This window comes from Crinia signifera, chromosome 5 (assembly GCF_055691185.1).
Source record: "Crinia signifera chromosome 5, ASM5569118v1, whole genome shotgun sequence".
Lineage (NCBI taxonomy): Eukaryota > Metazoa > Chordata > Amphibia > Anura > Myobatrachidae > Crinia > Crinia signifera.
In genome coordinates, this window is record NC_139221.1 from 268,218,844 (window position 1) to 268,507,201 (window position 288,358).

Genomic DNA, 288,358 nt, shown 5'->3' on the forward strand with positions numbered 1-288,358 from the left:
GTCTGTTTTTTTTTATCACCGGCCAATCAGCTCCAAACTGTGAAGTTACAGGCTTGGTTAAAAAATTGACAGGTAGGAGCTGATTGGCCGGTGATAAAAAACAGACATTTTATAACTACACCAAGCTTAATAAATCTACTGATTGTGATTTTTTTGTGTGCATGGCTGAGCGAGCAGGCAGTGGCGAGTGACAATAGACCACAGTGCTCGTCACTCGCTGCTGCCTGCTATGCTGCTGCCTGGTCAGGTCACTCAGTTTGGACTGGCGGTGTCCAGGGGCATAACTAGACCTGTCTGGGCCCAATAGCTAAATTTAGAAAGCCCCCCTTCCCCCCTGCCTGAATAAAGGGGGGGGGATGTTGGGGTCAGAATAGTAAATGGTTAAGGTTACACAAGTGTGAGAATTAAGGCTGGGGGGGGGGATTGACTACTGGCACGGGGTTATGTGGTGGGCAGTGGATGTAGGCAGTTAGCTGATAGGGGAGGGAAGGGGGCATGGTGACAGACACTGGGATGGTGGGGGCCACTGGGCTGGGGATGGTTGGTTATATTGGGGGCACTGGGCTGGGGACAGCGGATGCATACCTCCCAACATGACCCTCTCCAGGAGGGACACAATGCTCTGTTTCTGGACTTCCCTCATAATGTATGATTACCATCACCTGTTCCCTCATAATGTATGATTACCATCACCTGTTCCCTCATAATGTATGATTACCATCACCTGTTCCCTCATAATGTATGATTACCATCACCTGTTCCCTCATAATGTATGATTACCATTTACCTGTTTAAAACAGGTGGTGGCAATTATACATTAAGACTGAAGTCCAGAAACAGAGCAAAGTGTCCCTTCTGGAGAGGGTCATGTTGGGAGGTATGCGGATGGTTGGTTAGACTGGGCAGAGGATGGTTGGTGAGATATGAGGCACTGGGCTGGGGACGAGATTTCAAGATCAGTGCCGCGTGGGGGGGATGTCGTCAAGTCGATTCCCACGCTTGATCTCTCACGGTGATTGACGAGAGCCGTCAAAGCCAATTGCCCCTGCTGTTTCTTAAGAGCAGTGTGAGGATACGAGTTCTTCAATCACTCAGACACCGAGCAGCTCAAACCAAAATACGGTTTATTTTTATCACAGCACACACAAGTAGATAAAGACAGGAACAAGAGGCAAAATGTAGCATAGAAACATTCAGGTAGCAGTTCAAGTCCTTGTAGCGTCACAGTTCCAAATCACAAAACTATCACTTATTCCACACAGCAGTGATAGCAGAAACTTGTGTAAATCCACACAGCACGGACGCTCCACACCAGAGCTTAGTAGGATGCCCCCCCCCCCCCGGGCAAACGATGTGTTCCACAAGATCCAGTGGTGCACATACCAAAAGTGGGCTTGCACTGGGTCTCGATTGGTGGATTCAAGAGTCAGGTATATACCCCCGCCCAGCTTCAGCTGTCCATCTGCTGCTGCCCCCCCTGCTGGGTCCGGTTCCATTAAGTCTGCTAGTGACCAGAGATATGCAAGGGAGAGTCAATACAAGGAACAATAACCAGCTGATTGCGTTATGTGCTGATCACCCTCTGTGAAGATTGTCCCTCAGGTATCACTCTTCTGTAAAGAGCAGGAACAATAGTATGGTAATTGGACATAACATTTTGGTGAAATCATACACTGTTCTTTCCTGGGTATTTCCTGTCCGACCATATTTGGGCAATATACAGTCTAATACTATGGTTCTGGAAATACACACAGATTTGGGGAATAGAACAAGAGGGTACAGATGGACTAAAAAGTACATTAATCACTACACCTAATAAAATATAATAATTACAGTCTTACAGTGAGTCTGATAACTTCACATTCCTTCCCCTACTATTTTAGTCCCTGTACCAAGTTGTTCAGGATAAATAACAACCTGGGGCAGTGGGATTCAGAGCAGAGAATCTGGGGTTTGGATGTACCACCTGAGTCCCACAGTGTGACATCATACCAAACCCAACTTGTAAATGGCGGCTGGTTTGCAGAACCAGCAAGGGCTATATTACAATCTAAGTTATACATCTGAACTAACAAGGGATTTAGCAATTCCTCTTCTTCAGAAGCTGGGTACCCCCCCTCTGCAACATTGTAACCTTTTACACTGGGCACACCTAAAGGGTGTACTAATACTTGTGCCTCTGGCATAATGGGGCAGGGAGCACTTTCCACCTCCCCCTCTTGCACAAGGAACAGCTGCCTAACAGCATGCCAATATATGGGCTCTGGCCCTGGCACTTCCGTCACTCTGTCACATCTTTCCTCCCTCAAACCCAAACTAGGGGCATTGCAAATTTCAGTACAGCATTTGGTCTCAATGCCCAGGGCTGAGGAGGGACCCTCCATCAGGAACAATTCCGCTGGTGGCTGCAGGACAGGCCGTATCAGCTCTGTCCCCTCAAAAGCCAGTCTCTGACCTGCAGCTACTTCTGCGCACACCTCCTCCTCCTGGATAACCTCCTTCCCCAGCTGAATATGCTGGGCAGCCTGAAACAAGACGTCATCTGTGACTGGTATGCTTGTGGCCTGGATGTTGGCGAATACTCCTCTAACCACGGTGATCTCCTCTTGGACGCAGTACTCATAGATCCCCTGGCAGCAGGTTAATAATTATCCATCTTCCACCTCAGCAAAAGGGAAGCTGTAGTGCAGCTCCTCCTGGGGTGCCTGGCTAACGGGCCCCACTTCCTTCACTTTGGGGATAACCTCCCCCAGTATAGAACACTGACCAGCTTTTTCCCTAGTCTGTGGGAGAAGCTGTTGCAGGCGGTGCTTTTCATCAGCCACCCTGCGACACTTGTCTCGCCATGCTGGGGTGTCCAGGAGCCCGTGATCAATCGCCTCTTCCTCTGCCACAATAAAGCACTCCTCCAGACACTCCAATTGTTCCCACACACTCAGCTGTGCACCAAAATGGAGGATCAATGCCCGGTAATCGGTAAATGCTTTTGTAGGATCCCCTGATCTTGAAGGATCTGCTGGATGATTTCCCTGCGCATGCAGGATTGGACGGGTATACCTCGCAGCTGACATTCTGAGATCAACTCCTCCATATTCATTTCTTCAAGGGCAGTTAGGGGCCCCCCTGACAACGACCCTTCTCTTGTGGTAACAAATTATTCTGTGGCAGACCCCTCGGTTGTCTGCCCAGATTGCAGTAGCCCCCGTCTGGACCGTTCCTCTGGCTCTATCTGGGACATCAATTTATTCTGGACTTGTCCTTCAGCCTCAGAATATTGTCCTCTCTGTAGCATTTGGGTCACTGTAGCAATCACTTACTCTGTAAATTCTACAAACTCTGGCTCCCCCAGCAGATTCCACGAGGTGGCCTCACCTTTACAGTGCAGGAATGCATCCCCTAGGTAACACAACTTGTCCTGTATGCTGGACACTCTCCACCCGCTGATCATCTGCTGAGCTTCTTCCAAGTACTCCCAGATATACTGCATTTTTCTGACAATAAATAACAGATCCGGCTTCCCAGCCTGCCGATACACTGAAGAACCTCCATCCCTGAGCTCCTCTGCTCCAGGGGTCTTGAGGCATCGATTTTCTTTCCTTGGAAACATTTTCCCTTTCACAGGACTGACACCTGCTCACTTGCTGAACTTCACCTTATTGCATTTTCCGTTTCCTTACATATGGTCTGATCCTCTGTTCTCTGTGCTTTCTGTGCTCGATGGTTGGTGTCTGAATGATCCCACTGCTGCCACCAAATGTGAGGATACGAGTTCTTCAATCACTCAGACACCGAGCAGCTCAAACCAAAATACGGTTTATTTTTATCACAGCACATACAAGTAGATAAAGACAGGAACAAGAGGCAAAATGTAGCATAGAAACATCCAGGTAGCAGTTCAAGTCCTTGTAGCATCACAGTTCCAAATCACAAAACTATCACTTATTCCACACAGCAGTGATAGCAGAAACCTGTGTAAATCCACACAGCACCGGACGCTCCACACCAGAGCTTAGTAGGATGCCCCCCCCCCCGGGCAAATGATGTGTTCCACAAGATCCAGTGGAGGGTATGACCCCTGAGCCAGGATTGCGACTAACATGAGGAGCCGGCATGTGTACAAGTCATTTTAAAACCTTCTAAATTCCCACGGTGCACATACCAAAAGTGGGCTTGCACTGGGTCTCGATTGGTGGATTCAAGAGTCAGGTATATCCCCCCTCCCAGCTTCAGCTGTCCATCTGCTACTGCCCCCCCTGCTGGGTCCGGTTCCAGTAAGTCTGCTAGTGACCAGAGATATGCAAGGGAGAGTCAATACAAGGAACAATAACCAGCTGATTGCGTTATGTGCTGATCACCCCCTGTGAAGATTGTCCCTCAGCTATCACTCTTCTGTAAAGAGCAGGAACAATAGTATGGTAATTGGACATAACATTTTGGTGAAATCATACACTGTTCTTTCCTGGGTATTTCCTGTCCGACCATATTTGGGCAATATACAGTCTAATACTATGGTTCTGGAAATACACACAGATTTGGGGAATAGAACAAGAGGGTACAGACGGACTAAAAAGTACATTAATCACTACACCTAATAAAATATAATAATTACAGTCTTACAGTGAGTCTGATAACTTCACATTCCTTCCCCTACTATTTTAGTCCCTGTACCAAGTTGTTCAGGATAAATAACAACCTGGGGCAGTGGGATTCAGAGCAGAGAATCTGGGGTTTGGATGTACCACCTGAGTCCCACAGTGTGACATCATACCAAACCCAACTTGTAAATGGCGGCTGGTTTGCAGAACCAGCAAGGGCTATATTACAATCTAAGTTATACATCTGAACTAACAAGGGATTTAGCAATTCCTCTTCTTCAGAAGCTGGGTACCCCCCCTCTGCAACATTGTAACCTTTTACACTGGGCACACCTAAAGGGTGTACTAATACTTGTGCCTCTGGCATAATGGGGCAGGGAGCACTTTCCACCTCCCCCTCTTGCACAAGGAACAGCTGCCTAACAGCATGCCAATATATGGGCTCTGGCCCTGGCACTTCCGTCACTCTGTCACATCTTTCCTCCCTCAAACCCAAACTAGGGGCATTGCAAATTTCAGTACAGCATTTGGTCTCAATGCCCAGGGCTGAGGAGGGACCCTCCATCAGGAACAATTCCGCTGGTGGCTGCAGGACAGGCCGTATCAGCTCTGTCCCCTCAAAAGCCAGTCTCTGACCTGCAGCTACTTCTGCGCACACCTCCTCCTCCTGGATAACCTCCTTCCCCAGCTGAATATGCTGGGCAGCCTGAAACAAGACGTCATCTGTGACTGGTATGCTTGTGGCCTGGATGTTGGCGAATACTCCTCTAACCACGGTGATCTCCTCTTGGACGCAGTCCTCATAGATCCCCTGGCAGCAGGTTAATAATTATCCATCTTCCACCTCAGCAAAAGGGAAGCTGTAGTGCAGCTCCTCCTGGGGTGCCTGGCTAACGAGCCCCACTTCCTTCACTTTGGGGATAACCTCCCCCAGTATAGAACACTGACCAGCTTTTTCCCTAGTCTGTGGGAGAAGCTGTTGCAGGCGGTGCCTTTCATCAGCCACCCTGCGACACTTGTCTCGCCATGCTGGGGTGTCCAGGAGCCCGTGATCAATCGCCTCTTCCTCTGCCACAATAAAGCACTCCTCCAGACACTCCAATTGTTCCCACACACTCAGCTGTGCACCAAAATGGAGGATCAATGCCCGGTAATCGGTAAATGCTTTTGTAGGATCCCCTGATCTTGAAGGATCTGCTGGATGATTTCCCTGCGCATGCAGGATTGGACGGGTATACCTCGCAGCTGACATTCTGAGATCAACTCCTCCATATTCATTTCTTCAAGGGCAGTTAGGGGCCCCCCTGACAACGACCCTTCTCTTGTGGTAACAAATAATTCTGTGGCAGACCCCTCGGTTGTCTGCCCAGATTGCAGTAGCCCCCGTCTGGACCGTTCCTCTGGCTCTATCTGGGACATCAATTTATTCTGGACTTGTCCTTCAGCCTCAGAATATTGTCCTCTCTGTAGCATTTGGGTCACTGTAGCAATCACTTCCTCTGTAAATTCTACAAACTCTGGCTCCCCCAGCAGATTCCACGAGGTGGCCTCACCTTTACAGTGCAGGAATGCATCCCCTAGGTAACGCAACTTGTCCTGTATGCTGGATACTCTCCACCCGCTGATCATCTGCTGAGCTTCTTCCAAGTACTCCCAGATATACTGCATTTTTCTGACAATAAATAACAGATCCGGCTTCCCAGCCTGCCGATACACTGAAGAACCTCCATCCCTGAGCTCCTCTGCTCCATGGGTCTTGAGGCATCGATTTTCTTTCCTTGGAAACATTTTCCCTTTCACAGGACTGACACCTGCTCACTTGCTGAACTTCACCTTATTGCATTTTCCGTTTCCTTACATATGGTCTGATCCTCTGTTCTCTGTGCTTTCTGTGCTCGATGGTTGGTGTCTGAATGATCCCACTGCTGCCACCAAATGTGAGGATACGCGTTCTTCAATCACTCAGACACCGAGCAGCTCAAACCAAAATACGGTTTATTTTTATCACAGCACATACAAGTAGATAAAGACAGGAACAAGAGGCAAAATGTAGCATAGAAACATCCAGGTAGCAGTTCAAGTCCTTGTAGCGTCACAGTTCCAAATCACAAAACTATCACTTATTCCACACAGCAGTGATAGCAGAAACCTGTGTAAATCCACACAGCACCGGACGCTCCACACCAGAGCTTAGTAGGATGCCCCCCCCCCCCCCCCTGGGCAAACGATGTGTTCCACAAGATCCAGTGGAGGGTATGACCCCTGAGCCAGGATTGCGACTAACATGAGGAGCCGGCATGTGTACAAGTCATTTTAAAACCTTCTAAATTCCCACGGTGCACATACCAAAAGTGGGCTTGCACTGGGTCTCGATTGGTGGATTCAAGAGTCAGGTATATCCCCCCTCCCAGCTTCAGCTGTCCATCTGCTACTGCCCCCCCTGCTGGGTCCGGTTCCAGTAAGTCTGCTAGTGACCAGAGATATGCAAGGGAGAGTCAATACAAGGAACAATAACCAGCTGATTGCGTTATGTGCTGATCACCCCCTGTGAAGATTGTCCCTCAGCTATCACTCTTCTGTAAAGAGCAGGAACAATAGTATGGTAATTGGACATAACATTTTGGTGAAATCATACACTGTTCTTTCCTGGGTATTTCCTGTCCGACCATATTTGGGCAATATACAGTCTAATACTATGGTTCTGGAAATACACACAGATTTGGGGAATAGAACAAGAGGGTACACGGACTAAAAAGTACATTAATCACTACACCTAATAAAATATAATAATTACAGTCTTACAGTGAGTCTGATAACTTCACAAGCAGCGCTACAGTCAATGCTCTGGTGGCGGTGCTGATCTTCCATTTATGAATGCCAGCAGTAGGAAAGGGTAGGGGGCCTCTGCCAGGGGAAGGAGGGAAACTTAAAAAAAAACTTCAAACTGCCACTGGAGGTGATAGACTCACAGGCAGCCTGCTGTGCTGCCCCTAGGCCTGTGCCTCACGGGCCTAGTCACAAATCCGGCCCTGGACCTTAGGAGAAATCATTTGATGGATGGCGGCAATGGAATGATTTCTCAAGCGCTAGCAGATCAGAGACACCTCTATGGTGGCACTGATCTGCGTGCGCCCTGTGCGTGACATCCGCTGACGTCATCTGCCTGCACCCGCGTCATACCAGATTTCCCTAGGAACGCCCAGTGTTTTCATGGGATTGCCTATGAAACACTGGGCGTTCCCATGGTCACGACTACATGCGGGCAGTGTTGGGTGCGTGTGCCCGGTGAACACCCTGTTCGCCGTGACCGCACGCACCCGGCATATGCGCATGAGCAGAAATGCACACTGCAAAAACATTGAGCTGGCATGAGATTTTGGATGCGAGCGAACTAACCAGAATAAGGTCCACAGTGAAGCATTGCACGACTACCATGTCATAACATCACATGGACCTGCCCACATTCCTAAAGTTCCTTTGATGTTCTCTATTATAAAAAAAATGTTTGGACACACTAAATCAGTAGCGCACGCAGGGGGGGTTTCTGAGTACCCAGAAACCCCCCCAGGAGTCTAAGGAACCTAGGCTTAAAGCTGAGGGTCCCCTCTTTCCAAGGGTACAAGAATTTTAAAAATCGGCCCTTGGGAACCAGAGATATCTGACTTCAAAACAGTGGTCCCCATCCAAGCCTATTAATTGCTATTCCCAGTCAGATATTTCAGGTTCTTTCTGACTTAGAGTTTTTCTGAGGGCATATTCCAAAAGCTGGGACTCTGCTCCTTTGATGGACATTAGTAGCTTGTCTCTACTGTTCCCAGAACCAGAGATATCAGCCTTCGAGCAGCTGGTTACTGCTCCAGCTCCACACACCTGGTATGTAGTTTTATATACTCGTTGGCAGATTGCTCTGCTTCCTGAAATCTCATCCCCTAGTTCCCAATACCATTTGGTATGTGGGATTCTCTAGTTTTTAATTCCATTAAAATCTAAGAAATCTATTTCCGGAAACTGGAGATATCTGCAGTCAAGCAAGCTGTCCTCCCACCAGAAAATTATGAATAATAAGCCCACTCACTCCACTATACACCCCTCCTCTGCATATGAAACATCCTCTACCACCCTGGAAGTTATGTATCAGGGCCCCTTCATTCAGTCCAATGCCCCCTTCTCCCACCTCATCTCCCACCATCTGTGCAGTAAAGGGGTAATTAGTGGAAATTACTGATCCAGGCCCTACATACTGAGCGGTTGATATAATACCCCCTACCACATGCAGGACATCAAAGCTTCCCCCACCCCTACCGCTGGAGGATCAATGGGGCCCCAATATATTGCTATGCCCAGGGCCTACACTGCTGTTGATGCCCCTGTATGTATATATATGTATATATATATGTGTATATATATATATATATATATTATTATTATTATTATTATTATTACTATTAGTATTATTTATATACATTTGGTCTATCTATAATACTTTATCTGACCCGGCATATACTGGGTCACCTAAGTGTCCATCTCCGTGCTTTGCTCCTCCCCTCTGGAAACCCCCTTCTGAAAATCCTGCGTTTGCCACTGTAAATGGTTTCATCCATTTTATGTGGGCAGTCAGTTTACTGTACATGTGACACAGGTATTTAAGGCCCATACACACTGTGCGATTTTGAGCTGAAAGCAGCTCACTTTTACAGTTTGAGCTGCTTTCAGCTTAAAAGCCCCCCAGTGTGTATGGTCCAGGGATGAGTGGTGAGCACTGATGTGTGCTCCTGCATCATCGCTGTGGACGGCTTTTCATAGCGTCATACTATGGAAATCTGTCCACCCCCCATGCAGATCGTGTAAAAGTGTGTATGCACTGAGCGATTTTCAGCCCACCTATTTTCACATAGTCACTCTGCATACAGGATGAGCAAAAACCCCCAGTGTAAGCCTACTTCCAAAAGACCTAGAGCTTGGTTCAGATTTGTACACAATGCCAATGTTCACGCAATTGAGCATTTATTGGTAGACTGTGCACACGCCAAGGTACTCTATCAATGGCAGCTGTAATCAGCAGCAAAAATATGGTGCTATAGTTTGATTGATGGAGGAGGGCCCCAAACCGGTATCTTGCCTAGGGCCCCATGAGGTCTAAGGAGCTGATTGTAGTTGACACGCTCCCGTGTGCATTCGCACAGATTGGCAGGTGGTGGTATGCCGTCAGGGGGTGGTATGCAGGCGGGGGTGGCATGCATCTCCTCCTGCATTTTCTAAGGGGTCATGATGAAGGGAACCCCTTGAAGATGTCTTAGGACAAAACGCATTGGGTGTGCTCTGCCTCCTTCCTCACACTAAGCTACCTCATAAAACTTTATAGATTGTTTTTCATTTTGGTTCAATTTTATTTTATCTCTTGGTCATTTATGATATCATCACTAAGGGCCTTATTCTAGTTCACTCTTAAGGTGGCCATACACACGCAGATTTATCTGCAGATCTGTCTGGTTGGAACAAAAACCTGGTTATGGGTGAGAGCAAATGACAGTTGACCATTTGCTTGGAAATGCTGGAAAACTGACAAACTGACACTAATCCATAACCATGTTTTTGTTCCAACCAGCCAAATCTGAAGACAAATCTTACTAGTGTATGGGCACCTTTAGAGGCAAATTCCTTCTCAAATGGACAAAACCATGTGCACTGCAGGTGGGGCAGATGTAACATGCGCAGATAGAATTAGATTTGGATGGGATTTTTCTTCAAAGTGAGATCTATATTGCAGTGTAAATTATATCTGCACCTGTTACATCTGCCCCCCTGCAGTGCACATGGTTTTGTCCATCTGAGAAGGAATTTGCCTCTAAGAATGAACTAGAATAAGGCCCTAATTTTGAAACAATAATGTTATGATGCTGTGTGCATATCTCTAACACATTGTTGACCTGTAATAATTGCTCATATTGGATATTTGCCATTCATTTTTGATATGTTTGTTTTGAATGACAGATCACAGAGTGAGTGTTGCTCCAACATTTTTATACTCTGTGACGTCATGCTCAATTAACAATGCATCCCTGGGACAAGGAGCGGGAGGCTTCAGCGGGTACCAGGGCTGCTACCATACTGCAGAAGCATCCCTCATGAAGGGCGTTGGGGAGGGGGATAGCCGGGGTGGAGCTGGGGGCATTGTACTGCATTGTGCATGGACTCGGGTAATGGGGATTTTGATAGGGCTTATTTTCAGGGTAGGGCTTATTTTGGACTGGTTTCCAGAACCAAGGGTAGTGCTTATTTTCAGGGTAGGTCTTATTATCGGGGAAACACGGTATATACAACATAAGAGGTTTAATAATATAAATATAAATGATACAGATCATATAATTGCTAATCAGTATAAAATTAACCTCCATTTTGATACATTTGTTAAGTACCTGATGTGTGGTGACTGTCTATAATACTTCTGTAATATTTTTATTCATCACGGATATTTTTACCACTGTTATGTACATGTTTTTTAAACAAGATTTTTTTACCTAGGTACATCTTATCACAGTATATTGTCGTCTTCTGCTGGGCTGCGAGACTGGTGTCAATGTCTAATTTTTCCCAGCATATAATTTCCATAATTATAATTATAACCATGCCCCTAACATTAATATAGTCAGGGATAAATAATCTTTTATCCCATATAGGTCATGTTTAGTCTCTAAATGTGTAGAATTACATTAGCTGTCAGATGACAGTTATTAGAATTCTATATGATATTGCACTCACATGTTATAACACATTATAAGATTAAGGTACAGTAACAGAGGGGCGTGTCTATAGGCTATGGATAGAATGTGATGAATGGTTCTCTGGAAAGCACCTGAACCATACAGGATACAGCAAACAAAGGGGCGTGTCCATAGGCTAGTGATACCAGGTGAATGAATAGATTCTCCCCTCCCCCGAGAGTTCTTTTGAATAGCAAGAGAAAAGCACTCAGCTCAGTTGCTGTTCGATCAAGACGCAGAAAGGATGGGTCTGGCCTCGCCGGGAGTTTCCTTCCATTACATATGGATTTGGACATGATAAGTATTATGTATCATCAAACTGAATTGTGCGCCAGGACTAGGATATGATTAATGGACTGGATGTTTAGGAGCTATGTGTGAGCTAGGAGTATGAGTAGCAAAAGTGATGTTTTGATCTGTTAAGATAGGATATTGTTTTACTGGTTAGATTGAGATTTACGACCCTGTATCATGAAAGATTGTGTGCCCAGCCATGTGCTATCATCATGGATTGTATTGTGTTTCACAATAGCTACATATAGCAGCGGTTGGTAGATTATGGATAAACATATAGATTGGTATTTGAAAGGATAAGCTGTAGTGATTAAACTGATTTGAGCATGGTGGATGCTATTACTATGTAAGCAGAATGAGGCCTGGAATCAATTGTAGTCATGTGCTCAGGCTCCGGCCTGCAGTGTGTCCTTTGTGTAGGTAAACGGTTAACATTGATTGTTTGGATTGGCCCATGTGTGTCTTGGTGTGGTTGTAGAGGAGTTTTGTAGTATATTGTATAGATTCTTTGTATCCAGGTTTAGTGTGTGTTTGTTCAAAGGGACGCATGTGTTTGAACGCATGTGTAAGGCTAAAGTGAGCATGTATGGATTCCAGCATTTGTGCTTAATCAAGTGTGTGTGTCTGCGTCCCAGAATGGATTAGCCATGGACTCTTTGTATTGAAAAGTGTGAATGCTTTGTGTAATATCCAGTGAGAATATCTAGATAAACTGGCGGAATAAACCAACATATATGTAAGAGGTGTTGTTAGCATGATGCTCGGATGGTGTGTGTGTAACGGCATGTGATGTGAGTATGATATAGCAAGGCCATAGATTGTATAGTGCCAGTTAGGTGTTCTGTACAGAGAAGTACATTGTAGCTTAAATGATATTCAATTGTGTATGCTGCAGGTAAAGTGTGTTTGCTGAATGTGCGAGTTATATTCAGGATCGTGAGATCGCATGATGCAGGTTAGAGGTAATTTTAAGTAAATGTGGTGGATAGCAATTAAGGAAAGTACAGGCAGTTTATGTGTGAATGCCAGGCAGCTGTTTGAGCCTGTAGATTGATAAGGTTCCTTTGTGTGCCATGCGGCAGTACACAAAATGGCGGACACAAAGACTTGGTATCACAAAATGGCTGCTTCATAGCCACGCCCCCTCCCGCGCTGTATTCGCATACACAGTATTTAACACTGAGGTTAATTGTATTTAAGGATGCTGGCATAATAATCGCTATTAATTATAATACCTGTATTGTTATATTTTGAAATCCATGATACAGTTTCATCTGTTTACATTCATAAATAATATTCATTGATTATAATTCTGGACATTCGCTTATTGATTGCGTGCGACATGAATAAATTAGATAGACTTTGCATATATAAATAAATGTACTTCCATACTGGACACTGGCGGTTCCCTAGGATGCCGGGAGATGTGTGAAGGGAGTGCATTGATACGCACGGAATTCCTGGTCCGCTGACGGGGTGGGGCGCCAGTGCATTACCTTGACAACCAGTCAATGTCATTCGTGCACACCTGAACATGCAATGAAGTCCCCTCCTTGCGCCCACCAGTCTACTACACGGACATGTAAGTCCTTCACTATATGTAAGTTATTTTGTGTGATGGGTTGGGAAAGCAGCTTTACCCGGGGCATACACACCAGGCTCCCTTTGTGCAGGTGAGAGGGGACAATATTGCTACTGCCTGGCTTTCTGCCCTCCCTTCCCCTCCCCTCCACCATCTTTGCAAGGGCCCACTTAATGTATTTAGGTGATCCCATCTGCCCTGACTATAGTGCTGTACAGCATCCGGAGGCTGGAGCTCCCCCTGGTCCCTACCAATCAGAGAGACAAGCCACTCACTGAGGATTTGGTAGTGGTGCCCCCGGTGTGGCTGATGCCCAGAGTGTTGCCTTATACTGGCATTATCCCCTAATTATATAAGCCTGAAAACTCCGGGGGCCAGGTGGCACCCCCTCCCTTTCAACCTCATAATGGGCAAGTAATGGCTTCAGACATGTAACCGCCGGCCTCTGGGGATCAGCGACAGATGGGGAAACCTCTTAAATGAAACAGTGACTCTGCCATTATCTAACACCGCACACACTGTATTTGTTTCTGCTGGCTGACGCAATTGACTGTACGAATTTCCCTACATACCATGGGCAGAACCGGGAAATCTGCTCAAAAAAGAGACGCCCATCCACACAAAGGGGAATCTACCCAAACAAACCTCAGGCCTTTCCTCCTCACCACTCCTGTGAACCAAGAACCCACACACCCAGCCCCAGAATCCCCCCAGAACAGCATTCCTCCGCCAAGCCCGATCATGGCGGAAGATTTGCCATCAGCACCAGTTTCCAAAATGGGCAATGATATTTCTGAAATTCTGTCATACTTCAAGACCCTACCGACAATGAAAGCCATCCATTCCGCTATTAGAGAAGAAATGGCTTCGGTCAAACAAGACATTTCGATTTTAGCAAATCGCCTTGAAACGCTTGAAGACAGTCAAGAAACTACAGATAAAACTGTGGCGTCCTTGGCAGAGATAATCTCGATGCAATCATCCGAAATACAGATCCTTAAAGCCAAGATGGAGGACTTGGACAACAGAGGGAGGAGGAATAATATTTGCGTTAAAGGTCTACCGGAAGAAGTCACAAACTCCGACTTAACGAATGCCTTAACAAAAATATTTAACGAAATATTGGGCAACGACCCAAACGACGAAATTACATTTGACCGAGCCCACAGAGCCCTAAGACCTCGTGGCTCTTCCTCTGACCGACCAAGAGATGTCATCTGCCGGCTCCATTATTACTCTCAAAAAGAGGAAATTATGCGCAAGATTCGCCACCTAGACGGAGTCGACTTTAATGGCGACACAATCCATATCTACCCGGATCTATCCTGGTCCACCCTGCAGCAACGCAGAGCACTTCGGCCGCTGACTGAGGAACTACGCAAGAGGCAGATTAAATACAGATGGGGCTTCCCATTTAACATCCAAGTCACACATGCAGGAAAAACACACTCCTTGCATACACCAAAAAACCTTTCCTCCTTCTGCTCGACTCTGGGCCTCCCGAACATCGAAGCGCCTGATTGGACTGATCCACTATCTCAAGCAGTCAACTCAATACCCCAGAAACCACCTAGTGCCTGGCAGACAGCCCGAGGTCCCGGAAAACGCCACAACATCCCTCCCGAGGGTTCGACTTCAACGGACACGTAAGACTTTGTATCCTGTCCCAACAGCCACCACTATGGGTCTCCACAGGATACCCCCTGAACACCCCAAGCTAGCGGACTATAACCCATGCTAGGTAATACATGGGGCCTATTGTCCCTTCGATTCTTGTTATGCCCCTAGCTTAGTGGGTTCGTATTGCTTAAACTGTTACCTTTTTGTATTTCCCTTTTAGGACATAGGTTAGGTCTTTCACTTATAGTCTCATAAAACTCAGACATTGCATACTCATTGAGAGACTCTATCACCTTATTTGACACTGTCTTACTACGTCTCCTCCGTACCAGACTGGAGGCTTAGCTTCGATGGTTCCCGGTTATTTCCTCATATTATTTGGAAGTTGTGACAGCTATTACAAAATGTCTAGTTTTCTATGTTACCGGATATTTAGGTTTAATGCAAAAGTATTGATTAGTTGTACTTTTATGCACTACTCTCATGCGTGTGTAGAAGTGTAAATTGCTTAGAACGGCTGTTCACATATGTTATGACACTACATTTTTCCCCTGAAATCGCTGGTCCCCTGTACCCCCTCACCCGCACTTTTCTATGTTTCCTGTGGCGTCGGTTCTATGTTTCCTTACAGATGCCCCAGTTGCGGGTAACTTCAATATTTGTTATGTTAGATTTCTATCTCCCTTCTTCTTTCTTCCTATAATTCCCTTCCAATCCTTCCCCACTCCTTCACCTCAAGGCCACGCTGCACATCTAGCACCAAGAAACTTCTCTAGGAACCCACCATGAACAGCATAGAGACACTTAAAATCCTTTCCATCAACGCCAGAGGTCTGAATCTACCCGAGAAACGCTCCACTCTTCTTAGAACCTGTCACACGTAGCCGCGACGGAGCGCGGCGGGTACAGTACTCACCCGTCCGCGCCCGCCGCCGGCTAGCGTGTGCAGGCTCCGGTCTGCGGTGTGCGGGTAGCAGCAGCTCTGGGTAGGGATGGCAGCAGTAGTGGTGCCGGGAGGCCGGCGTCGCCATCTTGGTTGAGGGCAGGAGACAGATTGGCCCAGAGTGGAGGTTCCCTCCTCATCCTGTGCTGGCAGCCAATGGCAGCCATCCCCTGGGGATATAGGGGATCTGCCTAGGCTGTTCAGTGTCAGTGCAATGAGTCTTTGGAGTCATTCACAACTCCTAGCTGATTCCCGGATCCTGGCTCTTTCTCTCCTGACTCTGGTGCCTTGCTCCCTGCATCTTGCTACAAGGAAGTTTTCTCCTGACACCAATGCTGCAAGTTCTACCTAGTGCTTGTTCCTGCTTGTGTCCCAGAATTACCCTGCACAGCTTTCCGCTGTCCGCCTTCATACAACTCATTCATTCCATCATCTTTCAGTCATCCGGATCCATTTCTTCTGTCATCAAATCAACCTCCTTCCGGATCCTCATCTATGTACTCTGGCTCACCAAGTATACGTTTCCAGATTTCCCTGCCCGTTATTAGTATTGTGCTGGACTCTATTTAATTTATTCCAACTGTCACTTAAAGAAGTATTTGAGTGAAGTTTATCATTTATGAAATCAGTTATTAAACCTGCACGTTTCAATCCTACTCCTCCTGGTCCGTCTCCGGTTCCTGTGCACCGCACGACTCCATCCAGCCCTTTAGCCGTGACAGTTTGCACTGACCCGATGGAATCGGGTGAAGCGCAGGCCTCCATGACGGATGTTCTTCAAGGCATCATGGCTCGATTGGAACAAGTAGAGACTACCCAGCGTCAAGTGGCTCAATTTCTCCAGACCTTGTCATCACCTCAGGTGGCTCCCTCAGTTTCAGCAGCACCAACCTCCGGAGCTTCGGCCTCTGCTGCTCCCCCTGGGCCAGCTGCTCCTCACCATCTACACCTGTCAACCCCCAGTAAATATGACGGGTCCCCGAGGGGGTGTCGAGGATTCCTGAATCAATGTGACGTCCATTTTACCCTCCAGCCTTCCAATTTCCCCTCTCCCAAGACTCGGGTGGCTTACATCGTGTCCCTACTGGCGGGTCCAGCCCTGGAGTGGGTGTCCCCCCTTTGGGAGCGTGCGGATCCCATCCTCAATAACTATGAAGAGTTTGTGGCCTCCTTCCGTCGCATCTTCGACGAGCCTGGCAGAGTGTCCTCCGCAGCCACAGAGATCCTAAGGATTCGTCAGGGCAGTCGCCCAGTGGGACAATATGTCGTACAATTTCAAACCCTGGCTTCCGAACTCAGATGGAACGAAGAGGCTCTCGTTTCTGCCTTCTGGAACGGCCTAGCCGGGCGCATCAAGGACGAGTTAGCAACTCGCGATTCTCCTTCCACCCTGGCTGAACTCATTTCATTATGTAACAAAGTCGATCTGCGACTCCAAGAACGCCAACTTGAGAGGAATCGCTCTGATCGCCTTCGCCCTCGATTTCCTTCCAATGTCGCACCAGCCTCCAAACCAACCCCGCCTCCTGCGGTGTCAACAGATGAGCCCATGCAAATCAACCGCTCCCGTCTCTCTCTCGAAGAGAAGTCCCGAAGACGGCGAGAGAATCTATGCATGTACTGTGGCTCCTCAGCTCACTTATTGGCTTCCTGCCCGCTGCGGCCGGGAAACGACCGCTCCTAATCTCCCCGAGGGAGGTCCGATTAGGAGTCTTGCTTCCATCTCCCTCTTCTTCTGATTCCACCATTCCGGTTACCCTTGTGTGTCCCCAAGGGAGAAAAAGAGTTCAGGCCCTATTGGACTCTGGAGCAGCGGGAAACTTCCTTTCTTCTTCTTTTGTCACCCAACATGCCCTGCCTGTGCAACCCCTGGATCACTCGCTGGTCCTCACTGCAGTGGATGGGAGTCGAATTCGTAGTGGACAAATCACCCATCAGACCACCCCGGTGACACTGCTCATAGGAGCTCTACATCAAGAGACCCTCGAATTCTTCATTCTTCCACAGTCCTCACACCAAATGGTCCTGGGCCTTCCCTGGCTCTCCAAACATAACCCACACATCGATTGGACCAATATGGAGGTCAAGGCCTGGGGAACAGATTGCCAGTCTACTTGCATTCCTCAGATCCTTCCGGTCTACCAGACCCATCCACAACGTGAGGGTAACTATCCTTCATCCTCTTCAGCTCCACCCTTGTCGATACCCGCACCATATCGTTCATTTACAGATGTATTCAGTAAAGGTGGTGCCGACACCCTGCCTCCTCACCGTCCTTGGGACTGCCCGATAGAGCTGGTGGCCGGGAAATTCCCTCCTCGTGGCCGCATCTATCCCCTGTCGCTACCTGAGACTGAGGCCATGTCCTCGTACATTCAAGAGAACTTAAACAAAGGTTTCATTCGACCATCTACTTCTCCGGCCGGGGCCGGGTTTTTCTTTGTGAAAAAGAAGGATGGCGGTCTTCGGCCATGTATCGACTATAGGGGCCTGAACGACATCACCATTAAAAACCGCTATCCCTTACCCCTTATCGCAGAACTATTCGACAAGATCAGAGGGGCAGCAATCTTTACTAAATTGGACTTGCGAGGGGCCTACAATTTGATCCGGATCCGTCCAGGTGACGAGTGGAAGACGGCTTTTAACACGCGCGACGGCCACTATGAATACCTGGTGATGCCCTTCGGCCTTTGTAACGCCCCCGCCGTCTTCCAACAGTTTGTAAATGATATCTTTCGGGACTTGCTGTACCACTCCATCGTAGTCTATCTAGACGATATACTCATCTTCTCTCCAAATCTTCAACTTCACAGACAGACAGTGTCCGAAGTCCTACGACGTCTTCGCCAAAATCAACTGTTCTGCAAGTTGGAGAAGTGCGTTTTTGAGGTCACGTCCATTCCATTCTTGGGTCACATTCTCTCCGCCACTGGGATAGAAATGGACCCAGAAAAGGTGAGAGCCATCCAAGACTGGGCAGCCCCCACAACACTCAAAGGAATTCAGAGATTCCTAGGGTTCTCAAACTATTACCGGCGATTTATCCGGAACTTCTCTACTATCGCTGCTCCCCTCACTGCTCTCACTTGCAAGGGAGCTGATCCAAGCCGATGGTCGCCAGAAGCATCCTCTGCCTTCCAGCAGTTAAAGAGAGCATTCATAACGGCACCAATCCTCCTCCAACCAGACCTCGACAGGCCCTTCATTCTCGAGGTGGACGCATCCTCGGAAGGGATCGGGGCCATCTTGTCACAAAAAGGTGAGGATCAAGAATTACACCCTTGTGCCTTCCTCTCCAAAAAATTCCTCCCGGCAGAGAAGAATTACCCCATCGGGGAACAGGAGTTGCTTGCAGTCAAAACTGCGTTAGAGGAGTGGCGATACCTTCTGGAGGGGGCACGGCATAAGATCACCGTGTATTCAGACCACAAAAATCTGTCCTTTCTTAAACAGGCTCAGTGCCTTACTGCCCGCCAAGCCCGTTGGGCCATGTTTTTTGAACGCTTTGACTTCCAAATTAAATTCCGACCTGGAACCACGAATACTAAGGCAGACGCTCTATCCCGCTCCTTTGAGACGACCTCTGACCTAGAGACACCTCCTCGTCCAATCCTCGATCCGCTGGTCTTCGCCCAAGTAACCGTACAGCCATCTCCTCCTCCAGGTAAAACGTTCGTTCCCCCCGAACTCCGCAAGAAAATATTGTCATGGGCACATTCTTCCCGCTTCGCAGGGCACGCAGGAGCACAAAAGACCTTGATGTTCCTGTCACGTTCTTATTGGTGGCCAACCATCCGCCACGACGTAACCAACTTCGTCGCTTCTTGTGTAAGATGTGCTCAGCATAAGGTGCCCAGAACAACTCCCGCTGGTCCTCTCCGCCCTCTAACCATTCCCACAGAACCATGGACCCATCTGTCAATGGACTTCATTTGCGAACTACCTCCCTCAAAAGGTCATACCGCAATCTGGGTAGTGGTCGACCGATTCTCGAAAATGGTCCATTTTTTCCCACTAAAAGGTCTCCCCTCTGCTCCAGTACTGGCTCAGCTATTTATCTCAACCATTTTTAAACTTCACGGACTGCCCAAAGAGATTGTATCCGACCGCGGAGTACAGTTCGTTGCAAAGTTCTGGAGAGCTCTCTGTGCCGCGGTACAGGTCAAACTCAAGTTTTCCACTGCCTTTCATCCCCAGACCAATGGCCAGACAGAACGGGTGAATCAAGACTTGGAGGCCTTTATCCGACTGTTTGTCTCGTCGTCCCAAGATGACTGGGTGGATCTTCTCCCGTGGGCAGAATATATGCATAACAACTCCTATCACTCTTCCTCCGGAACCACCCCCTTCTTTACAGTATTCGGCAAACATCCACGATCTCCGGATTTCTCAGAATTATCCTCTTCCGAAGTTCCTGCAGCAACCACTTCATTACAACGCTTTGCTAAAATCTGGTCGGATGTCCACACCGCTCTTCTTAAATCTTCCGCCCGATACAAGAGGATGGCAGACAGGAAAAGAAGGGCAGCGCCCAGATTGAAAGTCGGAGACCGGGTATGGCTGTCTACCCGCCATATACGCCTCCGTCTGCCCTCTATGAAGCTGGCTCCCCGGTTCATTGGGCCATACCCTATCATCCAAGTCATTAATCCTGTCGCTTATAGACTTCAACTTCCTCCTTCCCTAAGGATTTCAAATTCCTTCCATGTGTCCCTCCTCAAGCCTTTAAGGTTGAACTCTTATCAAAAGAAGATTCCCAAACCGCCCAAGATTAACTCCGAAAGTGGGTCTGAATTCGAGGTAAGACGCATTATAGACTCTCGTTGCCGCAATTCTCGTACCCAGTATCTGGTGGAATGGGTTGGGTTTGGTCCCGAAGAGAACTCTTGGGTGGATTCCATTGATTTGCACGCTCCAAAACTGGTAAAGCAATTTCTCCAGAGAAATCCGCACAAGGCCCATAGGCGCCCTGGAGTCACCCTGAAAAGGGGGGGTACTGTCACACGTAGCCGCGACGGAGCGCGGCGGGTACAGTACTCACCCGTCCGCGCCCGCCGCCGGCTAGCGTGTGCAGGCTCCGGTCTGCGGTGTGCGGGTAGCAGCAGCTCTGGGTAGGGATGGCAGCAGTAGTGGTGCCGGGAGGCCGGCGTCGCCATCTTGGTTGAGGGCAGGAGACAGATTGGCCCAGAGTGGAGGTTCCCTCCTCATCCTGTGCTGGCAGCCAATGGCAGCCATCCCCTGGGGATATAGGGGATCTGCCTAGGCTGTTCAGTGTCAGTGCAATGAGTCTTTGGAGTCATTCACAACTCCTAGCTGATTCCCGGATCCTGGCTCTTTCTCTCCTGACTCTGGTGCCTTGCTCCCTGCATCTTGCTACAAGGAAGTTTTCTCCTGACACCAATGCTGCAAGTTCTACCTAGTGCTTGTTCCTGCTTGTGTCCCAGAATTACCCTGCACAGCTTTCCGCTGTCCGCCTTCATACAACTCATTCATTCCATCATCTTTCAGTCATCCGGATCCATTTCTTCTGTCATCAAATCAACCTCCTTCCGGATCCTCATCTATGTACTCTGGCTCACCAAGTATACGTTTCCAGATTTCCCTGCCCGTTATTAGTATTGTGCTGGACTCTATTTAATTTATTCCAACTGTCACTTAAAGAAGTATTTGAGTGAAGTTTATCATTTATGAAATCAGTTATTAAACCTGCACGTTTCAATCCTACTCCTCCTGGTCCGTCTCCGGTTCCTGTGCACCGCACGACTCCATCCAGCCCTTTAGCCGTGACAGAACCCTTTGGACAGAAAGGGCTGATATAGCCTTAATTCAAGAGACCTATTTTAAAATCAGTGCCCGAACCCCTTCCCTAACCAACAAACGCTTTCCAATTGCATACTACAACAATACCCCAGATAGTAAATCCAAAGGTGTAGCCATATTATTTTCTTCCAGGCTACATGTCACTGACATTACATCCCACAAGGTAGTACCTGGCAGAATGCTCCTTATAAATTGCTCGATTTTCAATCAACAATATACTTTAGTTGCGATATACGCCCCTAATCAAGATCAACCTTCCTTTTTTATGCGTCACCTACCGCCTCTCGAACCTCTGTTAAAGGGGACTGTTATCTGTGGGGGTGACCTTAACTGGGTCATGAATCCGCATATAGATTCATCAAACTCAACACCTCGGTACTCCAATATAAAACATCGCCAGGTTAGAAAGGTTTTCCACGACCTCCAGTTAGCAGACTCTTGGAGGGCTTTTCACCCTTCTGACTGAGACTACTCCTTCTATTCACACCCGCACCAGGTCTACACCCGATTAGACTATCTGTTCATCAGCCACCACCACCTCCCTTCTATAATTCAAACATCAATTGGTTCGATCACATGGTCAGATCACGCTCCGATCTCCTTAACACTAAAAATTTTCCCCAGAGCCAAAGGCCAATGGTCATGGAGATTAAACGAAGCTCTCCTACAAGACCTATACTGCAGAAGTGAGATAGAAAAGACCATTCAGAACTATATTGACTCCAACATAACTGATGATGTCTCTAAGCTGGCGATATGGGAGGCACATAAATGTGTTCTCCGGGGCAAGTTTATTCAGCTGGGATCTTATATTAAGAAACAAAAAACAGCTCAAATTTCTAAGCTTTTAGAAACTATACATTCTCTCGAGACCCAACATAAGTCCTCGATAATAGGCCCACCCTCGGTGGAGCTTACAGAGGCACGAGACCGACTGAATAGACTTGTATCAGATCGCGTAAAACATTCTATACGTAAATGTAGAGGCAAATACTATCAATGGGGCAACAAACCAGGTCGTCTATTGGCTAACGCTCTTCGAGCTCAAAATTCGGTCTCCTTTGTGGGCTCTATGAAGAGCTCCTCTGGAACCATGTGTTTCCAAACCCCGGAGATAGCTTTCACAGCTACTATTCCACCTTATATAACTTGAGACACCCTAACACAGATCCCGATGAATCCCCTTCTACACAACAGATAAAATCATATTTAAATAAAGTTTCCTTCCCGACCATCTCCGAAAGTGACAAAGAAGCTCTTGAAATGCCCTTTACCCAACTTGAATTAGATAGCGCTATTTCCTCTAGCCCCACGGGTAAAAGCCCGGGCCCGGACGGGTTCACTATCGCCTACTATAAGATGTTCAAAGATAAACTTTCACCTATTCTCCTTTCAGCATTTAACTCCATCTCTAAAAGTTCCCCTCTCCCTCCTCAATCACTCGAGGCCCACATCACTGTCCTACCCAAACCAGGAAAGGACCCGGCGGCATGCTCCAGCTATAGGCCGATTTCCCTATTAAATGTTGACCTTAAGCTTTTCGCCAAACTAATGGCTAACAGGCTCAATAAGCTACTGCCCACACTGATACACAATGACCAGGTTGGCTTTGTCTCTGGCCGAGAGGCTAAGGACAACACCACTAAAATCTTGAGCCTTATCCATTTAGCAACAAGCAACCGAATCCCTACAATTCTCCTATCTACAGACGCCGAAAAGGCTTTCGATAGAGTCGATTGGGGGTTTATGCGGTCTGTTCTGGAGCATGTCGGCCTGGGGCCCATAGCCTTGCACAGGATACTGGCCCTATACAACTCCCCCACTGCCAAAGTCCGAGTCAACGGCTCCCTATCAGCCTCCTTTCCCATAAACAATGGTACGAGACAGGGGTGCCCATTGTCACCCCTGATCTTTGTGCTGTGCATTGAAGCCCTAGCTAGGGCAATTCGCGCCAATCCCAATATCTCGGGTATCAGGGTGGGAGATGAGAATTATAAATTGGCAATGTTCGCGGATGATCTCCTGGCAATACTGACAAACCCAACCACCTCCCTCCCACATTTGGTGCACGAGCTGGAGACGTTTGGCCGTCTCTCCAATTTTAAAATTAATATGACTAAATCGTGCGCTCTTAACATTTCCACTCCTCCTCACTTTGCAACGGGCCTCAAAAGCTCTTTCCCTTTTTTCTGGCGTAACACATATATAACTTATCTAGGAATAAAAATCCCCAGAGACCTGTCTCAACTCTTTTCCCTGAACTTCCAACCGTTAATCCGAACTCTCCGCTACGACTATAGCAAATGGCACCATAAACAACTTTCGTGGATAGGTAGGATTAACGTGGTAAAAATGAATACGCTCCCCAAACTGCTATACACCCTCCAGGCCCTCCCGATTGACATTCCGGAATCTTGGTTCCGCACTGTTAAACTCCTAATCCAACAATTTGTCTGGTCCCGTAAGCGACCAAGAATTAAACATTCCACCCTGATCAGGCCATCAAATCAAGGTGGCTTTCAACTGCCTGACATAAAATTATACTACCAGGCGATCGTCCTTACCAGGATTTTAGACTGGACTAGAAATAGAACTTCCAAACAGTGGGTGGAACTGGAGGGTGTATGCCTACAACAATTCCCTGAGATATTCACTTGGTTGCCCAAGTTACCCAAACCCAACCTACCCCATCCTACGATGTCCCCCACTCTTTCAGTTTGGAAACACCTGAGAAAAATCCCCCATATCTCCTCTGAAACTGGTCCCTTAACCTCTTTTTTGGCAAACCCTGATTTCATACCAGGCCTCCACCTACAACACTTTCATAAGTGGGCCTCTGAGGGGCTTTTCAGAGCGGGCCAAATGGTAAATTCCTCTAAAACCAAACAATTTTCAGAAATTAGGGATAAATGGAACATCCCATCATCTGACTTCTGGAAGTATCTTCAGGTGCACCACTTCATAGGCTCGGGGACCATGCTTTCACTAGCTTCCCGAGAACTCACACCATTTGAAAAACTATGCATTACAACAGGAAACCCCACTCATATAACATCCACTCTTTATAAACTACTCTTAAAGAATAACTCCCAATCCCTCCCCTCTTACACGCAAGCGTGGGAAAGGGAATTAGACCTGACACTAACAAAGAAAGATTGGGAAAACATCTTTATAAAAACCGGTAAGAGCTCTGTATGTGTGCCAATCAGAGAAACCCAATACAAAATTCTAATGCGCTGGTACAAATGCCCCAACATGCTCCACGCAATGTTCCCTTCCCTTTCAGATAGATGTTGGCGATGCCTTAACTCTAGGGGCACGCCGTTACACATCTGGTGGGAATGCCCCGTCATTCGTCCGTTCTGGAAAGAGGTAATTTCGATCTCTAGGACCATACTGTCCTGTCACGTCCCCTCAGACCCAGCATTCTGGCTACTGAACCATTCTACCATTCCAATCTCCCAATTCAAAAAATCCCTGATTAGTCACCTGGGTAACGCGGCTCGAGCTTCTATACCTAAGCTCTGGAAATCCCTGCTTCCTCCCTCGATCAAAACATGGTTTTCTAGACTAGATCACTATATGTCTATGGAAGATATACTGCTTTCGGCAAAAGATAGGACATCTGAATTCTCCGAGACCTGGCTCCCCTGGCTCACATACAAGGATCAGACCATTATAAGACCTACGTATCCAAAGCTACCCCGACCTTGGCCCAACAAACAATGTAAAGCCCAGAGCTTTCTATATCTTACCCCCCGCAAAGTACTCCGTGGCCCCCCCTCCCCCCCTTTCTTCCCCGCTCTACCACCTCCACTCGTTTCAAATGACAACACAAAAAAAAAAGTTTAATCAAAAATGTTTAATGTATGCTCAGAATGTCGTTGTTTCTGCAATATGTTAACAAACTTGCTGTCATTTTATTGTGTGCTAAAATTTCAATAAAAACAGAATATACAAAAAAAGTTATTTTGTGTGATATTCTGCTTCTTTTCTTTGCATCTATCAAATTCTGCCCTATTTGTCAGCCGTCCTGATGAAGGCGTTGTAACCCCAAAACTGTTTACCTTCAGAACTTTACTTTTGCACATACAGTATGATTTGAATACACAGTTATGGCTTTGTGAGTGCCGCCTCCTTCTTCATTTTCATGAAATGAAGCACGTACAGATGTGTCCACATACATATTGGCTTTTTTTCTCAATTTGTCACGACATGTAAAACACGGCAAAGCTGTTCTTCCAAATGTAGCAAGTAGATGGATTCTAATTTTTTTTTTATAGATTAGAGAAGCAAATTTTTTTTTAAATGAAATAGCGTGACTTTTGCAGAGTCCAAGGTGTGCCAAATTGTGCCATACATGACACAATAAAACCAAGATATATGTGGACACACAGAGCCGGCCTTAGGCATAAGCAAACTAGACAATTGCCTAGGGCATTTACCTATGTCTAGGGGCACTGAGCTAACCAGGCATCTGATGATTAGCGCTGTTGTTGGCAGCTCTACACCAACAGCGGTAGCGCCGGACCAAGAGCAGTGTGCCGGTAGTATTCTCGTGAGATCCGGATCCTATATAAGTCCAAGTGAGATCAGCACCATCTTCATTTCAGTCCTGGAGAGGGTGGTGGTAGGACATGTCTATGTGCTGTGCAGTGTATTAAAGTGACGTGGTATGGCAACCTGCTCTGTGCTGTGTCATTATAATATATATTACCAGTCTGGGGGTGACCTGCTCTGCTGTATCCAGTAGAGTTCAGTGATGAGTGCTGCCTGTATCAGTCTGGGGGTGACCTGCTCTGCTGTATCAGTCCAGTCCAGTCCTGTGGTACAGCGCTGTGTTATATCAATCAGGGGGACCTATTCGTATCCAGTCCAGTTCAGTGGTGCAGTGCTGTGCTGTATCATTTTTGGGGTGACCTGCTCTGCTGTATCCAGTCCAGTGGTGCAGTGCTGCATACCTCCCAACAGTCCCGATTTTAGCGGGACAGTCCCGATTATCAGGGCCTGTCCCGCTGTCCCACCCGCGGGCGGCAGTGTCCCGCGGTGTGGGGGGGCTGTTGGGAGTCCCCCCTGTCAGCTGCTAAGCAGCGGGGAATAAACGCTGTTCTATTCCCGCAGCCAGGGGGCTGGGGGCATGGCTAGAGGCTCACAGAGCCTCTGGGTCATGCCCCCATAGCGGCAAAATGGGGGCGTGGCCTCGCGGGGAGCCACGATTATAGGCTACGCCCCCAAATTAGGCCACCCCCCAAAAAACAATTTTTTCGACGCGATGTGTATTTGGTACTCTTCTGTTGATTTATAAGGGCTGTCTGGTGTGAATTGGGTACGCTCTCTGTGACACATAATAATAATTATTATAAATAATATAAAAAAATGATGTGTTACACAGAGTGTACACTCTGTGTGACACATCATTTTTTTATATCACTATAGAAAAAAAAATGGAGCACAAAAACTTGGAGGATAAAATAGGGAAAGATCAAGACCCACTACCTCCTAGTGCTGAAGCCTGTGTACTTTAAATGCCAGTGCATATTTTTAATACCATTCCCACCCTCTCTCTGCTCTCCTCCTCTCTCTCGCCACTCTCTGAGCATTTACACTGGCCCCACTAACACCCCCTTCCGATCCCCTCGCCTGTCATTTTTTCGTGGATCCGCCCCTGAAGGGGGATGCCAGGTTCCAACTGGATGCAAATCAGAAGCTGGCAATATATTTGTGTCTTCTAATGTGACTCATGATACAGGACCATTAGTTTCCAAATGGTCACTTCACTTTAAATTGGATAGGCATAGTATTCACATGGATAAGAAGGCATCTAGGCAGTGTCTGGCTGAGGCCCACGAAGGGCCCACTGGGAAAATGCAGTTGTAGGTGGCCATGTTTAGGTGTGTGGCTACAGGGCGTTGTTGAGGTTTTGATGTGCATGCATGAAAATATACCACATTAATAATAGATATGCACTGTACAAAATACTCCATAGTCCTGTGCAGTATAATGTAACATATGTAAAAGGTATAATTCAAGTACACTGGGATAAAGACCGGAACCTGTTCCCACAGGAGGAGTAGGGCCCGCATGCGGTTGGGCCCGCCAGGGGTTCACCTGGGGGCCAGTCCGACCCTTCCTCTAGGGTAAGTTAATGCTGTGCACGTATCTATTACCAGGCTGAGTAATTAGCTGGCATTTAGGTGGCAAAAGGATTCATGCTTGGCATCTACATGCATTGACTCACCAATGGGCATCTTGCTGGCAAAATTATTAAGCATCTTGCGGAGTTCATCTCTGGGCATATTACACTGTATTCTACATGAAACATAGTTGACCATCATACAGAACTTGTCATCTTACATCTTGCTGGATATAATAGTATATATTATTTATTGTTTGGCTTAGTTATTACAAATATGAAATGCTGCAGAGTACTGTAGTTTTGGCGTTGTATAAAGAAATGGTGATATTAAATATAACTCTATATATTACACCTTTCTGGATAAAAGCACAAACAAGTGCAATACTGTACACAAGCTCATTTCTTTCACAGCTGGTCATGCAGATTTTCTGCAATGAACACATAAATGTTTTTAAAAAATGTAAACCCTTTTACCAGTAGTTAAATGTGGCCAGAATTTTAAATTCAGTTTAAGGGCCAAATGTAATAGGGTATGGGAATCAGAAAGTGAGAGATTTTGGCAGAGTTTTCCAATTTATTTTGAAGCGTCAATCATTTACATGACAAAATCAACCGGGTTTTTTCAGTGTAAATGATTGCCACTTAGAGAAAAAGGGGAAAAGTCTCCCAAAATCGCTCACTTTCTGATTCTCACACCCTATTACATTTGGTTCTTAGTCTTTTTTTCTCCATTTGCAATTCAGACTAACTTTAGTCGGTACTCTTTACCTAGAAGGGCGCCCATCGCGACCATCGCGACCATCGAATGCACTAAAAATCGGGTGCGACGCGATGGCCGCGATGGCCGCGATTTCCCATAGGGACCAATGTTAAAAATGAGATTGGACCCGATTTTAGTGTTCAATGCCTCAATGCCCGCGATTTTTACATAGGAAACAATGTTAAATGGGCCACAGAGCCCAAATACTCACCGTGAACTCTGAAATGGCCCCCACAATTGTTAACGCCACCCCACGATCAACGTGAACCCGAAGCGTGGCGAGCGCCGCGAGCCCGCGAGGGGCCGCGGTACGCGTCCTCCGACCTTTTCATGCCCTACTATCCACGTCGGCGTGGAGTTGAGAATAGAATAGTGTGGCGAGCGCAGCGAGCCACCGAGGCCCGATGCGTGGCGAGCGCAGCGAGCCCCGCGAGGGGACGCGGATACCTTCACAGTTATACGCGTCCCCTCGCGGGCTTCACAGGTGTCCGTGGCGAAAAGCGGACACCTGTGAAGCCCGCGAGGGGACGCGTTTACCTGTGAAGGTATCCGCGTCCCCTCGCGGGGCTCGCTACGCTCGCCACGCTTCGGGCTCGGTGGCTCGCTGCGCTCGCCACACTATTCTATTCTCAACTCCACGCCGACGTGGATAGTAGGGCATGAAAAGGTCGGAGGACGCGTACCGCCGCCCCTCGCAGGCTCGCTGCGCTCGCCACGCTTCGGGTTCACGTTGATCGTGGTGTGGCGTTAACAATTGTGGGGGCCATTTCAGAGTTCACGGTGACTATTAGGGCTCTGTGGCCCATTTAACATTGATTCCTATGGCCAAATCGCGGGCATTGAGGCATTTAACATTAAAATCGCGGTCAATCACTGTTTTTAACATTGATCCCTATGGGAAAATCGCGGTCATCGCGGGCACCCGATTTTAATGTACCCGCGATTTACCCGCGATGGCCGCGATTTTTTACCCCCGACGCCCACGATTCCAATCGCGGGCGCCCTTCTAGGTAAAGAGTACCCTTTAGTCCTAAAATAAACCATCCACTCCTCTGAACCTCCACCCTTTGTCAGCACTCTGGCCTATCCACACTTGTCATGCCAAGTCCTCCTTTTCATCTGTCCAATTCCCACTACTGGACTGCACAGTGCAGCAGTGTGATTCGTCCGTAGGTCCCCAGTGAGGGAGGGGTTTAGGGCCCAAACTTTAATCTATTTCTGTGATTGGGGTAACATGTTGCTTATTTATGTCTCAGATCGCTGGGGCGGTGGGCGGCACTGACCTGTTCACTAGGCATTGAGTACATGTGAACAGGTCACAATCAGGCATTATGTGTAAGGAGCACTACTGTGTAGCACAATGTGAATACGGGGCACTACGAGGTGGTGTTATCGGAATCAGGGGCACTACGTGCGGTGTAATGTGAATGTTTGCAGGGGGTTGCCAAACACATTAGCATTGGCCCTGTACATCAGCATAAAATACTCTCAAATGTAAAGAGAAAACAAACACCTTTTTCAAAAACAATTGCACTTTATTAAATTAACAGTTGCGCCACAGTGTCACACACAGATGGTAATATTGTGCAAAAGGCGCCTAGTAACAGTTGTTACACTACCAGGTCAGCAAAGGACATCCACAATTTGCAGTGCTTAAATCAATCGTAAACTATTTAGCAGGGTTGCTTCTTCCATGTTCATGGAAGGGGCATGGGCATCTCCATCCGGGGCCAGGGGGGCCTCTCTGTTGGCTGAAGGGGGATGGAGGCCTATCAATTGCCTGTAGTAGTGGTGGTGGACTATCAATCTGTCTTGGGGGCCTGTCCAATGGCCTTGAGGGCCTGTCAAATGGCCTTGGGGGCCTGTCCATTGGCCATGGGGGCCTGTCCATTGGCATCGGGGGCCTGTCCATTGGCATTGGGGGCCTGTCCATTGGCCTTGGGGGCCTGTCCATTGGCCATGGGGGCCTGTCCATTGGCCATGGGGGCCTGTCCATTGGCATCGGGGGCCTGTCCATTGGCCATGGGGGCCTGTCCATTGGCCAAGGTTGCCTGTCCATTGGCCAAGGTTGCCTGTCCATTGGCCAAGGTTGCCTGTCCATTGGCCTTGGGGGCCTTTCTATTGGCCCTGGGGGCCTTTCTATTGGCCATGGGGGCCTTTCTATTGGCCATGGGGGCCTGTCCATTGGCCCTGGGGGCCTGTCCATTGGCACTGGGGGCCTGTCCATTGGCCCTGGGTGCATTTCCATTGGCCGTTGGGGCCTGGCCATTGGTGGTGGGGGCCTATCCATTGGCCATGGGGGCCTTTCTATTGGCCACGGGGGCCAGCCCATTGGCCAAGGTTGCCTGTCCATTGGCCAAGGTTGCCTGTCCATTGGCCTTGGGGGCCTTTCTATTGGCCCTGGGGGCCTTTTTATTGGCCATGGAGGCCTGTCCATTGGCGGTGGGGGCCTGTCCATTGGCCACATGGGCCTTTCTATTGGCCACGGGGGCCTGTCCATTGGCCCTGGGGGCCTATCCATTGGCCACATGGGCCTTTCTATCGGATGCGGAGGCCTATCCATTATCTGCGGGGGCCAGTCTCTTAAACATGGAGACTGAAGTGGCCCATCTCTTGACCACGGAGGCAGCCATTCTCTTGACAATGGAGGTGGTGACAGCAGTGGGGGCCTGTCCATTGGCCGCGGGGGCCTTTCTATTGGCATGCGGGGCCTGTCCATTGGAATGGGGGGCCTGTCCATTGGCATGGGGGGCCTGTCCATTGGCATGGGGGGCCTGTCTATTGGCCGCGGGAGCCTGCCCATTGGCCACAGGGGCCTTTCTATTGGCCACGGGGGCCTATCCATTGACTGCGGGGGCCAGTCTATTAACCACTGGGACTGCAGTGGCCCATCTCTTGACCACGGAGGCAGCCATTCTCTTGACAATGGGGGTGGCGATGGCGGCCAGTCTCCGGACCACAGTGGCCTTTCTATTGGCCACAGAGGCTGCGATGGCCTCTCCATTGGCTGTGGAGGCCTATTCATTATCCTCTGTATTAACTGGTTTTACGGAGTTCTATAACTGAAATATAAAAGATAACATCAAACATAACACTCTCTAACATAAAGGGGAGCAGCACTAAAAACTAACCTAAAGGTAACTATTTAGCGTATGTTGCATTTTTCACTAGTATCCAACCAGATAGTAGGTTTTCAAGTAAACTTTAAATAATGAAAACAAATACCTGGTTGCAGTGTACAACAAAAAAGTTTGTGCAGCTTGCTTTGTGTTCCTTTACTATCAAGAGAGAAATCGGTCTGATCAGATGTTTCTGAAGTGAATAGAGTAAAAAATTAACCCAGAATCAGATAATTGGGAGAGTTCAAGGGAAATCTGAACAGATTTATAGCTACAGATATGTCTGCATAGTGGATGGGAGGCTGCCAGGCTGATGTCTGGAGAAAACAGACTGACATCGGGAGATGTGTGTGAGGGTGTTCCTTGTAAACATTGCAGTTACAGTACACAATTATAACATAAATGTTGTGTTACAGAATTATCATTTGAATAAGCCCCTCGCCGGGACTTGCCGTATGCAATGTTCCAGCAAAAGCAACGAGTCCACTGCATATAGCAGCGAGCCTCACCATTTTGACGGCCGCACTCTGAAAAGAACCTGTGAGGTGAAAATGACGAGTGAAGGGGGGTCAGTTGAAGACTGACTCGCGAGCTATGATGGCAAGCTATCAGTACTGCTTTGGCATTAAATATACCCCTACTGTTCCCTTTGGCTGCTAACACAGATGACCTACTTCCAGCAAGTCTTAAAGTGCATACACCCGGTACATTTTTGGCTTACGATTTTGACTATATAGTCAAAATCATAAGGACAGTTACCCAAAGGGCACAGTGTTTACCCTGCTTGCAATACCGATGTGACCTCATGGCCCCACAAGGTCAGTATCACAAGGAAAAATAGACCGTGCAGACAAGGCAATTTTGAATATGGGCAGTATTCAATGAGAATTTTGACTATGTGCAGCGAATTCGCCGGCTCCAGTATTCAATGAGTCAGGGGCACACTGCCCCTGACCGGCGAATTTTAACTCCTGCGGCGATGCCGCAGGGAGCCTGAGGACGGCGGCAGGCAGGGAGATGGAAGTCTCCCTGCCTGCCCCAGAACGTTTGTGGGGGGAGGTGGGCTCCCCGGGAGCCAGGCAGCACAGGCTGCCACCCGGGATAGCCAACAGGGGACCGGGTATTCATTACACCCGATCGTGCATATGTAATGATCGGGTGCAGTGAATATATGAATATCTAATGAGTGGCTCGGCTCCCGGCCCCCTGCTGGCTGCTCTGTGTAAAAAAAAAATATATATATATATATATATATATATATATATATATTTTTTTTTTTATTAAATATATATTCATGTGCTTACAGCACATGAATAAAAATAGCATGCCCCTCCTCAGAATAAAATTCCTGATTTTTTTACACCAAATGTAAAAAACAAAACACTTTATTTTAAAAGTTCACATTCCACTTCACCATAAAAAGATAGCGATTGCTACTCGGTGAATCATGGCGATAAAAACCTTGAAATGTATTCGCCATCCGGTCATTGAATAGGGTGATTCACCGTTTTAGTCAAAAAAATCACCTTACACCACGAAAATAGCACAAAATCGCCATAAAACATGGCGAATCAGCCTCATTGAATACTGCCCTATGTCGCATGCAGTGTATTTGGCCATAGATCAAATCGCACATAGTCAAAATCGCAAGTGCATGTAGCCAAAATCGACTCCATGCTCTTTAATGGTAAATCACACAGTCAAAATCGGCCATAGACAGATCACACTGTGTGTATGCCCCTTAAGGGCCAAATGTAATAGCCCACAATTTGTGGCAGCAGGTGTGATTCTGGCAACAGTGATTAGATTTAGAGCTGCAGTCAGATTATCCATCCACCCAGCTCTGTCACAGACTCCCCTACACTAACATTATCTGTTGTACATTACCAGCCACAGCAGGTAGGAAGTAGATCAGGATTACATATTTGGTGTGCCATGTCAGCATGTAACAACAATTGTTATAGCCTGGCATTCATACTGTATGTGTGGAATCAATGGAATTTCTATATGGGACTTCATACCGCACCCAATTGTATGTCCCCAGCTTTAAAATCTTTAAATGCTGTCTGAAAATATATTTCTTTATTACAGCTTACCCTGCTTCCACCTATACTACTCACAGTGGTACACTCACACCTACCCTTCTCCCAGATATACTAACAGTGGTACACTAACACCTACCCTTCTCCCACTTATACTACGCACAGTGGTACACTAACACCTACCCTTCTCCCAGATATACTACTCACAGTGGTACACTAACACCTACCCTGCTCCCACCTATACTACTCACACTGGTACACTCACACCTACCCTGCTCCCACCTATACTACTCACAGTGGTACACTAACACCTACCCTGCTCCCACCCATACTACTCACACTGGTACACTCACACCTACCCTGCTCCCACCTATACCACTCACAGTGGTACACTAACACCTACCCTGCTCCCACCTATACTATTCACACTGGTACATTTACACCTAGCCTGCTCCCACCTATACTACTTACACTGGTACATTTACACCACCCCTGCTCCCACCTATACTACTCACACTGGTACACTCACACCTTCCCTGCTCCCACCTATACTACTCACACTGGTACATTTACACCTCCCCTGCTCCCACCTATACTACTCACACTGGTACATTTACACCTCCCCTGCTCCCACCTATACTACTCACACTGGTACATTTACACCTCCCCTGCTCCCACCTATACTACTCACACTGGTACATTTACACCTCCCCTGCTCCCACCTATACTACTCACACTGGTACACTCACACCTTCCGTGCTCCCACCTATACTACTCACACTGGTACACTCACACCTACCCTGCTCCCACCTATACTACTCACAGTGGTACACTAACACCTACCCTGCTCCCACTTATACTATTCACACTGGTACATTTACACCTAGCCTGCTCCCACCTATACTACTTACACTGGTACATTTACACCTCCCCTGCTCCCACCTATACTACTCACACTGGTACACTCACACCTTCCCTGCTCCCACCTATACTACTCACACTGGTACATTTACACCTCCCCTGCTTCCACCTATACTACTCACACTGGTACATTTACACCTCCCCTGCTCCCACCTATACTACTCACACTGGTACACTCACACCTTCCCTGCTCCCACCTATACTACTCACACTGGTACATTTACACCTCCCCTGCTCCCACCTATACTACTCACACTGGTACACTCACACCTTCCGTGCTCCCACCTATACTACTCACACTGGTACACTCACACCTACCCTGCTCCCACCTATACTACTCACAGTGGTACACTAACACCTACCCTGCTCCCACTTATACTATTCACACTGGTACATTTACACCTAGCCTGCTCCCACCTATACTACTTACACTGGTACATTTACACCTCCCCTGCTCCCACCTATACTACTCACACTGGTACACTCACACCTTCCCTGCTCCCACCTATACTACTCACACTGGTACATTTACACCTCCCCTGCTTCCACCTATACTACTCACACTGGTACATTTACACCTCCCCTGCTCCCACCTATACTACTCACACTGGTACACTCACACCTTCCCTGCTCCCACCTATACTACTCACACTGGTACAGTCACACCTTTTGGCTATGTACGATTTTGACTATGCGATTTCCCCTGAACGCCCAGGCGGCAAGAACCGCACAATCTTGACAATATTTACTTTGGATCTTCCGATTTTGACTATACTAGAACACCATACTATATACAATAAAATTTGGCTCGCCTGCATGGTCTAGTTTTTCTTGTGATGCCGATCCGACAGGGGCGAGCATCGGCATCACAAGCTGCATACACACTGTGCAATTTGTGCTAACTTTTCTTCCAATTTTGACTATATAGTCAAAATCGTAAGCTGAAGTTGCACGGTGTGTATGCACCTTAATTCCTAAATCTTCCTATAATGTTTTCAAACTCAATCTGATAGTCTGCACGTTAAAATTATATTAATTATATATTAAATAAATATATATATATCACTCCAAATTCAGGGGCACTCGGACATACATAATGTTTCCAACGCGGTACTTTCACAACACCATAGCTGTATTTAAAAAGCCAAGCGCTTTCGGTTCATAGATACAGATGAATAAGTGTTTAATTAAAACATTTTATGACAATAACTAAATCTTATTGGGATCCAGATCTTTCATTTGCATATTACAACTAAATACTAGTTATGCCTAGCTAGATAAATGTGAGAAATGTGCCTACAAATAAACATAGTATTTGAGAATACAGAAGATTGGGGCAGATGTATTAAGCCTGGTGAAGTGAAAGAGTGGCTGGAAATAATGCACCAGCCAATCAAACTGTCATATTACAGATTGAGGTTGGAAAATGACAGTTGGGAGCTGGTCATCTGCTGCGTTATAACCTTCCACTTTATCACTTTTCCAGGCTTAATATATCTGCCCCAGTGTTATTATACTCACAGCATATGATCTGTAACCTGTTGACTTGTACCTTCCTCTCTGTATATCTGAGGTCTCTGGGTGGGAGAAGCTCAAACAGCACTTTGTGATGTCATACAGGCCTGGCCAACCTGTGGCTCTCCAGATGTTGTCAAACTACAAATCCCATCATGCCTTGCCACAGTTTTGCTATAAGGGAGTGTTAAAACTGTGGCACGGCATGCTGGGATTTGTAGTTTCACAACATCTGGAGAGCCACATGTTGGCCTGTCCTGTAATATGATAAAAAGTAGATATTTACAGGGAAACTGTACCTTTATAATAATTGAACTGTTAAGGATAAGAAGTTATGCAGGTAGAACTACCTTTGGCAATAACACCCAGAGGCGTAACTCTGGGAGGCAATGGAGTCATCTGCCACCGGACTCCTGCTCCAAAAGGGGCACCTCTTCTCCCCTGCAAGTTTGAATCAGTAAATTGAAAGCCGTCAATATCACTTCTGTGGCTGACTCTCCCTCCTAACATGATTTTTACAAGTGTCTCCCTGTATTAGAAGCCATGACCTGTCTCAATGGAGACAGACACAAGTTCCTAGTGAGATGATAAGCTGAATATTATTTGGCCTATCATCTCACTAGGAACTAGTGACAACACAGAGGCATAAGGTCCGTTCCTTAGAGGAGCTGCTACCCGGCTTGTAGGTGACAGGAAAAGTGATGATATAAATAAGGAAGATATCTTTTTTATTTAAATAAGTTGAAATAAAGTAATTAAATTGTGTTCTACCTAGTAAAAAGAAATGTTCCTTTAGCTTTAGTCACAATAATTTTAACAGTTTTGGTGTACAGTATGTTGTCTTTTTATGTTTTAGCTGTTATTTATATATTGTACATGTATTATGCTTTACAAATTGGTGTAAAGTCACATTTTAATATTTTAATTATAATCAATAGTGGATTAGTGGATCTCAAGTTTTCATTTTAGTCTAATTGTATGTTTTATTGCCTTACTGTTTATTGCTTTGATATTATCCCAATACTTACCTCTTCAGGCAAGCCTATCATATGTAAGTACCACACGCATAACCCTCTGAGGCACTTATGTATTATATAGCTTCCCTTCTGGACTTGTAACTTGGTGGCACTGCTATGCTATTACTGGTGCCTGTCTTGTGTTTCCCTCCAATATCCCTATAGATTGTAAGCTTGCAGCAGGGCCCTCCTACCTCCAAGTCTGTCTGTTGTTACCCAGTTTGTTTTATCACTGTCTACAATTGTAAAGTGCAATGGAATCTGCTTCGCTATATAAGAAACTGAAAAAATAAATAAATAATAATAATAATAATAATAAATAATATTGCCCTAAGGCAAGGGGATGAAAACTTTGGCCCCAAAGTGCTCAGCGCCCCATCAGCTGGTCCATCTGCCCCATTATAATTTGTCACTTTGAAATATTTAAAGAAAATAATAAAAATTAGAGGGGTCTAAGCTTTGTCCTTTCTTTTTTCACCAAGCTTGCCCTCAATTTCAGCTAAATTGCCAAATGCTTGTGCATTGGTGTGTGTGCAATAAAGTTTCCTCTGATGTGACAAGGCTTCCAACCATTTATTTATTTATTTACAGTTTCTTAATAGCGCAGCAAATTCCATTGCGCTTTACTGTTTCCTGCCTGTTTTTGGTTTATTTTAATCTATTTTTAAAGCAATTCAAATGCTGCTCTTCACATGGTGTTCTAAGCCCTCCCCTGGTAGAAACTTAAAGAGCGTTAAGCTGTCAAAAGCACAGTAAACAACTGTGTGTTCTAAGATAGTATCACAAATCCACAAGGAGAGTCCAAGTGTGCTGGTTGTTGCACTGCCTGACCTTCCCATCACTGTAGGGGAAGAGGCAGTGGCGTAGCTATGAATTGGGCGCCCCTGCCATTAATGGGAGGGTGCCCCCTCCTCCCGCCTGCACCCCCCTCCCCCGCCCGCAGCCTTACCTGTCTTGCTGGTCCCGGCTCCCTTGCTGTCTTCATTCTTCTCCTATGGAGACGGACCAACACAAAATGTCCGCCCCCATACAGCAGACAGTTTCATAGAACTGTCTGCTATATGGGGCAAACCTTTTATTGTGGTCCATCTCACTAGCAGAAGAATGACCACCACTGAAGACAGGTAAGGCTGCAGGCTGCGGATGGGAGGGCGTGCGGGCGGCGGATGGGCGGGGGCTAACTATAGCACCGCAGCCCCCCAGCGCCCCCACATGCACAGCACCCCCCCCCCCCCGCGACCGCGGGGGCTGCGGTGCTATAGTTACGCCCCTGGGAAGAGGTGTCTCCTTCCACCATTTGCATGCCCTCTACATATGCTGGAATGATCACCCACAGTCTGGGTCCCTGATATTGAGACTTAAGGTGTCACTGTTGAAGTACACCAGGAGCTGGCGCTGGGGATAAAGCTGAACAAAGAGGATGCTGATGGTGATGTGGTTTGCTTAAATGAGGCACCGGGCGAGAAACTTGTTGTCCGTGAGATGAAAAATCCATCGCCATGCCTGGGCAGAAAACCAAAAAATTCACTTCTACTTCCTGCTGGAATTGTTTTCATCTGGATCCAGACAACAATTGTCTTGCCATTTGTAGCATATGTAAAGCTGCAATATGCATGGGTAAGGACGTTGGCCACCTAGGGACATCCTCTCTTAAATGTCACCTAAAGTTCATTCATAAGTCACTGTTTAGTTCAGAACTTTTAGGCACTCCAGGAACGCCTAAATCCATTGTTCCTGTTGTATCCAGGCACCTGCAATTCACACCACCAACTCCCTCCTCAGCAATTACCTCCTCATTCAGGATGGGTAGTACTCCTTCAGGTCATGTCACTGTCATGAGTCAGACTGACTCCTCTCCCATCCTGGATTCTTCCACAGGATCCTACAGTGCTACACCTACCGCTGTCGCTGCTGCTGCTGCTGCTGTTGCTGCTGGGAGTCGTTTCTCATCCCAACAGCACTACTTCTTTCACTAAGCAATTTACCATCTAACAGTCCTTTGGGAAAAAGACAAAGTATGACAGCGGTCATCCTATGGCAAAGCCTTGACAGCTATGTTGGTGTTAGACATACGTCCGGTATCCGCCATTAGTGGAGTGGTATTTAAACAATTGATGGAGGTATTGTGTCCCCGGTACCAAATCCCATCTGGATTCCACTACACTAGGCAGGCGATACCAAATATGTACAGAGACATCCAAAAAAGTGTCCTCAGTGCCCTTAAAAATATGGTTGTACCCACTGTCCACTTAACCATGGACAAGTGGGCAAGAGGTACAGGGTAAACTAAAGATTATATGACTGTGAGAGCCCACCGTGTAGATGCATCACCTTCCACAACAGCAGCAGCAGCACCAGTAGCAGCATCTCGGAAATGCCAGCTCGTTCCAAGTTTGGCAACACTGTATATCACCGGTGTCACAAAGAGGCACAACACCAACAACCTCTTAGAGAAACTGAGGGAAATTATCACGCAATGGCTTACCCCACTTAGACTCTCCTAAGGATGTGTAGTATCGAACAATGGCACAAACATTGTGCGGGCAAATTCCAACATGTATCATGTTTTGCCCACACAATAAATTTGATGGTGCAGGGGGTGTGGCTTGGCCGTGAACGTAGTAATGAGCAAAACTTGTGTGCTCCCTCCATATATCCTTAAACCCATCCTGTTCTGCTGCCGCCGGGGACCCTGACATCTATAACGGATGTGGAACGTCCCACTTACCGCCCTGCTTCTCCGCTGGAGTGTCCCCTGAAACATTTTGCTGCCGGAGAGTGAGAATCAACAGTTGCAACCTGGAGCTGCGCTGAGCCCCGGACGCCGCAGACTTCTGCTGTGCTGATGAGATTTTGTCTCAGCGCCTCTCTCCTGGGTGCTGCAGCGGGCCGGGTGACTGGCGCTGATTACCTCTGTGAAGTTGAGCAGTGTGGGCGGGAATCGGTCTTGTTTGAGATGCGCTGCCGCTGTCCATGCACCGAGTGCCAGCGCCATCTTGCCCGCGCGTCCCCCTGGGCTGAGGCGCTTGTGGTTGCCTGCTGAACTCCTCCTGGGACCGGCTGGGATTATTGGCTGTGTACTGCCCTGTATTGACATCCCAGAACCCCTGCAAATCTCCTGCATAGGCTCAATAAGAACCCCTGATCTATCTGGAGCCTGCAAGGTGGGTTTGAACTCTGGTGAAGGGTAGACTCCTGTTACAGCTATCTGCCACCTGCTAGACTATACTTGTGACATAATTTGGAGTGAATCAGTAGGGATTTCCGACACCAAATAGCTTGTATGAATACTTAGCTATTCTCCTTGACCCCTCTGAATACTATCCTATTCGACTCTCTTCAAGCTGTTGACTTTCCACATATACTTGGCGAAGTGCTAGCCATCGCCCTCCTGCTTTTGTGTGGCTACTTTGCAGCTGAGGGTTTAACATATTAGAGACAATCATATTCCTACCTACAGAGTGCTATACAAGATTATGGAACTTTCCACTCAAACAATACAATTGGCGATTCATGCTTCTACTACCAGGCTTTTAAGCAAGTTTGATGACGTATATTATGGTGGTCCGTCTCCTGCTTGTTCCCCTGACGCTGAGGTGGAGGCTGCAGAGGTCGTGAAGGGCGGCCTGCCTTTACCCACTCCATATGTGAATTCTATCGCACCTGTACCAGCTCCAGATATATATACCTTTGTTGCTATGTCTGCAGTAAAACTCGCCTTGGACTTCTTTAGGTCTCTGGGATGTCATGTTTATACTTTCTGAACGCTGCCCGGGTTATCCCAGAGATGCTGGGGACAAACTCCTTAGTGCCAATTCTCCTTTACTGTATGGACTTGAAGACTGGCCGGTTTGATGATTCCACTGTATTGCACCTTGAGATATCCCTTCCACCGTACATCTCCGTTATTTAAATTAGCATTATTATTACCTTTTTCTTATTACTGCCGTTATATGTATAGATCCTGTTTCTAATCTTGTCGTAGGTACTGTTAATGTATACTATGCAATGCTGCACTACATATTATGTATGACGTGCGCACTGTTATTTAATAGGGTGGTGGGAGATAGATTTTGATCCGCCGACACATAAGGTCTGAGTTCACTACCCCTGACAAAACCTTGTAAAAAAATTATATATATCATGATAATAAGGGGGGGGGGGGGGTGTTTAGATTAGTATAATTTAGAATAGGGGGCTATGGTTAAGGGATCCAGGTACGCCTTAGTTGGGGATGGGTTGTACAGGGTAGGGGGTTATAGGGGAGTGTTGATTTGGGATTTTTGGGTGGGTCAAGTTAATTTTTACTTCTTGTTTTCCTTGTTGACTGGGCACCTGACTTTGTAATGTTAATTTTTTTTTATCTTTTTTTATTGGGTACTATACTGACAGACTATATTTCTTTATCTGCACTGCTGAAGCTTTGCTATATCTTAGTGTGACATACTAATTTGAAATTATGGGTGTTATATACCCATTATTATCTTGAAGCCTTAGGGTAATGGCAATCCATATATCCTGCAATAAACCATTTTCCTTGTTATGTTAATATCCTGGATACACTTTTGTCTCCTTACACTACTTTACGATTAATAATACTCTGGCAATTTCTTGATGTATAAATACCCTGCATTTGATGTTTCAACATGTGTAAGGTTTATGCCCCTTTCCCACTGCATGTCTAAAACGGTAAATTGCCGATTTTTCAGCGCAATTTACCGTTTAAGGCTGCAGTGGGAAAGCGCCAGAGTTGAAATACCGGTTAAAGATAACCGGTATTTCAACCCGTTTAAAAAGTCCTACATGGTTAAATACAGTTTTTAAGGCAGTGGGAATGCCTTTTAAACGGTATTTAAACTCCAGGCAGTCCCTGTGACTGATGAGAACTAGTAGTTCCCACTTTGCACATGTGTCATGAGCGCAGTGCATAATAATAAGCCGCTCATTACATATGTGCATATGTAATGAGCAGCTCATTATTATGCTCTGCGCTCATGACACACGCGCAAAGTGGGAACTACTAGTTCTCATCAGGCACAGGGACTGCCTGGACCCCGTATGGACCCCCGCTGGCTCCCCACTGCCCTGCATCCCCGGCCTGGATCCCAGTGCAGGTAAGTACAAGGGGAGGGGAGATGGGGCACAGGGGGTTAGGCACTCTTTACACTGGGGGTGGGGGGTTAGGCCAGTGGCGTAACTACGTTTTGGGCGCCCCCCCCCCCCCGCCGTTAGGGAGGGGGCGCCACCCCGCCAAGCACCCCTACCCCCCTCCCCGCATCGCCGCGCACCCCTACCCCCCCCCCCCGCCCATGCAAACCCCCCTTCAATCCCCCTCACAGCCTTACCTATCGCGCTGGTCCCGGCGGCTCCGTTCTTCTGTGAGGACCACCAGAAAATGGCCGCCCCCATACAGCAGACAGTTTTAGAGAACTGTGTGCTATATGGGGGCGGCCATTTTGTGGTGGTCCCCAGCAGAAGAACGGAGCCGCCGGGACCAGCGAGATAGGTATGTCTACGGGGGATTGGGAGGGGTTTAACTATAGCACCGCAGCTCCCGGCGCCCCCACATGCACAGCGCCCCCCCGCGGTGGCGGGGGCTGCGGTGCTATAGTTACGCCGCTGGGTTAGGCACTCTTTACACTTGGGGCGGGTTAGGCACTCTTTACACTTGGGGGTGGCGGGGTAGGCACTCTTTACATTTTAAACGGTTCACTGCAATGGGAATGGTACTTAAACAGTATTTAAAACGGTAATCTGCTGCAGTGGGAATGCTAATACCGTTTTAAATACCGTTTAAAAATACCAGTACTTAAAACGGGTCTGCAGTGGGAAAGCAGCATTAGTGTCTATGGGCAGTATTCAATGAGAAAAATTCGCCCTGTTTTATGGCGAATTTGTGCTTTTTTCACCTTGGACGGAGCATTTTGCTCTCCAAAAGCGAGCAAGCCTATTCAATGTGAAATATTCGCCGTCTTTTTAAGTGATTTTCGCCGTCTCTCTCCGTGTAGCAATTCTCCATCTTTTCATGGAGAGCTGGAATGTGAACTTTTAAACTAAAAGTTTTTTTTTTGTCAAAAAATCTGTTTTTTTTTTTTCTGTGAAGGGGCATGTTATTTTTATTCATGTGCTTATAGCTTATAGCACATGAATATATATTTAATAAAAAAATTTTTTTTTTTTTTACACAGAGCAGCCAGCAGGGGGCCGGAGCGCTCAAGCCGCTCATTAGATATTCATATATTCACTGCATCCGATCAATACATATGCACGATCAGGTGCAGTGAATACTGGGTCCCCCGCTGGCTATGGGGGGGGGGGCAGCTTGTGCTGCCTGGGTCCCGGAGAGCCCCCTCCCCTCCACATGTGTTCTGGGGCATCCAGGGAGACTTTAATCTCCCTGGCTGCCACCGTCCCACGGCTCCCTGCCAGCTCCCTGCCGCGGACGCTCGTCCGCTGCAGGGGTTAAGACTCGCCGCGAGTGGCGGCGAGTCTTTTTTTTTTTTCAATATGTGTTTTATTGAAAACTTTGCACATTAAACACAATGCGTTTAATACAAACTGAAACATTTTTAGGCATCACAGTAAGGGTTGTAATAGTTCGGTTGTACAAATCATTGGTTTGAAAGTTTCAACTAATACTTTAGCCATATAAATACAACATATCCAATGATATCAGTAGTCCTAAAATTTTACGTAGCCAAAAAAAGAAGGTAATTGGGAACTTAAACGAGGAAGGAGGGACAGTCAACACATGCCACATGTATGTTTCCGTCCAGCGGTTGGCTTGTCGGCCGGATGTGTGCAAGGTAGCATACATTGTCCGTCAGCCATACTCCGAATAATTGTGTGTCAAAATGCAACAAAATTAGAGCTTATATCTAACCGGTTTTTCTTTTTTTTTTCATTTTAAACTAGTAACAATAACCATCTACTACTACTAAAACCTATTGCCTACCCGTTTCCAGGAGCCGTCGATCCATCCACAGAGTATCCATCTAGTCAAGGTATAGGGAAAGTCAGGGTGATCAGTCAAGAGGAATATGGTTGTGATTGGCAAGGAGTTGGTAAGAGTACCATGTAGTGTGTTGAAAACAGTTTTGTATTGCTGTTTTAGTGTGGGGGGGAAGGGTCTGTATGTATTTTTCCCAGCATTGGAAAAGGGAGGGTGTTAGTTTTTCTTTATGTAAAGTCGTTTCTAGCCAGTCCATAGTAAACAGGAATAAAAGTCTAGTGGTTGCCATGTGGACAGTAGGTGCGGAATCATGTATCCACTGTTGTAGTATAGCCTTCCTACCCACTGCAGAAAGGATAACTATCAGTTTTTTGCTATATTTTGGGATCTGTGGTTGGTCAGTTAGGCATCCAAAGAGTGCCCAAGAGATAGTGCAGCTAAAAGATATGTTCAGGGTTGTGGCGCTGTACTGACATAGGTCATTCCAAAATTTCTGTATATGGTGGCAGTCCCAGAAGCAGTGTAGAATGTCTGCATTGTCTGTGGAGCATTTTGTCCCTTCTGCAATACCCATTAAGTGTCTTTTTTTAGGTGATAGGTATGCTCTATGGAGCATTTTGTATGCCATTTCTTGGTAAGAGCTTGCTGGGATAAGTTTTAAGTTAATGCTGAAAGTTTTCATGAGGGTCTCGGGAGAAAGAGAGGGGATTTGAGTTGTCCATTTGGTTATTTCTAGAAGTTCCGTTTCTGGGTCGAGTTCAGTACGTATCCGTGAGTATATGACAGAGGTGGAATAGGATGTGGTGCGGTGTAAAGAGTCTAGGGGATTTGTAAAGTCTTGGTTCCGCAGCACGGACAAGACAGATCGCAGATAATGGGATGCCTGAAAGTATGCAAATTTATGTTGGGGTTGTAGGTTATATTTCTGTGAGGCCTCCGCGAATGTCAGTGGCTTGTTAGAAGTATTCAGCAAGTCTCGTAAGGTCGTGATGCCAGCGGGTCTCCACTCTGCAAAAGGTGTCATAGCCAATCCTTTTTGGAAATCTAAGTTGCCTACCAGGGGGAGGAATAATGTATGGCGGTGTTGGAGTTTTAATGTTTTCCTAGACATCTGCCAAGCCCGCACAGTTGTAGTCAGTAATAGATTGACTTGCAATCGGGAGTGTAAGATAGAGGGTTTGGCGTGTAGTAGGTTAGTGAGGGAGAGAGGAGTACATAGCTGCGACTCTAGCGTTACATCTGTGTATATGTTGGATGTCGTGATCCAGTCTAACGTGAAGCGCAGAAGGCAGGCCAGGTTGTATTGTTTGATATTGGGTAGGTTAGTTCCTCCCCTATTAACTGTTTGTGTCATTTTCTTGTAACTAATTCTATGGCGGCGAGTCTTAACCACATTGAATAGAGCGAGCAGGAGTGGCAGCGAGCCCTCCGGAACACGGCGAGTGCATGGCGAGAGAAAATATCTTTTACCATGCACGGCGAATCTTTCACATTGAATACTGCCCTATGTCTGATATACTCCTTGCTTATATTGGGAGTTCTGTTTATTGTTTTCCAAAAAATCTCAATAAAAAAACATTGAATAAAAAAAAAAAATTGTTGGTGCAACATTTCTTGAAAAGTGGGCGTGCAGGAGATGCTTGCGGTGGCCTGCCATTTTCACCAGCAAACCCTCCTGAATCTGCCACGTGATGACCCTAAACAAGAGGTAGTGACGAAGTGGAACTCCACCCTCTATATGCTGCAGAGTATGGAGGAGCAGCAAAAGGCCATTCAAGTCTACATAAAACAGTCCCGAAGAAACCCTTGCAAAAACAGAAATGAGAACCATTTTTAATTTTGGTACATTAACTCCAGGAGGATTGAACTTGGATTTCGAAATTAAATGGTTTCTCTGATGGTTAACTTTCCTCCTTTTAAATGTCTTTCTTATGCCTTTCCTTATCTTTAGTGAGGGTTTGAATAAAGCAGCCCATACACGCTGCGATGCGGGCTGTCCCGATGTGTGCTTTGAGGTGCGCGCTCCCGCGGCACCTCATCGCACAGTACAAAAAGTATGTGCTTGCACATACTTTTTGTACTTAGTTTTCATCACATTGCATCGCATTGCATGCACAACGCATGCACAGGCAATGCAATGCGATGTGATCCGTGCTAATTGAGCACAGAAAGCACCCCCGGGGCGTGTATGGGCAGCTTAAGTCCTATTTTATCTTTTCTTGATGAAATGGAAATAAGCATGTCCTACCACCAGATTAATATCTTTTTATAGTATTATAGCTATGTAACTTTCATCCCTTTACACTGATGCATATTATTGCGTTTCAATATATTTATATTTACATCTTACTTGGTTCACTTCAAGCCTTTTAATAATATGACAGCATTGGTCACTGGACCCCTATCCATGTTCACATATTTATCCTTTAGTTCCTTAACATCTACTTAGGACACCTTATCTATTAGGGATTGTTCATATATTTATATATACAATTGTAAAGTATTAACACACAATTGGCGCCTCATATTAAAAAAAAAAAATATTTATATATATATATATATATATACACACACACACACACACACACACACACACAGAAGAGTATCGGCGCTCACCCACACTGGAACAAATCTCAGAGACTTAAAGGTGCGTTTGCAACGTTTCGGTTTTCTTTATTAAACCCGTCGTCAGGCAGTACAGGATATTGTACTGCCCGACGACGGGTTTAATAATAATAATAATAATAAAAAAAAAAAACGTAGCAAACGCACCTTTAAGTCTCTGAGATTTGTTCCAGTGTGGGTGAGCGCTGATACTCTTCTGTATGTATCCTGCTCCGTTTGCGCACCGCCCCAGCAAGTTCTGAAAGCAAGTGCCAGCTATTTACCTCATATATATGTGTATATATATATATATATATATATATATATATATACTGTACACTAGGAGGCCCCCTTTTACCTTTATTTTACTTCACCCATTGGGATATAGGGTTTGGCTTGTGGCAGCAACTAGAAGTTCCGGGGAGTTCACAAAACCAGAAGAAATCCATAAATGACACTTTATTTTTTTGGTTAAATCACTAAAGTTCGCACCTTCATCACTATTTGTTTTAGATAGGGGGGAAATGTAGTAGCCTGGACGATCATGGACTATCTGCTGTACGAACGGCTACAAACAGAATGATAAAGCTGCCGAGTTCTCAGGATTTGTATTTTCTGATGGTGAATTCATTTGTATTTGGCTGCTGTGGCATTACCCTTATGGCTGTTGGAGTCCGTGCTGGTTATAAAAATATGGGAGACCCCTAGTCTTTTTGTCCCCCATGTTTTTGTAAACATTAACAGGCCAGCACAGCCCGGTGCTGTGTCGACCAATAGTGGTGGACCTAATTACTGTGGACCCTATGCAACAGACAAACAGGGGCAGCCTGCGATAATGCGGGGATGCGCGTCAGCGCTCATCGCCGGGACAAACATACTGAGTGGTTCTTGTGCTGAAAGCAGCTCAAACAATAAAACTGACCTGCTTCCACCTCAAAATTACCCAGTGTGTATGAGCCTTTACAGTACAAAACATTGCATAATATGGTATACAAGTTTATTACAGTTCATAATCTTACTCTTTCACCTAGTAATACAACACAGCATTGCCATTTATGTCAAGCGTTCTCTTGTGCACCAATGTGTATTGATCAGAGAAGAAAATAATTTCTGTGATTAGATACAGAGGATTGTCTCTTGTACTGGGGTTACACAGAGTTGTCCTAACTTTCCTCCTGACCACTATCTGTGTGCTGCTTACTGATTCCCTTACTTTATACAGTCACCCAAATGTTACAATAATAATTGTACAATGATTATGGGCATTTATAAAAATGACAGCAAAGTGTTGTATAAACTTGTAGTAACAACTTTTAAATGCCCTTTAGCATGCAGGTTACAGTATGTCTACAAGTGTTATTATTGCTAGTAGGGAAACCAAATACATTTTATATAGGCCATTTATCTTTTATATATTATTTAGTATCACAAGATGCTGTAAAACATAGCACATTTAAATAGATTTTAATGTTGCATTATTATGATAATTGGGATGAAAATTCTCAATCAGGAGTGGCATTACCTAGTACTGCGGCTGCTCTCTCTACCTACTTCTATATTTCCTGGCCATCCCTGCCATGCTCAGTTCCTGCCTTCAGGCCTCCTTGCCTGCCACCTCATGTATTCTGTCTTCCCTTCCTCTAGACTGTAAGCTCCTTGGAGCAGGGCCCTCTTCCCTCCTGTTCTCACTGCCCTCTTCTTGCATTTCAATTACAGCTCTCTTACTACCATCTGTACCCGCATCTCTTCTCGCTTGTGTTCATTCATCTCTACCACTAACAACTTGCCCCTGGTTACAGGCAGCCATCCCCTCTGCTTCCTTACATCTCAGCTGTATTGTGTACTAAGAATGGTGCTGCTAATTGTTACCTGTGCTCTGTTTTTGTTCTTCTGTTACTGCTATATTTAGTTCTGTGCAGGGTCGGACTGGCCATCTTGTACTTCTGGCAAATGCTAGAAGGGCCAATTGTGCAGAAAGTTCTCAGAACTTTCTGTAGTAGCGATGAGCCCGCCTTGCCGCCCTGCTGCCTCGAGTCCTATGTGCCGCCCCCGCCCCCCCCCAACATTTGCATAATGACGCAGACAGTCCTGAGCACACCCCGTTGGCTCCTGGCCGCCCGTCACTATGCGCCACCCGCCCCGCACATCATTTGCATGACGTGGCCGCTCCTGAGCCCGTCCTGCGGCCTCCTGGCCGATCATCACTATGCGCGGCCCGCCCCGCACGTCATTTGTGTGACGAGGCCGCACCTGACCCACCGCAGGCGCTGCCATCCAGATTACAATTCAGGGGCTGGAGAAGCTGCACGGTGCCATGGCTGGGTGCTCAGAGCCAGTCACATGGTGTAGTTGGAATGGATCTGTCCTGCTGTGCCAGTGCCAGTGCCACAGTGCAAGAATACTACTAGTAAGTGTCCTGCTTGTTTTTTGTCTATGACTAGTCCTGATTTCTACTCCTAGTACCCCACACAGCACCTCTGACTTATCCCTGCTGCCTGTTGCTGCTGCAACCCACACTGCACTCTATAGTGCAGACTCAGTGAGACTTCTTCACTGACTTCTTATCTGAGATAAGGTACATTTGCACCCAGCCCCAAGCCAGCAGGAATAATTGCCATGGCCCATAATAATATGCAATGGGTATAAGGATTTTGTCATATTCTATAATGGGCGTTACGGTGTGTCCCATAATGTGTAATGCCTCCTTTTTGGGATGCCACGCCTCCTTTCCATGAAGCCATGCCCCCTTTTTTCTGCATATGTCCCACCTGCTGCACATGGGCCTGTGTGCTCAAAATGCCAGGGCCAATTTCTGGTCCCACTTTGGCCCTGCTTTTGTGTACCCTGTATTGTTCTTATATGTGCTATATGTACGGCGCTGCGTAATATAGTGTGACCAACTCATCCCTTTAATCCGGGACACATATTAATTACACAGGTTCTGTGGCTGGCTTTCACCTGGCTTTAAACTGCCACACCTCAAGACTCCATTTCACCTGGTTTTAAACTGCCACAGAACCTGTGTATTTAATATGTGTCCCGGATTAAAGGGATGAGTTGGTCACCCTAGCGTAATAAATGCCTTATAAATAAAAATGTAATAATAATAATAATAGGAAGGAGGAGCTAGAAAAACAGCAAATATGAGAAGACAATCTAGTCCTGCTCTATGTGTTTTATGTATTCTGGAAAGTGAGAGCTCCAGGGTTCTATAGAGTAAAATGTGGGCAGAGCAATAGACAGTTATAATTAGCTATCTCCTATCTATAACGTATTAATGATTGATCATTAAAAACACAGTTTAATAAAAACAAGTTTGTGAACATCCTAACTGTCCCAGTCCCAGATAAAATTCTATGAAATGGTCATTATAACATTATAACACTGACATCAATATAACTTTAGTAATTATCGTCTGTAAACAGTAATAGAAGTGGCACTATGCAGTTGTCATGAAAGGACAAATCAATGAATAGAATGAATGCACACATATGATAGGGCGCTACATCTACCCAACATGACCTGACCATTGGACATCATATAATTCTATTACCTTCTATTCAGACAATTCAACTATCCAACATGACTTAACTCTGAACAACATCACAATACCACCTTCCCAACATAATCTGACCATTATATAGACCATTGTATAGTATAATCATTGAAAATATTTGTTTATATTCTCAGTAGACATATAACAAAATACCTCTATACATAGTGGTTTACCCTATTATCCCTGGTAAAACATCAGGAGCAAATGATGGCAGTTTTCCACTGTTTATCCCAATGTTTCGCTGATGATTTTTATCAGGCTGTATCAGGGTGTCCTATTGGATCGCCCAATAAAAGACAAGTTTTTTGCCCAAAAACACACAGGTTCAGTGAAAATGGGGCTGCTTCAATTATCTGACAAGCTACGGCTTGTGACGGCTTATCGTGGCTAATTAGTTACCCTCCATGCGATACTGCCATTTTTAGTCATTATTACTTTGTTGCAATTTTTTTTTATTAAGCAGTTATTTATTTATTTTTTAAGCTAAGCTTATTTGCAAATTAGAGCTGCATTAAAGTTGTTCCATAAGTGCCCTTGTGATGGGATATAAGTGCATTTAACCCTAATGACCTGTAATGTTTACCTTATATAGGAATTTTCTTTTTCTTTTTTTTTACACAACATTTTTTGACAACATTATATAACAAATGTGAGCGAGGCTGGCATTTTTAGCAGATATTTTGCACATCCCTCACAGATATGTTGGCACTCAAAGGGTTAAGGGGTGCCTCCTTTAAAAAAAAAAATAACTGTCCAAAAATGGAGAGGCTACACTACATAGACCGAAGGGTAGGCTCCCTTGTACAACGTAGGCTCACATAAATAGGTCACATTGCACATAGAAATGTACAAATGTAACCAGATGTATAGAACAAAGGGAGAATTAAATATTTATCATGTGAAACAGAGGTAGTCAGAATGGGGGAAATTTACTAAAGGAAATGTGTAAAAAATAGGTGTATTTGTATACAGAAATACACTTATTTTTGACATTTACTATCCCAAAAATACGGCAATTCGTATTTGTGTTGATAGCACATCAATACGACTACGAATTGCCGTATTTTCGGGATAGTAAATGTCAAAAATAAGTGTATTTCTGGATACAAATACACTTATTTTTTTACAAATTTCCTTTAGTAAATTTCCCCCAATGTGTCCATATTGTTGGTTATTTTATTAAATATGAATGAAACATTTTAATGAGTAATGGGTGCAGGACAAATGTGATAGCAGCGTGATAATGGGGCAGATATACTGTAGATATACCTAGAACAGGCATTCCCAACCACGTTCCTCAAGGCACACCAACAGTGCAGGTTTTAGTTATATCCAGGCTTCAGCAAAGATGGTTTAATCAGAATCACTCAGGTACTAATTAATCACCTGTGCTGAAGCCTGGATATCACTAAAACCTGCACTGTTGGTGTGCCTTGAAGACCGTGGTTGGGAATGTCTGACCTACACAATGGGTGCCGGACGCGGTCCCGACAGTCTGGGTGCACAGTTTACACCTAAATGCTACCTGTCCTGCTCACTCCATCCCTGCTACTACTACCCATTTACTGTTTCCCCATTTTGCCATAGCTTTATGTCTTGAGGAAATAGTTTACAAAGCTTACAGTATAGAAACTAATATTCCAGACTCCGATAAGATGAGTTGGGGTTTGGGGGGTTTGCACGATTTCTTGATGTATTTGAAACAATCTAGTGGAGGCATTCATGGGAAGATGTACTATACACATGGGGTGAAATGTAATAGGATGAGAGATTCAGAAAGTGAGAGATTTGGTAAGAAATCTCCAGTTTTTTTTAAAGTGGCAATCATTGACACAGCAAAATCACACTGGTTTTGCTGTGTCAATGATTGCCACTTTAAAAAAACTGGAGATTTCTTACCAAATCTCTCACTTTCTGAATCTCTCATCCTATTACATTTCACCCATGGTCTCTGCTTCACCTCTTTACCAAGGCAAAGCAGAAAGCCCCGCTGACAAGATATATTAACATCTTGTCTGCCGAAGAGTGGGAGTTAAAATTGGCGATCCTCGCTTAGAGCACACAGCGCATCAGCCAAGTGGGGATGTGCTGCGCCTCTCTCCCGGCCAACTCCATTGGGAATGGTAAAGTTTGCTGAGCAGAGGCAGATTTAGACCTCATGGGGCCCTAGGAAAGATACGGATTTAGGAACTTCTCCCTGCAATCCATAGCACTATATTTTTGCTGCTGTTTGCAGCTGCCATTGATATAGTACCTTGCTGCGTGCACAGTCCAAAGATAAATGCCTAGTTGAATGAACATCGGCATTGTGTACAAATCTGAATCAGGCCCTCAATATTTTGAAAGTAGTCTGAATACCTGTGTCACATTTAAAGTAAACTGACTGCTCACAGAGGGCAGTATTCAATGGGAAAAGTTCTCCGTGTTTTGTGGAGAATTTGTGCTTTTTTCGCCATGGAGAGAGGTTTTTTTTCTCCAAAGGCGAGCCACCCTATTCAATGTGAAATATTCTCCGTCTTTCTTAGTGATTCTCGCCGTCTCTCTCCGTGAAGAAATTCTCCATCTTTTGATGGAGAGCAGGAATGTGAACTTTTAAACTAAAAGGGTGTTTTTTTTAATTTTGGTGTCAAAAAATCAGGTTTTTTTTTCTGTGGAGGGCCATGTTATTTTTATTCATGTGCCTATAGCACATGAATATATATTTAATTTTTAAAAAAATATTTTTTTTACATTTTTTTTTTTTTTCTTTTTTTTACACAGTGCAGCCAGCAGGGGGCCGGAGCGCTCGAGCCGCTCATTAGATATTCATATATTCACTGCACCCGAAGCACGTTCGGGTACAGTGAATACTGGGTCCCCCGCTGGCTATAGGGGGGGCAGCCTGTGCTGCCTGGGTCCAGGGGAGCCCTGCTCCCCACCCCATATCCCCTGCAGCAGCCAAGAGAGACTTTAATCTCTCTTGGCTGCTACGTCCCCCGGCTCCCTGACAGCTCCCTGCCACGGACGCTCGTCCGCTGCAGGGGTTAAGACTCGCCGCGAGTGGCGGCGAGTCTTAAAAACGTTGAATAGGGGGAGCAGGAGTGGCAGCGAGCCCTCCGGAACACGGAGAGTGCACGGCGAGCAAAAAAAAATGCTCGCCGTGCACGGAGAATATTTGCATTGAATACTGCCCTATGTCAATGTTGGGAGGTATTGTTTTTATAATATTTGTGCTGGATGTAGCCCTCGGGGATTGGCATTGCAGTACATATTGTAGTACGCATCGGATGCCAGGAGCTTTGTGGGTGAGCAGATGCCACGTCACTAACCCACGGTGCCGCTACCTCCCGCTCCGGCTGGTAAACAGAAGGTTCCACCAGCAGCTGGAGGCAGATGTAGGTGCAGAAAATGTCTCCATAATGGGAACATCACCGGACCAGGGGGCTGTGATCTGCACTAAGCCCTATAATTAGTGTTTAGTAATAATACCTTATACCTCAACAATACTCTAAATATATATTATAAATCTCATAAATATTAAAAAGCATACACAATGACCCTTTTCTGGGAAGGGAATCCTTTTGAAATGTGATCCTTTGACAACTACACCACAGGAACCTAATTGTTCTCTTTCAATTTTTTTTCTGTGCCAAATCTGATGTTACTTTTGATATACAACTAGTCATGGACGTGCGGTGAGGTAAATGGCTCAAGAGTCCCTGGAAAGTACCAGAGCCAGATATGCACACAATATATGAGCCATGGGGTACATACCAGCATTATACACATGTGCAGCAGTGTGTACTGCTGGCGATTCACTGAGTTTTGATAAGTGATGTGCAGAAAAGGTAGCCAGGTGAGGCACTGCCTCACCTGCCATAGAATTTTTACTCCAGAATTCAAAACACCAGCATATGCGCTAGTATGACAGGAAAGGCTGTGCCTCACCTGCCTCACCCCACTGCACACCACTGCAACTAGTGATCATTTTCTAATCTTGATTTCATTTTTCATAATCTATAATTAAACCTCGTCTGCTCGTCCGCCAGACTCCTTGAATATGAGACCATAATCCATCTAAGGGAACCCTACTGTTGGTGTTGTGTCCCAACATGGTCATCATATAAGCGTCCAGACTCTCAATACCATCAGGAGGGACACTTCTATCCAGACACGAGCAGCCTGACGTTGTAATATACTTTTGGAAATGTTTCAAGACTTTTTTATTGCCTTACTTTATTTCTTGACAGATGATAGCCAGTACAAACCTAAAATAAAGGGTTATGTTTAAAACAATTATATTGATTTATCAGCCAAGGCTCGCATGTATTCGTTGAATATGTATTATTAATTGGGAGTGTATGTTCATCTACAGAGATAATCCAGATTTTATATATATTTGTGTTTATATATATTATAAGTTATTCTATTGAGATGGCCACCTACAATTAATGTAGTTTACACAACAAACGATGCGATTTAGCACACCCCCACTATCCATGTCACCCCGAAGCATGACGAGCTCCCAACCTTTTCCTAACCCCACTATCCAGGTGGTCGTGGAGATGATTTTATAAAGTGTGGTGAGCGCAGCGAGCCACCGAGCCTGAAGCGTGACGAGAGAACGTGGATTACTTTACTTTACATGTATTCCGCATCCCCTCGCGGGGCTCGCTGCACTCGCTCTGCTATGGGCTCGGTGGCTCGCTGCGCTCGCCACACTTTATTGTAAGCTCCACATGGGTTAGATTCCCAACACAGCCCTAACTGTACGGAGTTTGTATATTCTTCCCGTGCTTGTGTGGGTTTTCTCCGGTTTCCTCCCACAATCCAAACATATACTGGTACTGTAGGTCAATTGGATTCTATCAAAATGAACTCTAGAATCAATGGTGTTGTTTTACCTATGGGCTGCCCCCCCCCCCAGGTAAAATCCACCACTGTTTTCTGCCTATGAAGCCAGATACAGTCTGTAAGACTGCTCTGGCTTCAATGTGAAGTCCGACCTGCCAGTCACTCAAGGCAGTCCCATTGGGAGGTGTTCCCTCACTCCGGGAGGCCTCTCTGTGTGCAAATACGGGGCAGCCTTAAAAAACCATTTCTGCGCATGCGCAGTACTGCAGACGACATTGTGCATGCGCCAGACTCAAGAACCTGATTAAGCCTCCAGGGGCTGCTGTAAAGGCAGCCCATAGAGGCTTGGGCCAGCACATGCGCAGTATGTATGAAGGGGTGGATTCCAGGGGGGGGGGGGGGGGGGGCACCCAGGCACGTCCCCCCCCCCCCCCCCCGTCATTTCTGAATTCCCATGAATTGTAGCTGAGGACTGGGGCTTTCCAACGAGCCCAGCCCCACGTCGCTAGCCCCCCCCCGGGAACCCGAGATACAACCAGGCAAAGCTGGAACATTTTCCCCATAGGATATCATAGGACCCACTAATTCCGACCCCCACCCAGTTCCGATGGCTGCCAGTTCCTTCCCCAGCATCATAGTAGCATGCTGGGGGAGGAAGATCTCATTCGAACCCAAATTGCTGTCCCTTAAATCTGATATCAGGCTGGTCCATATGAGTCAATTGGTTCCTGAGATATTGTGGGTAAACCAATTTTTTTTAATTTCTGATGAAATATCATGGCTGTATATGTTCTTTGAGGGTTCCAGATTTTTCTGGAACTAAATGGCCCAGTTTCACGGGACAAAAATATTTTGAAGCCCACTCAAAAGTTCTTCAATATGATACTGGTCTCATGTAAATTGGTCCGTTGGTTCCGAAGATATAGCCGGTAAAACAAAGAAAATGCAGGGACTAGGCTGGTGTAAAAGGGACCAACCGGGGAATGTCCCTGCATGATCCTGGAACCATATTCCCATGGAAAAACCCTGCATTTTCTGGTGTGAAAGGGGTATTATTTCAAATAGCCGGGACCTGCAGTTCTCTGAATACAGCCGGGTTGCTCTCCGCTCTCTGCCTGGCTGTCAATGGCTGTCACTTCTGCCTGGTGGTGGCTGTCCCCTAGTTGCCACGAGCATGTATTCCCCCTTGGCAATGAGCATGTAAACCCACATGGCAATGAGCATGGAACCCCTGGCAATGAGCATGGAACCCTTGGCAATGAGCATGTAGGTAAGCAGCACTTATGTAGCATCATTTTTAATAGGCAATATGGTGTTTGGCACAATACGTAATGGACATTATGGTGTGTGGCTTAACATATAATGGGTATTATGGTGTAAATTTTTACACCATATATGAAGCATATTGTGAATTTTGGCTCAATCCGTGTAGCATTATGTTAATTTTGGCTAAATTTATGTAGCATTATGTGAATATTGGCTCAATCCGTGTGGCATTATATGAATTTTGGCTCAATCCGTGTGGCATTATGTGAATTTTGGCACAATCCATGTGGCATTATGTGAATTTTGGCTCAATCCTTTTGGCATCATGTGTAAGGGGCAAGTATAATGGGTCTAGCGTTTTGTTGCACCGGAGCGCCCCAGGGGGGGGGGTGGGGGGGGGTGTGTACCTGTCCTGCGGCTGTGTATATAAAGCTTGCGGTGGCGGCAGCGGGGGGTCCCTGCAGTCAAGAAATAACTTCTGTTGTGAAAACACTGGCCGCACGGCGCACGCTGATTGGCTGAATCTCAGCCAATCAGCGTGCGGCCAGTGTTTCCACAACAGAAGCGCTTCCGCGTAGCCAGACGGATAGCGCTTGTTATTTCTTGACTGCAGGGACCCCTCGCTGCCGCCGCAAGCTTTATATGCACAGCCACAGGACAGGTACCCCCGCGGCACGGGGGGGGGGGGGCGAAATGCCGCCCTCCAGTGGCCGGCGTCCTAGGCAAATGCCTAGATTTGCCTAGTGGTGGCGCCGGCCCTGGTTGCATAATTTGTAGAGGTTTTATATGGTGTGGTACACTACACTCAAGGACACGCCCTCATTTGAGTGGCCACACCCCCTTTTCCAGAGCGTGCCTTCGGCACGTGCACAACTACATCCTTCACTTTTGTCACCAAGGTGGGCCTGTGTAGTTTAAATGTCAGGGCCTATTTTCTCTCCTCTCTCTGCTCTCCTCTCTCTTAGCATGTACACTGGCACCACTAATACCCCCACTCCCCCTCCCAAACCCTCTTCTATCATGGTGCCCACCTGTCATTTTCTCCTGGGTCCGCCCCTGTATAAAGTTACTGCGCATGCTCTAGCCCCATGCAGGGTTCGGCGACGGGGGACCGGCAGCAGGGAGCACAGCGGTGGCAGCGGAGGGGGGCCCCGCATCGCAGCAGCCCCCCTCCTCTGCAAGGGTAAGAGCCACCACTGTCTAGAATTAATGTGTATGTGTGTACGTGTGAAAATAAATATAGATTGTAAACTCTACTGGGGGGTGTGAATGGCCAAACATTTTCTGTAAAACGCCGTGGAATATGTGTGTGCTGTATAAATAACTGGTTATGGTAATAATACCACTCTAATATACTTCTATGCTGTTTTTCTATGTTACTTTGCATTTTGAGGATACAGGCAGATTTCTCTATTTTCATCTGCATTTCCACTGGATAACACATCATTCGTTTTTACGATTTACTAATAGCATAGGTAAAACAAAAATAAACAGGAGCGCGTATGCCTGCGATAAGTAATTTTTTTTCTGTGTGATAGGTGCAATAACTTTACTAGTAATGGTCATAGGTGTGCGCACATTGAGTGTTAGGGGTGCACAGGCACCCCCTAATGCTGTGCCCACCCTTATGAACACCTCTAGCAATGCCAGCAATGTCTCTAGCCCCCCGGGAACCGGAGATATCGCCTGGCAAACCCGTAACGTTTTTTCCCCATAGGATAATATGGGACCCGTCAATTCCGACCCCACCCGGTTCCGACGGCTGCCAGGCATCACAGAAGCTTGTGGTTAATTTCATTCAATTCCAAATCACTGGGCCTTCAATATGATACCAGGCTGGTCCAAATCGGTCCATCGGTTCCAGAGATATTGCGTGTAATACAATTTTTTTATTTTTGAAGTGTAATTTCATGGCTGATCATGTTCTTTGAGGGCAGATTACTCTGGAAATAAACATTCCAGTTTCATTGGACCAAAATCATTCAAAGCCCACTCAAAAGTTCTTCAATATGATACTTGTCTCATGTAAATGGGTCAGTTGGTTCCGAAGATATAGCCGGTTAAATGAGATAACTGGTTAAAGGGGGGAGTGGTGGTTTTCTCTCCCCCCTCACACCAGAAAATGCAGGGACTAGGCTGGTGTAAAAGGGGCCAACCTGGGAATGGATGTGAAAGGGGTATTATTTCAAATAGCCGGGACCTGCAGTGCTCTGAATACAGCCAGGCTCTGCCACTGTCAGTGGCTATCACTTCTGCCTGGCGGTGGCTGTCCCCCATTTACCACGAGCATTTATTCCCCCTTGGCAATGAGCATGTAATCCCACATGGCAACGAGCATGGAACCTCTGGCAATGAGCATGGAACCCTTGGCAATGAGCATGTAGAGAAGCAGCACTTATGTAGCATAATTTTTAATAGGCATTATGGTGTTTGGCATAATACATAATGGACATAATGGACATAATGGCGTGTAACTTAACGTGTAATGGATATTATGGTGTAAATGTTTAATGCGAGCCTTTGGTGGACAATGTCCCTGTTTATGAAGTGTATTGTGAATTTTGGCTTAATCTGTGTGGCATTATGTGAATTTTGGCTCAATCCATGTGGCATTATGGGAATTTTGGCTCAATCCGTGTGGCATTATGTGAATTTTTTTCCCAATCCGTGTGGCATTATGTGAATTTTGGCTCAATCCGTGTGGCATTATGTGAATTTTGGCTCAATCCATGTGGCATTATGTGAATTTTGGCTCAATCCGTATGGCATTTTATGCATTTGGCTCAATCTGTGTGGCATTATGTGAATTTTGACACAATCCATTTGGCATTATGTGAATTTTGGCTCAATCCGTGTGTGTTATTATGTAAATTTTGGCTCAATCCATGTGGCATTATGTGAATTTTGGCTCATTCCATTTGGCATCATGTGTAAGGAGCAAGTATAATGGGGTCTAGTATTTTGTTGCATAATGTGTAGAAGTTGTATATGGTGTTGACACGCCCCCTGTTGAGTGGCCACACACCCTTTTCCGAAACGCGCCTTTGGCGCGCGCACAACTACATCCTTCACTTTTGTCGCCATGGTGGGCCTGCGTACTTTAAATGCCAGGGCCTATTTTTAATTCCATTCCCACCCTCCTGCCGCTCTCTTAGCATGTACACTGGCACCATTAACACCGCCCCTCCCCCACCCAAACCCTTTTATCATGGTGCCCCCTGTCATTTTATCCTGGATCCGCCCCTGCATACCTGTGTCATCTATACATGTTTATGACTGTATTTGCATGTACTGTTACATAAAGTAATTAGATTAAAACTGAAATAGGCAGGAGCTTATGGTGTGGCTAAGAGACTTTTTATATTGTAGCGAGTGCCAATAGTTGACGGAAGACACGCCTGATTGGCAGTGTTAGACACGCCCAATAGGTGGAGCTACACAAACCCCTTTGACAGTGCATCATAAAGGGGGTTATTCTAGTCCATTCTTTCTGACAAAATCCTTCTTAGATGGACAAAACCAAGGACCTTATTCTAGTTCACTCTTTCTGACAAAATTCTTCTTAGATGGACAAAACCATGTGCACTGCAGGGGGGCAGATGTAAAATGTGCAGAGAGAATTAGATTTGGGAGAGTTATTTTGTTTCTGTGCAGGGTAAATACTGGCTGCTTTATTTTTAAACTGCAATATAGATCTCACTTTGAAGTAAAACCCCACCCAAATCTAACTCTCTCTGCACAAGTTACATCTGCCCCCCTACAGTGCACATGGTTTTGTCCATCTAAGAAGGATTTTGTCAGAAAGAGTGAATTAGAATAACCCCCCATGTGCACTGCGGGTGGGGCAGATGTAACTTGTGCAGAGTTAGATTTGGGTGGGGTTTTTCTTCAAAGAATTAGATTTGGGTGGGGTTTTTCTTCAAAGTGAGATCTATATTGAAGTGTAAAATCATGCAGTCAGTATTTTCCCTGCACAGAAACAAAATAACTCACCCAAATCTAATTCTCTCTGCATATGTTACATCTGCCCCCCTGCAGTGCACATGGTTTTGTCCATCTAAGAAGGATTTTGTCAGAAAGAATGAACTAGAATAAACCCCAAAATGTGCTGAGCACGCCTATGGTAATGGTTCACATTACGGCAGCTCATGTTGGATATGTGAGAAAAGCTTTGACTCAGAAATCCTGCAACAAGTTTCACCAATTCTCATAATTACAATATGATATACAATGGCAGTATATACTACAACACTTATGCACACAGCATGAAATGTACTGTACTATGAAAAATAAAAATAAATTCTAATGAATTCTAATTCTAATGAATTATAATTCGAATGAAGTTACCAATTTACTATGTTTTAATTACTATGAAAAAAAAAAAAAACTGCCTTCTTGTGTTCCAGCATCTCTGTTTAAATAAAGCTGGAGGTTTAAAAAAAAAAAAAAAAAAAAAAAAAAAAGAGAAGACTCCTTCGCTGTACATCCTGTAGCTGTGGCTGGCAGTGGCTGGCCAGCCCAGCAGCAGAGTGGGAGGCGGCAGCAGCAGCAGAGACTGCCGGAGGAGCTCACTGACTGGGCGTCTGGATGCAGCAGTAGACCGCGCACTCTTGTCTCTTGCATGGCACCTCAGCAGCGTTGGCAGAAGTCGCCTGCGGTGGGGGTCAGTCCCTGATGGTGGCCACTGGGTGAGCTGCTGCGTGCAGGAGAAGGGCAGATTTCCCTGCTGCATTTAGCCCGAGACACAGCTCACAGCAGCCCCGCTCCCCATTGCAGCTGGGCAAAGGGTGCAGGATGACCCAGGTGGATGGCACCCAGGGGGGCGCTCCCCCCAAGTCTTCCCCGCAGGAGGCGCCTGGCACCCCCGCTACGTCTCCCACTGTGTCCGCCGAGGAGCCTGGCATGATCAGCGTGGACATTGCAGGACTCTTCTATCAGTTCTCCAAGACTTTTGTGATTATCTTCCCCGTGTATGTGCTGGGCTACTTTGGGCTCAGCTTCAGCTGGCTGCTGGTCGCCCTGGTCGTCCTCATGTGGTTTAGGAAAAATAAAGGGAATAAAAGTTCCCGGTTGCACAGGGCTCTGGCGTATTTGGAGCAAGAGGAGAAGGTGGTGAAGCACAGTATCAGCACGTCAGAGCTACCAGCTTGGGTGAGTGTCTGTGGCCCAGGCAGGGCGATCTTCACCTGGTGTATCAGAGCCATATGCCACTCAGATGTTACCAGTGCATGCCAATGCAGCTGGAGAGACATAGGTTTTATAGGCATGGTTTGTGGCATGTGGGCAGCATTGCCAGGATGTAAGGTGATGTGGGTGTTGCCATGTTTTCCTGCTGGACCAGGTATAATGTTTTACAGTAAGCTTGCTTCCAGTCTGCCTGGCCAGTGTTGACTTCTTGTCTGCTGCCTAGGGCAATGTTACAGTACAGTTTGGATTCTTGTCTGTTGCCCAGGGCAATATGTGTTTTAATACAGCAGTACATTGAGAAGCTAGCTTTAAGCAGCACAGAGATAAATGACAGGTCACTAAGCAGCTGCAGTTGTACTCCTAAAGTAAATGTGAGCCTCCATGGGGGTGCCGGACGACTCACCGACAGTCGGGATTTCAACAGTCATTACCCCGACTGCTCCCTCTTGGGGGTCCACGACCCCCATAGAGGGTGAATAATATAGGTGGCGAGCGCAGCGCGACACTGTGCCTGCAGCGTGGCGAATGCAGCGAGCCCGCAAGGGGCTTCGTTGCGCTCCCCCCGCTGTGCAGTCGGGATTCCGTCGTCGGGCTAATGACTTTCGGAATCCCGACTGTCGGTGTGTTATACCACACCCCTCCATGGTAACCCCAAAAAATCCTATTTCGGGTAGCCTGGCCTAATATTGCAGGCAAGCTCTGCGGGGTTGGCATTGGTTGGTTTCATGAGCTTGCCTGGGGCTGAGCTATTTACTTACAAGGGCTAAAAAATCCTATGTTGATTTCCCATTACCCACTTGTGGAGGAGGACAGGTATAGTAGCTGCTGGGTTACTCTATTCATGGGATGTAGTTGACCACTATTGGGTGACACATGAAAAAGGTCGACATGAAAAGGGTTGCTGTGAGTTGTTGTTTTTTCAATAAAAGGTGGTATTTCGGGGGAAATTTGCTAAAGAAAATTTGTAAAAAATAGGTGTATTTGTATCCAGAAATACACTTATTTTTCACATTTACTATCCCGAAAAGATGGCAATTCGTATTGATAGCACATCAATACGAATACAAATTGCCGTATTTTCGGGATAGTAAATGTCAAAAATAAGTGTATTTCGGGATACAAATACACCTATTTTTTACAAATTTTCTTTAGTAAATTTTCCCCTTCATCCCTAACTATCCACGTGGACATATAGGGAAAATATAATTGTGTGCCAGGCACCGTGCCCGAAGCATGACGAGCACAGCAGTATGCTTACATGGCGTCCATGTCGACTTATGTTGACATAGACACACAAAAAATTTGAAAAACTCATGTTTACTTTTTTCCATGTTAACCTATTGCGTGTGTCAACCTTTTCGCCCATGTTGACTTAATGCATGTCGACTCTTTATGTGTCAACTTTTTAACTGTCGACCCAAGTACAGTCCACCCTGTGACCAATACCCCTATTCATCAGGGATGCACTTTATACATAGATGAGGAGGGAATACATTTAATGAGTGCTCGTAGGTTATATAGGGTTAATAATTAAAATCAGACAGAAGTATATATATTGTAAATGGCTGATCAATAATGGCAGACTGGACGGCTTATGTACAGTGCTGAGTTGTCTCTATGCAAGGTCCAACCCCTTTACTGTATATCAGGCAATTGTTCTCCCCTGATAATGTGAAATACAAGGAGTAGTATGTCTGCATACATCAGGGCTGGGCAACACCTGCCCTCCAGATGTTGATGAACTACACATCCCAGCATGCCTTGCATCAGTTTCAGCATGGCCACATAGCAAAACTAATGCAAAGCATCCTGGGATGTGTAGTTCACTAACATCTGGAGGGCTGGTGTTGCCCAACCCTGGCATACATAAAGCATTAGTCACTGGCACTTCTTTCTGCTCACTCCTTACATGTAGGAGTTTCTGCTATCTTTATGTGTGTGTGTAAACGTGAACCTGTTAAAGATAAAATGCATTTTCACCAGATTAAATTCAGCTATACAATACTGCATACAGATACAACTGTTTTCATTTAACATTCAGGCTGCAGTATTCCAATTTGCCCAAAGTATTGTTGTTTTTGCAAACTTAAGACCATATGGTACAGTGTGCATTACATTGCTTTACAGCTGCCAGCCAATGATTGAGTCATGCAGATAGCTCATGGTGTTTGGCTTGGTTCCCTATACGGAGTAGGGAGGTACTGAATGTATATTATTCTTCTATGGGTCTGGGGGATTGCCAGTTAAATACCTAGCAGCCTGTGTTGGGGGTGGGCCTTGATTCTTTAGTGCTGTTCATTGGTGACAGAGTGAGGTGTTCCTGTTAGGCAACTGTTCAGATATGCACGCCTGTTATATACTGTGTATTCTTACTATCCTAGCTAACCTGTAACCTTCTAGCTATGTAACACAGGAGAAGTATGGATGGTATAATGGTTGGCATTACTGCCTTACAGCACTGAGGTCATGGGTTCTATTCCCACAATGGCCCTAACTGTGCAGAGTTTATATATTCTCCCCGTGCTTGCGTGGGTTTCCTCCAGGTACTCCAGTTTCCTCCAACAATCCAAAAATATAGAGGTAGGCTAATTGGCTCCCTACAAATGAACCCTAGAATGTCTGTGTGTAGGGAATGTAGATTGTAAGCTCCACTGGGGCAGGGAATGATGTGAATGGTCAAATACTCTCTGTAAAGCGCTGTGGAATATGTGTGCGCTATATAAGAAACTAATAATAAATGAATAAATAAACAGTGTACTTAAGCACCAAACACTAGGGCGGCAGTCAATTGTTTTAGCCAGGGCACCCAATGGAGCTATTTAATTGTTGATACATTCTGGTACGATCAACTGAAACAGGACTTTTTGGGGTGCAAAACGCTCGGAAAAAGATCAAATGAATATCGCCCCTCTATCTCCAATCACTTTAAGCAGGCGTTTGGGCGCGATGTAATTATTGGATATTGCCCATAGTGTTTTGAGTTTGCTGGTAATGCAACAACATGTAAATGGTCAACATGGACACACTTAAGCCCCGTACACACGGGGGGAGATATATTACTGAGCAATATATTGCTTAGTGTCTCCTTTTCATCAACGACCAGAGATGGTCGCTGATGAAAAGGAACCTCTGCTGGGGGAGCTGCAGAGGTAATTAGCTGGTCGCAGGAGCAAGCTCCTGCGACCAGCGATTACAATGGGGCTGAAAAGGGGAGCGCGCACCCTGCGATTTATCGCCGGGGCACACTTCCATCACTGGCAATATGGTCGCCTGCGACCATATTCCCAGCGATTATAGCCCCTATCGCCCCCGTGTGTACACAGCTTTAGTTTACCACGTGGCCTCGCGGCACTTCTATATGCTCCCTATATGCCCACTGGGTTAGTGAAGGAAGATGTCTGCTCTTTTTAAAACTGTCAGTACAGGCTGTCGGGATTCCGATGTCTATATAATAACGTTACAAATCATCACTGTCGAGATGCATACCTCACCCACCCCATGGCCCACTTGTCTTTGATGTACATTATGATCAGATCCAAGGGTGAGACATAAACACATTTATAGATAATTTTAAAAGTAAGACCATTTCATACACTGTGGAAACCTTTCAGTGGGTTCATTGTAGTCACCGTGGAAACGTTGTTATCGGTGTCTATACTAAATTGCTCTTTCTTTTAGGAACTAGAGCTAAAATTGTTGTGTAATATGTTCCAATCACATTTCTTGCATAGCACTTGTAAAACTCTCAAGTGATCTAGTGAATTGTGTCATTACAAAAATCTAACATTTTTCTTCTAAGTACTTAACCCTTTGAATGCCAACATCTGTGAAATATGTGCTAAATATATATACTAAAAATGCCAGCGTCGCTCACATTTGTTATATAAATTTAAATAAAATTGTTTTGTAAAAAAAGATAATTTTTTCTATGTAAGGTAAACATTACAGGTCAATGGGGCAGATGTATCATTAAGCGTTTTACGTTTGTGACATAACGAGTCCCGCTTCTCCTGCATAACGAGGAGAAGCGGGCACTCGTTATGGGGAGATGTATTAACATCCCCCAAGCCGATAAGGAGAGCCGTTATGCCCAGCGTTAACGGCTCTCCTTATCGGCTCCCTCGCCGCCCCACACATGCGCACTCCCCGTCGCCCCCCCTGCCCGGCTTACTGGGCATGCGTGAGATCTCGCAAAAACCGCGAGATCTCCAGCGCAGCCCAAGCCAGACGCAGGGCTAGCATTGTCCCCACAGTGGGGGATAGGACAACGCTAGCCCTGAGCTGGCGAAGCGGCCGGGGCGAATTAACGCCTTGAAGGCTGTTAATACATCGCCCCGGCCGTTAATCCCTGGGGGGGATTGCAGGGACAGCCCCGCCGAGCGTAACTCGGCGGGCTGTCACTAGCGCATGTTAGGTGCGCTAGTAATACATTAGGACAGACGTAATCCCCCCCAGTTAACCAGCGTTAAGTGCATTTTTGCACTTAACGCTGGTTAATACATCTGCCCCAATATGATTAATTTTCACACCTATTTTGACAAATTCACTTGGCACTCAAAGGGTTAATATACTTTATTATGCACATACCAAGCTCTGTGCTGCTTTATAAAAACTGACAGTCCCTCAAGAATGATCTTGCATACCAAATCCACTGAACTTTGCCAACAGGAATTTTTGTCCGTTGCACTTCTCATAGTTTACCAGGTTATTATCCTACCAGAGTAATGGTGTGTACACACAGTGAGATTCCTTTGTTTTTTTGACTATAGGTGCCCACCCTTGCTGGTCAGCCCAGGCAGGGTCCCTGGGGGAGTGGAGTCCCTCCCCCTCCAGGGGAACCCCGACCTGGGCTGAAGCCCGGGGCTGTCCCTGCCACCTCTGGTCTGTGGGTGGCTTGCTGAGTCCATTGTACTAAAAATACAATAGCATTGGTGGAGAAGGGGAAACAGCAGCCTGGTGCGGATTTTTTCCTGTTTCGGGGGCTGCTGCTGCTGCCACCGCTGTGTAGATGGAGGCATGGCCACTGAGCGGGGAGGGAGGCACAGGGGAAAAGACAGCTGGACTCGTAGGAGACCTCGCAGCAGCGGCAGCCAGCTGTAGAGGTCTGATGACTGCAACAGATTTCACAGGCTGCAGGTGCGACCTAGGAGGTGCGCTGCAATGCGCATGGATCATCTCACCTATTGTCATGTACATGCGATTTATCGTTAAAATCGCATGTAAATTGCCCAAATTGCATGTATATTGCCCTAGTTCAGTGATTCCCAAACTGTGCGCTGCGGCTCCCTGGGGTGCCTCAGCACAGTGACAGGGGTGCCGCGGCGCCAGTGTCCCTGTCTAGAGGCAGGCAACCTCATGTGAAATTAGCGGAGGGAGGGTGCGGGAGTGAGCGCAGGGAGTGCGCTCCGGGAGGGTCCAGGGAGTGCGCACCGGGAGAGGGGTGGGGACCAGGAGTAAGCGTCGGGCTGAAGGTGCAAAGAGTGAGCGCTGGGATGGGGGGCAGGGACTGGGAGTTAGCGCCGGGCTGGAGGTGCGGACAGTGGGATGAGTCCACTCGGTGACCTGTCATAGTAATCAGCCTGCCGCAGTGGGGTAAGGTTGACCAGGTAACTTATGGTACTTAAGCCCCGTACACACGGGGGAGATATATTTATGAGCAATATATTGCTCTGTGTGTCCTGTTCATCAGCGACCAGAGATGGTAGCTGATGAAACAAACTGCCGGGGGGAGCCCGGCAGTGGAAATCAGCTGGTCGCAGGAGCATGTTCCTGCGACCAGCGATCACTACAGGGGTAAAAACGTGAGCGCGCACCCGGCAATATATCGCCGTTGCACGCTCCAGCCTCAAATCGAATCTGTCAGCAATCTTATTTGCACGCTGCTCCCTTCTCACTGTCAGCCATCACAGTCAGCAGTGGTGCAGAGCCAGCACAGGCTGTGATGGCTGGCATCTGCGATATGTTAACCTGCAGCCTGCGCCTGGAGTGCCAGGCATGCAGACTGCAGGGAAGGAGACGGGATCCTGCCTCCTGCCCTGGCCATCACCTTGCCGCTCGCACGTTTGGCCATCGAATGCTGCCCACCTGCTGTCTAGGATAGAAAATATGCAGGTTTATGCTTTATATTTTCATATTATGGGAAACAGTGAGGTCTAGCTATGATGGGGCGACAGAGATGTAAGGATGACGAGAGATGCAGGGGTAGGGATGGAGAGATGCGAGGGTTGGGACATCACTACATGTGTAGGGGCCATAGTGATAGAGAGGTGTGGCCCCGCTCATCGCTATTGCATGGCAATTAATATCCACCATGCTGGATATTAATCGGTCAGGGCCATGGTTCTCGCCGGAGAACAGTGCTGACACATTGCTGTGTACTGAGCGGCGATCTAGCATTTCCCCGTGTGTAGGCCCCTTAAAATTATCAGATTTGCTCAGCTACTCAAAATAGCAACAAACGAACCAGTTCTTCTTTCATCTTACTACAAACCATTAACCTCGCTATAAAATTTATCGTATTTTAGTCATGAAATTTTTGCACATGCCACCTAGTTACTCATAATAATTATTTTGGCTTAAGGGTGCCTTGAAAAAGTTATGGAGACCCGAAGGGTGCCATGGACCGAAAAAGTTTGGGAAACTCTGCCCTAGTGTATGGGGGCCTTCAGATTCGATTGCTATGCAATCTTTGCTAACGCATGTGCTATTTACATACACTTTATACTATCTACATTCATTCTGCACTATATAGTCATTGCTGCACTGTTTGTTTGGCTTTTCGATTTCAGCTGAACGGGATCGTGCATCGGCATCGAATTGGGATAGAAAGCTTAAAAACATGTTCTATCTCCATACGATTCGATATTGACTATATAGTCCAAATCGAAGGGTAAATTGCACTGTGTGTACACACCGTTACTGTGTAGCCTGCAATTTCAGTACGACTAAAGTTTGCTGTCCTTACTTCTTGCAGACTGGCTACAAGGATTCTAATAATATAGTCACAATGTATACATGCTACTTCATTATGAGCAACTCTAAACTAATCTAGAACAACTGCTAATCAATTTCTGTGAAGGATATTTTGCAGCCCTTGTGTAGTGTCTAGAAAGGTGCAGTTTATTGTCAGAGAAGTCCTGTCATGTATCTCACATCTACAGATGTAGCTGCGCTCAACGTCACCAAATCGCCACTGCTCATGCCTATTTGTCGTGAAAAATTCGCACCCGCATGGCAGAATTGCAGCGCTGTGATATCGCTGTTCAATGCATTTTCAGAATGGAGTTGTGGAAGTGAATTAGACGCACACGCATGGCCACAGGATTGTGCCAACCACAACGCGAGTTGCACAAGGCGATTGGTGTGGAAACGGTGAGTCTGGCTACATTTTCACTTCAGGCCACCTGTGTTTTAGAATTTCAGGATGAATTCATATTGTGCTGGGGCCCGATAGCATGGAAGTCGTCAGAGCTGTAGGTTTTGGGTTGTGTTGGGTTCCTGGGATCTGTTCCAAATGAGGCCCTTTTATAGCTCTTGGGCGTTGTGGACGTGGGTTCTTGAACAGTGACCTATACAGTTCAGGTAAGGAGGAGTATGTAGATAGAATAGTGTTTCTCATATTCTGTCCTCAGGCCCCCACACAGTTGTTTTTCCTGGTACCTGTGAAGCTTTGAAATGTGACCGATGGTGATACACATAGGGGGTGATTCAGCACTGCTGTCTAAGCAGCGGTCGTTCACTGCTTAGTGAGCGACTTTACTCCTTCTGGCTGAACGCCCCCCCCTCCCCCCCCCCCCCCCTCTGATTACCCTTGAACACATCCTCTTGCATGCGGCCAAAGGGGAGAGAAATCATTTGATGGTCACCGATCATCGATTGATTTCTCTCCCCTTCGGAAATAAGTCAGCCACCATTACCGTCAAGCATCGGCACGTCTGCGTTCCCCTGCAGCTCCCCCCTACCAGCCACCAGCCCTCCCCGCAGCGAATGACCCAGCGAATGTGTATCTTGCCTAAGCCATTCAGTGCCAGGGTTTGCACATGTGTAAACCCCGACCATTAGGGCTGGGGCAGAATTCGGATAACTACGAGCGATCCTGAATCGGCCCCATAGTGACATGGAAAATGGGAACTGTGTGCGGTCTGAGAACCGATTTTGAGAACCACTGAAGGAGAGGAATCCTTTTTAAATCAAAAGGTAGAATTATTGAGATTCTACTCATGAGTCTACGAAGCTGTCATTCAATGGTTTCCAAAATGCTTCGAAGGGAAGTACCGTACATGCTGAGGCACCTAATTTTACAACAAAAAACTCTGAAAACTCATTGACTCAAGTGGGACCCTCACTCGAGTATAAGCCGAGGGGGGCTTTTTCAGCATAAAAATTGTTCTATAAAAGTAGGCTTATACTCAAGTGTATATATAGTAATATCTAGAGACAGCCTAGATTGGAACATATGTGACTTCAGAAGAGGATTGCATTGCAGCACGTAGCATTCTGGGCAGGTTTCGTTCAGTGTAAACAATACAGTAATAGCTCTTATTAGGTAGCTTTGCAGTGCTTAGTGTTCCAGGCAGGGGTATGTTGGAGTAGTATGTGGTAGTTGGGTTTATAGCGATTTGTCTTTCTTGCTGCAAGTTTGTGTTTAAAATCCAGCAATCCATATTGGCCTCAGTTCTTAGCTTGCTCAGCAATCCTTTACCTGGAATGAGTTATGGAGGACAAAGTTTGAATATATCTCTGTACTGTACATATTTAATGCCATGTTATCTGTAATAATACCTGATGTAAACACTGTATATGCAAATCATTTACCGAGACGCAACCTTTATTTCATAGTAACAGATATGGCAACAGTTTGTCTTCCCCTTGACTATGCCGCTTGTTTACATACATTGCCCTTGCAGGCTATTAATCCTAAAAGTTGTTTTTTTTCATCAGTATCGGACTACAAGCAGTTGATGTTATAGGGCGTACACAAGGTTCGATATAGTCCTATTTTTCTATTTGATTTTGCTTATAAAACCAAAATTGAATGCATATAAAAAATGGATTATATCCCAATGCACGGGCTCACAGCTTTGAAATCGAATAGAAAAATAGACTGTGCAGGCAAGACTATACAGTACAGATCTGTACTATATGGTCATAATCGGATGTGTACACGGTGCTGTGTGATTCGATCCCAATTTGATTGGGAGTGAAAAGAAAGTACATTGCACCGTATGCACACCCCTTTAGTGTCGCATGTAAACAGAGCAAGCCACAAATTGTTTCATGTTGGCACTAATATACACTTAATCGCATCTATAGATAATAAGTAATACCGTGTTCTCACTGCGAGTGAGAAATACACGGCTTTTCCCCGGCATTGAAATGCCGGGGACTGCCGCGCTGGACCCCCGTTCTCACTGCAAGGCAAATTCCCGGGTGAAGAAGTTCTACCCGTGAATTTGCCTTTTAACACGGGCTTTTCGGCAGTGTGAACGGGTCAACCCGTGTCTGCATACCCGGATCTCAGACACTGGTAAAAAGAAGGGTTTTACCCGTGTCTGAGATCCGGGTATGGGACCCGTTCACACTGCCAAAAATCCCGTGTTAAAAGGAAAATTCCCGGGTCTACATGTTAGACCCGGGAATTTGGCTGCAGTGAGAACGGGGTATTAATAGTAAATAATGACTGATTTTAATTTTGCTTTTGTATGACTGTGTTTGTGAAGTAATGAATTTCTTTAGGCTGCGTGACTGTAGAAATCCCAGAACTTGACACATAGTTCTGCTTATCTGTACTTAGACTTTTTTCCCTCTCTGCTCATGTGTGTTTCTGTATCTCATGATAAGGCACAGCCAATGAAAGTGAATTGTTTTATTGCCTTCTACTAATACTAGAGTCCTGCACATGTCTTTATAGAAGGTCTCGCTGTAGCCTGCTCACCCTAGGGTGTTGTGGCATATCTAATGCACAACATGTCCAAAGTATAAATCTATGCCCTGCCACTAAGCCGTGTTCGGGCATTGAGTAAGAGTCCATTTGGCTTGTAGAATGGAGTGCTGCTTGACATATTGAAAGCCCTTGCATTTTGTACAGTACTTGAGCGGCATGCATGTTTAATGCATAGTAACATAGGGCTTATTGCATATACAGGCATATGTGTAACATGCTGTGTATATGAAACACCGTTCATGTACCCATCCTATCACCTTCTTCATCAATCTTACTGCAGCTTGCGTTTACTGTAATGTAAGACATATTATCGGGTCTTCACAGATCTAAAATGCAAAACCTACAGTAGGTTCATTTGCTATTCCATCCCGTATGGTCCCATTATTCTTACCCCTGTCACCACCATCATCTTCTTTCCAGTTGCAGTGTACATGGTGCACACAGTGGCAGCAGGGTACATGCATTACCCGTGGGTTGGTGTCAAGATTTGACAGTATTCCAACCATCAGAATGCGTGTTGCTCGCCGTGTTCCAAACGCCGCAGCAGGATTGGTGTGTTGCATGCAGTACTATCGCAGAAGCTTATTGGTGAATCTGGCAGGAGGCCTTAATTGACACAGCGTTACCAGATTATCACAGAGCTGCTGTGTCCATCTGTGAACGATGCCCTTATTCCCAGGGTACTGGTAGGAAGAAGCGTCTGGTTGTGGTTTCATTTGTCAATTTGTTATCTAGGGGGGAAATGTAATAGGTTGAGAGATTCAGAAAGTGGTAAGAAATCTCCAGTTTTTTAAAGCGGTAATCATTTACAATGCAAAATCAAATTACCACCCCAGCTGTGCAGGTGTAGATTAAAGGGTTCACAGTAACTAGGTTGACCATGAATGGTCTACAGACACACGGTCAACATGGGAAGAAGGTTGCCATGCAGTAGGTTGACTTGGGGACATGGTCAAAATATAAAAAAATTGTCTACATGAGTTTTTATTTCAATGGGGACATGGGCCCCCGATTAGTGTAACATGTACCCACACATGGCTCGCTTCACATGGGTTGGAAACCATGAAAAAGTTGTAAAAAATTGACCATTGACATTGCTTGTGTCGACCTTTTGTCCATGTTGACCATATATCTGTTGACCAGTCAGTCAACAGCCAAGAAGTATTGACTGTCAACCTAGACACTGTTGACCTATCAACCCGGGACCAATCTTTGCGCATTTCTTGGGGCTTTGGTATGGGTCATTGGGTTGACCACTGAAGGTCGCTGTGGCTTAGGTCAACATAAGCATTATGTCAACAGTCAAAAGGTCAACATGAGTTTTTTTTCACTTTTTTTTTTTTTTTTGTCCCGAATATCGACACGGACACCGTCTAGGTGTAACACATCCCCTCGCATGGCTCGCTGAACTCCCCATGCTTCGGGCACGGTGGCTCGCTACACGCTGCACACTACTCTATTCTCCCTCCACACTCTAATGGATGATACGGCCTGTCGGCTAAAAAAAAAAATCTAAATAAAAAATCCATGTCAGTTTTTTTGACTGTCGACCTTAGGCATGGCGACCTATTCCATGTGTCAACCTAAGCTATGTCAACCTTTAGTGGTTGACCCAGTGCATGTCGACCTAACGTCGTATACCATGGGGCTTATGATATTTTATCTGTCACATATGTAAGCTATTTTACAGCTATGGATCTTCACCCTTATGTCTTTACTTTTGGCAGTGAGCTAATAGCTGGAACTGATGCTGCATAGAGGTAATAATAGAATGCGTTTGCACAAATGACACTGATGTGATGTGTACAGTAAGTGCTCTGTAGCAGTGGAGTGCTGAACACTGCTCCTTTTCTGCTTACAATGCTGCACACTGTCCTCTTACCACTGACCTGTACCTGATCTGAACATTGTACTAAATGAAGTCAATCCATTTTTAATGACGACAGAAATCCTATCTGTCAGCACTTGTTTTGGGGTGTATTTTGGCACAGGAAACAAGAGGCTTTGTCCTATGTAAGATAGATGACTAGTGCTAAGATGACATTAAGCTTATAAGCTCAGATCTGCAGTTGATATAAATTGCCTTATTGGAATATGAAACCTGCGGAATGCAGCCCCACACACACACACCTTAAGAAAAGAGAGCGAAAACAAACCAAACAACCATTGGCTCTGAAAGTTGAGAACACAACGATCAACATGTATTAATGGTCACTATAAAGGCCCCCGTACACTACTGCGACTTGTCTGAATGACAAGTCACATACCATTTCCTTTGAACTTCCCCAGCAGCTACCCGGCTATGCATGTAAAAAGAGCTGCCGAAGTAGTTCAAGGGAAAGCAGATGCGATACATCGCAAGTACTTAAAAGCACCAGCGATGCCATTGATCGGTCCTATTGCGATTTATCCTATGTGCTGCACATAGGAACTCCAGCTACTATCTGATGCGCACGGGACCTTGCATCGGATCAGATGTCAAACACAACCGATTTGTCGGCATTGAGTGAAAAGAGGCCATATGGGACAAATGATTGTGGTTTATAATATGTGGGTATAACTAATGCACAACGCTGTTATGTATGATCATTTATCGAAATGATGTAATCAGGTGATAACTGTACCGTGTAGCTTTCATTTGTTCTGCAGTCTGAAGTTCCCACGGTTACTGTTAGCTAGTCACCGGGCACACTTTCCCTGTCACACTCCACTTGGATCTAGTGTTTCTTTTTTAAATGATTGAATATCTACAAGCGAAGGAGACACTTTTAAAAATGAATGTGGTGCTTATGTTACCTTCCGCTGGAGTAGCTTACTACCACCCTGTGCTGCCCCCAGACTTGACCTCATGCGAGGGAGCAGGGTCACCGTCAGGAGAAATTAGCTGTCTGACAATCTCTTGGATACTCTGAGCAGCGCTATGGGATATTGTTGGCTGCAGGGTGCCACTCCAGGTGCCTTGGTTGCCAGCCCCATGGACCAGAGCTCTGGGCAATGGCACCGCATACATACTCCTTCTTATGGTTGTGGCACAAAGAGAGCTGGCTCATATGTCTCAAAAGAGTTATGAACCAGCTCATGTGACACCACCCTTTGCACACCATTAACATACGGAATTAGTATAACCTCTATTTCATGGGCTACTTGAAGGCCACAAAACCTGTTTCCAAAATGCTCGAATATTTTTACTGTTCTACATTGTAAAAGTTATGTTATCTTCCTCGCGACAGTACTGAATTTCAATAATGAACTAATTTAAATAATTTACACTACAATTTATATTTCAGCTTAAACACCCCCTCACTCATATCTTACCCTCTCTGCTCATGTTACAGTATAACCCCCCCCCCCCCCCTGCAGTGCAGCACGGTTTTGCCCATTTGAGTAATATTTAGCTTTTTCGATCAACTCTGAACCATTTATGTCCATGTTGACATTCTGAATCAGACTCCGAATCCACTTTATTGGCCATGTGTGCTTGCGCACACTAGGATTGTTTTGTGGATTACAGTGCCTCATCAACCAGGGACAATCAAGACATTACATACAGGGAACACATGCCCTCCGAGCTGCACAGCGCCTAGGCAGCCATGAGCGGCGCCACTGGTCGTTGTAGCAGCCAGTAGGTGACAATATAAGCAGGGACAGTACAGTTTATCACACGGGGAACACATACATGAATGTCGCCATGATGGCTACATAATTAGTCAGATAATGGAATCTGATTGGTTGATCCTGTATGGGCAACATGCCATCTTTAACGGAAATCCCATCTTGGTAAATGCACCCCTATTTTCTATAGGTAAGGCCTTTTTTATATGACACTACTTCTACTTTTCAGTTTGTATACTTATTTAAATGCATGTACTGATATGGTGAAGTGAAAATCCCTTTTGTGTTGCATTTCTTTTCTAAAGGGTTAAGTGGTATTTGTGTTTGACCCATGATAGAAAGCTGGGCTATTTATATGGAGGCTATACTATGACCTTACTTCTAGTGTTACAGCAATCATATGTACTCTGGTTATAGAGATCCCTCGTAGCCACTTGTGGTGACCTTGGGACTATTGCTTTGGGCAGCAATAAGTTTTATAGTACCTTTTATATTGATGCATCAATACAGTGTTCAGGCAATTGATTTGCAGTGAAGTGATTTTTAAAGCTCTTGCAATTCCTCATTTTTGCATGTAAACCAATCATGTATTTGCAGTATAAAATAAAACCTAGAGATTTTATTTGTATAACAATTTTTTTTCAAACCTAGAGCTAATTTAAATATTGCATGCTAAGGTTTCAGTGAAAGCCTTCAGCTGATGCAGTCAGGTCTGTATTGTTCTGTTTTCCTGTTCTTCCTGCTGCCCAAATAATGTTCAGCAAAGCAGGTGGCAGGGAGAGGTCATTGCCGGAGGCGTGCTGGATGAGAGGTCCCTGACAGTACTGTACACTGTTATGAAGCACTATCTCACAATCTGTCTGTTCGTCTGTGAGCCCTAAGGCTGGGTACACACTGCAAAGATGTATCTACCAACCTGCCCAACTGAGACTGAATAAAAAAACTGCACATACTTACCAATCTGCCACTCAAATATCACAGCTGTGTGGGAATTTCAGTTTGCCCACCCAATTGTGACTTACCAATACACACAGCCAGATGTGGCGATATATCGGAGTCGGCTGTGCTGCAGGGCCAATGCGATATGTCTGGGAATTACATCATTTACAGACCTATCGGTTATACACATACCCAGCCATTCATTTGTGATATATATAGCTATAAATATGACAAGTGATTAATAGACCAGGGTGTACCCAGCCTATGTAAATGCAGGCCACAACATAGAAAAAAAACTATTTTTTTGCATCTGGGTGTTGCATACCCGAATTAGCAGGAGCCATTTATCCTGTAGGTGATTCGATCCCTAGCACAAAATGTTCACTGATCCTGACAACCCTGAGATGCTTGCGATTGTCTGATTGTAATATGAACTCTCCCACCACTAGTACATACATTCTAATGTAGGGTACACACCAGGACGACCCGCTCACGATGCACATCGTGAGCGGGTTGTCAGTGTCTCGTCCGACCCGCTCATGGTGACGCGGGGGGGCACGACCCGCTCACGATGTGCACCGTGAGCGGGTCCGATCCGATGGCGACCCGCACCCGGCTGTATGGTCGTCATTGAGATCCTACCTGCAGCAGGTAGGATCTCAATAACGACCGACCGACCCGCGGGACCGCGCATCGGATTGGTATCGGTCCACACCAGGACAGAAAAGGGCCCAATCACCACACAATCTACATCCAATTGGTCGGAATTGGATCTAGATTGAGGGGATCGGGCCCTAGTCGTCCTGGTGTGTACCCAGCTTATGCATGGCTACTGCTGTTTGCATTATTTAATTGATATTTGCATTCGGTCTATGGCATTTCAGCTGGTAAAACAAAGGACTAAAGAGGTTGTTATTAAGTTTAACTTAATTTTATTTTATAATTTTATCTTGCATAGTAAATACGGTACTTGTGTATTTTCACGGCGCCTGATATATTGATGCGATCCGAACCGATTTTTGACCTGTTCATAATGATTTTATATAGTGTGGCGAGCGCAATAATCCGCGTCCGCTCGCCACGCTTCGGGCTCGGTGGCACGCTGTGCTCGCCACACTATATAAAATCAACTCCATGCGTAGTGGATAGTGGGGTTATGAACAGGTCAAAAATCGGTTCGGATCGTATTGATATATCGCATTCGATATATCAGGCGCCGTGAAAATACAATGAAATGTGTGTGTTTTCCTGTATTTAATAAGTGTTTTCCTTTCTTTTGGAAGATGCATAGTAGAGGATTCCCATTGGTTCTGCAACTGATAGGCATATAACAAAGTTCAATGTATACAAGTGCAAGGTTATAGTGATCACATCTATCTTTTCATCTGCTATAAATATCAGGGTTATGTTTCTCCTGGCACGGCACATCTAATCTCTTGTGTGTATCGGTAGGTACTGACTGCTTGTTTATGACTTTTTACCATGTTGCTTTACTTTCTACCTTTTAATATATGTTGTACACATGGTCACGTCTTCTGGTCTGCCACAACTTGCAGATAAGGATTATTTGGGTGGAGAGTTCACTTTATATTTTCTCTTTGGTCTCATTTCTGCCCACATGTCATATATCTGCTGGAAATAGGTATTTATTTTTATTCATCATCTCAAACTTGACATGTCATACATGTACTGCTAGCCATACACAGTGCTATGTGCAATAGATCCAATTAGACCATAATATGGGATTAAGCCATGGCACAAAATATCCATGCCTCTATACATTGAATGAAGTATGGGTGCAATACATAGTTTATTTATATATTTATTTATTTATTTTTTCTCTTACATTCTTATGGGATACAGGGAAGTCGTTCATAATGATGGGGGAAAAGAGGGTTTCCGTAGGAGACAGGCACATATAAACTTTTATACAGGGTGTACTGGCTCCTCCCCTCTGCTCCCCTTCCATCTAGCCAGTTTAAGAAAATGTGCCTCAGGAGAAGCACGCATCAGGAAAAGCTCCAGAGAGTTTGTCTTCTGTTTATTTTCTTTATTATTTTGGGACTGCTGTTTTGGACTCAACAGCAGTCCTGCGTCGTGGGAGACTGGGGGAAGGGTTCAGCTGCAGGCCACTTCATGGTACCGAGCTGTCCCTGCCACAGGACCACTGTCCTGCGTGGGTGATGTTACCGCGGGCATTGCGCTGCAGCGCGCACACCCCTGGCATGCCGCACACCCCTAGTCCAGTCTGAAGACGTTGTGTGGTGAGTACTACCCCGGGGCCCCCCGCTGTGGGGCCCCCGGGTTACTGTGCGGCAAGATGGCGGCGGTATGGACGGTGCCCTGCACAGGGACCGCGCAACCCCCCGCATACACTGGGACAGGGTACTGCCTCCTGTACTGTCCAGGGCAGTTTACCACGGGTTGGACATTTTTCAATGTCAGTCTCAGTATAAAAATGCAGGTAAGCTCCGGCGCCATTACGCTGGGCGGAGCTTACCCAGAGCGGGACCATAGCTCTGTGAGGGCGCCAAAACCTGCTTCCTGCTTCTTCCCTGGCTGCTGGAAATGCCATTGTACTGCTCCAGACACTCCTCAGCGGTGTGGAACAGAGGGAATCTGCTAGCAGAGACAGCATCAGGTTTTCAGCACTTGTGCACTTGCCTGCATACACTGAAAGTACTGCTATATTACTGTACTGTATACCAGCTCTTAAAATTGGAGAGCTCAGGTTGTTTGGTGTATTGGTCCCCTCCATTACCCTCTGTACACTACCCCACTAGCTTGTTAAGCTATAGACTGGTCAGATAGTACTACACATAGTAATTATCTGTGTTTAAATCACACTGCATATCCTCTGTGTTTGCTCTGTGTGTGAGGGGAGATTGTTTGTTTGTCACAATGGTGAGGAAACTTACATGTATGGTGTGCAGTGATAAGTTTGTGCCAGCTTCTTCCTCACAAGTTACTTGTGGGCCATGCATGTCCCCTCAAAGTAGTGGGGTTCCCCCACAGCTTACTGGACAGCAAAGTAGCACACAGGACAGCTCACAGGAGGGATGAAATCCATGCTAGAAACTGTAACAACACAGTTAGCTACTAACGCAGCACAGACCCAGAGAGTGCAAAGGGAGCTTGCTATCCTCTCTGCCAGAGTTGACTCCTACTCCTGGGGTATCTCGTAAGAGAAGTGCACCCTCCCAAACCCCTGAGTCTGGTGCAGAGGACGGGGGGGGGGGGGGGGGATGAGGATGAAGAAGCAGACATGGGAGGTGAGGAGCCTGATGCTTCACAGTCACTGCTCCGGGGCACAGAGCCATTAATTATGGCAATCAGGGAGGTGCTTGACCTTCCCTTAGCTGAGTCCTCTGAAGGGGATTCCTTCTTTGACACTCAGAAAAAAACAGCAGGTTGTTTTCCCTGAGCAGACTGACTTGGAGACTACTTTTAAGTCAGCGTGGAAAAACCCAGAAATGAGGTTTAAAGTGTGGGAGGAGCCACCTGAGGTGGATTCCTCTGTGTCTCGTTAAGCAAAAAGGATGGTGCTTCCAGTACCAGGGTCTTCCTCTCTGAAAGACACCACGGACAGAAAGGTTGAAAATACCCTTAAATCCATTTTCACTGATAGTGGCGCGTGCCAGCGTTCAGTTTTAGCAAGCTGTTATATGGCAAAGTCTATATATACATGGGCCTCCCAGATTCAGGAAGGCCTTCTGGGTGACAGGACAGTGACGCAGGTGTCTGAAAAATTACACCATATTCAGGACACAGCTAAAGTTCTGTGTGAGGCGCAGAAAGAGTTATTAGCCATTAACGGCCGTAACTCAGCCATGGCGGTATCGGGTCGCAGATCCCTCTGGCTCCGGCAGTGGATGGCTGATGCTGACTCCAAACAGAGCGTTGAAAACCTTCCCTTCACAGGCGAACGGTTGTTTGGCAGCGATTTAGATGAGTTAATCTCTAAAGCCACAGCAGGGAAGTCCACCTTCCTGCCATCGACCCCACAGGCGCCCAAGCGTTCTTTCCCTTCACACACCCAGCAGTCCTTTCGGACCGGCAAATTCTGCCCAAAAGCCAGGGGTGGTTCAAATGCAGCCAGAGGCTCCCGAGGTAAATTCAGGAAGCCTGCTGCTTTGGCCAACATAGAGCGGCCATCCGGGGCAGCTGCAAGTAAACCCGCAGCATGACGGTGGGGCTCCACCAATAGCTCCGGTCGAGGTGGGAGCCAGACTGGCGTTCTTCGGCCATGTTTGGGAAGCCTCGTGCCTCAATTCTACGTGGTCTTATTTTGCACGGCTACAAGCTAGAGTTTGCAAAACAACCACCTCACAGGTTTTTCAAATCAGGCCTTCCAGTGTCCCCAGTGGACCAAATGGTATTGCAGCAAGCAATCCAAAAACTGATGCAGGCCAGAGTAATAACCCCGGTCCCTCCCCTAGAAAGGGGGCAGGGTTTTTATTCAAATTTATTTGTTGTCCCAAAACCAGACGGGTCGGTTTGCCCAATACTGAACCTAAAATCCCTAAACCCATTCTTGACTGTGACCAAGTTCAAGATGGAGTCTTTGCGGGCCGTGAAAGCGGCACTGGTGGAGGGGGAGTTCTTGGCATCCTTGGATGTGAAGGATGCCTACCTCCACATCCCAATTTGGCCACCTCATCAAAACTACCTGAGGTTTGCGCTGTTGAACGATCACTATCAGTTCCGCGCACTGCCGTTCGGCCTGTCCTCAGCCCCGCGCATATTCACCAAGGTGATGGCGGAGATCATGGTGGTTCTCAGGAAACAAGGGATCTGTGTAATACCATACTTGGACGACCTGCTTGTAAAGGCTCGGTCGTCGGAGGAATTGCAGGCGGCCTTACAGATTACCATGCAGACCCTGTTGGGTCACGGTTGGCTCCTAAATTTAGCAAAGTCCTCTCTGATCCCTTCTCAGAGACTCCTGTTCCTGGGGATGGTGTTGGACATGGCTCTCATGAGAGTGTTCCTGCCACAAGAGAAGATGGTGGCCATTCAACAGCTGGTCACAGACTTGTTGAAAACACCCCAGGTGTCAGTGCATTGTCCTTCTAGGAAAGATGGTGGCCTCTTTCGAGGCCCTCCAATTCGGCAGGATCTTCCAGCTCGATCTACTGAGCAAATGGTCCGGTTCACATCTTCAGATGCATCGGAAGATTGGGTTGTCGTCTCGGACGAGACTGTCACTCCAGTGATGGCTCCACATGCCCAACCTGCTGGCAGGGCGAAGGATTGGCATCCAAGATTGGGTCTTAGTCATCACGGATGCGAGCCTCCTGGGATGGGGTGCTGTGACCATGGGTCAGTCCTTTCAGGGCAAATGGACCCTCTTGGAAACACGTCTCCATATCAACAACTTGGAGTTACATGCAGTGTATTATGCACTCCTGGAAGCGGCCCCTCTCCTCAGCGGACATGCGGTCCGCATCCAATCAGACAATGCCACTACTGTGGCGTTTCTGAACAGGCAGGGCGGGACCAAAAGCAGGTCCTGCATGCGGGAAGCAACAAAGATCCTGTCGTGGGCAGAGAGTCACTGTCAGGCTCTGTCGGCCATCTTCATACCCGGGGTGGACAACTGGGAAGCTGACTTTCTCAGTCGCCACGAGCGTCAACCCGGGGAATGGAGCCTACACCACCAGGTGTTCAGTGCTCTGGTGGCTTGGTGGGGGAACCCACTAGTAGACATGATGGCGTCAAGACACAATTGGAAGGTGTCCAGGTACTTCTCCAGGGCGAGAGACCCTCAGGCGGAGGGAGTGGACGCTCTCTCCATACCGTGGGCGTTCAACAGCCTGATTTATGTCTTCCCACCATTTCCCCTAGTGGCTCGGGTGCTAAGGAAGATAAGGATAGACGGAGCCGAGGTCATCCTAGTGGCTCCAGACTGGCCACGAAGAACGTATTATCCAGATCTTCTAAGTCTTCAAAGCGACTCGTGGCATCTATCTCTGCAAAGAGACCTGCTCATGCAAGGTCTGTGCGTCTTCCAGGCCTTAGAGCAGCTTCGTTTGACGGCCTGGAGGTTGAGCGTCAGATCCTAATAGAGAAAGGATTTCACACATCAGTCATCAAGACCATGACGAGTGCTAGGAAGCCAGTAATGGCTGCACATTACCACCATATCTGGAAGAGATATGTAGGATGGTGTGAACAAGGGAAGTTTGCTCCGGCGGAGTTTAAACTTGATAGATTCCTCAGATTCCTTCAATCTGACTTGGATCTGGGCCTACGTTTAGGCTCCTTGAAAGTGCAGGTATCTGCACTGTCTGTCTTTTTCCAAAATAAGCTGGCTAATATACCTGAAGTGCAGACGTTTCTACAAGGCGTCTTGCATATACAGCCTCCTTTTGTGGCCCCAACTCCACCATGGGACTTGGATGTAGTTCTGACGTTCCTTCGATCCTCCTGGTTCGAACCGCTGGAGGAAATAGATTTAAAATATCTTACATGGAAGACGGTGGTCTTATTAGCCTTAGCCTCGGCTAGGCGGGTCTCTGAGCTGGGGGCGTTAACCTGCAAGAGCCCTGATTTGATCTTCTATGAAGACAGGGCAGAATAACGCACTACCTGTAATCCGCGTTTTCTTCCCTATGTGGTGTCAGCATTCCACGTGAACCAACCAATTGTGATTCCTGCTAGTGGACCTCAGTCGGAGGTGCCGACAGCTTTGGATGTGGTTCGGGTTCTCCGTGTGTATATCCAGAGAACGGCAAGAATTCGTAAGATTGAAGCACTTTTTGTCTTATATGATGCCTAAAAGATTGGGCGCCCTGCTTCCAAGCAGTCTATTGCACGCTGGATCTGTGCAACTATAAAACAGGCTTATGTGGTTGCAAAGCCTCTTATGCCTGCTGAGGTGAAAGCCCACTCAACTCGTTAAGTGGGGACTTCCTGGGCGGCTGCCTGAGGAGTGTCGGCTTTACAATTATGTAGAGCCGCTACATGGTCAGGCCAACACAATTTTGTCAAGTTTTCCAAATTTGATGCTTTGGCCACTGAAGATACTCAGTTTGGGCAAGCGGTGCTGCGACATTCTCCGCACAATCCCGCCCGTTCTGATGTCTTTTATATATCCCCATCGTTATGAACGACTTCCCTGGCTGTATCCCATAAGAATGTAAGAGAAAATAGGATTTTAATACCTACCGGTAAATCCTTTTCTCTGAGTTCTTATGGGATACAGGGCGCCCGCCTCTGTGCGGAGTTCTGCCTTACTCACTCTGGTGAGCTGTGGACCACTACTGGGTCCTTTCATTACCCTGGTTCCTTTGACGGTGAACAAGGGTGGAGGTGACCAGAATAACCTTATCATTTACATCATGTAACTCAGCTGTTCATGAGTGTTGTTGTCACTTATTTGACATTTCTTATAAAGTTGTCCCAGTTGGGACACAAAGTAGTTACAAATGTTGTCAATAGTTGACATATTATAAGGCCCTGAGACTTCCACGTGTTTTGTGGTCGCTACAAGGGTATCTGTATGTTGAAAGTTATGTTTGGGTGTGCTGGATGAATCTCACCACATTAAATATTACACATATTCCTCTCATATTGTTCTTCTCCTTCGGCACAGTTTTCTATTAACTGGCTAGATGGGAGGGGAGCAGAGGGGAGGAGCTAGTAAACCCTGTATAAAAGTTTATATGTGCCTGTCTCCTACGGAAACCCTCTTTTCCCCCATCGTTATGAACGACTTCCCTGTATCCCATAAGAACTCAGAGAAAAGGATTTACCGGTAGGTATTAAAATCCTATTATTAGCAGTTTCTTATATAATGCACACAAATTCCGCAGCACTTTACAGAGAATATTTGACCATTCACATCAGTCCCTGCCCCGGTACAGCTTACAATCTATATTCCCTACCACATGTACATGCAGACACAGACATTCTAGGGTTAATTTGTTTTGAGCCAATTAACCTACCAGTATATTTTTGAATTGTGGGAGGAAACCGAAGTACCCGGAGGAACCCCACGCAAGTACGGGGAGAATATACAAGCTCCGCACAGCTTGTATATGGGTGGGTATTGAACCCATGACCTCAGTGCTGTGAGGCAGTAATGCTAACCATTACACCATCCGTGCTGCTACAGTTAATTTAATGGAACAGGCAGAACGATGGTTGACACAATGGAACATGTTTAACTATACTATGCCAACCATTATTCAGCCATTTTCATGCATTGTGCGATAATCATTCATATACACATACACGGGATGATTATTGCTCAGCTCTCCTTGTGCGATTATTGCTCTGTGTATGGCTAACATAACGGTGAACCAACAAATACTTGTTCTCATTTTCTAAGTTGTACTAGATTTCCATCCAGAGTTACTGGTGAAAAAAAGAAATTCCTTCATAATGTCTACAGCAGCGGTACCCAAACTGGGTGCAACTGGGCACTTGCAGGGGTTTCACAGGGGGTTCCTGGGCCAAAGCAAATTATTATGGTCAATGTGATATGGGCAATATCAATGCTGGTGGCTGGCAATCATAAAATATGTGGACAAGTGCAATCGTGTCCACTACCACATAACTGACCCCAACAGTTAAGCATAATAGTTAATTTTATTATTTTGCTGAATTTTACAATAGGGATATGCAGAAGAAAATGTTCAAACTCTAATACCCCCCATACACTAGGACAAGTCAGACTAGTTTGCCTTTGAGAGCCCCCCGGCAGCTTCCCGGGAGGCTCGCTTACGATTTGGCACTTGATCACACAAAATGGCCGTCCCCTTACAGATCTGCGAGTCCACAGGCACGCGGCACAAAATTTGTCATTCTGCCACTGTCTGTGCACATAACTATTACTCACACCATTTGTTGCAATAAACTCTGATACATCTGTACTCTCAAAACCAAATTAACAGAGTAAGTGATAGCCCTTAGTCTGATGTCTAAAAATATGTGAGTGAAAGTGTTGTTTACAATGTGACAGAGCTAAAAGCTTGTCATCTTGTCCTTTCACAATGTCAATGAGCAGTGACCAGGGTCTTCCATTGCAGCTGGTGGCTTTTATATGCATTTACTGGTGTACCTAAAGCTAGAACAGCGCTTGTAAATGGGGGTGATGCCCGCTGCCATTCATACGTATGTTGGGGGTATTGCGTTTTACATTTGCAATACTAAAACACATAACTGTATTTGGGAATTGCTCTGAGTGCAAGAAAAATGTCTTGTGGAACACATTTTCCTTATTAAAAAGTAGTACAGCTGTGTCCACATACATCTATCCTACTTTACACACAGGGCCTGATTCTGGTTCACTTGCAAAAGCAAATTCTGTCTTACTACAGGTGGGGCAGATGTAACATGTGCAGAGAGAGTTAGAATTGGATGGGATTTGAATTTCAAATTGATATCTATATTGCAGTATAAAAATAAATCAGACAGTACCATGCACAGTAACAAAATAACACCAAAATCTAATTCTCTCTGCACATTTACATCTCCCCAATGTTCAGTGATGCAATAGAGAAATGATAGATCACATTGTATTGGTTGCTTTGGGCAGAATCCACCCATTTAAATTTTTAGAAGCTTTAGTAAATTTACTCCTGTGTTTCTGCAGTCAGTGTACAGTGAGATGTTTTCGAGTACACAACTTTTCACTCCCCCATCACAACTATGCTAATTGCATATGTACTAACCTATGCATTTATGAATGCAAAGGGCAGCTCTCCCGATAGAGCTGCCCTTTGCGATAGCCGCTGGTTACTGGACTTCCCTGTCTGTGACCCAGGTCCCTTTGTGCATGCACACATTGATGCCAGCAGCCCCGGGGCATGTTGGGAGGGCCCAGTGTCTGATTCCTCACACAGCACTGCAGAGAAAAGCCCATAGGCCGCTAAAAGCCCCAACAGAAGGACTTTGGAAATGTGGCAAATCTACCCCTAAAAACAGTGTTTTTACCACATTTCTTCTTATCTCACCCATTATCTTGTACTAACCACATTGCCTATGGCTGCTCATACTTCCAAAGAGGGGAGCGAAGACCCTCCATAATGGTCATTTTGGTTTAATTTTTTTTTTGGGGGGGCAATAATAGCTAGGATGAATAGCCTGAGAAAAAATGTTGATGGACAGTGAAGTTTTTGTATAAGAATTCTTGCTCGCTGAGTCAGAGCTCTCATGGGTCTTAGGTAAGAATTCTTATATGTGAGAACACTTTCTACCCTAACTAGGAACTTGTGTGTCGCTATCCTCGCTTGTCCTTCAGTGCACACACTGTGTCTGGTTTGCCTGAATACAGGTTCTAAACTTTTAGCAATAAATCCAGATTGTATTGCCAAAAAAATAACTTTTTAAAGTGCGTATCTGATCAATGGGAACTCCCACTTTTACAGCCTTGTTTAGAAATCCACAATGGTTTACTTGTAGACGGATCCAAAAAAGTTTTTATCAGAATGCTGCAATCAGACTGGTATTTCATGTGTACACACAATGGCTTGGTTCTGGGACATGGCAGTTGTGTCCATCACACAACCAAGTCTATGAATTTGAATCCAACGTTTTAATTCACATCCTACTTATTTAAATCTGCGCTGAGTAGTGATTTCTTCATTCTTATAATCATTCAATCTATCCACACAGTACAAAGGTCTCTCCTTGGCACAAAGAGCTATGATTATAGAGAAATTGTGTGTGTGTGTGTTGTAGGCAACTTTTGGGGATGATTCAGACCCATTTGTACTTATCTGAATCCAGCCCCATTTGCGATGATGGGAGGTCTGTGCATGCGTCTTTGCGCATTTTCAGTCCCCCTTTGAGGCCACCAAGGCATTCGCACGGGCAGGGGGTGGCATCAAAGGAACACCCAGTGTTTTATGGGTGTCCCCATGAAAACGTTGGGCGGTCCCCTTGGGAATTCAGGTGTGGCAATGCTTGCTCAGGGCAGGCGGCTGACGTCACATGTTGCCCTGTTTTCAGCGTTCAATGGCGGAAATAAGGGGAGAGAAATAATTTGCTGGTCGGCGACCATCGAATGATTTGTCTTCCCTGCGGCCACATGCAAAGGGTTGTGTTCTCGTACACATCCCCTCGCATGCTAGTGAGAGGATGTGGGGGCGCTTACCTGTTTGCTAAACTGCGAGTATAAGCTGAATCAGGCCCTTTAATTGTAACAGTGCCATATATTACACAAAGTACGTATAGCAGCCATATATTGAGCAACTCCATTCTTGAGGCGCTAGTGGTATCACTGAGACATACTGTAATTAGTTCTTTGGAAATTGATGGGCTGTATGTTCCAAAGTATTGGTTTAGACCAGCGGTTCCCAACCGGTGGTACGCGGTGGCTCGGCCTGTAATGGCGGCAGTACGCGGCGTCCTGACTCTAATTGCAGGTCAGGGAGACGGGATGCTGGGGACGGGCTGCCGGGGGTATGCGGCGGCCCGGACTCTAATGACGCTGGTGAGGGAGACCGGTTGCCTGGGACGGGCTGCCGGGGGTATGCGCCGTAGTAGTGGTGTCATGTCGGCGGGGTCGCGGAGAGTGGAGACGCTGGCTGGGTTGCTGGGGTGACGGAGCTTTTCATCTTGTGGTCTGATGGTGTGCCTTGGTAATTTTAAAATCTTGTTGGGTGTGCCGCAAGTTTAACAAATCACTGCAGTAGAGACTTCAGAGACTGGCTGTCGGTTGTACTGTTGAAAACGTGTTTCACATTACATTCCTTACCACTGAGCGTAGCGCAAAACAGAATGGCTAAAAAACATGGATAAGTATACTTTTAAATGTATTACTTATTTATACAGTTTCTTATATAGTGCAGCATATTCAGTTGAGCTTTACAATAGGAGACAGTGATAAAACAAACTGGGTATTTACAGACAATCAAAGGTACGAAGGCCCTGCTCGCAAGCTGGCAATCTATAGGGAAATAGGCATTGAAACAAAAGGACAGACATTTTTATTTATTTACAGTTTCTTATATAGCGCAGCAGATTCTATTGAGCTTTACAATTGTAGACCGTGATAAAACAAACTGGGTAACAGACAGATGTGGAGGTAAGAGGGCCCTGCTGCAAGCTTACAATCTATCTATAGGGACATAGAAGGGAAACACAAGGACATGCACCAGTAATAGCATAGCAGTCCCACCAAGTTACAAGTCCAGAAGGGAAGCTATATAATTCATAAGTGCCTCAGAAGGTTATGCGTGTGGTACTTAAATATAATAGGCTTTCCCGAGAGATAAGAAACATCTCTTCCCCCTAATTTATGTCATTTTGACTATAGGGAAGAAATTAATTCAAAAAAATTGGATTGATAAACATCTCCCTAGACTAGACCTTTTAAAAACAAATCTCCATATATTACACTTAGAACTACCCTCCCAGATGTGGAATGCAACGTTGTCTGTTTCTACAAGATATGGGGCCCGCTTATAGACTCTCTAGATCTGGGGTAGCCAACCCTAGTCCTCGAGAGAAACCAACAGTGCATGTTTTGCAGGTCTCCTCACAGAATCACAAGTGAGCTAATTAGCTCCATCTGTGTATCTTTTAAAATGTGTCAGTGATTAATGAGTGCAGCTTTGCAGCAGCTAGGTTGTCTGGAAAATGTGAACTGTTGGTAGCTCTCTAGGGCTAGGGTTGGCTACCACTGCTCTAGATTCTAAACAACAGCAGCAGATAATGACTCTACCAGCTGGTCACTTCTACGACACATAGAGGACGGCCAATGAGACTCATTTGGAGCCCTTCCTACTATCTTTGCGGCTCCACAAAATTACAAAAAGCATACAGTATCGATCAAGTCCTTACTTGGTTATGACTTGATCTTCAAAAAAATAAGTATGATAGGCTTGCCTGAAGAGGTGAGTTTTCAGGGAACGCTTGAGGCTTGGAGGCTAGTGGAGAGTCATACTGGTGTATTCAATGCCGCGGCGAGCGGCCAGCGAGGGGGTTAAACTGCAAGGATTGCAGAAAACCAGAAATCTTTGCTGTTTAACCCCCGCGCCGGCCGCTCGCTCTATTTAACGTTCCGGGAAAATCCTCGCCGTCACAGGACGGGGAGAATTCCCCAAAACAGCGAGACCCGTGGCTAATGCAGGAAACTCGCTGTATATAGCCGCGAGTCTCGCTGCTTCTGGAGCCACATACGCCAATTTCCCCTCGCTCAAAAAATGGAGCGAGGGGAAATTGGCATATGAGGGGGCTGCGTTAAGTACTGTCGGGGTGAGTGGTGACAGCGAGCAGGAAGCTCTGCTCGCTGTCATCACTCGCCCACAGCATTGAATACCCCTATTATTGTGGAAGGGCATTCCATAGGGTGGGAGCAGCCCGATGAAAGTCCTGTAATCGTGAATGGGAGCTAATGGTCCGTGCACAAGAGAGACGACGATCTTGTGCAGAGCGGAGTGGTCGAGATGGGAGATATTTTGTGATAAGTAAAGGGGTATAAGCTGGTGCAGTATGGTTAATAGTTTTATATGAGTGTAGGAGAATTTTAGATGTTCTTTATTGTATAAATTACACCAGATTATAATTAATGTGGCTTGCTTGATTCTGCACAGAACCATAATACTTACAAAATATTCTCTGTAAAGCGCTGCGGAATATGTATGCGCTATATAAGAGACTGTTAATAAATAAAGGTACTCTTTACCTAGAACGGCGCCCGTCGCGGGCATCGCGGGTACATTTATGCCTGCCCGCGACGCGACCGACGCGATGGCCGCGATTTTCCCATTGAAAACCATGTTAAACCTGAAAAATCGCGTCGGTCGCGTCGCGGCCGGCCATAAATGTACCCGCGATGCCCGCGACGCGATGCTCCCGATTTCCCATAGGAAGCAATGTTAAAAGCCGCGATGGACCCGATTTTAGTGTTAAATGCCTCAATCCACCCGATTTGGCCATAGAAATCAATGTTAAATGGGCCACAGAGCCCATTAACCCTTAAATGTCCCCCCAATTTTTGTACGCCACCCCACGATCCACGGCAACCCGAAGCGTGGCGAGCGCAGCGAGCCCGCGAGGGGCGGCGGTACGCGTCCTACGACCTTTTCATGCCCTACTATCCACGTCGGCGTGGAGTTGAGAATAGAATAGTGTGGCGAGCGCAGCGAGCGGACGCGGATACCTTCACAGGTAAACGCGTCCCCTCGCGGGCTTCACAGGTGTCCGTGGCCACGCGGACACCTGTGAAGCCCGCGAGGGGACGCGTTTACCTGTGAAGGTATCCGCGTCCCCTCGCGGGGCTCGCTGCGCTCGCCACGCTTCGGGCTCGGTGGCTCGCTGCGCTCGCCACACTATTCTATTCTCAACTCCACGCCGACGTGGATAGTAGGGCATGAAAAGGTCGTAGGACGCGTACCGCCGCCCCTCGCGGGCTCGCTGCGCTCGCCACGCTTCGGGTTGCCGTGGATCGTGGGGTGGCGTACAAAAATTGGGGGGACATTTAAGGGTTAATTGGGGCTATTTGGGCTCTGTAGCCCATTTAACATTGATTCCTATGGGAAAATCGCGGGCATTGAGGCATTTAACGCTAAAATCGCGGTCAATCAGGCTTTTTAACATTGTTCCCTATTGGAAAATCGCGGTAATCGCGGGTACCCGATTTTGATGTACCCGCGATTTACCCGCGATGCCCGCGATTACCGCGATTTTACCCGCGATGCCCGCGATTTCAATCGCGGGCGCCGTTCTAGGTAAAGAGTACCTAAATAAATATTAGTAAAACTTTGTTACATTGTAAATATACAGCAAGGGGACACTTTACTTAAATTCTCTAACTGGTAATGAGATGACTCAGCAAATTATCCCGAGCTACCATAAAGGATTTGCAGCTAGTTATTGGTCCAGCATATTTCCTGTGCATTCAGCATTTATGGCCAAAGGCTGGCAATATTCTAATCTGCCCTCTGGGTCTTTAATATGACAGACAGCAACATGGCTGCTGCTAAATGAATATTGCTGTATGAAAATATTCACAGAAAAATGCACTGTTTTATTCCTTCCTTAAAATGGAAAACAAATGGAATACCTACCCTATAAGTAAATGACACAAACTTAATATGTTCTGGCTCATTCATAAATCACTCACTGGACTGTAGTGATATTTATACCAGGAGGTTAGTGGTCTGTTATAAAGAAGAGAGCTGGTATGTGTAATGCTTAGGATACATCTGTACTTTCCATGCTCAGAGCCTAAAATACTCATCAGGGACACTATCCAGAGCTCACCGTATTTTACTGAAAGGGCAACTGAAACTCAATTACATGTGACATTATCTAGTTATACATTCTGCTGCTTTCTTAAGGGGCCTACACACGGGGAGATTTGCTGAGCGATGCTAGATAGCTCAGAATGCTCAGCACCCAGCCATGTGCCAGCGCTGTGCGCTGAGCAATCTGTCAGGGCCAGTGTTCTCCGGTGAGAACATTGCCCCTGCCCATCGATATTACTAGATTTATCCAGCATGGTGGCTATTAATCATCAGGGGATAGCAACACGTGGGGCTGTGCATCACTAGCACTATGCTTCTACACACAGAGCGATGCAGTGGCATTTTCTAAGCGATCTACCTGTAGTTAGACTTCTCACAATATGTTCTGTGTTCTGTGTATTGAATTGTGGTGCTCTTTTTACCTGTACTCTAATTTTGGGGGGTTGGGTTTCAATTCAGCGCCAGAGCTATTCAATTTGCTGCACTCTGTATGTTGTCAGAACTAGAGTTCTCTGACACAAGAGGGAGCTGCTCTTATTGCACCATCCGCCGACCCGTGCCTACACCAGAATGGGGTGCGCCTCTCAGTCCTGCCGTCTGCTAGCTCTAGCGATGTGGCAAACTGGCAGCAACACAGACAGCGGCTCCATCTGTAATACGGGCAAGAACCAGCTTTGGTGATGCTGTTTATACAGCGTTTAAGGCAGAAAACATTGCAGCACCAGTTTACATAAAATATTCTGGTCCTCGCACTTATTGACTCATATAACTCTCCATTTAATTGATCCCAATGTTAGCACACGTGAGGTGAAAACCTAATTTTGATGGTTTCATTATTAATAATTGAAAATAAATATATTAATGTCAAGTGCATCACGTACAAACTTTTAGCAGTAATCTAGCATAACCAGTGAGTGAGAACAAAAAGTGCAGGATTTTATGAGCGGAGGCATCTAGTTGACTCCATGCTTGATAAATGGTTGAATATTTGTTTCCAAATTTGGTTTCGGTAATTTGGATGATGTGAGGCACGTGGTTGTTCTTGGATTGGCTTCTGTGAAAATGATCCTGTGTTTGCGTTGCAGCTCGGGAGGATGAGTATTTATGGCAGTCATACATCCTGTGACGACAGCTGTTACCAGTTAAGCAATTGTAATCTCTTAACTTGATGTCCCGAACCATTCATTAGTTTATATCCCTGATGAGATTTAAAAGGAAAGAGTTAAAGTTTCAATAGTTTTTTTTTTTCTTTTGTGCCTGAATTAGCTATACAAATCTTGTCAAAGGCAAAATATATTACAGCTATAAATGGAAAGTCAGGATAAAACTTTTCTGTGTATATTACCTTGATGCTTTTTAAGTTAAAACAACAAATGGGAGAGCAGTGCCATAAAACCATAAAAAAAAGGGGATTGAATTGTTTTCAAAATAATTTTTATAATAATAATTAAAGCTTAAACACTGATTAAAACAATAATATTGCACGTATATTTGTCTAACATTACGTCAAGACATTGGTGAAGACGGTCTGTTACTATAGTGCCTGTGGAATGTCAGACTTCGGGGGATATTCAATGTAGGGTCATGACTGTCTGGCTGACCCGACAGTCGTGAGCCTGTCCCGTTCTCGGCCGGCTCGACAGGAATTTTGCAGGCGGGATTCAATGTCCCACCTGTCAAGCGCTGAAAAGGGGGCGTGGCTGCGAGAAGCGGACGCAAATCTGTGAGCTGCAGCCCGGGAGCTTGTCAATTCCTGGCCGTTCTCAGCAGAACGTGCCTGACTGCTTGTGAAGTTGGACAATCTCTGCTGAGATCCCTGTTCAATGCTGTCGGGAAAGACTGCATTGAATAGAGCGCCGCCGCCATTTTCCCCGTCGTGAATGGTGGCTGAAGATTGAATATCCCCATTTTTCCTTGAATGCTGTATAGAAAATGAAAACAATATATTAGCCACGATATCCTGGTGGTGGAATATAGTCAAGTTCAATATTGTGGTAAATTGCGGCAAAGGGTAGGTCCAAGGCTGGTTCAGACTGCAATTTTTCAACAATTTGGATGTGCAAAGGTAGGGGCTTTGTAAATTATATTCTTTTTAACACTAGTAATACCTCAGAGCAGGAGCTGCCATTTTTTTGTACATCTGCTTGGCCAACTTTAGTTGGCGCAACTGGATAAATGATTGGATAAATATGATTTAGAATCTTTCCTCCCTGTTCCTGTGTTTTCGCAAGAATATAGGCTTGAAATACTAATCACTCAACAAGGCAACATCTTGTCAGACACGCCGTGCAATAGGATTTTTGGTTTGGTAATGCAAGTGCAGTCCCACAATGTTAATTTGCAGTTTGTTCTATCGTAAACTACTCTTGTGGTCCATAGAAAATAGCACAGTGACCAATGTGATCCCATCTTACATAATAATGAGCTTTAGGTCCAAGGCATACCCTGAAATAACATAACAATATGATGCGGAAGGTGGATCTTCTGATATGTGGGCAGATTTATATTAGATCCTGAATGGAGGGTTTCCTGAGAAGGGTCCACTGTTGCCCATGTCTTCAGGAAATCATCCTCTCAACACACATTGAAAACTATACACAGCATTCTGCTCTGATAGAGAACAAACAAGTCCACCAGTTGTTTTGGTCAGTTCAGAATAGATTAGAGAAGAGAGATTTAAACTGACCACAAATGGGTTGGTTTGGCTGCTCATTATGAGCGTTGAAGCTGTTCTCTAACCTGCTAATAACGCCCAATTATTCCATACATGTGCCCGATAACATTGAGAACATACTGTATATGAGAGGGGTCTTCAAAGCTAAATGCTTATAAATTCCCTTCATATTATCATCTTTCTTTCACATTATGGCTTGATTAAAGAATCACAATGAAAATGTCAATTACAATGTAATAACCTGTGCTTGCAACATATTCCCACACATTTCACCAGGACCTTTTTAATGATCGTGATTTTAGCAAGTCTGATTTATGGATTTTGCAGAGAAGAGTAGGATGGAACCATCTGAGATGCTTCCTGCAAGGGTAATCAGGATAATGTATAATGTTTAGGACTCATCATCAAAGTTAACATGCAGAGTATGAGCATCACACGTAAAACAAGCTATAGTATATTACAGAATAACACATTTCATATTACACATCTCATAGTTTTACTGTTATCATAAACTTTTACAATGCTATAATCCCCTAACGAAGAAGAGCCAACATTTTAGAAATTCATCATTTTAAGTGATGTTTGGTTTCCCAGCAGAACTTGCATCTTATTTTCTGTGAACAGAGACTCCATTTCCAGAAATCCGTATGTCTGGGGAATCTACATGGCCACCCCTGCAATTAATCTCTGGCTTTGATACTCTGTTTCCTTTTATTTATTTATTTACAGTCTCTTATATAGGACATCAGATTCCGTTGCGCTTTACAATAGTAGACAGTGATAAAACTGGGTAACAACAGAGGTAGCAATCTTACAATCCATAAGGATATCGGAGGGAAACACAAGGACAGGCACCAGTAATAGCATAGCAGTCCCACCTAGTTACAGATCCATGAGGAAAAGCTATAGAATACAAAAGTGCCTCAGAGGGTTATGCGTGTAGAACTTAACTATGACATGAAGAGGTGAGTTTTCAGGGAACACTTGAAAGTTTGGAGGCTAGTGGAGAGTCTTATTGTAATTGTTTAATCATTCATGATGATGATTAGGGAAATCGCTGGGCGGGAGAACGCTCCGTGCATACACATGGAGCGTTTTTTGCCCGTTTTAGCAATTTTTCTTTTTTTTCCCCTCCCAGGGTGGATGATTTTCCATAGCAGGATTCGGTGTACATGTTGACATTCGGGACAACAAATGTGAAATCCCTGTGGACCTTTTGACCATTGACCTTCCCAACGTCCACCTAATACTTGTGTCGACCTTTTGAACCTGCTGACCTTAGGCATATCAACCTTGTTCATGTGTCTACCTAAGGCCGGTCGACCTTCAGTGGTTGACCCAATGAATGTCAACCTTACTAGTGTCGACCCATACCCACTGAAACAGACTATAGATTACTGCAGTGCTGCTTGTGAGCTGATTTTCCAGCACAGCAATTTGCCCAGTACGTTACCGGGTAGTCAGAATATTGCTGTGCCGGCAGATACCAAAACCAAGGCTTTGTAGTATTCTCACTTCCCTTGGTATTGGCATTGGTACAGTTGATTTAAGATTTCTTTATTCCTACTTATGATTTAATTCTGAAATGTTAAGTACTTGTCTGTGTAAATCTATGGCTTTGCTTTGAACTAATTGTCCATGAAATTGAGCTCTAAAATTGATTTTTTTTCCCCTTTCCCTTATTTGCTAAACCCTGAAGATCTAAGAGAAAGGGCTGACCTTTTTGTGTTTGGCTTCCTATGCATTGCATAAGAATAATCTGATTTTTCTTTTTTTTAAAGTAATTCCATTTCAAAGTGTGTTTGCTGCCTGTTGGGTGTCAGGTACGGGGTGCACCAAAAGGGAGATGAATTAAAACATGCATTGTTTTCCATGCGTGTGTGTGTGGAGAGCACATGTATGCAGGCACCAAGCATACCACATATTATGAGCTTACATGTTTGCCTGAATAAAGCTTAAAGGGCATATTCAATCCCAGCAGATATCCAATCCTCAGAAATCTCTTCATTTTCAGGTAGAATAGATTCAATTCGTATTCAATCTATTCCATGTTCTTTTATTCCGGCTTTCCAAAACATTCCGAAAGTTCATAAAGATTTAGATTGGCAAATCCACATCTTGTTCCATAGAATCGCCCGCTAATTCTCAAATTTCACGTCCATTTCTGCGAATGCCGATTCAGCTTTTCAAGAGCCAAAACTGGAGTGGCATGTACCCGCCAAAAACATCAGGGGTTGAATAGGTTCTAGTCGATGTTTCTGAATATTGGAAATATCAGCCACCATTGAATATCCCCTAAATATCTTAAAGGCGGACTCTGCAAGTATGGTGGGTTAGGTTTCAAAGTCCTGCCATAAAGCATAAATCACTGAAAAGAAGCAGCCATAGGGCTAAATTCAGGTCCTCATGGTGTACTGTCGTGGATTGCTACTATTCCAGCTGTACCCATTTCGGCCTGTAGTGCCAGTCCCTCAAGTTTCCCTCCAACCTCTGTGGGGTGTGATGAAAAACGAACACTGCGGATGTGATGTTCCATTCCGGACCGCACATGTTGATGACCAGGAAATGATTTCCACAATAAACATACTAAATGTAATATAACATTTGAAAAAAGCACTGTTCTGTAAATGGAGCCCTTCTCTGACATCCTTTTGAGCATGTCTTTAGGCTGGAGTTGATTATATAAAGTGTGGTGAGTGCAGCGAGCCACCGAGCCCGAAGCGTGGTGAGCGGACGCGGGTTACTTGACTTGTATTCCGTATCCCCTCGCTGGGCTGACTTGGATAGTGGGGGTGTTTCAGGAACACATTCACACCTGTCATGTCAGGCAGGTTAAAAAGGTCAATGGTTCACACACAATGTAATAAGCGCTGACTGACTACGTTAACTAGTAAGCTCTGTCTAGCTGCGAACGGGTGGGAACACTATGCTGATACTGACAAGGATGCTGACTACACTGGCCACGGGAACACTACGCTGATTCTAACATGCTAACTACGTAACTGCCGCCGTGAAACTAAACAAGTACCAGCAAATCTGTATTTAGCTTTATGATTTTAAATGTCTAAAATTTACTTGTTTACAGTACATACTGATCTATTTTATACATGAATTTATAGTGGTCTATCATCATCACTGCCAGACTTAACATATTGATTCAGTTATTTATAATGCAAAACTAAAGATTACTGTAGTTTTTGTATTAAGCCTCTAAAGTGAGACCTGTTTGACAGGGTGGAAGTGGCAGGCTGGCAGATCTTGTGAGGGGCAAATGGAACTGAGAGATGTGGGATCCTAGCACTCTATACAAAAAAATTACAAAAAATTATCTTGAGCGCTAAACTCCACCCTGCTGCTGTAAAAAATAGTTCAACAAAAGTTAATTCAAAAGGATCTGAAGATATATTGCTGGACCTATAGTTCAGAAAGAACTTGATGCTTAAAATAGTCCCAATAGATCACTTATTTATATTTAACAAATGATGGGAAAAAAAACAGAAGACAAATCCTCTCTTTAAAAAAAAAAAAATTGCATAGTTTTTATTGCATCACAAAACACAAAAGTATATATAAAAAAATATCTGATTCAAAAAAAAAAAAACACGAAAAAATATAAAAATAACATAAAAAATCTTTGTACTGTAAAAAAATGCACAAAAAATGTTGTCGCTTTTCAGGCATGTAGTTAGAGATAGATGTAACCCACTGGACCTTGTGGGGTACTCCTGTCTATATAATAAAATGACTACAGGGATTAGATGTTATTCCCGGGTATCCCTGCACATGTTATTCCCGGGTATCCCTGCAATAGTCAAATGTATGTATATAGAGAACCTTTTATAGGGTCCGGATTATGAGTAAAAAGAAGGTGCTCTCACCCGTTCTGAGGAATCCTAGCACTCATTACATAGAACATAAGAGGGAAGGCAGAAATATCTAGATGAGATGTCAAAGTTGCTTCTAGTTGTGATTTTCACATGTAAGCTTTGTCGGATGACAATATCAGCAGTGTGGCTGTAATCAACCTATTCCCACCAGCCAGTCATATAATGAGCCAATCGCTGTATCTCAGAGACTACAAATAGCTGACAAATCAGGTACACATGAGAGAAAATAGTCATCCCGAGGCAACAAGTCCCGTCGCGTCACCTTGATTTCTGGTAAACCGTCTAAAATATTTTTGATTTGCAGTGGGTAATGTATTGTCGTCTTTTGTACAGTTTCATTTTTTTTAATTATTTTTCAAATAAATATCCCATATCTGGGATGTGCACGGTGTGGTTTGAACTAGATTGCATCGCATCTAGGGTGTGATTGTGGTTGCACATAGGCAGTTATGCGCATGTGCAGCCGGGGGTTTCGCCCATGGTAACGCCCAGCAATTTCATGCCCATTCCCCTGAAAACACTAGGTGTTCACATGGTAATTCCCTGATGGTGCTGGGGTCGGGCAGCTGACTTCCAGCACAGGACGCCCGCAGATCAGAGACACCACAGAAGTGTCTCAGATCTGCGAAAGCTGGAGAAATCGTTAGATGGTCGCCGACCATCAAATGATTTCTCCCTTGTATCCAAGGCTGCGGATGGAGGTTTATGCTAAACATCCATTCACAGCTGTGTGGGGGATCGCAGCGTGTGTTTTGAACTAGATGTGATGTGATCTTGTTCAAAAAGTACTGGTTGCATTGCATTGTGTGTTGCGCGTATCGCCTTGCAAATCAGGATCGCACAGTGTATGGGCACCTGTAGACTGATACAGATAGGCTGTACTTTTGATGAGAGCGGCTCCATCTGTATGTGCGCCGAAGGCAGTGGCACATCTTGTTGAATTTCATTTCCTCCAATTTCATGTATGTTTAGATGACAATGTGTTAAATGTTAGGGGGGTGGTTACGTTTCATTCACTGCTTTCTTAAACATTTTCAAATCACAACTATAACCCAGGTTATTGCTAGGTTGAGGTACAGTGTGACAGCACCAAACTAAATAACCCGGGTCGCCCTGTGTACTTTAAGAAGGGATATTCCAAAGTTTAGTGTGAAAGGGTCAGAGCCAGGATCAAAATCCCAGGTCTCTCCGTTCTTCGCGATGTGAAAGCGGTGTCACAAACCTTTTGTTACTACAAATAGAACCATGCCATTCCTCTGTTTCATGGTTTTTATTTATAAATATCTTGTTAGTTTTTTTGTTATGTAAAGAATTTCAGTAAAATAAATAGTCTTGCTGAGTTACAAGCCAACACAAGAGCTATTCCTGTACTGTTGACTTCAGGGCTTTTTTTTTTTCTTCATTTTTCTGTATTTTAGGCTTTCATTTCATCTCCCAAATCAAGTTGCAGCCTCTTCCCTTCTCCTCCTACCAATCTACAGTACTATGGGGGTTATTCTGGTTCACTCCTTCTGACAAATTCCTTCTTAGATGGACAAAACCATGTGCACTGCAGGTGGGGCAGATGTAACTTGTGCAGAGAGAGTTAGATTTGGGTGGGGTTTTCCTTCAAAGTGAGATCTATTTTGCAGTGTAAAAATAAAGCAGTCAGTAATTTCCCTGCACAGAAACAAAAAAAGGTACTCTTTACTTAGAAGGGCGCCCACGATTTTGATCGTGGGCATCGTTAGTAAAAAATCTCGGGCATTGAATGCACTAAAAAATCGGGTGCGATCAACCGACGAGATGCCTGAGATTTCCCATAGGGAACAATGTTAAATGTCTCAATTGACCCAATTTTCCTGTTCAATGCCTCAATTGACCCGATTTTTCCATAGGAAACAATGTTAAATGGGCCACAGAGGCCAAATAGGCACCCTGAAGTGTATAATGGCCACCCGAATTGTTAACGCCACCCCACGATCAACGTCAACCCGATGCGTGGCGAGTGCAGCGAGCCCGCGAGGGGCGGCGGTACGCGTCCTACGACCTTTTCATACCCCCACTATCCACGTCGGCGTGGAGTTGAGAATAGAAAGTGTGGCGAGCCACCGAGCCCGAAGCGTGGCGAGCGCACGCGGACAGCTGTGAAGCCCGCGAGGGGACGCGGATACCTGTGAAGGTATCCGCGTCCCCTCGCGGGGCTCGCTGCGCTCGCCACGCTTCGGGCACGGTGGCTTGCTGCGCTCGCCACACTTTCTATTCTCAGCTCCACGCCGACGTGGATAGTGGGGGTATGAAAAGGTCGTAGGACGCGTACCGCCGCCCCTCGCGGGCTCGCTGCGCTCGCCACGCATCGGGTTGACGTTGATCGTGGGGTGGCGTTAACAATTCGGGTGGCCATTATTCACTTCAGGGTGCCTATTTGGCCTCTGTGGCCCATTTAACATTGTTTCCTATGGAAAAATTGGGTCAATTGAGGCATTGAACAGGAAAATCGGGTCAATTGAGACATTTAACATTGTTCCCTATGGGAAATCTCGGGCATCTCGTCTGTCGCATCGCACCTGATTTTTTAGTGCATTCAATGGCCGAGATGGGCGCCCTTCTAAGTAAAGAGTACCCAAAAAAACTCACCCAAATCTAATTCTCTCTGCACATTTTACATCTGCCCCCCTGCAGTGCACATGGTTTTGTCCATCTAAGAAGGAATTTGCCAGAAGGAGTGAACCAGAATAATCCCCTATGTGCCGACTGGCCACTACCACCGCACAGATCAGTTGTGTGTTGTCTCCTTTGCTCATCACAGATTTAATTTATATCTTGTCTGGATTAACTTCATTTTAAATTTATTTTTTAGTTTTGGTACCACGTATCTCTTGTCTATACTACTACTCTGGGGATAACTTGTGAAAATGTATAGGTTCCTTTTGTGTTTGTGTCCCCTCTATGTGAAAAGGATCAACACCTCCCATGCACACCAATTACATACTACTAATTCCAAATTCAGTGTTTCCTGTGCTACAAGACTTGCTTCTGGTTTCCAAACATTCAAATGCTTCCTGAGAATACATGTACTTTGTCAAGCTTATCCTATTTCTGAAGCACCACATATTATCCTCACTGGGCTTCACTTCATAGTTGCCTACCCTCCTGCATTCTGCAGGAGACTCCCTGAAATAGCAGCAATCTCCCTTTCTCTCTCATTAGTCTAGCAATCTCCCTCATGTCACCTAGCCCACATTACACTGCTACATTTTGGGGGGAAATGGAATGAGAGATAGATACATTTACATTGAATCAACAGCACCATTTCCCAGCACTTTAGCAAGTATTGGGACACTGTGCAAAATTCTATTTCCAAAAAGGTGTCCCTGCACATAGGGGGTTATTCTGATTCACTCAGAAAGGCACAATCAGTCTCTAATGGACAAAACCATGTGCACTGCAGGTGGGGCTGATGTAACATGTGCAGGGAGATTTAGATTTGGGTGTTTTATTGTTTCTGTGCAGGGTATTTTCAGGATTACTCCATTCGTCAGCGTAGACTGTATACACAAGTAAAGTTACACGTTTATTTTCACCTAAAGACCTGGAGTGACGCCTGTTTCTTTTGCTGCACTATATTGGGCTTTATCAGTATTTGATATATTAGTTTTGCGATGTAAGCACCATCTCCTTATTTTGGGCTTCAGTGACATGTACCACCAATTTGAATATTATGGCAGACGTGTCTCCCCATTTCTGTCAAAAGAAAAAAGTTTGGTACCGTGTTAGCCAGTTGATAAGAAAAGTTTTATTGTTCCTCAGTGAGAAAAACAAAATAGCAATCTAGCAAATATGATACCTTTTAATGGCTAACAAAAATAAATGTTGTTAAAATGCAAGCTTTCGAGACTTCTTAGGTCTCTTCCTCAGGCATGGTATACCATGCCTGAGGAAGAGACCTAAGAAGTCTCGAAAGCTTGCATTTTAACAACATTTATTTTTGTTAGCCATTAAAAGGTATCATATTTGCTAGATTGCTATTTTGTTTTTCTCACTGAGGAACAATAAAACTTTCCCCATTTCTGGCAATGGTATTCACTAATGACTTTGACCTATTCCGGCAGTATAATGCTCTCTGCCTTACTGCAAAAATTGATCAGGAATGGTTTGAGTGGCACGGCAAAGAGTTCCAGGTGTTTTACTTGGCCTCCATGAGTATGAGCCTTGTGCGTAAAAATGTAATATGACATTATTTAGTCTTATAAGCTAAAGTCAAATAGGACAAGAGGCTCAGGATGTTTATATAAGGAGTTGATTGAAACACAGATACAGGTACAGTATTATAGTGAGCATACTCCTAAAGCAAATATATATGCTATTTAGAGCGATTTGCTGCCACTTTTTTAGCCTTACATGGTTTTGATAGAGTCCCAAGATTTGTCCCTGTGTGAAGTACATACATGAAATTTTCGGTAACATTGTTCCTGGAAAATATATTCAAATGATTGCTACAATTAATTAGTTTAAATTGTGTTCATATTTTCATACCATGAGTGATGTAATAGGGTTAAATTTTTCAAAAAATTGTTGGGGTTCCCCCATATTTAAGAAACCAGCATCAGGCTTTTGGACCAGTCCTGGTTCCAAAAATACGGGAGACAGAAAAACTCCCTTGTTTTGGAACCAGCACCGGGCTCCAACAGCAAACAGGGTAATGAAACAGCCAAAGGACACTTTTTATGCTAGGTCCCCCTGGCTAGTCCTTGATGGGGTCTCTGTCAGCGTGGGGACACTCCCTATTAATGCCCTACTCCCCCAGGCTAAAGCCTGGGGCTGTCCCCAGCACCCCTGTAGAAAATAGATGGATAAAAAAACATTGGGCTGTGCAATGGAACACAAAGTTCCAGCAAGTCTCCCCCCGCATGAAGAGACTTTGAGAACCAAAAGTCCCAGCCTGCGGAGCATTAAATGGCCAGCTGGGTCTTGTAGTTCCACTGCATAACCAGTGTGAAAATAAAAACACATTTACTGTTGGTAGCTGGGCTTACTAGTAAGTCTGCACATATGGTGTATCTACAGTAGCCCAGAGATCACATTTCTGTAGGTAGCCCTGCAATGGGTTTGAGTGGATGTAATGTTGCTTGAATTTCCAAGCTGTTGCAATATCACCTCACAAGGATAACCCTGGACTTTATTTACATCTCAGACTAGTCTACGCACTGGTCTGATCCTACCATAGTCGGCAAAATTACTTGCATCCAGTGTAATTAGTCCGTGTTCATTTGCGTTAAATTGTAAATGAGAACGCTGTGATTATGGAATTGCTCTCATGATTGTTTATAAATTCCAGTTATAAAACTGAGTGTGAGAGCAGCACTCTGACATGTTTGAAATAGGCATTCCACTCTGTATTAGTGAGTTTCTTTGATCAGCGTTGTGTTTATCCTTACAGCAAATGTTAGCCGTCTGAAAGAAAATGACACAATGAATGTTGTAATGTCACATATATTTATCTGCAATGGGGGTACAGTCAAGAAGACAGATATGCTACACAGTGCCTTGTTTCTGTTTTACTTCACTTCTACGGGGTTACATTTCTATTCTACTACTTTGGTTATTTTCTGTTCAATAAAGGTGAATCGCTAATCTTACATCAGTGGTTTCCAAGTGTTCTTGAATCGGGATGCGGTCATCTATTAGAATGAACTTAGGTCTACAGTCATTAGGTCGACCCCACTAGGTCGACTGGCAGGAAGGTCGACCTGACTTAAGGTCGACATGGGCCGAGGTCGACATGACTTGAGGTCGAATTTGCATAAAGGTCGACATGAGGAAGGTCGACTGGTCATAAGGTCGACATGGGTTTTTCACTGTTTTTTGAGCCGACATGTGCCGACAGGCGGTATTTCATGCCCAACCATCCACTAGGGCGTGGTGGGAGAATAAAATAGTGTGCCCGAAGCATCGCGAGCGTTGCGAGGGTCCGATTCTCATTGCCAACTGTGTCCATGTCGACTGTGTCGACATTCGGATAAAAAACAGTGAAAAACCCATGTCGACCTTATGACCAGTCGACCTTCCTCATGTCGACCTTTATGCAGATTCGACCTTAAGTCATGTCGACCTTGGCCCATGTCGACCTTAAGTCAGGTCGACCTTCCTACCAGTCGACCTAGTGGGGTCGACCTAATAACTGTAGACCTAAGTTCATTCTGACAGATGTACCGCTTCCCTTGAATCATGGCGCCCTAAAGCGTCAACATTTGTTTGTTTTACAGGCACCCTGAGGTCAAAACTTTCCTATCGATCAATTCATAAAAACTTGTTCCCAGTTTTGTGGTTGTGGGCAGAATTGTGCTTCTGATTGTCCACCAAGAATGGCAGCCACTAGCTCTGGTTATGCCTGTCACATGGACCATTAACACATGGCATCCCTGCAAGTGCCTCCCAGCAGTCCGTTTGGGAACCACTGTCCTAGACTTGTGAGCACCCACTGACCTAGACTTGGGCACCTAAAGTGTGTGCTGTTGTCGGGTGTGATCTGCGTTTTGCTTCTCATTACTAAAGGATCCGATTTGTGCCAGCCTACAAAATAAATATTGCTCTACTGTACATGTTAAACCTAACCTTAAGCTTTATATGCATAGTGTTCATTCTAGCACCCTGCACCTTTCAAACCCGAGCAGTTCCTTTTTTCATGCCTGAGGTGCCTCTCTCTGCTCTTGTGCTTTCAGAACAGACTGGTCTATATCTCAGTGCTGGCATACAGACCAGACTCTGTTAGAAGCACTAAATCAGAGAGCGATACCCCTGGTAAGAAAGGAGAACTGCGTGGGCTCTGAAATGTGCGGGGTGCTAGAAGGAATATTGTGGATTCCTAGGTCGACACCAAAAGGTAGTCGGGGTCAAAATGTCAACATGAAAAAGGCGACATGGTCAAAAGGTCGACATGAAAGTTCACATTTTTTGTGTCAATGTTGACACCTGTCTACATGGATCACCAGTTAGTGTAATGTATATGCTCAGCACACTTTTACTGTAGTAGCTATGAGTCCCAAATTTTTTTTACAAATTTTCTGAAAAACTCATGTTGCCCTTTTTGACCTATTGCATGTCTATCTAGTCACTGTAGATCTATCAACCAGAACCAATGTGTTAGTAAACCACTATCAAACAGGGTAGGATGTTATAGATACACTGGCTTACTGACACATTGCCTGTAATACAGGGTAGATACAGTGATGGATAGAGGTTATTAAATAATACACATATAACATTTAGTTTGCTGAAAGAAATACCTTTTAATTGTAACTGTCTCTGTATTCCTTTGGTCAACAACAATTAACATGTAGTGTAAGAGAAGTACTGCAATAGCGGCTATTACTCAGAGGGGGCCTTCAAATAAAACAGCTGTTTTCAGGGGTTATGTGCCAATATTAAGGATTCCCCAAATTTAGTATCGATAAATCACAGCAGATGCCGTTCCCTTATACCCCTTTTACACCAGAGCGTCCACCCGGGGTATTGCCGCTCCAGTCCAGGTTGGGGCTTGGTGTAAAAAATTAAGAGCCATGTTCCCCGGGTTTCGGACTCTGCAAATGTTCTGGGTCGGACACGGGGCTTCCCCAGAGTCAGGGGCCATGTAAATGGGTTTCCCGAGTTATATGACCCAGGGACCCATTTCCACCAATAGGGTAGCCCCAACCTCTGGACCGCAGCATCTTGCGGTTGGGCAGGGGCCACGTTCAGCCTCCGCTGCTGTCTGCGGTACTATGTAAACAGCAGTGCAGGCTGGGAGGAGGTGAATGGATACTGCACACAGCGTGTCGGTCGGCTTTGCAGGGGTCCCGGCTGGCGGGTTTCCCGGCGCTTGTAGATGTCATCTCCAAACGCCGGCTCGGGGACTGATTTCGACAGTGTCGCCCACCCGGCATAATGCCGGGGAACTCCGGTGTAAAAGGGATCAAATGCTGGATCGCATCCAGGTCCAAAACCTGGGTGCAACCCAACAGTTCTGGTGTAAAAGTGGTATTAGATTTCTATGGGGCCTACAAAGCTGTCATATTCTGTATATACCAAGTTCCGGAATGCTCGGGCTTGATATGATAACGACATCTCTGCATGGCATCTCTACCATCTATTATCAAAACTAGTCTATTGGCTACTACATTACAAATTCTTCTGGAATGGGAACCGACTGCGCATGCACACTGGCTGCTGGGGACCCAATCCAGGAAGAGGCCTAATACCCTTTACGCTATCACACTGTTGCCAGCTCTTTGCGAAGCTGGACTGTTATCAGCCTGTCTCTGGCCAAGAACTTCTTAACAAATATTAACCCGTTATGTTTAGGACTTAGGTAGGACGGGTTAGTGGTGAGACACGAATACAAGAAGGGGATGAACTTGTGTGTCAACCGGCTGTTTTATTCAGCTTTAGTTATCTGGTGTCACTCATAGTGGTGAGCCAAGGTCTTAGCACCCATCTTTGGCAGGAAGGCTGAACTGATAACCCATCAGCAATTATACTGGATGTAAGAGTAGTTGCAGTACATTCCACTTTGATCCAGGGGGAGTTTTGCCTCCTCCCTAGGGCTGAGACCTGGGTACACTCTGAGATCAGGATCAAGTGCTGTGCCAAAATTGGGAGTTGGCCCCTGGCAACCCAGGTGGTATATGTGTACTGGAAATCTGACCCAATTATTATAATTTGACCATTCGGCTGCACCAATCTAGTGCTTTCCTGCCATACTTTACACTTTCCAATTATTCTGTATGCCTTATAATTATTCTAGAAAATATATGCCCTTATTTGGCCTAATTTGGTGTCAGTATTTTTTTTTAAGGAGAGGGATTTTGGTATGTCGGTTAGGTTAGCATTTGATCATAAAGGTTTAACTTCAAACTAACACAAATTTGTAACCATCAACTGATGGGAGACTTGTCGTTGCCATGGTCTAACTTAAAATCAAGTTAGGTGTGTTAAATTTCACTAATGCTGTCTTGATATTGTACTCCTGTGTGCTGTATTGGGAATGTAGGCCTCTGTACTTCCCACCTCCAGTACTTGTGCGCTATGAAGTCTCCTCTTTGTTCCATCCCATCGTCAGAATGGCGGACCTCCTGATGGTGGCACATGTGCAGCCCAGGACCGGTTTGCCTGATCATTGCCCAGGTTGATAAAAAGCTGCACAATCTCATTATAGGTTATACTAATTACAATGAGATTTTCTCTGTATTTTGCTGACACATGAAGAGATTCCGACCATCTCTAAGTACTGTAAAGCTGAAAGACGGCTGGTGAGCAGGTGCGAGAGGATTAGCACCTGGTCATACACAGATTTCTGAAGGATTCTCTACCCTAATCACGAGCAGTGATAAAGCTCAGTGTTCTTGCTGCCACAAACAGGCTCCACCGAACATGTTGCACTATTCAAATCTATATCAAATGTATTATTTCAGTCAGACTAGATGAGTTGTAATTGATGTTGATTATTATTATTATTATCCTTTATTTATATGGCGCCACAAGGAATCTGCAGCGCCCAATTACAGAATACATAATGAATAAGCAAAACAGTGACTTAAAGTTGAGGACAATAGAAGACAAGTACAGGGTGCATAAACATTGCTGCATCAGCAGAGTACACTGGAGTAAGTATCAGTGTGGCAGAAAACCACAGGAATTGGTGCCATCAAAGATAGTTTAAGTAAGAAATGGAAAAGCACATGAGGGAAGAGGGCCCTGCTCGTGAGAGCTTACGTTGTTTCTAGTACAAACTGTGCTTGTTACAGTAGGAGATACTGTACTGAAGGTGTCCTGTAATATGGAGCCACCTTTACTTGATATAATCTGCCCATGGTTGTTTGGCCTGGACTGCTTTAGAAAGTAAACTAAATCTGAATTTTTAAGCTGGGTGCACACTATATGATATATGGCTAAATTGCATTGCCCCCTATAAATCTGCTAGTTACATGTGCCGCATATATCTAGTAAATGATGACTTTATGTACTGCACTGTCCACAAAATGGCATACAAATTTAAAGTATCTGTACGGATCACTAGCTCCCATTCACTATTACAGGACTTTCATCGGGCTGCTCCCATCCTATGGAATGTCCTTCCACGCACAATAAGACTCTCTACTAGCCTCCAAACTTTCAAGCGTTCCCTGAAAACTCACCTCTTCAGGCAAGCCTATCATATTTAAGTTCTACACGCATAACCCTCTGAGGCACTTATGTATTATATAGCTTCCCTTCTGGACTTGTAACTTGGTGCGACTGCTATGCTATTACTGGTGCCTGTCCTTGTGTTTCCCCCCTATATCCCTATAGATTGTAAGCTTGCAGCAGGGCCCTCCTACCTCCAAGTCTGTCTGTTGTTACCCAGTTTGTTTTATCACTGTCTACTATTATAAAGCGCAACAGAATCTGCTGCTCTATATAAGAAACTGTAAATAAATAAAGTATCAAAGTAACATATGAAATCAGTGTAAAGGTTAGTAAATGTTGGTGGCTATCTTATATGATTCAATTGCTGGCACTACAGTATGCACATGGCACATGCAGTGGCTGGAATGCAGCTACAATTCTGTGTTGAGCATCTGTAGTTGCTCTTTGTTCCTCAGCCTCACCTTACTGTGGAATTTTATGGAGCTTGAGGTCTATCTGAGTTCCCCTCAGCAAAATAGAGTGAACCAGAGCCTACAGAGCTGCATACTGACAGGGTATGTTGTGCACAAATCTACAACTGCTTAAGCGGCCCTGCAGATGTTGTAGAACTACATGTTTTAGCATGGCAAAATAGCATACCTATGACGGCATGCTGGGATGTGTAGTTCTACAACAGTTGGAGGGCCACTTATTGCCCACCCCTGGCTTAATATGTACTTTTATATGAAGCACTGTATCACCACAGGGAGATTTGTCCAATTTTCAGCTCTTGGGATTGTAAGTTAAAGTTGATATAACTTTATTCTATATTTATTTATTTGCTGTAGCCTAGTAACGGGGGTATTCCTTTCCTGGAACACACACTGCTGGCTATATTATTAACCTGAGCTTGTATTTTCTATAGGGAAACTTTGTGGCTATATATTTAAAATACAATCCAACCAGACTTATATTGTACCAATTCTGTGTTCTGTACACACTAACCAATCTATAAACATTAGAATCCACATATCCTGTGGACTTTCTCAATCTTTCCTTTTCTGATACTTATTCAGAGTTCACTCATCGGCGGGTTAACAAAGGGCTAGATGCCGACAGCAGTAACTCCTTAAGAGCTGTCAGGATTCTGAGACACGGAGCTTAGACACTGAACCTCCCCCTCCGCTGTTACATACATGAGAGGAACCAGTAAGTGTTAGTGGCTAGTCCTGTACAAGCTCCCCTTTAATATTCTCCAATCCTTATTCTGCTCTGTTTTCTATATTTAAAAATATAAGGTTTTTTGGTAAGCAGAAGAAACTCATGCTGTATCCAATGTAATTCTATATGATGCAGCACAGCAGGTAATCTGCCCTGATAGCCTTATCTTTTCTTACTTGTACTATCCACTCTTACTTTCCACAAATAGGATTTAAGTTACAATATAATTTGTTGCAATATACTTTTGTGTGATACATAATATCCAATCTCAGACTTACCAGATCACAGGGACATCTCTAACTTATTAAAGTGGTAATACAATTTTCGGTACTTATGTATTATCTGGGCTCCCATGTTAAATGCACCCCATTTTTTCATACCCCTACTATCCAACTACGCATGGAGTTGATTTTATATAGTGTGGCGAGCGCAGCGAGCCACCGTGCCCGAAGCGTGGCGAGCGCAGCGAGCCTCGCGAGGGGACGCGGTCTCATAAGAAAAACGGGAGCCCAGATATTACATAAGTACCCAATTTTCTTACCCATATCTCCTTGAATTCTAATGTACAATTCCTCGCCTAGCACGGTTCATTCTACTTGATTTTTGTGCTACACACATAGATAAAACGTATATATTAGTAGCACAAACTAATCTCGCACTGTATGTTTGTCTTAGTTATATGTGATGTATGTTTTTTTATCAAAATTGAATAAAATATTTTAAACATTGTATAGATTTAGTAAGTAGTGCCCCAGCAAAAAAGAGTTTCTTTTCTCTTTTCTTTTTGTATATTATTTGGCAGGGTCCTGGTTTTCCCATCTAGCTGATAGCCTGAGGATTGTATTTCTCCATAGAGGGAAAAGATCGGAAGCAGCAGCTCTAATGGAAAGCCGTACAGCTGCCATGTCAGATCTTGCTTGAAAACAGAGCAATGCCAATGCTGAGTGTTATTGTTAATGCATATAGCGCTGCCATATTGTGCATTTACATTCATACCTAATATCTGTGCAAGTGGACATTGTGGCAATTAGTGTTCCCTAAGGCAGGGTAATAGTGTAAAGCTGTTCTATTTACCCTGTTCTACTTACCACACTAGTACCTCTACTAAGAACTCTGCAAAGTGTGAGTCAAGAAAACAGCTTTGTGTTTGATCCCTGGGCTGTATTAGTGGCTATAAGAGAATCTGTGGGTGTGGAGGGGACTCCTAAGAGATCTCTAAAACCCGCAGAGCCCGGCGCTTTAAATGTGTAAATAAAAATTTAAAAAATTATAATAAATTATAAAAAATTGACCAGGTTTTGGCTGCAGCAGGGGCAAGTGAGTCTGCTTGTGACTCACTAAGAATTTGGACAAGGAAAGGGGTTTTGCAATTGCGCTGCCAAAAACTGGTTTAAATCACCTGCGATCCACACTGAACAGAAGGACACCGGGGCACAAAATAATATAACAAAATTTTATATAAGACAAGACATACAGTACACAAATATACAGATAAGAATAATAAATAAAAAATATATGTGTATAAAAATATATAGGCAGATACCATATATTCAAAAGATGGGTTGCTCATATGCAAATGAGGCCCAAAAAACAGAAATGGATTTTAAAAATAGCCAGCAACACCAAATGAATCATGTATTCCACATTTAAGCGTATAAGCACAGTTCGTATATAATAGCGGAGATGAATGGGTTAATGAAAATGGAGCAAGGTTTTAGTAAGCCAGAAATACTTGAAAGAGTTGTTCGTATAGGAGCTCAATGCGATATGCCTGGTTAGCGCATGTAACGCCAGATGAAGTGAGGTCAGGTAGCGCAGAGACTTCCTTTAATTATGCTCACCCTCCTTGATGTTTGGAGACGGAGGGGCGGGGAGCCCAGATGGCAAAAGGCTCTACCCGCTGCAGATGGTAACTGGCGTCCTTGTACTTCCAAAAGTGCGGCTGCCGGGCCGTGAGCCGATCAGCTGGTAGTGGCGGCTGTACACGCTGGGCGGAGGTTTGCAGCTGGAAGCCGGGGTAGGCTGATTGTGGTGCTAGATCCGTGATGCTGTAAGCGTGATCTCTCACGTTGTTAGGTGTGCTGGCGGATATGACGTTGACGCGTTTCGTTCCCTAGCAACGGGAACTTTTTCAAGACGGTTTTTGTATTAGTGGCTATCCCTATGTAATGACATGGCTAATAAGTAGGGATGACCATTGATGATTTGAAATCATTGATGGTTTATGGCCGATGTCGAATACTTTTGCCATCGATGGGGAGAACCAGATGGTTTCCCTCCATCGATGGCACAGCATAACCGATAAGTTTTTTTTTTTTCAGAGTGACGGGACACTGAGCATAGCTCCACCCCTGGCACACATGAAGCCCCGCCCCTGTGTTTTAATTGGCCCACAGACCAATCAGTCAACCAAAATGTATGACCATCAATAGGTAAAAATATTGATGGTCATCCATTGCGTATTTTAACACCATCGATGGCCTGTTGCACTATTGCCATCGATGGCAACCCCTACTAATGAGCACAAAGGGTAGCATTTTACCTAAGACAGTCAGTTTTGGTTTTACTAGTGTAGTTAAGCAGGTAAGAATGCTAACATTTTTTTTTTTTAAAAGACTGTTTATTCAAGGATTTTGTAGAAATATAATACAATGTGTAAACAATTGGAGGGAGGGTAGACAAAAGAAAAAAGGGGAATGAGGGAAGGTAGTACAGCACTAAACATAAAATAATCATGTAAAAACAATAATATAACAAGATTCTTGAGATAACATTTCATTCAAGTAAACTTGTGATTTAAATATTTTTAATTATCTTTAGATACCATCCTAGCAAGCAATTACTGTATAAGTAGAAGAAAAAACCAATAAGGTTAAGCATTAAGATCTTTCAAAAACCAAATGTCATAGGCGGAGGGTCTTTATGATATGCTAAGCAAGGGTTCCACGTCTCAGTAAAGGAACACATAATATTGTCCACTATACTAGAGATAAATTCCATATGATAGGTGACCCAAATAGTTGCTGTAATAGCTGCCGTAGAGGGGAATGTATAGGATCTCCAGTGGGAAGCGATTTTGCATTTAAACGTGATGGTGGTATGCCAAATAAGTTTCTGAGTGGGTTTTGCTGTATCAGGGGTGTATCGTGGAAATAGAAAGAACGAAGGAGAAAACTGAATGTTTACATTAGTGAGACGTGAGATCAACCTACATTTTGCATTTCATAATGGAGCAATTTTGGGACAATCCCAGAATATGTAGAGCAGGCTGCTCATAAATCTGCATCCTTTCCAGCATAAGTCTGAAGTGTTGGGAAAAACACGATTTAAGCGCGTTGGAACCAAGTACCAGCGCACATAGATCTAAAAAGAATTTTATCTATGCCTAATTGCGGAAGATGAGGAGACTAAGTTCTGTCTTTTCTGCTCTCAAATGTCTAGTCCTAACTTTTCTTGTAAGTCCACCATCCCAGGCCATTTCCGGGTTAAAGGGGGTACATTATGCTTAAGTAATAGGCAATAGATCATCGTGATGAGACCCTTCGAGGAACAGCGGAGTGAGTGTAGAGATTTTAGGGTAGTCCTGAAAGGTCCTTTTGCCAACTTGGATCTAGCATCTACGTTTGTTAAAGATACTACTGTACCAACTTGTAGTGGGACATGTTTCTGTCACACTGGTGCTATTTACACAGAGCCCTCAGTCCCCTGGGTATGGTATGACCAACAGTAGGGATTAGGATGTCCGTTTCTCAGATATTGGAATCCCAACTCTCAGGAGCCCAACAAGCGGATGATCGCATTCAAGCCCCTTGCAAGCGGGCTTGGACCTATTCTGTTCTCCCTCTATGGGAGTCGTGGGCCCCCACAAGGGAAAATTGCCCATGTGAGTCAGGATTCCTACTGTTAGGCTGCTGGCAGCCTGGATTCTGCTTTCTGAAAAACGACTGTTGGAATCCCGAGTGTCGGTGACTCATCTGGCATCCATCCCCACTTTGGAATAATTGTGTTGCTTACATAATTGTGTACCTAGCGACATTGCGGCTGATGGGATCCGGCAATGGCAGAGCGCTGCAGGAGCCATTCTGCATATGGAAGCATGGCCCTTACTAGCGCTGATACACTGGACAATGTAACCGGTATGTCGGTCCGATGCGCCGCGTGTATCTAGCTTAAGGCTCTACAGTAACATAATGTTTTGCACCATCACATTCCACTTCCTGCATGTTGATGGTGTGCGTGTATGGCAACATGACCAGCAAATTCATAGATAAATGAATGCTCCCTCAGCATTCATAATCCTGGCGTGCCCTGAATTGCTTAGTGAGGTGTGAGCTTTGGTTCTTATTTTGTAAGAATTTCTCAGTCCTTCTTTCCCCAAACCGGAAGAGAACATCATGTAATATGACCAGAGTTGAGCTCAGCAGTGTAATTAAACATAGGCCCTGAGGGAAATTTAGGACTGTCCCCCACCCCTGAATCAGTCTTTAAATAAGATGCAAGTAATTACATGAAATATGCAAGACAAGTAGCACTGTACAACTACCTGTTCTTATGTACCATTTACTGTGCTCATTCTGATAAATACATAACAAGATGTAATCAGAGTAAAACAGAGAGACCTATGTATAAAAGTTTTGAGAGAGATAAAATGGACGGCGATAAAGTATCACCAATCGGCTCCTAACTACCACATTGCAGGCAGTGTTTAAACAATGACAGGAGCTGATTGGTTGATATGTTATCTCTCTCCAAGATTTGATACATATGCTCCACAAAGCAGCAAGTCAGTCAGGGAAGGAGGGTGGGAATAATCCATTATCATTAAAACATAAAAGTTTGGGGCAGTTTTTTTCCTTCAGATTTTTCATTTCTTAGAATGGCTAGAAAACATAATTCTTGTGAAAACAGTTTGTTTGTCACTGTTATACTGGCTATCCAGGGAAAATGGGGAACCCTTGAGTGATACTGTCAGCCATGGTGAAGTGCCATGGATGTCTCCCTAAATTGCTTTTGTCGCAGAAAGGCTAATTGTGTGTGATTCAAAAACTGTTTTGCCTTGTCACCAAATATCTTTGCCATCGATGGAGGAAAAACTTCTGAGAGAGAGAGGGCACATACTGTATGTACAGCAATTCACCACTAGGCTGTGGAACTTGTGATCTGACAGAACGTGGACTTATCGTCAGACCTGGCACACAGCCTAAACCAGTTATCTCCAAGCATAATCTCCACAACACAGTCGCTATGATCACAAAGGACCATGTAGCTAAAAGATTTTATGTGCCCAATACACAGCAGCGGTGATCACATAGGACCATACAAGCTACATATAATTGGTGTTGTGCTGCAGATCATGACTTTGCAGCTGCTTGTCCCATTGCAGTGTGCCTGGCACGTGAGAACACCTCTGTCTCAGTGGGAGTGCCTTTCTACATCTACTGTACTTGTTAACCTAAAAAGGAATATAAAATCAGGTGCTCCGAGTGATCAACTTGATGCAGTATCACTCCGTCATGGATTTCACGTAAAAGTATCATATAATAGTGAAGTACATTCAAAAATGTATGAACATTATAATGAGCACTATGCATGGAATAAAGTGCACAAATTACATGTAGATAGCACAGAATAACATGGACAGACATCAATGGTAGTGGTGGTGGCGGCTAATTACCGGGTCAGTAGAACTGGGTTTAGTCATTTCTAAAACAGCTTGTTTCAAATGTCCAGGTCCTGGCTGCTGAATGGAATATTGCCCGGGCTACAGTCCCTGGTCTGAGGCTTAGCTCCTCCACTGTCTGTCTGGATAAACACAAAACTCTCACACAATGGCCTTTATTCAGATCTGATTGCAGTACAAATTTGTTTGGAAAATGGGCAAAACCATGTGAACTGCAGGTGGGGCAGATGTAACATGTGCAAAGAGAGTTAGATTTGTTTGACTTAGATTGTTTCTGTGCAGGGTAAATACTGGCTGCATTATTTTTACACTGCAATTTAGATTTTAGTTTCAACACAACCCACCCAAATTTAACTCTCTCTGCACATGTTACATCTGCAGTGCACATGGTTTTGTCCATTTTCCAAACAAATTTGTACTGCAATCAGATAGGAATAAGGGCCAATGTTAGAGTTTTGTGGCTTCAAGCACATAACGTCCTGTTTTGTCACTGATGCATATTCCATACATAGGGCAGTATTCAATGACAATATTCACGGCGTTCAGCGAATCCTGTTTAGGATTCGCTGCACAGTCGCCGTGTTCCGGAGCCTCGCTGTCCCCCGTATTCAATGAGGCAGGGGCTCACTGCCCCTGACCGCGAATTTGAACTCCTGCGGCGGACGCCGCAGGGAGCCTGAGGACGGCGGCAGGCAGTTAGATGGAAGTCTTCCTGCCTGCTCCAGAACGTATGTGGGGGGTGGGGTGGGGGGGGGGGGGGGGGCGGGGCGGGGGGCGGTGTGCTCCCCGGGAGCCAGGCAGCACAGGCTGCCCCCCGGGAGAGCCAGCAGGGGACCAGGTATTCACTGCACCCGATTGTGCATATGTAATGATCGGGTGCAGTGAATATATGAATATCTAATGAGCGGATCTCGGCCCCCTGCTGGCTGCTCTGTGTAAAAAAAAAATATATATATATATTTTTTTTAATGTAGGAAGAGAAGGTGCGGCACTCAGAAATCATGAAATAATAAATCAAGGAGCCATAGTAGTGGACAACGTTTCAGTTGTATTAAACAACTTTTTTCAAGTCTTACATGTAAGACTTAAAAAAAGTTGTTTAATACAACTGAAACGTTGTCCACTACTATGGCTCCTTGATTTATTATTTCATGATTTCTGAGTGCCGCACCTTCTCTTCCTACATTTACAGGTATTCAATGCTGTTTGCGAGTGGTGACAGCGAGCAGGTCTTCCTGCTCGCTGTCACCACTCACCCTGACAGCATTCAACACAGCCTCCGCATCCGCCAATTCACCCTCGCTCCGTTTTTTGAGCGAGGGGGAATTTGTCGGATGCGGCTCCAGAAGCAGCGAGACTCGCGGCTAAAAACTGCGAGTTTTCTGCAGAAGCCGCGGGTCTCCCTGTTTTGGGGAATTCTCGCCGTCCTGTGACGGCGAGGATTTCCCCAGTACGTTGAATAGAGCGAGCAGCCGGCGCGGGGGTTAAACGGCGTGGATCGCTGGTTTTCAGCAATCCTCGCTGTTTAACCCCCTCGCCGGCCGCTCGCTGCGGCATTGAATACCCCTCATTGACTCTATTTGTGAAGGCACCGGACCCATCAGTCAATTTATTGGGAGTGCCTGACCAGCTATCTTTTATATTTTTTTTAATTAAATATATATTCATATGCTATAAGCACATGAATAAAAATAGCATGCCCCTTCACAGAATAAAATTCCTGATTTTTTTTACACCAAATGTAAAACAACAACTTTATTTTAAAAGTTCACTTTCCACTTCACCATGAAAAGATGGCGATTTGCTACATGGAGACACACGGCGAAAATCACTTAGAACGACGGCGAGAAGTGCACGTTGAATAGGGTTATTTGCTTTCTGACCCAAAAAATCACCTTCCAACGCGAAAATAGCACAAATTCGCTGTGAAACAGGGCGAATTATCCTCGTTAAATACTGCCCATATACTCAGACAGAGAACACTTGTAGACACCAGAGCAAACATTTCCAAATGGTTGGGGGTGCCCCCTTCCTTAGGAATGTAAAATAGATAGTGTCAATGCAAATATTGGGGTGCTGAAGCACCCGCAGTGCTGGCTCCTGAGTGAACAAATGCATCAAATACAATACAATGCATTACAGATGACACCATATACATAGCACACTATATTTCTGTGAGACATTATCATGGCATCATCACCGTTGCTGCCAAGTAATGTCACAGATGATGACATTGGGATATTCACTTGTGCAGTTGTCTGTGTGTACAGGGAGATATCAGGGCAGTCCCCCAATCCTATAGGTCCTGCACATAACTCTGCAAACTCTGAGGACACTTCTGTTCTGTTTACGGTAATCATGTGCTAGGAGACCTGGGTTAGTAATGCTTGCCAGGCTGCAGTGCTGCAATATGACTCATAGAAAGGAAACTGACTGGTTTTGCCAGCTGTCTGGGTGTGGCATTCAGCTTCATGATTCACAGTGTTCTGTCTGCAGGGAACCTTGTTATTGCACCTACCATGCTTCTCAACAGTCCTTTATTTCCAGGGAATGTTCCAGGTTTTCAAATCCACTCAACTGTGCGAGATGCATATTGCAGCATTTATTCTTGTTGTCCCAGGAACTGTCCTGTATGTTGGAAGCAGAGCAGCAGCGGACTGTCAGCGATTGAGAGTCGGCTCCCATTCAGGGGGTGGAGACGGGGCGGCTACGGCCTCAGTTTGAAAAATGGAAGTGTTTTGCCACTGTTTAGGGCAGGGGTGGGGAACCTCAGGCCCTGGGCCCGTATGCGTCCCCCGTAGCCGTCTGAGTGGCCCTCCCACCCACCAGGCGGCTTTGCCGGGAGTCAAGTAAAGGGGAATTCTCGCGAGAGGTCGGTAGTTCTCGCAAGATTCCTCTTGATCAACAGCAACTGGTGACTGTCAGTCCTATTCAGCGGCAGCCGCCGAAGTGTGGGAGGGCTGCAGCCGGACAATTTGTAAGAGACATTTTAACATATGGCCCCCGAAGTATTTTTCCCCCATACAAACGGCCCTTCGCACAAAAAAGGTTCCCCACCCCTGGTTTAGGGGGTGGGAAGAGGTCAGGGATTCCCGTCATAGGATGGAGATTTTCTTGTCTTGTGATGCAGCTTGTGCGGCACCATAGGTGTCCTAAGCCAAGAGAGATCTCATGCAGTGCCCTAGGGCACAGGTCAGAGCAGTACTGCAACAAGAGGTGTCTGCTTGTAATGGACGCCTCCTGCTGCATTGCCATATAACGCTACGAAAGTACCAGGTGATTGCACCTCCAACCCCACTTGAATTAGCCTCCTAGAGTGAAAGGCAAGATCTAGTTTAAGCCCTTGATGTACTTGGCATCTACACTCTTGAGGCAAGCTTTTTTTTTTTGTGCTGAACTAATATTCAGTTTATCAATTTCATAAGAACCAGCATCACCAAAACTTGAGGCACCATGGTCACTAGAAAAATTCTGAAGTGTACTATGAAGCTGATTCAGAGGTGAATGCTAATTGCTAAGCCACTGCATCTTTGTGTCTAGTGGTGGTGCAAAAAAGGGGACGAACGTGGTTAAAAAAATTCCATAGAATTCCTTGATATACTGCTGCATCCAAGGGCGGAGCATCGGATGGAGTTTGTGGCTATCAGCGGTCAGGTTACTCAGAATGGCTGCCGTCACTCCTCTGCGGAGGCCAGTAAATCTGCATTGGAAGACGCAAACACTGGCCTCAGCACTACTATGAAATGGAGCTGATCATGTTGCCCCCATTTAGTCAAGCCTTCCACGACTCACCTCTGCCCATAAATGGTTGTAGCTTGTAAATTGGGCTATAGAACCGCGAGTGTTATTACATCCGCAGATCTCAAACCATCAGAGATGTTTATAAACATCAAGTTAATAGTGCATTTCCGCATCTGGTGTATGTTCGGTGCACAGTGTAAAGATTTTTATTTGAAGAGTTAAATTATTTAGTGTTCATTCTAGCACTCGCTGTCTTTGAAAACCCATGCAGTTCCTATTCCCTGCCTGGGGTGTCACTGTCTGCTGTAGTGCTTCTAGCACAGTGTGGTCTGTATGTCAGCACTGATATGCAAACCAGACATGTGCTAGAAGCAACACAGCAGACAGTGACACCCCAGGCAGGGAAGAGGAACTGCATGGATTTTCAAAGTTGGTGGGTGCTAGAATGAACACTATTATTGAATGAATAACAAGGTGGTTGGCGGGTCAGTTTGGGGGTGTTGCACTGTGCTAAGGAACTGATCAGATTAATACTTTATTACTATGTATGTGACCAAGCAGTGTAAAAAACAAAACAAAAGCAATAATAGGCAACCAACCTTAGGCCTAGAATGATACTAGGTGGATATAAATGATTCATTCATTGGAATCTCTGGCTGCTGACCAAGCAGATTCTACAGCATCTTAAAATGAAAAACAAAAATAGAACAAGATAAAACATCAGCACTTCTTGTTCTTTAAGGAAAAACATTAAAACACAATTGACAATAGAAAAAGATAATCAGAAAATGTTTATTGCAGAATCATGGACAATTAAAACAAATCATTGTGTGTTGCCAACTGTACATGAATTGCATTCAGGAAATAATTATTAATGCAAATAATATTGGTTTATGCAGTATATATGAAATACTCATTAATGAAGGTTGTTGTTGATGAAGTACTGTTATAGGCCCTACACACAAAGCTATGTGTGTAGGACGACATAGCTATGCTACGTCGGGCAGTTCTGCGTCTCTGTCGCTCAGCACACAGAGCTGACAGCCCACACACACGTGTGTGTGTGTGTATTTGTGTATATGTGTGTGTGTGTGTATATATATATATATATGTATGTATGTATGTATGTGTGTGTGTGTGTATATATATATATATATATATATATATATATATATATATATATATATATATATATATATATATATATATATATATATATATATATATATATATATACACACACATAGTGTATATGCTTTATTGACCTGTGTATACAGTAATCAGCCAATAGACAGTGGCAGATCTACTAATAAATTAAGGTGCAATACTAGTGGTTATATTTACTAAACTGCGGATGTTCAAAGTCACCTAGTTTTGGTGCTTATTGCTCACAGGATTAAAATAGCAATAATATTACCTGCATAGGCTTTATGTTCATTATTAGAACTGCTTGAAATCCCAGGGGTAGAACCTTTTCCTTAATAAAACAGGAAGGTGTTATTCCTCATTTAAGGAATATATTACTTCAGAATAAACTACTTTATAATGGGATGCGGTCATCTATTAGAATGAACTTAGGTCTACAGTCATTAGGTCGACCCCACTAGGTCGACTGGCAGGAAGGTCGACATGGGCCAAGGTCGACATGACTTAAGGTCGAATTTGCATAAAGGTCGACATGAGGAAGGTCGACTGGTCATAAGGTCGACATGGGTTTTTCACTGTTTTTTGAGCCGACATGTGCCGACAGGCGGTATTTCATGCCCTACCATCCACTAGGGCGTGGTGGGAGAATAAAATAGTGTGCCGATCGCAGCGAGGCACCGTGCCCGAAGCATTGCGAGCGATGCGAGGGTCCGATTCTCATTGCCAACTGTGTCCATGTCGACTGTGTCGACATTCGGATCAAAAAACAGTGAAAAACCCATGTCGACCTTATGACCAGTCGACCTTCCTCATGTCGACCTTTATGCAAATTTGACCTTAAGTCATGTCGACCTTGGCCCATGTCGACCTTAAGTCAGGTCGACCTTCCTGCCAGTCGACCTAGTGGGGTCGACCTAATGACTGTAGACCTAAATGCAGTCTGACGAATGATCCCATTCCTTTATAATGAACCGCTATCAAATGAATGAATACATTTATCTACATGATTATGTTTCTAAATAGAAGAGAGAATGTTATCTGAGAGCAGTGGTTAGGGATTGTGCAATATGTTGCATTCAGCGAGGAGCCCATAAATCCACTTCTTGTGATGGAGAAGTTCTAAGCATTTTAATAGACCATCAACAATATTACTCTGTATTTTTTAGAACAGAATGTGGGCCTTAATGTTATTCACTGATGTCTGATATCCAAGATGATGAATTATGAATACTAGGTTATTATTAGATATATTAAATGTATATTTATAACATTGTACATAGGAGCCAACACGTTTATTTACATAATTGAGGGTGTAACATTACCCCCCACCCTTATGCCATGCATATGGACAAGGTTAGTGGCGACACAATTATTTGGGATGCTAAGTCCAGGCTCCAAGGACGCGATATATGACAGCATATTATAACATGATTCACATAGCAAGAAATGGAAGGAGAGGAATGTGTATGCGTAGCTATGAAGTGTATGCTGCCATATACAGACCTTGTCACTATATTTTAATAATGACTGATTACATAAAGATCGTTGTTAAAGGCTAAATTGCTCACCCTCCTTGTATTGAGTAATCCTATGTTTCATAGAAGTTGTGTAATAGCATGGTGCCCGTTACATAGTTAGCGTAGCATCCCTGTCAGAATCAGTGTAGTGTTCACGCGGCCAGCATAGTTAGCGTAGTCAGTCAAAAGTAGCGTAGTGTTCCCGCTAGCCCATTAGCCCGAATGTTGCTGTGTACACACCATTTGTTTTAAACATGACAGTTAGGAACTGATTGGCTGGTACTTTGTCCCTGCATGGTTTGATACATTTCCCCCCTGTATAAAATCCAGAAAGCTATCTGGTGATTATCAAGCATGTTGTGTTTGTGTAATATATTAAGAGATTTGGAAACCACAACGATGTGCAGTAATGTTGCAGTAGGAGTCTTGTATTCTTTAGCTCCTCCTTCCTTTTATGATCCTCTGCTGTGTCTTAAGACTCTACCATTGGATCAAACTTGTAACATTGGCCGGCCTTCTAATTAGCCTTCAGGTTAATTCAAAAGACACTAGCGTTGGCATTCATACGAAATTTGTGGACCAGGCCCGACTCCACCCCCAATGAAATGCTGCCACTTTGGGGCACTGCAAGCGTGATCACAGGCAGAGATCTGCAGAAGTGCAGTACACATCCTGTGTATGCACTAATATGAAAACCTTGGGGAGCTCTGAATCGGGCCCATTTTCAGAAGTTTGCCTATTAGAAATAGATGGCTTTTAGCCTCCGTGTCTGGATTTCCGCAAAGCTGGGGAAAAGCCTATATGAGATTAGTAATGTGATAGCTGGGAATTCATCTGGTGACGGAGTTTTCCGAGTTTCACATCTTTACTAGCTAATGCTATTTCCTCAGCTGTGACTTCTGAAATGGAGTAGTCCAGTACTGTAACTGTTCTATGGTGCTGCTGACTGCCAGGCACTGCGAGCGTCCTCCTCCCCTAATATCCACTTTTCTTGTTCTGGAAGGCCATTTGCTATAGGAGTGGTAGGATATAATAAAGCCAGCTCTTGGCAGATTATTATTAGGATAACTACCTCTACTCAGGCATTCCTGGTCACAAATATCCAGCCTGTCTGCATCCTGACTGGTACACGTTTATTTAGCTCCATTCATTTCTGGATTTCATTTTGTTCCCTTTCAGTGATCCCCCGGCTTATGCAAAGGCCGTTGGTGTAACAGATCCAACTTGTTGTCAATTCGTGTTCCCTATGTTAGCACATCACATCTGAGGGCATGGCAGAAAGTCACGACCTGTAGGCCTTCCAGCAGCAAAGGTGATACACCCTTGCGGGGGGGACGGGACGGGACGGGACACTGGGGAAGACTGTACCTCTACTACTTCCAGAGCAAATACAGATTGGCGTTTACTAAAACAGAATGAAAAATACTCTAATTTACACATTTGGGAAAAGTCAACAAAATACAATTTAGTGCAGTAAACATGAAATTCCTTTACACTGCCAACTGGATTATTATTGGCAAGCCAGGGCTGGTGTAGCCTTTAAATAGACAGACATGCGTGGACATTTCTCAAGGACCTCAACAATTTATCCTCATGCAAGTTTAGTTATCAGCATTTAGATTAATTAAAGGGATTGGCTTATCAGGATGCTATGTCTATTTATTTCAGCGTGCTGTGAAGGGAAACGGTCATTAGGTCTACAACAACTAGATCGAGAAGCATTGGATCAACACCACTAGCTTGACTTCTTTATACCCGTGTTTGAGATCCGGTATGCAGACACGGACTGACCCGTTCTCACTGCATAAGAACCCGTGTAAAAAGGAAAATTACCGGGTAGAACTTCTTTACCCGGGAATTTGCCTTGCAGTGAGAACGGGGGTCCGTCCCTGCAGTCCCCGGCATTTTAATGCCGAGTAAAAGCCGTGTAGTTCTCACTCGCAGTGAGAACACGGTATCACTGTTTTTTTGCTGTATATTCTATACATTTCTGACCAGTATGACTTTGCATATGGTTTATACTAAGCTTTATTGTATAGGAGTATTTCAAATGCATAAATACAAATGTGTTGCCAGAGGACCCACCCTACCTGTCCTGTTGTACAATCTTACTGGATATTGTTTTAAAGGGAAAATGCACAGCCAGCTATGGAACAAGCTGTTTTCAATTCTTCTTAATACAATTCTTACATGGTTTCTATACCATGAAGTATAATCTGAGGAGCTGCCACCAATTACAGCGACAAAACAACCACTATGCTTTTGCTTAATAAAAAAAAACAAAGTTCTGTTTCTTATATTAAATAATGAAATAAGTAGAGATGTGCACCGGACACTTTTTCGCGTTTTGGGTTCTGATTACCTTCAGGTTTTGGGTTCTAATGGGTTTTGCCAAAACACCCCCTAAAGGTTTTGGGTTTTGGGTTCTGATTTTTTTGAAAAAAGCATAAAAATGGTTAACATTGCATAATTTAGGTGTTTTTTTGCTCCTATGCTATTATTAACCCCATCAGCTTTCTTCTCCACTCATTTACAGTCTATTCTGAAGACCTCACACCTCACAATATTGTTTTTAGGCCAAAATGTTGCACCGAGGTAGCTGGATGACTATGATAAGCAAGACAAATGGGCGGCACAAACACGTGGCCCATCTAGGAGTGGCACTGCAGTGGCAGATAGAAAAACTAGGCCCCAAAGAGCACATTATTCAAAAGAAAAAAAGAGGTGCAAGATGGAATTGTCCAAGGGCCCTCCCACCCAAACTAGGCCCCAAAGAGCACATCATTCAAAAGACAAAAAAGAGGTGCAAGATGGAATTGTCCTACGGCACTCCCACCCAAACTAGGCCCCAAAGAGCACATTATTCAAAAGACAAAAAAGAGGTGCAAGATGGAAGTGTCCAAGGGCACTCCCACCCAAACTAGGCCCCAAAGAGCACATTATTCAAAAGACAAAAAAGAGGTGCAAGATGGAAGTGTCCAAGGGCACTCCCACCCAAACTAGGCCCCAAAGAGCACATTATTCAAAAGACAAAAAAGAGGTGCAAGATGGAATTGTCCTACGGCACTCCCACCCAAACTAGGCCCCAAAGAGCACATTATTCAAAAGATAAAAAAGAGGTGCAAGATGGAAGTGTCCAAGGGCACTCCCACCCAAACTAGGCCCCAAAGAGCACATTATTCAAAAGACAAAAAAGAGGTGCAAGATGGAATTGTCCTACGGCACTCCCACCCAAACTAGGCCCCAAAGAGCACATTATTCAAAAGACAAAAAAGAGGTGCAAGATGGAATTGTCCTACGGCACTCCCACCCAAACTAGGCCCCAAAGAGCACATTATTCAAAAGACAAAAAAGAGGTGCAAGATGGAAGTGTCCAAGGGCACTCCCACCCAAACTAGGCCCCAAAGAGCACATTATTCAAAAGACAAAAAAGAGGTGCAAGATGGAATTGTCCTACGGCACTCCCACCCAAACTAGGCCCCAAAGAGCACATTATTCAAAAGACAAAAAAGAGGTGCAAGATGGAATTGTCCTTGGGCCCTCCCACCCACCCTTATGTTGTATAAACAGGACACGCACACTTTAACAAACCAATCATTTCAGCCACAGGGTCTGCCACACGACTGTGGCTGAAATGATTGGTTCGTTTGGGCCCCCACATCACAAGCTGCCATTTAATATGTCCCTGCACAAACTGGCTCTACAGAGGCAAAAGGTCGTCCTCATCCTCATCCAGCGATTCCTCACCACCATCAGTATCTTGTTCTTCCTCACCCTCACAGAGTATTAATTCGTCCCCGCTGGAATCCACCACCACAGGTTCCTGTGTACTTTGTGGACGCTGGTCTTTCTCGTAGAATTGATAATTCATTTTTATGAACATCATCTTCTCCACATTTTTTGGAAGCAACCTCCTACGCTTATTGCTGACAAGGTTCCCAGCTGCACTAAAAACTCTTTCGGAGTACACACTGGAGGAAGGGCAACTGAGGTAATATAGAGCCAGTTTGTACAGGGGCTTCCAAATTTCCTTTTTTTTCTGCCAGTACTGGTAAGGACTCTCTGACATGCCTACTTGGGTGCTGTCACCCATATAATCCTCCACCATTCTGTCAATGGTGATAGCATCATAGGCAGTGGAAGTAGACATGTCAGAAATTGTTGGAAGGTCCTTCAGCCCAGACCAAATGTCCAAACTTGGTCCTTTATCACCACCAGCGGGGGGTTTAGGAAATCGCAGTTGTTTCCTTGCAGAACCAGTTGCTGGAGAAAATGAAGGAGAAGGTGCTGCTGAGTCACTTTCCACTTCAGAAGATGACAGTTTTCTAACCAGCAGTTCTTTGCACTTCTGCAGGCTTGTGTCCGCCGGAAAGAGTAACACCACGTAGGCTTTAAACCGAGGATCGAGCACGGTGGCCAAAATGTACTCCTCTGATTTCAAAATTTGTACCACCCTCGAATCCTGGCAAAGCGTATGAAGGACTTCATCCACAAGTCCCACATGCTTAGAGGACTCGCTCCGTCTCAGCTCCTCCTTCACTTTCTCCAACTGTTTCTGCAAAAGCCTGATGAGGGGAATGACCTGACTCAAGCTGGCAGTGTCTGAACTGACTTCACGTGTGGCAAGTTCGAAGGGTTGGAGAATCTTGCACAACACTGAAATCATTCTCCACTGTGCTTGAGTCAGGTGCATACCCCCTCCTTTGCCTATGTCATAGGTGGATGTATAGGCTTGAATGGCCCTTTGCTGCTCCTCCATCCTCTGAAGCATATAGAGGGTTGAGTTCCACCGCGTTACGACCTCTTGCTTCAGCTGATGGAGGGGCAGGTTCAACAGTGTTTGCTGCCGCTCCAGTCTTTGGCATGCAGCCGCCGAATGACGAAAGTGGCCACAAATTTTTCGGGCCACCGAAAGAGTCCCCTGCACAGCTCTGTTGTCTCTTAGAAAACTCTGGACCACCAAATTTATCGTGTGAGCAAAACAGGGCACATGCTGGAATTTGCCCTGCTTTAATGCCCGCACGATATTGCAGGCATTGTCTGACACCACAAATCCCCAGGAGAGTCTAAGAGGGGTAAGCCATTGCCCAATGATTACCCTCAGTTTCTGTAAGAGGTTATCGGCGGTGTGCCTCTTACGGAAAGCGGTTACACACAACGTAGCCTGCCTAGGAAGGAGCTGGCATTTCCCAGGTCCTACTACTGGTGCTGCTGCTGTTGTTGCTGCTGGACAAGGTGATTCATCTACCCAGTGGGCTGTCACGGTCATGTAATCCCTAGTCTGCCCTTTTCCACTTGTCCACATGTCCGTTGTTAAGTGGACAGTGGGTATGACCGCATTTTTCAGGGCACTGAGAACACTTTTATGCACTTTACTGTACAGCTTCGGTATCGCCTGTCTAGCGAAGTGGAATCTTGACGGTATTTTGTAACGGGGACACACTAAGTCCATCAATCGTCTAAATCCTACTCCAGCAGTTATGGACACCGGAAGCACATCTAATACAATCAGATCTGCTAAGGCCTCAGTTACCCGCTTTGCCATTGGATGACTGCTGTCATACTTCATCTTCATGGCAAAGGACTGTTGGACAGTCAATTGCTTAGTGAAATAAGTGTTCCGACTTCCCCTCCGGGATGATGAATGACTCCCAGCAGCAACAGCAGCAGCGGCAGCAGTAGGAGGCGTAGCAATGCAGGATCCTCCAGAAGAATCCCGGATAGGAGAGGAGTCAGTCAGGCAAGTAACATGGCCTATAGGACTACTCCCAATCCTCATTGAGGAAGAAATTGACGAGGAGGGACTTTGCGGTGTAGTTGGGCACGTGGACACAACAGGACAAAGGGATTTAGTTGTCCCTGGACTGTGTACATTCTTAGCCACAGTTTCTGAACTAAACAGCAACTTATGAACGCTCTTCAAGTGACGTAGAAGGGAGGATGTCCCTAGGTGGGAAACGTCCTTACCCCTGCTTATTTGAGCTTTGCATAAGCTACATATGGCAAAACAATTGTTGGACGGTTTGGGATAAAAATAATTCCAGACCGAAGAGGTGGATTTATTGGTCTTCTGTCCAGGCATGGTGATGCCCTTTGGGATCTCACGGACAACAACTGTCTTGCCCGGTGCCTCATTTAAGCAAACCGCATCAGCATCGTCCTCCTCGTCAATTTCTCCCTCAGCACCAGCTTCATCAATATCCTCCTCCTGGTGTACAACACTGACACCTTCATTATCGACATCTGCAACTGCACTGTCTGTGATCCTTCCAGCACATGCAGAGGGTGTGCTGCGAATGCTGAAAGGAGCATCCTCTTCCCGTACAGTGATGGGAAGGTCAGGCATCGCAACCACCAACACCCTTGGACTCTCCACTGGGATTTGTGATACCATGTCTTCTTTGGAAGGCAGAGTTGTTTGCTGGATTTTTGTTGGTGACACCTTAAATCTCTTAAATTTTAAAGTGGGAGAAGGAGGAGGAGGAGGAGGAGGAGGAGGAGGAGGAGGACTTTGATCATCTTGTGAAGCTGAGCCACTAGTCATGAACATAGGCCATGGCCGTAGCCGTTCCTTGCCACTCCGCGTTGTAAATGGCACACTGGCAACTTTAAGTTTCTCCTCCAATGATTTGCTTTTTCTTTTTAAGGGCCTTTTACTCAACTTTGGCTTTTTGGATTTTACATCCCCTCTACTTTGACACTGGGCATCGGCCTTGGCAGACGACGTCGATGGCATTTCATCGCCTATGTCATGATGACTAGTGGCATCAGCTTCAGAAGCACGACGAAGTGGCTCCTCATCTTTTCCTTTTTTTTTATCCTCCATATTTTGGATATCTAACGGTAGGCAGCGGTGTCAGCAAACTGGATACCGAGATATCAGCTGGTTGTTGTCACTATCCAGTGACAACAGCAGCAAGATACAAAAGTGGATATATATCAGTAACACAACAAGTGGCGTCAGCAAACCAGAGTTATGTACTGCGATATCTAACGGTAGGCAGCGGTGGCAGCAAACTGGATACCGAGATATCAGCTGGTTGTTGTCACTAGCCAGTGACAACAGCAGCAAGATACAATATTTATTTTGTGGATAGTTACACTGGTAGGTAACACAACAAGTGGCGTCAGCAAACCGGAGTTATTTACTGCGATATATGTAACGGCAGCGGTGGCAGCAAACTGGATACCCAGATATCAGCTGGTTGTTGTCACTAGCCAGTGACAACAGCAGCAAGATACAATATTTATTTTGTGGATACACTGGTAGGTAACACAACAAGTGGCGTCAGCAAACCGGAGTTATTTACTGCGATATATGTAACGGCAGCAGTGGCAGCAAACTGGATACCCAGATATCAGCTGGTTGTTGTCACTAGCCAGTGACAACAGCAGCAAGATACAAAAGTGGATACACTGGTAGGTAACACAACAAGTGGCGTCAGCAAACCGGAGTTATTTACTGCGATATATGTAACGGCAGCAGTGGCAGCAAACTGGATACCCAGATATCAGCTGGTTGTTGTCACTAGCCAGTGACAACAGCAGCAAGATACAATATTTATTTTGTGGATAGTTACACTGGTAGGTAACACAACAAGTGGCGTCAGCAAACCGGAGTTATTTACTGCGATATATGTAACGGCAGCAGTGGCAGCAAACTGGATACCCAGATATCAGCTGGTTGTCACTAGCCAGTGACAACAGCAGCAAGATACAATATTTATTTTGTGGATAGTTACACTGGTAGGTAACACAACAAGTGGCGTCAGCAAACCGGAGTTATTTACTGCGATATATGTAACGGCAGCGGTGGCAGCAAACTGGATACCCAGATATCAGCTGGTTGTCACTAGCCAGTGACAACAGCAGCAAGATACAATATTTATTTTGTGGATAGTTACACTGGTAGGTAACACAACAAGTGGCGTCAGCAAACCGGAGTTATTTACTGCGATATATGTAACGGCAGCGGTGGCAGCAAACTGGATACCCAGATATCAGCTGGTTGTCACTAGCCAGTGACAACAGCAGCAAGATACAATATTTATTTTGTGGATACACTGGTAGGTAACACAACAAGTGGCGTCAGCAAACCGGAGTTATTTACTGCGATATATGTAACGGCAGCGGTGGCAGCAAACTGGATACCCAGATATCAGCTGGTTGTTGTCACTAGCCAGTGACAACAGCAGCAAGATACAAAAGTGGATACACTGGTAGGTAACACAACAAGTGGCGTCAGCAAACCACAGTTAAAAATTTAATTACTGAGTCTGCGATATCTAACGGCAGCCAGTGGTGTCAGCAACAACAACAACTTAATTATTTTTTTTTATATTTTTATATATTTTTAATTTTTTTTTTATTTTTTTTTATATACTCTGAGAGGTAGGTACAAGGTAGTGGCACTGGCAACAACAGAGGTGACTGCCTGGTAGGTGTTTACAACCATATAACAGGTAGCCAGGCAGCACAAAAACCCTCTCTGGCAGCACAATAAAAATTATTAAACCCCCCTCTGTCTGTAGTATTCTGTAGCAGGCTAGCAGCAGCAGTGACACAATTAGAGATGAGCAGGCTATAGCAATATAGAAAGAAAACCCCCTCTGCGGCAGTACAATAAACCCCCCTCTGTCTGTAGTATTCTGTAGCAGCAGCAGTGACACAAATTACAGATGAGCAGGCTACAGCAATATAGAAAAAAAAATCACTCTCCAGCAGCACAATAAAAATGATTAAACCCCCTCTGTACTTGCAGCTCTTTAGCAGCAAGCAGCACAGTGACACACACAACGCTCCAGCAAACCCCCCTCACGGAGCAATAAATAAAACCCCCCTCTCTGGCAGCACTGCTGCCTGCTCTGCGTCGCCCCACAGAATGAAGATGGCGGCGGCGGGTCCCGGCTTTTATGTAATCCGGATCTCGCGAGAATCCGACGTCACCAATGTGACGTCGGGCCTCGATTTCGGCTCCGGGCCTGCGCGGGAGTCCGCGGACGTCCTGGATCCGGATTCGGATTCAGGACGTCCGTGCGGATCCAGGTCTCGGAGATCCGGACCCGCTCATCACTAGAAATAAGTATTTTATAGTACGCTGAGCACAGTAATTAGGGGAATATCTCGGTCAGCACCAAAAGTCAACAATCACTGTAATTATTAATAGCACAGCTGTAAAAAGAACATAAAGGCTGCGTAACACAAGGTTCAAGTCTCATAATATGTGCTGAGTGTTTACATCCGCAATTCAGCATGGGAACCCTGGCTAGGTCAGTAGACATAACCAGGATTATTTTTATGGGGGTACACATACCTCACACACACGGTTAGGTTCACTTGAGGTGCCGCTGATGCGGTTCTGTAGTTGTCTGCAATTAGATGGTCATTCTTCTGGGAAATATCCTGTGTTCTAAGGCAGGACGCAGAGTTCTAGTCTGTTTTCAGTAGTTTTCTTTTATCATCCCTGAGTGGATTCTATTGTTTCCTATTGTCAGGTGAAACAGGTGAAAGTGTGTGTTTTGTAGATCATTATCCACTGTCACTGAATAATATCAGATATTTTCTTTGGTTCTGATTCAGTGATGTAGGAATGCCGATATTTACAGAGGTGAGAGATTGTCAGTCTACCAATGCATCACAGTGTTGCAGTGAATTTACTAAATCTTCTGCCCATAGCAACCAATCCGCTTCTGCCTGTCATTTTTATATTGCAGCGGCGGTGTCTGCGGCGTCCTCAGTCGCTCGGCCCTGCTCATCTGCCCACAGCCACACATGCGGGAGATGAGCAGGAGCTTTCTGAGCGACTGCTCTCAATTGTCCGGCGGTTCTGTTCTGAATCTTGGTCAGATTCAGAACGGCGGCAGCTTGCATGTAAATCGCTGTGTGGGCTATACACACCGCGATTTACAAGCGTTTTCAGGCATTTTGTTAAAATCGCTCAGAAAATGCCTGAATATCGCGCTGTATGTGGGGCCCATAAGCTCCCAGCTGTGATGCCATATGCAGAGGCGACTATAAAATTAGCATATTACTTCACATTTGCTGTGTACGGCAGTGGTTCCCAAGCTGTGTGCCGTGGCTCCCTGGGGTGCCTCGGGACACTTGCAGGGGTGCCTTGGATTGGTGGTCCAGGATCAATTCAAATTATTTATGGTCAATCTAAAAGGCAAAAACTTTGCTGGTGGGCTGTCAATAATAAAATATGTGGACAAACAAGCTAATCCTGTCCCTCATCCATAATTAAACATTTGTATGACATATAAAACAATTTACTTATTATTTTTTTTTTTTTTTTTTTTTGAATAAGAAACTTTTGGCCTAGGGGTGCCGTGTAAGATATTCTGATGCTCTAGGGTGCCGCAATTTTAAAAAGTTTGGAAACCACTGGTGTACGGGATCACAGCCGCAAGTGAATTAGCATACATTCAATCAGCCCCTTAGTAACCTGGGCCCTTATTCTGATTGACGCGGACTTTACCGCATACTTTCGGATCGCGTGTTTACAGCGTCTGCGCATGCGTGGAGAACGCAACGCGCATGTGCCACGCTTTGACTCGGTACCAGTTCGGCCAGATCCCGTCCAGAACTGTTCACCGCTATCATTCGGGAAATAGGGGCGTATTATGGGCGTCATGCGGAATGACACATGGGCGTAGTTTCAAAGTGGGCAAAACGGGGCGGAAACATGGGCGGACACGGGGGAGTACACTTATGTTGGGGGGCGTACATTCGGAAACCACTCCGAATGCACGCGATCAAAAAGGGCAGAAATGTGCGGTGTCCACAAGTGTACTATTGCTTTGCGGACACCACTCGTTCATGCGCTAGGCGAACGTACGCCTAATGACTACAACCATTAACACCTGAACCCAATAGAATCTACTCCTTTACTCATTACTCACTAATAGGACGCTTGTCAGTGCTTTAATTGAAACCATTGCTGCTTCAAGGAACCCGTACTAAACACCCACATATGCTGTACTTGTCAGACACTTTCAAACTGCTAACAATGGACATGACAGAATATTAATACTAGCAATACACATGTGTATTTGACATGTACTCATGAAACCACACATTTTGGGTAAAGTAAACACATTTATTTATATTCATGTCACAGTCAATGCCAGTGTGATGCAATGACCATAAAATAATACATACAAACAATAAACAACATGGCAGGAATGCCGCAAAATAAATAATAATACAAAACAAATATAATTGCACACAGATGGACTTCAGCACCTCCTATGTGCCACTGCACATGCAGCCAGTGGGAAATGAGGAGGCTGCTGGCCCTTCTACAGCAGGGCAAGCTGCACCTGACCATTCAACAGCAGGGCACCCTACACCTGGCCCTTCTGCAGCAGGCCAACCTGCAGCTGGCTCATATGCACCATCAGCAGAATCATTTGGAACACAACCGGGGACTTCACAAGATAGTACCATGGCCATCACTTCGGTACTTATGTAGTATCTGGGCTGCCGATTTCTAAATCGGGTCGGATCGGGAGATCGCATCGCATCGCATGCGACCATGCGATTCGATGCGATGCGATGCGATGACCCGATTTTTCCATAGGAATCAATGTTAAAATGGACTGAGTCCATTTTAACATGAAATTCAATGGGAAAAATGGGTCCTTTTCATACCCCTACTATCCAAGTGGGCATGGAGTTGGATATAAACCTGTGGCGAGCGTAGCGAGCCACCGAGCCCGAAGCGTGGCGAGCGAAGCGTGGCGAGCGAAGCGAGCCCCGCGAGGGGACGAATACCGTCCCCTCGCGGGGCTCGCTTCGCTCGCCACGCTTCGGGCTCGGTGGCTCGCTACGCTCGCCACAGGTTTATATCCAACTCCATGCCCACTTGGATAGTAGGGGTATGAAAAGGACCCATTTTTCCATAGGAATCATTTTAACATTGATTCCTATGGAAAAATCGGGTCATCGCATCCGATATCGGATGCGATATCGGATGCGATGCGATGCGATATCGCATCGCATCGCATCTGATTGTATGCCTTAACTTAAGGCATACAATCAAAAAATCGGCAGCCCAGATACTACATAAGTACCATCACTTCAAGTACAGCTGACAGTAATGGCAGGCAAAAGAGGGCAACAGGGGAACCACAAAGGACATATGAAGCAAGGGCTCAGCTGGTTACCCTCAGCACGTGATTGGACACAAGAAGCTGACACACACAGCACAATGGAAGATTTGGGAACACATAACGGCGGAGATTAATGCAGCCACAAGTTCATTTCCGACCACGTTTGGCCTTGGTAGGCTCCTTGGCCTGTGCAGCAGCTCTTCGGGGACGGCCAGATGCTGGGGCAGGTGGAGCAGATGATGTGGAGGGGTTGGCTGGTCTACCCCTCCTGCCAGCAGGGAGTGTTGCCGCTGGTAATGCACCAGAAACGGATGCCATTAGGACCCTGTTGCTGGTAACCAGCTCCACCATAAGCTCATTATGGTGGAGGAGGAGATCATTTTGGCGGGTGGCTTGCTCGGCCAGCACCTGAGCACTTGCAGCCATGGCCTGCATGCTCGCAGCCATGGACTGCTGGGTGCTGACCAAGCTCGCCAGGATCTCCTCGGTCCTACGCACCCGTTCTGATGCCAAGTCTCCCTGCTGGTTGATGTCCCCAAGCACCTCGGCCAAGGCGGCCAAATCGGCTTGGCCCGATGCCTGCTGCTGCACAGGCCTACCTCTGGGGCCAGGTGGCACGGACTCCTCCACCTCCTGAACAGAGTCGTCACCAAGCGGTGGGGTGTCTGTGGGAAAAGATAAACACAATTAGGAGACATTCTACGATAATTACTTGCACAAGTTTATGGCATGACCAATATTTACCTTCCAGAAAAGACGCAAACACTTCAGCTGGGGCCTCGCTATCCATCGTGCTCACCCCCCTGATCTCCTCAACTGATATACAGCTCTCGGCCATCACCTCCAGGGGGGTGAGCTCTAGCCCTGATGGCATGGGGCCGGCCCCAGATGTCTGGCTGTGGTCCCACCGCTTGGTCATCTTCCTCTTCAGGTTGGTTTTAAAGTCCTGCCACCTGCAATGTAAGTTGACATATTAATACATGTCACTCCCAATGTTAGCTGTTGCAGCCATTGCTCTGTGCTACATATTACAACATGTGATTAATGTCCCATATATAATATTACATGCAACTATGATATCAACCGTTACAATACACATTCACAATCACCCTACTCTAACTCTCAACGAAATAACATGGCAATAATGTATGTGTATCGTAACAACCTCACGGCCCATTTGCTAAATGCATCTAAGCATCAATTCAATCATTACTTGGCTATTACTGGCCACATGTATCACAAAACAACTTGCCTCTTCTTCACATGGTCCGTCTCACGAACTTGTGGCGCTACTTCATTAATCTCTGCCGTTATCTGTTCCCAAATCTTCCATCTGCGTGTGTGTGTCAGCTTCTCGGATGGACACTCTATCCAATCACGTGCTCGGGGAACCAGGATGGCCAGCTCCTGTGCTTCATATGCCTTATTTTTTTTGGGTGGTTCCGCTGTTGCACTGGCTCGCCCCTTGCCACGTCCCTGGCCACGCCCCCTGGCACCAGTCGCTGCACTTGAAGTGCTGGCCATGGTACTACCTTGTGAAGTCCCCTGTTGTGTTCCAAACAATTCTGCTGATGGTGGATATGAGCCAGCTGCAGGTTGGCCTGCTGCAGAAGGGCCCGGTGTAGGTTGCCCTGCTGTAGAATGGTCAGGTGCAGGTTCCCCTGCTGTAGAAGGGGCAGCAGCCTCCTCATTACCCACTGGCCGCATGTGCAGTGGCACATAGGTGGTGCTGGAGTCCATCTGGTCAAATAGTTGCTGCAGCACTGGGTCCACCTCTGGTTGGGATCCAGCCATGTTAGCAACAACATTGTCACCTTCTAATACACCTTTATATACTGTTTGTGTAATCTGTTTGGCGGACATCAGCGGCAGCTGCGTTCCGTGCGTGAGCGTACGTCGCTGTTTTTTCGCGCCGCATACGGTGGCGGAAATTCCATTGTGTAAAACCTGGCGAAAGTTCTACATGAAATACTGGTCACCAATGCTAACATTGCATAGAATCTTCTGATACACCTGTGACTATTGCACAATACACATGCTATTTGCTAGCATGACATGACATTTCATTCATGACTACTGTGGTATTGTGGCGTTTTAGTGCAAGCTAAAAGTAGCCCAATCCCTTAGAGAATCCAGCCCACAAGTCATGCAATACTCATCTCTACTGTTATAGACCACACATGTGAGAGCCCTATAAATAGTGACTTCCTGCTAGAATCATTTGTCTCCAGATCTGGACTTGTCAGGGTCTAAGGTAAGCTCTTCCATGCTCCTTGTAGATATGATATCCATTAACAATGTAAGTGTATGCATGTATGCACCATTGCCTCACTGACTACAGATTGTTGGGCCAGCAAAGTGCGTGTATCATTATTGCAACATGTCACATGTTCACTATTTCACTCACAGGTCTTAAACATGTGTGGGTTCATCTATTGCAGGACAACATGTCCCAGCAATAGATGAAATGTCTCATAGTACATGATGTCGGCAAAAAATGCTGACACCTTTATATGTGTGTTTTGGACGGTGTGTATTGAGTTCATATTATTGTGTCATCATTAGAGAGTCAAATGGATCTGCGGGATTTCACGGGGCGGCCATCTATTGTACGTATTGAAGGCTACAAATCTATTTGTAGTGGGATATGGCCATTATGTGCATAGGTGCATCAGTATTTATGTTCATTTCTTTATAGGTTGCAGAAGCTATTATGCGCTACATGGAGAGGAGGCTAAGGGCACTTGCGGCTCTCCCCACTCGTCGCCCAAGGAGGCCAGGACGTGCTAGAATCTATCGCACACGGGTGACTCTGTTTGCTATGCCCGATGATGAGGTACTTACTAGGTACCGGTTACCGCCACATGTAATTCTGGATCTGCTCACCTTAATTCAGAGCGATCTGGACCCTCTACACGCGATCACGACAGCAATTCCGCCTCACACACAGCTGCTGGCGGTGTTGCATTTCTGCGCCTCAGGATCATTCCAACAAGTAGTGGCAGTACTTGCTGGAATATCTCAGCCGGCCTTCTGCCGAATCCTGAGGCGTGTGACGTCGGCCATGTTCAGGCGCAAGGGGCACTTCATGGCCATGACATTTGCCACCGAGACCCTGCGCAGAAGCCAGCAGGCCTTCCATCAAATTGCTGGCTTCCCTAATGTGATAGGGGCTGTGGATGGCACCCATGTACCATTTGTGCCTCCATCTCGAAGTGAGAAGATATATAGGAACCGCAAATTGTTCCACTCACTGAACGTGATGGTGGTATGTGGCCCATCCATGGAGATTCTCGCCTTCAACTCGAAGTTTCCCGGAAGTGCCCATGACTCTCATGTCATCCGACAAACCGGGATATGGCAAAGACTCCAAGAGCTGGAAGGCCGTGATGCGTGGGTTCTGGGTGACTCCGGTTACCCATGTACGCCCTGGCTACTTACGCCGTACAGCTACCCAGCACCGGGCCCACAGGAGGCATTCAATCGGGCGCATGTTGCCACCAGGCAAGTGGTGGAGCGCTCAATTGGCCTTTTAAAAGGTCGATTTAGAGTGCTCCACCGCACTGGTGGTGACTTACAATATGCGCCTGAAATGGTGTCGAGGATCGTGGGCCTGTGTATATTTTTCCACAACATTGCTGTGCGGCGTGAGATACCCTTTGATGAGTGGGAGGTACCATCTGAGCCGCAAGATCCGCCCATGCGCCCATCCCGCGCCCCTGAATGCCGGAGGGGATACCAGCTGCGGGACTCTGTGGCGCAAAGATACTTCAGGTACATGTTATCGAGTTGACAGAACACACCAATTATTGTACAAATCACCCCTTCAAATAAGTACAGTGTGTTAGTTGTCAGTGTTACAACACGAAAATTAGCCAGCCTGCCCTCCTAATGGCAAAGAAATAGGAGATATTTATCATATGTGCTTAGTTTTGGGGGAAGTTAAATATTGGTGCTAATTATTATACCTTGTTAAAGGGATCTTATGTGTTTGTTATATCTTCATTATTGTAGTTGATACTATCCCTGATGACTGGTGAGTACATTGATTTATTCTGTAATGTGTTTGGGATTTTTTCATGTGTTGATGTCTGATTTGTTTGCAGATATATATATATATATATATATATATATATATATATATATATATATATATATATATATATATATATATGCTATTCGAATTTATTCACATGTTTCAACATTTCAAGGAGCAGGCAGCCAGGCAGGCAGGCAGGCAGGCAGGCAGGCAGGCAGGGCTGGTGTATAATGCTGGTCTCAGGATACCTGCAAGTGTGTGTATGTGTCTTTTACACATAAATGTACGCATACACATAGATGCATAGAGTAAATAATGCTAAGTACAGCTAGGCGTTGCTAAGCTATAGCACGCGTTGCTTGGCGGAGCGAGGCGTCATTGGATTTGCTAAGTGCATACACACTGTGTTTTATATATATCAGATTTGTTCATTGCCATACATCAACACTACTGTTTTGAAGGCATGCGAATTTGTCACCATTTGTGTTTGCGCAGACACGCTGTTCATGTAAAGATGAACAATAAAGTTATTAACACAAATAACTGTGATCAACCAATGCCACCACCTGATTGGTTGATAGATGCCATTGTCAACATGGCGGAGACACGAAGGGCAGAACCCTTCACACATGCGGAGCTGAGGGTTCTTGTCTCCGTCATGGAGACAAGGCTGGGCCGTGCAGGGCCCTTTATCACGAACCGGCATAAGCGGAGGGCCTATGCTGCGGCAGGGCGCCGAATTTACGCCCGCACTCGGGTGCGTAGGTCCCTCGGCCAGCTGGAGAGGCGGTGGTCGGACCTCCGCAGGCGCCAGCCCCAGCTGCTCCAGCAACTCAGGGGCGAAATTGCTGATTGTGAGTATTTTAGCTATGAAATTTCGCACTTACAACATAGCATATATAAACAATAAAATGTGTCTCATGATAAGTGGGTGTCCATGGGTTTAAAAGTCCATAGACTGTTATGTGTGCTTCTTCCTGGTTAACATGCAGTCATGTGGCTTTTATATGTAATGCCATAGCATTGAGGATTATGATGCATACAATGTGCCAGATCTAATATGTGTTACACATTGATAAATGCCTGGGTTGTAATGTGTGAACAAATTACTACCAATCACATACTAATTTAAATGTCACAATTTGGAATCCATTAACAGTAAGGAGCTACTTTCTTGCATCGTTTGCCATCATTATCACCCTTCCATGTATGTCTTGTTATGGATTAATACATGTGCCCCAATGACCCCACATTGACCATGATGTTTTTCTACCACACAGCACGAGCCCAAGCACGACAGGCCCGTGAAGAGGCGGAGGCAGCCCTGGGCCAGGAGGAGGCCCAAGACCCGGAGGAGGAGGTGGCGGCAAGGGTGGAGGAGGAGGAAGTGGAGGAGGAGGAGATGGTGGTGGAGGAGGAGGAAGTGGAGGAGGAGGAGATGGTGGTGGAGGAGGAGGAGGTGCGTGAGGAGGTGGTGGAGGAGGATGTGGAAGCGGAGTTGGTTGCGGAGGAGGAGGTGTTGGTGGCGGAGGAGGAGGTGGAGGAGGAGGTGGTGGTGGTGGTGGAGGAGGAGGAGGAGGAGGAGGAGGTGGAGGAGGAGTTGGAGGAGGAGGTTGTTGTTGCAGAGGAGCTGGCGGAGGAGGGGGCTGAGGAGGCCACGGTTGCCCCGGAGGAGTCGGATGACGATGGGGAGGAGGCGTGCCAGGCCCCGGAATACCAGCAGATCGGTATGTTAACATAATGCATCATTCATGAAGTAGTTGTACTGGTATTTGTTATGTTGCACTGGTGATAAAAATTTGTTGACCCATACTATTCATATAGACCCCAAAGTGGGTAGCTACAGATACAGGTACGGGTTAGATGGGGTGTCCAAGGCATCCCTTTCATCCAGGACACCTCTGAATTACACCGGTTTGTGGGATGGCTTGGAGCTCCATTTTGACTGCCACATAACCGTTGTAGTTAAACAGGATCCTGGAGTAAAGGGATGAGTGGATCATTTGTGGATTAAATTCACCTGCTGCAAGCGTTGATTATGACCCATCAAATAGTGGAATCTATATTGTTGGTGAATGTTATTTATAAACTTATAGGATGTATGCTATAAATGGAGTATGGCCCGGCCTACCTTGGAATGGAGTCAGAAGTTGCCAGTGTCCCAGGAGCCTCCTCTACCTAAACACCCCCTGTAGTTCTGATTGTTTTTTTGCCCTCACAGAATTGTAGCTTGGTTTAGACAGAATTATGATTTTGAGGATGTGTACTGTGCATTCCTGACATTTGCATAACTCCCATGCCACGAACCATCACTGAACTTAAACTGAGCAGATTGTGACAAGTTCTTATTGACGGAGGCCATGACCTGGTTGTCATTGGTTAGTCATGGGTGGGTTGTGACTGAGAAGAAACAATATGACTGTTATGTCTTCTGCAGAGTAAAGGGTATAGGCCAAAAAATACAGTATGTAGTAAATAAGTTAGCATGTATGTATATATGTATGTGTCATATCTATTTATCTATGTGTGTCTCTATCTCTCTACAATGATATATATATATATATATATACACACATGTCACCTAGCATTTGTGCAATTTATGTCGCAGTATGTGAAATGTATGCAAGAATAACATGACTAATTTTTGCCCCTTTGACATGCCCACAGATGACACCACACCGGCAGATGAGGGGGTGCGTGGGGCCCTCCTGCGAGCGGAGCACCATCTGCGGCTCCTTCAAGCAGACCTGCAGGACCTCAAAGACCTGCTTATTTAATTTATAATTTTATATTTTTTTATTTCTGTTAATTGTCTGTTTAAATAAATTCTTTATGCAAGTTTACAGTTGTTGGTTTTATTTGCACTTTAAATAGTATATGTGTAGATTGGTTATAATCTTTTACACAGGGTGTAATACAAACCATTGCACTTACATTGCTGTAAGGGTTAATGTGTGCAATGCATGTGTTAGGCATGCTTGTAAGGATATATTGGAATCTAATTGATTCCAATTCCAAATAAGCAGTTTTTTATGAGGATAGGTAATTGAATAAGTGGGTCATGTGATGTATTGCAGAATATACATAATAGTGGGTTGTTTGGCGTAAATACTCCGCTTACGGGCGGTAGCACCGCTTGGCTCCCGTTCGGATGCGGTATTCCCGAGCATACTCTGTAATACTCTGTAATACCGTGCCGAATCGGAGTGTTTCTCCCGCACACGCATGCTTTGTATGTCGTCCGTAAACACGCCCTGTTCTTAAAGAGTGAGTCCGTCCGAATGCGGAGGACACGTGGGCGTTTCTACGGACGATGGCCGCACGCGGCAAAACACCGTGGCGTGCGGACCGCACCGTAAGAATGCGGGAATATCCGCACCGATCAGAATAAGGGCCCTGGTGATCATGTCTATGTGTATGACACAAGCACAGAATAGTGATGGAGTGAGAAGGTTTTATTCAGAAAACTCTGCAACGCTTCAGCTGTTGGAACGCAGGAGCAGGTTTAATATATGTTGTAAAGTAGATGCTTTGGCTCTGGTAGCTGTGTACACTGTAAGAGGATTATAGAACAACTTGCGAATTACAAGTGTGTGTTTGTTATAACCATTAAACCAATTTGTCATGCAGTTTTTTAGAGGCTGATGGCTGTCCTCATCACATTACATTCATTCCATATGAAAAGGTGACTTCAAACATATAAAAGAGCATTTAATGAGTTATTACCACATTTCAAGTATCTTCAGTTTTACAAGTTTCTGAAGCATTTCCGTGTATGTATGTCTTTGTATGACGAAGCAGTGTTTCCAATGTCCTGGGGTTGTGTACAAAGCTGCTCTGTGGATAGAATCATATTTAATGCAGCAAGCACAGAGAGGAATGTTAACACATAGCTGAGTATCACACCAGACAAGCAGATAAAGAGATGTATTTAGTAAAAGTTCTCAATTGTGGACACGCTGGTCAGAGAAGTGCAGTACTTAGCATGTAGGCGCATCCTTGGAACTGAGCTTGTGGTCTCCTAAATGAATATGATCTTCCATAATAAATTCCAGATTCTCTTCATTTATTTATAAAGTTTTCTCTGTTTTAAAGTGGTATCTCTTTACTACAGACTGTAGGGTACCGGATACTTGTATTTGGCCTGCCATGGATCTAACGTTAATAACACTTGGCTTTGTGTCAATGCAACTAATACCCTTTTGCACAAAGCTCATTAGCATGAATAGATAGGGCATTAAATATCATCTTAATGTCTATCATGCTATGATTGTATGCTACTCATGAATTCAGCCATACATCTGACTTACAAACATCGTGTCTATACAAGTGATGATCCATAGCCGGGATCTTGTAATCCTCAGGGGGAATTCAATACAAAGTTATGGACGTAATGTAGAGCAATATGTGCGCAGTAGGACATCGCTCTGTATTGCATATCCCCGATAGGCCGTTAGCAGGCCATGTTCCCATTACAGGACTAGTGATGTGCCATAATAAGTGTTTTTTACTAGCATACCACCATTAAATTTGTGTAATAAAATTACACTGGCATGGGCCTCAGTGCAGGGTTAGGGCCGCCTGCCACAGAGGTTTGGCCAATCATTAGAGAGTGCATGGTCTAGGCCCTTTGACGTATATAGTAAATCCTGATAGTGCCTGCAATGTGTTTGATTAATAACACCGATGCAAGCTATGCAGCGGTATGCAGTACACTATTTTGGGGTCCATCTGCTCAGGTGTTGACATTGACTCAAAAAGATTTAAAAAATGCATGTTGACCTTTTCTATGGGTCCCACCGCAGGTTTCTCTTGTAGGTTAGTGCAGCCCTGAATGTATTAGCCAGAGAGAAACAGGAAGTGTGAGACTTTTGTGCGTGTTCTCTTGCATTTTAAAGCGGCAATAATTTAGGTAATTTATGTAATGTAATTTGCAGGTATTACATTTCCCCCATTGTGTTCTGTATATGTAGAAGATAATTGTCCACTCAATAGCTTACACTTCCTAGCAGTGTCTCCAGAATACCACATTTCTTCACCTTTTCTATCTGCAAATTGGCTATATCCGTCTAGGTTACACATGGATTTGTAAGAGGTTTAATTTTCCTATTATTAACTGTAAAAGGCAAACGTGAATTGGCTGACAGTATAAATACCGTTTTATTTTTTCATGAAGTCGTATCCGTTGGACAGAGAACGTGTCTAGACTGCACTGTTTAAAAGTTACTAAACCTCAATTAAATTGGCAGAAGAGAGTTTATAAGGGAAATACACGTAGCTTGCTATAGGTTACCCCTGGTAAATTGAAGCTATGCAGGCCTATAGCCTTTCTTCCATTCCAGCTGAACAGAGTCCATTTACTGTGCTCTAGTAAATGGAATGGACAAATTGAGTCACACTGGATTGTACAGGTCATTGGCTGCCTTGACATACACAGCACTACTCACAGCTTCAATATACAGAAAATGTCAAAGAATTGTGTTAGTTTCCTGAGCTAACTCTAATTTAGATAGAATACAATTTTCCCTATTAACCCCTTCAGTGGCAATCCCGAGAATTTTCCGGGCTGTGCCTCAGTGCCCAGTCTGGCAAGCCTGGAAAATTCTCGGGATTGCCACTGTTTATAGCCGGGCAGCGCTGCTGAGTTCAATCACTGAACTCAGGCAGCTTCAGCGCTGCCCGGCTCCCTCCCCTCTACGGCGCCTCCGGCTCCCTCCTCCTCCCCTCCGTGTTTTGTATAAAGTCCCCGGCGCCGGCTTATGACAAGCCGGCTGCCGGGGACAGGGACGCGGTATGGGGGCGCAGGTCCGGGCAGCTGCTTATTGACAGTGCAGCGGTGCTGCCCGGACCCAGGGAGGCAGTGGTGTTTTTTTTTTTTAAGGGACAGCTCCCCATGAAAAACTCGGCCAGTGGGGAGCGCTCCCCCCCCAAAAAAAACACCACTGAAGGGGTTAAGGTGTGCTCACACTGAGGGGGAAATGTACTAAGATGTGTATTCTACTTCACGTGGGATGCTGCTATGGGCAACCAATCAGAATCTACTTCTTATTTATTTAGCACCCTCTAGAACAGTGGTTCCCAACCTTTTTTCTCTCCTGTACCCCATGATTAGGCTTTTCATTGATGAGTACCCCTCCTCTCAATTTAAAATATAGACAGTACTTATGAGTGGAGTGGAAGTGAGCGGTTTGCGTATCCTTATGCATGTCCTTATATTAAGGAGTAGCGGACAGGAATCGTGCCCTTCCGTGTCTGGCCGCTGGTTGTGTATTGTCTCCAGGGTTCCCACTTACACCTGTAGGATTAATGCCGCTGCTGCCTCCACCTGTGTCAGTGCAGGGCAGATGATCGCTGATGTCTGAGGGCAGCACGGGTTGCTGTTGTTTCTGTGCAGGGAAAAGACTAGCTGCTTTATTTCTACACTGCAATATAGATCTCACTTTGAAGAAAAACCTCACCCAAATCTAATTCTCTCTGCACATGTTACATCTGCCCCACCTGCAGTGCACATGGTTTTGTCCATTTGAGAAGGAATTTGCCTCAGAGTGAACCAGAATAAGGTCCTATATGCCTTTTATGTGTATGAATCCTAAAATGTGTGGGATAAAAAAGAGGTAATTCCCATTTTAATAACAAATTAACAGGAATCTGACAGAAAACACTTAAGTAGAGGCCCCACACATTTCCAGACTCCTTGTGCAAGCCGTTGGGAAGTGCATATTGTGTCTCAAACTATGTCAGTGCTGTGCGGAACCGTGTATCAGTGACACCATAAATGATCCTATAATCTTTTTTAGATGATCCATTCACCAACCTGTACTAAAATAATAATGAAAATGGCTGGTACAGGCAGGTATAAAGTGACCATCTGCTCCCTTATAACCTCTTCTCAGTAATCAATGACTTTGAACTGCAAGTTTAGCTGGTGCTAGACGTAGTACCAAGAATGAGGCATGGTGAATGATTTGGGTACGGGATGCTCCGTCTGACTGATAATGAACACAATTACTTAGGGCCAGATGTACTAAACTTGAAAAGTGATAAAATGGACCAGCCAATCAGCTCCTTACTGCAATGTTACACATACTTTCCTACTTTTGAAAACTAGTTTCAGGGAGATTATAGTTGAGGGTGTGTGCCGTGCACCACCCAAGTGGCGTGTCTATTCCATATATGGAGAGATTGTGAAAAGAGATTGTGAACGTGGCATCTAGAAGCGCGGGTGTGTGCTGCTATGTCTGAAGGGAATCTTTTAAAATGACTTATATCCAAATGTAGATGAGCCCCAAAGCAGTTAGTAAGAGCTACTATACTTGGTAAAGTGCTGGGAAATGGTGCTGATGATTTAATTAGATTCATTCCTTTTTCCCCAGGAGGGTAGGCAACTATGATGTTACAGGCTGTGTTTGATGACAGTTGGGAGCTGACAGGCTGGTTGTTTATTACTGTTTAATCATTTTTCAGGGCTTAGTACATCTTGCCCTTAATGTTGTGTAGCAGTAGCTCAGGTTTTCTTTATAATGTTCTTAATGCTTTAAATTCGTATTTTCAACCTGATTTATTGTCTTTTACAGGTTCATTTTCCAGACATTGAAAGAGCAGAATGGCTAAACAAGGTATTTATGTAATTCTAATGTTTTAAAACAAAAAAAAAAAAGCGATGTGTGCTAAACGATCTGAGTGATCTAGCATCGCTCTGATCACTCTGCACACTCGCTATCTGTGTAGGCCCCATTGCATTAATAATAATGTAACAATATAGCTTCATGGCAACAGAAGCAACTGGCCCATCCCATGCACTACAATTGTATGCTTTGATTTATCTTTACTATAGACTTACTATTATAATTACTACTTTTTTGTCTTTCTGTTGCTTTTTTCTTAAAACTGGTGTCACATTATGGTCTCCTAATCATTGCAACTATTTGTTAAAATATATAAAGCACTGTATTCTTATATATATATTTTTTTTTATCACAGACCGTGAAGCACATGTGGCCCTACATCTGCCAATTCATAGACAAGTTGTTCAGAGAAACCATCGAGCCAGCGATCAGAGGAGCAAATGCCCATCTGAGTACCTTCAGTTTTACCAAGATAGACATGGGCCTCCAGGTAAGAGTCACAGAGGGCTTATGCTGGCGTAACGCTGTATACCATAAACAAATGCATGTGACCTGTGTCCGTATTTGATGAAGGAATTAGATGTATTTTGGTGTAGTTCCCCACTGTAGTATGGTACATTGCCCTGCTAATGTCATTACTGTTGCTGCAGTACACGAACATGCTTTTCTGTACACCCCAGCAACATCCACATCCCTCACAGCATTCCTGATTAAACCGTTGACTGGGACAAATTAGGCCAGATCCTGTCATGCCCATGTCTAAGTAAATAAGGCCATTGCACTGTCCTGCAACAACACCCTTTTTATGGTTTTGTTCTGAGAACATGTTAGGTTGTTGGCAGGTCAGTGATAAGTTACATCTACAGAGAAGAACTTTGCAGGGAACAGTCAGATGAACGTTGTATATATTCATATACATTTCTTGATCTACACATCAGTGATTGGGATTTGTAGTGTCAGGGTTCCTGGGGAATGTTCAGCATTGGTATGAATTCATACGCCGATAATGACGTCAGTAATACAGTGCTGTGCTTTACACTTCTCATTATGTAATTCCTATAATAAGACATTGCAGAATTTTCTTGCAAACCAGATATAAAGGATTTCCCATGGCCTACGAAGATGATGAGATTGTACTTTCATATACAGTAGGTGGTGGTGACCTGTGCAACACTTGTTTAGATGTTACTTCCGTGAATCCAGCCATTACCTACAGTGCTGTTGCTTTGCTTTATTTGCGGTCTCCAGGCTTTTGTAAATGTAATAGACTTGTGGTGATATATACGTGGCAGTAGAGGTCCAAGAGAAGGGTCCTCATATAGAAGCTGCTTAGGGGAGTGTGGGTACAACATTGGATGATGAGCATGGTCCAAACTTATTGCAGAAGTTTTGCCCAAAGTTATTTGTTGGTTGTTATATTTTCGGTTTTTGAAGCATTCATCAAATGTGACCAAAGAACCCCAGTGTTAAATGTGACCATACTCTAGTGCCATTTGTGTCCCTTTCATCCAATTTTGACTCATATGGGCCAGAAATTTGGATGAAAAGTGTCAAATCACATGTGTTTTACCTCCCATCCCCCTGCGCATCAGATCAGTGCCTGAGATCGCTCTTTAAATAAAGTCATTGGAAGACCTTTGGGCAATGGTTCCCAAACTTTTTTGAATCACAGCACTCTCGATTTTCAGCATTTGTTCCTGTCATCCCCTAGGATAAATGTTTTTGATTGATACATTTTGAAACGGTGCCTACCTGTTATCCTTATGTCCGGTTATGTGGTGGTGTACAGCGGTTCTTTTAATTGTCAATGTGTTTCTATGATTGGCAGCAGCTAGCACAGGTTTTACCAATCACTTGACCATAACTAATTGATTTGGCCTTGAACCAGCAACTCCAGGCACCCCTGCAAGAGCCCTGGGGTACCCCAGGGTGTCTAGACACCCAGTTTGGGAATCGCTGCCTTAGGAGACTACTTTTCCACCAGTGTGAGGTTTGGTATGCTTAGCGGATCTACTGTATGTAGACCTGATGTCCTCTCCTCATTGGCATTGATGTAAATAAAGTATCACTTTCTGTATGGCACTGCATAATATTTATATGTATGGATTATAGCTTATCAATACTTTCCAGGCGATCCCAGAGGAGAGACACAATGGCAAGTGCAGAATTATGATAACAGGAGTCATGTTATTAAATCATGTCAGGGTTCATGTTACCACTTTACTAGGGAAGTATCCAGAAGAGCGGCTTACTCTCCCAGGAGTCCTAGAATAGCTCCACAAAGTACAGGAGTCTCTAGGAGAGTCGGGAAGAGTTGAGAACTAGTTTAAAAAAGTTTGCACTCAGCGGTCAAAACTATCCTTCAGGGATGGATTGATACCACACCCCCACAAATACCTCTATATTTGACTAAGCTCCGCTTTTTATTCCGTATGGACTGAATAGAGGCTACTGTTGATAGAGGTAAATACAGGTACGATATCCCGTATCCGTACATACCGTATCCAAATTATTCCAAAAAACATGTTTTATTTACGAATTTTATATACCTACTCTCCCTCTTACCACAAGACGAACGATCCATGCTAGCTTAAAAACCACTGCGTGGTATCTGGAATGGCTGCTCAAGACCCTCCTGTCTCTCTTGAATGAGAATGTGAATGTAATATTTACTGCCTCTCCTTAAGTAACCTTAAAGTGTCTTATATGATGGTTAGACAGAAAAATGCTGGGCAAATACAATTTAATATGTTCTATGTTTATTTGAATTTTATATTCTATACCACAATATGTTTATTATGTAACATATGCACAATGTCTCAATAAATTTTTTTTTTTTTTTAAAGTTTGCACTAGCTATGCTGCCTACAGCACACTAGTTTGCCTTGAGCTGTTCTCAAGTGTGCCCCCAGATCTAGAGATGCCCAAACCAGTTTACAGCCGCCACCAGTTCAACTGTTATTTACTGGTCTCATTTAAAGGGCCAGTGTATTTTATTTTTGTTACCTGTGGGGGCCAGAGTGATTGTTTTTCATATGGGGGCCAATAGGTTTGTTTTTTTCATGTGGGGGCCAATATGTTTTGCCCGGTGGGGATCTCATGGTGTGCCTTGGAAATTGTAAAATCTTATTTAGTGTGCCGCAAGGTAAAAAAGTTGAAAATCACTGGCCTACGGCGTAATACACTGTCAGAGAAACTCGATTCATCTGATAGTAATGACAGAACCAATACAGTAGCTCCTACTTGGCTAATGAGATGTCTCAGTGACTATAGGAATCCAAAGTTTAAAAACAGCATTACCACAAAGATGCTAAATAGGTCCGCCCCAGAGTTCGTCCTTGTCCCTGCTATGTCTTTATTTAGTGGGAACTTCCCATTTCTTATCCTCTTATGAACTAGTAACTTTATATAATTTTGTGTAGTTGTATATAGATAGATATTGCCTGTCTATATATTCTAAAGTCGGTGCTGACTGAGGTATAGTATCTTCCAGTACAGTAATACAACTTTATTCCTTATTTTGTGGCAGCCATTACGAGTGAACGGTGTAAAAGTATACACAGAGAATGTGGACAAGAGGCAGATTATACTGGATCTTCAGATAAGGTAAACTCACATGAAATGACAGGTATTTCTGTGTATTTCCTATGGAATCATATCCTGCTAGTAATTTATGTGGAACTGAATTGATTGGTAGTAAGAAAAATTCTTCATTTCAGTGTCATAATACAGACATATGAAAAGTGACAGGGCTATCAAAATTGTGACTATAAAGTTAATTTGATATAATAAACGAAAATGCGCTGTACAAATAGTACAGTCCCAGCTAAAGATAACTTGCTGACAGTGAACAAGAGTACAGCCCTCCAATCCCGCACCATTTCTTCTGAGTATGCTCCATGTTGTACACATGATGGGGGAAATTTACTAAGGCAGGAATAAGACTTCACATGTGATGTTGCTATGGGCAACCAACCAGAGTCTACTTATTTATTTATTTAGCACCCTCTAGAAGATAGTAGACAGGATCTGATTGGTTGCCCATAGCAATATCACATGTGAAGTCTAATTCCCATCTTAGTAAATTTCCCCCAATGTTTGGAAATATGGTGCTATTGCCATATTGCTGAAGAGATCAACCCACGATAGTGCGGTTGCCAGCAGGATGGGCAAATAAGTAAATGTAATATATCACCATGTCGATATGTGTCCTTAAACATCTTTACAGCATTTACGCCAAACAGCTCCTGTTGGCATGCCAAGTAACGTGACAATCTTCTTTTTTTTTGCCGAAATTGCATCTTAGTCACAACAGTGTGATCTAGGATGCATGAGGAAACTGCCTATGACATTTGTATAGCTATATACCTCTGAGTCTCTGGGGTTTATTTACAAAGATGGAAGTTCTGCTGAAGATGAGATGCTGCTATGGGCAACCAATCAGATTCCATCTATCTTCTAGAACACATGTCTTCAACCTGTGGCCCTCCAGATGTTGTTGAACTACATGTCCCAGCATGCCCTGACAGTTTTGACATGCTCTCATAGGAAAAAATGTGGCAATGTATGTTGGAACATGTCGTTTCAAAACATCTGGAGGGCCACAGGTTGAAGACCCATGTTCTAGAAGGTGCTAAATAAACAAGTTGATTCTAATGCTTTGCTATGGGCAACATCCCATCTTCAATAGTGCTTCCATCTTAGTAAATAAACCGCTCTAAGGGCAGTATTCAACGTGAAAAATTCTCCGTGCATGGCGAGAGATTTTTTTCTCTCGCCATGCACTCGCCCTGTTCCGGAGGGCTCGCTGCCTCTCCTGCTCCCACTATTCAATGTGGTTAAGACTCGCCGCCATTCGCGGCGAGTCTTAACCCCTGCAGCGGACGAGCGTCCGCGGCAGGGAGCTGGCAGGGAGCCGGGGGACGGTGGCAGCCAGGGAGATTAAAGTCTCCCTGGCTGCCCCAGAACATATGTGGAGGGGAGGTGGGCTCCCCGGGACCCAGGCAGCACAAGCTGCCCCCCCCTATAGCCAGCGGGGGACCCAGTATTCACTGCACCCGATCGTGCATATGTAATGATCGATGCAGTGAATATATGAATATCTAATGAGCGGCTCAAGAGCTCCGGCCCCATGCTGGCTGCTCTGTATTAAAAAAAAAAAAGATTTTTTTTATTTTTAAATTAAATATATATTCATGTGCTATAAGCACATGAATAAAAATAACATGCCCCTTCACAGAAAAAAAATCCTGATTTTTTTTACACCAAAATTAAAAAAAAAACCTTTTAGTTTAAAAGTTCACATTCCAGTTCTCCATGAAAAGATGGAGAATTGCTACACGAAGAGACACGGCGAAAATCACTTAAAAAGACGGCGAAAATATCACATTGAATAGGGTGGTTCACTTTTGGAGAGCAAAATGCTCCTTCCAACGCGAAAACAGCACAAACTCGCCATAAAACAAGGCAAATTTTTCTCATTGAATACTGGCCTAAGTCTGTACATGAAGTGCTAGATTGTAGCAGCTATTTTTCCAATGCAAGTTCTGTTGGGCTCTGTATACAGACTGAGTGCAACACAATAGACAAGTGTCATACATTAAATTAATCTGCACGATTTCCTGGTGCACACTGGTCACATTTGTCTTGCAACCAAGAGGCATTTACAGTATAAAAAGACACCCAATATTAGCAGCGTTGCAAAGGACCTGGCTGCTCACTGACACCAGGTATCGGATATGCTGCATGGCGTACTGAGGCTACATGTACGAGAACACATCTGTATGAATCCTTGTGCCAATTACTATTAATATGTAGAGTGAGCCCTTTAAAACATATACATTTTTTATTCTTTTTTTTACTGACAAAATATAACCTAATCATTCAAGTTAGCAGCTAATTGCTTTCGCATGTCTGACATGACGTTACCGCAGTCTGGAGCAGATTTGGCCAGTTTCAAGTACTTCTTTGTTCTTTCTTTTTTGCAGTTTTGTAGGAAATACAGAAATTGATTTGGAAATTAAGAGATATTTTTGCAAAGCGGGTGTGAAAAGTATCCAGGTAATGTATATACTTACTGAGATGGGACGGTCATCCATTATCTTTATCTGTGAAGGGTATAAAAGCAATAGATGTATTCTCTAATAAATACTGTACTTTCTCGCAGCAGTATATGGCCAGCAAATCCCCCTTGATGAAGGTCCTGGGCGGCAGGTATCCTTCTGTATGTGTTGTACCACATGCAGTCCTGCTGCTGGAAGGCCGGCCAAGACTGTGATCAGATGCACACGGGACCAAGCATCGGATCAGATGACAAACATCATATTTGCCCAATTTTCACCTGATTTCTTGGCCCGATCCATTGGGATCAGGTGGAAAGTGGCCAAATCCGACTAATGTACAGAGATGAGGGGAAGCATTAACATATCTACATAATAATATGCTAACGTCCGTCTCGTTTCCAACATGCGCCCCCTTCCCCCAGACTATAGAGAAAGAATAAACCTAGTGCCGCAGTACTGGGGAGGATGGAATTAAGGCAGATTGGAAGGGGCTTTGGGTAGCGCATGAGCAGTAGTCGGTGATGGGAGTCGGGGGGGGGGGCAGAGCAGCGGAAAGAAGGATGGAGCCATACAGATGGGGGGCAGGCAGGCTAACTAGTGTTTATTATATTTGTACATTCTTAATACCGTGTGAGTTGTTTCTGTAGAAAAATCAATAATCCCTTGTTCGTTTCCCAGCTGCATGGTACATTGAGGGTGATTTTGGAGCCTTTGCTTGGAGACATCCCAATAATTGGAGCACTGTCTATATTTTTCCTGAAGAAACCGGTGAGTGAAAAGTTAAATGTATTCACCTCTCACATTGGTTCTCTTGTGTGCCATGCTATAGACCAGCGGTTCTCAAACTATTTTGCTCTGGGACCCCATCAGACAATAAAAATGATTACAGGACCCCCCAGCAAGTTACCCCAGAACGATCACACACATATGTTGCCAGAAGACCACATGTACATGGCAGTTGACCATTTGCTTGGAAATGCTGCAAAACTGCCAAACTGCCATTCATCCATAACCATGTTTTTGTTCCAACCAGCCAGATCTGCAGATAAATCTTAGTAGTGTATGGGCACCTTAACATGGGGTTCTCAAACTGTGGGTCCACTTTGGGGTCAGGACCCACAGTTTGAGAACCACTGCTATAGACCAGACCCATTGTCTTATCATAGTATCTCCGCCTAGTGGCAGCTGGGGGACACTGCAATAGTCTGCATTGATGCTTGTTCAGAAATACTGGGTCGGTTGGTCAACCTAAAGATGGTCGACAGTCATTAGGTCGACATACTGCAAGGTCAACAGGTCATTAGGTTGACATGGTCTAGGTCAACAGTCAAAAGGTCGACATGGGGTTTTTCACTGTTTTATTTTGAGCCGACAGGCGGTATTTCATGCCCTACCATCCACCAGGGTGTGGTGGGAGAATAAAATAGCGAGGCACCATGCCCGAACCATGGCAAGCGCAGCGCACTTATTCCTGTGTCCATGTCGACTGTGTCGACATTCCGGTAAAAAAAACTGAAAAACTTCATGTCGACCTTTTGATTGTCGACCTAGACCATGCCAACCTAATGCTCGTGTCGACCTAATGTCCGGTCGAACTTGTCCCATGTCGACCTAACGGTGTCGACCTAACGACTGTCGACCATCTTTAGGTCGACCATATGATCCATACCCAAAATCTTTTGCTAGTATGAACAAGCAGTTTACTTTAGTATTCACATGATTGAGATACAGGAAACTGTAATGAGCACATGCTTCTGATAGAGCAAATTGGCAGAGAAATTAGGGAATTAGAGTAGATGATATTTCCTTGATTGACGGCTGCGCTGCTACACTGTATCAGATTTGCTTGTATATGAGCATCTCCTCTATTACTAAGCCTAACAAAAGTATACTAGCATAATTTAGTATTTCCTTTCATAACACAACTGTTCTGATTAAAACTGAATATTCATTTTTGTAAAATTGCTCAATGCATGTTGCATAGTTCAGTACTTGAATCAATTAATAAATAAACATTCTCGTCTGCAGTAAATATTTGAAACATTTTCTGAAAGTCTCTCTCGCTATATAAAAATTGGTACATTTCCATTATTATGCAATTTTCTTTTCCCATGACATATATATAATGCATGTCACAATTACTGCCAACTTTGTCCACTCAACATGACAGCAGTCTTGACAAAAGCCGATCTAGAAGAACCTGTCAGAATTTATATCTCATTTATCCAGTAGCAGATTATGTTTTAGTTGCCTCGAAGTCTCTAAAGGGACCCAAATCCTTCATTTAAACGGAGTTGTACCATCACGACCTTTAGAGGATGATATTTGACCTTGGTTTACGGGACTTGCAGTGTAATTCAGATGACTTTGCTGTTGATTGCAAAATATTTGGACTATTACACTTGAAGATATTTGAGATGAAGTAGTAAATGTGGGGAGATGGATTTTTCCATTGGGGGACACCTCCGCCTATAGTAGCTGATGAGAAAGAGCAATGTCCTAAACTAATAGTAATTTTTTTTACTTATCAGTGCATGTTATTTATACTGAATATTTTTTTTTATTAAATAAGAAAACTGCAATTTAAGGTTTGGGTGTCCTTTAAATTATTTTATATTTAATTCATTATTCATTAATTTTAATGAAATATTTCAATGTTGTCCTGTCCTAACAACAGCCACTTGTGATGAACAATTTATCTGGAGCAGAACTTTGGGATGTTCTGATAACCTTGATACACACTGTAAGTTATATTGTATGATCTATTATTCTGACGCAGATCTGAACAATATGTCGTACACATCATAAAGTGTGTACCTCCGAAACGACGTCCCTGGCCGTTGTCCCATTGGATGTGCTGCACATCCAATGGGGCAATTCCACGGCCACTGCGGTGTAGCTACATGCAAAATCATAATTATTACATTAACATTACAGTAGCTGAAAAACTAAAACCGCTCAGGTAACAATTAGCAGCACAATTCTCAGTACACAATACAGCTGAGGGAAGCAAACGAGTTATCAGCGTATTGCTAGGGCTCGGGCTGCCATTAGAAGAGATGAACGATTACAAGTGAGAAGAGCTGAGGGAATAAACAGTCGCTAAGTAAGAGAGTGCTGTATTTGAAGTACGAGAGAAGAGGGCTGCAAGAATAGGAGGGAAGACAGCCCTGCTCCAAATAACTTACACTCTAGTTCATGTAAAAATACATTGCACTGCCATAGAGTCGATCATATAGTGTTTACTGTGGTTTGCTGTATCGATATATTGCATTGCTTTGACACACACTCACACACACACACCCCCGGCTGTATAAGAACAGGACCTCCATGGTGCGGCTATTTCAAAACTACTCGAGCCGTCTTCGCAAGCAAATCAGAGTTTGCCGTTTGGGAGCCAATCAGGAGCAGCAGTGCTAGCTCCTAATTGGCTGTCGGACTGAGCTTCAAATGGCTCGCGATCTGTCACAAGTTTTGAATTAGCTGCGCTGCGGTGGACCTGCTCTTGTATGCGCGGGGGGTTTTGAGGACCGCTCTGCCCTGCTGCTGCCGCCGTTACCAAGGATGAAGACCGCCATTTACCTGGTAATCCCCATGACACCAAGCATTTACCTCTGCTAGACCAAATGAACCCCTGGCAGAGCAGGTTAACCCCATGGCAAGGAGCACTTAGCCCTAGCAGACCAGGTTAACCCAATGACAACGAGCATTTACCCCTGGCAGACCAGGTTAACCCCCTGGCAGACCAGGTTAACACCATGTCAATGAGCATTTGCCCCTGTCGCATAATGTGTAATGGGCATTACGGTGTGTGGCATAATGTGCAATGGGCATTACGGTGTGTGTGGCATTACGTGTAATGGGCATTATGGCACATAGTATAATATGTAATGGTATGTGACGTGTAATAGGCATTATGGTGTACATTTTTGGGGCACTCCTTCGGCACGCACTGTCCCTATTCTTAGTTTATCTGGCCCCTACACTTTCATCCTGGCTCCTAGATTTTTTAAAGAAATTTGTCAAGCCCTGCCTTCAACTATCAGAGTGTCTAACAAGTGGCTGAAACATACATATACAACATAGAGGCAGCCATTTTGTGGGCTTAACCATTATTCAGCCTACCTATTCCTGATGAACCACTGAACTCACATAGGCCCTCTGTAATGTTGCTAGTGCAGGGGTTCCCAATCTTTTTCTAATCATGGCACCCTAGAGTATCAGAATTTTTCCAAGGCACCACTAGGCCCCAAAAAATATATATAAAATTAAGTAGATTGTGTTTATATGTGCTTATTAGGTTCAGTTATGTGGTAAAGAGCAGGATTTGGTTCTGATTGTACACATTTTATGATTGGCAGCCATCAGCACTGGTTTTGTCCAGAAATAATTGATTATAAATAATTTGAATTGGTCCTGGACGACCAACCCGAGGCACCCCTGCAAGTGTCCTGAGGCACCCCAGGGAGCCTAGGCGCACAGTTTGGGAACCACTGGCCTAGTGAATGAATAGCTGTCTTTACTATAACAGTTGGTGTAATTCATCATATGGCTTCCTCCATGATGTTAAAAACAATGATATGATTTATCATTATGCCAGCACTAAAATAAAGAAGTATAAAGATATAACCAAATGCTAGTTTTTAGTAACTGACTGTGCCTCCATAGAGGACAGTAATGTCTTAAGAGTAAAGGTCCATACACACTGGGCGAGTTTGATGGGGAAAATAGCTGGGTGTAATCCCTTCCCTGACACTCCCAAGAATTTTCCGGGCTATGCTCCAGTGCTGACTGGCAAACCCAGAAAATTCTTGGGATTGCCACTGTCTGCGCTGCTTAGCGCCCAGTGTGTATGGGCCTTCAGAGCTTGTACAGAAGCATTTATGAGGAAGCTATCAAGCTGATTTTTACTGTAGCCCAAGTGTGTTATCCATACACTTTATAGAAGTGATCTTTATTAGAATTGAAGCACAACACTGTACATGGGCACAAGTAGTTTTGAGAACTTCTACCGCAAAGTGTGTTTTGTAACAATAGAGTTCTGCTACTGATCTTCTTTGCTCAGCTGAGGTAGAATGAATTACTGTATTATCAGTGGTGGCAAATCATATGAAACAGGAGAAAGTCTGTACAGAGCAAAGCCTTTTGAATCCTTAAGTCAGAGAAAAGAATGTAGAATTCTGCAGCCAGCAGTGAAATCTAGAAGGATAAATGCCATTGACAACAGAAGTTTTAACACAAGCAAGTTTAAGATGCACTGGATGATGGGGAACTTGTACATTTGGTATGGTCAGTGCACTCTACTCCAATGGAGAGCCTCACTCTGACCTCTATACCAGGGATGGGAAACCTGCGGCCCTCCAGCTGTTGTTGAACTACGCATCCCAGCATGCCCTGCAACAGTTTTAGCATGGCTACCTGAGATTAATACAGTCCTGTTTGTGAGTATGTAATGTCTTTTTGTCTAATGTCATTTTAAGCTTCATATGCTCTGTAGGGGACCTGAGATACTCCACTTAAGCCACAGATGGAGGCTGGAACTTTTCAACTCTTCAGCAAATGTTCTGCATTTTTTAAATTAAACTATAACAATTTTCTTTAAATATTGAAGGATTGTCATTAGTATAAATAACCATAAACATGAATTGTGTTTAGGTAATGTATACCTTTTATAGCGTGCTAGGACATGATATTTTAACTAGGGCTATATAGATGGAAATAAAAAGCAGATTATTGCTTGTGCAGGACAGTGGAATCTGCTGGCTACATTACTAGGACAGGATTTGTGTCCCCCCTCATATTTTCCAGCAAAGAATAATTGGCAGAGGATCATCTTGTTGTCCCTGGTGTGTTTGCAGGACCTCTATGGCCATATAAGGCAATGTTGACTAATTTAATAATAATTTACATTTTTATCAAATTCGTCTGAGCGATCCCTGTGACTTCTTGTTTGGAACTGTTGTAGTGTATGCTAAGATACACTTGGCACCAGGTTGGAGAGTGCTGCATAGCTTTATGATGTGTGGAAATATATTAGTCATTATGGTAGAGTAAATGATTCATTTTTCAGCAAAGCAGCATGACTTTGTATGGAGAGGAGCCTGAGCTTTCTAGCAGAGGAGCGTTACATCCAGAGAGTACTTCTGTCTGATAGGAAAATTATATAGTAACTGTAGGGAACCTGGACAGTGGATCTTACTGCCAATCTTCAAGTACCTTTAACAGGTCATGTTTTCAGGATTTCTATCTGGAAACAGGTGAGATAACTACTGACCCAGTAACATAGATTAACTCACCTGTACATGAGTAAAGAAATCCAAAAAACATGAACTGACTAGCCGGGATACTTGAGGACCAGTTGGGAACCACAGAAATATACAACAGCTCCAGATGCCATAACAAGTCTTGCAGAGAGATAAAGTACCATCCAATGACCTCCTGTCATTTTTAAAACACAGTTAAAAGTTGGTATGTACTTTATTTCTTTCCAAGACTTAGTAAATAGACCATTACGTGCTACATAGTGAATCTTTTTAACATCTTCCTGTGGCCCATAGCGTTCAGCAATTAATGTAGTAAGCTCTAGTTCAGTGGTAACCAACTCCGGGCCTCGAGAGCTGCCAACAGTTCACATATTCCAGACAACCTAGCTGCTGCACAGGTGCACTCATTACTCACTGACACATTTTACATGATCCACAGGTGGAGCTAATTACTTCACTAACGATTCTGTGAGGAGATCTGGAAAACATTAGCTGTTGGTAGCTCCTGGGGACTGGAGTTGACTACACCTAGTATTAACTAGAGCTGGGGTAAAGTGATCGCATGTGTTTAAAAACCACATGCGATCGCACATGCAATGCGATAGATGTTATGTGCAGCACATAATGGGGGATATTCTGATTGAGTCGCAGCCTTGCAAGTCCACCAAATCCTGCCCGGCAAATGCTGGGCCGCCAGCCCCCCCTCGCAGCGTGTGCAGGCTGCGAATGGAGGTTTAACATAAACATACATTCGCATGACACGGGGAACACCCACATCTTTCGATGGTCGCCGACCATCGAAAGATGTGGAAGGTGCACGCGTATCAAAGTGACTTTCAAGTCATTTCCATATGCATGTACGCTGGGACGAAAATGGTCGGGTAGCTGACATCCGGTGATGTCCGCTGCCCGCACCCGTGTCACGGCCTCATTACCATGAGAACGCCCAGCATTCTCATTGAAACGCTGGGCTTTCAAATATGGTAATGGTGCCACCCGGCACCTCATGCCCCTCTCCGCACCCCCGCACGCTATGTGTACCCGGTGAACAGAACGTTTGTGGAGATATGTTTTCAGGAGAGCATTTTCTCTCCATGAAAGGAATTTTGAGAGTCGCTCCTTGTCCATGCTTTAAATGTGACATATTTTGTATTGCATCAGAATTGCATTTTTTAGTTCTTCGATCAGGGTAGTAAAAAGTATAAAGTACCCCCTATATAATCCACTGTAAAGAAGTCCTGTTATGCTGGGTACACACCAGGACGACTAGGGCCCGATCCCCACAATCTAGATCCAATTCCGATCAATTGGATGTAGATTGTGTGCTGATTGGGCCCTTTTCTGACCTGCTGTGGACCGATACCGATCCGATGCGCGGTCCCGCGGGTTGGTCGGTCGTTATTGAGATCCTACCTGCTGCAGGTAGGATCTCAATGACGACCATACAGCCGGGTGCGGGTCGCCATCGGATCGGGTGCGGGTCGCCATCGGATTGGTCCGATGGTGCGGGTCGCCATCGGATTGGTCGTGCCCCCCCCCCGCGTCACCGTGAGCGGGTCGGACGAGACACTGACGACCCGCTCACGATGTGCATCGTGAGCGGGTCGTCCTGGTGTGTACCCTACATTAGTTCTCTTCCTCTCATTGTTAATATAAGACAGAATTGAAACTACTTTAAATTAAAAAATAATAAAGGTTTAAATGTATTAGGAGTGTGCTCACTACTTTGAGATGATGTTTCACTCCTCCACCATGTGTTTTTCAGGTGGATTATAAACATCTACCTTGCAATGTGCCAGCTAACACATATCCATGGTTCTACTGTAGAGAACTGCAGTAGTGACAGCTAGAGAATTTCCCTTGATATATACTGATATAGATTTCTAGTGGCTTTTTGTGACAAGGACTGGGTGTCTAGAATGCATGCTGTTATATGTGACTTGGTACGGTGTACAATTCGCATTTCATGATTAACATTTTGCTCTGAAACCACTGTGCTGCGAGTATTGGTCTTCTGAGGGGGCTGCTTTCTATGTCCCAGTCACTTGTGACCGCAGATGTTTCCTAAATCATTAAGTAGCATATGTCGGTATAGGATGTGTGGTAAGTTACCCACAAACTGCTTCGTGTAGTTCTAGGAAACGATGAAAAAGGAGGGCTTAGTCTATATTTACTTACTGTATATCTGTGTGTTAGATATTATTCTGGAAACTAACTTTGGAGAAATGCTTTTCAAGACTTCTCAGTGCGTTTCTGATTAAGAACGCCTTTCTTTTACTAATTGTTCCTGAAGGAACATACCGCATGAAACTTGTAAATTAACAATCATTCACTATTCCTATGTGGTTGGAAAATTGTTCATGGTGCAATATGTATGTTATAAAATCTTGCGTTGAATACTTTGGAACGGAATGTAGGGAATCATTAGACTGTGTGTATACTATTTATGATGCTCTTAAATGCATGAAAGCTCTATAATAGATGGTAACATGCAGCTTCTGAGCATATTTACCTCCCCGTTCTGCCATTGGCTTGGTTACGGAATGTTTTCTGACCAAGAATGAGACGCACTCATGGGTATACACGTATATCATGCCATGTCTATGCATGCTGGGACTTGCAGTTCTGCAATAGCTGGAGGCAAAGTTTGCTAATGCCTGCATTACAGTTATGATATAAACTTTACAGTTATACTTAAAGAGAAAGTGGCTTTTGCCTTTGTGGATTGGCATTTCCTGGCACTTTGCAGAGTGGAAAGATATCTTAACGGCACAAACATAATGTATATGAGTCACCATTTTCCTGCAGTCTCATCTCCTGTAATATAATATTAATAAGGGCAGTATTGCTGTCTGTACATTTTACTGTGCTGTTTGGTGCATCTCCAAACCTTTCCGCTTAGTGATTCGGCGTATTGTAGCTGTGTGGCACTGAAGAGGGGGTGCATGACTGACACACATTACATGTGACCCACAATAAGGCCCATATGTCCATTGGGCCTTATTCAGATCTGAGCTCAGTACAAATCTGTTTGGAAAATGGGCAAAACCATGTGCACTGCAGATGGGGCAGATGTAACCTGTGCAAAGAGAGTTAAATATGGGTGGGGTGCACTGAAATCTAAATTGCAGTGTAAAAATAATGCAGCCAGTATGTACCCTGCACAGAAACAAAATAACTCACACAAATATAACTCTCTCTATACATGTTACATCTGCCCCACCTGCAGTGCACATGGTTTTGCCCATTTTCTGAACAAATTTGTACTGAGCTTAGATCTGAAGGCCCATTGTGGGTCTGCCTAAGATTTTGAAACCAACCATTGCCTAGGCTTTGACCTGATGAGATGGTCCTATAAAGTGTTTTCTGACATCATATTCCATGCTTCCCTGTTTGTATAACTTTACTCCCCCTATATGCCATCATTTCTAATGTGTGGTAACTCTTGGGAGGACAGCATTCTCTTCCTGGTCTTACTTGGTAGTTGGAGCCCTGAAGACTACTTGTAAAGTGCCTAAAATGTAAATAAAAATGTAAACGTTCGTGCTGCTTCCCCTGCATGATTTAAGAGCTTTCCCCCACTGCTAAGAGCTCTCAAATCAGACATTGCCAAACTGAACTATTTGCTAATCTCCAGATAGAGAGAATTACATCAGTCAAAACTAACTTCCTGTCACAAACCTTACCCATCCAAGTCCCAGCTAGTTCCTTTATTGGCACCAAAATCATTGGATCTACTAGAAAACATTATAAAGCTATTCAGGAAGCCAATATCTGACATCTGTTCTCTCTTCTGTGGCTTAAACTGCAACATCGGCCTACCCAAACTAGTACTCTTCCTACCTGGGCCTCTGATATGCAGTGCATTGGAGTCTGCTCTGAGTTAGTGTATCTCACATCTGGTGGCACTGCACCAAAATAATTACTGTATGGACAGACATCCACCATTCCAGCTAATACAGGATTCCATTTTGCAGACTCTATTGATTACGTCCTTGGCCCATTCTGAACATTGCCAAACATGTACATGAGCTGATACAGGAATTCATAACACAAGTGCCTTCTCAGCATGGGGTCGCGACTCCATGTTGCTGACCATCAGGCTGATGACTTTTCTAATCTCAGTCAGTGACTCAAGGAGTCTAAAGAATCTGTTAAATTGTCTGTTATGTTAGACTCCTCCCATCACTCTGTGCCTCCACAATGCTGCCATGTATGTGCTGTCTGCTGACCACACACGTGATGTGATGACCTTCTGCGGTAACTTGCTGGGGTCCTGTCATTATTTTTATTGTCTGATGGGGTCCCAGGACAAAATAGTCTGAAGACCCCTGAACTATAGCATTCCCCCTTTTCACACCCTCCTCCCCCTTATTTCTTGTTCCTGTAACCAACTATTATTAAGTCATATATATTGTTAAAAACAATTCATACAGTTGGATTTTCTATCAATGCTGCTTCATATGACCCATGCTGTTTAAGTGGGGTATGGGTTATTGGGGCGACCCATATTAGGTCGGCATGCATTGGGTCAACCACTGAAGAATGACATAGGTCAACATGGCTAAGGTGGACAGGGTTGGAAGGTCGACATAAGCATTAGGTCGACAGTCAAAAGGTCAGCATGGGATTTGCACAGGTTTTTTTTTTTATTTTTCACCCATGTCAAAATGGACATTGTCCAAGTGAACCATAAAGAGGTTTCACAGTTATATATATATATATATATTTATTTTTATATATATATATATATATATATATATATATATATATATATATATATATATATATATATATATATATATATATATGTCATAGGAAAGTAAAAAGTTCCATCCACGTACACTGTAAAATTTGCAGGATGATGCACGTAAACTATTTTGAAGACGGAAACTCCTTTTTAACCATGTAGTTGAGCTACTGAAATGTGAGCTAAATGTGTATGTATTGCTAATTGTGGCATGTTATTACGCTAGCCAAGCCTATCTTGCAGCTCATATGAATTTACACTTCAATCTCTGGTTTGGCTTTTATAAGATAAGGCACTGATGTTACTTGTTTGTTAACCCTTTGCAGTCCAATTTTTTTTTTGTTTTGCAATTCAAACAGTCTGGTTTAAATGTTTACATTTTTTTAATTCAAAAATGGTCTACATTGAATGTTGAAGAATCTTAATGTTCTTATTTTAAAAAGACTCATCATTGGATCTGATATTAGCGCTAGGGCTGTTGAGCCTGACTAGAGTTAATGCAAGTTTCTTGGTTTTCATTTTTTTTCATTCATTCTTTTTCTTTTCCAGCTATTAGATATTAACTGGACCGGACTTACAAATCTATTGGATATTCCTGGTCTCAAGTAAGCAGAAATTTAAAACGGTGTTTTGATCATATCCTAAAAGGAAAATTGTGGCTTTTCAGAGACTCCCTAGATCGCTGCAATAACGCCTGTTGTGATCACGTATAATTGTAGTCTCTAGTTCTGGAGGCTCAATTCCTAGCAAGTTGAACAAAACCCAGTGTACTGCATACACCAGTAATACCCGTTTCACACCTACATCAAAATACTGGGGTTTTGTATGTGAAGGGCTTCAACCTGGGGTTTCGGCATGCGTGCATGCAAACAATTCAGGTACCCGAACCTACTCTTGACCGGGTTCCGGCTTGCTAAGCCCAGCAAATTCCAGGTTTTGCTTGTGTGAAAGTGGTGTGAGACCTGGCAGCTTCTACTTGCTGTAGAATACAAATGTCAGATGAAATATAGATTGCTCCTATAGACATAAACTTACTCCAAAAATTATTTTTTTAAATGACAATATTTTTTTAGTACAATTTGTTTAGGTTGAATATCAAATACATTCATAGCATTCTATTATGCCCAAAATAGGGTCATTTTATTTGCCTCTCAGAAAAAACTAAAAATTGAAAAATGGGAGTTTTGTGAATAAATTGGGTTATCTATTATATTATATTGTTCATGTGTGGAGCTGATAGAGCCACGTGCTCTAAGGTTATGGAAAAGTCATTGGGCAGCTGCCAAATCAATCCAAGCCAGTTATTAGCTTGATGTAAGTGTTCATGTGATGCTGCTTCTCTGCAGAAGTCATATATCAGAGAGTAACTCTGCCCAGACTTGTGCAAGCAGCACGTAGACACTTGCAGCTATGGTGTTCTCACTATTGCTAAAGAGTACCCAAGTTTATCATTACCATTACAGTCTGCAACATCTGAATAGCAATGTACATATAACGTACCTCCCAACATTGCTATAGCGTTACCCGTACAAAAGGGAGTTGTGATTACAATGCATATTTATGTCACAATGGTTCAAAGAATATTCAGTGCCTTGTAGTCTGAGTAATAGTTAATCTGAAATGAAGTTGCAATATTAGAGAGCGTAATCTTAGCCCACCCGACTGTGGGGGGGGGCATCGTCTTTTCAGTGCATGCTATGGGATAAGTCTATTAAACCGACTCTGATTCAGTTTTAAATAATAAGTATTAGTACATAGTCCCCATAGACAAATACTACTTGATTTTCATTTGCCATATTTTCTTGAGAACCAACGCGTGTGGTTACTGTGTATATTTGTACATTTCCATATGTGTACATGATTATATTTCAGGGACTGTGACATCTGTGTTTATTATGTGAGCAAGACAACCACCTTCCCACCTGCTTCCCAGCATGCTGGAGAGGTTAATAATTGATTTACTCACAAAGAATGCTAGATGATTAGAATAGCTGTGTAATGACAAAAACTCAGCAAAGGAGATCACAATGGTCTGAACATGCTTACTGGTAAATAATGTATTTCTAGATTGGGATTAAGGTGCCAAGAATGTAAGGTGCCATCTGCTTCATTAATATATAATGTGTAAACACAGAAGCTCAGTGGTCTCCATAAGCAAAGCACCAGGTTATCAAATCCTGTGGGTATAGAGTATTGTGGGTGCATTACTGACACCTTGTGGCTGTAACAGGTCCTGGATTTAACTAGAGAATTTCCTGCATTGGCTCTGTATAGACTAGAGATTACATCACCATATACAGGTATAGCAGATTTCATCATTGATCTGAAGATCAGGTTTATAAAGGTTTGTTCGCATTGGGGTCATGTACAAACTATAGAAGCACAAAATATACTAGCTAAATAAATGGTGCACCCGTACTGTAAACCATGGAGGCTGCAATTAGGGATGGCCATCGATGGCAATTGTGCAACTGACCATCAATAGTGTTAAACTATGCAATGGATGACCATCGATATTTTTACATATCGATGGTCATCCATTGTGTTTGATTGATTGGCCTGTGGGCCAATCAAAACATGGGGGCGGAGCTTCAGGGTGGCAGGGGCGTAGCTTTGCTCCGTGTCCCGGCACTTTGGGGGAAAAAAGAGCGCAACATCGTTTTGCTGTTCCATCGATGGAGGGAAACCATCTGGTTCCCCCCATCGATGGCAAAAGTAATTACCATCGACCATGAACCATCGATGATTTGGAATGGTCGATGGCCATCCCTAGATGCAATGTGACAAACCAATATGGGAGCCTATCCATTAAAAAAAAACACTACGACATACAGTGGACTTTATCATTAACCATGTTAACCATTATAAAAATAATTGATAAATACATTCCAGTGCCAGGCAGGTCTGCAGTGCATACTAACAATCACTTCCATCTATGGAAAGTAGTAATGTTTTCTATTTAGTTAAAATGTTCCTATATCAGTACTTTGTCCCACACTATATGCTCTGACGTGTGGTGGGTGCAGACACACACACACACACACACACACACACACACACACACACACATGCATAAACCCTTAGGAGGTATTAAATCCAGGATCTGATTGTCTCCACGTCCCGATAGTCTGAATTTGTTTCTCTCGACTGCAACTCGACAGGCGGAATTCAATGTTCCGGCTGCTGAGTGTCGGAAAGTCTGAGGATTGGTAAAAACGACAGCAGATTGTCAAAAAATTACCGGAATCATCAATGTTTTAAAGTTGGATCTGTTTAATTGGAAACTGCTTTCAATGCTGTCGAAAACAGCAGCTATGAATAGTCAAGGGCCTCCATTTCCGCCGGTGAAAATAGCTGCAGGGATTGAATAGCCCCCTTAATGTGCAAAATATTTCCAACTCGTAGGATCCTTATCAAGAGAAAAACAGAATAAATTGAAACAGTAAGTTGTTCATATAAAGCATTAGATGTGCCTGGCCGTGTGCATCTAGTAATGAAACCATTTTCATTCTTTCACAGTGGTGTCTCTGATACAATAATATTAGATATTATATCCAACTACTTGGTTCTTCCAAATCGGATCACTGTTCCTCTTGTGAGTGACCTGCAGATTGCACAGTTACGGTTTCCCATTCCCAAGGTGAGTAAACTAGAAAATAGTCAAGTATTAAACAAATCTTTACGTGTTTGTGTATTCATTCATACATACATACATACGCTAGAAAGTAGGTTGATAAATAAATTAGGTACTTGTGTACTTTCACGGCTCCCATCGCATGCCATCGCATGCCAAATGTAGTTGCATGCGATGGGATGCGATTTTTGCCGTTTTTAAGCATTTTTTGCGATGGGATGCGATTTTTAACAGAAATGCATCCAAATGCATTGAAATTAGTATCAAACATGTTCAATGGCCCCCAAATGTCATTTTTGAGGCTGTACCATCCCCACTAACAACGCAAACCCGAAGCGTGGCGAGCGCAGCGGTACGCGTCCTACGACCTTTTCATACCCCCACTATCCACGTCGGCGTGGAGTGGAGAATATAAAGTGTGGCGAGCGCAGCGAGCCACCGAGCCCGAAGTGTGGCGAGCCCCGCGAGGGGACGCGGACACCTGTGAAGCCCGCGAGGGGACACTGATACCTGTGAAGGTATCCGTGTCCCCTCGCGGGTCTCGCTACGCTCGCCACGCTTCGGGCTCGGTGGCTCGCTGCGCTTTCTATTCTCAACTCCACGCATGCAATGCGATTTTTTTACTATACGATGGACATCGTGGGAGCCGTGATTGTACATAAGTACCGAAATTACACATATAAAAAATTAGAACACTTGTTATACACTTACAAACATCCTAATCTGTACCATATGTAGTTGTGTGTGTGTGTGTGTGTGTGTGTGTGTGTGTGTGTGTGTAGGATACATACTGTATAATGTAATGTTATCTCATTTGCAATCTGTGTACAGTCCATACCACCCTTTGGGGTTGCACCTAAATTCTCCTATCCTGCTTTCATTGTTTTTGGACTGTCTGGTCCTGGCCATGTCTTCTAGTGAATCCATAACACATCCTGATACAGGGAAATTGGGTTGTGAGAGGATTATTACACAGGAGTTGAGCTAATAAACAATAGTTTGATATTGCACTCTCAGTCTGATAGGCAGAATCATGGATTGTTTTATTAAAACAAATGTTATTACTAAACATTCTGTTAAAATGGCAAACCGGTTGGGGCATGGCAACCAGTTGCTCCAAATGCAATAAAATACATTGCTACATAGTACTACTAATATAGCAACAATATTATTAAAACCACAATATAAACACAACATAAAAATAAGTGAAAATTGTAACTGCTGATTAAGAAGTTCCTAAAGCCCCATAGCCATGGGGTGACCCAGCTATTTCCCTCAGTGATGTGCTTCACAAAGCCCCGGGCATTAGCATGCGCAGGACCGTGCATCGGCATTGTTGCAGGGTATACACACTGAGGGTTCCGTACTCCTTTTCTAAGCGATCTAGTCAGATCGCTTAGAAAAGGGGCCGTAATCACCCTGTGTCTATGCCCCTTTAATGTGCAGACTGTTTAATGAACTTGTTAATTACTCACATAGTACTTGTGCAACAAAGATCAAAATGTGCAATGAGTAGATAACTCCAGTGAGCACTGCAAAGGAGAGGATCGCTACGTGAGTAGGCCCCATAATTCAGCCAGTTTAGAAACTGTTCACTGTCCAGTCAGCTGATTGCCATATTTGCTGTATTAGCTGTGTAAGCTGTTTCCATCGGGCTGTGGAGATGTGCTGATATTCCCAATGATGAATGTATTACAGCACGGTTGGCACAATGCGGAATTCACTATTTCATGAGGGTAAGCTGGTATGTGGAGATGGTCTTAATGTAAAAATAAACTGCGGGTAGAATTTCTAACCGGTTTCACTCCTGTAAAGTGAAAAAGCTCTTGGAAAAAGAGCTCCCATTACAGGATCGGTTAGAGATTCTAGCAGCAAACACAGGGAGAATGTACAAACCCCACACAGTTAGGGCCATAGTTGGATTCAAAGCCATGATTTAATTCTGTTACATGCATGGGTGGTCAATTTGAACATGTTCCAGGCTGATCTTCTGAATCCCTCCCTGATTATATAGGTGGGTATTGCAGGGAGACTTGGCAACAACTAGAAGCTGCAGTATCAGTAATATAATGAAAGTTAGACTTTTTCCTTTTTAAGATTATTTCTTGGCTCTTTTAACTGTTCAAACGTTTTTTTTTTTTTTAAATAAATGTAGTTCCGTGTAATGCTTTTCTCCACACAGATCGTTATGTGCTATCTGGTTTTCTTGTGTTTTATCAGGGGGTTCTAAGGATTCATTTCATAGAAGCTCAAGACTTAATGTGGAAAGACACATACATGAAGGGACTTGTGAAAGGGAAGTCTGACCCATACGGAGTTGTCAGGATCGGCAATCAGGTTTTTCAAACCAGAGTCATCAAAGAAAACCTAAACCCCAAGTGGAATGAAGTCTATGAGGTAAAGAGCTGTGCACACTGTATGCTGATTGCTATAAAAAATTCTGCTGAGAGAACAAATACATTAAAGTCTATTTACAGATAGTATCACTAATGCCATATTACCGTCTTTTGTGGCATTGTGCCTATTTCCATGGGAAGAAGAGGATAGGTGTAGCGCTGATAACTGCATAAAAAGTTGGACGGTTTTATAGAATACTACTTTTCCCACAGGAACAGACCATGCCATGGTTAATTGAATCTGCCCCTTTTTAAGTAAAATTTTTACTTTTTAAAAACAAAATGGGTGTAAAAGCAGAAAGCAGCTCCGTCTTTTATTGTTTGAGCTGCTTTCAGCTCAAAAGCCGCTCAGTGTGTACAGGTGAGCGTGGATGCACGCTTACACATCATTGACGATGACCGCCGCTCATCTGCTGGTATAACCAGCAAATGAGCGACAGGGTGGACGGCTTACCATAGCATCCTGTGTGTATGGATCTTAACATTCTTACTTATGACAGCTGGCAGTCCTATAGCGCATTGCAGTCATTCTAATGCACATGCTAGCGATCATTGCCACAGTCTGGATATTGGCAGTGTACCTGCGTATAAGAACATATTCTATGCAAGATTAGAAGCCTTATACTTTCCACCAATAAATTGTGAAATTATGTACTAGGAGTAGCTACTGTAGATAGGTAGAATAGAGGAGTACTTTTGGTAGCGAGTACTTTTGGTAGCGAGTACTTTTGCATCATAAAGTACTCACTGTAAAATGTGTCATTTATCCAGGCTTTAATACACGAGAATCCAGGTCAAGAACTTGAGATTGAACTCTTTGATGAAGACACAGACAAAGATGATTTCTTGGGAAGGTAAATCCACTTACTAACAGTTACTGTATTTCATTGTACACCAGAGGACAGACATTTTCGGGCTGAATCCGTATTCATGAAACTGTGCAAGTAGTCATAGCCATTTTGTGGACTGTACCAATACGCAGCCTTCCACCATTTGCATATGGGAACGCCCAGCGTTGTATGGGCGTTCCCATGAGAACGCTGGGTGTTCTCATGCAAATGCCCTGATGGTGCAGGGGGCAGCCAGCTGACATCACCGGAAGTCAGCTGCCCACCCATTTTCTCCCACCACACATATGTAAGTGACTTGAGAATCTCTTTTATATGTGTGCACCTTCGCCATAATTCGATGGTGGTTGACCATCGAATGATGTGGGTGGATCCCACTAGGCTGCGAATGGTGCAGGCCCTGCAAGGGAATTGCCCTTGCAAATGGGTGGCAGTCAGGTCACCATTCGCAAAAGCGGGTTTGGTGGACTCAATCAACCAGAATAACCCCCTTAGTTCAATATCTGTATTATCAGAAAAGTCACTGTTCTTATTTTCTTCCAGTCTATTGATTGACCTGGCTGAAGTAGAGAAGGAAAGAGTGGTGGATGAGGTATGCCAATCTTGTTTGTTTCTTCACAGTTACACAGAAAATGACAGTTTTTCTGGAATAACATTTTAGTTTTATACTTTTGAAGAACATCTAAAATTATGTCTGTATTAACTTATTTTGAGTGGAGCAATAAAAGTTACTTTTGAGTTTCTTTTGGAACAAGTGTTGCCATGAGCCCGATTAATTGTAACCAGTGGCGTAGCTACAGGGGTCGCAGCGGTCGCAACTGCGACCGGGCCCCTGAGCCAGGGGGGCCCAACCCCCGCCAGTGTCATACCCTCCAACTGTACCGATTTTGCCGGTACAGTACCGTTTTTTAACAGTCTGTACCGGCAAAATCACTTTGTACCGAATGTACCGTTTTTCAGTGCTCCTCAGCTGCCCGCTCGGCTCAGCAGTATTAGCTTCCTTGGCCCCGGCGGCGTGCTGCAGTGATTGATGCCCTGTGCGGTGCGTTGGCTCTCCCCTCCCCGGCTCCGTTCCCATGAGTGCATTGCGGCGGGCATTGTGTGACGTCATGACGTCACGTGCCGACAGCCCCGCACCCTGCGCACTCAGGGGACGGATGAGACTCTGCCCTCAATGGCGCAAATCATGTGAGGCAGAGATGGTGCAGTGGCCAGTCGGGGCGCGCATTGAGGGGGGATCTCTGAGTCCAGGAGGACGCAGGTCACGGGTCCCGGTCCGGAGCCGCTGCCTGCCACACAGATCAATCTCCTCCAGAGAGTCTGCAGCATGAGCAAGGTGATGTGTAAATAATTATCACTCAAGCTGAGCTGAGACTATTCAGCATTGTTTCACCTGTCTGTCTGCAGTGCTCATGTCACATGGATTCTTAGTAGTGGGCTGCTGGCATATTAAATAAGTATATTAAATATATTGATTTAATATGCCAGCAGCCCACCATGTGGCATGAGCTTCATCAGGTGCTCGGCCGGGGGGCCGTTGTTGTATGTAGGGGGCCCCAAGCTGACCTTTCGCACCAGGGCCCATGAACCCTTAGCTACGCCCCTGATTGTAACTGTGTAATTTTAAGGAAATGTCACAGGGTTTCTTAAGGCACAAGCTCATGCGTCAAGCTGCATAGTATGAAAGCCAGTCTCTTCCCTGTGCAATGCACAAAGCACCCTCATACACCTAGCCTCAATATGCCATGCAGTGCGAGATTCCTGGTGTGAGTGAACAGCCAGGTCCCGTGCAAAAAGAAAACACACCTGACGCTAGAAGATTCTTATGCAACGTGGTGTGCCGAAAGAGGCTGTTTGTGTGACTGCAGCAAAGATGTATAAGCCGAATCTGTACCAAAATACAGACCAATCAGCTGATTTGGATTTACACTGATAACAGACATTACAGTTATGGGGGGTGGGGGGTGTTGGTGTGTTTTGTGGAGTTTCTAACTTGTTTTCTTTTCATAGTGGTTTAAGCTAGATGAAGCGACTTCTGGAAAGCTTCATTTAAAACTAGAGTGGCTTTCACCAAAGTCAACTACTGAGAACCTGGACCAGGTATGTGCACAGGAGTTTGCAAAATATGAACAAAAAGTATCCAATATTCTGGTCACTTATGTGAATAGAGGATGCAAGCTGACAAGTTAGGGGGTAATTTTGTACAAAATTAGCCTTAACTTAATCACCTATTCATGATTCAGATTTACCAGATAACCAACATTTAAGAAACCAATCCACCAAGTGGTAAGGCCGAAATAACATTTGGTGTGGTATAAGTTCAAATAGTGGTTATTGTCTTCTCTTCTATAAGGCATGGGAGCCATTTGCATTTCAGTAGCCTTTTATAACTCTAAATTCAACAAACAAAACAAAAACTAGGCGTTTAAAGAATTGGATAATTTAAATATGTTTATATATGCATGTTTTGTATCTACAAATTCCTGGTACACTGCTGCTGTCTGTGAGCGCTTCTGTGTGGGCTCCCCTAAACAAGTGTGCCAAGGACTTGTGGATAATCAAAGATTCTACGTTTATGTTGGGGGCCCGTGTTTTTAATAAATCCTTAATGAAAAGGTAGATGTCCCGGTAATGTTGGCGTCCCCGGCAAACAAGGGTCTTTTATCCACTGAAAGATTGTGTCCCGGTAATATGTAGGGTATAAAGCTCAATTGCGCTCCATTCCCTCCAGCAGGCCAAAAAATTGGGATCTCTGTAGTTTGGAACTCACAAGTAATGTTCCTCCGACGGATGAGTATAGGCCTGCAGCATGGATTTGTGACCAGGGACGAACCTCACCTGGCCGTCCCCTTAGAACAGTGGTTCCCAACCCTGGTCCTCAAGTACCCCCAAAAGTGCATGTTTTCCAGGTCACCCGGCAGGTGCACTCATTATTCAGACACATTTTAAAAGATCCACAGGTGGAGCTAATTATGTCACCTGTGATTCTGTGTGGAGCCTGAGGACGGTGAAAGGCAGGGAGATGGAAGTCTCCCTGCCTGCCCCAGAACATATGTGGGGGGAGGTGGACTGCCCCCCTGGGAGAGCCAACAGGGTACCAGGTATTCACTGCACCCAATCGTGCATATCTAATGATCGGGTGCAGTGAAGATATGAATATCTAATGAGCGGCTCTCTGCTCCCGGCCCCCTGCTGGCTGCTTTGTGTAAAAATATATATATTTTTTTTTAATTAAATATATATTCATGTGCTATAAGCACATGAATAAAAATAGCATGCCCCTTCTCAGAATAAAATTAGGCAATGCCAATCCTACTGGGACTAGATCACTTCATTGGTTATTTAGACATATGTGTACACTGTAGGGACCATTGCATTGTGTGCATTGTTTTGGTACCGGGGCTTTCTGAACATGCTTTTTACGTGTAGGTACTGACCAGCATTAAGGCGGACAAGGATCAGGCAGATGATGGCCTCTCTGCTGCTCTGCTTATTCTGTACCTGGATTCATGTAGAAATTTGCCTGTAAGTAATTTCAGCCTCTATATTATCCTGTGCTCATTAGTCTGTCTACGTTATGTACTTAAATATTCCTCTCTTGGTTTCAGACAAGTGTATTTTATTCCTTTGTCAGGAGTTGGAGAATTTCAAAGTGAAAAAATTCCACAACATTTCTGTGCTTATAACTATTATAGCCTGTGGAATCTAGAGAAGTTTAGCAATATGAATAAGTGTGGAAAAATAAAGTAAACCTTTAAAAGATGAAGAGTTTGAACAACGAGGCAGGAACCACAGAACAAGACAGCGAAATAGAGCAGTAGAAAAGATTCCGCAGTTACCAAGAACTAGGCAATGCCAATCCTACTGGGACTAGATCACTTCATTGGTTGGTAAGTAGGCTCAGATATTGGCAGCTTGTTACTGGCAACAGGCAGGTGCCTGCTACACCTTTTTAAGCAAGGTGCTGCTGGTGTAGGAACCTATTTTTTAGCATAGAGGGACGGATATATCAGGCCTTGCTGATTAAGTACCAACCAATCAGCTCCTACTGTAGGATCTGATTAATTAGTACATTATCTCTCTGAAGCTTTGATAAATCTTCATTAAAGTCTCTTATTCAGTTATATTTGGATAAATAATTTAATCCCAGCAGGTTCCGTACACTGAAATCACACATCAGACCTTTTCTGTTATTCCAGAATTCAGGAGCTGGCGGGCAGGATGTGCAATGTGTCGTAACTTGGTCCAATTGCATAGCTCATTAGAAGTTCCCTATGGGAGAGAATAGGAGGGAATTTATCTTCCTACACTCTAATATGATTGCAGCTGTAGGTAATTACTTTCCATACAGAAGCATTTTAAAGAACATGCTGCAAACAGTTTAAGGGCCTAGTAACTGTAACTGCCATGCATTAAAAGGGGAATGGATGCAAGGGATGCCAATGTGATAGTGCCACGTTACAAGGCATTGGTGAGACCACACTTCAGTTCTGGGCACCGCACCTTTAAAAAGGATATAAATGAATTGGAACAGGTACAGAGAAGGGCGACTAAGCTGGTAAAAGGTCTCGAATCACTAGAATACAAAGATAGGTTAACCAGGCTGAATATGTTTTCACTGGAGAAACGGAGGTTGAGATTTGATATGATTAGTATGTTCAAATACAGGATTGGGAATCATATGGATCTGGGAGATGATTTGGTCACTAACAGGCCTATACTCAGGACACGCGGACATGTACTGAGGCTCAAGGAAAATAAATTCCATACTGAATTAAGAAGAGGATTCTTCACCATTAGAGCAGTAAAATTCTGGAACTCATTGCCGGTGAAGGTGGTTACAGCAACTACTGTTAATGAATTTAAATCAAAACTGGATACATTTTTGGCCACTAAGGGAATCCTATAGATATGACTTACTCAAGTCAGATAGGTTGAATGGACTAACGTATTTTTTTCAGCATTAATTACAATGTTACTATGTAATAGATTATTAATTAATTTGCTCTATCTTTTTCTTCGTCTTCGTCTCTTAAGTGCAAAGATGTTATTACATAAGTCTGGTAGTATTTTGTGTATCTATTCATGAAAAATGTCTCCTAAAGTTTTGCAGGTCAGACGGCAGTATGGTGTATGTATGTGCGTCATACCTCAGTGGACGTCACTCACTTGCTGCCACAACTGTTATATAACTAATGAACAATAATGCACCTTGTGATTAACCAGTAGTAATATATATATATCATGACTATTATGTATAAGGCAACATTAATACACTGAATTACACCACACATGCCAGATTGTCTGCCCATGGAAGGGGCCACGGGGCCCGCCAACTTATTACAAACAACCCATGAAATGCATGAATGATGAAATGCCAAAACAGATTCACATAAAATTACGTGTGATTTTTTTTAATGATGCTGCTTCACTCTGCAATAATCATAATCAGCACCCATTTGCAATCACCATGTTTAATTCATTGTCCTCATTTATGTCTTCATCATTTGGTGTCAGTCCCAAATGTTTCCAGCTCGGAGATGTTTGTGTCCAAAGATTCACATCTTGTCATTATTTGTTTGTGTTCTGCACAGTTCATTGTTCTGATAAGAGCCTTCATATTGTTTGCTTCAATACTTATTTTATTATTATGTTTTATGTCTTGCTTCGCTTTGGTCATTCTTTGCTTCTTTTGCTCATTACCATCTGCCAAGAGTATCTACGAGGGGAATTTGGGTTGTGGATACTTGAAAGAGAGGAAAGCTTCTGGACTGATCTTTTGTGAAAACACCTCCTCCCTCTATAGAACATTGTTTGTGAGTTTCTTGGTGGTGGCTACTGAGTGCTGCAATAAACATGCATGTGTGTTACAGTGCATGCTTTTCAGCATGTCCTCTCACTGTTCCCAATGTAAACAAAACCAATCTCAAATATTAAAAAGACCATAATCAAAACCATTGCAATAATTTATATGTTGTAGTATGTGTTTGAGAACTGTAAACTTTCTCCTGGGAAAGAGGTCACATGTTACCTAGTTTTATAAGCCATACAACGACAACCGTGCTTGGAAAGATTAGCTTCTACTATTTTACAATTCAAAATTTGATATACATATTTCTTAGGGGAAGTTTAGGGAGCAGGAATTGAGAGATACACCTGGAATACCATGGAAAGTTGTAGGTTCCTTTTTACAAGTGATTATGTTGCCAGAATGACCATATATGAATATATTTTATATTACTGACTTATTTTGCGCCTTCCTCCTCCTCAGCAATGTTCTTCAATCTGTTGCTGCCAACCACGCACTTTTGTATAATATGCATGCACAACAGCCTGCCTGGCAGGAACTCGGAAAAGCCTGGAAAGCTTCAATAAATGTTGCGAAGTTGTCATTGCTGGCAATGGGGTACCTTACACAAGCCTTTCCAGGTTCAATAGATGTTGTAAAGCTCCGTACACATGGGGCAATATGCTCGCTGGGCAATATATCGCTCAGCAAGCATATTGCTCAGTGTCCCAGCACTGCTCACTGATGAAAACGAGGCACTCTGCCGAGGGAAGCCGCTCCTGCGACCACTACAGGGCTAGTCGCGGGAGCGTGCTTCCGGCAACCGTCTCCCTGTATGCATGGGGATATGGTCACTCAGAGAACATATTTCCAGCGACTCTTGCTAGAATTGCCCCGTGTGTATGGGGCTTAGGCGGTGCAGTGTCAAACAGAGGTAACCTAAGCTCACTGTTGTTTGTGAAATACTGACATACTTTCTTTAGTAAGTGGTAAAGGGTCTTTGGATCTGATTCAGACCTGATCACACAGCTGCGAATTCGCACAGCGGGCGACTATCAATACACTTCGCATGCGCGTGGCCGTGCTTGCGATGAACTCCTGCAACTACTTCTGTTCACTGGCCATTCACAAGGTGATTGACAGGGAGTGGGGGTGGAAACCGTTTTAAGAGAAGTGGCAAGAGAAACACTGAGCGTGCCGAAAAAAACCTGCTGGTAGTGTCGGGGAAAAAGCAGGTGTGCCAAAGCCTTGGGGGGGGGGGGGGTGTGACATCAGTAACAGGCCAGATATGCCTGTATTTATCGCAGCGGCCAGGGCTACGCAACAGCTGCGATGACTTGTGGCTAGTGTAATCATTTGACGGTGAGCCTGTTGCAATGGGTTTTCGACATTTTCACTCCAGTGGGAACTGATGTGCAGCCGTACACATTCTCCCACACAGCTAATACATTCATTTGCAGGGCGAGTCTTCACTGGAGCGGGCCGGAGGCTAAATTGATCACTGGCTGTGCATTCAGGTCTGAATCAGACCCTATGGGGTATAATTAATTAGTGTCAGAATGGATCAGTCACTACCTATTCAATCAACGACTGCTTCTGCTCACCCGGCTGAAGCCGGGACCCGGTGAGCGTTGGCAGGAGGAGGCGGGACGGCGCCAGGTTAGCTGCTCCCTCCCGGCCCCGCGGCGGGACACGATGAGGAGGGAGCGGGAGGCGGACGGTATCGGGTTAGCTGCTGCTGCTCACCTGGCACCATCCTCCCTCTTTCAATCCGACATTTCTCAAGTTGGATTTATATTGCTGGAAACGGGGCCAAAACCTGTCGGATTTGGCCATGTTTCCGTCAAAATCAGGTGGATTCCGCCAATCCACTTGGTTTACAGCCCATATTGAATAGGTCGGAACCCCTTCCAACCTAAATCAATAGGAAACTGCCGTCTTACCGACAAGAAGGCAGTTTCAACTCTAATTGAATATATACCTATGTCTCATTAAGTGGAATCCTTTTATTTGATAACATGTGGGTTAAAGGCACGGAGGCAAATCCAGACATGTGAGCCTGTATTTTTAATTCGAAAAACATTAAAAAGCAAATGCTACCTTGACGTAATCACCCCCGTGCCTGCAACTCACATGCTATTAAATAAGGGTGTTTTATATTACTAATTACCAACAAAAGATATAATGTGTGTTGTTGTTTTTTTGTGGTTTACTTTTTTTTAAGCTACAGTAGGTCGAGAAATAGATTGGAAGAGAAACTGTTAATTAGTTAAACTGTTAATTAGTTAAACAAAGTAGTTGTATTTAAGTGCTTCCTGGACAGGTTCATATTGGTTATAGACATAGAGACTACTGTGGTACATGAAAACGATTTAGGGAGCATTGCTTGGTTCAGGAAAGACTGGGCATTTGAGAACCACGTTCATTGGCAGATGCCCCTCTGTAAAATGATTTACATCATGTGTTCTAGTTGATATTACTTCTATAAGGTGAAGTTTTCGTTTTCTTTTGCTGAAGGTTGGCCCTACCTACGCTACCTTATTTTTGTGTAGTTGTTTTATTTAGCCATGAATAATACCATTTACATTGTCGCAGTGGGTGCTTAATGTTAGCATACATAGAAAGGGTATTTCTTTGGAGATCAGTTGACTTTATAAATTAGATTGTGCCAAGTTGCCTGTGAGAGAGGCTGCAGTAGTCTGTTTGGATCCGGTGTTATAATAATTCCCAGTCATGGGATATTGTATTGTTTGATATCTTACATGCTTTGTTCCCAAGCAAAGACTCTGTGATACCTTGATACTTGGTAAAATGTAGACCCATTGTGATACCCTTTATGGTGACCAGTTAAAACTTGTAGAATGAAAATAAGTCACAACGTTCTGCCATATTCTGTTTAGAAACATCAATCATCGGCTCATAACCAAAATTAACCTGAACATCGTTACAATTGTCTATTTATTTTGCTATTGCTGCATTTGTGGAGTCCACCTCTCCTTGTCTGTGTTGTGTTTTATGTTACGTCTGTTCTGTAGTTCAGTTTGATGTTTGTCCCATATCCTCCTGTGGTTAACCTGCTAGAGCAACCTCATAGCATGGTTTTATTAACCCTACATGTGTTCATTTTTCCCTGTTATAAGAATAATCCATTAGAAATTAACCAGGATGGCATGAAGAAGTCTGCTGTTGACAAAGCTAAAAAGGTAAAAATTCTAGTAAGAACCTTTGGACAAAGCAGCTAATTTCTACACAAAATATGTTTTCAAGGAAAGTGCACACTTTTGTCATAAAGTAACAGACAAGTCTGCATGACTTTCTATAGTTAACCTATCACCTATACACAGGAGGAAGCCATTTTGTGAGATGAACCAATATTCACGACCATCCTACCTTCAAAATGCCTGTCCATTGTGGCACTGTGTGCCTCATGGGATATATCACTCGTCTCCTTACACTTTGAAAGATCAAATTCATTTTGCCAGCACAATGGCAGCCTCTACTGTGGCTAGGTGTCTGGTGCATGATGTTATTACAATATTATATGATATTGTATTTGCTGTTGCCATGAAAGATGAGCCAAACCTAGACCAATCAGTCTTGGGAAACATTGGTTTTCTGTCATGTATACATGTAAATGGCAATTATTATATGGAGCAGCATATTGCTGGTTTCAGCTATTATGTACATCTGCAGTCTAGACAAACACGATACACATTTATTTCCAGTATAAAGAGTGAAGTATTCTTATATTCACTGAATTCACTAAAAGTGGGAAAGCAGAAAGTGTAGGTAAAATGAACGTTCTTTTAAACGTACCACCAAGTGGTTCCCAAATGTTCTTGAATAACTGTGTCCTAGAGTATTCACATATTTTTCAAAGCACCGCTAGGCCACGAGAAATCAAAAAATATATATATTTAAGAAAATTGTGCTTACTAGCACTAGCTAGTAGGTATGTGGTGGTGGGGGCAGGGTTGTATTTATTTTTGTCCAAATATTTTTTATTTGGCAGCCACCATTTTTGTGCATCACATTGGCCAAAAATTATATGATTTGGTCCTGGACCACCAGCCTGTGGTACCACTGCATGTTTGGGAACCACGGATACCATCAATGGCAGTAACCTGACCAGATGTTGAGTTAACTTTCCACTATATGAAGAGAAGCCCACTTTACTCACCCTGAAATATTACATAGTGCCGCAGATGTATTAAACCTGGCGAAGAGATAAAATGGATATAAAGTGGAGGCAATAACACACCAGCCAATCAATTATGTTTACCTTCCACTTCACCAGGTTTACTACATCTGCCCCACTGGATGTTAATGGTAGATCTTAAGCAAAGATCTTATTTAATGTGCTCTCCAAAAATGTGCTTAATTGATCTTATATTGTACATCTCAATCCTCAGCAATGTAAACGGGTGCGTAGCCAGTGTGTAGGCCGCATTCCCTGCAGTCGCACAATGGCTGCTTCACTCCTGTGTAGTCATTAAGTGCACTTTAAAGTGAAAGCTGCTTGTAACTTGAAGAAGGTTCGGTGTAATCCCCACCTAGATAGAACAGTGCCAGACAGAGCAGGATCCTCATTTTTTTTCCCCTTCATCCCAACTGCTATTTTCTTTGAATGAAATGTACAATTGTGCTCCTTGTAAGCGTTGTACATTTACAGCTCTGCATATATTCTCTAGCGGTGTCTTTCCCAATGTTAACCTGCATGGGCTTGCTTTATTTTTACCTATTGCCTCCACATCTGTGTTTCTGTGCCCAATTTTATTTTGGCAAAAAAAATAAGCGTAATTTTATTTTTATAAGAAGTGGAGCAAAAATACTACATTGTACTCAACGTTTACCAATGTAGTAATAACTATATACCTGCTTAGTGCATCAACATAACATTTAGTATTGTCTCTTTGAGACTCCACATGTGTTGTAATATTTGCCTTTCGGTCCCATTGTAGTCAGGAAAGAAAATCGGTAGCACACCGAACCCCTACGTGCTATTTTCTCTGGGTCATACTGTGCAAGAAAGTAAGGTAAGAATCAGTCCCATTGTAATGTACAGTAATACATGCAGTGTGTGTGTATAATATATATAATATATATATATATATATATATATGTGTAAAAATATATATAATAGAGCTATATATGTATAACTGATAATGGCTACAGTGTACAGTATATGAAAAAATGAAATTGTAGATAGGAGTGCATCATTGCAGACAGATTTATTAGGATTAGGAATTATACCAGTAATGGGGGACCGTTGTCCCAGCGGTAGCATACAGCCCTTTGAGCCATCGTCTGTGCCCCCTCCCCCCAATCTCGTTTCCGCTTATTATCAGATTTGATATGTTATAAAATATTATTAATAAGGCGTGTCCTTTTGAAGGTTTGACAGCCGTCCATGCGCACCGTATACCACTGAGTTATCCAGAGAAATGTAATACATTGGATAGATACCAGAGTTAAACAGCAGATGGAAGCAGTGGTGACATCAGATGTGATGGTGTAATGTAGTTCTTTATACAGCATCATAAGAAGTCATTCAATAGTAGTTCTGTATGGGGTGTAAAGCTGACTTCCGTTTGTATATTGCTATTTAGGTACTTGTGTATTATCACGGCGCCCACTAAGCTATTTGCTTAGTGGGCTATTCTGCGTAGGGAAATCGCATCGTATTGCATGGGCCATTGTAAGGGCCGTCCGATGCAATGAGATCCCATTTTCCTATGTAATGTATTCAGTGCTGTTTTGTTTATATTGTATAGGGTGTACAATGACATTAGGTATACAATAATGACATACAAAGAGGTTATAGGCAGCCCCCACTATCCACGCCACCCCAAAGCGTGGCGAGCGGTGGCGGAACGAGTCCTCCGACCTTTTCATACCCGTACTATCCACGTCGGCGTGGAGTTGATTTTATATAGTGTGGCGAGTGCAGCAAGCCACTGAGTCCAAAGCGTGGTGAGCGGACGGGGAATACATGTAAAGTAATCCGCGTTCCCTCTCGGGGCACGCTTCGGGCTCGGTGGCTCGATGCGCTTGCCACACTATATAAGGTCAACTCCACGCCGGCGTGGATAGTAGGGGTATGAAAAGGTCAGAGGACCCGTTCCGCCGCCCCTCTCCGCGCTTCGGGGTGGCAAGGATAGTGTGGGGGTGCCCAAAACCTCATTGTATGTCATACAATGATATAATTGTATAGGTAATGTAATGGCATTGTACACCCTATATATGCGGGAGATGCGATGCAATGCGATCCCCGGGGCTAAGAGAGCAGTGAATAAATTACATAGGAAAATCAGATCGCGTCGCACGGCCGTTAAAATGCCCCATGCGATGCGATTTTCCTATGGTGCCGTACGTAAGAAACTTGGGCGCCGTGATAATACACAAGTACCGCTATTTATTTAATTTTTTTTCAAAGATTAATTTACTACAGTTTTCCTCTAGGGGAGAAAAAGCACACGCACCATATCATGTATTAGTCTGGAGACAATTTCTTAGCAGTTTACATAATATGTAGCCTATATTATTTTCTGTTTTCTTTCTGCCAACTATTCAATTAGCTGCAAACAAGTAAATACTGTACTTATACGCGCTGAGGAATATGTGTGCGCTATATAAGAAACTGTAAGTAAATAATATTTGTCTTTTTAAACCAATTTAATTTACAGGTTAAACACAAGACCATTGAGCCGGTGTGGGAACAGACATTCACTTTCTATGTCCACAATCCTAAAAGACAGAACCTTGAAGTGGAGGTATATCTGATCTCTAATGTTGTATCTCCAGTGTGCGTGTCCCTCACCATTTCTGGTACTCTATAGGTTCAGATTGTGTCATTGATGTTCATTCTTTCCACTTAGTGCAGCTTGTAACGTGGCCTTTGTAGATGGAGCCACAGAGATTGTCCTGTTGCCTTGCCAGAAAGAGATTGCAAATCTTACACCTGTCATTTTGCCCTCTGTGTTTGTTCCACCAATCCTCAAGACATAAAGCATGTTTGAGGGCATCTTGCCACTTGTATGTAATAGATGTGTTTAGTGGATATATTAGTGTCCCTACCATGTAAGATTGTTTTGTCACTAGCAGCGTTTCCACTGAGTATAACTGATTATTGTCCAGAACAACAATGTGATAACTACTCTCCTACAGGTTAAAGATGAATATCATCAAAGTTCCATGGGAAACCTAAAGATTCCATTGAATCAGCTACTGACCAGTGATGACCTGACCATTAATCAGAGGTTCCAGCTAAATAACTCTGGACCTAACAGTACCATCAAGATGAAGATTGCACTAAGGGTACCTATATTGTATATCTGTATTTTCTGGCTAGTGTTATTAATAGTTTTTAGGTAGAATATACCTTCTTTTATGTATTATATTAGTATGTATTGTATTGTGTAATGTATTGTAGTTTGTATAATTGTACATAATGTAGACCGGATTACGGTTTGGATGTTAAAACTGAATTTTGTTGTCCTGTCATGGGGCAATGACAATAAATGAATCTGAATCTGAATAAAGGGTATACAAAAACAGTGCTGTAACCAGACAGGCAGGGGGCTGATTCAGTTAGGATAAGGAAATGCAAATGACTGGATGGACCACATGAGTCCAACCAGACTGAGGCCCTGGCGCTGTTAGTGGTAAAGCAGAGAAAATAAATAAACCTATATATATATATATATATATATATATATATATATATATATATATATATATATATATATATATAATTCTTTGTAAGACAACTAAAAAAAAAAACATGTAATACATCAAAACAAAAAATACAATATGTATACTAGAATAAAAAATAAAAAAGAACAATTCATAGGCACATAATATATAGGCAGAAAAAACAGGAAGGGATAGACTGCGCTACAGGGACTCAGATAATTCTAATAATGATAATAGATTACAAATACAATTATAAAAATTATGTAATAATTGGTCAGGTGTGCAAATGAGAGGATAAAAAAAAAGTATTTAATATAGGTAAAAGTTAAAAACAATTCACAATAGGCAACCAGACAACTATTAGAATAATGATAATGGATAGTCACCCTTATTTCAAAATGTCAGTCCACAGCAAAGTCTGCTTATAATCCACCCAATTAGGTAAAGGTGCAAAAGGAGACTATTTGGGTTGTAGTCCTCATCCACTCACTGTATCCAGGCCTTTACGGAGGTGGCGTGCCTCCAAAAGATTTCTTTGGCAAAGAGGTCTGGGGGACCAGATCCTTAGACAAAGTTGTATTCCAAATAAATAATTCCGTCTCCCATTTGGTAGTGTCTCACTTGATCCTTTTTGAGTGAAAAGCTGTTCTTGAGAAGTCTCCAGTCAATGTGATATGGGTGAGAAAGAAGCTACTGTCTGGTTGTCAGGAAAAATACCTTACGCATTTTGCTGCTTTCGTTTCACTGCAATGTGCAGCTTTTTCACCTTTGAAAAAGCTTCAGATAACTGCGAAACGCGTAAGAGTTTTTCCTGACAACCAGACAGTAGCTTCTTTCTCACGCATATCACATTGCCTGGAGAATTTTCAAGAAAAAGCTTTCCACCCAAAAAGGATCAAGTGAGACACTACCAAATGGGAGACGGCATTATTTATTTGGAATACAACTTTGTCTAAGGATCTGGTCCCCCACACGTCTGTGGTACAGAAATCTTTTGGAGGCACGTCACCTCCTTAAAGGCCCGGATACAATGGGCGGTATTCAATGAGCTGAATCGTTGGTCACAGCGATTCAGTTTTTTCATTCGCCAGCCAATCGCCGTTTTTTTGCTGCCAATCGCCATGCATGGGGATTCGTGGGGAGTCGCCGAGTCACCCTATTCAACGTGGCTGAGAATCGCCGGCCCTAACGGCGATTCTCAGCCAACCCTGCGTTTCCCTAAACAGCTTCATTAATGTCGTCAGTGTTTAAAAAATTGCAGTGAAATGCAAAAAAAATACAAATTACCCTGAATAAACGCTTCCAATACAGCAGACGGCAAAATCAGGGTAATCTGCACAAAGGCCAAACGAAGGAGTGAGGTGGGGAGGAGAATCATGGGTAAGTGAGGTGCACCATGGGTAAGAACAGTGCTTTGTGGGAGAAAAAAAAAATACCTCAAAAAATTAAATATACATTTGTATAGCACTTCTACGACCATCACATCACACAAGGGCAGCAAATAATAATACATTACACTTGCACAGTTAAATAGAACACTTAAAACCAATTATTTGACATGTTCCTATAAAAGTTCACCAGAAAAAGATGACGAGGGACACTCGGTGAGGAACGGCGATATGTAACAAGAAAAAGGAATCGCCAACTTCTCATTGAATACACTTTTGGCGATTCCCCTCGACTACCGTCGATTCCCCATGCAAAATCCTATAGACTAAAAACGGCGATTTGTAGAGAATAACATTTGGCGATTGGTGCTTCATTCACCGGTCCTTATCGGCGATTATAGGTCATTGAATAGGGTGATTCGCATTAGGAGCTCCAAAAATCACCGTCAGACACGAAAAAAACACAGAATCGCCATAAAACTTGGCGATTCTGGCTCATTGAATACCGCCCAATGAGTGAATGAGGACTGCAACCCAAATCGTCTCCTTTTGCACCTTTACCTACAGGAATTGGGTGGATTATAAGCAGACTTTGCTGTGGACTGACATTTTGAAATAAGGGTGACTATCCATTATCATTATTCTAATACCTGTCTGGTTGCCTGTTATGAATTTTTTTAACTATATTAAATATTTTTTTTTATCCTCATTTGCACACCTGACCAATAATTACATAATTTTTATAATTGTCTTTGTAATCGATTGTCATTATTAGAATTGTTTGTGTCCTTGTAACGCAGTCTATCCCTTCCTGTTTTTTCTGCCTATTGTATTGGGGGTGACTACCCCTTTGTTGACTGCTGCTGGGTTAAGCACACTCATACTGTAGCGCATGGGTCTTCAAACTGCGGCCCTCTAGATGTTGTGGAACTACATGTCCCAGCATGCCCAGACAGTTTTGGCATGCTCTTATAGGAAAAAATGTGACAATGCATGTAGGAAAGTAGTTTCACAACATCTGGAGGGCCGCAGTTTGAAGACCCATGCTGTAGCGCCTTACACGATATCTTGATATCTCTCTTTTGCTACATAATAATATAGATTGATTTGCACAGACAGCCGTCCACACAAATAATGCCCTGGTTGGCAACAGAAGGGTTATTTGCGCTGGCGTCCCACCAAAGAACCCAATGGTTAACTGAATAAAGATCCACCTAAATGTCCAGTTGAAATATAAAGAGCAGTGTCAGCCTGGTAATCTAATTTATATTTAAGGGCTCTGGTTTGGAGCAACAAGGGCCACCGGTTGCCACAGAGATGAAACACGTCACTTCCGCCCACTGTTGCTGCAGCATCTACCTACCGCACAATTCCAGCCTTTTGTCCAACTTCCTTTTTCCTGAAATTCTGGTCTGTCACCTTGCTGAGGTTTCACGCTCCACTGCCACCCCTGTGAGCCTGCCTGTCAGCTATAAAAACAGGCGGTACTTGTGTATTATCACGTCGCCCCCGATATTAAGTCGCACGACTTTTAATCGCATTGCATGCCATACACCAGGTGCATACCGATGTGATGCGATTTAAAATTGTATAAGCCCCCTATACGATTTTAAATTGTATAAGCACCCTAATGGGTGCTTTTAAGCACCCTAATGTGTGCTTACAATGTTAAATGCACCCCCACGCCACCTCCAGTATGAACGCCAACCCGAAGCGTGGCGAGCCCGCGAGGGGCAGCGGTACGCGTCCTCCGACCTTTTCATACTCCACTATCCACGTCGGCGTGGAGTTGAGTTTATATAGTGTGGTGAGCGCAGCGATGGGACGCGTATTACTTTACATGTATTCCGCCTTCCCTTCGCGTGGCTCACCACGCTTTGGGCTCGGTGGCTCGCTGCGCTCGCCACACTATATAAAATCAACTCCACCGCCGACGTGGATAGTGGGGGTATGAAAAGGTCGGAGGACGCGTACCGCCGCCCCTCACCGGCTCGATGCGCTCGCCACGCTTCGGGTTCACGTTCATTGTGGGGGTGCAATTAACATTGTAAGCCCCCATTAGGGTGCTTATACAATTTAAAATCGCATCGCATTGTATGCCATATACAATTTTAACATTGTATGACATCTCGGCGCATCGCATACCATCGCATGCCTTATGGTCTGCGATGCGATGGGTGCCGTGATACTACACAAGTACCAAACAGGCATTTCTTTCTGAGCAGCAATTCTCTACACACAGCTGCCCACCACTGCATGCAGCACGTGTACGCAAGGTCCTCTTTGTTCTACCCTCCAAACGGGAGAGGTGAGCATAAGAGATGAGATCTGAGATATCAGTAATGACTGTGCTTCATATGCATTTGTACTACTACAGCTTTGCTAACATTTACAGCACAAACCAATTTCAGCAGCACTAATTACATCTTCTGCTTCACTACTTCTGCCTACTTCTAAGCTCACTGATCTGATGAACTACTGCTACACAATAACCCATTAACCCTTGTTGCTCCAGACCAGAGCCATTGAATATCATTATTACCAGGCTGACCCTGCTCTTTAGATTTCAACTGGACATTTAGGCGGATCTTAATTCAGTTAACCCTTGGGTTCTTTGGTGGGATGCCAGCCCAATTAATCCTTCTGTTGCCAACAAGGGCATTATTTGTGTGGACGGCTCTCTGTGCAAATCAATCTATATTATTATGTGCTTATGAATTGTTCTGGTACTTGTTTCCTAGCACGGCGCCCGTCGGGTCCCATTGCATGCCTTAACTTAAGGTATGCGATGGGACCCGACCGACTCGATTTTGGGGCTTTAAAGACGTTTTTAACGCACTTTGAAAATCGATCGCATGCCATTATAATGGCATGCGATACGACCGACCCGATTTTTACATCGGACCCAATGTAAAAATGGTCCCTGAGACCCGATTTTACATTGGACCCAATGTTTAATGCCCCCCAGACCTGATTTTTAATTGTAACCCACCCTGATGGTTATTTTATGTCAAATGCCCCCCCCATGTTAACGCCACGATCAACGTCAACCCGAAGCGTGGCGAGCGGCGGCGGTACGCGTCCTCCGACCTTTTCATACCCCACTATCCACGTCGGCGTGGAGTTGATTTTATATACCGAGCCCGAGGCGAGGGGACGCGTAATACGTCTGAAGTAATGCGCGACCCCTCGCAGGGCTCGCCATGATTCGGGCTCGGTGGCTGGCTACGCTCGCCACACTATATAAATTCAACTCCACGCCGACGTGGATAGTGGGGGTATGAAAAGGTCAAGGGATGCATACCGCCGCCCATCGCGGGCTCGCCACGCTTCGGGTTGACGTTGATCGTGGCGTGGCGTTAACAATGGGGGGGGGGGGGGCATACAATGAAAAATGGGGTCTGGGGGGCATTTAACATTGGGGCCAATGTAAAAATCGGGTCGGTCGGGTCGATCGCATCGCATGCGATTTGGTTGAATGCGATGCGATCGACCCGATTTTTGCGACCCGATTTCATACAATTAAAATCTGTGGCGCCGTGCTAGGAAACAAGTACCATTGTTCTTTTTTATTTAATATTTTATTCTAGTATACATATTGTATTTGTTTTGATGTATTATATATGTTTTTTTTTAGTTGTCTTCTAAAGAATTAGATTTAGATCTTTTAACCAATTGTGTCTTGTGTTTTCACAAGGGGGATTGACCTGCCAATTATTATAGTGATGGTGTAACAGGCTATTAAGTCCATTTTCCCATTTCCCCGACAATCATTCCCCGGATGCGCCGGTCAGCAGCCAGAGATGATTGGCAATTTGTCAGGAGAGCGTGAAAATTAAGCATGTTAAAAATCCCTACCCACGCCGCAGCATTATGGGTCTGCCCATGACACATAATTATGGATCTGCTCACCCCGCAGCATCGTGGGTCCAGGACCCTCTGTCGCATCATGGGCCCAGAACCCTCTGCCGCATCGTGGGTCCAGGACCCTCTGCCGCATCATGGGCCCAGAACCCTCTGCCGCATCATGGGCCCAGAACCCTCTGCCGCATCATGGGACCAGAACCCTCTGCCGCATCATGGGCCCAGAACCCTCTGCCGCATCATGGGCCCAGAACCCTCTGCCGCATCATGGGCCCAGAACCCTCTGCCGCATCATGGGCCCAGAACCCTCTGCCGCATCATGGGCCCAGAACCCTCTGCCGCATCATGGGCCCAGAACCCTCTGCCGCATCATGGGCCCAGAACCCTCTGCCGCATCATGGGCCCAGAACCCTCTGCCGCATCATATTTGTTTTGACCAATTTTCATCTCCTCTGGCAACCCTGGGGAAGCCACTTGTGAGACCTGTTACAACCAAAATATAGCCCTAAGTAGGAAACTAAAAGTGTATTTTACAGGATAATGTTTAGGATATGTTGCTGTGTCTTTACACTGTCAGTTTCTAGGATTCAGCTTCGTTTAAAGGAGAATATCCCTGGAATAAACTGTGTCCGTAGCATTTACTGGTACCTTCCTCTTTTAGATCCTCTATGTTGATAGACCTGTGCGATCTCCTGATGAGCAGTATACGTCCCAAGTAAAGAGGCCATCCATATTCAAGGGAAAATCTGCAACACCTTCAACCTCATCAGTTACAACAGAGACGCCGAAGCATCCACCAACACCAAAACTAGATGCTAATAAAACAAGTGTCAATAAGGAGAAAGAGAGCTCCCCGAGTGCTAGTCCCCAGAGACCAACAGAACTACACAAAAGCTCTTCCAACCTCTCAGGTTCCAGCTTTACATACTCTCCCTCACACCTGTCCATGAAAGAGCCCACTCCCAGCATCGCCTCGGATATATCCTTGCCCATAGCAACCCAAGAGCTCCGACAACGGCTGCGGCAACTGCAAAAGTAAGTTTGAGTCACCATGTGTATATGCTTCTGCTGTTCAGCAGATACTTACAAGCAGTTTTCACACACACAGAAGGTTATGTTTGGTCCACCAAGAGAAGGTTATGTTTTGTCTGCCAAGCCCATTTCTAGGTAGGTCATGGCTACTTGCACCTCTCAGGAGACTATAGTGCAGAATGTAGAGGAACCATGATGTGTGGGGAGATGAAATTACTCAGTAGAGGTGCAATGTCCTAGGGTAAACATCACTTCATCAATTCACTTTAGATTCACAAATTTCAGTAAATGGATTTTCCATTTTCAACCAGTTCAGACCTAATGTCTGCCTTACAGTATCTGCCAAACTGCAATGCGGAAGCGAAAACTGGTCATATGAAAAAGATAGGACGAGAGCTGCTAGGTGTAGGTCTGAGCTGGTGCCTTGTGTAGTCCTTTGGTGAAGTGGGAACAACCACGTGCCACACAGGGCAGCAAGTAACAGCACTAGGTGTACCATTCTCTTTCCTCATGTGAGTAATCACGCGAAAACGAACACAAGTGATCTACTAGTAAGGACACACTACACATCATTTAAGGAAATAAGGATTCTCCAAGCAATTTTGTTTTACTATAATGTATCAAGCCTTCAATATTACCATTATGCCTTCAAAAACAGGAGTGTAGCAAATCCAGCTGCATACTGTTCCCCGCAAATTGGTTAGAATTAATTTTTTTATCTATTATAGTCATAATCTAAGAAATATATAAAAAGAAAGAAATTGCAAGTCTTAACCATCTCTTTAATGAATATCATTTTTCAGGTGGTGGCAGATGAGCGTTTTTCTCCTGATTACCCAGTTTAAGTAGGCCTCATCTTATAGCATTGTATTGAATCTTAAGGTTCCCACACACAGAGTGATTCTCGCATTTTATTTGAACTTTTTAGTTCAAGTCGCATCACATCTAGTTCAAATGTTTATTTTACCTTGCGTTGATTGCTCCTGTGTAGTCCATATTGCAAGGCAAAATACCGATAGTATTTGCAGGCAGGTATTTCTGTACTACATTGCATCAAGTCTACTTCAAATCGCACCCAGTGTAGAGAATCGCATGCGATATGTACTTTACATATTCAAATAACATATTGTAGTCTCGTCCAAATCTTATGTAGTTCAAATAGCACAGTGTATAAAGTTCAAATTGCATAGCAGACTATGGGGCAGATGTATTAAGCCTTAACAAGAGATAAATGCAAGGGTGATAAAGAGAGAAAAATGTTCAGCCAATCACCTGCTAACTGCCATGTTACAGGCTGTGTTTCAAAAACTTCAGTAAGGAGCTGATTGGCTGGATGTTCATCTCTCCTTATCACACTTGTTAAGGCTTAATACATCTGCCCCATTGTATAGCTCAAATTGTACCTAGCACACATCTCACCGTGTGTGGGCACCATACAGCTAACAATGGGTGCTTAAGGCATTTGGTCTGACTAGCACTGGACGATATCATTAACAATATCGTTCAGTGTTTATCCCGCGTGTCATTCTTATTTTGTGGCACTGCTGATATTGTCAGCGATATCGGCAGTGCCGTATATCGTGCAGTGTGTACGGATCTTATGAGATCCTGTACAACGCCACCACTCAGGTCCTTTAAAAACAAATACATGTAATGTTCAGATGGGGATTAACAGTCCAGATGTGATGAAAGTTCACATCTTTTATTAGGAATAAATGACCATCTACAAGGTACTGGTCATGATAACAAGGGGTGTGGGTTTATATTGTGTAGGTTAAGCTACCAATAAGAAAACTGGCAGATGCATTAACCATATTGGCTTCTTAAATCATTTCTTTTTATTATAGATTTAACACTGTGTATCTTGTACTATTCTACATTTATACATTTATAAATGACAGAAAATTGCAGAAATCAATCATCTTCTACAGTTTATAGCCAGAACTATACTGGTCCCGAAAACGGTTGGCCCTTATAAACCACCAACATTAACATTATAATACGGAACAATAAGTACAGGTCGAGTCTCCCGTATCCGTAAATCCGTGATGTTTTTTGCCCCCATTCCCCGTTTTTTTTCCATACTTACCAAGTCCCCCGATGTCCATGGCGGCCTTCAGGATCTTCTTCAGCAGCCCCAGGAGTGCATTGTGTGAGCATAAACTCGGGCAATGCACTCCTGGGACCACTGAAGACGATCCCGAAGGCCTCCGTGGATGCCGGGGGACACTGTGGGACGTCTTGGGACCATCGGGACAACACCAGGGGACCAGGTAAGTATTAAAAAACAAAAGTATTCCAACAACCGAAAAAATTCCTTATCCAAAATGCTTTTGGTCCCGAGCATTTCGGATAAGGAATACACAACCTGTACTACATCTCTTTCATATCGGATACATACCCCAGATGTGTTATTAAATTAAAATGCTACAGATTGCAATATCATTTAAAAACAAAAAAAGCCTAGGATAAATAAGCTGCATACAATAATCTTGGCCTAGGATATGAATGTATACTGCGTGTGCCCAGCTGCTTATATCCTGTTTTGTGTTTTCAGTGGCACAACCTTGGGCCAGTCCCCTCTAGGACAGATCCAGTTAACCCTTCGGCACAGCTCTCACAGAAATAAGCTGATGGTTGTGGTACATTCCTGCCGGTAAGAGTGAAAAAAGCCGCAATATCACAAATTGAAATCGCAGATTATAACTATGTTAGAGAGCAATTACTGCTTGCATCTTTTCTATGAATGGCTGCTATGGGTGCCATTGAACTGTGTGGAAGAACATTTCTGTTTGCACGTTTGTGGCTTTTAAGCTGTTGCTTTGTATCCCGGTTTTATTACATTATTGATAGCATTGGTGCTTGGGCTATGACTTTAGTAGTAGATTTTGTGTATGATCATTGATAGTACAGTATGTCCAGGTGAACGATGCAGATACAGTGTACATTGGTGTTCCCTAATGATTTCTTTTTATTTATTTGTAGAAACCTAATAGCATTCTCTGAAGACGGCTCTGACCCATACGTTAGAATGTATTTATTGCCAGACAAACGAAGGTCAGGTCGAAGAAAAACCCACGTGTATAAGAAGACGTTAAACCCTGTATATGATCAAACGTATGTCCTCTTACTCTTTCCAGTGCAGTATTCATTTACTTATTGTATTACCACTTTTTAAATGAGCCATAACACCTCTAGGCACCACCTGCAATCTGCTGGGGTCTGCTGCTGCGTCCAAGGATGCAGCATCAGATCATGTGCAGGAACATCAGTCATTTGAAGGCAGTGAAGACATGACAAGGACACAGTCACTGGCCTCAGTGTGCCTAAAAAACGGGGAAGATATGCCACCATTTTCTCCAATGTTGTCCGTCGCTGTACCCTGCTTTGCTGCCAAACAGTGCGAGACCTGCACATGCTCAGTGCGTTATCCACACATCATTGGGTTTCAGTACATTTCTGAATGAGGCCCAGTAAGTGTTATTGCTGTGAGATGGAGCTATGAATTGAATGCACTCGTAAAGTGCTGAAACAGTTTGCTAGAGAGTCCGATATCTGCCATCCTGAAGTGGTAAAGTTTTCTATTTGATTCATGGTAATGGGAAAGCATAATGTGATTTGTATCCATTGATACAATACATTTGTGTAACTGTCAGACTATTATATTACTTTACATCACAAAATACATAATTCACGAGTACACATTAGAAATATTGCATACAAATCACTTGTATTTGTGTTGAAACGTAACACTTGTGTGGCTGAGCCCTCGCAGATCCGTTATCCAGTGCTCAGTGATTCCATACATCGCAGTGACACATTCTTTTCTGTGCTTGATTTTCAGCTTTGAGTTCAGTGTGTCATTGCCGGAACTCCAGAGAAGAACATTAGATGCTGCTGTTAAGAACAGTGGAGGCTTCTTATCCAGAGACAAAGGGTTGCTTGGAAAGGTGAGTTACCGTATCCAATGATTGCATACAGTTACAGGTGGTAGGCATATGTGAGAATGGAGTTTACACTTGCGCTGCCGAATCTATAGTGATAGCCTGTGAACCGTACTGAACAAAAGGACACCTGGACACACTTGAAATAATTATAATAAAGTTTTATACATATAATAAAACACAATAATAAAATTTACATATAGACAGGCAAGTACATTTAAAAAGCAGATGCGATCCAAATATAGTTTACTATATATTTGGTTTTGGATGACAAAATATAATAGAATTATAATGTGTAGCAAGTACCACACTCCAATGGGGTCACGAACTGGAGGTATTTAGAATAGATTTCTCCAGGAGCTAAATAAGCTCAAATGTAGCAGCCAGTCTGTTAGTAGCAGGGGTTAGGTTGTTAGGTGGTTGGGGGTATGCGGGGAACACAAGACAGAGCAGATGGATGTGAGTAAATGGGCAAGCTGCGTGAAGCCTGTTAGTGCATGCAACGCCAAAGAAGAACAGTCAGGAAACGCACTTAATCCTTTGTAATATGCTCACCCTCCTTGTGGTAGATGCTGGAGGGAACGGGGAGCCCGATGACAGGGAGGCTCAACCCGGTGCACATGATGGTGCCGCGTCCGCAGACGGATGCTCTGGTACAATGGCAATGTCGGGGAGCCCGGAGGTGCTGTGGCTCGACCCGAAGCAGGGGGCAGTGTGACGTCCGCAGATAGGGGCTCCAATAGGCTGTGGCTGATGTCTTAGCCGTAGGATAGAGTCCGGGTAGCGTTGGCTGAAGACGCTGTAGGTAGCTGCTTGCGGCTCAGCTCAGTTAGTAGCGTGAGCCGGCTCCAAGTCTGGAGATCGTGACCTCAGGAGTGGGAGGGCTTCAAAGCGGAAGTGACGTCAACGCGTTTCGTTCCCTAGGAAACCGGGAACTTTCTCAAGACAAACAGACTGGCTGCTACATTTGAGCTTATTTCGCTACTGGAGAAATCTATTCTAAATACCTCCAGTTCGTGACCCCATTGGAGTGTGGTACTTGCTACACATTATAATTCTATTATATTTTGTCATCCAAAACCAAATATATAGTAAACTATATTTGGATTGCATCTGCTTTTTAAATGTACTTACCTCTCTATATGTAAATTTTATTATTGTGTTTTATTATATGTATAAAACTTTATTATAATTATTTCAAGTGTGTCCAGGTGTCCTTTTGTTTAGTACGGTTCACAGGCTATCACTATAGATTCGGCAGCGCAAGTGTAAACTCCATTCTTGTATTTCTTAGTGAGACACCAGCAGTCTCATTTGCATTTGCTGCAGCTGGTAATCTAGAGTTTTTAAATTCTTGTATTTTACAAGCCACTGGTTAAGCTATACCCATTGCTTTTCTAACTAGCGCCAGGATCTGTGAATAGGGGTGGATCCTCCAAAGACCCTCCCACGTTCACAGGTTTCTTTTCGGTAGGCATATGTGAACCAGATTTTCCAGCAGTCCCAATCACATGTACACATTTTTTGGCTCATACACAAACAGCAATTTGGGGGTAATGAGGACTACTGTGATAAGATACTGTAGGCTTTCTGCATCAATATACTGTATGTTACAGCGTATGCTGCCAGTGTCATTTCACTGCTGCATCTGTATCTTGCAAAGGTTCATACTGTATGTTCCAGAGTACTAAATGTCTCTGCATCTGATAAATGGCAGTTTCTGTGGGGCCCATCAAACGGGATGCGGTCATTTGGTCGAATGCATTATGGTCGAATGTCATTACATCGAATCCATTAGGTCGAATTGCTAAAAGGTCGACATGATTCTAGGTCGACATGGGAAAAGGTTGAAATGATTCTAGGTCGAAAGGTCATTAGTTCGACAGGTCATAAGGTCGACAAGGTCATTAGTTCGACATTGTCTAGGTCGACATTCACAAAGTCGACATGGGGTTTTTCACTGTTTTTTGAGCCGACATGTGCTGACAGGCGGTATTTCATGCCCTACCATCCACTAGGGCGTGGTGGGAGAATAAAATAGTGTGCCGAGCGTAGCGAGGCACCGTGCCCGACGCATTGCGAGCGCAGCGAGGGGATGCAGTGCACTTTAAACTGTGTCCATGTCGACTGTGTTGACATTCAGGTAAAAAAACAGTGAAAAACCCCATGTCGACTTTGTGAATGTCGACCTAGACAATGTCGAACTAATGACCTTGTCGACCTAATGACCTGTCGAACTAATGACCTGTCGACCTAGAATCATTTCGACCTTTTCCCATGTCGACCTAGAATCATGTCGACCTTTTAGCAATTCGACCTAATGGATTCGATGTAATGACATTCGACCATAATGCATTCGACCAAACGATCCCAACCCCCATCAAACACATGCAAGAGACCTGTTTTGTTGTGTGTCTGGGGCCAGTTACTCATTATTCACATTATGTCATGCTTATGTGATGTAAAGCCAAAGTGTTCCAGATCTCCAGCACCAAGCATGTGGAGTAGATGTAAGGGCTGATAACTGCCACTGCGGCTTTCACATCCGTGAGAGATGGGGCAGTTTATATGCACATCCTAATGGGTATGCCTTAGTCATATAAGCATTCTATTGCACTCAGAAAGCAGCCACATTCTGACCTGAGTTATATTTAGAATCAAGCCCTCATTGTTTTTTTGCAGTTTCTGTACTGATTTCTAAATTTTCTATGTTGCGTCGTCAATCAAATTTGCCTGCACTTATCACATATTGAACATACTAAAAGCTGTAAACTGTAGAGGGGAATTAAATGTTTTATTTGCATTCATTTTACAGTTATTGCTGGACCTAAACTCCGAAGAAATTACCAAAGGATGGACACAATGGTAAGATAAATCTATTCTCATTAAGTTCCAAAGCACAAATACCACAGAGGTCACACAAGGACTCTGATTAAGGGGCAGACAAACGGAATCCTCTGGATGTGCTGCCAAATTAAATATAGTCCTAAGTAATAGAGGATGCTGATTATACTGCATTTGTTAAGCAGAACAGAACAAGTTCCATACTGTACGTCATTGTTTAAGTAAGGTGTCCACACTAGAAAGATCTGTGATCTTAAGATTTCCCTTGAGCTCCCCGTCAGTCCTGGACAAAAGATTTCTTGCAAAAAGTACATTTTGACAAAGCTTTATCTTAAGATTTCAGGAAAAAATATTTTCCCGTTGGTAGTATGCAAGAAAATTTTCTGTGTTGAGCTGTGCTGCTGAAGTGGGCTTCCCCGGAAGATTTCCGTGCATGCCACTGACATGTAGGTGGCATGCACGTCACTTGCCCACATTCACACGCAACCCGTCCCGCTGCTCCCCCCACCGATCGCCCAGTTGCTTAAATACCTGAGCACACTAACGTGCCCGGACACCTGGATACCCAAGCGCAACCAGACACCTGAGCACCTGAACACACCCAAACACCCGAGTGCAGGAATGCGCCCAAACGCCAAAAGCACAGGAACGCACCTTAACACACCACAAGCAGGAACGCACCCAAACACCCAAGGGCAGGAACACATCTGAAAGCCCGAGCGCAGGACCACGACCAAACACAGGAACGCAGCAGGGAAGATCAAATAATGAAGATAAAGATCCGCAGGAGTGTGCATTGAATCGTGATAGTTCAAAATTGCGATTGATTTGCGGTAAAATTTGTCCAATAATCAGCCCGGAAATCACATTATTGTGTGGGCACCTTTACAGTCTAACACTCTGATTTGAGTGTTTCATTTGTAAACCATTACTTCTTCAATGGAAAACATGAATGGGTATTCTAAGTGAATCCTACGGTTTTCTTTTATTATTTGTTACCTTTTTAAAGAGGAGCATTCAAAATATAGGCATCAATATAAGTCCTGATTCAGCATTTTCCAGAATGTGACAACGGTTTCAGGAATTCCGCATGCACAGATTAGCAAAAATCTGTGCTGGAAGCATGATTTAGTCCCATAAACACCACATTATTTATTATTATTTATTAACAGTTTCTTATATAGAGCAGCAGATTCCGTTGCGCTTTACAATGGTAGACAGTGATAATACAAACTGGGTAACAACAGACAGACATGGAGGTAGGAGGGCCCTGCTGCAAGCTTACAATCTATAGGGACATAGGAGGGAAACACAAGGACAGGCACCAGTAATAGCATAGCAGTCCCACCAAGTTACAAGTCCTGAAGAAAAGCTATATAATACATAAGTGCCTCAGAGGGTTATGCGTGTGGTACTTAAATATGATACATACTTTAAAAATACAGTATTTTGCATGCCATTGTAATAATCAGGCCTTGAGCTATATTAGAAATTGTATTGTTTGTTATTTTATATTAAATAAGGTGACCATCTGTTTCCTGTTTCAGCAAACTTATAACTGTATATAAAACAATTTGTTATGACACTTGCATATTTTCCCCCCACAGGTATGATTTGACTGAAGATGGGACGCGAATGTCGATTTCAAACTAGCCTATCACAGCTCCTCACAGCGCACCTTTTATCAGCAACTACATATGATAACTGCATTGTGCTTGCAAGATTTATCTATATATTTTTTTTATAAATCCATTTATTTCATAACCAGACTCGCTCATTTTTAACTTTTTACATTTTTTTTTTGCAGACTTTGGTAAATCCTGTTATTGAGCTTAATTAGCGATGCAGCGTTACCTTTTGTCTAATAATGTGCAATAGGGTGATATCATTGCATTAAATTCAAAGTATGTATATCCTTTTATAAACATGGTTAAGATGTGTTTTACTTTATGCAGGTGGAGATTTGTGTTTCACCTATATGAATCATGTAAATATATATACGGTTATATTTTGTATGCGCTTCCTTGGTTCAGTATTGTTTTGGACTGTTGGTTATAATGACATTCGGTTTAGAAGGCTCTGCGATGCTAACGCCTTGAACAAAAGGATTAGCATAAACTCTCCAGTGCTTTCAATTACTGATCCTTTTAGCTGTAGGGATTACAACGGCAGATTGTTGTTTGTACTACTGTTTCTATGTTAACGTAATTGATCCTGTCCTTCCTGAAGATCTCCTTTGTAATCAGATAGTCATGCAGAAGGCATAAGCAGCTGAAATAATTCTAGCTCATATTTAAAATTGTCCTTAGAAAAGAGACCCTAGAGAAGCCTGTGATTGGCCAGTATGCTGAGATTCAACAGAATGTTTACATAAAAAAAAAAAAACCTCTTGCGGTAACGGACGGAGCCATTTACATTTTCTAGTCAATTTCATTTTAGTATCATGATAAAGTAGGCTGTGAGGTCACTGGAACCTAGTGATGTTACTGAGTCTATAACCTTTCCTGCAATCTTACTCGCTTTTAATCATTTCAAAAGTTGCACTGTTTTAAATATTGGTTGCAGTCCCAAAAGAGTGGTCTATTTTCGTAATACATACATTAAATCATAAAGGGCATGCAATGTCAGATATAATCCACAGTATGAAGGTAAAATGCTTTGTGCAGTGTTAAGGCACTCGTACACTTATATGATATGGCCCCTTTTGACATGATTTCTACCCATATCGCATAATCGCATGACGAGTCATATCGTATAGGTTGTACCTTCCGATCTAATGTGTAGTCCTGTGCGCATTGGATCTAGAGATGGCCATGGCTGCCACAAGGACTTGTCAGATCCTGTGGCAGTCAATGGCACTGCATATGATACATCTTCTGCAGAAGGAGCACATACAGTGTATCGAATGCGATCCTGCCCCTGGCAGGTTGTTGGCAGAGTGTCCTGTGCGATACCTCGCAGTAGTGTATGGGCGCCTTTAGTCAGATCTGCAGCTCTGTGAAATAGCTAAATCTGTGTACTCCACTACAGACAGACAAAGCTCCTGCATATATTTTGGATTATATCTGATACAGGTCAAATATATGGCCCCAATTCCACTTCAGCAGTCAAGGGTAGTCCGTTGAGGAAAAACAGCATGTTAAAAATACCCAACTCTCCTATTCCTATAGTTTTCTGGTTAGCATTCGTGAGTTAGGGAAATTGAACATGTTGGTTTTCTCCAATCCTTTGGCATTGGCAGAACGGGGAATTGCCGCAATGTAGCCTAGATCTATGGGCCCCATAAAGGTGCCCACACACTAGAAAGATCTGCGATCTTAAGATGTGCGCATAAATTAGCCTTCAAATCTTTGGTCCGCCCTAGACCAAAGATTTCAGGCAAGCGCACATCTTTACCAAAGATTTTTCCTAAGATCCTGTGTGCGTTTCTATGGATCTTTTGTGCAGCACGTAAGATCAGAAGATTCAGCTAAAGATCCACGGGAGCGCGCATCGGACCGATATCGGCCGATTTTCGACCGATTATCGGTAAATATCGTACGATCTATCAGCCGATTTATCGTCAATCGGACAAAAAATCGTTCTAGTGTGTGGGCACCTTAACACTGTAGTCCTTTCAGTTGCCTGACATCATTGACCCCGCCCCTATATGTAAGTCCACCTAACCACACAGCACATTTTTGGAAAGTCTGCTGTGTTGGAAAATGGCTGCCACTTGCATCATAACCTACTTCAAAGCATTAAATCAGGGCATGGTGGACATATATATACTAAAGTATTTATTCTGCATATGCCCAGCTTTTCAGAACTATTAATAGAAAATTCTGATTTTACATGCTTATTAATGCTGACAATATCCTAGGCAAGCTCAGCTGGCAGTAACATAACAGGAGCAGCGCCCCCTACCAATATGGTATGTGCCTCGAGCAGTCCACACCAGTGGCGGGTACCTGCTGTGAGCAGTCTGCACCAGTGGTGGGTACATGCTGTGAGCAGGACACCCTTTCCTGCAGCCCCTTAGAATCAAGATTATCCCACCTAAATTAGGGTAGTTTAGAGGTATTTTTTTTTTTACATTTCCTTCTTCAGCACCAGCTTATTGCATTGCCATGTACAATTGAGAGGTCAGAGGGCCCTGCTCATATACTTTTTATACAATTATAATATAAGACCATTTTACAACACCAATACAGAGCTGACTGACATCTGCACAACTTTCTAACTGGGGCTTATCCTCCACTAATAAAATAAATATCTGATACACAAGTAGAGGAGATGAAGACCTTTAGCGTTATGGCAGCTAACTGTATATTTTAGTGATTCAAGTCTATGGTGTTTAAAACTTGGTTTATTTGTAACTTTAAATCCAGTCGCAAGCAGTTTGGCCTTTATCTTTGTTGGCAAAGTTAAAAACCACACAACTGGGCAAACCATGTTGCACCGCAGGTGTAAAGTGCAGAGAGAGTTAAAGTGGGGTGGGGTTTGTTCAAACTGAATTCTAAATTGCAGAGTTCAAATAAAGCGGTCTAACATCTGTGTTCTACATACAGAAGCAGACAATATTTACCCTGCACAGAAACTACAGTATATAAATGCATTTTCTTCCCTTCTATTGCAACATGGTGTGTTCCAGACATAGAATTACTTGCTTTTTTTTTGCATTACTGGAGCTGGCCCAAAAGTACACGTCTTTTGTTAACTAATTGCTATAATAGTTGTATTAGCTGAAGCACAAATTATCACTGCTGATATGTAGAGTATAAAATATACTTATGTAGCCAATCATTTTTTCTTTTTTTTTTTTTTTTTTTCATTCTGGAATTTTACAGGAGTGTAAATGCTATCTCCTGGTTTGTAATATGCTGGTAAACTCTGGGGAGGAAGCGCATGGAAAATACAAAGGATGATATCTCTACGTATTTAACTGACAGATATGCTGGTTGCAAAGAAAACCAGATTTTTGGTTTAAAAGTAAACCAGCATTAAGCAGAATAGGCACCTGCACATAGCAGAGGGGTTGTCTGATCATATGCTATAGTAAGATCACAGGGCCTCATGTGTCATTGGTGCTGCTCATTCCTGACGAACCGATTGTCCGATGACCCTACTGTGTCTGCAGCTGCTGCACCCTTTAGGAGAGCCAGGCTGACGTACACTACTCATTTTGGGTCAATGCTTATAGTTAGACAAGCACAGCATCATTAAGTGGAAAGTATTTGTTTCATTTCAGTACACAATACAATACAGGTTGTAGGATAGTTATTGTCCTAAAAATCCTCAAATACCTATTCATTTACTGGATCTTAGAGAAAATGAACCCGTATAAGGCACTCCAAGCACAATTTCAGTACCCCCACTTTAAGTGGTGCTATAAAAACAGATAATAGGCTGTAATAATGTGCTTTCTACACAAACAAATGTGGGGGTTAGAATGCATAAAAAAATATTACTATCATACAAAATACATTGTTTTGCGGAATTCTGTGTACTGTACCAGCTGTTTTAAGGACCATGTGATATATGTCTCACATAGTGGGCCAGAAGTACTAAGCTTGAAAAGTGATAAAATGGAGAGTGATAAACCACCAGCCAATCAGCTACTACTTGCCATGCCACAGGCTGTGTTTCAAAAATGTCAGTTCAGAGCTGATTGGTGGTTTATCACTCTCAATTTTATCACTTTTCAAGGCTTAGTAAATTCGGCCATGAATGTTACCAGTCAGTATATGGTGTATACACTTTCTTCACCTCCAAATTCACCCCCCCCAAAAAATATATGTTTTTGGGAGCAGTAAAGTTGTGCAGCATAGTTTTTAGACTCAACTTATGGGAAACCCCTTAATCAAACATTGTTATATGTTTGACATATATAAAGGTAAAAAGACAACATTCCATTTTCTTTCTATCACAAGTGGCCATTGTCTTGTTATGAAATAAGTCTGTTTAATATAAGGAGCACTAATTGTGGAAATGTGATCTGAACAGTTATATAAAGAGTATATACTAAACTTCTAGACTGCATATTAACCCCTCCCAAAAAAATCCCAGTACAGTACATAAGGCATGTAGTCATCATGTCGAGAGTCAGAAGATCAACACCACAATGACGACATGGTTAAAATGTCAACAGTCAAAATGTTGACCATAGAAACTTATGGGTTAGGCTTGGAATTGGTTTGGTACAATATGCACCTGATGACATTTTCAACATGTAAACATTTGCCAGTATTGACATTTAGCAAGTCCACTTTCTGGTTGTCAACATTCAGAACATTCGCAACACAGGTCGACATATGAAAAGGTTGACATGAGGTGTTTGTTTTTTTTTTTTTGTTTAATTTTAAATTTGGGACAGTAAAGTGTGCCAAGCGCTGTAGGAGCGGTGCAAAGCACCTGACCCGAAGCATGGTGAGCAAAGCAAGCCATGTGAGGGGACACCGGACACTATGGGGGAATTTACTAAGATGTTTATTCTACTTCACATGTGATGTTGCTATAGGCAACCAATCAGAATCTACTTATTTTTTTTAGCACCTTATAGAAGATGGTAGACAAGATCTGATTGGTTGCCCATAGAAACCTCACATGTGAAGTAGAATACACATCTTAGTAAATGTCCCCCTATATGGGGTCTAGGGGCTCAGGTGTCCACATTGACACCAAAAGAACATGAAAAACCTGAACTTTTCATGTGTCGTCCTTTTGCTAACGTCGACATTGTGCATGTCACACGTTTACTGTCATCCTAATAATTTTCTGTGAGCTATACCATGCCCACATTCCAGTTACAATGAGCCTGCCTACATATTGACTGTCAACATTGTGATTGTCAGCAAATGTATCGAAACCATTCATAATGGATATATTGAGGCAAAATGACCTCACTTTGCCCCAACATAGAGGGAAATTTACTAAGATGGACGTCTTGTTTCATATGAAGTTTTTCATATGGGCAACCAATCAGAATCTACTTATTTGTTTAGGACCTTCTACAAAATAATTGTATCTGATGGTTGTCCATAGCAATCATCCCATGTTAAATAGAATTTCTGTGTGTATAATCTGCAACTCATTCTATAGGTATGTCACTTACCTGAAGGTACAGATGGAGCATCCCTCTTCCTTGCAGGGGCTGGTGGTAGATTCTCCAGCCCCCCGCTGGAAGGGGATGTGAGCGCACGTCCCCTTACAACAGAGCTCCCCCGGGTCCTCGCCGCCGGTCCCTAATGCGGTCAATGAGCGGCGCTACATCTGTAAGGTAATATTGCACACAGTGCCTTAATATTTATTCTTGGAGCTAAATTAGTTATTTAAAACAAAATAATAATTGGTCTGCAGATTACTAACTAAATCTAACTACTTTTGAGGGGCTTATAAAACATTGTCCACATTTATAAATTCTACTTTTAGATGCATATGGGGGTATTCAATGAGTGCCGATATTTCCAAAAGTCAGAAATATTGTCACTTTTCCTCGATAATCGATCAAATTTACATGCACCTATTCAATCTAGGTCAGATAGCCGTGGATCAGAGAAACTACCCCCTAATTCGGTGTCCATTTTTGCTAGTGCAGATTCAGCTTTTGAAAAAGTCGAATCTGCATAGGTGAAAACGGCTGCTAAATTCGGACGCTAAATTCACAATAGTTTTTCTACGCATTGAATAGGTGTGTGCCAATATTTCCGCCAGTCGGAAATCTTAGCACACATTGAATACCCCCTATAGTTGGGCAGTTGCATTGATTAATGTCATATGTGGGGCTTGGAGTACTATAATATACATTAATTGCATTTGAGCACTCCTTAACCCTTTTTAGCGCCAAGTGTATTTGTCAAAATAGTTGTGAAAAACGCCAAGCAAACATTTTTATTCATTACAATGACCTATAATGTTTACCTTATATGGGAAATATAATTTTTTTTTTACACGTTTTTTTATTTGAACTTATATAACAAATGACGCTGGCGTTTTTAGCGCATATTTTGAACATCTCTCACAGATAAGTTGGCACTGAAAGGATTAATGATTATTAACTTAGAACGCCCAGGGATAATTCATCCAAGAAATGCTTTAGTATGTAGATCAATACATGGAAAAACAGGGACATGTCCAGGGAAAAAATATCTTTTAAACCTTGTACTATGTCTGGGAAATAGGGATCGTTGGGAACTATGTCCATGTATCATATATACTGTAAGTGCACATTTGGTAGAACCCTGATTATCCTGGTTAAACAAGGGAAGAGTTTGCATGGATAATCAAAGTCAATGTTAATCCAAAAATGTATAGTGTACAGTATGTCCGATGCAAGTTTTGATTGCAATTTGAGTAAATATTACTGAAAGAAACTGTTTATAGTGAATATGTTGGATCTATAGAGGTGCAGTCTGGCGCACACTACTGTATAGAATTGACTGTATTTATACTACAGGGATAAGAGGTTTGTAACCATGGTTAATATGCCCTTATAATCGGTTTTCTACTGGATGTGGCAAACGGTACAATAACTTGGTGAGAAGCTACAAAATGTCATTGGATGTGTAACAGTGGATTGAGCATCCTGAAATTTTATTAGGGACCTGATTTCTGTCGTGCAATTTTACGACATTTTACTTTACCGTCAGTATTTTTTACATAAAGGCAATATAATTATTTTTTTATCCCCTTTTATAGCTTCCCACTAATCTCCTAAATTATAATTTATTGCCTTCGACCAACACCGTCCCAAAAGTGTCACATTTGTTAAGGCGCTATAGCCTCACAAAACTATATGTGGCAAATGATGGTTCCTAAACTGAAATAATATCGCACTTGTTAAAGGTTTTCTGGTTTTCATTACATTACTACTATATTAGTAAGTCCTTTGTACATAGTAGGCAACTAAGATGTAGGCTTATGCTTTAAGTGTGAGGGTTAACTCAACTTTCAGTGCCCCTCTTCTCCTGTTGGGCATGCTGGGAGATTCACCGCTGTATATTATACATTCTCTGCTCTACGAGAACATTTGCAGCCTCTAAGCTAACAAGACTTTTTTTCTGTTGCTTTTCTATGCTTCAAGCTTATTGCCACTGTGGCCATTTTCTGAGTACACCTGGCCCAGAGAGTCTTTGATATGTTATTATATATTTATCTTGTGCCTTAAATTACTAAGTGTAAATGTATCTTCATTATAAAAAAAACAAATGTTTACTGTATTTTTGTTTATGGAAAATAATACATGTATATAAGTGTTGCCGATAGCAACAAACCGATTAGCCATATAAAGAGAGCATGAAGTCCAGATATGAATCGGTGTACCACTTGGATTTGGATTCAAAAATAAAGAGTTATATTTGTGCGTCTGAGGTTTAATACCTGAAAATAATGATATGCACACATGTGGCTCGGCTTCCACGCAGCTCAGAGGTGGCACAGGATGGGTCTTATGCAGAGCAGTAGTCAGACGATATTGGTATGCACACATGTGGCTCAGCTTCCGCGGAGCTCGGAGGTGGCACAGGATGGGTCTGATGCAGAGCAGTAGTCAGACGATATTGGTAAGCACACATGTGGCTCAGCTTCCGCGGAGCTCAGAGGTGGCACAGGATGGGTCTGATGCAGAGCAGTAGTCAGACGATATTGGTATGCACACATGTGGCTCAGCTTCCGCGGAACTCAGAGGTGGCACAGGATGGGTCTGATGCAGAGCAGTAGTCAGACCATATTGGTATGCACACATGTGGCTCAGCTTCCGCGGAACTCAGAGGTGGCACAGGATGGGTCTGATGCAGAGCAGTAGTCAGACCATATTGGTATGCACACATGTGGCTCAGCTTCCGCGGATCTCAGAGGTGGCACAGGATGGGTCTGATGCAGAGTAGTAGTCAGACGATATTGGTAAGCACACATGTGGCTCAGCTTCCGCAGAGCTCAGAAATGGCACAGGATGGGTCTGAGGTGATGCAGTAGTTTAATACCAGAATATATTGGTATTCACACATGTGGCTCAGCTTCCATGCAGCTCAGAGATACACAGGTGGGGTGCACTCTTAATCCCCAATTTGAAGTTGCTCTATTAAGATGCTTAAATGTAATTAAACGTGTTACAACTCGGGGGTGCACCACTGACCATTACACACACGAAGCAATAGCCAACGGTTTAGGCTGGGGTGTGATGCTAACATTGGATTTCCTTGGGTAATCATAGTCAGTTATATCACCATTTACATATCTGAACATATATTTCCCATGATCACCTAGTGCACCTTCCCCAAACAAATCTTTTCCAGAGATACACAGGGTCAGATGCACAGAGATTAAGCCTTCGGGGGGTTTGGGGTAACTTTAGGCAGGGGTGCCTACTCCTACTTGTAATTACTGGCCGCAAACTGCAGAGAAGAATATTACACTGTCAAAACACAGAGTAAAGGCAGTATAAACTTGGTCAATGGGTAACTGTTGGGGGGGGGGGGGGTTAATATAAACATATAAAATACCACATGAAAAACCTGTGTTTGTCCCTCTGTACCTTACTCTGTATGAGCCCTAACAAGCTCAGCACTGCCTCTAATTATAAACCCTCCCATGATGAGGCTGCTGCTGCTCTGTCCTCTATGGGCTTGAGAAGCATACGATGAGCTCCACCAAGCAGAGCTCAGCACAAGCCTCTCAGCCTCTGACCTTGTGCAAAGTCTCATGGGACTTAGTCAACTCCCAGTTATGCACTGCACACTTGTGCAGTCCGTGTGCCTTGGCTCCCGATGCTCAGCACCATTAATCATTGGCAGATAGGCAAAGCTGCAGCATTACCTCACTCCCATGCACAATTTTTTGTGGTGAGAAATACATGCCAACCACAGGGGGCCCCTAGATAGAGAGGGACCATGGGTACTGACCACCTGTGCCCCCTCCCCATTAATCCGTCCCTGATCGTGTCATTGTAGTCCCACCCCCCGCTGTACAATGCCTGTTATATTGGTATTATGCAGAAGGGGCGTGGCCACGATGATGTGATTGTGAGTGACACACGTCCTTTACCACCTCCCTTCGTATGCTGCCTCATGCCTGCCCCCAGCATGGTTTCTTTGTGTGCAAAGTCGTTTGCTTTGTTTTGCTTTTCCCTGAAACACATATAATCAGCCCCTAAGATTACATATTAATATGGTTAGTTGTTACAGCAAGATGCTGCTAAGCAAATGCACATAAATATGATATCATCAGATAGAATTGCTGCCCGCATATAGGGAGCAATTCAGCAGTTCATTCTTCAGCAGTCTGGATGCTAAAAACATTTTGCTGTTCAACAGTGTGCAAGGGGTTATAACCGGTAGAGGATTTTACCTATGGGCTGTCCTTCAGCCCCACAATCCAGTCAAATCCATCATCCCCTCAGTGCCAGTGAGCTCTGTGAGACTGCACTGGCTTCACTGTGACTGGCAATGACTTTCTATATTAGAAGTCCTATCCATCAGGCACAAACACGCAAGCAGTCTCATTGGAAGGTGTTCCCTGGGACTATTTCCTGAAGGTAGCCACTCCCTGTCTTATCACACAGCCCAATACAGCTTATATTGGCTGCAGTCTGAGCAGTCCATAGAAGCCAGGGATTTGTGCATGCGCAGTTGCATCTCTGTGAATATACATACGTTGGTCACGGCACCTGCTGGAAAAATTGCTGAGGTGACGCCACTCAGCAGCTGTCTCCTCCGGGTATGGGTAAGCCCCCCTACTAAACATAACTAGGAGCTGCCTCTGGTTATAACAATTTTTACACAGTTTAAATCATCTATAGTGAGGAACATTACTTAGAAATGGAGAACATTGTAAACCGCAGAATATAGCACCACAAATACTCTATAGTAACCATCAAACATATTCGGTACTTGTGTAGTTTCACGGCGCCACCTTACACTACGCTGTCAGCGTAGACCAATGGCAGCCTAACATAGTCAGCGTAGTGTCCCCACGGCAGCCCTGCGTAGTCAGTGTAGTCACCGTACTGTCTGCAAGAGCTGCAGCTTTGTCCCTGGCAAGCCTAGTGAGCACCTTTCACACAGCGCCGGTAACCTCCAGATCCCCTGCACTGGCGGATGCCGGCAGAGAGGCGCTCCATCTGCCTGAGAAGCACGAGCGTCTCATATGGAAGTGCGGCAGGGTATGGCAACCCTGCCCGTGTCTGCTTCAGGGAGGCGGTCCTAGTTAGGGGTTTGGTACCACGTGCGCCTCGTGGACAAAGGGGGGTGTGGGCGCAAATGCATCTCATGCACAATAAAGGACACATTTGCCAGTGCTCCATGTTACATACTGGCAAATGCCTCCATTTCAAACCCCCACTATCCACGCCAGCCCGAAGTGTGGCAAGCGCAGCGGTACGCGTCTTCTTGATCTGTTCATACCCCCACTATCCACGTTGGCATGGAGTTGATTTAATAAAGTGTGGCGAGCCACCAAGCCCAAAGCGTGGAGAGTGGACATGGAAAACGAGCCCCACCGAATACACGTCAAGTAATACACGCCTCCACGTGGGGCTTGCTGCTCTCGCTACGCTTCAATCTTGTTTTACGCGTCCCCTCGCGGGGCTCACTGCACTCATCACACTTCGGGCTCAGTGGCTTGCTGCGCTCGCCACACTTTATAAAGTCAACTCTGCGCTGATGTGGATAGTGGGGGTATGAACAGGTCGGGAGGACGCGTATGGCGTCCCCTCGCAGGGCTCGCTGCACTCGCCACGCTTTGGGCTGATGTGGATAGTGGCGGTGTTTCAGGAACACATTCACACCTGTCATGTCAGGCAGGTTAAAAATGGTCAATGGTTCCCACACAATGTAATAAAGGCTGACACAACAATGACTGACTAAGCTAACTGCCTACGCTAACTGTAAGCTCCGCACGCTATGTAATAAGCGGTGACACAGCGCTGACTGACTACGCTTACTGTGTAACACTGACTGCCTATGCAAACTACGTAAGCTCCGGTTAGCCGCGAACCTACTGACTAGGTTGGCTGCGGGAACACAACGCTGATGCTGACTCCGCTGATTACGGGAACACAACACTGATGCTGACAGGGACACTACGCTGACTACGTAAGTGGCGCAGTGAAACTACACAAGTACCACATATTCAATATATCAGAGTGTTCTGATATTAAGTGAATGGCCACTGTGTACCAGTGATATGTCTATGAATGAGGTTGTTGACAAGCATATCGCGTCAGCTGTGCATTGTGCTGTGTGTATAGGCAATCCGCCAACTGCCAATACATCAGAAACCAGGAGCCAGTGGTGATTGACAGCTCGACTGTGTACAGTATAAAAATGAGTCCTCCTAATTGTGATGTCAGTCATAACAGTTCAGGTGAGTATATGAAGAACACGCTGCCCAATCTGTAAAGCATCTACCTCTATGGAAACAAGCATGTCCATCAGCTGGCTAGAACGAGAGGGGAGCACTAAAGTTGGGTACACACTAGACGATTTTTTTATTTTCATTTGTTGTTCAGCATTGAATTGTAGTGATAAATTGTCCACATTGCTCAGTGTGTGTGTGCTCCCATGAGTTTTTCATCACATGTTTAGGTCAGTGATACAGGCTGCATAATCTAAAGCTCTTGTCAACAACAGCATATTCCTGGGTGCACTGCTTTCCTCAGCATACTGGTAGGTTTATCAGCCTCCTGACCATTTTGAACCTAGTGCAGGGTTGCCGACTTTAACATTCTCCTCTCCGGGAGAAGCCCGGAGAGGAGAGTTTCAGCAGCCGTTAAGGGGGCGGGGCTTACGAGTGGCATCGCTAAGCCCCGCCCCCATACTGTTAAAAGGAGCTAATTCAGGGATCTCCATGGAGGGGGCGGGGCTAAAATGACGCGATTGTGCCGTTTTAGCTCCGCCCCCTCCTCTGAGACCCGAGGATTGCAGCATTTTAATGCCGCGATCCAGGGGTCCCCCCTGAATCCGGGAGGGTTGCCCACCCTTCCGGGGGCCGGGAGGGGGTACCCGATTTTCGGGAGACTCCCGGAAATTCCGGGAGAGTCGGCAACCCTGACCTAGTGTATGCAAGTATGTATTTGTTCAGTGCCGGATTAACTAATAGGCCAGTTTAGCTGCAGCCTAGGGCACCAGGACTTGGGGGGGGGGGGGGCCTGGCAAATGGCACCCGGGGAATTAAATTAAGGCCTAATATGTTTTATGCTTGTTAGCTATCCTTCATTCTAATGTACTGTTCTTAAGGTGACTGCTAGATGCTATCCCAATGTAACTCACTGATGGAACCATCAGTTTATGTACATTGTGCTACAGCGCCAGCTGGGCAGCCTAAAGCCAAAGTCTCCTTCCCATACCCCAAGCATTAGATCCTACATGCCAGTTGTATAACCTTTGTTACATGCACATTGGCAGTATGAATGCATACCTCACAACAGTCCCGAAAACCGCGGGAATGTCACAGTTTTTGGGGACTTTCCTGCGTCCCTCCTGCGGCCGGCAGTGTCCAGCGGCGAGGGGCTATTGGGAGTCCCCTGTCGGCTGCTGAGCAGCGGTGAATAAACGCTGTCCGCATGCGCACAGCGTCTATTCCCGCAGCCAGGGGGCTGGGGGCATGGCTAGAGGCTCACAGAGCCTCTGGGTCATGCCCCCATAGCGTCAAAATGGGGGCGTGGCCTTGTGGGAGAGCCGCGAGTATAGGCCACGCCCCCAAAATTTTCGCACTCTGTCCCTCCTCCGTCTCCCTGAAAGTTGGGAGGTATGTGAATGGTATATCCCTGAGTGCTCATACATGTGTTTAACAGCATTACAGAGGGGTGCCGGATGGGTTCCCGACAGTCGGGATGCCGACAGTCATTTACCCAACGTCGGCATCCTGACTGTCAAAACGCCGGCAGCCGGGTGACCGACGGCCACCCGCTATTTTCCCACGTGGGGGTCCACGACCCCCATAGAGGGAGAATAGAATAGGTGGCTCGCGTAGCGAGCCCGCAAGGGGCTTTTTTGCACTCGCCATGCTGTCTGACTCCGGGCAGTCGGGATCCCAACGTCGGGATAATGACTGTCGGGATCCCGACTGTCGGAGTCCCATACCACACCCACAAAGGGAACTACCCTCAGGTACTCAGGATGGTGGGGAAAATCACTCTTCTGAGGCTAGCGAAACTGTCCAAGGACAAAGCCAGTGGCTTTGGCATCCGGAAGGCCACCTTCCCCCTTGTCATTACTCATGCTGTAGCATTTGGGGCACTGTGCCAGACATCACAGAGCAGCTTCTTCACATGCACACATCTAAAGACATCCGAAATGTGCGTTACCATCAAGTTAACTTACATCTCTGAAATAGGCCCTTAGAATGTAACCTACAAATTGCTATTACTACATTTGCCCTCATTTATGATTTGTCAGAGCATTCTTTATTAAAAGCAATGTATAAACCAACTTATTATAGAGAACAAAAGCAATGGGTATGGATCTTAGGGTCAATAGAACTAAGGTCGACATGCGTTGGGTCGACCACTGAAGCTCGACGTGAGCCAAGGTAGTCATGGGCTTAGGTCGTTACAAGCATTAGGTCTATAACTAAAAGGTTGACATGGGGCTTTTCACTTTTTTATCCCGAATGACGACACAGTCAACATGGACACTAAAAAAGTGCACCGTGTCCCCTCATATGGTTCGCTATGCTTTGGGCACACTATTTTCTTCTACCTCCATGACCTAGTGGTTGGTAGGGCATGAAATACTGCCTGCTGGCACGTCGGCTCAAAGAAAAAGTGATCAACCCCACTGTCGACCTAGCCCATGTTGACACAATGCTTGTGTCCAGCTGATGATATGTCGACCGTGGCTCAAGTCAACCTTCAGTGGTCAACCTAGTGACCATATCCCAAAGCAATTTAGCTTTCCCAGGTAAAAAAACAACAACACAGGTTAAAGCATTGTTCATTTGCATAGACATTGTTTCTAGTCTGTGTTGTTCATTATAAATGTTAGCTTAGTACAATTACATTACTTTTAATAGAGACATAATTAACCTGGAAGAAATGTATCCAGAGCCATAGTATATATCATGGGGTGACTTTCATTCCCTGAAGTATTTATACATGAAGGTAATATTCATATTTCCCACTAGATGGCAAACTTGTCATTAACATATATAAAAAATAATGACTATAGGAAATGTCAGGCATATGCTTTAATTGTGCAATAATTAAATTGCCTGTTTCTATAAACATAGCAGCAACTAATATTTTCAAGGGTTTGCAGCACCATGAAAGGAAATGTGTACAGGGATCAGAAGTAAGTTATTACATAGAAGTAATAACAGACTAACAAAAATGGAAGGTAAAAAATTCTTAAAAAAGCAGATAATTAAGAGACGATCATGTAATCTGGAGATCAATATACAGTGTTTCCCAACCTCAGTCCTCAAGGCACACTAACAGCCCAGGTTTTAGCACAAATGGATAAATAATAACTGATGTACTAATTAAATCAAACCTGTGATCAAGTATGGCTCTCCTTAAAGCCGGAGGTTTGGCCCGCCCCCTCAGCCAATCAGGAGCAGCTGCCGGGGAAACTCCGCTCCTAATTTGCTGAGGAGCAGGCCAAAAACTCCGGTTCAGGTGAGGAGAAGCAAATGTAAACAAACATCCAGTCCGAGGAGTATGCGTTGTCTCGGTTTGTTATTTTAATTACTGGGATGCCTACAATGGAACGAAGAGGATGCGATCTTTGCCCGACATGTCGGTAAGTATAATTTGATTCTACAGTGTATTAAAGTTATATTACTCATATGTGTCTGTGTGTTTTGTTTAACTATTTGTTATGTTGTGGAACTACCGAGTACCAGCGGGCCCTTTAATGCACCACATGCTGGGACTTGTGATTCTCCAAGTGTCTGCATGCGGTGCAGGCTTGCTGGGACTTGTTGTTACACAACATTCCATAATAGTTTAATTCTATTTTTTACACTTCATTCATCAGTCCAATGTCCACTGACCCGTGGCACCAGAGGTATCCTGAAGGGGGGGTCCCCAGGGTCCCTGCCTGGACTGAACAGTTATGAGGTTAATGCTTTGGATGGAGGAACTAGTGTAAATAGTTTCCCCCAGCTGTGGCATTACCCTGCTGGCAGTTTGGGCATGGTGCTTGTTGCCAAAATCCGGAGAACCCTAGTCATTTTGTCCCCCTTATTTTGAGAACCAGTACCATCCCTTGAGCCTGGTGCTGGTTTTAGAAATCTGTGTTTTTTGAGGGGCTGGTTCTAGGGGGGGGGGGTCAGGTGTTGGGGTGGGGATGCGGGAGCAGGTATAAACTGTCCTGCAGCGCCAGGGGGGGGTTTGGAGGACTCCAGTTCACGGCACCGTGCATCTGGTCGAAGGGGATGTCTGGATTGGGCCCAATTGGACAAGTGTATGGGCACCTTTAGAGATCATGGCTCTGGGGACCCTGTTCCTCCCACTTTAAAACTCTCAGTCTGTGGCTTCCTGCTACCTCCATTCCCCTCACATTGGGGGTTATTCTAGTTCACTCTTTCTGACAAAATTCTTCTTAGATGGACAAAACCATGTGCACTGCAGGTGGGGCAGATGTAACATGTGCAGAGAGAATTAGATTTGGGTGGGGTTTTACTTCAAAGTGAGATCTATATTGCAGTGTAAAAATAAAGCAGTCAGTATTTACCCTGCACAGAAACAAAATAACTCGCCCAAATCTAATTCTCTCTGCACAAGTTACATCTGCCCCACCTGCAGTGCACATGGTTTTGTCCATCTAAGAAGGATTTTGTCAGAAAGAGTGAACTAGAATAAGGCCCATTATGTCACTCCTCCTGTCATGTGCAACCCTGTACTCACTGACACATCCCTCATCTACTGATATCTCCCCTTTCAATGTCAGGAAGGGTGGCCTTCCTGTTCATATATAATATAATTGCAGCAAAGTGGTTTTCACGGCTGACAGAAATGGTGGAGTCAACGATGTAGCATCGTAGAATAATTTTCTTCGCAACCGTTACCACCACAGTTAAGAAAGGGGTCCACACTGTCTTACGTCCCTGTAAGTCCCAATTATCAAAGTTCACCCAGAGCATGGCTAACGGATCTTTCTGGAGTGTCAAGTGACAGGAAACATCAGATTTGGAAAGGCGCAAGGGGATCATTTGGATACAGTATGACACCTTTGGAAAAATCATGGACTGCAATATTGCCGCTTTCCGAAGCAGAGACAGCGGCAATATTTTCCATGCTTCAAGTTGCGTCAGCACTTTATTGATTATGGCCGTGAAGTTAAACTGGACTTCCCTCTTTATGTATGATTACCATTTATGAAACCATCAGCTGTGTTGAACTACTGCTTCAACACAGGTAATGCCAATAGGAATGGTCTTTTACCACAGGTGATGGCAATCATAAATGAAAAGGGAGGTCCAAGAACAGAGCATGTGGTCCCTTCTGGAATGGGTCATACTGGGAGGTATGGTCATGCTGTGGCATTTGTCTGCATCTGTTGGCGTTAATGCCAGAAGTCAAGGAAATAGTTAATGCTATGGTTTGTTCCCAGCTATTGTCCACCTGTGCAATACTTGACTCTAGCAGACAACTTTGTAGGAAGCTTATATTTGTTTGCTCCAGTATTCATGTTGCCTTGGACGTCTGCCATCCCTGTTTCATTATTTTCAGCAATCTGGTCCTTTCATAAAACTGCATTACAGCTGCTATACTGTAAGTGCCAATCTATGCATTCAGAATTGGAGTGCACTTGCTGTTTTCAAGGTTTCAGTGTTTAAAGTTTTAAGTTGTTTTACCCCATATCTTCATTATTCAGTAATTATACTACTCAGGATTACTTGTACTAGTATTGTGTTAGATCAATACTTTGTTATCTTGTCCAATCAGTTCCTGTTATACTGTATTATCTGTTACATGTTTCTGATTTTCTAAACCAGGACAGACCACTTGTTATGTTTTATATTACAGAGACTTGTCATTGTATTTTTACCGTAGCTTTACTTGCAATATGTTGTCCCTGTTATATCGGTGTGTGTCTGCAATCCAAGCCATTTGCACTTCTTTTTCTTAAGCCAGAAGCACACGGTGCGATTTGGCCTGGCAATTTGGACTAGATAGTTAAAATAGCCTAGAAGGTAATCCAAAACCACACCATGTGTACACTGCGGGTGATAGCGATGCGAGGCCCCGCATCGTCACTATCGTTTGTCAAAATAGACAGTGCAGTCAAGGCATATTTGTCTAAGGTGTATGTATTTGGCCTATGGACAAAACTCACGTATTCAAAATCGCTTAGTCAACATTGCCAGCAGCCTGCCCATTTCTACACCCCTTTAGACACTGAACCCTTACTAATGTCATACAAATTCTTGCTATTCTAGAACTCATTCTTGCCTAAAGCCCCATATACACTAGATGATTTTTTACACGTTATAGTTAACGCACATCGCACACACACACAAACACACACACCCATTGGCTGAACTTCGTGGCTGATTTTGGCATTATAGCCAATGGCCTACATGTTCTTCGGGTTTCCGGTATAGTCACTGAAAGATATTGTTCAGTTTGTATGTTTTAAGCCAGTGGTGTCACAAGGGGATTGTAGGCTGCATTCTGTAACACCATCTGAGCAGGTGAAACCAAACAGCTCATCTACTCTCTGGATGGTATCACTGAGCGGCACGCGTCATGGATGATGTGGGCATGTGTGTATCATATACCTGTACTGTGCTTCCGGAGCGTTGGCAAGTATCCAACTTGATGAGGCTGAGCGGTCAGAAGACCATGCCGCCTTTCACTTTTGGCATGCACAGGGAGTCCGTAGGTGCTGCACTTAGTGTCACCTCCCTAAGTGATTCCACTAGCCTATGTTACTTTACCTAAAGGATTCCCTAAGTAGTGATCTATTAAATTTGAACTTCTGATAGTTATCGTTCCTTGGGTGGGATGTACTAAAATAAAATGCAGTAAAAATCCTGTTATCTTGGTTTTTACCACATTTTCAAATGCACTAAAGCCCCTCCTGCAGGGTTTCACTGTGGGGGGTTACACCAACCTCATAGAAGCCAATAGCTCTTCTCCGCAGCACTGCTGTGTGAGGGATCCAATACAGATTCCTCCCAGCATGCCCTACGCCTGCCAGCATCTGTGTGCATGCGCAGAGGAACTCCTGGGTCACAGACCCGGAAGTCCAGGCATCCGCTGGGAATTACAAAGGGCAGCTCTTATCGGGAGAGCTGCCCTTTGCATTGTTCTTCGCATATGTCAGTACTTACAGTATACAATGATCATTGGCGCGATGGGCGGCGGAATGAACCGCTGCTGCTTAGTACATCCCACCACTTGAGAGAAAGCAGTTTTCTCTCTAGGCAGACTTTGACATGTAATTCTCCACTCTGGGAACAAGATGATTCATGAATATACAACAGCACTTCCTTTGTGGTGTCCTATAAAAAGATTTTGACAAACCTGGATGTGTTTGTTTTGCTGCTTCTGACATTCTTCATCTTAGACAAGTTGTGAGTGAGCCGCCAGGTCATGTGCAACCCTGCTATTGACTGGCATCTATTTTTGCTGAAAATGCATTTTAGTCACAGATGGCACTGTGCTCTTTGACACCCGGTGCAGCGTAAATAATTCCCCCCTTCATGCACCAACAAGAAGGGGACATGATCTCTTGGGGAGGGGTGTGGCCTCGGGGCCAACACCTATTTCGAAATGAGCTGCTGGATTGCTTCTGGAGACCGTCTGGGTTTAGTGTAGCCTTCTTCACTGTGACAGTAGCCAAATGTTACATGTAGAGGAGCTGACATTTTGGAGGGTGACAGCTGTGTGCGGCCTACACCCCTCTAGTGATGCCATTGGTCTGATGTTGCGATGCAACTAGGATGCAACAGGAGACTAATTTTTTAATATGTGACACTATATATATCTGCCACTGTGTCTGTATACAGCTGCTACATTGTACTGTAGCACTTCGTAGACAGATTCAAAGACTCAAAGGTATACAGATATACAAGTGTAACAAAGAATGGATTACTATTAGTGCGCAAAAAGAAGTGCGGCTGATTACGGTTACTACAATAGTGTTCCCCTACACTCAAAAAGATTTCATGTACAAACAAAGTATGAGAAACCTCCACCAGCGCACCATAAGATATTCTTTTAAATATTTACTTCCCTGATCAAATTCGATCCTAGGTTCAATATCCTGGATTGCACAGACATTATATAATGGTGATATTGGATTGGGTCACATGAAATAAAAAAAGGTACAGCATAGCATAATACCGTTTTTTTTAATTGAACATATCACATAAAATATCACACATAAATTAACATTTAAAAAATATTTAAAAAAAGAAAGAATTTTATTTGTGCATGTGTATTTTTAAATGTTCATTTATGTGTGATATTTTATGTGATATGTACAATTAAAAAAACGGTATTATGCTATGCTGTACCTTTTTTTATTTCATGTGACCCAATCCTGGTGAGGACATATCACCATTATATGGTGGAGGTTTCTCATACTTTGTTTGTAGATATACAAGTGTGCCTAAAGGCCCCCTTACACTTACAACTTATTGTTCAACAAATTGAACCTGATTGACTCGAAATTTATCCTATGTGCAGGAGGTTCAATCTCTTCCAATCTCTTGGTTATACCCAATGGCAAGGGATTGTGGATTGTGTCCTACACATCAGACACATAAGATTTTGTCAGACAGGCACATAAGATTTTGTGAGATAAATTGACTCAAATTGAATCAAATCTCACAAAATCTCACAAGTGTAAGGGGCCCTTAAGACACACCCAATGCTAGTAGAATCTGTAAAGCCCTGGCGTGATATTTGGTGTGCTGTCTGAAATCACAGCAAGAATAAAAATGGCACCGATCGCTGGGACTTATATAGGGCGTCTGGGTCTTGCCAAAATACAACAGCGGGAAGATGATTTGGATCTGGAAAATGGCGCCAATGATCTCGCGAGCTGCTTCGGATCAGGTAAGTTCGGGTGGTCATGCAACATGATGCAATTAGACCTAAATCAGCTTTTGTTGATTAAAATAATAAGTGGCATGCCTATATTTTGTGTGTAATTATGACATTCTGCATAGTAAATGTTATGCTACAGTGTTTTCCTGCACTGTGCTGCTGGTGGCATAAATTGCCTGACCACCATTATTAAAGCCTGCCTGTTATTACTGTAGATGATGCTGGGGAGAAGGAGGTAGGGTATTCTGCATAGGGGAATTACATGGAGAAGGAGGAGAGGGTTATGCACTGGGAGGGGAATATTTTACACAGGGGGAAATGCCGGTAGATCACTGCTCAGTAAGTGTACAAAAAGTAGATCCTGGGTTACAAAAGTCCAGACACCCCTGGCACAGTGTGTACCCAGCTTTAGTGTAAAAAGGTCTTAGAACCTTAATAATTTCTCAGCCAATCAACTTCAGCTTGGTTTTTGTTTGGGTGTGAGCAGCCTGACTGTTACCATACTAGCTGTTTCTGATTGGCAGGCAGTGATGTAAATGACACAACCCACAAGGGATCCGGCCTTTGCATGAGTAGCACTCTATGTAGAGCATGTATTATCAGCGTGGCTATTGTTTGGTTGGATTCGGGTTAATCATTTGTTTTTAAACCTCTGGATGCCTACTGGAGAAGAGTATTTGATCTAAACCACGGTATAGGTGAATATGGATTCCCCCACCAATTGTTAGATTTCTCAGGAGAAGAGGACCGAACATGCCTGTAACGTGCGTGGGTGAATACAGCGATGGTGGTGGGCTGAGCCCTCAGCCGGAACCGCTGTTTATAACGGCCACGGCGAAGCCCTACGCTGACTCTGTTGGCCGTCCTGGACAAGTGACCGCAGGCTGCAAGGTGCTAGGCTTCTCCTTTAGTCGCCACGTCCGAAGGAGCGAGTTAAGCCCGCTCCGACCCCGATGCAACCAGGTTTTATGTTGGGACAAACCCACGGCGACTGTCAGGGACTGGACCAAAAGGAGGATCTAACTACCAGGGCCTAACTGAACAGAACACCCTACCTAACGGCACAGGCACCAGTACTACCAGCAACGGGGTGCCACCAAACACAAACACGCCAACACAAAATGGTACAATAACTGTACCCCAAAACGGGCATAAATCTCTGAACCTCGGAGAGCCAGGCAATGCAGGGACAGAACAACTAAGGAATAAAGGGCAGCTCGCCCAAAAAGTAACGGATAAAGAACCGGGCTCCACTGGAGCACTTACATGACCGGATAGGAAACTCCAGCGGCAACAGATGGAGAAGTGCACGTCTGGAGTAACTTGGCAGGACCAGATGACAATATAGCTGACCAAGGAACGACCGCAGGACCGGCGGTCGGATACGGCTGACCCAACGGCAGGCGGTACGGCACGGGACCGGTGCACGGCAGCTGAATAGCAGGGACCAGGATACCAGAGATCAGCTGACCCTCTGAGGGGAAACAATATCACCGGCGGGGCTGTGTTAGGCCAGCTCCCTTAAAAGGGTTGTGCTGGCCAATCAGCCTCCGCCGTAGGACCAGGCCCCCAAGATAAATTAATTATTTTCAGCTGTCTGGGCGCGTGCCGCCCGGCGTCCCCTGGTTGCCTGGCAACCCCCGGGTGACATGGCCAGACTTTCTACACTGTCCCCCGGCTGGGCGGAAGTGACGCGCCGCAGCCGGGCGGACGTCACCTCCTCTGCCCGGAGCTCGCCGGGCGGAAGTGCCCGAACCGCCCTTCTAAGGGCGCCGGGACGACGCTGCTGCGGTGGTGCCGCAGCAGCACGCTTGTCAGCTCTGCTGACAATGCCAGGAACAAGATGAGTATACAGTCTGTGAGTGTGTGTGCAACTGCACTTGGTCTGGTCCTGTTGCTCATAACATGAATGAAGTCATATTTTAATTTCACATAGCTCTGCACCGGTCCTTCCAACTACCTTCCCTGCTGCTGCAGCCCAGGCCACCTAAAAAGAGGAGCAACTAGGGCAGCACAGACGGTGTAATGGTTAGCATTACTGCCTCACAGCGCTGAGGTCATGGGTTCCATTCCCACTATGGCCCTAACTGTGCGGAGTTTGTATATTCTCCCCGTACTTGCGTGGGTTTACTCTGGGTACTCCGGTTTCCTCCCACAATTCAAAAATATACTGGTAGGTCAATTGGCTTCCAACAAAAATTAACCTTACAATGTCTGTGTGTGCGTGTACATGTGGTAGGGAATATAGATTGTAAGCTCCACTGGGGCAGGGACTGATGTGAATGGGCAATTATACTCTGTAAAGCGCTGCGGAATATGTATGCACTATAATAAAAACTGTTAATAAATAATCAATAAATAAACTGCAACCCTGCAGGAAAAAAACACTGCCCACCAGAGTTATCAGTGTGCCGGGCCCCTAGATTTCTGTTTTGACCCTGGGTACCAGTAAACCCTTAGGGCCCAATTCAGACCTGCTCAATGGGCTGCAAGTTTTAAGAGCCCAGCAGGCAGGTAAATGCGTTTGCAGATGTGCATTTAGAATCACTCACTATCTAATGGTCTGCTAACAGAGGGGAAAAGGAGGCCGCTGATGATGTCAGCGGCCCTCCCTCCCTACGGCCAGGGAACACCTGAGTTTTCTGAGGCACTCCCAGAAAATGCTGCGTTTCCGTCCCAAATGGCAGCAGGGTGCCAATCACTCTGGGAGCAGCCAACGAAGGAGGTCTCACGCATGCACACGGCGTACCCAGGGCAAGCGAATTCGCAGAGTGACCTGAGTATGTCTAAAAAAATCGCAGATTTCCGTTCCCAAAATCACCAGAAATCACATGCTATTTTTGGTAACGTGCGGTTTTTATTAATGAGAATGTGTATATAAGATATATCACTTACAGCAGCAATCAACGGATGGCACTCAGAGACCATAAATTAAGATAGAAAGACAACGATTTGTTTGCCGTCCATTGATTGCTGCTACAGTATCTATTATATTTGGAATGGCAACAGAGCACATTGTGCTGGTTATGTGAGTGCCTGACCTTCATTCATATCTACACAGTTTTCCTGTGATCTTCATGTGAGATTATTTTTGTCTTGTTCTGGGTTCTCTGCTTCTGAACTCCGTGATAATTATTTCCGCTCCATCTGTGCTGTCATCTGTGCTCCTTATAGTAGAAAAAAAAGGGAAAAAATTGTAGAATATCAACTGCCATACTTTGCCAAATATACAATGCTCAGCCACATAATCAATGTGGGACACAATTATAATAGTACATTGGGGGCTTTCAACAATGTAATCCATTATTCTTGGCCCAAGACGCTACTTAAGTTTATCTAGAATAAAATAAGGTACTCTTTACCTAGAAGGGCGCCCATCGCGGGCATCGCATGTACATCGCATGCCATTATAATGGCATGCGATGCGACCGATGCGATGCCCGCGATTTTACATAGAAAAGCGTGTTAAATGTAAATCGCGTCGGTCGCATCGCATGCGGCCAAAAAATTGCATGCGATGCGACCAACGTGATTACCGTGATTTTACATAGGGAACAATGTTAAATGGGTCAATTGACCCGATTTTACATAGGGAACAATGTTAAATGGCCCACAGACCCCAAATAGCCACCCTGGGCCCCCCCAATTGTTAACGCCACCCCACGATAAACGTGAACCCGAAGCGTGGCGAGCGCAGCGGTACGCGTCCTCCGACCTTTTCATACCCCCACTATCCATGTCGGCGTGGAGTTGAGAATAGAAAGTGTGGCGAACCACCGAGCCCGAAGTGTGGCAGGCGGACGCGGATACCTTCACAGGTATCCGCGTCCCCTCGCGGGCTTCACAGGTATCCGCGTCCCCTCGCCAAGCTTCGCGCTCGCCACACTTTCTATTCTCAACTCCACGCCGACGTGGATAGTGGGGGTATGAAAAGGTCGGAGGACGTGTACCGCCGCCCCTCGCGGGCTCGTTGCGCTCGCCACGCTTTGGGTTCACGTTGATCGTAGGGTGGCTATTTGGGGTCTGTGGGCCATTTAACATTGTTCCCTATGTAAAATCGGGTCAATTGACCCATTTAACATTGTTCCCTATATAAAATCGCGGTAATCGCGTCGGTTGCATCGCATGCGATTTTTTGGCCGCATGCGATGCGACCAACGCAATTCTTTACCTTGCGATGCCTATTATCAAAATCGTGGGCGCCGTTCTAGGTAAAGAGTACCTAAAATAAATATTAATGATGTTTGCTGTTATTTAGCTATTATGTTTTATGGTACTGAACTGACATACCATACCAGTGCTTTTGGGTTACTTATATATTTCAAGGGGAACACCCAAAAATGTGTCTGTCTGAAGTGGGTGTTGCTGGTGGCGATTATGTGTTTTTTACCCACTTCCCTCCATGTATATAGCATAGACCAATTAGGTAGACATAGGTAGATAGATAGATAGATACTGTGCAATGTAACCTCTCTAACCATTAGATTTATCATGTCTAATACCCCTTTCACACAGCCCATCCGGCATATACCTGGGATTTAGGAGTGCCGGGTCATTTTGCCGGGTCTGCAGTCTGATCCCAATTCACACCAGAGGCTAATTTACAACCCATTATCTAATTTAAAGCTTTTCAACCCATGAATTTGCTGAAAAACCCGGGTTTTCTTTGTTGTGAAAGGGTCAACCCAGGTTTTAAATCCCGGTTCGCCGACCCTGGTCAAGAGCAGGGTCGGCAACCTGGAATTTAAGACCCGGGTTAACCCGGAAAACATAGATCTGGGGATAGCTTTTGGCAAAGTTTGAAGGAGATAAAGGGTTCTGGGTAATATATTTATTTTAATAACTCCTACTCTGCCTATCCATGATAATAGTTTCCCACCCCAGATAATAAAGTCTGCCTGAAGCCTGGTCAGTAAGGGAGGAAAATTGGACTGAAATATCTGGGAGAGATCCCTATTTTAAAGTATTCCTAGATATTTTAACTGCGTAGGATGCCACATAAAGGGGGACATGGTTTGGAGGACCTGCAAACTCGTCTGGTTTAATGTCAGGTTCATTGCCATAGATTTGGCTAAGTTAACCTTAAGGTTTAAGAGGGCTCCAAACCACTTAAATTCTATTAGGAGGTTGGGTATAGAAATCAATGGGTGAGAAATGACCAAAAGAAGGTAATCTGCAAAATGAGTTTATGAGAACAGCATTTTAGCGGTGGCACTGGGCCATGGGCCCAGCAGTTTATGGGCATCCCCATGAAAATTCTGGGCATTCCCAGGGGTACACAGGCAGGCTAATGCCCAGGACGAAGACAGGACGGGTGGCTGATGTCATGTGACATCAGCCACCCGTCCTGTCTTCGTCCAGGACGCCCGCAAATAAAAGTCAGTTGATTTCTCCTGCAGCAGCGGCATGGGGATAGGGATGTGTACCGCATGATTGTGAGGGGAAACAGTGTTATGGGGGGCATTCATGCGGGCAGCGGGCGGTGTTACATGGCTCGCTAAATTTCTCTGCTTAGTGAGTCAATCGGAATCACCCCCCTTGTGTAATAATAGGATCACAGGGCCTGTTTGTGAGAGTTGTATGCAATGTCTATTTAGCATGCAGTGTACCAATTTTTTTGGAGATACATACAGATCAACAGCACTCAGAATACCAACACCAGCATCCAGAACGAGCAAATCCCAACAGGAGTCAGGTAGGTACACCTAACTCTCCCTTTCCACAGTCTAACCCACCCACCCCCCCCCCCCTTTCCGAATTTGAATAACTTTTTGGTACTTGTTTCCTAGCACGGCCACACCGATTAAGATCAGGGTGATCGTGCTGAAAAAAATCGGGTCGATCGCATCGCATGCGATTTGGTCGCATGCGATGCGATCGACGCGACCGACCGATTTTTCACCCGATTTTTTCATTAAATCCAATGTAAATTGGGTCCCTGGGACCCAATTTTACATTGGATTGAATGAAAAAAATTCCCAACCCCCCCAAATTCAAGCGCGTAAACCCCACCCCACGATAGACGGCAACCCGAAGCGTGGCGAGCGCAGCGAGCCCGCGAGGGGCGGCGGTACGCGTCCTCCGACCTTTTCATGCCCTACTATCCACTAGGGCGTGGAGTGAGAATAGAATAGTGTGGCGAGCGCAGCGAGCCACCGAGCCCGAAGCGTGGCGAGCGCAGCGAGCCCCGCGAGGGGACGCGGATACCTTCACAGGTAAACGCGTCCCTTCGCGGGCTTCACAGCTGTCCGCGTCGCCACGGACACCTGTGAAGCCCGCGAAGGGACGCGTATAACTGTGAAGATATCCGCGTCCCCTCGCGGGGCACGCTGCGCTCGCCACGCTTCGGGCTCGGTGGCTCGCTGCGCTCGCCACACTATTCTATTCTCACTCCACGCCCTAGTGGATAGTAGGGCATGAAAAGGTCGGAGGACGCGTACCGCCGCCCCTCGCGGGCTCGCTGCGCTCGCCACGCTTCGGGTTGGCGTGTATCGTGGGGCGACGACGGGGACATTTATAATGTGAAATGGGTCATATTGACCCATTTCACATTTTTTGACATTTTTACACCATTTCAATGTTAAAATTTTTTTTAACATTGAATCCTATGCAAAAATCGGGTGCATCGCGTCGCATCGCGTCGGGACCAATGTTAATGGTCCCGACCGACGCGATGCCCCCGATATTTTAACTTCCCGACAAGATTTCAATGTTAAAAAAATTTTTAACATTGAAGTCAATGGAAATATCGGGGGCATCGCGTCGGTCGCGTCGGGACCAATGTTAATGGTCCCGACCGACGCGATGCACCCGATTTTTGTTTCCTAGCCGGCAAAATGGACCTGATTTCAAAAGAAATCGGGTCCATCGGGGTAATCGTGTCCCTTAATTAAGGGACACGATTACTTAAGATTGTGGCCGTGCTAGGAAACAAGTACCAACTTTTTTTTTTTTTCAAAAAGTTTAAAACAACTTTAAAGAAAAGAAGTACACAGCTACTGGGCCTGGCAGGTCTGGCTTTATTTTATGACAGTGAGCTTCCCTATTAACTTAAATTTTAGATGGCAATAGTTTTTTCATTTCTTAGTTTGGCAGAAGAGCAGGTAAGAGTAAATGCTGCAGAAAAAAATACAAATAAAATTGATTACAGATTATATTGCTATATAAATGTTTGAATATCTTTAATTTATGAAAAATGGACCACATCAATGCCAATATCAGAATGTTTTTTTATTTGTGTTTTTAATGTGTGTAAAAACCAAAAAGGGGTAATGAATAATAATTAACCTTTATAAAGTAGGTAGTGCTTGTTGGTCAATTGGATCTCTCATTATCTAGGGATTATATTGATTTAGCTTACGGAGTGCAACCACACACCTCTAACCTATACTGTACTTACATCCACCCACCGATGCTCAGACACTATAAAGGCCCCCATGCACTAATGCAAGGTATCATACTGTATGTGATACCTCTTTAAATGACCGGGCGGCTATATCATATGTAATACATCATTGTCTCTCTGCCATCTCATTTTGGATGTCTTCTCGCCAACTCAAACTCAATATTTCCAAAACAGAATTACTTATATTCCCGCCAACTAAGAACAGTTACCATCCTGATATCTCCATCGCTGTTGACAACTCGACAATCTACCCTACCCCACAAGCTTGTTGCTTAGGGGTCATCCTCGACTCTGACTTGTCCTTTCTTCCCCACATTCAATCTGTCTCCAAATCATGTTACATGCATCTAAAAAACATATCCAAAATACTACCGTATCTCACACAAGACACTACTAAATCTCTTATCCATGCACTCATTATATCCCGCATTGATTATTGCAATAGTCTCCTAACTGGTCTTCCCAAGAACAGACTCTCACCACTACAATCCAATTTAAATGCTGCCGCTAGGCTGATCTTCCTTGCAAGACGCTCATCGTCTGCTGATCCGCTCTGCCAGTCCCTCCATTGGTTACCTGTATCTTATAGTATTCAAAACACTTCTACTAGCATATAAAGCTATTAACCATACTGCACCAGCATATATCTCCTTACTTATCACAAAATATCTCCCATCTCGACCACTCCGCTCTGCACAAGATTTGCGTCTCTCTTCTGCACGGATCACCAGCTCCCATTCACTATTACAGGACTTTCATCAGGCTGCTCCCATCCTATGGAATACCCTTCCACGCACAATAAGACTCTCCACTAGCCTCCAACCTTTCAAGCGTTCCCTGAAAACTCACCTCTTCAGGCAAGCCTGTCATATTTAAGTTCTACACGGCCACGCATAACCCTCTGAGGCACTTATGTATTATATAGCTTCCCTTCTGGACTTGTAACTTGGTGGGACTGCTATGCTATTACTGGTGCATGTCCTTGTGTTTCCCTCCAATATCCCTATAGATTATAAGCTTGCAGCAGGGCCCTCTAACCCCCAATTCTGTCTGTCGTTAGCCAGTTTGTTTTATCATTGTCTTCTATTGTAAAGTGCAACGGAATCTGCTGCGCTATATAAGAAACTGTAAATAAATAAATAAATAAATATGTGGTTATTTCGCATACAATGTATCCCATTCACCTCCCCAGGCAATGGGGTATCCTTGGTGCCGCGGTGTTAATCTCCAGATATGATGCACGGGATCGCAGATCAGAAACGAAAGTATATGACGTATGATTTAACACTTTTCACATGATTTAGCATTCCAATGTGCCAAAACCATGTAGAAAAGTGCCAAATAATACTAGTATATGGCCACCTTAGCTGGACAAACTCATTAGCTTCAACAGATCATCGTGAATTATTGATCTTGACAACAGCACAATTATGAGAGCAGTCACCAGAATAACAGCTACTTAAATATCTACTCAATTAACACACGGCTGTCAAACTAGAAATAATTAAATTAAAGAGGAAATAAAGTAGAGGGCCCTCAGAGGACAACCCTTGATCTATGGCTAATCAGTATTATTGCAGTGTCTGGTGAGATACCACTTTTATCTTAATTACCAATTACTGTTTTGTCATGAAGTTTCATTTGAATAATGGTTGTAAACATTGGCAACAAACACATTTTTTTTTTAAAACAACCTTGTATTTCCTTTAGTAACTGAACGCTTGTTTTTATTAACATCTAATTGACACTAAGAAAGTGAGTAAAATAATTAAATAAACATTAGTTTTGTCATCATTGTGTCTTCATAGTTATTTACTAGTTATTTATACAGTCCATACACATTCCACATACAGATGGAGACATACAGATCCGTCTTGAAAAAGTCTCCATTACCACGTAGGAGACGAAACGCGTTGACGTCATACCACTGAGACGTTTGGAGCCGCCACCTAGAACAGCGCAATCATCGTCAGCAGCAGTATCGCCGTCTGAACATTAGGACGCTCCGTCCCTTCAGGAGAGCAACACCATCCGCCGGCGCCAGTGCATCTGGCGACCCACAGAGGACAATTACCGGCCCCTAACATCTTCCTCCCTACGGTGAACGGAGCAACCATCAGACTTGGCAAACGCTATCTGTGGGTGAGATAAAACCATTAACCCCCTGTTTCCAATCACTGCATACCATCACTGCTGCATACCTACTGCTTGCTATACGCAAAATCAACCATCTGCTTGCTATAGTGCGTGCCACTTACACGCCAGAGTGACTGTTACCTTTATTCATTTCATCCTACCAAATAATAACTTTTCATCGGACATTTATTCCATTATTCATATTAACTTATTTCTACTAACAGCATTTCTGAGACGCATAAAATCCATCTAACAAATTTCATCATTCTTTATGTGGCTTACTAACAGCGGAGTGCCTCCAATTTAACAAACGTCCATTTCTAGCCCCATTTAAGGACTATTATCTATCAGGCTACAACCACCCAGCCGATATATTTATCCTATGAAAGATTTTTTAATAGAGTGTCATTATTTAATGTGTTTTTTATTTTCCTTATATATGTAATTTTTGTGCCTGATTATTTCCCTTAATGTTTTATGTATTATTTGATATAATATATTAAATTTATACTTTTTTAAGCAGTGTGTCCGTGTCATTCACTGCACGTTGGTCATTCCCTCTATTTTAGAGTATATATACAATAAATTGGGTTCAGCAGCGCAATACATACCAATTACCTTTCCTACTGTTTTGTCATGAAGTTTCATTTGAATAATGGTTGTAAACATTGGCAACAAACACAATTTTTTTTAAAACAACCTTGTATTTCCTTTAGTAACTGAACGCTTGTTTTTATTAACATCTAATTGACACTAAGAAAGTGAGTAAAATAATTAAATAAACATAAGTTTTGTCATCATTGTATCTTCATAGTTATTTACTAGTTATTTATACAGTCCATACACATTCCACATACAGATGGAGCAGGTCCCATCTTTGGCCAGCGCTCGCCAGATCCCTTGCACTGGCGAGCACCGGCGATAGAGACTGGGTGCGTCTCACACGCACGCGCGTCCCAGTTTCCTGTCAGCAAGGGGACGGGACCCCTGTCCGTCTCTGCTTCAGGGAGACGGCTGGGGGGGGGGGGGGGTGCGTCAAGGCGGCGGGGACCCAGGGCAACCGTCGGCAAGGCGGCGGGGACCCGGTGGGAGCCCCGTTGTAAGGGGACGCGCGCATCTCGTGCGCGCACGTCCCCTCCCGCGGCTGGCGGGGGATGACGGCTGGCGAATCTTCCGCCATCCCCTGCAAAGCTGAGACCCGCTCCATCTGTACACAATTTTCTGAATATTTAGCCATTCATGTCAGTCCCTGCCCTAGTGGAGCATACAACCTATGTTCCCTACCACATGTACACACATAGCATGCTTAGGTTAATTTTCAGTGGAAGCTAATTTACCTACCAGTAAACCAGTTTACCAGGTGGAACCAACATAAGTATAGGGAGAATATACAAGCTTCACATGGATGGAGCCGCTGGTGGAATCGAACCCAAGACTCGCTGTGAGAAATAATGCTATGACATCTGTAGACAAAGCTGCCAGAATTTCAAACTAATGTGATAAACTTTCCCACTCAAGTAATATGAGACCTAAATCAGATTTCGTCAGAGTTAAAGGACATAGGGCAAAGTACTGTGTTCTACCAGACCCTAACTATGCATGTAGAGTAACCTGCATAGCTGGATGCACTATGGTTGCAAATGTTAAGAGATTCACAGTCTGCAGCCATTTAGGGGGCGGCAAGGCCCTTCGTTTCTGTAAATGGAGGCACTTTTTGGGTGACTGCTGAGGCTAGAATCTCTGTCAGAAGACTGAGATTTCCTTGGGTCCTTGTAGGAACTACAGCAGGTGGCTTGTATGATCAAACTGGCCACTAAACCAGACTAATTCAAGAAGGTGGCATCTACATATTTACTACTGCATTACCATAGTAACTACAATAGTGCTGGCGGTGCCTTGCACACAGTGCATATGCTCTGTGGGCACACTGTCCAACAGCACCCACCTCTGCCCACTGTCATGTATGTAGTGGTGAGCTCAGCTTCTCTGCCAAGCACACCACTATATACAGTACATGACAGGGCAGTGCTACAGCTCCACCTGCATGCTCTGCCCCCTCCCGGCTTACCCCTTCTCCGATGCAGCATCATCCCATCTCTCCCATCCAACCTTACCCTTCTATAGCATATCCAAAATTCCCTTCTTTCCCTGACATTCTGATCATATACCTTGAAGTTTGATTGAACTTCTCCATTGGTCTATATGTCTGCAGATGGTAAACTGAGGTGTAAGGGGTTTTAACCTCTAGCAACTGACACTTATTCTTCATTAGCCAAGACATAAAAGGCATACCCTATTTGGTAAGGATTTCTGTATTGGGCATGCAAGTGAACCAGCCAAAAATATACTGATAGGCTAATTGGCTCCCAACAAAATTAACCCTAAAATGTCTGTGAGTGTACATGTGGTAAGGAATATAGATTGTATGCTCCACTGGGGCAGGGACTGATGTGAATGTTCAAATATTCTCTGTAAAGTGCTGCGGAATATGTGTGCGCTATATAGGAAACTGTTAATAAATAAATCACCAGGGTGATCTATCGGATTCAGTACTGAATCCCGGCGGTCGGGATCCCGGCGTTCAGAATCCCGACGCCGGAATCCCGACAGCCGAAATGCCGACAAGGGGGGGACGTGGATCGCCCCCCCTTGCGGGCTCGCTGCGCTCACCACGCAGCGGGCCCGGTGCCTCGCTACGCTCGGCACACTAATTTATTCTCCCTCCAGGGGTGTCGTGGACACCCACGGAGGGAGAATATGTCGGTATTTCGGCGGTCGGGATTCCGGCGTCGGGATTCTGAACGCCGGGATCCCGACCGCCGGGATATTAACTGCATCCCGATCTATCTACCACATTGAATATGAATACCATTTACTTTTTCATGTGTCAGAAGCTTCCATACAGACCTTTTGAGGTGGACCTAAAAACGGTCGACCCTATGATCCAAAGCCTCTTAAAACATGTAGGGGCCGATTCAATTGTAGCGTGCGCCCAATGCTGGCAATTGCACAGAATGTTGTGAGTTGTGGGTTTGAGTACCAATTGTCCTGCGCTCCTTCTCCGGCTGCCTTTAGGTTGTCACGTAAGGTCTCCCTCAGACCTTGAAGTAATGTAGAGTTGGTTGGATGTGACAATTTACAGGCACCAGAGGATTGGTAAAAACATAAACCAAGTGCTAAGGTATTTGGGGCCACAGCAGGGTGCACTTCCGGACTGCATCCCTGCATTTTTCCATCCCTTGCTGGCTCCAAATACCCTTAGGGGTAAGGATTCATCTTCTATATTTTACTATATGTGATTTGTCAAAATAAATCTTTATGTTTTTACCAATCCTCTGGCGCCTGTAAATTGTCACATCCAACCAACTCTACAATTGCACAGAATACTGTATCAGTGTTACTTATCTGTTTGCTTGCTGCCACTGATCCTCAGCGATCAGCGGGGGAAGCACAGCCCAGGAGAAACTTCTCACTGTACTGTAATGAAATCCCTTGCTTCATCTCCGCAGCCTGGAGAGAAAAGGCCGCCAGGACAGAGAGTAGGAAGAGACCAAGTCTCTGCTTCAGCGGGGAAGGAACAAAACTATTAAACCTAATGGCGCCTTTTCCTATTGGCACCTTTTCCCCCTTTAGCCTCTCCCACAAGTGTTTCTCCTCCTCTCCAGTGCCTCCCATCCTTTTTGGGACCACTTGGAAGCGTCCAGCAGCGCTGGACTCCTGTAATAGGCTTCACTTCCTTTTCAGGATTTCAGCCTATAAACCCCTTAAGATGGCGGCCGCCATCGTGGGGGGTCCATCCCCCATGATCCCCCCTAAGCAGGGAACCGGTTCAGGATGCCCCCGTGTCCAGGAAAACCTCTCTGTAAAGTGCTGTGCAAAAGACGCAGCAGCGTCTCTCCGCACATAGAGAGCTGACAGGACACGCTTCTGTCAGCCTCTGCTGCGCTCTCAGTGTGTGTGAACTTCTAGTAGAAGTAACACACCGGAAAACCTGCACTAACTAGTGAATTAATAAAATAAAAAAAACCTAGCTACTCTATCCAAAAATGGCTGCAGTCCGCAGCCGGTCAGCACAGCACCCACTCCAGGAACTGAGGAACTCTGGAATGCAGAATGGAGGAGCCTGCTCTCAAAAGAAGTCAGCATAGGTGCCTTGCTCCTGCGGAACCTCCTACATCCCATGGTAGAGCTGTGTCACCAGGATAGCCGAAAGAGAAAAATGGGAGACAGAAACTGAAGCCTCGTCTGCAGATCCCGGCAGTGTAGCTGAGCCTGCAGTAGCAGAACCAGGGTTGCGCAGATGACGGAAACTGACTGACCGTGCTTATACAGTGCCACACATGTCATCCGCGCAGCTCCGCTACTGCAGGCTCAGCTACACTGCCAGATTCTGCAGAAGACCTCTCCCTCCCTGTAAGTACAATGGTGGGCAGGCAACCCAGGGCGGCAGTGCAGATAAATGTCTGTATACCCCTTAAACAAAGACGGATGAGAATGGTAGAATTATGTTCATGATGGAACATAACACTGATGGAATATACAGAAGATGCAGCTTCCTCCTACCATCTAACTCCGTGTAACTTAGTACAGTGTGGGACGTAAGTCCGGTGCTTATAACAAATAAAAAATGAGAAAAACTTTTTTTTAGAGGGTGAAGGGGTTAGCCTGCTGGGTCCTAGGGCCCCCCAAGCAGCTGCATGCCCTGTCACAGAAGCGGAACTAGCTCATTGTGGGCCCAGGTGCAAAAATATGCTTTGGGCCCCCCACTCAAAATGGGAACAGTGTGCGCCAAAGATGGGCAGTGTATGTGTATATTTAGGGTTACAGGCTGCGGGGTGTGTGTGTGTTTAGGGTTATAGGCTGCAGGGTGTGTGTGTATGTGTGTATGGTTAGGGTTATAGGCTGCGGGGTGTGTGTATATGTATGGTTAGGGTTATAGGCTGTAGGGTGTGTGTGTGTGTGTATGGTTAGGGTTATAGGCTGCGGGGTGTGTGTGTGTATGGTAAGGGTTATAGGCAGTAGGGTGTGTGTGTGTGTGTATGGTTAGTGTTATAGGCTGTGGGGTGTGTGTGTGTGTGTATGGTTAGGGTTATAGGCTGTAGGGTGTGTGTGTGTGTGTGTATGGTTAGTGTTATAGGCTGCGGGGTGTGTGTGTGTGTATGGTTAGGGTTATAGGCTGTAGGGTGTATGTGTGTGTGTGTGTATGGTTAGTGTTATAGGCTGCGAGGTGTGTGTGGTTAGTGTTATAAGCTATGGTTAGGGTTATAGGCTGTAGGGTGTGTGTGTATGGTTAGTGTTATAGGCTGCGGGGTGTGTGTGTGTGTGTGTGTATGGTTAGGGTTATAGGCTGTAGGGTGTGTGTGTGTGTATGGTTAGTGTTATAGGCTGTGGGGTGTGTGTAGTTAGTGTTATAGGCTATGGTTAGGGTTAGAGGCTGTAGGGTGTGTCTGCCTATGTGGTTAGGGTTATCGGCTGCAGGGGGTGTAAGGTTATGAGTGTATGGTTAGGTTTAGACTGTTGGGAGGGGGGTGGGTGGGGTTAGGCTGCAGGTGGGCATTGAATGGATGGGCTGTGGTTGGGGGATGTATAGATAGGGGCTTCTTGGAGGGGTGTATAATTAAGGTTATGCTTCAGGGATGGGGGTGTATAGTTAGAGCTGAGCTTCAGGGAGTAATTGTATGGTTAGAGTTAGGCACATTTTAGGGGGGGGGGGTTGTGCCCCCCTGTTCATTTTTATATTTTAAGTGTATTTTTGTGGTCCCTCCCCACCACCACCACCCCCATTATTTTTTAACTTGTGTCTGTTCCTCCAGCCCCCTTATAATTTGAGCTGTTTCAGCAGCGGCCCCACTCCCAATTAAGTAACTTGCTGCCTTTCTTGTCGCTCCTCCATGCTCAGCCTCAGAGCAGACAGGACTCGGAGACTGAGAGCAGCAACAGGCAGCCTTGCGATTGGCTGCCTGTTGCTGTGGCTACTGGCTACAGAACGAGACCACTGAGGAGGACTGCAGTCACAGGACGGAACGGATGCAGATTGCAGAGGTACTGCCGCTGCCTCTGCATCCTTCTCTGTCCGACATGGATTTGGCGTCCTGCCCGGTCGCATATCTCCCCCCTCCTGCCCGGCCGCATACCCCCCCCTCCCCTTCCCCTCCTGGCTAGCCGCATAACCCCAGACATCCGCGGACGCACGTAGCGCCGCAAATTTTATTTAAAAAAAAAAATGATATAACTTTGATATGCCGGGCAGACGGCAGCACCGGGCCCCTTTAACCTCATGGGCCCCGGTGCACTGCACCGTCTGCACCGGCGGTAGTTCCGCCCCTGCCCTGCACTCTCTATAGTTATGCCACTAAGACGAGTAAACGGAGCTGCTTTCAGCTCAAAGTAGAGATGGGTTGTTCGCGAACGAAGCGGGTCTTTTGAACGGATCCCATAAAAGACTGAGGGAGCCGCCGATTTCAAAAAGGTGAACCGTCGTTCTTTTACTTTCAGTTACATTACAATGCATTTGCCTGAGCTCAGCACTCTGCCATCTGTGGCAGCTGAGATGTACTAACTCTGGAGACTGAGTACAGTGCTGCTACTGCAAGTGAAAGAAAGAATAACAAGGCTGCTGCTGCTAGGGATGGCTATCGGTGCAGACGCCATCGATGGTTGCCATCGATGACGATTTTGCACCTAACCATCGATTAGTGTTTTACTCGGTCATGTATGTTCTTATTTGTTCAGCTCACTGTTTAAAAAAAAAATGGCACTAAATGATTTTAAAACAAATTATGCTTCATTAATATCCAATTACCCCTTCTTTCTAAGCGAACCGCTGGGCCGCGTAAAGATCCGGATCGTTTCAAGGACTGTTCTGCTGGATCCCAGCTCTCGTTAGTGACCCGTTTTACCCATCTCTAGCTCAGTCACCCAGTGTGTATCAGTAGCGCACGCAGGGGGGGTTTCTGAGTACCCAGAAACCCCCCCCCCCAGGAGTCTAAGGGCCCTACTCTTAAAGCTGAGGGTCCCCTCTTTCCATGGGTACAAGAATTTTAAAAATCGGCCCTTGGGAACCAGAGATATCTGACTTCAAAGCAGTGGTCCCCATCCAAGCCTGTTAATTACTCTTCCCAATCAGATATTTCAGGTTCTGTCTGACTTACAGTTTTTCTGAGGGTATATTCCAAAAGCTGAGACTCTCCCCCTTTGATGGACACTAGAAGCTTGTCTCTACTCTTCCAAGAACCAGAGATATCAGCCTTATAGCAGCTGGTTACTGCTCCAGCTCCACACACCTGGTATGTAGTTTTATATACTCGTTGGCAGATTGCTCTGCCTCCTGAACTCTCATCCCCTAGTCCCCAATACCATTTGGTAGGTGGGATTCTCTTGTTTTTAATTCCATTAAAATCTAAGAAATCTATTTCTGGGAACTGGAGATATCTGCAGTCAAGCAAGCTGTCCTCTCACCCCTCCTCTGCATATTAAACATTCTCTACCACCCTGGAAGTTATGTATCAGGGCCCCTTCATTCAGCCCAATGCCCCCTTCTCCCACCCCATCTCCCACCATCTGTGCAGTTAAGGGGTAATTAGTGGAAATTACTGATCCAGGCCCTACATGCTGAGCGGTTGATATAATACCCCCTACCACCCGGGGGACATCACAGCTTCCCCCACCCCTACCGCTGGAGGGTCGGTAGGTGCCCCATTACATTGCTATGCCCAGGGGTCTACACTGCTGTTGACGCCCCTGTGTGTATATATTATATATACACACATATATATATATATATATATATTTTGTTATATAATAATATATTATTATTATTTATATATATTTGGTCTATCTATAATACTTTAACTGACCTGACATATACTGGGTCACCTAAGTGTCCATCTCCGTGCTTTGCTCCGGCCCTCTGGAAACCCCCTTCTGAAAATCCTGCGTTTGCCACTGCGTATGGACCTTCAAAACGAAATCTGCCATTAAGTTTAGTAAAGTGCTTAACTGAACCTTAACCAGAGCATTAACTGCTGCAGAAAGTTGATTCTACTTGCAGCTTATGTAGCCGAGATCAGAAACAGCTAACTGTAATGGATAAAAACCTATTCCTCACTCTGCATCTAGCAAGAAGTCATTACATGTGTTTCACATTTATTTATATTACTAGCTGACCCGCCCGGCGTTGCCCGGGAAAACCTTGGGGTTACTTTATTTCCAAAATTGCTGGAAATTTTCATCTTACAGTATGCTGTGACAAAGACCTAAGATTGTAATTTGTTATAGATTCCACCATAATGTTAGAATGTGTTTGCATTGATACTCAATGATGGCAATGAAATCAGGTGTGGTGTTGTTGTTTGAAACACAACACTCCTGAGTTGAAAACTTGTATGTGTTGATGAATTCCACATCCACTCCTGAGATTTAGCACCTACTGTATGACATATCCTCCAACATCTGAGGGTCAGAAATCGGTACAAAATCAGAAAGGGACATGTCCACACCTCAATTTCTATACTTTCAATGGTACAGTTTCTAGGGTGTGTAATTACAGGCGCTGAGTGCGTGGGGTCCGGGGTGGGCGTTACTTACCGCGCCATAATTAATTTAAAATTCACTGCTCCCTGCCACTGCCACTCCCCTCACCGAACCTGCCTGCAGCAGTCTCTGAGGTCTGGGGATCTGTAAAGCACATGCACCGGGCATCTCTACCAAACAGTGGGGCAGCCCCTGAGTGTGGGAGCAGGTCCGGGGGCCTGGCCACATGATGTCATGATGTGACGCACACTATCCGCACCACTGTAATGCACCACTGGGAATGGGTGCAATGGGCCAAATTCTTCCCTACACCCGCCGGGCCAATCCACTGATCCAGCCATCACAATCATCAATGGATGCATTGATAAGGTTTGGAGTTTAAGAAGTTGAAGAATACGACTGAGAAAAAGAATTGCCATGTTACAAAGTGTACAATTTACTCAATAAATCGTGAAAAAAATGTAAGTGTACATAGAAGTACAATCAAGAAATGAAAGTAGGATTAAAAAATAAGTTCTGATTCAAACTGATAATTGTTTGGATGCGGTGGGTTGTGAAACAAATCTATAGGTGGGGGTATGGATATTGTGGGCATAATTGGTGTTTGTTACACCTACAGGGGGCCCTCAATTGATGGGATTTTCACTACAGTGTCACGGTCACAGTGTCACCATAGGGGGATTCCCAATTGGGGTCCAGGTGGTCTTTTAGGGACCCTTTACAATCCTGTAGGTCTCTTCTCCTTGAGCTTACAGTCTCCCTTAAAGATAGTCAATCACTGAGGGAGACCGTAGGCTCCAGGAGAAGAGACCAACGGGATTGTAAAGGGGTCCCTAAAAGACCACCTGAACCCCAATTGGAAATCCCCCTACGGTGACACTGTAGTGAGAATTTCTCATCAACTGGGGACCCCCTGTAGGTGTACCAAACACCAATTATGCCCAAATATCCATACCCCCTCCACCTATAGATTTGTTTCGCAACCCACCGCCATCCAAACAATTATCAGTTTGAATCAGAATTTATTTTGCGGGGAGCGCAGTGACAGGCTGGAGGACTGGAGAGACGGATATGGGGAACAAAGTAGAAACGGTACATTAGGTACAGTTTTTATTTGCCGGTACAGACGGTTAAATAAACGGCAAATTATTTTGTATGTGTTCTGTGTGTTTGTGTGTGTTGTACTGTTTTTGTGTGTGTGTGTGTTGTAGTGTATGTGGTTGTGTGTGTTGTATTGGGGTCTGGGACGGATATTAGACAGCACTTACATCGACAGCCATTACATCGACACCATTAGTTCGACAGCTCAATAGGTCGACATGGTTTTAGGTCGACATACCATTAGGTCGACATGCCATTGTGTCGACAGCTCATTAGGTCGACATGTTTTTAGGTCGACACTACCATTAGGTCGACAGTGTCTATGTCGACAGTCAAAAGGTCGACATGGTTTTTTTTACAGTTTTTTGGCCGAAATGTCGACACAGTAGACATGGACACAATTTGAAGTGTACCGCAGCCCCTCGCATCGCAATGCTTCGGGCACGGTGCCTCGATGCGCTCGGCACACTATTTTATTCTCCCACCACGCCCTAGTGGATAGTAGGGCATGAAATACCGCCTGTCGGCACATGTCGGCTCAAAAAAACAGTGAAAAAACCCATGTCGACCTTTTGACTGTCGACATAGACACTGTCGACCTAATGGTAGTGTCGACCTAAAAACATGTCGACCTAATGAGCTGTCGACCGAATGAGCTGTCGACACAATGGCATGTCGACCTAATGGTATGTCGACCTAAAACCATGTCGACCTATTGAGCTGTCGAACTAATGGTGTCGATGTAATGGCTGTCGATGTAAGTGCTGTCTAACAATAGTCCGGATAACGTTGTATTGTATGTATCTGTCCAATGCGTAAGTGTGTGAGGTGTGCTACGTATATACAGTATGTGTGTGTTGTGTCTTTGTGTATCTGTGCAATGTTTTAGTGTGTGTTTTGTGTGTGTCGTTCTGTTTTTTGGGTGTATGTGGTGAATGTGGGTGTGTGTTGTGCTGTTAGAGGTATGTTATGTGTGTGTGTTGTGTGTATCTGCCCTATGTGTAAGTGCGTAAGGTGTGCTATGTATAAATCTGTGTGTGTGTAGTGTGCTGTGTGTATCTGTGCAATGTTTAAGTGTGTGTTTTGTGTATTGTACTGTTTTTGGGTGTGTGTTGTAGTGAATGTGGGTGTGTGTTGTACTGTGAGTGTTGTGTTGTGTGTATCTGCCAAATGTGTAAGTTTGTGATGTGTGCTACATATATATGTGTGTGTAGTGTGCTTTGCGTATCCTGGCAATGTTTAAGTGTGTGTGTTCTGTGTGTTTGTTGTATTGTTTTTGGGTGTGTGTTGTAGTGTGTATGGATTTGTATTGTACTGCATGTGGTGTGTTGTGTGTGTGTATCTGTCCAATGTGTAAGTGTGTGAGGTGCTCTACGTATAAATGTGTGTGTTGTTTGCTATGTGTGCGTATGTGGTGTACTGTGTGTGTGTGTGTGTGTGTGCGTGTACAATGTGTATGTGTGTGTGTGTGTGTGTTGTGTGGTCTATGTATATCCTCAATTATTTCCTAATTGTTTAAAGCCTTCACCATAATGTTAGAATGTGTCATTCATACTTAATGACAGCAATGAAATCAGGTGGGGAGTTGTTCCTTCGCAAACGGTTTCCCAGATCATCAATCTTTTCCCCAGAACATCAATGAAGGAAAATTACAACTTGGTGTTTTTTAAATTTCTAAGTGAAATTTCCCAAAAACGGCTTCGAGGTGCACACCACCAGGTCCAGAGGTATCTTGTTGTTGAATTTGGTGTCTCTGAGTGCCACGGTGTGTCCGCAATGCGACGGACACGCACACACACACACACACGCGCACACAGACTCTTCAACTTATTATATAGATATAAATATAAATACACTGACATTTTATTTTCAACGCAGGGCTTATCAGAGGCTCACACAGGTCGCCGAATGCTGCTGGCTGCCCACCTGAGCTCCCGGACAGATGTAGAGTGCTCATTTCTTGTGTACCTCCTATAACAAGGCAAGTATGCACTATGCATGCAAGCAAGCAGCATATGAACGACACACTATGGCGCAAACATGCGCAGAGATAAGCGGACAGATGCCATGGAAACCAAACAGCAGGCGCCTGAAGTTGCTGCTTCCGGCTTGATGACGCACTTCCGAGGGGAACGCCAGCAGGGCGGGCAGTGGGGGTTTGAATTGATGAGCAGGCGGGAAGTGGATGTTGTGACGGATCGCGGACGGTGTACTGTACAAGCAAACGGTGAGTTAACGGGAGGGGAGGCGTGTACCGGCGGTGTTCTAACTTAAGGTTTAGTGTGCAGTGATTCCAGAGCACAATCCAGGGTTTGCTAATGTATGGCACTACACAACCCAGCATGCCCAGTGGTTGTCACTCTGTGGCACTACACAACCCAGCATGCCCGGGTTTGGTGCTCTTTGGCACTACACAACCTAGCATGCCCTGGAGTTGGCACTCTGGCACAACCCAGCATGCCCAGGGGTCAGGACTCTGTGGCACTACACAAATCAGCATTCCCAAGGGTCAGGACTCTGTGGCACTACACAAATCAGCATGCCAACGTTTCGGCATTCTGTGGCACTAGACAACCCAGCATGCCTTGTCACCATTTTAGCATGCATTAACATTAAAAATATGTCAGGGCAACCAGCATACCACAAGTTGCCTACCCCTGGTACCAGGGCTCTCCTATTATTCCCCGCTATGCCTTAGCATCCAGAAGCTCTCCTTTCCATTAAGCTATGTTTCGGACATGCTGGAACTTATGGTTCCTCAGCAGCTTGAGAGCCACCTTGTAAAGTGAAATGGGAGTATTTAGTTGCAGACGGATGCTCCTGGAATGCTGGTACTTTGTGGCCACCAAACTCACCAGCTTTAGCACCAATAGATGGAACTGAATGCATTGTGGACATGATTTGCTTTTATGCAAGGGACGCTACCTGCATTGTGTGTTTTGGGGTATGGTTAAAAACCGGACCCAGGCATGCCAGACCGGACACTACAAGCTCCAGGATGCATAGTTTGATGTCCGGTCTGGCTGCCTGTGACAGCTATCACCAGAGAGGAGGAGGGATAGATTAAAGCAGTGGTTCCCAAACTGTGCGTCTAGGCTCCCAGGGGTGCCTCAGAGCACTTGCAGGGGTGCCTCAGGTTGGTGGCCAGAACCAATTCAAATTGTTTATGGTCAATTTAATGGGCAAAATCAGTGCTTGTGGCTTTCAAGTATGAAATACTGTGTGCGTATAAACAGAAGTGAATCATGTTCCTTACCACATACTGTAACTGGACCTACTGTAAGGATGACATTTAAGCACAACTTACTTAATTTACAGTAATTATTATTCTTTTTTATTCTTGGTAACAAACTTTTGGGTGCCCTGGAAAATATTCTGATACTCTTGGGGTGCCATGATTCCAAAAAGTTTGGGAACCACTGGATTAAAGCCTCCCTTTATGGTCCGGGCATGTAGCAAAAAACGGAACGGTCCGAACCACACGGGAGGCTGTAAACTCCTTTTCCCATGTCCCTGGTGAAAGCTATCACAGGCATCCCCCCGGACAAGACACCTGGCCTTCCGGGTCCAGATTTTACTTAGTCCCTGTGTTTTGCTTGTAAGTTATAACCGGGACTAAGTAAAAATTGGACCCGGACAAAACGCCGGACCGGACACTACAAGCTCCGGAATGCAGAGTTTGATGTCCGGCGTTTGGTCCGGGTCCAATTTTTACTTTCCCCAGGTACATGGGGAAGGGGAGATTACAGCCTCCCCTTGTGGTCCGGACCATTCAGGTTTTTCCCATATTCTCCCCCCCCCCCCCCCCCTTTTGGGCCGAAGTTGCCAAGCTACAATTGCTACAACGTATCTTCATGGTACACATGAAAATCTATTAACCATTATTGGGATAATGTGTGCATATGGGATGCTTTATAGACATTAATAAATGTTAAGTAGCTTCTATATTGTTGATTGTACTGTCTCAACATAACACAGCTGCACCATTTTTTTAGTGAGGCAGGCAGCTACCTCTTGATTTGCTGCTGTGCCTTTATTCCTATATATATTTAGGTGCTGGGGTTGTCCTTGTATACTGTATGTCAACCAAGCAAGCTTGTGAACATTGTGTTAGTATGCTGCCATGTATACTGTATATGTAGAATTGCTGGATAGTAAATAAAATGTTCCAAAGGCAATATGGATCATAGCTTTCCCTTTAGCAGCTTAAATAGGGATATCCATTGGTGGGTTGCCTTCGACGATGACCATCGACTGCGCACAAACCATCTATGATCTGCTACTGCTGGCAGAACCTGGGCGGGACAATCAGAACCAGGGTGGGCCTGGGGCATCGGTTTGATGATCATCCCTAAACTCAAATGATATTCATAAATGATGTGCAAATATTTAGCAACAGTTTGTCTTGGCACTGATACAACCAGGGCTGTGGAGTCGGAGCAAATTTCGTGTACCTGGGGTCGGCAAACAATGCACCGACTCCGAAAATTATAATTAATGATTTCTCTACTGTAAGAATAAAGACCAATGCATGCAGTGCCTCATGTAACCGCAAAACGAACACGTTAAGTGACCATGAAAAAGCATGCTTTTCATGTGCTTCACTATATGGCACGCAACGCACAATTCAGAGCACCAATACTTATAAATGTATTCTCCCTTGTAGTTTACAACTTATTTCAAACGTTCAATAAGTTTTTCAATACCTCGAAAAATTCATTCAACCAAGCTCTCCCACCATACGCACAACATCTATTTACGCAGATGAAGATCTTGTTTCATGCGCGGGGTCGTTTGTTTACCTTGGCTAAGCCATTTCTTACGCTGGTTCATATTGATGTAAAGGCAATTGAACGGTGACGAGCAAGCAAACCAGCGGACAAACATTGTGTTTGTCCTTTGCTTAAACTGTTCAATACAGTAGACTGTTGGCTTCCCAGCCTCTAGTTTCTGTAGTAATAATATGTATGTTGCCTTTCTTTCCTTCAAGGAATGTATCAAATACATTCGCATATTAATACAGAGGAGTCGGGGTCAGCCGTATGAGGAGTCGGGGTCGGAGTCGGGCCATTTATCTACCGACTCCACAGCCCTGGATACAACTACAGTTGGATTTCTACAATGTTACTGTGTCAGTGTTAGCATTGTTCTATGAACGTTTCCAGCACCATTCTGTGCAGTGGTGGAACTTGTGGGTAATGAGCACAGGTTCAAAAAATATAATTTGGCCCTCCACTCCAACCTTATGCCCCATACACACAGGCCGGCTGAGCAATACCGCTTAGCACAGATCGCTCAGCACACAGAGATGCCCCAGCTATGTGTGCTGAGCGATCTGGCACGGCCAGTGTTCTCTGGTGAGAGAACACTGGCAATGACTAGATTTATACTAGCCCGGTGATGGCTGCGCAAGGGACCGTGCATTGCCAGCGATCAATGCTTAATTTATAAGTGATCTAGTCAGATGGCTTAGAAATAGGGCTACAATCGCCCTACAACGCATACATTCACAAGATGCGACACAGCAGTGGGTGACGGGAAGCAATGAGCCCCTTCGTCCTTGGAATCTTAAGTTGCCACAACACACTCCCCACAACCACAGGAAGGTTTATCCGAATGAACGATAAACACCCTCAGGTCCGTGCACTTCCTTAACACATTTCCACACCTTCATTCAGTCATTGGCTTCCTAGGAAGGTTCATTATGATCAGCCCAAACTTTTAATATCAACAAAATGTCCATGTCAACATCACGACTACTTACCTTTATGACCCACATAAAAATTATAATTCTGTTTTCATTAAGACATTTTTAGTTGGAACTAAAAAAAAAAAAAATATTCACTGCACTGAAATAAAAATTGTCCTGTGTTGGGCTTGCTTGGCCGGCTGATCGATGCTCATCTTGAGTGGAGAGTTGCATATTTGGAATATAGATAGATATACATACATACACACTGTTTCGTAAGATCCAGTGAATATGCTGTTGGTATTCAGCATTATTTACCTTACTGGTGAGGGCCTACTTGATACGGTCATTGGGTCACCACCAAGTAGGTCGACAGTCGAATGCAATTTTTGACAGTTTTTTTGGGGTGGTATTTTATGTCCTACCGTGCACTAGGGCGTGGTGGGAGAATAGAATAGTGTGCCAAGCGTAGCGAGGCACCATGCCCAAAGCATGGCAAGCTAAGCGAGGGGACGTGGTGGTACGTTTTAGTGTTTATGTTGACTGTGATAAACAAATAAAATAGAAAACCATGTCGACCTAGACACATGTTGACCTAATGACTGTCTAACAACTTGCTGGTGACTAACTAATCCACACCCGGGCCTGCCACATCCCACTCTTCAGCAGTGTCCCCCACTGCATTTTGCAGGATAACGCTGCCAGAGACTTCTGTGTTCTAACGTGTAATCTTTTTCTGTAGTGTAGAAATAAGGCCATATTGGAAATTAAAAATTCCTAGTAATAAAATGCTTTCAGTCTAGGATATTTTTGGGCAGGTGTTGATTAGGAATGGCACATTTTACTTTTGACCTGGAGAATTTTGGACAGAATGCCTATACATGTGTGAATACAGGTTGAGCATCCCTTATCTGAGATCTGTTATCCAAATTATGCCGATATCCATAGTTTCCATTATTTATTTATTTTGCTAAAAGCACTGCTGGGGACATGATATGTAACCGGCACTAAATGTGCCAGAAAGTGATCATTTTGCATTCAAATTCAGTGCCAGTTCATGTTTTGAAACCTTGTTTTATGTTCAAATAAAATATTTGTGTGTGTTTGATGTGTTTATACAACATAATTGCGTCTTGTGTTCACAAGTGGATCCCATCCGCAAGATACCTCATTGAAATATAAAAATATTCTGCAATATAGAAAAAAATCAATTATCCAAAATGCTTTTGGTCCCAAGCATTTTGGAAAAAGGGATACTCAACCTGTATTATGAATTGGGGACACTAAAGTGTAGCATATTGAATGTTCTAGTTAAACACTATGGCCCTTATTCTGAATGAGTCGGTTGGCTCCGAATGCGGACGGATGGCCAATGGTTGGTGTTTGCGCATGTGCGAACGTCTCACACCTCTGAACACGGCGTGAGATCCGTGCAGAAAATGATCCTACGGAACCATCCGAGCAGGGGGTGGAGAGGGGCGTGAAGGGCTGATTTTGCTTATTACCATATGCATATGCCCCGCGTTTCATGGGCGTTCCCATGAAAATGCTGGGCATACGTATGGTAATCCGGCCGTGACGCACGTGTGGGGGGCGGACATATGACATAGCCGGATGCCAGCTGCCCGCCCATATCCCTGCTTTTGCATGGAGAAATGCCAGAGTGGTCTGGAGCACTCGGTGCTGCCTGACCACTCAGTCCAGCATTCAATGGTCGTACGGAAGGTGGGGCTAAGAACACTCTGTTCCTGTGCGAAAATATGCATCCATCCGATTCAACTAGAATAAGGGCCTATGTCATTTCCACTATTTAAATGAGTATTACACCAGTGATGTAAGTGCATGCTTTCTTTAGGACAGAGCTAATGTATATGCTTTCCTTTAGGATTAACCGCTTGCGATGTCGAAGCGTGAAGCATTTTTAAGTGCCACGGAGAAGGGTTCAGTAGAACATTTTCTGAACTTCATTCAGCTTCATGTGAGTACTGCTGATGTATTTAAAGCTCAGTGTGAATTGCATTAGTTTTCTTTTCTTATAAGCATTAAAGGCCCCCATCCACTAGTCCGATTTAGCCACTTTTAACCCGATTCTGAAGGATCGGGATGAGAAATCGGGGAAAAAGTAGCATAATCGGATATTAGACATGCAATGCCTGGTCCTGTGTGCATCGAGTCAGGTTAGACCTACAACCTGGTCATCTCCCGGCAGCGGGGAATGAGATCGCATGCGTTATATCGTATTCAAAATGCTCAAGGGGGATTGGCTGTAATAAATGGGGGCCTTTAGAGGTCCCTCAATAAATTTGCTGCCATAGAAACGATCAGCTATCTGCGATTATCACAGCGAGTACACAGAAGCACGCAGAGCGATGCTGGCTGTGCTGACGCAACTCTAGTATTGGAGTCCTATGTGCTTGTACAGTGGAACTAAAAAGCCAGACTTGCTCCATAGCAATAAAAAGTAGCAGAAAAATGTACCATTTGTAAATGGAATAATGTAGCATTTTGTATAGCACCAAATATAGGAATGCTGCATGTTTTATTTAACCGATTCGGTTTCTGCGTTTTATGCGTATTTGTGGTACAAGACACCCATTGTTAGCAGAGCTGCACAGGAACTGCCGGCTCACTCATGCCAGGTGTTGCCCTCTAAATGGTGTATTGAGGCTAGATGTATGAGGACACATCTGTTGGGGGGATATGGGTCGACAAGAGGAAAGGTTGACATGCATTGGGTTGACCACTGAAGGTCAACATGGGGGTTTTCACTTTTTTTTTTATCCCGAATGTCGAAATGGACACAAAAAAAGTCTGCCACATCCCCTCAGGCAATGTTCGGCACACTTATATAGTGTTCACTCTAGGAGTGACACCGGGCAGGGCGCTGGGGGGCGGACCGGGCACACCGACATCACAGCTGGGGGCGTGCCCGGGCCGCCGCCGCCGTAATGAAAGAGGCGTGCTTGGGCCGCCATTGTCATCAAAGGGGGCGGGCCCGGCCGGCACAGTCATCAAAGGGGGCGGGCCCGGCCCCTCCGAATCCACTGTGCTGCCGGGGAAGCGCCAGGCATCGCCGCCTACGGCGACGCTGGGCTTCCCCGTGAGTCTGTTTTAGCGGGGCGCTGCGAGATGGGCAGGGCGCATTTTGCCCTTTAAAAATCGGGCAGGGCGCAGCGCCCCGCTAAAACAGCCTAGCGGGAACACTACTATATTCTCCCATCATGCCCTAGTGGATGGCAGGGCATAAAATACCTCCTGTCGGCTCAAAAAAAAAAAAAAAAAAAGGTGAAACCCCCCCCCCATGTCGACCTAGCCCATGTCTCGACCTAATGACCCCGTCGACCCAATGCATGTTGACCTTCCTCTTGTCAACCTAGTGACCATATACCTCTGTAGTATATTCATGCTTTCTTGCTCCCTGTCGCTAAAAAGAAGCCTTTGGCTATGTGCACACAGACATATTTTTTTTTTTATTTAATTCAGTTTCACCTCTGTTTAATGCTTCTCAGCTGGAGAAAAGATAATCTCACACTGATAGCTGTGTAGGTACTGCCGCAGCAAACACCAAACTTTTCCTACATAACTCCCCCTCTTGGCACAGGCAGGGAGACTTCCATCTCCGTGCTTGGGGTTAAAATTCGCCATCAGGGGCAGCGAGCCCCTGCGACGTCGAATTGGGCGACAGGGAGGGCTGGCAGCTAATGCTCCAGCCCTCCGGAACACGGTGACTGTGCAGCGAATCCTAAACAGGATTCGCTGCACATCGCGATTGTCATTGAAGGCTGCCCATACAGTACAGTGTGTGTGTGTGTGTGTGTATTGTACTAATTATCTAATCCATGCTTCTCTCTGAATGTGACATTTGAAACATTTTACAGAAAGACCCATCAGATCCTTTTGATCTGGTTGAACTATTGCAAGAGTTACCAAGGAAACAGAAAGAAGAATTATGGCAGAAACTGAAGACCTTGCTGACAGACACTTTGGTGGCGAATCCAGTGGAAGAGTGGAATAAAGTAGTTGATGACAGTGATGATGATATGGAAGTGGAGGGATCTTCTGATATGGTATATAAGATGTTAAAAACACATGCTAACCGCAATTAAGAAAGCTATTTGACCACAAATACATTTACTCTGTAACTTGTAAGAGTCAACATGATTGCAGAAATAATTGTACATTTGTTTTGCTTTCCTAGAAGCATACAATGGATGTTCTACACGGAGTGACCATTGTTTCCACAGTTTCTGTGTCTGTCGCAGATGGCGACATCAGCTATGGAGCGCTCCTGGAATGTACTGCTATTCTCAACGGTAGCGCTTTATAAATTCTTTCACTCTTTATTGCTGCAGCAGAAACTTCAGTTTTCATTCATGTGTCCCTTACTGTTATATCCGATATTTGCCTTATGCTCACTGGGTTCATAATACTAACAGAATAAGTGCTTTTCAGATATTTTGGATGCTTTGCCCACATCGGAGTCCCGTCTACATCTGGCCATCCTGTGCCTGTTTGAAGCCTGGTGGGAGAAGGGCTTAGAAAGAAAGGAAGTGTTTGGGAAAACTGCATTTGTGTTGCTGCTGGCAAAATCCCTTGATGCAAAGCCTCTGGTATGTAGCGATCTACTGATGTATTTGTTCTGCAGTGTTCCCAAGTCAGGTACACACTGGAGCGATGGCAGGATGATTTGCCATTTTTGGAAAGACAGTCTACATTGCTTTGTGTGTACAGCTGATTTGCGCACTACTGCAGTTACAGTACATGCAACCTCTGCTCTAATCCATAGCCAACAGGACAATAACACATGTAACCTGGTGGATGCTAATGAAGGGCGGAATGAAGTATTGTTATGTTGTTCATTAAATCATGTAGTGTGTACCAGAAATCTGGCTCAGGGGAAATCCTCCCAGTTGCCGGTCACTCCAGTGTGTACCTGGACCTGCATGTGCTTCCTTATATTGTAGTGGCAGACTGGAACAAATTGTTCTTCCTTTTTATTTTTAATAGACATAACTTTTTTATTTAAGGAATTCATTGCCCTTCAGATTTCGAGCCTATTGATATCTGGTACAATTAAACTTGTATTTACTTTTTTAAATTTGTTTGCTAAGAGAAATGTCCCGTCCTCCCTCCCCCTCTTTCCTTTCCTTTTTTTTTTTCTTCTGTATCATTTTCAATTACTATTCATATACTTATTTTCAACTCTGATGCTTGTTAGGTTTTAGTAGCATAATTCCCAAATTACAAATTATTCAACCAAATCCTATTGAGCTTCTGAGTTGTACGAACTGTGACCCGGTAACTGGCAGGCTATATATCTGGTTAAAATGAGGATGTGGGAACACTTTCCTCATTTTTAGAAACTCTTCTCCTGTGGCAGGTGGCGGACATTACTCGCTTGTGGAAGCTACATCCAGTTCTCCTCACCATTGATTACAACTCGTCTGAGAGCAATGAGGTGAAGAATTTGTTACTCCGCTGCTTTATGAGTGATAACCACATCAAGAGAGAAGAGGTAATTTAGTGTTTAGTTGTGATAACAATTGAGTTTGTGCTTATTACAAAGTACAACACTTATTAAGGCAAAACATTCAAGCAGAAAAATTTTGCTTATTGGTCTTTTAAACCTTTAGTTACGTCACAACAACGCACTTTTTCCTGGACTCGTTGACATTCTCTGCACAATAATAGGCTTCATTATTTGCATCGTTCCATATAGATTTTCCATGGTTGCAGCACTTACGTTCCAGTAATTTTTTTTTTTTATTTTTTTTTTAATTGCTATAGCTGTAAAAGGTGCATTGGGGAGACTTTTTTTCTATAGGTATATCTGGCTGTGTTTTATTTATTTATTTGAATTTAATTTGGGGATACCCTGTAGGTTTACGGACCGCACTGATGGGCCTTCCCTGATGCCAGCCCTTAGACTCTCTTACGGGGAAATTTACGAAGATGGGGAGTTCTATTTCAGCTGGGATGTTGCTATGGGCAACCAATCGGAATCTACTTATTTATTTAGTACCTTCTAGAAGATAATAGATAGTATCTGATTGGTTGCTCATAGCAACATCTCATCTGAAATAGAACTATCATCTTAGTAAATTTCCCACTAAGGGTAGTAGATGGGCTCCTATTTCTAGACTTTCTTTTAGTGTTTGTGTGGATCCACTTTTGTGAGGCCTACAGGAAAGTTTACACGTGTATTTTCTAGTCTGAGCGCTAATTGTGTTATTTGCTCCCCCATTCTAACCAGGGTCGAAGATTTCTTAGTTTTCTCTTTAGCTGGGATGTGAACTTCATTAAAATGATCCATGAAACCATTAAAAATCAGCTGCAGCATTTGCAAAAGTAAGACTTTGTTGCAATCATTATTTCACACCTGTTCTATGATTATTTACTTTTTAAATTTTTTTTTTTTTTAAAGATTGCTCCTGTATTATCCTAATGGTTTAGATTTTTGTTAATAGCTTTGATTTAATCATCTTGATTCGATTGTTTTTGCCTTTCCACAAAACATTGGAGGGTTAGGTGCAATGAGAACTTAGTCTGGTGCTTATTGGTTTAGAACACCAGGCCATGGCCATACAAATTGTATTCTCTTTAAGGTCCTACGTAAGGAAGGACTATGGCTCATTCTGTCGGATTCCAATAAACAACCCTTCACATATCTGAGTTTAAAGCCCTGTACACACGGAGCAATATTGGCTTAATATTGCAGTGTCCTGTTTTCATCGCTGATAAAAACGAGACACTGCCTGCGTAAGCCGCTGATCACAGGAGCATGCTTTTCCGACCAGCGACAACTCCAGGGCTGGTCGTGGGAGCGCGCTCCCGGCAACCGTCGGCAGCCATGGTCGCATCCCTGGCAATTATGGCTGAAATTGCCCCATGTGTATGGGGGCTTTAGGCTGTGTACACACAGTGCAATTTGGTTGCTAAGCAATTTTGGCTTAATATCTCTCAGCAACAATATTGCTCAGAGTACCATTTTCACCAGCAATTTTTAATTTTTTTTTTTAATTGCCCAGTACACACAGAAAACAAGGGGCAATTATGGTTACTCAGGGACCAAAGCCAGAGATATTGGATAAAATCGCCCCGTGTGTACAGGGCTTTAGTTTAGTCTCTGGGCATTTTAGAATTGAAGGGTCTACTCTAGAAGCAGAAAGTGTCCTGGTTAAAAGGCTAAGGGAAAATTTTTTTTTTTTTATTTATTGTAATATTTTCATTTGGCAGGTCATTGATAAACCACGTTGCGGACATTTATTTCAGAGCGTGGAAAAAAGCATCTGGAGAAATTTTAACGGTACTTTTTTTTTTTTTTTTCTGTTTTGACCAGAAAAATTTACTTCAACTTAGAAAATTTGTGTCTCTAAAATTCATTGTTTCTGTTCTACAGCTAGAACCATAATTTAGGAAATTGTAAATTGCTGTTTAGGAATTGGAGAGATAAGAGAATACTTCAGTTTTTACTCAAGCCCTGAAGATTACTTTTTAACAGTCGCTCTCCATTGCGAAGTCATTGGTCATTGTTATATTTTAATTCAATTAGTACCTCTTTCCTATTCCACTTGGACTTTTTGGCATGTACTGTATTGGTTTTTCACTGTATACTTTTATACTAAAATGCTATAATTTTACTCCTTTTTAAGTATTTTTCTTGTGGCTTCTTAGTGTAGTTGTGGAGATAACCTATATTGTGTAGATCACAGGTCCTCAAAGTCTGTCCTCAGGGCCCCACACAGTGCATGTTTTTGAGGTCTCCTCACAGAATCAAGTGAAATAATTAGTTTAAAATGTGTCAGTCAGTAATGAGTACACCTGTCGGGTGACCTTGACAATGTGAACTGTGTGGGGTCCTGACGACACACTTTGAGAGCCACTGCGGTATATGTATTCAAGCTGGTCGAGTGAGTACCCACCAACAGCTACTTTACAGATCCTGTAAACAACAGGAGCTTATTGGTTGGTATGTTCTCTCCTACCCTAATTTTAGAATTCCTATTTCAATTCCTCACTTTGATGAAGCCTTGTTTTATTATTATTATTATTATTATTTAAAAAAAAAAAGGTGCAGAAATCATGACATTTCATTCTGATTTGGTTAAAAGAATTCAGAGGTAATTTTAAGAAAGGTCATCAAAAGTAGTTAAGACATGTGAAATGTGTAAGTTATTGTTTTAAAAAAAAAAAATTCTTCTGAGCTTGACCTATTTTAGCCAGAAATGTAGCGGGAAGAAAATGAATGCTTTCAAATATGTTTGACCTGACATAAGGTTGGAAACGATTGATATTTGAATCTGAAGCCTTGGCTTCTTAGTGAGAAATGATTACTTATATAGACCACAATCTAAGGGCACAATATGCAATACAGAAGCAAAGCAGTTTATATGCCCTGAAAACCTTTCTCCTGTAGACCTTAAATGTAACATATCCCCCCCGTCCCTTTTTCTTATGTGTTTTTTCACAAGGCCATTGAAAACACGTGTATCCAGGACTTCATGCACCATGGTGTTTATTTGCCAAAGAAATCTCCGGTTCACTTCAAAGTGAAAAAGGTAGGCACCAATGTTAGTGATTTATTGATTTGGTATAATGTTTAAAAAAAAAAAACAAGTTTTAGTTGTACAATTCCATATTTTGATAATAAACATGATACAGATGAATCAGATTAATTTGGCATGATTTTTCTGAAGTAAAGCCGACACATCAAATTGTGCGTACTTGAACCTATGCACTCTGCTGTGTTAGAAATGACAATCACTACTACATAAACCATTTTTTTTTAGGCTATGGCAAGATAAAAGTATTGGTACAGATGGAGCGCCTCACAGCCAGCCCCGGGGCTCACCAGATTACCCCCGCTGGCGAGATGGTGCTCCATCTGACTGGGACGCAAACCCTGCCCATCTCCACGGGGGTCGGGGACCCGGGGGAGCTCCGTTAGCAGTGGATGCGCGCACATCCCCTTGCAGAGGCTGGCGGATGGTAATCTGACTGCTAGACCCCCGGTAGAAGAGACCGGCCCAAAAAATTGTATCTGTTTATTTGAGGGGAACAATGCAGATGAAATTTGGGAAACGCAAAAAAATGTGCTCGAATCACTAACCCCTAAATCATCCCAAAAACCAATAAAGGTAAATTCAATAAGAAAAAACCATCATGGTTGGATAAAAAGTAAGGACAGCAATCAACAATAAGGCAAGAGCATTTAAATTTTACAAAGATAACGCGAATGACGAGGCATTCAGAAAATACAAAGAAGTAAACAAAATTTGTAGGGGGTAATCAAAGTAGCTAAAACAGAAAATAAGGAGCGCCATAGCGTCTGAGAGCAAAACAAACCCCAAAAAGTTTTTCAAATACATCAATAGTAAACAAATAATTAAAGAGAACATAGGCCCATTAACTAATATTGATGGTAAAAGCTTTACAGAGGATAAGGGAAAAGCAGAACTGTTAAATTAATTTTTCTCATCAGTGTTTACGAGGGGAGAACAGACAGTGGAACGTACAGGTACCACAAATGGGTCGAGCAAGCCAGATCTTAATATTGCTTTCACGACAGACGAGATAAAATTGCGGCTCAGCAAACTCAAAACAAACAAATCACTAGGCCCAGATGGTATTCATCCAAGGGTACTAAAATAATTAAGGGAGGAATTAGAAACCCCTCTGTACTACATTTTTGATAGCTCACTTACATCTGGTAATGTACCAAAAGACTGGAGATAATTAACTGGATAACTGGAGGGGTAATAATTTGTAGATGGGTAGGTAACTGGCTGTGTAATAGAAAACAGAGAGTGGTCGTGAATGGAGCAGTATCAAATATGATGCCAGTACTAAGTGGAGTACCTCAAGGGTCGGTACTAGTACCCATTTTAATTAACCTATTTATTAACGATATTGGGGTGGGATTACTCAGCAGTTTCCATCTTTGCTGACGACACAAAATTGAGCAGAGTAATTAGATGAACTGAAGATGTGTCTGCACTTCAGAACAATCTTAATAAACTAGATGAATGGGCGAATAAGTGGAAAATGAGGTTCAGTGTGGATAAATGCAAGGTTATGCACCTTGGGAGACATAACCGATGTGCTAGTTATAACCTAAGCTGGGAGGCATTGGGTAATACAGAACTTGAAAAGATTTCGTTCACTTAGAAGGCAAAAATCTTTCACTGTCAGGGCAACCAAACTATGGAACTCTCTTCCTGGTGAGGTGGTGTCGGCAGACATTAAATATGTTTAAAATAAGGTTGGACAAACATTTATTGGTTAAAAAAAACATCCAGGGGTACAATTAAGAATAAAAATCTGTCTTTAACATAAAATATCAAGATACAATACATAAGATAAGGATTAAGCTAATAAACCAAGGTTGAACTAGATTAACGCAAGTCTCTTTTCAGTCTTAACTTATGCTTGTACATCCATGCCTAATTGTGCTGTAATGGGTACATGCACTTGCTGTACTTGGCTCTTGCTTGACACAGTCCACCTCTCCAGCAGACACAAATCAGATCTGCTAATATGTTATACAGATGTACATGTTTTGTTATCATGGTTCATAATTATGTGGTTACCATCATTAAAAATAATAAAATGTATTTCTAGTTCACCATTTCTGGGTTCTTTTGTAATGTAAGGTTCAGTGTAAAATTCCTTAAATGCCTCATTTACAGACCCCCTACATCACAAGTGTTAAGCGCAATGGAATCTGCTGCGCTATATAAGAAACTAAATAAATAAGTGCCAATGAGTATACTCCCACATGTTTTACCCATACCACTTGACCCCATGTGTGCCTCTTAAGTGTCAATAGGACTTCCACTACTCCATACCCATCAAACACCTCACTTCAGATAGTTCAACTTCACCTCAGCCCCTGTAGGAGGGGCCAAATGAAGAGAGAATGTCACGTTTAAATATGCAGCTATGGCTACACTTCTGTCAGGAAGGTCATTACAGCTACATTATGATAGGGGTAGTGATTACTACAATCACCCTTGACCAATGTAGCATATAATAGCATCAATTGAATGTATGCCAAAGAACAGCTAGCTGCTGTGTCTTTTTATGGTCGAATTTGTCAAAAAAAAAAAATTGTAATTGTATGGACTAGAGATTAACCAAGGTGCTACACTTTACTGACACTGCCATTCCTAAAACACTTAATCATATTTATTCTGGGAATATTCCAATGATACCTTTCTGATTCACCATTATTTCCCTAGATCATAGGCTTCTTTCACCAGCAGAAGCTGCGGCAGGGAGTGGAGGCAATGCTGTGCAGACTGTACCAGCCTATTATCTGGAGAGGATTAAAGGTGATGTGTGTGTGTGTGTGTGTGTGTGTGCGCGCGCGCGCAGTATGGGCATAAAATAACTGACTGTCGTGGGTATTTCATGAACCATTCATTTTGTTATGCTGAATTCAAGGTCGCACACTGCTTATTGGTTCAGGGTTATAAGTTATTGTTTTCTCCTTCATCCACTAGGTGTCACTGGAGTTACACTGGGGAATAGAAGGCGATCACAGGGAGCATGGGCACTTTAAATAAAATATTAGTGTGGCCAACTCCTCCCCTTCTACTTCCCCTCCTAGGCAGTCTTAGATTGTGCCCGCAAGGAAGCAGGTCACACGTGTGCTCACTCCTGGGCATTTTTAATTATAGACAAAGCAAAGGGGTTTAGAGCCAGGTGAAGACAGTTGGGCTGTGTTCAAGATTAGGGCTATAGCGCTCCCTGTATGTGTCTCTTCTCTTTCTCTCTTTCCCCCGTGTCAGCTTCTCTCTTTCACTGTCTCTCCCATCCAGTGTTTCTATCTGGATCTTCTATACCCACTCTCCCTTGGGTGTGTGGTAATTGTGTAGATTTGTACCTTATAATTGTCAATTATGGCAGGGGGAAGCTCCAAGAGAATTGCTTGTAAATCGTGTACTTCAAAATTAACACTTTCCTCTGCAGGGGTTGTATACTATGATAAATGCACTGTAAATCCCCCCGTTACACAACCCCCAGTGGACCCCCCTTTCTGGGCTACACAGCTTACAGATGTCATGTCACGCTTATCTTCTGAACTTTCACAGTCTCAGAAAGATAGGGAGACCTCTAGAAGCCAACAGAGTGATTTAGCCTCTGCGGTACAGAGCCTCACTAGAGCCTTGGCTCCGGGGCAATCCAAGACTCGCCCCTCCTCCTCACAACAGCCCCCCACCCCTTTTGCGAAGGAAGAGGGCCTCTCCACTACACGTGGACTCCCCTGATTTTGATGACATGCCAGAATTAGAAGAGGGTGAATTTGCGCCCCCTGTAGATGAGGTGCAGGATGTGCTTGCTTTTGAAACACAAGACCCTGCACAACCCTCTCAGGGGATTGAGGACTTAATTGACATGGTCAAAGTGTGACGGACGGAGTGGATGCTCATGCCCGGCCCTCCCTTTTTGGTAAAAAGCAAAAACAGTATTCCAACTTCCCCACTGCGAAAGAATTAGATGACCATGTTAACGAGGCCTGGAGACATACAGACAAACGTTTTCAAACCCCTCACAGGTTTTACAAAATTACCCCTTACTGCCGGAAGGCAGAAAGAGGGTAGAGATTCCTCCTTCGGTGGACTCATCTGTGTCGCGGCTGTCAAAAAAGACAGTCCTACCGGTTCCTGGGGCCACCACCCTTAAGGACATCTCTGACCGCAAGTTGGAGTTGACACTGAAAAATATTTTTTCAGCTGCTGGGGTGTTACAGCGTCCGGCGCAAGTCGGATGCTGGGTTACTAAGGCCATAGGTGTGTGGGCTTCAGAAATCTCATCTGAGATACGTGAGGGTTCAGACCCTGCTACTGTCATACAGTGGTCTGAACAGATTCAGGATGCCTCAACTTGTCTAATGGAGGCTACCTCTGACATTTTGTATAGTTGCAGCTAGAATTTCTGCACTATCTATTTCGGCTTGTAGAGCCCTCTGGCTACGCCAGTGGCAGGTGGACGCAGAATCTAAATGAACAGTAGAGTCCTTGGCCTTCATTGGGAAAGTCCTGTTCGGCCCAGAGCTGAATAAATGGATATCCCAGGTGACAGTAGGCAAGTCTCACTTCCTCCCTTCAGCAGCACCGCCTCCTTCTCGCATGAATAAACAGGTTCCATCCTTTCGTCCCTCAAATAGATTTAGGGATCGATCCAGAGGTGGTGCTCCATCACACCGAGGTTCCAGAGGTGCCTCTACAACCACTCTGGACCCCAAGACCTCCAAGCCTACAGCATGATGGTCTTCCATACCATCTGTGGGACCCCAGGGTGGGAGCTTGACTGCGGAACGTCAGTCTCGTTTGGCTCCAGTCCTGTCAGGACGCCCGGGTAAGAGATCTTGTGGCCCTAGGCTACAAGATTCGCTTCAGTCTCACTCCCCCCCCAAACAGGTTTTTCAAGACAGGACTGCCACTACCTCCAGAGAATGGGGCAATCGTTATTGGCAGCCATTGCCAAATGAAGACACAGGAATGTTGGTTCCTATAGTACAGCGTACCCAGGTCTACTACTCCAGTCTTTTTCTTGTGACAAAGCCGGATGGCTCGGTACGCTCCATTCTCAATTTAAAGGATTTTAACCCATACTTGCAGGTGTTCAAATTCAATATGGAATCCCTGCAATCATTGATACAGGGGTTGGAACAGGGGGAGTTCCTGGTATCTATCGATATCAAGGATGCGTACTTACACATCCCCATCTGGCCCCCTCACCAAGCATTCCTTCTGTTTGCGGTGCAGGATCATCACTGGCAGTTCCAGGCACTACCATTTGGCCTCTCGTGAGCACCTCGGATTTTCACCAAGGTGATGATGGAGGTTCTCCGGACTTGGGGGGTGACAATCATTCCCTATCTAGAAGACCTACTGCTGAATAGTCTTTCCCGGGAAACTCTGCTAGAGAATATTCTTCTCGCACAGAAGACCCTCATCTCTCACGGGTGGATTCTCAACTTCGAAAAGTCGCAGCTTCATCCAGCTCAGCGTCTTTTGTTTCTAGAGATGATCCTGGACACAGTCCAGATGAAGGTGTTTTTACCATCCGACAAGATCCAGTCCTTACAGACCTTGGTCAGGCTTGTCCTGCGTCGCAGACAGGTCTGTTCACCTTTGCACCAGGCTCCTGGGGAAGATGGCAGCGTGGCTGCTGTAAGGTTCATCCTGAGACGTGCTGGTATTCCTAGAGCGGTGATGGCCACTATGCTACGTGCAAGGAAAGAGGTCACCGCATATGGCGTTCTTGTGCGGTTTGGTGTGAGAGGCGTGAAGTTTCCACATCCCTGTTCAAAAAGGCGAGACTCCTCCTTTTTTTCTACAGGAAGGTTTGAATTCAGGGCTGAGGCTGAATACCCTGAAAGTACAGGTCTCAGCTCTATCCATCTTTTTCCAAAAGAAACTGGACTTCCTTCCTGAAGTGCAGACCTTTTTCCAGGGGGTAGTATGTTTACAACCGCCCATTCGTTCTCCAACGGCTCCCTGGGACCTTGACTTGGTCCTCCCAGTAATTGCAAACTTCAGTGTTTGATCCTTTGGAGGAGGTGGACCTTCGCTATCTCTCTTTCTACCAAAGGTAGTATCTGCTTTTCACTTGAACCAACCCATCGGGGTTCCAGCATTTACAGATGACTCGCCAGAGGCAAGATCACTGGATGTTGTTAGGGCTCTGCGCATCTATGTATCTCGCACAGCCCCCATTAGGAAGTCTGACACTGTTTGTCACCTACGACCCATTACGTCGCGGGTGGCCAGCTTCGAAGCGGACTCTTTCTAGGTGGATTCGGCTGACCATTCGTCAGGCCTATGTCTCCTCTTCTCGGACGACTCCTGCTTGCATCACAGTGCATTCAACCAGATCGGTGGGTCCCCCTTGGGCAGCTGCCCGAGTGGTTTCCCTCCAGCAACTCTGCCAAGCTGCTACCTGGTTGGGCAGTAGAACCTTTATTAGGTTCTACAGGTTTGATACCTTTTGCGGCTCCTGCTTCAGTGTTTGGCCGCATGGTATTACGGGGTACTCAGCGCTCACCCACCCGGGTTGGAAGCTTTGGGACGTCCCCAGTGTAACTCCAGTGACAACTAGTGAATGAAGGAGAGAGGGATTTTGTACTTAATGTAAATCCTTTTCTCCGAGTCCACAGGTATCACTGGACGCCGCCTCAGTGTTGTTCTCTACCTGGCCCTAGGGCAGGTTTATTTCAGGGTTCTTCTTTGGAGTTTTCCCTGGAGGAGTTGGCCACACTAATTTTTTATTTAAAGTGCCCATGCTCCCTGTGGTCCCCTTCTATTCCCCAGTGTAACTCCAGTGACACGTGTGGACTCGGAGAAAAGGAATTACGGTAAGTACAAAATCCCTCTATCTCTAGATACATGTTGTCTACCATACCCAAAAAGCTTTGGGAACCAATGTGTTTTGGATATTGGATTTTCAGAGCCAAGTCTACACAGAATGCCTTTCTTTTATATACACCTTATACCAGAGGTTCCCAGACATGGTCCTCAAGGCCACACCAGGTTTTAAGTATATCCATGGCTAAGTACAGATGCTTAAATCAAATTAACAGAGGTTCTAAATAAGTGACCTGTGGCCAAGCAAGTATTTGCTTAAAACCTGAACTGTCAATGTCCCATGAGGCTGTATATGGAAACCTCTGGTATACGGTGTATATAAAAGAAAGGCATTCTGTGTAGGCTTGCCTGTAGCCTGAAGATAGTTCTTATACTGTGCTCTACCATCACCAGGCAGTAATGATCAAAAGATTTGGAAGTGGTGAACTCCTATCTTTCAAATAAGGGTGGCCTTTTCCAGTCTATAGATGCCATGATGGGGAGCTGCAGATCTTTTAATACCCTCTCCCATTCCCTGGCCACCTTACTAGCTGGGAGTAGGCAGGGCTTGATGACCATGCTTGTTCTAAGGCTCATGTCTTCATTGCCCTAACCTCGTCACTTGGCTTCTATCCTTGCTAACTCGTACGCCTACTCTAACCCTCTTTGTGCTCCCGCAGTGCTAAGGAGAGTGAGACTGTTGAAATTTGCTTTGAGGAGAAGTCCTACTTGTTATCAACAAAGAGCTACAGTAAATGACTGAATTGGGTAGCATTTGATGCACTGTGTCCTATGTGTAGGTACTATTGTAGCAACAGTGGCTGGGTTATTGTGAAACATTGTACTTGTGTTACAAGTTTAAAACACATTTCAGAAATGTACAAGTGTGTGTTATTTTTATTTTTTGTGGTGTGATGGCCCCCTTACACTTGTCCAACAAGTTGGACCTGATTGACTTGAGATTTATTCTATGTGCAGGAGGATCAATCTCTTGGTTAGACCAAATGCGCACGGTACAGCATCAGGCACATCAGATTTTAGCTGTGTACACACACTTCAATATTTTCTTTTCCCGGTTTTCGATCCGACTTTGTTTATAGAAGCAAAATCGAATCCACATCGAATGGTTTTTAGGACACTTTCGATCTGCATTCGATTCGATGCGTGCTCCCGTTCTCAAAATCAAAAAGAAAAATAGACTGTGAAGCCAAGGAAATATCAAATTCAATCCAGTAAATTGAGTGTGTACACTGTACCTTGAATGTAAATTGTATTTCATATCAAAATCGATATCTAATGCAAAAGTACAGATCTAATGCCAAATTGAATGGTAAGATCTAATGCCAGATCTAATAGAGAATCAAATCTAACATCGAATCTAAAGCAACACAAAGTGTGTGTGTGTACACAGCTTACAGATGTAGCGGGATTCATCTTTGCAGGTGATGGAGATGGCGTCGGCATCCCCTGCCCCGCCGCCATCTGTATGCCGGAAGGGGACGCGCGCCCGGATACTGAGATGCGCGTGGGGATGCACGCGCGTCTCAGTCAGATGGAGCGCCATGTTGCTGGCGGATCGCCAGCAGCATTCTGCTGGCGGTTCGCCAGCAAAGATAACACTGGCTACATCTGTAAGTCAGATAAATTGGCCCAATCCATCTGAATTGGGTCAAATCTGACAATCTCACAAGTGTAATGTAACATGTTATGAACTTTCTATTTGTTAAATTAAGTACACATTTTAGCAAGATTTTTATAGGGGTAAGTTTCACAGATGGTAAGAGAAGCAGACAATACTGAGAGGGCAAAGCACATAGCCAGCGCAGACATTGAAATGTGAAACTAATACAGTTCATTATTGCTACTGAGGGAAAATCATTCAGGTATATACACCTTAATACGACTAGGTTCATTGCAATGATTTCATTGTATTTCATATCTCATATATTCCAGGTTTAGTCATTTATGGTAAATTCTAATGAACTGAGCAATTGAGAACTATGGAAACGTAGTCTTCAATTGTCACACTATTATTTTGAAAATCAGTAAAATAAGTTGAAATAATATAAAGTTTTATATAGTGTTCACTCTAGGGCGCTGAGTGCTTTTTTGGATGACTGTAAGAACAACGGTTACATCGGTGACTCACGTTTTAAATAACTTGCTAGAAATGGTCACTTCTCTGTAAAGGGTGATGATTAGACCACATAAAGTACCCTTTAGTTTCCTACTGAAATCTATAAGAATGAGACAAAATAACCCAGGTCCCAACATACTGTATCTCCCATACTTAGTACTAGTATTTACTGGGAGCAATACCTTTTTTTAGTTTTTTTTTTTCCTGATTATACCATTTTCCTGCTGAGCCATTGTATGTTTGAATTTCATGTTTACTTTCTAATATAGTGGTTTTTTTTATTTATTATTTATTTAATTATTTTTTATGTCTTTTCCCAATTAAATAGGCAGGAAATTCAGAGGTTCGCTCCAATGCTGCATTGCTGTTTGTTGAAGCATTTCCTATACAAGAACCCAATATGAATCAGAAGGACAGTGACAATAATATTCAGAAACAGTTTTTTGTGCTTTTTGTAAGTTTCCGAAACACACACACACACACACACACACACACACACACACACACACACACACACACACACACACACACACACACACACACACACACACTTTTGTTTATAACAAAACAGAATAATGAAGATTTATTTTCTTGAATAACAGAATATTTTAGAAGATCCTCATCCTCCTGTACGGGCTACTGGAGTTCTTGGGGCCTGTAAAATTACAGCCAAGTACTGGGAGGCAATTCCGCCGTCCGTCCTGGCAGATATTATGAAAAAAATTCTTGGTGATCTGGCTGCTGATATTAGTTCCGCTGATGTACGCTGCTCTGTTTTCAAGGTAAGGTTTAGCTGGTTTTACATTAACTTTTTTTTTCCCCTTCATTTCTATTACCTACTAATTCTGACGGCAGACTCTTTTATATTGAGGGTACTTATGTATTATCTGGACTCCCATGTTAAATGCACCCCATTTTTTCATACCCCTACTATCCAACTACGCATGGAGTTGATTTTATATAGTGTGGCGAGCGCAGCGAGCCACCGTGCCCGAAGCGTGGCGAGCGCACGCGGTCTCATAAGAAAAACGGGAGTCCAGATATTACATAAGTACCATATTGAGTTCTGTGCATGCTAGGAATTTTAGTTACTGAACAGTAGGAATTATATAATCCTTTTTTTTTTTCTTAATACAATGCTCATTATTAAATATCCATTAATGATCCTCCTCCATAAAGAGCTCTCCGTACATAGCAGCTGTGTGCAGTTAGGAAAATGTTGTAGGGATATGTTTAGACTCCCTTCCCCGAGGGTGTCTCAGATCTGCTGTTTGTGTACAAACTCAACCATTGGAAGCACAAGCCTTGATCGCAGAAAGGTCATCAGAAAGACAATGGAGCCATGTTTACTGCGTATTGGGATCAGTCATAAGCTGTGGCACACATGCATTTAAGTCACCACTCCCCTGTTACTTTTCACAAATGCTCCCTGACTGTTAGTGACTTTTTGTAAAATTAGATGATCCTTTTTGTGTTCATATCTGCTTAGCTTTTGGAATTTGCACTGTTCCAAACCCAGGCTTGGACAACCTGTCACTTGGTTTTTCCCTATAATGCAGCTTCCTATGTTCTGTCAATTCAATGAACAAACAGATTGTCTTTTGGCAGGAATCGGTCTACAGAAGAAGCAAGCTTTTCATTCACTGTATTTTGTTAGGGCGCAATGACTTCTTCCTCTAATAATTGTCAACAGGCAATAGATCCTCTTTTATTCAACAAGAGTATATGGGCCATGGAAACACAAGTGCTATGGATGGTAATAGTGGTGTACTCACAAGACTCAAATCTGTATAGTCACTGCCTACCCATTTAAGCTGTAGTAGTCCTGTTCCACTGCTGTATCAAAATGTAAATGTTTTGAGACTGTTCAGTGTTTCACTAGCTTGGTTTCTTTTCTCTCTGGTTCTGTGTTGCAAACCTAATTAGAAAATTGGGTTACCTACAGGTAGTCTTAAAAAGAGTGTTTTTTATACTAATCCACAACAGTAGATTAAAATAATTATTGTATTACTTAATTAGAATATATATTCTTTTTCCCAGAGCCTGACCATTCTTTTGGAGAACAAGTTAAGTCATCCATTATTAGAACAGATGCTGCCGACACTGAAAAATAGTCTCCACGATATGTCAGAGAAGGTCCGTGTGGCATTTGTTGACATGCTCCTTAAGATGAAGGCAGTCCGAGCTGCTAAGGTATTCTATAAATCTGTTACAATATTATGTTGCCGAAGTTTCATTCATGTGTTTGAAAAATAAGTAACCTCCTTTAACAGTCCTGTAAAAGCATACAGAACAAATTCTGTTCCCACATTTAACTTCAATGTCCAGAATTATCTGTAGAGAGACCCTATGTTTATTTCTAGGCAATACCCTGAGCGATGTGGTAAGAAAGCAGTCTCTGCTATTCAAAGACTAATGGTATGTACACACGGTCGACATGCCGTGCGATTTCGAGTCCCGATGCGATCTGATTGCATCGGGACTCGCATCGCACGGCATGAAGGAGTGAAGAGGGCAGTACCGATACCTGCCACAGATGGCAGGGGCCGCGGTACAGGAACAGCTTCCCCCCGCCGCATACATCAGTGGCCACACCAACAGACCTCCGCCGTGTGACCCGGAAGTCTAGGAGAAGCCTGAGCTATAAGTATAAAGGCACAAAGACTATATAGTGCAGATCTGCACTATATACTCTTGGCTGCCCTCACTATGTCGCTACCGATTTGCGCTCACTCGGGAGCGTACATCGGCAGCGCATCAGGCTCGCAAGCCCTACAAAGTACACAATCGGCTTGCGATATGGCTTCCGATGCGCACTATATCGGCAACATCGGAAGCCATATCGCCCCCGTGTGTACACACCATTACAGTAACCAGTCTTCCATGGCCCCATACATCATATGGCTCATTCCACGACCTAATCAACGGTCCATTAGGGAAATTCTACATTTGAAATTTTACCAACTTGCTGATCCTGATCATTTTTGGTCTGGTTCAGCACATTGGGAAAATTCAGCTTGTGGAACAGTCCGGATTCCCCAGACACAAGGAATTGTGTATGTGTTTGAATTGTGAAACTGCAACAATCAGTCACAGGTATATGGGGGAGGGGGTTTTAGTTTAGTTTTATAGTTCAGTATTTATATCTGCAGTGATGTATAATATTTTGATTGGCTGATAAATTATATATCTGTATTCAATAACCTGAGCTAACTAAAATAAATACCTGCCACATTCAAAAAAGGAGAAAAATGTCTGCTCTGCATTTTTGTCATATGGTCAATCAGTGATCCTGTCTTTATGGCAAATGTCATTGTGCACTTAGTGTCAAACAGGTTCTTGGGATCACAGTGTAATGTTTGGTCATTTTATATCCTCTTGTACTTTTTTTTTTTATTCTGTGGGGAGTCTGCCACATGATTAATCATGGTTTGTTTTTTTCCTCTTATTTTTTTGCTCAGTATTGGAAGATCTGCCCCATGGAACACCTTTTAGCTCGTCTTGAAATAGATTCACACCCCGTCTGTCGCCGCCTTGTCAATCTTATGTTTAACTCCTTTTATCCTGTTAATCAACCAGAAGAGATGTGGTGTGAGCGGTGCATATCACTCATACAAATGAATCCAGGAGCTGCACGGAGGTTTTATCAATACGCCTCTGAACACACTGCACCTACCAACATCGGTAAACATGGCACATTACAACATCTCATCAGCTGTGGTGTTTTTTTTTTTTTCTCTATCCGTTTTCTTTAGTTGTATCAGTCTACATTATTTTACAGAATATTTTCTTCTGCATTTCCAGTTAAACTAATGCTCACTATAAGGCTCTGTTTGAATGCCTGCTTGCAGAAAACAGTTAACAGTGAAGATGAAGAGAACGTGGAAGAGCGTGAAAATACCAACAAGAGCGTAAGTGGGATGTTGATTTTTCTACCTAAATATAATACTGTACATTTACTACTAATTTAAATAACCATTTACTTAGTTGGATAGATAGATATATGTGTGTGTGTGTGTGTGTAGTATTATTATTATTATTATTATTATTATTATTATTATTTCTTACAATGGGGAATTAGTTGCAATTGGGTAGTGTAATGAATGCTAACCTAAATTAATCTGTTGCATAACTACTATTGTACTCTTCCCTTCTCAATGTCTGGTTTCCTATCAGTGGTTGCTTGTGTGTCTGATGAAGCTCCTAGAGTACTGGGTGGCATTTTGCAGAGACACATACAGCTCGGCTTACAGGGTGCTACAGGAAGATGTACAGAAACTGTTCTACGCTTCTTCTGGTCAGTGACCCTTCATAGAAATTCAGGCACTTAAAGCAAAGCGGTTTTAATAGCTAGGCATATGCCCTCTGGATAGAGAGCTTACAGTGTACTACCTGGTATTGGGCCTTCAACCAGAGAGGCCCTGAAAGAGCTTTAATGTCATGCAAAGGACTTTTGGGGCTGATTTGAAGGTAGACAGTTGAGGCTGTATATTCTGCCTATGGTTTTTATGAGGCTCTGAAATGTACGCTACAGAAACCCCTGGTGTACATGCATACATATGAATCTGCAAAGATGGATACAGCCTCTGCCAGCATTTGAAGATGGTGTAATACCACCTGGTGCGTCCTTTTAGATGTCACCATTGATCGCACTGTAGTTAATTACACCAATCCTGAGGCAGGGCAGACTTAGCATTTTAGTATTTCTTTCAAGTGTATGACTGTACACTAACACTTCAGCAACATGTCCCATAACATGCACTTAAGATGGACTATCCCATGCACTTTGCCAACATATTTCTGATACCATGTGTCGCTGTTGACAATGGGCAATGGACAAAACCATGTGCATTGCAGGGGGCAGATGTAACCTGTGCAGAGAGAGTTACATTTTGGGGAGTTATTTTGTTTCTGCGCAGGGTAAATACTGACTGCTTTATTTTTACACTGCAGTATAGATATTACTTTGAAGTAAAATCCCCCCCCAACTCTAATTCTCTCTGCACATGTTACATCTGCCCCCTGCAGTGCACATGGTTTTGTCCATTTGAGAAGGAAGGAATGCCTTTGCGAGTGAACCAGAATAAGGGAAACTGTGTGAAAAATTCCTGTAGGAATAGCAGCAAAGCAAACACAAGTTAGCATTGTATGCGGCTCTACAGCGGACCTCTTTTATTTCTCTTCAAAAATACCTTCTTTGTCATACGGCTTTCCGATCAGTCACTTTCACACTATACCCATTTCCATGCCCATCATACATCCGGGATATTGGGTGGGGTGTGAAAGCACCAGCAATTACCCGGGTTATTTTTGCGATCAAAAAGGGGCATTGGTCCTCTTTTTAAAAGCTATAGTTTGAAATTAATGTTTTTTTTAAATCATGTTTTTTTGTTCATGACACAAATACAATCAAAATAGACCAGAATAAAAAGTGCATCTCCTGTGAGAAGTCTTTGATCGTGGTTGTATTCAATAGAGTAAACATGACAGAACTATCACTATGTATAATAATCTACAGTATTCAAGAATAATCCATTTCCAATTAGGATGTTTGAATAAATCATAGACCAAATAATTTATTTTATAAGTGGAATAAAGAATATACCCAGAATTCTTCCAGAGTACCCAGATCTTATCATATTTCACTAAATATTTACGTTTGAGATACATAAAACGTTTGTGAGAAAATGTGGAGTTAACTACCACCACCCAGGCTGCAGGTGGAGGGCTGCGGCCCATTCATTTGCGAGCTATGCAAACACAGGTCGACGTAAGAATTATGAACATAGTCTGAAATGGGCAGATCTATCCCAAATATACATACAGTATGATGGTTCAATAACTGGATTTGAAAATTAATGTTTACACATACATGTCATCCCTTCCTCCCAAAAAGTGGATACCTGTGGGAACAGCACAAGCAGATGCCAGAATCCAGCAGCTGGAGTGTAGCATTTAGGGCAAGCATCCGATATAGAACCAAAACTTTCCTAGGTCACAGAACTATAGATCCTTGCGACCGGTGCTTGTATCATTTGCCCAGATTAATAATGCCCCATTTATAGGCATACATTTGACCAGCGGTATATAAACTGTGGGTCCCGACCTTCTCAGCATGGGGTCGCGACTGCATGTTGCTTACTATCAGGTTGATGACTTTTCTAATCTGTCAGTGATTTCAAGGAGCCTGATAAATCGGTTTAATTGTCTGCTATGTTAGACTCCTCCCATCATTTTGTGCCTCCACAATGCTGCCATGTATGTGCTGTCTGCTGACTACACATGTGATGTAACCTTCTGCAGTCCCTTACTAAAGCTGGGTTCACACCGAACTACAATGTATCTGTACCTAATGCAGGGTCCAGAGTGGATCATTACAGGCATTTACGAACACCACGTCTGCTGTGACATTGTTTCTATGGAGCCTTTTTACACCTTGTATTAATGAGGTTTTGTTTGATTGTTTTTAGATGTTGGAAAATGTGCTGTGCACAGAAGATGTTGCATCTATAGCTAGCTTACTGGAAATTGTGGTTATTTTGTGGCGCAGTATCCGAAAAGCTCTGGAAAAAAATGATGAGGCAAAAAAGTTCACGATTAGAAAATTTGCTCTTGTACTGCCTAGTTATTTTAGAATGTTTAAGGTAAGGATTCAGTATTCATTTTTTTATTTTGAATGTATAGTTAATTATGTTTACATTCATTTTTTCTGTGACTTAAGGTGGCCATACATCAGAAAGATATTGTACCCAATCATACAATCTCAATTGATTGTAAAATGGATTGTATGCAGATTGTGTGCACATTGTGTGTCCAAAAACCACCAAGGACTGCCGGGGTATTGAAGGTATATTGTACACAATCATGAGCGCAATCGATCTTAAGATCGATCTTTCTGATGTATGGCCAGCATTAGAAATGTTTGTTCAAAATGTGTATTTTTTTGGGTACTTGGCTCCCACGATGGCCATCGTATGCGAAAAAATCGCATTGCATGCGATCGCATACAATTTTTCACTGAAAAGCATCCAAATGCATTGGAATTAGTATGAAACATGTTCAATGGCCCCCAAATGGCATTTTTGAGGCTGTACCACCCCCACTATCAACGCGAACCCGAAGCGTGGCGAGCATAGCGAGGGGCGGCGGTACGCGTCCTACGACCTTTTCATACCCCCACTATCCACGTCGGCGTGAAGTTGAGAATAGAAAGTGTGGTGAGCGCAGCGAGCCACCGAGCCTGAAGCGTGGCGAGCGGACGCGGATACCTTCACAGGTATACGCGTCCCCTCACGGGCTTCACAGGTGTCCGCGTCCCCTCGCGGGGCTCGCTGAGCTCGCCACACTTTTTATTCTCAACTCCACGCCGACGTGGATAGTGGGGGTATGAAAAGGTCGTAGGACGCGTACCGCCGCCCCTCGCGGGCTCGCTGCGCTTGCCACGCTTCGGGTTTGCGTTGATAGTGGGGGTGGTACAGCCTCAAAAATGCCATTTGGGGGCCATTGAACATGTTTCATACTAATTCCAATGCATTTGGATGCTTTTCAGTGAAAAATCGCATGCGATCAAATGCGATGCGATTGCATACGATTTTGACAAAAACCGGTAATCGCATCGCATGCCACTATATATGGCATGCGATGGGAGCCGTGATAATCCACAAGTACCTTTTTTTTTTTTTTTTTTTTTAAAGAATTTTAAAATGTGAGTGAGTCACATAGCTTCCAATGAATATCAGAGAGCCACCAAGGACTGCCGGGGTATTGAAGGTATATTGTACACAATCATGAGCGCAATCGATCTTAAGATCGATCTTTCTGATGTATGGCCAGCATTAGAAATGTTTGTTCAAAATGTGTATTTTTTTGGGTACTTGGCTCCCACGATGGCCATCGTATGCGAAAAAATCGCATCGCATGCGATCGCATACAATTTTTCACTGAAAAGCATCCAAATGCATTGGAATTAGTATGAAACATGTTCAATGGCCCCCAAATGGCATTTTTGAGGCTGTACCACCCCCACTATCAACGCGAACCCGAAGCGTGGCGAGCATAGCGACCTTTTCATACCCCCACTATCCACGTCGGCGTGAAGTTGAGAATAGAAAGTGTGGTGAGCGCAGCGAGCCACCGAGCCTGAAGCGTGGCGAGCGGATGCGGATACCTTCACAGGTATACGCGTCCCCTCACGGGCTTCACAGGTGTCCGCGTCCCCTCGCGGGGCTCGCTGAGCTCGCCACACTTTTTATTCTCAACTCCACGCCGACGTGGATAGTGGGGGTATGAAAAGGTCGTAGGACGCGTACCGCCGCCCCTCGCGGGCTCGCTGCGCTTGCCACGCTTCGGGTTTGCGTTGATAGTGGGGGTGGTACAGCCTCAAAAATGCCATTTGGGGGCCATTGAACATGTTTCATACTAATTCCAATGCATTTGGATGCTTTTCAGTGAAAAATCGCATGCGATCAAATGCGATGCGATTGCATACGATTTTGACAAAAACCGGTAATCGCATCGCATGCCACTATATATGGCATGCGATGGGAGCCATGATAATCCACAAGTACCTTTTTTTTTTTTTTTTTTTTTTAAAGAATTTTAAAATGTGAGTGAGTCACATAGCTTCCAATGAATATCAGAGAGCCACTTGTCTGTGATATCCAGATGAAGGAGAAGAATTTGTAGTATCTGAGACCATTTGGGGGGACACTGGGCTCACTTCCATTGTGCTTAGTATGTTTGTGCTTAGTATGTTTTTCTCTCAAGTGTCTTGTTTTCTAGGCTACACATTAGGCGGTATTCAATGCTCTGGTGACGAGCAGTCCCGATAGCTCTTCGTCATAGTATTCAACTGCCTCCCCTTCACGTGCCGTTTCCACCTCGCTGGTTCTTTTGACAAGGTGGAACGGCTAGTGTAGCTATTAAAATGTTAGGGTTCGCTACAAAATGCAGCTGACTCGCATTTGCCGCGAACCTCGCTGTTTCAGGGAAGTATTCCAGGCAAGCCGTGAGTACGGGGAGGGGGTTAGATGATGATGATGGCTATTCCTGGCCCAAAAAAATAAGCCATCCTCGCTGTACAAACCCTCCTCAACGTGGCATTGAATTCACCACATTGTCTGAGGAATTTTTTTAACCCCTAGCTTACTAGTGAATTACCCTATTAAGTGCTTTGTTCTGAGCACCTTAACTCTGTTATATTTATGCCCTCCAGATGGGCTCTAAGAGTATTTTTAGTATTTACTGAGTAATGTTTTTGTTCTTTAGTTTATTCTGTATAGCGCAGCATATTCCAGCTTGGCATTTGCCCAAAATAATCTGCCTGGTACTATCAGATGTGCAAAATGTTTATCCCTATATATAATGTATCATTATTCTTTCAGTAATGTATAGAGGGAAGGAGCATATTCGTGTAAAGCATAGTCACTTGTAGAACAGTTTTCATGCATATTATTATGTTTCTTTTCATACTATACATGTTAAATAACACATTGTCTTACCCGCAGGATGATCGCTGCACTGTTCCATTGATAATTTTGGCTTCCTTTATGCCTCCATCTGCTGTTCCTACATTCAGGTATGTATTTCTGAGATTTCCAGTTCAGATTTCCCAGTGAGATTATTGCGTGCATTTTAATTTTTTTTATCATCTTCTAGCTGTTCTGTCTTGTCCAAGTTGAGGCACTTGAACATCGAGGCTGAGGAAAACAAATATTCCACACTCATTGACTGCCTGTGTCGTTGGGGGCAAGTAAGCCACGTTCTGGAGCTGATAACCGATTGGCTGTCAGAGACTTTCCCAGAGAAAACGGTAACTTCTAGTTGTGACCGCTAACTATTGTCCATAGTAGGATATTCTACTAGGAATGTTTATGCATTCAACACAACCTGGGCAAAGGAAAGACCAGGATGCAAAATCTGTTTTATTTTGTGATCTATTTCTATGCGTTTTTCTCCTGTAGAACCAAAAAAGGGACTCTATGCGTAAAGTGCGCATCCAGGATGCAAACGAGTGTAAACCCGAGTTAGCGCTTAACTATATGGAATATATTCTGACCCACACAGTGAACAGAGATCACCTCTTCTCGGCGCCAACTAAGAAACTGAATTCTCTCTTAACTATACTGGGGCTCGTGAAAGTAAGCATTGTATTCACTAACTGTAAGCATTGTATTCACAAACTGTATATATATATTTTTTTTTGTTCTGTTTTAATTGAAATTTTAAAACCGTTTTGTTTCATTTCATTGCAGGCATATACTTAATGCTATAAATGGGTTCATAGATTCCCCATGCATTAGATTACCATTGTCTTAGTATGACCCATAACCTGTAATATCCTCCCTAGGCTCTGTCAGTCTTATTGGTGTGCACTGTCTACAATCTCACAATACAATAGCTTCAGCCTGATGTGATTGTGGGTGTTGTGTGAAGTCATTTGTGGAGTTGTAAGGCCAGGAGAACCACAACATTTAAGAAGGGAAAGTAGACCAGGCACCTCTCTCTGCGCCTGCGGTTAGCTAAAACTGAGAAAAGAATGTGTTTGTATTTATTACCCTTTTCTGGGCACGTTGACAAAAAACCTAATGCCTTTTTTAATTACCTCCTGGTTTTTATTGTAACGTCTTCCAGAGGTCCTGCAGTTAAGGTCCCCAACAGGGACGGTTTCTGCTGTGTTGTCTGCAGTTCCCCTGCAAGAACTTCACAAGATATCTCTGTGTGGTTTGAGGACCGTGATGGTCTCTGAGGATTCTTCTGCCAGAATACTGAGGTTCCTAACCTTTTGCAGTGATCTGCAGTAGAGCTTATCCTCTAATTACAGATGTGCTTTTTTGCTATCTTTACATTGCAGGAAAGCGTGTATGCATTTACCCTCTATACGCAATGAAGGGGGATGTGGCTTATGCAGCTATGGATGTGTGTGGACATATCTGAACACGTTCTGTCAGTAAAGGTTCCCAGTACTTTATTGGAACCCAGACCCTAATGCAAGTGGTTATTTCACAACATGCTGGTGCACCCTTATAAACATGGGTCAATCAGAGTTATACTCAACTCCCATCCCCACCCTCCTCCAAGCTGGTTTATGCCTTAACAGTTCAATGACTTCAAACACAGAAGAAGTGTAATCTGTCACTTCCAGTGTGGAATTCACCACTATTCCTCCATTTCATATCCCGACTGTGGACTTAATGATCCTACTGAAAGGAAGTTGGAATGCTTCCTTAAGTCCATTTATGCCAATGTAGAGGCAATTGTTGGTCTAGCTCTTAGCATTTGCTTGGGGTGCTAAGCAGCTAGCCTGTTCGGTGGACTCCGTGAAGGTAGCCACAGATTGGCATTATTTCCAAAGGGGGATCATCATTTGGGATTGTGGCGAAGCGGCAATTGTTAAACTTTAACTCCATCATACAGCTGAATGAATTCTCTTTTGCCAAAGACTTATGAAAGTTGTCAATGAAATCTAATCATGTAATATGTGTAGCTGATAAGTTTCCTGCCCGTTTAAACCTGTTTTAGGAGGTCCTATCTTCGTTTGTGAAGCAATCAGAAGATGCAACACACAAAATCAATCAAGAATGTTCTCTGAGGGCCTTTAGCCTTTATTGTAGGTTCAGTATCCACCTGCAAAATAAGGTAAGTGTCTTAAAGCAGTGATGAGCAATGTTTACCATGAACAGTTTTTCTTGGTTATCTATTGTTTAAATATCATGATTTCATTTAGCTTCCCTCCAACTTTGTCAAACCCATTCGTTCTTTCTCATTCTTTATTGACAGCCTAAGACGAAAGATGATTTGAATTTAAGGATAATTATCCTTAACAGAAAATCAACTGTGTGTGTGTGTGTGACTAAATAAAATCAGATGAGAAGAGAATGTAGCCGGCTTCATATGACTCATTGCGTGCGAACCCAGCAGCAGCTTATGTGATACTTCAGAGCAGTAGATCCCAACCCTGGTCCTCAAGTACCCTCAACATTGCATGTTTTCCAGGTCTCCTTACAGAATAACAAGTGAACAATTAGCGCCACCTGTAGATCTCTTAAAATGTATCTGAATAAGGAGTGCACCTGTTGTGTAACCTGTAAAACGTGAACTGTTGGGGGGTACTTGAGGACCAGGGTTGGGGAAACCACTGCTTTATATCCCTTTTTCACTATACAAGCTGGGTCGCACCCAGGATTTTGTACCAGTGTGTGATCCGGCTTGCAAACCTTTTCCCACTAGCGCCCCAAAGCAATAATGTTTGAAACCTCAGTCTATTTCCCCTTCCTAACCCGCGTATTTAAAAGAAGAAAAAAATGTTTTATTTTGCTTTCACTTCTCTCTGGGCTTGTGCTGTGGATTTTGATGAGGTAAAAAATTTTTTTTTTTTCAGAAAATAGTTTTTATCGGTGTGGTGTCTATCCAGGGAAGTATGGCACAGAGCCTCAATTAAAGCCTCGAGCTGTGTCGGGCCTTTGTCTGTCCATGTCCAAAGCTGTAAGCTGTGTGCACAAAGTTCTGGCAGGTCTGATTGTCCCCCTCCCTTAGGAGCTGCTTTAGACCATCCCAAATCCATTTTTCTTTTTCCTGGGTGGTACAAGCCTCAGCATTGTAGCACCTCTTGTGTTTTAAAAATTATGTTTGAGACCATTGCGAGCTGCATTACCTCCAGGAGCACACAACTTTTTGTCCAACAACTTAAAATCTGTAAAATGTGTGAGCTGAAAGATCATGGAGTAGATCCTTGATTGAAGTTTTATTTGACACTTTGTCCACGGGAACTTTTTACAGAATTTTTTTTTTTTTTGGTTGCCTGTTAAAGTTGCTGATGGAGCTCAGTGTAGCACATCCCTACTCTTCGTGCACGGCTTTCATTATCCCATAGCTTGTGTTACAAATGAAAAACCTCTTGCTTAACTGCTGATGACCATTCTGTGCAATATAATGAAGCATGGTCCATAAAGTGTGGCGTTTACCAGTATTTTTCTGGTTATGTGCACATGGCTACATTTTTGTGTTTGTGTTCTGCAGTTTGGCTCAGAAGGCAGAACATATTTGTCAATGGTGGAGGACACTGGGGGATGGATTGAAAGCCAAATTCTTGCATTTCTTGCAAGTAATGAAGTTCACTCAGAGCAGCAGATTGATATAGCTCAAGAAATACTTAAGGTGAGGTGTTTTTTTTCTTTCTTTCTTTTATTGATGTATACTTGCTATTGGGTTAGTTGGAAAGTTGCTCTAAAGGTTGATATTACCTCACCCTACATCTGTTTATTGCAGCAGCTGTTGGCTAATCTGCCTCATGGCGACCCAGGGTAAATGTAGGATATTACCATAGCTGATGCTTCCATTATCATTGGACTTAGCTGATAAATACAATTCCCTGCAATCACTTGTTGTACCTAAGCAAAGTAGACTTTAGTTGAAGTTTATCCTTGTAATTGCTTGTCAGTCCTACAATCCGTCACACCAGCTTATTACATTCACCCAACCTGACACTTTACAGGCATTCTAAACAATGGGAATGTGATAATGGAGCCATTTTACCAGTGTGGCCTAGCGTTATAAAAGTTTGGAGAACCAATCCGCTCTTAATTGTCATTTTACATGCTGACAGGAGCCAAATGTTTAAACATAGAAAGTGGCGGCAGATAAGAACCCTTTGGCCCATGTAGTCTACCCCTTTTGTAACAACATTGGTTAGTTTGTATTCTCTCCAGACATATTTAGGGCATCAGAATATAACTTCACAGAGCATAGATTTAATGTAGAGAAGTGCTTCTCAAACTTTCCACAACACATAAACATGTATGTATTAAATACCTTGTATGAGGTCCCTGGCAGACCAGGGGAAAGGGGTAGCTGATGAATGCAGTATGAAGGCCTTTAATCTACATTTTGCATAAATTGCAGTGTTCCCAAACCTAGATGTAGTCACACTATGTATACAGTTCTTCATATGGATGACAAGTTTTCTCTAAGAACCAGGGTGACCTTTCTGTATGGTGTGAATGACCAACAATATAGTATATTTAGTAGACTTATTAATAAACGTGATGGATCTTTAGAAGAAAATCAAAATTATTAATTTTTAATATTGATTTGTTTTTTATGTAACGGCCATACTGTACAGATGGAGCCGGCCTTGTCCTTGCCCGGCGCCCTCCAGAACGTCCCCTCTGGCGAGCGCCGGTGGACAGGGACTCAATTAAACTGGGACGTGCGTGCGTCCCAGTCTCTCGGCGGCTGGGCAGCGGGTCCCTGCCCGTCTCCGCTTCAGGGTTGGGGCGGCAGTGGGGAGTTCTGTTGCCACAGGGCGCACCAGCCCCTGCAAAGATGAGTGACGATACGTCTGTACATAGCCAAATACTGTGTTCTGAGTGTATTTATTTGCTGCAGAAAAGTAAAAGGCTGAAAAAAATGACATCCGAAGAGGTGTATATTGTTTATAAAAGCTGCATAATTGTAGAATTCCTCACTGCTGCTCAGCCATGACTTGGTCATATCATACCTGAATAACATTTTATTCTTTTTGTTTTCTTTGAAAAGACTTATCTGACTGTTTGTAAGGATGTGGTAATGGTTGGTCTTGGTGACTCAGAATTTCAAGCGCAGATTCTTCAAATTATCCTTGCAATAATTGAAATTGGTAAGTATAATTACATTGATCTTTAGGGGATGGAGTGAAGACTACTTTTCAAAATGTTTTACAATGAGCATGGGGCAGTGTGAGGGTGAACTTGTCATACCGACATGTTAATGTGTTTTAGCAGTGTCGGTGTTACAGCTCCAAACATGAATTACCACAGTGTTTGAAGTTGTAAAGCAGTTGTTGTATACCAGGTTCAGACCAATGCTATGGCATTAACGTAGCTTCCTGGGTTATCAAACACTGGGTGGGCCAGAGTTTTGGCTCTGATACCACTTTTACACTGAACCAATGTTTGCCCTGCATGTTGCTGTGGACACTCCCTGGAGGTGGCCCTCAAGACACTCAGCAACTTTGAAAGGTAACCTGGATCGAATAACCCCGGTTGCACACCATTCACACTGCTCTGGTCTGTCCTGGTAGTGACCAGGGTCAAACACAATCAGTTAGGACCCATGTAGACCCTGTCACACACACAGGTTCATGGGTGTCAAGACAAGATATGGGTTTTCTGGTCACCCACCACAGAGCAAGGCCACCCAGTATACACAGTGAAGGCAGCGATGCAATTGCGACCACATTGCAGTGGCTAACACATTGAAAGGTAGTGCATGTGAGCTGTGGTCACTATGCATGCAAAGAAGTCTGAAAACCGCCCATTTGACTTCTTTGTCCGGTACTTGATGAGAACCATTGTTCTGGTCATAAATTGTTAGGGCCAGGTTAATGAAGTAATTAGATTTGTGAAACCAAATCATGGCTTTTGTTTTCTATCTTTAAAATGTTTTAAAGTTTATTTTTGAGATTTTCTATGTAGTGATTGTTTATTCCAGATAAGTGCCGGGACTGCTTACCACTACTGATCTCTGTACTGAATGAGATAACAGAAGTGTGTTTGGCACAGAAGATGAGCAATGCCAATACAGAATTGGATAGATACCTTGACTGTATACAGACAATCTTCCACAAAATGCTAGAGGCTGCAGCTCGCAGACTGAGACATCAGCGGGAGGAAGGACTTCAGGTATAAGCCATGCCATGGCAATCTTCCAGTATAATGTCAGATTCTCTCACGGATAGGTATAGTCTTATACTATAGCTATTCCTTAGCAATCCCTTCCCTCAATGGAAGCGTTGCAGAGAAAACCAGATTCTCCAACGGATTGAGATTGCTCTGTAAATCTTCGTATCTGATTGCCGCGAATCCTGGGAGGTCGCGGGGGGTGCCGTGAATTGGGGGTGGGGGGGTGCCGCGAATCACTTCCAGAAAAAATAAACACAGAAAGGTCAACACATGTAAATGTTGACATAAGTGTGGCACTTCATTGGTGTCCATGTCGACACATGAGAATGAATATGAAAACATTAAAAAAATGAAAAATACATCTTCAAAAAATCATGTCAACCTTTTTCATTGTCGACCATAGCCATGTCAGTGTTTTGCTTGTGCCATTTAATCCTGGGGTTGCCGCGAATCGCGGGGGTCGCTCACCTGGTGGCTGTGGAGTAGGTTCCTGTGCATCATGGGGAGGCAGAGGGTGTCTGGCACTGTGGGCTCACTGGGCTGGTTCTCTGTCATGTGAGTCAGAGGCTCCACCCAGCGTTACAGACACACTCACACACTTTGAGTGACAGATGTAGCCAAATATATAAGAGATGGTTGTTCTACTCTCTAGCCCCCACCCCCCCTTTCCCCTACTGCCACTATTTAGGTTTGTGTCGTGTGACAAACACATTTATGCATTGATTTGTGAAGGAATTCGATTTGTGGTCATAGTGGTTTTTCTGTTTTGATTTGTAGCAGCTCCTGTCTATTAAAGCACCTGTTAGTAGATTCATACAAATCGTTCAGTGCTGGCAAACTGCGTCTTCTGAGGTCCATCGGGGTGTACTCTCCACAATCCTGGCTGCGGTGGTGGTGGAAATAAGCCACACATTACGCAAAGTAGGTGTTGATCCATGTTTTCATTCTGACTTGCATAGTTTCTAGCCTTTCTGCTATTGTTGACACGGTCCTTCCTTCAACATCTCCTATGACACTCAAAGTTATATCTGATTCTTCTTTAACGGCTGTGGGTAGCTAGGATATACTGTGCAGAGCATCTAAAAAGTTAATCTGGTTATAAGAAGCTTTTGTAACTATTGGGCAGAAAATAAATATACCCCTTTACCACATTTTTATCCTCTAACTCCATGTAGGGTATTTTAATTGTAATGGAACTCCTTTCATTGTTAAATATGCTGCCTATTGTAGATAATGCCTGAAACATTGGGAGGCTTGTTCAGAGGTGTGGCCAAATCTTGGGATCCAAAAAGGGGCATGGCCAAGCAAACTTCCATCATCCTAAAGGAAGAGTGGAATCTTAGACTATAAAAGGGGCGAGTTTTCTTGCTTGTGTGAGGCCTCTCACGGCTGAGGAAGTTCTGCGCTCTCCTGCTGGTGGAGAAGGGCAGTGCTGAGTGGTGGCTGCCATGATACCCATCTAACAAGTAATTGAGTAAGTAATGGTGACCATACACTGCTGTGATGTCTTGCAGCATTGTATGTCCATCCAATCCCCCTTGAGCCGCCTGGGACTCGCATCGCTTGCGAGCCTGTTCCCTGGCGCCAGGAGGGGGCCAAATCTGCAGATCATCTGTGCAGCAAATAAGATCTCTGATTCTGATCCGTTGCACCCGGGGCCCTGGATCGAATAACAAAACACATCCAATTTGGCCGGTTTTTATCTGATGCATTTGCATCGGATGAAAACAGACCAAATCAGACCTGTGTATGGAGGACTTTAAGTCTGCAGCCAGAGCATGCAGTGAGTCTATCCTGCAGCACTCAGGAAATTGTAAGAGCAGCATATGCATTGCTAGTAATGGAAGAGGCGCTTACTATGCACAAAAACCATTAAATGAGCATTGCTTTTGTAGCAGTGTTGGTTATATGTAGGGGCCATCCCTGTAGGAGGAAGGAGGGCTGCAGCTGACTGCTTAGTGTTAAGGTGCCCATAGACGCTCCGATGCGGGCGTCCGTTTTGTGCTTAAATAGCACGCATCGCATCCCTTGTGCATGCGATGCGATGAAAAGCATGTACAAAAAGTAAGTGCAGCACATACTTTTTGTACTGTACGATGAGATGCCGCGGGAGCGCGCATCTCAAAGTACAAAACGGACCCCGCCGCATCGGAGCTTGTATGGGCACCTTTAGAGTTTCACTGGAGAAGTCTGCATAGTTCTGGCCTTTTTGGAAAGTGGTGCAAAAGATGTAGATGTGCGTGACCTCGGTTTGTTGCTGGCCCTTAGGGAGCGGAGAAGCAGAGAAAATCAGATATAAGCTAGTACTATATGACCATGTAAGCCTCAAGCTCACTTTTTTTTTTTTTTTCTTGCGCTCTATAACCGACGTGCTGGTTTGTATGTATTAGATTTCAGATCCAAGCGAGATTGAAACGCCATCATCTGTGTCAGACCTGCCTCCAGTGTCAAGCTGCTTCATGTCTATACTTATAAAGGCACCCAGTATATTAAAGTAAGTCTGCTTCTGGATTGGATGTGTAAAATAGTGACAACATATTCAACGCTTAATGTTTTTGGCTATAACCCGGTTGGTCTGGGAGGGCTTTCCGTTTTCCTCTTCTTAGGACCTCTACCATACCTAGAATATATGGCAAGTGTAGGCCATTCCTACAACATAACGATAAGATCAAAATAATATGGCTGAGAAAAAAAATCACCATCATAGAGTACTTGACGTTAAGCATGTAAATCTAAAATCCAGGCTGTTTATGCTGGGCACATACTAGATGTTAAAGATTTTGTATATTGCAATGGGGTCAGAACAGCAAAATATAAATATCTTCTAGTGCAGGGGTTTGCAATAAGCTGCCCTCCAGCTGTTGAGGAACTACACATCCCAGCATGCCTTGCCTTAGATTTACTGTATGGCCATGCTGGGATGTGTAGTTCATAAACACCTGAAGGGCCTCTTATTGCCCACCCCTGTTCTAGTGTGTGCACCCTAGGTCACTGACTATGTGTACTGCCACGCATCATCAGCTACAATTTCGGTCAGCCCTTCAAGACACGTTGCTAGCGAGAGCCATGCTGCAGAATGTAGCAGGACTCCTACTTCCCCACCATTGCTCGTTGTGGCAGTCATTGGCAAGTGTATATGCACTTGCCGATGCTGGGTCCCAGTGGTGCCCAATGTCATTCGGTATGGACACTGCATTAGGGTGCCTTCATGACTGCATTTGCAATATACTGGTTTAGGGTATAATATGGTAGATGTTTTGATCAAATACTAGTAAATAATAGTTTTTCAGAGGTCATGTGAAATCATATGTCCACTTAAGTGGACATATCTCAATACTAAGATCAATACTGTTACAGGTTAAAAAGAAGTAACCTAAGAACAAATTGGAACCATGCCAGACATTTCTTAATTTTACCTTATATTTTTTTCCATAAAATATACTGGATAACAGAACAACTTTTTATGCTTATGCACGTTATCCACTCGTGGACGTGTGTATTTATCTCTTTATAGTTGGCTTATAACAACGTTTCTTTTTTTAAACTATCAACATTAATTAAAAGAAAATACTCTTGTGTTGGTTTATCCTAATTCATGCATCATTGGTCAATCTGGAAGTTTGCTTTAGAAAAAGTCTCCATAGACAGGCAATTTGTCATTTACAGATCATTTTCTGTACTCCTTGGAACTCCATACTTGCTTACAGGAAAATGTGAGTTATTTTTGTATGTACTTAGACTTTCTTTCTCAGTTCATTTTTAGGGGAAATGGCTGAGTGCATCAGTAAAGAAGACATTGAAGGAATACTATCCTTGACTGCATCATTACACGTCATTCTGGTCAGCTGTAAAGGTATTACATAGTTTTTTTTATTTTGCCAGTCTATAGAAGTTAAAGATGTTGGACATGGCGTATTTTACTCTAAATTGGTCACCGGGGACTATGGGGCAGATTTATTAAGCTTGGAGAAGAGAGAAACTGGAGATAAAGCGGAGAAAAGGTAAAAGGAGATAAAGCACCAGCCAATCAACTCCCAACTGTCTTTTTCAAACACAGCTGATTGGCTGTGCTTTATCTCCTTTTACCTTTTCTCCGCTTTATCTCCAGTTTATCTCTTCTCCAAGCTTAATAAATCTGCCCCTCAGTTTCTCAACTGAAGGGGCCCCCGAGGATGCGCTAAGCTGCAGCTGAGCCTGTGAGATAATCACTGCAGGGACCGCCGGGACCCAATCATTGTGCAGTGGCTGCCTGGGCAGCTAATCACTGCAGGAAAGGTCAGGAAGAACCCCAATATTTCTAAGTGAGGGGTCCCAGGGACCCACTATTTTTGGTGGGTTTTCACGATCACTGATTATAACTTAAAATAACATTAAATACATTTTTGAGGATGAAAAAACATACAATATTAATCAGATTATTTAAAGACTAAGTACATTTGAGAAATACTTGGAGCACAAGGTAGAAGTTTGTTTTTCTTCTAACGTAATATGGTTCTATGTTTGTTAAGCAGTGTCACACTTTTTCTTTGACAAAAGGTAAATCAATGTCTCCTGCTGTGAAAGACATTGCATCAACGATACACAGGAAGCTGAAACAATACCGTGAAATCACAATGGAAGATGACGACAATATAGAGAGGTAAATCGAGTGTTCGCAAACTATTGAAACAACCTCACAATAAAAGGGAAGGCAATCCTTGCCCATACCATTTACCTTTACTTTATCTGGTGCCAGCGATCTCCCCAGTGAACATTTACAAAACAGAAGTGACTGAATTTCCCGACAAGCTAATATACAGTAGCCTTTTACCACTAACTTTTTTTATTTTCTTCTAAAAATTCAATCCGATACCTTCTTGCCCACTTATTAATTTGCCCTACCATGCTACTAAATAATCCTACTTTGACAGGGTTTGCAAAAACGCGCTATAGTGCGTATTTTACCCTAAACCGGTCCCCGGGGACTCAGTTTTTAAAACTAAAGGGGTCCCAGAGGGCGCGCTGTGCTGATCCTGTGAGCCGACGCCGTGTCTGGCTGTCACTGCATCTCTTGTGATGCTGCAGTGTGGGCTGAAGAACCTCGCCCACTAACCTCCCACTCTGGAAGCGAGGAGCCGAGCACCTCAGGCCAGAGCTCCCCTCCCATACTGTGACGTCAGAGTGTGGGCAGAAGTCGCCGCTTCCTTCTGACTGTCTGTAGACGTAGCGCATATGGCAGCGCCCTGGGGCTGTGACAGTGAGACAGACAGAGGGAGAGCATGGAGACCGCAAGCAACATGGGTGAGTCTCACATCTGCGGCTGTGTGTACGGGCGGGGTGGTGGACGGAACAAGAGGCCCCACGCAGAGAGGAGGCTGGGCACCAGCAATGATGGGAGAGGACTACTGGGTGTGAGGGAGGCTGAGCTGTATGAATGAGCTCTACAGGCTGGGTGCTTGATAGGTCACTGCCATGAACTATATGTGATTAGAAGTGGAGTTATCAGGTTACCCCCATAATACTTCATGTGTCATTCTAAATGGGGAGGCGGAGGTGTAATGGGGCTATGGCAGACCTTGGACTAATGTGGGCCTCGGAATGGGGTTATGGGAGATCTTAGGGTAATGTGCCCTGTTTAATGGGACTATGGCAGATGTGTGCTGGGGCTATAGCAGACCATGGGGTATCTTGTGCTGTGTAGTGGGGCTATAACATACCGCAGGATAATGAGGGCTGTGTAATGAGTCTATGGAAGACTGCAGGGTAATGAGGCTTTGGTAAAATGAAGGGTAACTTGGGTAGTATAATGGGGCTATGGCAGACCTCAGGGTAATTTGGGCTTTGTAATGGGGCTATGGCAGACGTCAGGGTAATGTGGGCTGTGTAGTAGGACTATGGTAGACCATGGGGTACCGTATGATATGTAGTGGGGTGTACCGCTGTGTAATTGGGCTTTGGAAGACTGCAGGGTAACATGGGCTGTGTAATGGGGCCCTGGCAGACTATAGAGTATTTGGGCTGTGTAGTGGGTCTATAGCCAACCTGATGTTAATGTGGGCTGTTTACTGAGGTTATGTCAGACCTCAGGGTAGTGGGGGCTATGTAATGGGGCTATGGAAGACCTCAGGCTAAAATGGGCTGTGTAGTGGGACTATGGCAGACCACAGGGTACCATGTGTTGTATAGTGGGGCTATGGAAGACTGCTGTGTAATGGGGCTATAGCAGACAATTGGGCAATGTGGGCTGTATGTATAAATGGCACATATATGCTGGGAGTGTAAAGGGCTTGTCCTACTGTATGTAACCTGCTGTGTGCTTATGCTTTTCTAGTACTTTTGTGTTAAGAGAGAACTGAAGGTTTATAATGAAGCTTTCTGTACGGATTGCTGTGTGGATTGATATGGACAATATTTAGACATTTGTTAATTAATTTTATTTCTGATTCTGTGTTGTATGTGTGCTTGTGACTTGTTTCGTTTTCAGGTTTATATAGTTTCTAGTATATATGTATCTTTATGCGAGTGGGCAAAATCAGGGCCTGCACCTATTTTATATCTATTGATTGATTTTTAATTAGATTTCACTGATTATTCCCTGTATGGAAAGTATTGAACAAAGGTTGTATGTTTTTTTTTTTAATTTATTTATTAATTGTACTTACTAGAAAAAAACGATTTAGATCATAATAATTTGAGTTATTCTAGGTATAAGATCTTGTATGTATAAAGTATGTTTTAACATTTGTTTTTTATTGTGAGGTGCCTAGATTTATCATGTCGGCCAGGTACCATACTGTAGCCTTTGTATTGTACCATGGACTATACTAGCACATACTGCTTGATAACTCAAGTCTCTTCTCTTTTCAGGGCTATATATGAATCCTCAATGAGAACTTTAGATCTGCTCCTGCTGCCATAAGCGCAACGCTAAATATTCTCAATTGTTTTCTATAACTGAGAAAATGTACATATTTTTCAAGAAGGTTTTTTTTAACTTTTTTATAATATGTAATGACAATGAATCAGGCTCATCAAAACTGTCAAACTTGTGTAAAATATGTGTTTGGGAAGCTTTTTGTTATGTATAAATATAAAGTATATTGATTAAATACAAAGGTGTATGTACTTTTTTTTTTTTTTTTTTTTTTTTTTTTAATGTAAGACTTTGTTTCTCTGTTGGTTGACCACATTAAATAAACGGGTCATGAAAGCCCAATACAGACTATCCATATATAAATAGAATTTTAGATTATGTATGTATGTAGACTCAGACAGCATGGTGAGCGCAACTAACCCCTTTGCGGGCTCGGTGGATTACTACGCTCGCCACCTATTCTATTCTCCCTCTATGGGGGTCGTGGACCCCACGAGGGAAAATAGCAGGTGGCCGTCGGGAACTCGGCTGTCGGTGTTTTGACAGTCGGGATCTTGATGTCGGGTAAATGTCGGGACCCCGTCCGGCACCCTCTTTTGTTACCTATGTCACTGAGAGAGTTTAACAGCCCATGAACCAAATCCCAAATGGGGACAATATTTGGACAGGTCCAACAAAGATAGATCATTGAACCCCTGCAGCCACGCCCTGACCAACACTCAGGTGAAGAGGACAGGAATATTTTATTAGGTCTCCCAGGAGAAGAATACCAGTGATGATCAATTTTATATCCAGTCTCTTTACTTTTGGTTGCAATAGAGAAGGACAGGCCAACCTGTGGCTCTCCAGATGTTGTGAAATTACAAATCCCAGCATGCCTTGCCACAGTTTTAACACTCCCTTAGAGCAAAACTGTGGCAAGGCATGATGGGATTTGTAGTTTGACAACATTTGGAGAGCCACAGGTTGGCCAGGCCTGCAATAGAGCCTTTGTCTATGCCCAGTCTAATGTCAAGGCTTCTTCATTTGGAGGAAGTCCTAGATCAGTGATGGCTAACCTTGACACTCCAGCTGTTGTTAAACTACACGTCCCAGCATGCCCTGCATCAGTTTTAGCATGGCTAAATAGCAAAACTGGAGCAGAGCATGCTGGGATGTGTAGTTCAACAACATCTGGAGTGTCAAGATTAGCTATCAAGGTCCTACATATTGCACCCAAGCTGGTTCATGGGATCTCAATAGGGTAGACTAGCATCAAGACTGGTGTTTACAAAGACAAGGAGTAAGGTTAGGGAATATAGAAAATGGCTAATTTTAAGGGAATGTAGGTGAGGAACAAGCAAGTCAGAATTTTTTTATAATATGCAATATTGGCCAGGAGATTTGCCATGTCTTCAGAAGACTTGTGAAGCCATTTAAGGGTCACCAGGAAGATCATCTCATCAAGTTCCAATTTGGCAGTATGGAGATTTGAAAAATCAATAGGGTCAGAAGACAATTCATTTTGTGATTCCAAAGTATGAAGTTTAATGAAAAGTTCATTGATGGGTGAGTGTTTCTTCTGTCTGGAAGCCATGCGGATCAGGTGTCCCCCATAAAATTAAAGTTCAACCATGCCAGTATCAAGCTGTTTCATACTGATTCTGGGTAACCACCCCCAAAACCAGATCTACCAATACCACAATGATATGGAAGGATTGGTTTTCACCAATTGTTATGTTGTATTTGTCTGCCATTTATTGAAAGTTATATGCTTGAAATGTTTGCTCAAAGGGGATGTAGAAAAACCCTTGTTAAAAAAAATATTTGACCCCTCAGATGATTTAGGAGGGCAATGAATAAACTAGAGAAATATGTATTGAGGTAACATGTTTAAAAAAGGGGCAGACTAAATGGACCAACTGGTTCTTATTGGCTGTCAAATTCTATGTTTCTAAGTACAAACCTCACCCAAATCTAACTCGCTCTGCACATGTTACATCTGCCCCACCTGCAGTGCACATGGTTTTGTCATTTAGAGAGAGAATTTTGCTTTTGAGAGTGAACCAAAATCAGGCCCTAAGACGCAAAGAGGTATAAATACCTGCATAGGTGCACCTTCCTTTTTTATTTTGAAAAGGGGCATGTCCAATGCCAGAAACGCGTTGGGGGATAGGAGGGATGCTGTCAGGTGAGAGACTTTTCATCCATTCCATCGGTTTCTATGCACCTCCTTCTGTATCCAGGTTTGGAAGAGGTTGTGTAGTCTCACCTGCAACACTTACTGTTTTTATAATCTTATTGCATATGGCGTTTAATGTAAGAAAAATTTTGTTTATTGATGTTCTGTACTGGATGTCGATCGTCCTAAACATATGGTTTACTTATATGGTTTGCCTGTTGTGATGAATGTCCTCTCTTGTGCATATGGAAGACTAAGGGCAGTATTCAATGTCTGTCGAGCTTGCTGTTTGTCCGAGCTTTTGTTGTTTTCTCGACGGGAATTCTGTATTTTTCATGCCCGTGTATTCATTGTGATGTTTTCTCGATTTTCGAGGCCAGCTCGCTGATTTTTGTGTCTCGTTTTGTTCGAGTGTCGAGCACTCCATTTTTTCACTAGTCGAGCTGTTTTGGTGAGAAATCATCCTGAGATTTGGGTCCGCATATTCAATGTGAGTTTCAGAAGAGGAGGTCGACATGTTGGAGGAATTTTTCTCCCTTTTTTAAATCGCCATCTTTCTTTGTCGGGCCAATGTTGTTCGTCAAGTTTAACATGTTTTTAAATTGTGCAGAAATACAGTAATGTTCTATATGTAATAAATACATGTTCTTATCAGTTTGTCAGGGCCAAGATTACTGCTATTGCTACCTTTCAGCAAAAATGTAATTGCTTCTGTTTCTCGTGTGTGTGTGTGTCATAAACAACCCTGTTTCATAGTTTTTTCTGTTGTTTTAACTCATGTATTTTACTGTAATATCCAACACTGAACAAGTGGCCTTGTCATCTTTCTGTTAATGGAATTTATTGAGTTCATTCTGTGGCCGGGCATGCTGGATGCAGTAGTTCCACAGAGCACAGGGGGATCCATGTCTCCAGTCGGGGCAAACATGCAGAGAGTGAGCGTAATGGCAACAATTACACAGGTGCCCCACCCTTAAATAAAGGCATTACAAGACATCACATGAGCAAGATAGAAGAAGTCCTCAAGCCAGTCCAACCGGGGAAAGAAAAAATAAAAATAAATAGCACGTCAAAAAGTTACAAAATAATACAAGACAAATCCAAATAAAAACAATAGAAGGATAAACAAACAAAACACAACAAAAATCCTGTGCATCTTACCTACCCAAAATTCTGGATCCCCAAAATAACAACGTCACAGTCCTGGATCTTCTCCAATAGCTAATGCGCAGTAATGAAATCCTCCCATTTTTCATTCGGTCCTGCTCCTCTGCAAATTTCTTCACCCACGCAGTAAACCACACTGGGCAGCTCCTTATATAGAAGAAGTTGAGGTGGGAAGTTGAGATTGCCACGCCTACAGCTCTCCTCATTGGTCGCACACGTCGACAGATGTCAGTTCAAGTGGAGAGCACATTGCATACACGTGACTTTTAACTGTCGAGCTTGACATAGATGAGCGAAGTAAACAAAAAAATCTCAGCTCGAAAAATCGAGCCAGCTCGACAGACATTGAACATCCCCCTAAAGAAACCTTTTAGTGTGCATAGGACCTCAATCTGAGGTGAGTGTCTGGCTTTTAGGGAGGTTTCCAGTCTCAGTATGTCCTTTCTTGAAAGTATCCGTAACATGAGGGCGACACGGTCCTAAAGAAACCTTTATATGCACATAGGGGTGTGACTGGAAGTCAGTACTGTGTATCACTGGATATGTGATCCCCATATCTAACTGGATCTTTTTTTGTTTTTCACTTTGAGATTTTGTTCCCAGATGTCCCCTTAAGACTGCCTTATGTGCCCATTATCTATTATTATTCTTGCAATGTGACTTCATTTACAGATAAATACCAGTAAAAACCATTAATATTGAAGGCAGGGGAGGAGGAAAGACACTTATTTGTCCAATTCTCCCATGGAATACAATTTGAAAGACCACAAACAGTAGTGAGGATAGATATCAGTTCTTATGATGTGGGTAGGTCTAAATCTGTGGTAGCCAACCCTAGCCCTCGAGAGCTACCAACAGTTCACATTTGCCAGACAACCTAACTGCTGCACTCATTAATCACTGACACATTTTAAAAGATCCACAGATGGAGCTAATTAGCTCACTTGTGATTCTGTGAGGAGACCTGCAAAACATGCACTGTTGGTAGATCTCGAGGACTAGGTTTGGCTACCCCAGGTCTAAATCTACACAATAAAACTTTTTTGAATAGTTTATCCTCATGATAGTAAATGTTTATTGTTCCTATTTTGTATATTTGATCTTTGTAAACCATTAAGGTATTTATATATTTAACTTATATATTTAACTTTAAAGTTTAATCTGCATACATTCAGATTAAGGGCCAAAAGTGATAAAATGGAGAATGATAAACAGCCAGCCAATTGGCTCCTGTCTGACATTTTTCAAACACAGTCTGTGACAGAGCTGATTGGCTGGCTGTTTATCACTCTCCCTTTTTATCACTTTTGAAGCTTAGAGAATCTAGCCCTTTATCCTATGCTGCATTTCCCCCAAAAAAACAGTGTGCCCTCCCTAGTAGGTGTATTGTATACTATTAAGTTCTGAATAAATTGAGGCCTATTGGTAATATGAATCATTAGAATTCTCATTTATTACAGTATCAAATCTATCAACCCTTTTCATTTGTACTGTATTTTTGTTATTTATTCAATGTTATGCCAAGTTTTGTCTCCCTGTATTGTTCCTTTGTACGGCGCTGCGAAACACTTGTGGCGCCTTATAAATAAAATAATAATAATAATAATAATGTGCACCCCGGTGGGATGGAAAATCAATTGTGGCATAAGAGCACATCATTCTGAAGACCATATGCACATGTCTGGATTTGTATCTGCTCTATTCTGTTTTATTGCTTTTAATGAAAAATCAAGTTTTCCAAATGTCGTCTTGTCCCAACCTTGAGGCGAAGTGCCATCCCTATACTATGTGATTTCTGTTCAATAACTCAGCTATACCAAAATATAATGGTTGAAATTTAATAGGATGAGAGTTTCAGAAAGTGAGAGATTTGGTAAGAAATCTCCAGGTTGTTTTTTTTAAAATGGCAATCCTTTACACTGCAAAATCAAACTGGTTTTGCAGTGTAAACGATTGCCGCTTTAAAAAAACCCTGAAGATTTCTTACCAGATCTCTCACTTTCTGAAACTCTTATCCTATTATATTTCACCCACAGTATGCAAAAAGTGTGCCTTTGCCTAGTCTCCCAAACAGCTCTTGCAGTTACCACTTTCAACTACCAGATGGAGCCTGTTAGCCAAGCAAGCAGTGGTCATACTAATTGATTGTAAGGATGATCTCAGATTTTCACAATTTCCGGCAAAAAAAATTTCTTTTACATTTGCCATATTTTTTTTGTTTTTACACCTTTTTCTCGAAGTCTCTGACGACCTAAGATTCTGCCATGATGATTTCTAAGTGAAGCTTTTTGTCTTTCACTCTGTGTGACCTCTTCACTTGTCACATCAGAACTCACAGCACGCATCTAAGTGGATGCTGTAGCTTTTGCTGTACTATGGGTTTGGAAATAGATCTGAAATGTTTTACTGTGCAAAAAACTGCTGTAAAATGTTTAGTGCAATTGTATGAGAAAGCGAGAATAAAAATGCACTCCAACCAATATGAGGGGAGCATTAAGTATATAATTTAAACAGTGCTAACAAGCAACCTTATTAAAATGATGCATTGTACTATGGATATTCCCAATTATTCCCCTAACTTCAGAAACCTGAGAAATGGCTAGGAGTCTGTGACATCTAATTATTGTCATAGTTCTGACAGGCCCTTGTATAATCATCTGGAACATTTACCGAAACAATTGTTAAAATGTG

General features: G+C 44.2%; 2 protein-coding genes across 3 annotated transcripts; both read left to right on the top strand.

Annotated features, from left to right (window-relative positions):
* Positions 1–60,826: 60,826 nt before the first annotated feature.
* Positions 60,827–204,835, top strand: ESYT2 (extended synaptotagmin 2). Of its 2 annotated transcripts, XM_083188994.1 has the most exons (23): positions 60,827–61,489; positions 144,937–144,978; positions 145,343–145,477; positions 148,517–148,593; positions 150,975–151,047; positions 151,728–151,817; positions 162,612–162,667; positions 165,582–165,702; positions 167,917–168,093; positions 168,864–168,946; positions 169,484–169,532; positions 170,951–171,040; positions 172,370–172,465; positions 177,869–177,931; positions 179,690–179,764; positions 181,415–181,501; positions 181,896–182,045; positions 188,337–188,710; positions 191,265–191,363; positions 191,693–191,824; positions 192,552–192,657; positions 195,467–195,516; positions 197,103–204,835. In XM_083188994.1, the coding sequence occupies exons 1-23, from the start codon at positions 61,133–61,135 to the stop codon at positions 197,146–197,148; spliced, it is 2,628 nt and encodes an 875-aa protein (XP_083045120.1). In that variant the 5' UTR covers positions 60,827–61,132; the 3' UTR covers positions 197,149–204,835. The 2 variants fall into 2 exon arrangements, with proteins under 2 accessions (XP_083045120.1, XP_083045121.1); XM_083188995.1 differs by lacking the exon at positions 177,869–177,931.
* Positions 204,836–238,717: 33,882 nt separating this feature from the next.
* Positions 238,718–282,584, top strand: NCAPG2 (non-SMC condensin II complex subunit G2). Its single transcript, XM_083188996.1, has 28 exons — positions 238,718–238,875; positions 244,223–244,315; positions 246,216–246,404; positions 246,536–246,650; positions 246,790–246,947; positions 247,718–247,852; positions 248,591–248,685; positions 249,574–249,643; positions 250,809–250,895; positions 253,578–253,670; positions 260,156–260,281; positions 260,430–260,609; positions 261,868–262,020; positions 263,289–263,511; positions 263,632–263,738; positions 266,298–266,471; positions 269,334–269,404; positions 269,485–269,638; positions 269,790–269,966; positions 271,348–271,464; positions 272,845–272,982; positions 274,363–274,462; positions 275,296–275,486; positions 276,264–276,407; positions 277,877–277,980; positions 279,239–279,339; positions 280,023–280,125; positions 282,333–282,584. The coding sequence occupies exons 2-28, from the start codon at positions 244,238–244,240 to the stop codon at positions 282,382–282,384; spliced, it is 3,435 nt and encodes a 1,144-aa protein (XP_083045122.1). The 5' UTR covers positions 238,718–238,875; positions 244,223–244,237; the 3' UTR covers positions 282,385–282,584.
* The last annotated feature ends 5,774 nt before the right edge of the window (positions 282,585–288,358 follow it).

What these genes read in the sequence shown, in the direction of transcription:
- ESYT2 (XM_083188994.1), top strand. Translation starts at nt 61,133, where the DNA reads ATGACCCAGGTGGATGGCACCCAGGGGGGCGCTCCCCCCAAGTCTTCC. An exon ending in GAGCAGAATGGCTAAACAAG is followed by an intron (nt 144,979 to 145,342) that starts GTATTTATGTAA and finishes TTTTTATCACAG; the next exon opens with ACCGTGAAGCACATGTGGCC. An exon ending in AGTGGAATGAAGTCTATGAG is followed by an intron (nt 168,094 to 168,863) that starts GTAAAGAGCTGT and finishes TCATTTATCCAG; the next exon opens with GCTTTAATACACGAGAATCC.
- NCAPG2 (XM_083188996.1), top strand. Translation starts at nt 244,238, where the DNA reads ATGTCGAAGCGTGAAGCATTTTTAAGTGCCACGGAGAAGGGTTCAGTA. An exon ending in TTCACTTCAAAGTGAAAAAG is followed by an intron (nt 250,896 to 253,577) that starts GTAGGCACCAAT and finishes TTATTTCCCTAG; the next exon opens with ATCATAGGCTTCTTTCACCA. An exon ending in GTTATTTTAGAATGTTTAAG is followed by an intron (nt 266,472 to 269,333) that starts GTAAGGATTCAG and finishes TCTTACCCGCAG; the next exon opens with GATGATCGCTGCACTGTTCC.